Source organism: Tinamus guttatus, unplaced genomic scaffold (assembly GCF_059628265.1).
Source record: "Tinamus guttatus ecotype Peru unplaced genomic scaffold, ASM5962826v1 Tinamus_guttatus_pri_ptg000116l, whole genome shotgun sequence".
NCBI classification, from domain to species: Eukaryota; Metazoa; Chordata; class Aves; order Tinamiformes; family Tinamidae; genus Tinamus; species Tinamus guttatus.
Genome location: NW_028288650.1, coordinates 2663670 through 2911524, shown reverse-complemented (window position 1 = coordinate 2911524; position 247855 = coordinate 2663670). Strand labels below are relative to the sequence as shown.

Sequence of the window (247855 nt, the reverse complement as noted above, 5' to 3'; positions counted from 1 at the left end):
GATAAAAGTTTATCAGACATGGAAAAACATCCCTTTCTTCTGCTGTCGGAAACCATTCTGAAGGTTTAGAGGGGCTGGGGGTTTCTTAGCAAAATGCAAAAACACACTATCAGCTCACTGTAACATATGGACCATCTGAAACAAAGCTCATCAATCACTTGGCTATATAACTCCTCTCAGCACCTTTAAAGCTGCCTGTAGGAAAATCTCTATTTGAAGTGATTTCTTCCTAAACTGGAGAAACTACTTTATTTTTTATTTTTATATATTTTTTTTCTCATCTGAAACTGTTCGTCAAATGGTAGGTACTTTTGACCTACCAAAAATGCATTTTCCAGCAAATAGCTTCTTCATACTAGTCATTTGAGTTTGTTCAGTTCTGTTTTACTCCTGAAGTAGCAAGTTCCAAAAAAGGTGTCCTGTTGTGAGTCCTTGACTTGAGAGGCAGTGGCACCTTCCGCAGAACCCTGCTAATCCAGGAGCCTGTCCTTTCAGCTCTGGGCTCTGCAGCCTCACATTTTTATCTATCTGGGCTGCGCAGTAATTACACTGATTTAGGCTACATCATTTTACATTTCAAGATTTCTGCCTGACAGGTATCTTTGAAGTAGCTCTTTCAGTGAGAAACTCTTCTTCCTTTTGCTATTTTTCCTGTTGCTCTGTCTCCCTGTTTTTCCACTTTGGAGTGACTCACTGAGCTAGCACCTACCTTTTCTCAATGCTCCTGGCCTTGGGTGACACTCTTTCTCTCCACATCTTCTTGATGCTCTTTTGAGCACAAGCCCTGCAGGAACCTAAGCAAGGAAATGAAATGGGCATTCAGAGCTGCTGCCTCCCACTCGCTCACCTCCCGTAACCCTCCTGATTTTTTTTTTCCCCCTCTGGAGGATTTTTTTGTGATCTAGGTGGAAATGGCAAACCCACAAGTGCCAGAGGTTGCTGGTCCCCTTCGCTGGCTTCTCCAGCGATCCTGCTCCAAGCCCCGGCGCGAGGGACGTGTCCTCCCGGCCCTGACGGTGCCAGGGGACAGGGGGTGCCACAGACAGCAGGGAGGAGCCAGCCCCACATCCCCGTCCCCCTCAGGCTGCCACGGGAGGTACCAAACAGCCTCTGAGCCCAGCGAGCAGCACAGCCCACACCAGCAGCCAGCTCGCACCGGCCCCTCTGCCCGTTGCTTTGTGAGACCTTCCTTTGCAGTAATGTGCAAATCTACTTAAAAAGGGGGAAAAAAAGTTGGTATCATCTCCTTCCAATCCTTCCTCCTGATTTTTTTTTTTTTTTTTGGCATGGGGATGCAAGGATATGACCTGAAGATTACGTAATTAGAAGGTATTTGTTATGCTTGCATTGCGAAGCAGTGATTAGCATGTGACAGTCCCATCCCGGGAAACGTCAAGCCCCCATCGCTCTCCTTTCTCTCCTCTCTTGCACAGCCCTAATTCCCAACTCTGGCAATGGCCAGCGCTGACGGATCTTCAACTAGCCTGGGGTAAGTTCATCACGTACTCGGCATGAAAAGCGGGATTAATAATGCCGTTTTTCACATTACCAGAAAAAGCTAGAGCTGTAGCTATTAAATGTTGCATGTGCAGTATGAAGATGGTATTTAAGTTATTTTCTATTATCTTCAGTGCCCACAGTCATTTCTGGCTAAGTTCTTTTAAGACTGCATGGAGATCTAGCTTCTCAATGATGTGCTGGAGAGTTTTGTGAGGCTACATTTATCTCTAAAATACCGACCATGTTAAAAGGAGCTTTTAAGAGCTAATTGAGGTCTCCTGCTCACTTGAAGTGAATGATAATGCATTAGAATTAGCTGGAAATAAAGCGTGAGCCTTTAAGAGTAAATCACCAATTTTTATCTGTCTGCGGACTGGGAGTATAGACAGACAGCAGCTTCAGCCAGCAAGGCAGTAAGATGATAACCAGGAAGACTGTGAGAGTGTATTCAGGAAAACTGTGGCTGTTTAACAACTGGAGGAGCGAAAGTGCATTCAGATTCTCCTGCACTTTTATCCCCTCCCTGGTTTCGGAAACAGAATGGGACGGCAAAAAAACAAATAAATCCTAACTGCTGTCCATTCGGGCTAGGCTGTAAACGCTGCACCTAACTTCGCATGCTGGTGCTTGGGGGATTTGGTCTTCCTAACAAGCGGTCCTATAAGGAGCTGATTGTAGTTATTTCTGTCTGGAGGGAAGGGTGACCATCGTCTCTCAAGCCTGGTGGGGGCTCTCCCAGTCCCCTTGGCCACACTCTGGGCCAGCTGTCTGTAGATGGCACCAGGGCAGTGTTTTTTCACCGGGCACGGGTGGCCGGAGTCATGAAGACCACTGATGGCAGAAGAGACACTCAGTTTTGGTTCTTGGGTTCAGCAGATTTGGGTATAGGAGGAAAGATGAGGACAAACAGGGAAATGCTTCCTTTTGCCACAGCGGGAGGCAACCTGGTGGTGGCTTTAATGAGCTGAATGGGTCTTCTGCACTTTGTTCCAGAGATGCTGGCATTGATGAGAACTGCAGGAAGGCAAATATGAGCTTTAACTCTCAGCTCTGAAGAAAAATGTATGTCCTTCTGCCATTTCCTGTTGTCCCTAAAGCAGAGGGGCTGTGGGCTCTAGTGACAGGTCTGGGCAGTCTGCTGATGACTGCATGCAGAGGAGCAGCGATAACATCTCTGGAGCGACTTGAGGAAACTACCCCATGGGAGCTGGCAGAGGAGGCAAACCTGGATTTGCTGAAGGTGGTTTAGGAAAGCAACCACACAGAGGGCACCCAGGGCTTGCTGTGTAGTGTGTTCACATAAATGCATGTGCATATGGGAAGGGGTTTAGAGTACTTGCTCTGGAGTGAGGAAATAAGCAATCCTCAGGGCCCTGGAGGGCCCAGAGAGGCAGTGGTATCTCAGTGTGGGACATATTCAGACCTTGTCTTGACACAGGCTCGAGCAACTCTCATCTATCTTTGGCTTAACCCTGCTTTGAGCAGGGAAGTGGGCTGGAGGCCTTTAGGGATCCCTGCTCATCCAGACCCCGCCGTGAGCCCACGATTTTTGTTCATCGCCAGCAGAGGCAGGATCTGAACCAGCAGCCCAAGTGCAGGCTCTCAGGGCCAAATGCTAGCCTTATTTCCCAAAGCAGTTTTGTAACTTTTGGGAAAAAGTTAAAACACTTGTCAGCCAACTCAGACTCACTGAAACACTTGCCCTTGGTGAAGACAGTGTTAACAGCTTCCCCACCGGCCCTTGTGGGTATTGGAGGACAAACACTCGATGCAGCATTTTTGGAGCTGGCCCAAAGCACAGCGAGGTGCACGTTTTGTTTTAGTGCTGCACAAGTTTTGGCTGGTTCTGCTCCTGTGTTTGATAATTCAGAAGAACCAGGGACAGGTAGGCAATGTGATACATTCATTGAGTCCAGAGGGAATCCCTAAATGCTGGCAAGAAGCCAATGTAATGCAATTATTCAATGTAATGAAGAACTAAGGGGTGACTCAGGCAATGACAGGCGGCAGCTAAAGGACACGTGAAAGGCAGTGGCTCCAGAGCGACAATAAGATTTTGGGACCCACTTAACCAAGGTCAAACTACTTGGCAGCACAGTCACATAGCGGAGCTCTTGGTGGTGCGGGAGCAGGAGGGGACCACGGCGTCCCTGGTGTCCCAGTTCCAGAGCCTTGCTCCTGGGCTCTGCAGAGGACAGAACACACTCGTGTCACCTGCGTCTGCGCAAGTGGGATGGGGAAGCTTCTTGCTTAGCCATGTGGGTAATGATTAGAGTTCTCACTACACGGAAAAGTTACCCCATAACCCAGGAGGCAACATGATACAACGCGGAGGGGGTCCATCCCAGGCCTCTGGCATACCTTAGAAGTGCAGGAAAATAGAGCAAGGTCATGAACCAGTAAGGGCACTCCTCATACGAGTATCACTTATTAAACACCCACGTAAGTTTTTATCCTCATCAGGCAGATTTATGCATCTTTGTTTTAGGGGGCCAAACGCCTTCTGCTGGATCCAAGAGGCTGCACAGGGGTGGCTGTGGCAGAGGGCAGGATGTCCACGTGTGAGCTTCTCCTTTGCTGCTCCCCTCACAAGGACGTGTGGGGCCTGAGGGTCACGGCAGGTGCTCACTCTTGGCCCTGCACCCTGAATTGCCCGCAGTGAGGCTGATGGCAGAGCTTGGGAGGATGTGTCAGGCAGAGCTGCCTGCAGAAATGGGACGTAGACTAAGACAGGAGCATTTTGAGGTTTCAGGCACTGGGAAGAGCTGGTCTAAGTGATGAAGTAGATGATAGTGCTCGGTAGAATTGAACAACGCTTTATTCTGGCTTTTCTTCACTCTGGGTGCCCAACACTGCAGCCTGTTTCCACATGGTTTTCTCATGGATTAGAGTCTGCCGACTCCCCAGTTTAAACCATACAGAAGCACAGGTGGGAGTTGTTTTATTTCCTGTGTTTGGAAGTTGAAAAAAAGGTGGGTGGAAATACTCAGTCTTCTCCATCCCTCCTCAGCACAAAGAAAAGTTTCCAATTTTCCTTCTCCTCCATGAAGGCATCAACAGCTGTGTGTGAACATGTCTACGGTGCTCACTAAGCGAAATGCCATCGCTAGAGCCCCAGCGACAACGCGGGAGCTAACGTTGCTCTTCAGTTGAGGTTGATGCTGCTGCTCCCACTGCAGGGACCCTGTCCTCCTGGCACAGCCCAGTTGGCCTCTCCTTGCTGCCAGGACCAGGGGCTCTTGCTGGGCCTGGTGCCTCCAGCTGCACCCAAAACGGTCTGACTGGACCTCTTGCCAGCCGAGCCCCAGAAACGCTCTGGCTCAGCCTGAGAAGCAGAAATGAGTTCGGGGACTTCACGGCCCTGCCCTAATTCTTCTGCAAAATCTAAACTTTTAGGAAACATACAGGGCCAAAAATAGCTTTATCTGTTCCAGTCGCCAAATTGTGACCTTCACCCCAGAGCTGCTGGGTGGTTGTCCTCCCACTTGGCACACACTGTCATACAGTGCACACGTGTGCAGGGTATGGGCATGGCAGCTTGTGAAGATCAGAGGTGGGAAAACCACACTGGAGATTTAGGGGTTCCCAGAACAGCTTATCATGTGGATAGTAAAATTATAAAAATATTTAAGATAAGCTATTCAGCTGGCACATTTAATGGTATATGCATATAATTGATTTCATACTAATTGATGACTGATGACATTATTAGTTAACAGTTACAGTTACGTAATGGTGTTATTACCATAACTGGCCTAGTTAAAGGCAGAACTGCTAAAAAAATTGTAGATTTTGGTTAAAAAGAAAAAAACAAATAAATTTCTGGCTCAAAGCCATTTTCCACGAAACCCTAAATCCCCCCAGCACCATGCTGCAAACCTTTATTAGCCCAAGTCGTACTCACACAGAGCAGTGCTGTGACAGCAGTGCTGGTCCTGCTTTGCCCCAAGGGGCACTGATGGCATCGCCACCTGCCTTGCTGGGGACGTTGCTCGTGGCAAACCACAGAAAGAGAAGGTCCCCAAGCTGATGTGCCGACCGTGCCTGATGCAACTGCTCTTGCAGCATTTCCTAAAGCCACACCGGGCTTTTCTTGCATCTCTCTGGCAAGCAGCACTTTAATCCTGGGTGACCACCTCTGTTCCTGCTTCCTCCAAAATATGGCCTGAGGCTTCTCTGAATCACCGGGTCCTTCCTGGCTGAGCTGTAATTGCACTGGCCCCTCCAACTGCGTTAGCAAAGCTACCAAAAACTCACATCTATCAATCAGATGTGCCTTGGGCATATCTGTCAAAGAGGAATGGAGGACTATTTTAGACTCCTAGATCACCTCTCATTTCCTAGTAAAACTCAACAAATGCAGGCTGGAATTAAAACCTAAGCAGTGGAAGAGTGGATGGGGGGCAGTGCCCATGCTTGTAAGAGAAGTGAATTGGTGCAGTCTTGTTTTTCCAGAGCTCCTTCCTCCATCATTATTCAGGCATTACGCTGACAGTTCCCAAGGTCCTACCCTCTTACCAGACTCATGTAATGCTTTAGCAAGGGAGTGACTTAGGCACAATGTCATGCTTAGCCAGCCTGGGTTTTCAGAGAGGCCGTATCTCTACACATCTGGGTGCCTTGCAGTGTGCCTTTGCCTCTAAAAATTAGGCAATGGACAGAGAAAGCAAATGTGACACTGCAAGTACCCCTGGAAGTGCCCACTGGATCACACAGCAGCACTGGGAAGGTGCTTTGGCCCGAACATAAGTTTGAGGGACAGTTTGGGTGATCGGTTGCATACCAAAAGCTCTTTGATCCAGAGCACCCATGAAAGATGCTCATATGCTTCCGACTCCTAAAAATACATCGTTTTCTTCTGTGTTCAGACGTGATGTGTCTTGCTGAGCAAAGAGTCTCTGTGGGATTACATAGTACCTCTTTACACACCAGCCCACATCAGCAGAAATGATCCTTGACTGAGACATACAAGTGTTTGTACTGGCTGGTGGTACTGCTTGTGGGGGCACTGTGGACCCGAGCAGCTCTTTAGGGTGCTTCGTTCCCCCTCAAATCCCTCCTCTGTCTGTTTTCTGCACTTGGAGCAGTACTCAGCTGCACTCAGCTCAGTAAACCCTTTCTGCATCTTTCTGCACTCAGGGTTCAGGCCATCTGACCCAGCGCAGGGCTCGCATGCGGGCAGCTCAAAACCATGGGATGTTCCCAGTGACCAGCCAGAGCCCTCCAGAGTGAGGACAGGAGTCCCTGCGAGGACGCACACCCTATAGCAGCCATGGACTCAAACAAACAAGAAGGTAAAGCATCATCTTATTTCACTTGCTGGTGGTACGAAACATAGGGAGGAAGAAAGCCACCCTCGTATGACCTGTCAGCCCCATGAGAGCACCTCTGAGCTGGGGCAGAACCAGTTGGGCTTTGCAAACATTCCCTTCCTTTAGTCTGGTAGAGACATTTGGGATTTGAAGTGTTTACTTCTTATTAAAAAAGGAACACCTCTCTTTTCCCCTGTGGAAAATAATCCCGTATGGCATGTAATGTGCCAGATGGGAAATCATTCTCCCTCTCTTGCCTTGGACCCACCTCTTCTTTGGGATCTACAGACTTCACGCTGTCAAAAATGACATCTTATGGAAAGGCAAGGTGAAGATCTGCCTCTCTCCCACATGCACCGTCACAAGAGGTTATGGCTCATGTCAGTACCCCAGTCCAGACCACTACTACAGTCAGCAGCACTTCCACCAAGCAGAGATGCTCCTGAAGCTGTGAAGAGCAGGGGGAGCAGTCTTCACCATTGCCCATGGTTATCAACTCACCAGAAACCCTTCCTGTTCGGACTCTCACCTTCCCTCTTAAAAGACGCTCCATGATGCCAATGTTCAGCCAGTGCAGGAACCCAAGGAGTTAATTTCTATATTATTATTATTCTAATTTGACTAAATGTGGTCTGCGTATCTAGGCCCCTGCACAATAGCAGCTGGAAAAGGAAATTAACTTAAGGATTTTTTCCAATTAATTGGTATGCCCCCATGGGCTGCAGATGCTCGCTGCAGAAATTGGAAGGTAACCACGAAGCCCCTGCATCCCCCAGTGCAGCTCGGCAGCGACTTTACAAAGATGATTGGGGTTTTGGCTGGGAACACACAGGGTTCAGAGAGGGCATCTGCTCACACGTGCAGGAATGGGAGGTAAAATCAAAGCAGCAGGGATGCTCTCCCCTCTTCTATCCTTTCTCAGAGGCCCTCTGCACTATAGATCACTTCGAAAAAACATCCAAAATAAATGTAAGGAGATCACAGCCCTTCCTCACTCTGACTTGCTTCTGCTTGACAAATCTAGCACTTCACAGAGCTCAGCATCTGATTCCCTTAGTATTTGCAAAAACGTTATCTCCCTGCCTTCCCAGCATCTATTTTGTATTGTGCTATTAACCGAGAAACACGTCCTCTTGCTCTTTTTGGGTCAGTCATTATCATCCCACAGTAAAGGCCACTGCATCAGAGCAGACACGTACCTCAAGGATTCCTCTCAATTTCAGAAGATCTTGATGGACTGGCTGTTTTCTCAAACCTCAGGTCTAGGAACCATGAGCAATTTTCATCGGCCAGCCCGTTGTCAGCCCGTGGGGTAGCGGAGAAGAAAAAAATGTAGGGCCAAGACCTGAAAATAAAGACAAGTTGAGATTTTAAAAATGCACCAAGGCTGTTGGGGAGGGTTGGCTGATGGATTTCAAGCCCTACTGGCTGGTGATGCTGGTCACTCAGTCTCCCCTCCTCTGCCTCTGTTTCCTGGAGTCACTAGGGAATTCGCTCACATTCCTCCGAACCAGGACAAATCCTAGAGACCAGAACAGGGCCAAGTTGTAGGTGCCCTTGGCAGTAACCCATATTGCCCCTCTAGGGCAGAGTAATCAGCACAGAGCTGTGCTTTGTAAAGCCCAGACTCCCAGGCTTCATCTTTCCACTGGTTAACTGGAGCAAAGTCCTCCCTAAACCCCTCTCAGACCTCTGCACATCTGAATTTCTGTGCTCTTAAAGGTAAGGCACTGGGCCTCCAACGCCAGCAAGGGCACAAGGAGCTCAGTGGTCCCCAGAGTGGGACTGACAGTATGGAAGGATAAAGCAAATTCCTGGAGGCAGCAAAATCCCATGTTGTGAAGGGGAGGTGAGATAGATGAGGAATTGGGTGGCATGTTGCTTCCTGGGAGGCGCAGGCCAGGTAAGGAGCCTGGTCTAGAGAAAAACATGGGCAGTGTTTTATCAATGGTAACTAAACTGCAATTGCCTTCAAGTGCCAGGGGAGCACCTCCCGTGACAGTTTCTGGTGGAGAATCAAAGGTTTCTGCACAATGAGACCATGTTAGAAGGGGAAAAAATAAACATTTTAGACTTTTTTTCCCCCATCAAAAACCCCATAATGCTTTAAGAGGATATCTCTGCAGTGTTCAAATTACTTGTGCCAAGCAGATCGAAGCAGCTCTGTGAGTGAACTCTGTTTTGGAAAGCCCATCTCCATTATACAATATCCTGTGGGATCACAATGCCACAAAACAAACAAACTCCAAGAATTTAAACTCACAAAAGGGTGTATTTTTTTGGTGTTCCAAAACACATGAATGCTGCTTGGGACCTGTTGTGACAAAATCAAACACAGGATTTAAAATACACTGCCTGGATCAGCCAGTTATAAGGATGATGAAAATATGTGTAAGAGGAATCACAATTTTATAAGAGACTAAACTGTAATGCTTCAGAGCAAAAAGATGTTACTAAAGGCTGGCACATGGAAATGAACTACTCAGGGTGGGAATTTGTTTATAATTGTGCATATAGGGTTTCTTTTCTCTTCAGATAGACTAGCTCTGGCCAGGAACAGGGCAGTAAATGAGGTGAGCATAAGGTCAAATTTAGCTGAGGCATTCCCATTTTATAACTGCAATTATTGTACAACTTATATGGTGTCCACATCTCCTAAATTGAGACTCGAAGCCTTTAGAAATGATTTGTACCTTGAGAGGGACTTCAAATCCTCTGTTGCAGTTATTTATAGAAACCCTAATAAGTCATTTTAATTGACTGAAGTTCTTTATTCCCACAGGAGAGACTGAAAGTGTGCCTGTGAGTAACCCTGCAACACAGATTTCCCAGGTAAAAATGAGCAAAATGCCCTGAATAACTCCATGAGTTTGAAGAGTTACTAATAGATAACCAGTAGTTAGAAAGCTAATCCTGCGGGGAAAAAAAAAAAAAAAAGAATGTAGGCACTTAGAAGGAACATGGTAACCAAAATGTGCACACAGCATGAATAAATGTCATACACATCATCTCTTGGGCCTCATCTTAAGAGACATTCCAGTAAAACTGGTTGTATTTAGACAGGTGATCTGTGTGCTCTGCTAAGTAATTAGCTGGCATCATTAGCGCTAATTAGAGAACGTCGATTTATTAGGCTGGAGGGGCATTACAGGGCTGAGCTCTTATGAGCTTTCAAACAAACTGCCCCAGAGCAAGGACGTGTTGTTTGACCTGAGGGGATCTTCTCCAGCAGGGAGCAAGTCTTCGGGATGGCCTGGAGTTGTCCTGATAGCTGGGCAGGCCCCAGCTTGGAGTCTTGCTGCATGGCTCTGCCTGGCACCTCAGTTTGGAAACACTGAGCTTGGTTCCCCGTGTGGCTCAAGGTCCTCAGAACTTCCAGAGCTCTGTGGCCATTCGTGCTGCAATTAGTCACCATGAAAGTGAAACACTGTCTATGTCATGGCACAGGGAGACTCCTTCTTGCAAGATGCAAAGTCTCAGTGTCTCCATGATGTGGTTGCTTAGGCATTTCCAGACTGCAGGTAGCTCAAAAGATTTTTGAACACCTTAAACCTTGGTCCAGCTCGATCTGGAGCTGCACTCCCAGAGAACGAACTGAAAAAACTCGGCTGAGACCACCCTGGGCACCCCTGCAACACTAATGCCCATAATTGCTTGCAAGTGCAACATGACAAGTGGTTGCAGAGTTATTGGATGCCTTTCGCCCATAACAGAGAATACAAAGCATTGCTTTACCACGTGGTTTCCCTTGTGTTGTCCTCTTTTCCCACCCAGATGTAGGAGTTGCAACTGGGTCACTGAACAGGCCAGAACAGTAGGTTCCAAGTGCCTGAAAAGCTCACAGGTTGCAGGGACAGTGTACTGGGAAACCCTCCCCTCCGCAGTGCTGAGAACACTGCACACGTGTTCCTTTCCAGAAAAAAAAATATCTGACACGTGGATGCCCTAAAGAATCCTTTCAATTCAAGTTACCAGCTCGGTGTTCCCTTCTGCTGTGGTAAGGCCCTATGGACAAGGCAGTTATGAAAAAAAGACCTTGGAAATGTGAAACAAGCTAAGAAGTGCATGTGCTTGCAGTTCCATTTAAATACCTCCACCCTTCTCCTTTGTCCTTACTCTGCTGCTCTTTATTCCCACTCTCCTTGCTCGGTTTTAGAAGTATTGCCTTTAAACATAAGACCAAGAAGCTGTATTAGATTTTTTTTTCTCCCCTAGTAAAAGCATGCAACAAGCAACTTAGGAAAATCAGATCCAGACTTTGTGGAAAGTGTTGGATTTTCTGTCAAATTAGCCTCAGGGCAATGCTGCTCACAAGTTGCAAAACAGAGTATTTACTTACCTCCTCTGATCAGCCATATAGGAAGATATGCAAAGTGATGGATAATAGATAAGCTGGAGGAAGCTGAGAAGTAACACGTTTTCAGTGTCTCCACAATGACATTTCCTAGGCTTTTCTAGTTTGCAGGAAATTCAAGAGTTCTGAGTGCTTTAGACTCTGGTCCAGTTCCACCTGGAATACAGAAAACAATGTTTCCCTGAACTGAGAATCCTGGCTGCCCGAAACCACCCGAGGCACCACTTCTTCAAGGCCATAGGAGGTTTGGCTACTTACCAGCATCTACTTAAAACAAAATAATGATTTATCTGCAGTATTTCATCACTTGCAGATAGGTAGGAGGTTATGACATAAGTAGAAACCCACCAAGCAACAAAGTCTAACTGTTCATCCCAGCTTTGGCTCTATAGGCTGGGCCTCCCAGCTGAGATCATCCCTATTAGAGGGGGAAGCTTTGCAGTTTTGCTGTCCCCTGCCCATCCTCTGGGGACAGCATGGCAGGTGAGACAGGAGTAGAGGCTCAGCACAGGAGATTTCATAGCTGTTATCACTCCACTCTTATAAACCAAAGTCAAAACCATGCTGAGATGTTCTTCTTGCATGTCTTGCACGTTCATCCTTCCAGGCTGTGCATGGTCATCCCCTCTAGCCATTATTTCTTTCATATAGACATAGTTCCCCCTTCCACGTTGGGAAATGCTTGCTCCTCTTTCCAGGTGGACTTCTACACAGCGTGGATGTTCTCAGTGGGCAGAGGACAAGTTAGTCACAAGCAATTGCTTCTCATTGTCCTCTTGATCAGAGACATGAAAGAGGGGAGCAGAATCCTTCATTCTCTAATAGGAAATTACTTGGTCTTGTCAGAGGTCTTATACGCAGAGCTGAAAGACACCAAAGCAGCAGGTAAAATAGAAGTTAAAAAGACATTTCCTGTTACAGATGTATAGTGCTGGTTCCTACACTGCAGCGCTGTCAGGTTTGAGGACCACACTGCAAAGGCAACTGGGTGCTGAAATGAAGATTATTTAGATTTTTTCAAGTTTTTGTTTTGGAACAGATCTTTCCCAGTTCTTGGACAGATTCTAAGGATTCCTTCTGACTATGCAGACCCATTTATCTATTTACCTTCAAGACATTACTTAGGTCAAATTAATTTATTAATCTATCTGCCTCTTCAGCTGTATTTGTTCTCATGAATAGGTGAGGCAAGACAACACATTACAGCTAAACTCTTGCCAAGTTTCCATGGCAGTATGAAATTTGTCTTTTTTTGGTACATGTTGCAGGGCTCTCCAGGGGTCCACAAACTAGTTGAGTTCTTTCTTCAGGCCCATAGGCTTAAATAAGCACATGGGCATGACATGAACATGAGCCAATACTTTGAAGGCTTTTCCTCGTGGTAGAAACCCAAGGGATTTAAAGGATGTGGGTTTTTTGTAGCTTACTAGAAACGAGCTCAAACTCAAATCCAGTGCTCCAGGACTATACTATGCTTGGCAGGAGTGCAAAGAAAATGTGTTGCTTTTAAACCATCCCATCTGATTGGGGTCGGACCTTCATCCACTACCACAAGTGTATTTGTGCTTCCTTTCTGTGCAGTTAGCAATGAGGACAGCTGAGAAGAGTCCTGGCAGGACCCAGGTCTTTGGGTTTCAGCATTTCTTGTCTGGCTGTACAAATCCCTGCAGATGCAGCTGACTAGGGTCACTGCTGCTTTCATCCACCAAATGACAACAAAGGGAAACGAGTGTAGAAGATGTGTTTTGGTGCCTGGAACACCCGCTGCAAGCTCCAGCTGCACACTGGGCACAACAGGCCTAGGCTGGGGTGCAGAGAGTTGTTCTGAGGAGCAGGTAGAGAAACAGTGACTGGCAAAGCTGAGACTGGCCAAGAGTGACCCTACAGTAACAAATGACTGTGTGCCTTTAGACACATTTGCTGAGATGCAGATGCTTTAGCTTTAATCCAAATCTTCCCTCCAGTTGCCCAAACTCTGCTTTCAAGGAGAGTTTCAGTACATATGGACAGTGAATTCTCTAAAAGAGCACTTTTTTTTTTTTTTTTTTTTTTGCTGATTTTTATGATGCCTATGAGTTTGGGGCTCCAAAACCTCAAGGTCAGCATTGCTTGCCATCTCTGTAACTTTTGCAAAGGATTCATCTAGTTCACTCCCATACTGGAAACATCTGAATAGAATATAGCAAGGTTTGGTGGTGCTGGACATTTCCATTTGGGTTTATTCTCCCAGACATAGACACTTCCAGGGCCAGCTTCCAGATTGCCCTCTCTACTAGCAGAGCTTGAAGGCTGTGACACCTCCACCCTGAAGCAGATCTCTAAAACAGGTCTGCAGCATCCCAGCTTTTCACTTAGATGAAAGTGCAGGATGCCCAGGCCTGATACTAAGGAAACTGGCTATACTGTGTAAGGCATTGGCAAGCATCAGCAGTGAAGCACAGGGAATATTAACATTACGCATAGTTGCAGCACTTTTTGTCCCCTCGTTTTTCTAAGCTTGTCCATTAGGACGTCTGATGCTGCCAGGACCACCTAGTTCACCACTCCAGGCTTTGATATATTGGCAAAGGTATCAGACGTGGTGTGTGCATTGCCCACTGTAGCAACGCAACTCCAGCAATTGCTCTGAGCACGGTTCCCACGCAGCCCGTCTACCCCTCTGGCTCCCCTCACTGCTGGATGTGCCCTGGTCCCAGCATTGCCATGAGACCCATGGGTGCTCCCATTGCTAGGAGAGGCCAAGGTTTTTCCACCCCAATGTGCTTCCAGGCCCCTCTAGCTGGATGCCTGTCCTTGTGGGAGAGGGAGGAGGTTAGGTGAGGGAGCCCTTCACAGCTCTGGAAACGTGTGTCCAGCCAGGGCAGCCTGGGGGACCGTGGGGCAAGCAGCGGGGCAGGAGTGGGGATGTCAGGCAGCCGTCCTCTGTAAGCAGCAGCGGTGACCGAGGCTGTCTTGACCAGAGGAGAACGGTATATGCCATTGCCCTGAGGTATCGGAAGCCATCTCTGCTCCATTTACAGGACTCAAGCGCCTGAGTTCCCCGGGGTGGCTGTCCTCTTACCATCAGTGCTCCAGTTTTGGACTCAGTTTATAACCAGATGTTAGGCCGCATTTCTGTTGTAAAGGTAAAAAACCACTGATACCCAAGTGCCTTGGGCCGCGACCTAGCTGCGGGCTTTTGCAGGCAGAACGAGGGCCTTGCTGGAAGCAGTGGGCGCTGAGTTTGGGGTCAGCAGCCCGAGTTACACCCAAGAGGGTATCCCCACTTAGCCCTCCGCAGGCTGCCTCTTTCCCTAGCGCCCACCTCCAAATCCGCCTTGTCCGCTTGCTCTGCCAGCCTGGCTCATCCTGGTCTGCCTCGTGCTTCACCGAGCTACCAACTCAGCTCTTCTGGCAGGGCTAGGGCCTCGAGGGATACGAAACAGCAGCGGTGGGCATGCTGCCTGAGTATGCCAGAAGAAAGTCCTCTCTGACCTGCTTGAGCAGGGGGTTGGACTAGATGATCTCTAGAGGTCCCTTCCAACCTCAACCACTGTGTGATTCTGTGATTCCACCCCACTAAAGAGCTGCTTCCCTCCCTCTAAAGGGCCTACTGACAAAGGACATGGCTTCTCTGCAGGCCTCAGAGCCAGGAGGCATAGACCTGTGCAGGGAGAGCACGCCAGCCCTGCAAGCACATGGGGTCCTGTTCTGGGTTGCTCAACTGCTTTGGGGATTGATAATCTGGCTATTGTTACTGCAAACCTGTTTGGAATCTTTCGGGCTGCCCTCTCCTGCTGGAGATAGACAGCCTGAAACCTGCCAGGGAGAAACTCTGGGGCTGCAAAGGGGGAAAGGGGCACATTAACTGTCCAAGACAAATGCTGAGGGTGTAGCAGGAGCCAAATCTCCCCCCATGTCTCCCAGCCATGACAGGAGGAGGAAAAAGAAGACAGCACCTTACAGGACAGGTTATACCCAGTCTTGCACCATGAGTGACCCTCAGAGACACAGGCACCTGTGTCTGGGAGGAGGGACTGAACCCACTGTGTTTGTGGTTCCTCTAGTTGCAGGCTTTAGCCTCTGAGTTGAAGGCGGGTTTCACAGAAGCGATGCAGGAGCTGTCACGAATCCAGCATGGCGAGTACGCCCTGGAGGAGAAAGTCAAGAGCTGCCGCTGTGCCATGGAGGAGAAAGTGGCTGAGATGAAGAACTCCCTCAACACGTTCAAGGTAGGAATACGGCTGGCCGGAGGGATGCCTACCTGCCATGCTTGCTCTGCTGGCACAGGGCAGCTGCCCTCAGTTGATCCTTCCTGCTCAAGAAGGAAACGAATTTGTAGATAGTTGCGGATGTGGTTAGTGTAATTCCTTTGGCTTTGGATTCCCCCTGCAGAGACCTGAGACTCTCACCCAAACGTAACCCTGCTCCCTGACCCATTCAGGGCCACGAGGCAGGGCCACCAGCCGCCTCTGGCACAAGGGCCCGCGCTGAGGGCTGCACACATGGCACACAGGCAGCAAACGCCAGGCCACCGTGCCCCTGCACCATACAACTCCCTGGGTCAGGCAGGGAAATTTCCTGCAGGAACCAAAGCTGCTGGTGGGCAGAGAATGAATACAAAACCCCAAAGCCTTTTGAAGTTGCATTCCCACACGGCTGGGAGGAAGCACTGCCTGGCTTGATCTGGCCCGAGAGGCTAAAGATAAAGGGCTGCAGAGAGCCGGGTGAGAGGGCTTGGTGTGCACTTCAAATCAGCCAGCGGCTCCCTGCAGAAACTGCACAACTGCCTGTGAGGAGGCTGGCAGAGGAACTACTTTTTTATTTTTTATTTAAGTATTTTTTAAGGTAAATTTTCCCCAAGAGGTTTTGCTAGGTCAATAATACCTCGTGAAGATTAAGAGGGCTACTTCCTGGAAAAGCCTGTTATTGTCCCTGTGGCAGGGAGAGACAGCTGGCACCGAGCAGAAGGTGGGCCCGTGGTCCTAGAGCAAGGGAGACTGCAAGGACTCACACAGAGGTCACAGAGGTGGCCGTAAAGCAGCCATGGGCAGGGTTATCCAGGACTCTACCTGTGGGGGGAAAAAAGAGCTCCAAAACCCTGATGCCAGGACTTCGACCAGCAGCAGGAGAGGTGAAGGCCACTTTCCCTCTGTCTCATGCTCTCATCCTTTATCTAATAGTATGTTTGTGCTCCTGGTGAAGCCTCTTTCTTGCTACAGAGGAAAACAAACAAACAAACAAAAATCCCACCTCTCCTCCTCACCTGCAATTTACAGGAAACTCTTGAGTTCCTCTTCTCCAATCCTCCAGTTATGAAACCTGCAGGAGCACGATGTGTCAGGGAGCTCTGTGTCTGTGCTGAGTCTGTTGAAACTGCCTGAGAGCTGCTGGGGAAAGACACGATGACAGTGAGCAACAGGCAGGGGGAGGTGACACTGGGCCTAGTTCCCTTGGGAAACAGAGCCAAAAAGACAGTCTCAAGGCCTGCTTGCCAAAAACTTATACACGAGTGATCACAGTGGAATCTGAGCCAACAAGTGCAACATGTGAATGCAGTGACATTGTGAACATTGGGCTTCTGCGTTTTTTACAGGAGGAGCTCAGCGATGCAAAGTCAATGATTGAAGAAATCAGTGCCAAGCAAGAGGAAATGCAACAAAAAATCGAGCAGCTGCAGCAAGAGAAGCGTCGGGAATCACGGAAAGTGAAAGCAAAGTAAGAGCCTGAACTCTGGGGCTCTGGAAGGGCTTATTAATATTGGGGTCTGTTTTGTTCATTTCTTTAAGGCTTAATTTCTCAGTCTTTTCTTAGCTGGGCATATGCATAAACCCTGATTATTGATGGCAGCTCCAGCCTTCAGTTCACCCCAAGCTTTTAAACATATGCGTGTGAACACAGCAGAAAAACACCAACACTCAGTGGGATTCTTGCAGCAAAACAAGTCCTGGTGGCTCTTGGGGAAACCAAGCCCTGCAGAAGTGCACAGACCTACTGGAGATGTGCTAGGGCAGGAATATTTGTGACCCTTAAAAGCTGCTCCTAGGCCACCCTGTGTGACAATACAGTGGGGTTTCCCCTTCCCTCTCACATTCCCAAGCCTGTAGGATTCCACGGACACCCAAGGGTGCAGTTTCTGTTTCCTTATCACCAGCCTTTTCTTCTTTGAGCAGGACAGGTGGGAACATGTTTTCACACTGCTGGACCACGCTGTTTCTGCGAGGAGGCAGACTGCTCATCCACCTTGGCCCTGATTAACCTGCCTATAAAAATGGAGTTTGGATGATGGATGAACAACCACGTTGATGCAAACTTTCTGCAAATCTAGGCTAACCCCCAAACTAATTAAGCTATTTAATTAGCTAAGATATGCTCTGCAAAAGAGCACATCTGAAATAACATTCTCCTATAACCAGTAGAAGTTACTTCCAGGATATTTTTCATAAACTGCATCAAAGTCAACTCTGTTTTTGGTGTCTGCTTGGGTTGTTCTACTTCTGCTCTGTGCTCGTACTTGCACTGCTGCCTGCCATGGCTGAAGTGCAGCCAGAAGCTTCTCCTGAGGCATTTACATTTTCTGTCTCATTGTGTTTGTACAGACGAGCACAGAAGGATGACCATGGCTCACAGACAGTGCCTACACCTCTCCAAGGCAGCCCATTTCGATCCATTAACCTCCCAGACCCTGTGCTCATCAATGAAGATTTTACTAGCCTTTTGCACAATGTGACCTACGAAAAAGGTAGGAGAAAGCCGGAGCAGGCAAGTTCAGTGCTTTCTTCAGGAAAAAAAAATGCAGAAAAGGTCCCTAAAGTGGGAGGTCCCCAGATTTTGCTCAGGTATCAGCAGCATAGAAAGGTGCTGCCTCCAGCAGCACTGCCCCTGGGTCAGTGCATGCATCTCAGCACCTCAGGAAGACAAGCATGGCCTTGGCACTGGCTTGGATGCAGAAAACTGTTACCCCAAGAGCCATTCCTTGCCTCCTTCAGGAGAAGGGAAGCAGGCTGCATCTTCTCCCTTGTAACATTAGTGGTACACCCATAATAGGGCAGGAACTCCCAATGGAAACACTACAAGATAAGGACTTGTGTTTGTATGTAAGGGAGAGGACAGGGAAAGGAGAATCACAGGGGACTGAGCTGATATGTGGCATGACTGAAAGGATGGACCAGCGTCTGATTTGATCAGAGGACATGGGAGTTGGTTCATGAGCTGGGGCACAGCAGCATGAGGCTGGTGCTGGAAATACCCACACTTGTGCTGGCTGGGTCACTGCCCTTTACTAGCTGCTGAAGGCAATCACATGGGGTTAGGGTTACCTCCTGAGCCAGAGAAGCACTTCCAAATGTGCCTCCTTGTGAAGGTCAGAATCAAAGGTGACGGTCCCAGACTCTGTCTTTCCATGCTTAATTTCTGGGGGTTTAAACTTGCCTATCACCCTCTTGGTGTTTAGACAGGAAGATGCTACAATGTCAGCAAAGGTGCAAGAGTAGAGTGCAAACAATGTGCCATTTTCCATCCTGCTCTGCTCAGAATGTGGCCAGTTGCGAGTCCCCTCTGCCCTAATCTGAGGTGGAGCATTAACTCTCTCCCACACCTCCCTCATACCTGCTCCTATCTGCTTCTCCTGCTGCCCTTTCCTTCCTCTTCACCCAAGGGACCAGCCAGGATACGATGGCAGGGCTCCATCCTCTACTCTGCCTGCGGGGTGGCACCTCCTGAGCAAGGACAAGGCAGGACTGCTCACGCTCTGCTGAAGTGGAGTCCCAAGCACAGCTGGGACCCCGCATTTCTTCATCTGCAGGTGCCACTGAAACAAAGACCAGAGATACAAAGATGAAGAGGAGCTTTTTCCCCAGCAGAGCATTTAAGAGGAGTTTTCCCAGACCAAAAATGCAAAAGGCTAAAAGATCTGACCATACTGATGGGGTTTGGCAGGAGGAAACCTGCTCTCATTAAGCTTTTCCTTTGTTCTTCAACAGTGTCTGACACCAGGATCATGCCAATGGGAGAAGGGGGCGTGAAAGTCATAGCAGGTCCAGGTAGGAAAATATCCAACTGTTAAAAAAACAGAAGGACAATGATTTGCTTTACTGCACTTAAGGACTGCTTTCAAGGAACGCACTTCATCACAGCAATGACTTTCTTTTCACATGCATTTCTTTTATATATGTTGAGCTGTCTGCCCCATGGCAAGAGCTGGCTGGTAGAGGTGGTGAGCTGCTTTATTTGCCCACCAGCTTCCAAGCGGGCCCCTTGTAGACATGCCTGATGCGTTAGAGAAGAATTAGTTTTCAATGGTAAAATAAAAATGGTCAAGAAATAAGAGAAGGAAGTGGTGAGGGCACATGAAGGATCCTGGCCAGGAGAGATGAGAACAGCCACAGAGGGTTTACAGTATTCACTAGAAGGGCTTGTTGTTCTTTCACCTCAATCCACTGAAAGAAAAACAAAAACAATGGCAATGGTTCATTGCAAACCACATTGAAACTATTTGTGTTACAGCAATTCCAGCCTTATGGCACTAATGTGTCCTCCCCTGCCTTCTCTGTGATTTAAAAGCCTTAGACTATCCATCCTGCTGCTGCATAATCATGTTACACTAACAAAAACTGTAAGAGCCAGTCTATTTCCACTGAGAATGGCATTTAAATCTTAATTCTAATAATAATTCCCATTTCTATAGTACCTGTTAACATATGTTTTATTATCAAGTCCTGAAGTCCCCAAGTTTTGGAGTGCAGCCATGCCTGGAGTATTTTTTTTTTCTCTTCTAACATGTGTATCTACTTTTGCACCTTATTTGATCAAAAAATTAAACATCTGAGCTTGAGAAAACACTGGAAGGGTGCCAAACCTTGTTTTGCTGAAGTGCTTATCATCAACTGCACTCTGATTGGAGCTGTATATTAACTCTGTGAGGCTATACCACTTGTTAAGGACCAAGAATACCTCAAGCTCCCCTTTCAGTACGTTACAAGGAACGATACTGTTGAAGGAGACATCACAGGCCCCTGCTGCTGTTTGCCATTGCAGGAGCCATGGAGACAGACGAAAGCCTCAAGTCTTCTTTGACACCAGAGGCTCAGTCGAAGGTGCATCTGCCATCAACAGTGTGGAAGCAGCCCAAGGACACCAAAGAGTGGGGAGATGAATATATATCCAAAGAGCAACCAGAGAGAGGGAAAGATATGGGCCAAAGCAGATACAGCTCTGCAGACAACGTTATATGTGAACCCTCTTTGGCTGGTAAGGGCAGAGGGGAAACGTGCAGCCAGGGAGGCTCAGAGCTGCACTCGGAGCGGGTAATGACCCTTCCCAGGTGGAGACAAACGAGCCAGGTTCACCTGCCCCAAGGAAATCCTACAGAGCCTTCAGTCCCCAGGTCTGGCCTTTGTTTTGGCTCGTCTAGGCCACCAAATAAGCCATCCCAAACACACTCTGACTTCAGGTCCTCCATTCTCCACTCCAAGACCTGTCAGGTTCAGAGTCCTGGTCAGGTTGTGACAGCGGAACTGGGGAAGTGGGTGGGAAATGGAGCTTCTCAAGCTGTAGGAAACTGGTGCAAATCCCTGGTATGAGTTGCTTCGCTCATGGTTGGTTGACTATTTTTTAACATCTTTGGAAAAAAAATGCAATCCATGAGGGGAAACACATTTGCATTAGGCTGGAATATCATTTTTGTGGAAAGCTGACACTCCTTTTATGATTTAGTATCAGATCACCAGGACAAATGCAGTGTAACATAATGTTCTCTCTTTTTCTTAACTATTTCTTTATGGCAGCTAAAAGGCAGAACATTGCTTTGGAGCTGCTGGAGTCAGAAAGGAAATATGTGATCAACCTTTCCCTAATCCTGAAGATCAAGGCCAGAGTGCAAGGGCCAGATGTGAAAAGGAGCACCAAAGAGAGAAGGTATTTGATTTAGTTTACTCTTTCTTTAGTAAATTTTTTTTCTCTGTTTCATCTCCTCACCTAGTTTACCCACACAGACATATTTAAACACTTACAGCTTATTTATAGCTGAAAATTGGAGGCGCTGGAAGCTTTTTGCAGGGACTAAAGACATTCCTGCCTGTTTGTTGAAGAACCAAATCCCTGAAAAGCTGTAAATATGCATGATTCAAGACAGACATTGAGATTTCCTCCCAATTAAGTAATGTGGTTGGTAGGTGCTCACTTTACAAAGCCTTCAGGAAAAAGAAATCATACATTTTGAGTCATTTCAATTGCATTTGATATATTTGTTGCACTGAACAGAGAAGTTTCATTTCAAGCTTCTTAGCTCCTGAGCCTGCAGATGCTGTAGTCTGACTATCCTGCATTTCACACAGTGCACTGTGTCTTAGTTGGAGGCTTCCTTGGATACATGAGGCCTTCTTTGACAGAAGGACATTGTGGGATATTTGGTACTTGAGTAAATAACGTCTTGGTTAAACAATTTCATGACAGATACAGTTCTAACAGAAATATTTTGATACTGCTAAGTGAGTTTTCCCTTTTATTTTTTCCCTGGGAACTTTCCATCTTAAAAAAATATTTTGATATGTGATATTTTCATCCCGATTCTGGATAAACTGGCATGAAGTGACAGAAAAGCAGTTACTCCATTCGCCAAAGGAGTACTGGCTTGGGCTTTCCAGCTGTGGAGATTCTGGCTGGTTACACAAAGCAGTGGATAAATCAGCTTAAGAAACCCCCAAAACAGTAAAAATAACCCACTGGAGAGGATATCTTTATGTGCATCCAAGACTCCAGTAAAAGTAGTTAGTAATATAAGGCAAGCCCATGCTGACCACCTGTGAATAAAAAGTTCAGCAGTAAATGCCCAGGCCTTGGAGGTTCAATTCAGTGTTTCTGCTCTATGTAACTGGGTCTGATACTCTCTCCCTTCAGTTTCTTCCCCAACTCCTTGCGGTACCTGGTCCAGCAGCATGTCGACTTGCTTCACGCTCTGCAGGAGAGAGTCTTGAGCTGGCCACGCCAAGGGATCCTAGGAGACATCTTCCTGAAGTTAACAAATGATGAGGTATGTTACAGACCTCTCTGGACACTTCTGCTATGATACATGACGTTGTGCTGGGGTCAGGCTAAACAGGTTGTCCCACAGCTGGGTCGAGCCCTTGGTGAGGGGTGGGACCTTTCCTGGAAGGATGCCACTTTGAATCTTAGCTGAGGCTTTGTTTGAATTGTAAGAGTATCATATAAGTAAAGTTTCTTCCTTTCCAAATCACTCCAAGGCAACTGCTATGAAGTTTTATACACTGTATTCAACAGTTGAACCCATTTCAATAAACGGACACTCTTGGGAAATCCTGAGCCCTGAAAGGTTAACACAGCTAGGAGCTCTGCTGTGCTGGAGAGTCATGCAGGGGAGTAAACAGCTTCTTGTTCTGCCTGACTTTGTGGCTAAAAATCTCTCCCCAGTTTCCTTCTTTCTTTCTTTCTTTCTTTCAAGAACAATTTTCTGGACTACTATGTTGCTTACCTGAGGGACTTGCCAGAATGCATCTCTCTGATCCACGTGGTGATCCTGAAGGAGGTAAACTTCCTTCTGTGTCTTCACAGACACATAAGGACAGCGTGCATCTCCTGCTGTGCCTTCCCACAGCCAGACATCCCTGCCAATCCAGGAATCCATTTGTTCCATTATCAAAAGCCAGTTTCCAGAAGATGGGTGATGGCTGGTAGGACCGAAAGCTGCTAAAGGCAGCTTTAAACATGTTCACCACTGTGCACAAACCTGAGATCAAATCTCCTGGAAAGTTCTTCTATGGAGATCTCATTGAGACCTTTCCTAGGAAAATAAGAGTGTTTCCTGAAAAGCAGAAGATTTATTCAAACAGGGAGAAGAAAAGCAAGGTTTTAAGTGCTAAAGTGTTTCCTCAGACAGACAGCACTCTCTAGTGTTCATCTTTAGATATTTGGTCTCATATCCTTCATTCTTGGTTTTAATCAGGAAAGTAAAAAGCCAGGGTAGTTTTAGAGTGCAATAACTAAAACAACAGTAACTTTCTCCCAAGACATCTTGATTCTAGAGCCTTTCTCTTTTCATTCAATTCATTCTCAGCCTACACTAAAGCCCTCATTCTGAAAAACAGTGTCTGCCTGGGATTTCAATGAAACATAACTGTAGCACTTCAAGCATACACTCTTATTAATTAAGCTGTGACCCATAGATAACCCCTGGACCTGAAGAATTTAATCTGAGACTAGAATTGCTGGTGAAGGGAATTGCATTTCCAGAAGCAAGATGGGAACTTGTCATGTGAAACTGCCACCTGACTATCCCATTCCTATGAATTGCCCTAACTGCTTATGGCAAAGTGTTCACTAAACCCCAAAACTATTTGGGAGGAGACATATCTTACAGGTGGGAGTGACTCTGATTTACTTTCTCTTTATCAGGTAGAAGATGAAATTAAATCTGATCTCTACATTCTGTTCTTCCATATAGTCCAGCGAATCCCTGAATACCTTATTCACCTACAGGTAGGGCCCGAGGATGGAAACTCTCTCGATGAACACTTACAACAATACATGGCTTTCATCTCCAAGCTTTCAGGCTTGTAGGGCTACAGCCTCTGGCTAATTGATGGGAGGCTCTGAAAGGGAAAGTCAGCTGAGAATGCCTTCATTTTCATTCTTTAAGCTGCACCTTGTTTCTGTTTACCAGTTTTCCCATTGAGTCTGACAGGACACGAGCCTCTGTTCCCCTCAAAACCAAAAGCTCTGCTGCCTGCTGCATGGGGAGAACAGGCCAGGGCTGGGGCACATCTGCTGTGAGCTGAGTTCTTCTTACAGAGCTACCCCCTCTCCTGAGCAATCCATATTCCTGCAAGCCAAGAGTGAGCTGCTCCGGGGGGCAAAGGGCCTTTTCTGTACAGAGCTGCCTGAAAAACAGGCTGTGTTGTGGTCTGCAGGAAGGTTATTTGAATTGCACCTGAAACAGTGCAGACTAGACAAACACCAACAAAGGAGGAGAGCCCAATAAAAACCCAGTTTTGGATCTAGACTCCACCACTGCACCTCCTGCACCCTCAGATTACATTTATGCTGCTTTTTGGCTTATTTGTACTGGAAGAGCAACAGAGAGGCTCTGTCCAAGTCCCCCAGAAGCTGGTACTGGCTGGGAGAGGTCCCACAGTGCCTAGGCAGTGCTGTGCGCACTCCAGAGAGCCAAGTCCATAGTCCTGAAAGTACCTCCTGCTCAGGAAGGGTTAGGACAGCCTCCAAACAGCCTGCTCTTCTCTGTGCCTCAGAATGTCCTGAAGTTCACGGAGCAAGAACATCCTGACTACTACCTGCTGCTCGTGTGTGTGCAGCGTCTGCGGGTCTTCATCTCGCACTACAGCCTCCTCTTCCAGTGCAATGAGGACCTGCTCATACAGAAGCGCAAAAAGCTGAAGAAGTAAGCACAGTGTCACCTTGTTCTCTGTGTCACCAGGGAAAGGGGGGCATGGGGGCAGCCCAGAGACACGGGGTGTAGGGCCAGGCAAGATCAACAGGCACATAGCCCTGCCAAAGTAAAACAGAGCCCTTTGCTTATAAATGCTGGAGAAGTCCAGCTGTTGGCATCTGGTTTGCCAAACGGAGGTCAGACTTGGGGTGGGCATAACACTGAGAGCAAAGGGAAATCCAGTTTAACCTTACACATAGCTGCCATGTGTCTTATTGGGACATTTTCTTCCTTAAATTCATAGCAAAGTCGCTTGTTGCTGGCAGAACACAGGAGGGTTTAGCTGCTTCAGCAGCTCAAGGTCCTGGGGAAGCCCAAGCCTGTGGCCTGAAGCCCTTACAGGCTTCACAGGAGATCAAGACAGAAAGATGTTACCTGTTTTACAGGGGAAGAAGAATGAGGAAAACCAGCCTTCCCTGGCTGTCTTTGCTCCAGCGATGATTCACCAGGGAATTAGGAGGAAAGGCTGCAGCCATGTGCTGGTTTAGATCAGGCTCCAGGGGAGTTTCCCATCATGGAGGGGGGTAAAGGGCTGGAACAGACTGCTGAGGAGGTACTGCTATATCATGACAGCTATAAAGAGCAGGATAAAAAAGTACTGCTTATGACTAGGTGCAGACTAGGTGCAATGAGTCTTACCTTGGGTGGGAAGAGATGCAGGGGAATATTAAGGTCCCTCCAGCCCTTTTTTTTCTGTGATTCTACATGCTCGTGCTCATTCCCTGCCTTATTTCTTAGCACGACGATGGATTTCTCCTCCCTCAGGTCGTCCCTGGTGAAGCTGTACAAAGGTCTCACCTCCCAGTGCACGAGCCAAGAGGTTTCTCCAACACCAAGTGCAACCTCTATGCGCGACAGTGGGATGCACCCTGAAGAAACCATCCAGCCGTTTCCACCAGCACCTTCCTCCGGCACGCCAACCCCGTAAGCCTCTTGTCTTAGCACAAGGCTGTTGAAGTAGGCAGAAAACCCTCTCCTCTCCTGTACTATGACGGTGACACTAGGCAGTAACTGACTTGTCACCTCCAAGGTTACTCCCCTAGGCATCTACCACAGCAAGATGAGGGTCTAGCTCCTACCTGCCGTCCACCACCACGTAGTTTACTAGCAGGTAGCACTTAAGAGTGCTAGAACAGGCTGCCAATGTCATCATTAACTGCTGAACTGTCCTACCAGAGCATGCCAAAGAGGCGTGCATTTGCGCAAGGCTGCACAAGGTGCACAGCGATGCTCTGATGGATTCACAGCCTGGCCTGTTACAAGAGCTGGGGAACACGTCTGGCCAGGACGTTTCAAGCCAGCATAAGAAAAAAAAAAAAAGAGTTTTCAACACAGCATGTCATTAGACACTGGTGATTACTGGTGACACTGAAATCTTCGGCCACCCATTGATAGCTGCCAGCTGAAGTTGAGAAGATGGTCAGAGAAGGAACATGCTAGGCTTGCCTTATTTCTTATTGCAGCATGCCAGGGAATGATCCTGGGCTGACAAAATTACTCTTACTTTTAAGACTGTCCAGGCCAGGTACTGGCAAGGGAGAAATGTGGGTTCACCAACCCTACCGCACTGACCCATGAGTTCCTGGATCCATACCATATAGCAACAGCTCATTAAGAGAAGTTGCTCTTTTTTTCCACTGGGAACCAGAAATATTTCCTCAGACCTGGCAAATGTCTGTCACCTAAAATACGTAGAGAAGCACACACAGAATCACAGAAATACTCATTGAAAGGGGCCGCAAGAACCACCTTCCTGTTCCTAGTGGGACTATTGCCAATGTTAGATGAGCCACGTCTTTATCCAGCCTCCCTCTTGAGAAGTCTCTAAGGATGGAGATCCCCACATCTCTCACAATCATCCTAATGAAAATTTTCCTCTTGCTGTTCAACCTGAAATTCCAAAGCCACAATTTGTGGCTTCAGCCCAAATCTTGGCCTATTGCATGCAGTTATTCTCCTCCGGGACAGAGCTTTCCATGTCTCCTCTGTCAACATTACAAGGTTTTTCCTAGCCCAGTTTTCAAGCTGACTATGGCCCCTCTGGATTGAAGTGCTGTTGTTTCTCATGTCAGTCAGCTCCCTAGCGTGCTATCCAAATCCTCACATGCCGCACAGGCATTCCCAAGCAGCACAGGTACCAGCTGCTGCAGTCACTGCTGCCAGCAGCCTGCATGGACTGCCTGAAATGAGGTCAGGATCGTAGCACAGCACATACACAAGAATACGAAAAGTGCCTAGCCCCAAACTCCCTCCTTTTCAACCAAGAAGGAAAGGTTATCCAGACTCCCAGTGCTGAGTATAGAAGCATTCCTTCCCCACCCCATCATTAAGTGCTGCATGGGTAGCAGTATTTCTTAGCTAGGCTTTTGCAAGTACAATTTTTACAAATCCTCCTCGGTGCAGGATTACTTCCCAACTTCCCTGGCACATGTGGAGGGTAGCAACTCTCCAGGTTCCCTTGACATTTTTCCAGACAGAATCACTTCCCCAAGACATTACAAAGAGGGTAGGGAAGGTAAAAATCCAGATCAGAGATGGACAAGAAACAGAAGGAGCTGCCAGCCTCTGCTCTTGGTTTCTAGCTGCTAGGCAGTGTAGACAAGTAGTCCCACCCCTGCGGCTTCACTCCCACTAATCCATCTAGAGAACTTATATTAATGTCAGCTCTGTTACTGTTCTCCAAGATACTTTTGGGTACAAAAAGCAAGAGGATGGGGAAGGGGGGAAGTTTGCCAGGCTGATTTCTCTGTCATCCTTTTGTACTCCACTGCCTTCTGTTTTTGTTTTTTTTTTTTCCTTTTTTTTTTCTCGTTTTTTGTTTTGTTTTGTTTCTGATACTTAAGGCATTTGATGCCCCAGATGAAGAAATCCCAACCAGCTGTGATGGAGAACATCCAGGCTGTAAAACCCCCCGACTGGGAAATGGAAAGTAGAAAACATGAGAGGCCAGAAAACATCCTTGCGTCTTCTCAGCTCACAGAGCAGGAACTCAAGGCTCTGACAGCCCCGTTACAATCTATCCCTGAAATGGAGTACGAAGCACCACCAGCTGATGCAGTGGGAAACACCGAGAGAGCCATCAGGACCTCTGTTGAGCTCCTGCAGGATGCGAGGAACTTTGCACCAAGCTATGAAGAGTTTGACTACCCTGGGGAAGTTTTCACCCTGCCAGGCCCCTATGAAGATGATGCCTTCCAAAACCTTCCTCTCTTTGAGAATTGCTCCCCAGCCTCTTCTGAATCCAGCTTAGACATTTGCTTCCTTAGGCCCGTCAACTTCACATCAGAACCAGAGAGGACAGATCATGCCTTACAACCGCTGCCTAAGAGCTGTACTCCTGTAAGCAGCAGCACTTACAAGCGTGAGATGTTCCACAGCAAAGGCAAGCAGCTGAGCAGGTCCCTGAAGGAGCTGCCGAGGAGCGCTGAGGGTGTGAGCACCAGACTCTACAGCACGAGGAGCAGCAGCGGGAGCCGCCTCCAACAGAAGCAGGAGAGAAATGTCCAGCCTCACATGATCTCAGCTTCATCTCGAAGCTCCCAAAGGAGCTACTTCCCCCCACAGAGAGGAGCGGGTGAAAAACAGAGCTTTTTGGAAGTAAGGAGGCATAAATAGGAGAAAAGAAAGGCACATGGTGATGCAGAAGCAGCAGCAGGACCTGAGATAGTTAGGGGAGAACATACCAAAATAGCTTCCAAGTCTGCACATTTAAAGCCCTATTCTGCACGTACATACCCAAGGGAAGGACAAGATGCAGGACAGCTCCTTTTCACACATACCTTCCCCAGGGACAAGCATGGGCTTGAGATATGCAGCTGTCTGAATGCAGAGCTAGACCACCCTGGAGACAAACTAGCCTCTTGTGTTTCTTTAGCTGCCACTGAGCTCCCCTTATGAGTAAATGTTGAACCTGATCACGGCCCTGAGGTACAAGCAAAAACGTTTTAAATGAGTGCTATATGTTGGCGCTCAGTTAAAAAGGTGCCCTTTCACCTGCTGCGAGGAGGAGTGCTGGGATAAGAAATTTAGGATCAGATCCTCAACTGGTGTAAAACAGCATGACTGCCATGTCAGCCCATTCGCACCAACAAGGATCTGGTCTATGGTTTTTGTTTCACCTGCATCTGCCCTGTGGCCCTTGGAGCCCTGCTGAAGTCTGGGGGAAAACAGAACCCAGCAAATGCATCCCTGTCCCTCGGACAACTCTGAGGTGGCACTCCAACCCTGCAGGCCCACCAGGCCTTGCAAGAATAACATTTCTGCAGTTCACAGTGCCCATTCAGAGTAAGCTTTGACTTGGAGCAGTCAGGGGAGAGGCATAAACAAATATCTCTGTGCCCTCTACACCTCCTTGGGAAGAGGCCTCTGTGCTAGGCTGGTGCCCTCTCTGCAGCATGGAGAAACTCTCTCCTGTTCAAATGAGGCAAGGGATATGAAGTTTGCAGATGATGATGAGGGATTCCTGAGAGCCTGACTGAAAAGGCAGCAGGGAGACCTCAAGGAAAAGAAAGAGAAAAGCCTAGCAAGTGGAAATGGTGGTGGAGAGCCAAGCAGGGGAGGTGAAGCAGAGGGAGAAGAGCTGTAGGGACACAGCCCCCCCAGAAGGAAGTATCGTGCCAGCTGCTTGGCCCCTGCCTGCACAGAGCAGGATGCAGATGGGAAGCTAGCCCAGAACCACTGCTGTTATGTTGGCTACAAGCTCTGCAGAACATGGTCTCCCCCAAAGGAGACCACTGGAGCAGAGATAGGCTGCACTGGAGGAAAAGGGGCCTCTCTGGAACCACGCTGAGAGAGACACAGCCATCTCCTGAGAGGGAGAGAGATCTTTCAGTGGCACATTTACCACAAGGTGCGTGTGCTAATGAAAGCCTCTTACTCCACAGATAAACAACCAGGAAACAGCAGAGCCAATATAAGAGTTTCTCCCATCCCATCAGCTAAGGAAGCCTCCCTCTTCTAAGGTAAATGACGTTCATAAGTGAGGAGGGAGCAGGAAGGACCTGCTCCTTCAACTCCTCATGCTGGCTTGCTCCCTTGTTGGCCAAAGAAGGGGCTAGCAAGGCTTTTCTACGTAGAAAGTCAGTGAGGAAGGCTTCAGTTCCCTCTAAGAGTGCCTCTCCATGCCTCTGCCAAGGGCTCCACAGAGCCTTCAGCAAGCTCTCTGCAGAAGTAGCAGTACTGCTGAGGCCTGAGTGATGTTATCCTCGAGCCCTGTCAGCACCCGCCAGGTCCCTCCTAGCACAGAGAGGGCGAAAGAGAAAGGGACAAGAACGTGAGGTTGCAAACGCTGGTTAAATTGTCTTTTCCCTTTTAGGAGCTCCATGCAGAAGACAACACCAGGTTCTGCCAGAAGGATGACAATGAGCAAACATCCTTCAGCGACCACAACCCGCGGCACGAGCCCAAGGGGGGTTTCCGGAGCTCCTTCCGCAAGCTCTTCAAAAAGAAATAAGCAGCCCCAAGCGAGGCAGGCCACAGCCTAAGCGCGACGGTGCCTCCCCAGGGCCCTGAGGGTGGAGACAGACAGCGAGGCCCTGAGATTCCCCTTTGACTAACCCTGTAGGTGGAGGGAGGAGTGGTGAGAGCTGCCTCTCCCACAGCTGCCTCACGCGCACGCAGCCCGCTCTCCCTAGCACAGGGGAGGGCCAGGCTATGGGTTGAAGCACAGCTCAGCCAGCAGGTCCAGTAAGCACAGGAACTTGCTAAGCTTTCACCCCTGCCTGACTTGAACCTACCTTTCCTTGGAGTTTTGGGAAGCTTTGGCCAAATCTCAGTCTCTTCTTCTCCCCTTCAGCCCCCAAGGTTGCTCAATTTCCCATACATCTCTGCTCTTCCACATTCAAACCAAACCTAATTTGGCTCACCCGCAACAGAAAGGCTTTGTCTTTGCAGCATTTGCACTCTGATCTGAAGTTCTCTTCTTTCCATCAATTCCCAAAGAAAAGCCATCGTCAATGATATTTTCCAGGAGGCCAGATCACATTTTCCAGCTGGGTTGAGGAAGTCCAACAAGTATCTCCAGAAGCACCCAGGCTTTGTACTGCTTAGCCAACAGCATCTTTTCTTTTGGACTTCCATCACTCTCTGAAACCCCGCTCTACCTTTTATTCAACTTATTCAATGCGTTGTTCCCTGAATTGCCTCCTACCATATGAATCTCTGCTCTTGCTGTCAGGATCACCTGTGTCTCCAGGCAGGTGGCACTGGTTGAGATCAGGGCCTGCCACAGGAGACAGGGACTTCTACACTCTCTCCCAACCACGAACTGATGCAGACACTGACACAGTCAACCAGCGTCCTGGCTTGTGGCCTGTAATACATTTTGAATACTCTTTGCTGATTCTCTTTGGCCTGACACCTCCGTACAAACCCCAGCATGTGCAGTACCGTGTTTTGAAGCTCTTCCAGCTAACACTGAGGCATCATGTAAGGAAAGGCGATGGTGCCTCACACGCCACGTCACAAGCACTCCCTTTTGCGCGACTATACTCTTCTCACAACAAAAACACAAGTACATCCTCCCCACGCCTCCACGTGAAAGATCCATAGCAATGCTGTTTTAGACTAGATTATAACTTGTGTTAAAACAACAGTATGGAGGAAAACACAGCTCTTCTGGTGCACTATCCATGCCACACCTCAGCAGCAAAAGCAACTGATGGCTCAGCAGCGTGGTATTAGCTGAAGCCGGGGCATCCTGAGGGCAGTTTCAAGAAGAAAGGTGGTTTTACTGCCTTCTTTTGACAGGTTCTGACACCGGTCTGTCATCATACCTGAAGAGGCTGTGAACTGTCTCAGTGGGGCCTACAGCAACCTCCTGGGGGACAGGGTGTTCAGTTGAGGGGCTTGGCCCACCAACACCAGCGCCAGGTGACCAAACCTGGTGCCCAGTGGCTCCCCATCTGGTGGGGCAGAAAGAAGAGCACCCAATATGCTGTACGGCTCTGCAGGAGGCAGCAGTGCCACGGGGAGGGCAGGAAGCCGGGATCCCAGGCTGCAATGGCTAACCATCACCAGCAGACACCCGGGGCCTACAGCTTTTCTACAGTGCCAGCTAACTGGCGATCATCAAACCCGCTCTTCCTCCTCTTGGGGACGGAAAGAGGTTTGTGTGAAAAGGGGGTTTAACCCAACCCAAACAGAATTTGCCTTCTATTTCAGTCAAAGTTTTTCCAACATTTCAAGAAAGCAACCCAGAAAAACTCCAGAGATTAAAATGCTTTGGCCGAGCAAAAGTCTAGAGACTAGCATGTTTCAGCCAATGCCTTTCCTGTATACTGTAGTGGACCCCAAATTGTTGCCAAAACATCTATCTCTCCTCCTTCTGAGGTGAAGGGGGAAATTTGTGCTAGATTTTTTTGGTCTGTCTTTTGAAAGCTATTCTGGGAAGAGGTTTTTCTTTTTTGAGGTTTTGAATGAAAAAAAAAAAAGTTCAATCTCTTTCTCTCTCCCTTGCATCCTCATCAAGTTGCAAGTTGGCCTTTTCTACCTAGCACTGCTCCACACTGACCATCCACACTCCTGCAACAGCAAGAGTGAGGCTAGCCCGTACATAAGAAGAGGCATCAGTGAGGCCTGCAAAGGAACGGGCATGGACAGACTAATGATTTTCCTGTAGGACCAGAACTTCATCAATACAGACATGTTTTTCTCCCCAGTACCATTCCTGTCAAGTCATGTCAAGATGCAGGCATAAGGCAAAAGGGATGAGGCAAGAAAGGAGAAGGAAGGCAAAGGGCTGGGAACATATTCAGAAGAGATATATTCTAAGCTAGTGTTGGATGGTAAAAAGAAAGGGTGGAGGGAGGCTGTCTGTGCAGTGTCAGATGCTGGATGAGGAGAGGGTGGTTCAGAGACTCTGGCAATTGTGGGCATATCCCAACATGGAGAGTAACGCACATCGATTTTTAACGTTGAGATTACTGTAATACACTGATGTAAACCAAGGGCTCTTATGTTCACGTCTTTGGGTCTCATACACAACCAGATTTGTATCCCTCACTATACAAATTTGCTCCTTACACCTGCCAAAGAGATGACAGGACAGAAATAGGGACAAAAGGGAAAGCCTACCTTGCTACATGTCTTGAATAAAGAAATCTTTCCAGAGTGGCAGACTCTTGCTTGTAAAATGCACGTGGATTTCACCTTCTGTTTTACTGATTTAAGGCATGATGAGACTGATGGATATTATTTCTTTCTGCTCCTGTATGAGTTCTTACTTCCAGGCCTGTACTTGTCATTTGAGATGTCCTGAATCTTTCCTTGTACCTGCTCAGAATCTGCAAAGTGTACATAAAATGAGTGGAATGATGCTCCGAAAAACACAGCATCTCGTAGGATCCAACCCAACCTTATCTTTAGTATGTGTGCGTTCGGGATTATTTTTCTTCCTGTGCCAAATAAATGTTGCTTTTAAATAATACTGTTGTCTCTTTTGCCCTGAATCAGCATTGGGTTGCAGACTTTAGGAGGAGGAATACATGTTTCCAATATCTCTCTCCAAGGCAACAACCTACAAAGCCCTGCCCACATATGGAGTCATGTGAGAGGATGGAGCCCTATACACCCAGTTCCTTTTTTTTTTTTTTTTTTTCCTTCACACAACACTCAGCTGAAAAGCTCTCTCATACCTGGCTTCTACTAGTCAGGATCTTGCTCAGCAGGTGCAGCTCAGGGTGACATTTCTTCAGTGCTCCCCCCATCTCCTTTGTTTCTGCTGCTTCTGTAACAAATGAACCAGTCTTCACAAAAAATAAAATAAAATAACAAATCCCACAAGCTCACTCACATTCATGCCACTGTAATTTCAACTATCCAGCTACACAAGAGACCTCTGCATCTTCTTGTCTAGCAAACCCCTGTCACACACCAAGTTTCTTCACGGTTCACTCCAACTGCCAGCGCTATCCACACATCTTACCACTGCCTCGTTCTCAAAAGGTCCAAAGCAATGACACCACAAACAGGGCAACTCAGTCTGTTGTGCTCTCACCTGCTCACACCATGCAGCACCAGCAGCCTTCCTGATGTTCCCCCTGCTGCTCTGCAGCACCTTGCAGTCCTGCCAACTCGGTTGTTAGGATCTTGGTTGGCAACGTTCAGTTATTGCCAACCCAAAATGCAGTTTTGCTCCTGTGCAAATCTGCTGGAGCGTTTCCAGTGTTTCCAGTATGGTGAAACTCCCTTTTCACCATATGGATGAGCATGTGTCTATGAGCTGATGGGGAACTGCCAGTGCCTGCAACAGCTCCCTACAGGACATATTGTCATCATGCCTACAAATTTTCCAGATCACCTTTCCACAGCCCTATTCCTTGCTTAAGGTAGCCAGCCTGAATCTCCTCAGATTATGAATAAATTTGGCTTTAGAGACAGCCTAAATCTATCTCCTCCCCACTCTGTTACTCTACCTCAGCATAACTGACTACAGACTATGCCAGTATTGCAAAAGGATTTCAACAGACTGTACTGAATCCAGTTCTTTCCTCCAAACTCTGCACAGAAAATCTCAGGGCCTTTTGCAGCAGCACTGTGTTTGGTTGTTGAGGTTTTAGTTTCTTTGCTTTCAGAGGTTCTGCAGGGGGATACCACAAATATCAAACATCATCTACTTACAAGTGCTTTTCATTCATTCACTCCGTTCTTTGAAAACAGATGTTTTGTCTAATGCCAGATAGAAGTCATGAAACATAGAAGTCATGAAACATAATGTCCCTTTATTTACCAAGATCAAGAGACAGCATTCTCCCCCTCACTGGAGATCCTTTGATGTAATATATTGTAACTGAAAGCTGCAGAGCTGGATTCACACCTACGATGAACAATACTGCAGCAGAGAACACCACAGCTAAAAGATGCCACTGTAATCACAGAGATGCCACTGTCAGGAAGCTACTTTGTTTTCCCCACTGTACATATACATCTTGCTTGTCTTCTGCTCCATATGGTTCTGCGCATCAGAAGTTACTGCATATTTTAACATTTTACTATTCTGGGCCATACCTGCACCTAAAGCAGACTCACAAGTGTCCTAACATAAAGCCCACAGTATTAAGCTTGAGGCAGCCAGTCTCAGACTACCAAGAGTTTCATTGTATCTTACATATGCAAAAGTGTACACTTCTGGGATATGTAAGGCATTTTTTATTTTTAGAACATATCTTTTAATGCCAAAAGGTAACAGCCACTATTAAATTTTCACTTAAATGCAATCCAAATACCACTGCAGACACAGCATACAAAGATCACCTACAGACAGTTAGGTATACAGGTCGTCAGATGTGCCAGGCAAAGTTTACCACTTTTCTCTTTCTGCTTTTTAACTTTTTACATCTGGACTTACAGAGCTTTCAGCTTTCAACATTTACTCACTTTGGCAGGAATCATGCCATTAAACAAAGGCAAATGTACACATATAGTGGAACAAACTCACTGGAACCTAATCATTTTCCCATTTCATAAATAGAAAAATGTTCATTCCCAAGTAGACTGAAACAACTTTGTCCAAAGTATTTCCAATACCATGTGACTCAGCCTACCTTTCTTTTTAAAATAGTTACAGATGTTCTTTGATAAAAGGCACATTTGGCAGCTACTAAAATTATCATGCATCTGCATCTGGCACATTTTTAAATTTTACTTTTTCCCGTTCAACCTTCCAACCACTGGAACATGATCTCACAGTTGCTTGCTAGGGGGTCTAAAAAGTGACTTGCCCATTACTTTGCTTGCCTTATAATGCTGCAGCAGCTAACCACTAGATGCATTATTTTTCATTAAAGGCAAAAGGGAAATTTGCTCACAGTTGACAGAAAAATGCACTTAAAGGTTTTTTTTTTATGGAAAATAAGGCATGAAATTTTACAAACTACGTTAAAAGTGCATTCAGCTTTACAGCTACATTGGGCCACACTTTTCTTTCTCTAACAAAAAAGACCAAAAATTACTGCAGCCCATGTACGAGCTAGGTTTTGAAATGACAATTCTAAAATTAAAAAGGGTATTTAGGGGCAGGGGGGAATCCATAAGAAGCTGCCAACTTTTTAATGTCACTTTAAAGCCAAAAAAATAAAAAAAGAAGCCTTTTCGAACAAGGCTCTCCTTGCTGACTGAAAACGGTATTAGCAGCATTCAGGAGAAAGGCAAGGAGGGACTTTAATACATCACAGCCAAATGCACTGCTCACAGCAAGCAGAGCATCAGGAAACATTTTAACATTTTTAATTTTAAACTTTGAGCCTTTTTTAATGCTTTTAAGACGTATATTCATAAAGGACTGGTTCTTTCTAGTTGAGCTTAAATTGCAGCACTGCTAGAAGTAGCAGTAGTAGAGGCTGCAACTGTAAATTGCTACACAGGACTGAGACAACAGCCGTAACAGGCAAGAGCTGACACTCACTGTAATGCACAGCCTGCTGTGATGCAAATTTGTCCAAGCACCTCTTCAGGTTTGGAAGAAAATTTTGCTGCATGGAGCAAAGTAAAACCCTCTCCCAGAAGGGCAGTAACCTACCAAGTGCGATACAGCTGCTATTGCAAGAGTTTGAGGCCACTGAACAGAGAAAGAATGTCTAATTTAATGTACACACAAAGATAACCAAACATCTGGAAATGCTAATCTAAATCCTGAAAGATCTCAAATCCAGTGCACTAGCATAAATATACTGCCCAATTTAACAGAGGCACATTCAGAAGGGGATTAGCTCATGCCAGAGGTGGCTTCTTGAAGATGGAGCGCTCAAGGCATCCCTGGAATGGACCTCAAAGTAAGAGAATGGTCTCCCTAAGCAAACAGCAACAGGGAAGCTTTGCCTGGTCTGCTGAATGCCATAGCAGCAACGTGTAACTTGGATCACCTGGCAGTGGGACAGTGAAGTGGTCAGCCCGCAGCCGAACTACAGCACCCATGCAGGGTGCTAGTGGCTCCCAAGGGACTCCTCTAAGCTGGCGTGCAACTACAACATCCTTTGGGAAAGAAAACAAACTCACCCGGATGCTGCCACGCTGCCTCACTACACTCTGAAGCAGGAACCTTGACGTGACGTAGCAGAAGTTGTGAGAAGTATCGCATCTGCAAAGCCCTGCTGGCCACCCTGCCCATGAAGGCACTTCATTTCCCACCCTTGCCCCGTACCCAAAGTACTTTGCAGTCCTCTGGGCTCACTTGAGGGCACTCTAGACTAACAGCAACTCACCCAGCTGTCGGCTTCCACTTAAGTGTTTCATTTCTCCAGGCCACATGAGAACATCCGGGGTTGTTCGCCAGGGGGTTAAGAGAGAATCATAAAAGTGATTCATTTTCCACATTAATTCTCCTTGCAAACATGTTGTTTCTAATGTAAACACAGCCCAAAGAGAAAGTCACTGAAGAGTCAATAACGCATAATGTAAAATAAAGGTTGTAAGACAAGCCAGTGTCTTTGCAATTGTGCTCCAAACTCCTACCCTAAATGCAGCATGTTCGATTCTCATCCTGTCTTTCCTGCTCTGCAGCTGAGTCAGGCCCGTGCCTCATGCACTGTATGTGACTGAACTCACTCGGCTGGGATTTAAGGGAATTTTGCTAGGTTCTTGCACAGTCGCCATCACCATTTCTCTGGTATTCCACTGATAAGCTAATATAATAATTACTATGATGCCATCCTAGGATTAACGTTGAAAGCACTGCTGACCTGAACTATGTTTCCTTTAGCTGACGGTTTTTGCAAAGCTCCCATGATGAACGTTCTTGTCTGAGATTTAGAGTTTGTTGGGTTTTTTCTTCCTTTGCCCAGAAAATATTTCAAGTCAAGGTGTTAAAGATACCGAAGGCAGCATCCAGCTGACAAATTCCCACCATTTGACTAGGCTGCTTATGAAATCTGAACACTTGCTGAAATGTAAAGACCACACTAGTAGAGCACAGTGCATCACTCCACAGCATTGCAGAAAGTACTGGAAAGGGCCATTTCCATCACCATTCTACCAAACCATCTCTAATAGCACAGCTTTCTATGATGCTGAAATGTATCCTTCTTCCAAAGAGAAAATGTGATAAGAGTTGTACATTGACTCATGAGCCTTAATAACCAAAGATGAGATATTTCACACTTTACAAACACACTGTAGTGGAGATTATTGAGCTTCTTTTCTTCAGTATCCGGCATGCATTATTTGCAACAGTATTGGCTACAGTAGAAGAGCAGGACACAGGTTTATGGATAATCCATGTCATGGAACTTATGTCAGCACACATTCTGCCACGTGTACCTCAGACAGAGAAAGGCTAATGTAAAGATTAATGTAAGTTTGAATTTCTCTAATAAACCGCATACATGAGGTATGAGAATTTTTGTAACTTAATCATTCGCTTTGGGAGTAACTCAGTTTCCCAATTACTACTAAATTATTACTTTGTTACACATGCCAAAACTGACTTTGTTTTAGACTCTTGTTACTAAAATGCATATGCTGAACCAGGAACAATACGTACCACAACAGGTGCTTTTATCCCCTTCAGTGTTTAACTAAAAACTGAACTGTACATTTATCCATGTAATAATTTAACATATGTCAGCCAAACATATCTGTATCTTTATTTCAATTAAATTAAAAACAATCTGCAAGTATATTTAATGCAACATTCACTATATACACATGATTTCTGCAAGGCAATTCTATGTATGCTGATTAACCTACTGTTAGTAAAATATGACAATAGCTATGGAAATTGGACAGTGATGCTCCTTTTCACGAGTGCCTGTTTTCATGGCATGACTTGAAGAATAGCTACTAGCCATGAAATAGATTATCAGTAAACCTTAAAAAGCATGTGACATAACCTAGCAGAGATTAACAGTCATCTAAATGTAGTAGTATATTTACCTCAGGTGATAGTGCTGCTTTTTTTTTTTCTCCATTTTTGCGGTCATCTTAATGATGAAGATTTTCATCTGCTCTATCTAAAGAAAGCAATAATTAGACATTACGCTTCCCAGCAAAAATTTATTTTGAACTGGCACCATAATATTTCAGAAAAAAAAAATAAAATAAAGTACCTCTTTGGTGAAGCCTAGGTACCCCCTACTACTCATTGTAACAACTTGTAAACAGGACTGCAATACAGTGCTGCGCTTCAGCTCTAACTCGATTAGGTACCACAGATCTTCCTCACAGTCCTTCTCACAAATTTAGGTATTTAAGTATTTTAAAGCAAGGAGTAAAGCAAATGAAAATTAAGAAGGATATAAAGTTCCCTGTTTGAGATTTTAAAAAAGTGCATAATGTTTTCATTCCAAAAACTGTGCCACTGTACGGAACTGACGGATACCAGACTGTTTTCCTTCCTGTACGGGATTTTAGAGCTCATTAGGCAAACACAGTCTCTGCACATTGGCCAAAGAAGTCCCTCAAGTCTGTTTTCTGGTACAATCAGTTGTCTTACTACTTTAGAACAATGTCCTGCATACGAAAAGAGGAACAGCAAGTTAACCAGTTTTTCCGCTATAACGCCTGCTTTTGCAACTCCATTTCTGTACACTGCATTTCCAAACTTTTGGAAAGTTTTTAGTGTTTGGCATACACATCCCAGCTCCTTGGCACCACCAGGCTCAGTGCATCCATTGCCAGCAACAGAAGTAGCACCAGGAAAATGTGACTCCCAGCGCAAGGGACAGTTCAGGAGGAGTGGGCATTCTCCAGCAAGGGTGGTCCGTCTCGATGCATCGATGGGTGTGTGTGCTCCCTTTTGTAAGTTTTTGGAGGAAGCTTTGGGATATGTTGAGAAGTGCTTTGTCGTGGAGGAACGGGTGGTCCAGCAACAGAATGGACGTCCACATCTGGTGGTATCAAAGGTGGTGATGGAAGATGCCTCCGTGCTACATGCGGAGAAGGTGTCTGAGGGGGAGGGGGCGTAAACGGAGAGGGGCTATTTGGGAAAAAGGTGTTACCAAGTTCACTCTTTCTCCCCAGCGGTGGAGGTTGGAGGTGTAGTGGTGAGCTAGAGAAAACATCTGGAGTTCGCACAGGTTCTCGTGGTGGTAACACAGGAGGGCTTTCAGGGGGGTCAGAGATGCAGGTCCGGTCAGGCACTGAGTACCTTGGTGAATACACTTTAGAGGTTGGTTGTCTAGGAGGGATTGCTGGTGGGCTGTCCAGGTGTGCAGAAGTGATCTGAGGTACACAAACATTTCAGTCAATCAACTCTAAAAGTGGCAGCAAAGAGCAGGACCGGGCTGTGAAACGGGAGCACGGGCCCTGCCACACAAATTGTGCTACCCACTTCCAGCGAAGGCACAGCAAGCAAGTGCAGAACAGCGTGGAAAGGAGGTGAAAGAGTGGTGGGCTCTGACAACGACACGTTCTCCGAGTGATGCAGGCAGAAAAGACAGAATGGACATGCAGGGGTGGAGGGAGAATATATCAAAATGTGAGTTAATGCGAGCCAGAAATGCAGGGAATGGAGATGCGGGGAGAGGGAAAAAGGCAGGGCAAAAGTTCTCAGAGCAGCAGCTTCTATGTTGGTTCCAGATCTGCCTGCTGATACGAATTTGGGTATCCTCCACTGCCTCTACATACAAAGTACTCAGGATGGTTAAAACTACCAGTTATGTCCTCAAGAGAATGAGGAGAAAGAGAGGGGCAGGTGATACCGAACAGGGTGAAAAAAACAGCATTCAGGAAATGGAGTTAAGGAAGGTGCTCAGGATGACTTGCAGGAATTGTTCGCAGGCTGTGGCTACAATGACAGTGTCAATGATTTCCACCATCCTATCATGTTTATTACGTTTTTGATTGCATTTTGGTAAGAAAATAAAGAGACGAGTTAAACTCTGCAAGTTGACAGCAGCCTACAGTCCAGACAGGACTGCCACTGAAGAGACGTATAAAAGTCCTCCTCAAAGACATGCATGCTCCAAAGTAATTGTAAGTGGGATTTTCAAATTCCCCCCACCTTTCTGAAGGTATGAACCAACTCCTACTGAAATCAAGAGACACCTTATACTGCCACAAAGGCTTGAAGAGTTCCCAAATGCCAGACAAATACCACAGGAAAAGGCAGTTATGGCTCAAGCAGGAGGACAGACAGGACGGATGACCAAGAAAAGCACTGAACACCACAGCATTAAGGTTAAATAGTCTAGTGGACCTTTTCAGGGGACTGAAGCATGTACATCAGCTGTCATTGGTATTACTCTTCAGTTCTCTATCCCTGCTTATAGACTGCCAGATGAGAATTTGGGAGGGTTATCCCACATGGAAACATCTACCTGGAACCTCAAGTTCTCCCAGGCATTGCCAGCCCCTGAGCACAGCAGATCAGCAGACAAGAGCGTGAGACACATTTCCAACCCTAATTCTAGGTCACAGATTTTCATTGGTGTGAGGACTAGGACATAATGAGGCAAAGTCGTGCAGGTCTGACATACATGCTTACTCTTTCACATGCAGTTCTTTCCAACTACAGACAATATCTCCCAGAGTTTTTTTTTCTACCTTACCCTGCCCTCTGCTCCCAAACCCTTCTCCCTCTTTTTTTTTTCCCTCTCTTTACTCCTTCCTTACTTTTGATGGGGAGGATTCAGCTGGAGCAGACTCTGGTCTTCTTCGTGGAGGAACGGGAGGGGGAACAGGAGCTTCATCGGAACTTTTGGCAAAGTTTATGGACGAGACGGAAGCAGATCCTGGCGAACATTAAAAAAACAGAACTGTGATAATGATGAACTTTTGTTCAGTTCTGCCCACCTCCCCCTACTGTGGCTAATAAAGCAATTATGAAAGGCAACTTGCTTTTACCGAACGAAATTAATTGTTCATAAAAATGTGTGAAAAATGAAGGTGTTAAAGAAAGACACAGCAAACAACGGTCTGCTTCCAGGTCCCAGACAAACTGGTCATCTGAGCTGCAATTGCTTCTACGGGTCATCAGTTTCTGCACTTGCTAGAAACTGCAATCTCTCAAGAGAGAAAAAATGCAAGTTTTCTTGTATCGCAAAAGCACTAAAGCAGTATTCTGGACTTGCAGTCAATGGAACCATTCAAAAATGAGAAGTAGCTTCTACAGAGGTACTCAGGAGACCTGGCTTGAAAACTCAGCAGTGTCACTGGTCTGTTAAGCAACTTCTGCTTGAAAACAGCCACTTCTCCTTGTGATACCCATCTGAAAGCAGCACTAACCCTGTCCTTCCTTTTAAAGCTCTAGGACCTGAAGAGAAACTACATGTTACTGAAAGTGCATCACAAAAACATGTTTTTTCACATGTCGGTGAAGAGAGGAGGAAAAAACATGTGGTTGAGTCTTGATGGATTTAACACAGAGAAAAAATGATTTTAAGTTCTGCTGGAAGGTCTATGTGCACTGAAACCAATTAGGAAGAGAGAGGTCAGAGTAAGGCACCAGAATAACCTTCACTTGTTTTCTCGTTTTTCACTACCAGATGATCATCACATAGTTTCACAAATATGGTAACAAATCACACAAGTGTTAGCTTGGGACACATATGGGCAATAAGCATAGATATCAGCTTTCTGTCCCACAGTTTCTTCAAAGATATGCAACACCCTTCATGTTAGATGTCTAGATATACTTTTTCCCTTAGCCATAAAAGTTTGTAAGAAAAAAAGAAATGAAATGTGCTGTTTTTGCCATTTTTAACAGACAAACGTGACTATTCCTTGGTCACTTTAGAAGAATAAATGTGTTTTACCATTTTTACATCGTAAAATCTACCACATACATTCTTGGCAGACTATCTGTTATCACCTACTTGCATGAAAAGGACTTGAAGGATCCGAATCGAACACGCTGCAGGCGTCTGTAGTACTTGAAGTAGCAGAAGCAGGCGGTGGGGTCAAGGGCGTTCGTGGAGAGTTTGGTGCAGATGCTGTAGCTTCAGTTTCACTCTCTGGGATGCGGCTGTAGCTAATTTTTCTTGGCTCCTGTTGCAGAGGTGTAGGGTGTCGCATGGTACCTGGCCTTGGATTAGAGGGACGAACACCTGGGGACTTGAGAGGATAGCTGTACTTTTTGGGCTGGGAGAGAGAGAAAAAGAAAAGACAATATAACAGTTTAAAAGGCCACAGGAAAACAAACCAACACAAAATCAGCTGTGTAGCTTTTTCCCTATGAAGCTTGAGGTCTATAGCAACTTCTGCTACCTATGAAAGGCATATTTAAGCACTTTCAGGAAAGAAAAAAAAAAAAGCTATGAATACTAACAAATCTTGGTGGAGGCTTGACATTTCGTGGCTCTATTTCTAGTGACTTATTGAACAAATAATCCGTAAATTCTGTCTCCATGCTGTTCCCCATTGGATTCAGGTTTTCAAAAAATCTCTGAAATACAAGAAGGCAGAAAATTTACATCAGCTAAGATTCTTCTATAGCTTGTTTCTTTCACACATATGATCTCAGCATTAAACCTAGACAACACCAGAGTCCAAAGTGATGACAGATACACAAGTTGTGGAACTCGTCTGTTGCTGGCCCTCTGCAGGACACTGCTCCTGCTATGCTCAGTCTGAGGAACCACTGGGCACGTATCCTAAATAATAGCCACTCAAACCAGGTTAGCTCAAAGGACCCTCAAAAGAAGCTGAAGAGAGTCTGTCTTTACAGTGACACTGAGGAAGGCTGCTCTCAAAAGCATTTTATCAAACCCTGAGGAGAATGAAAGACTTGAGAAAATCTTGCAGAATCTCTTAAAATCATCGGTGCAGAACTGTGGATCTTTCTGCTTATCCCTGTGTCAGCCATCAGTTTACATGCTCTGTCAGCTGACAGTCACCACAGAAGTAGCTCTGTATGTGGAGATCCAAGCAAAAAATGCCACTTACTCTGATGTCAAATTCTACTCTTAAACAATATGGCTGGTTCTGGTACTGCTGGATCTCTCCTGTTATTTCTGCTACCTTTCTTCTCTTGCTGAAGTTTATGAGATCTTTCCCATGTCGCTTTAGAAATTCAGGGTTGCCTTCTTCTGTTTTCAAGATGTTGGTTAAGTAAATTCCTAAAGAGCAGACAGAAAAGATGCTAAATACACAGCACAAAACAAGGAGAAAGTCATACGGTCGGAATACAAAGAATTCAACAAGAAATTCATTTGTGAATTTTAATTACTTAGAAAAATGCTCTGGTAGGGTCAATAAGAAAAATCACAACTCCTTTTCAAATAATGGTGGTAATTATTTTAATCAAGTTTTTCCTGGAAGCTGTCTTTTGCATCAAAATTTCAAAGTCTATTCAACTTTTTATTCTACAAGAAACTCTCACCACATGTACTGAACCATAACTAGCATTTTGCAAGACTGGAATTCACTGAACTGTGGCACAGGGAGATCAGTTGCTTACTCTGATCTCTTCTGCCCCATTTCCGCTTTACTCCATTTGAGACCCCAGCTAAGCTCAAAGCAGTTGTTTCTAATACTCAGCCTGATGCATCAAACTGATGCAGAGTAATATTTCATCTCCCTATCATTTAGGTTTTATTCTTTTGTTCAACTTTCCACTTCTGACTTCATGATTATATCAAGCCATGTGAGGATTAGAGACAAAAGGGTTCTCCAAGTCCATGGATGATGTATCTGGAAGAGTCAAGGCCCACTATGTCTCTTCTAAGCGTAGCTGAGAGGAGAAACTAAAACCATTCAGGTGTGATCCTGCTAACTTCTGCTCATCCCTGAGGCAGGACAGAAGATAAGTTGATCTTATCTTTCTTTGCAGAACTCTGAGGTATGTCTTTCCCCAGTCTGTAAAAGGCCAAAAAAGCCATCGACACCCTTTTCTTCTACTTTTGGCCTGAAGACTGCTTTGGACAAATGAAATGTATTGCCAGAACTGGAAGTGAACTGCAGCAAACATTTGAGTAGCTTGCTGAATAAGAGAAATGCCATTTGCTTAGTATCACAATTTGCTAACGGCCAGAATTTCTAAACTTGGAAAAATGGTAAGTCTTTGATGATCCAGAGTGGGGTTCTTTCCCCAACTCTACAGAGACATTTTTATTTCTTGGAATTCATATGGGGAGTAAAGAGAAAAAAAAAATCCTTCTTTCTGCATTAGTCAGTGAAAGTAATATTTTTAATGTGCCCACCTTTCAGGTAGAATATTGTATAGGTATACTTATAGGTATAGGTATACTTATTTTTGTGCAAGTGGCATGCACAAATAATAGTCAACTTAATACTGTAGAGATAATTCAGTTTCCCTTACAGAATTACCCTCCTTCTCTGTTTACACAAGTCAAGGAAATTGCTGAAATTCAAAAACGATTGTCTTGTTGAAACAAATTTCTTACTATTCTCATACTTTGGCTTAGTTCTTCAGCTCATTCTCTTCAAGATGCTTGTGCATGATATAGCTCACTGAGAACCAAACCTACTTACCAAAAAAAGGCACACAAGGAGGATTAATGGACCTGAGTTTTGCCAAGTATTTCTTATAATGATCCTCACTCAGTTCATATGCTTCTTCTAAAATCTTTTTCTGTCGACTTGGAATTTGCTAAGAAGAGATTAAACAGGTTAGCTTGAAAGACAGGGACATGAAATGACCCATCAATGACACTTGGACTAACTGTCTGCAACTAATACTTAGGTCAGTGACCATGAGAACGACACCCCACTACCTCAGGACCTTGCAAACTTCTTGTGCATTTTTTAAGTGAAGACTGATTTCTTGCTTCTTCAATCAGGAAATTAACTCAGTATTACCACCTAGTTTATTTTTCCACTGGGGGTTTTGCTTTCCTTGTTTCAACTTTAGAGAAAATGCTTACTGAAAAGACAAGCTTTCAGAGCAGCTAAGGTGCAATGCATGACACTTGCATGTCAAAAATGGATAACATTTCACTGTACCTCAAATGTGTGATCCAACCTATACACTGCTGCAGAGTTCATTGCACTGACAATCTCAAGGACACCATTGAAGTTGTTTAGCTCTTGAAAAACTTGCAGGATCTCAATTATCCGGCTCACTACAATTACTCTTTCTTCCAGGTTTTCTGTTTCTACAATGCACCTAAATACATGAGAACATATTAATTTTTTACTGAACCATTCCCGAGTTTTGCAAAACCAAAAATTAATGTGTAACACAAACACACAAAGCTTAGTTGAGCACAGTTTAGAAAATGGAATGAAGTCCTCTTCTAAGAGTAAAGAGACCACTACAGCAATATTCTGTACAGGGACCAGCTGTAGCATCAAAAGGAATTCTCCAAAATAAGAGTGTTTCACAGTACATTTCTAATATCCAGGAATGGAGTTAGTGTAGATTTAGGAAAGTCACTTACTTTTCAAACCACAAAGTGAGGTTAGTTGTATGCCTTATCATTTTGAGAAGGTTAGGAGAATTAATTTCTTTATCTTCTTTTGTCCACACACTTCCAACTAGTTCGGATGGCTGCACAGCTCTAGAAAAGTATATACATTCATTGTAGCATGTAAGTAGCAGCATGAAAAATGATATCATTTTTCCAAAAAGTATTAATTTCCAGAGAATTTGAAAATAATATTTGGAAATAAAAGGTACCACTGCTCTCCTATGATCTTAGGATCACCCCATGACTTCAGCGACTGGTATCCCTGTGCTGCTTTTTTTTATAGACTGTGGATATTGGTTAGTTTACATCATTCTTAGCTACCTCTGTTCATCTGAATGAAAAATAATGTCTAAATCTCATTCACCATAATAAAATGTGATCTTCCGATGCCTGAATAACCTCTCACAGACATCTGGTCAGCTCTGACACGGTCCATAATTTACTTCACAAACTAGGATATGAAGAAAATTGATTTAATTCATGTTTGTATTTCTCAAAGGATGATCTACCCTGAAAATATCAAGAGATACATGAAGCATAATGCAGTTAACAGCATGCATCAGTCACAGGTTCTGCATGTCAGCTTGGGGAGACTAGACAAATACTGGGTTGGAGGAACACTTTTTCAGATTTTTTTCTTTTTTTGCTGAAAAAATAACAATTAATATACATTGGTAAAGTCCCTTGACCTACCGTGGGGCTTCACAGCAGGGGCCCGCAGAAACAATTTCATGCTGGAGGATATTTTGGTTTGTGTCATGGGTTTTTCAATGGAGGAAAGTTACCTGTAAAAATCTGACTCAAGTAAAGTGAGCTGCCGAGCAATTTCTATTGGATGCAAAGTGAGCAAGTCAAAAGTCTCTGTGTGTCCTGGTTTGCTTATGTGCCACTCGATCGCCGGAGGAAGGCTTTCAAAAGTAATGTTGTGACTTGGCCCAATGGCTTGTGCCTGCTTTTTCCGGTTGATTATCTTTGTGATTGATTCAACCCACTTCTTCATGGCTTTCCCTAGCACACAAAGAGAAAAGTCACTGTTTAGTTAGTCTGAATACTGTTTTTCCCAAGCGACCAGTGTAATTTGGAGATTTTGGATTTAAACCCCAAAATGAATAGATTAAAACAACCATTCATTCTTTAGAAATAAGTGGTATTCCCACAGAACTCGTAAGGCCTTCAAACACATTAAAAGAATGCTCACAAAATAACCTTAATCAAATGAGCTTCACCTCCAGGATCTCTCTGCAGTCAATGCTAAGCATACCAGGTTCATCCAGGCACAAATCAAAACACCTATAAAAGGCTCATGCTCTAAATCAGGAGCTTTTTTTCCCCTTTTTTTTCCTTCTTTTCTGACTTCACAGTGAGTTTATGGGAAGTAACCTTCTTCTGGTCAAAGCGAGCTTTCAAGAACACCCAAATTTATGCCTTGGGAGAAGCTATGTTCTCATCTCAGAAGGGCAAAATACTGAGCAGGGAGAAGCTTCTCCCTCAGCTGAATTCAGGTTCAAAACTGAGCATGAAGACCAGAGGGTGAACATCTGTTTAGCTCTACAGCATAAGAACTTCTAGCCTAAGATGGTAATTCCATTGAAAATTTAGCAGAAATCCACATTAAACCAGCTGGTTTATTCTCCTCCTCTATTCACTAACCATTAACTACTGCTTTAACATTCAAACAGCTACTGTAGCTTTCCCAGTTTTTATTACAATCAAACAGGAAAGATGACTAAAATCATAAACGGAATATCTACAGGTCTGATATGCACTGTGAAAGATCTGGAGAACCCTTCCTCTACAGAAATAGTGATTTCACCATTCATCTTTTACAAAACTCACCCCTACCTATAGTGTAAAATGACAATCAAAACAGCTATTCTGCTTTGAGCCTCACTCAAATCTTATCCATTTGCATTTATTTCAACCCCTTTACCATAAAGCTAAGACATTCATCAGGCTATAACAAATAAATTCTTTCTTTTGAACACAGGTCATGCTTTGGAGAATTAGCAGATTTCATTTTAATTCGTTTTTCTATGTTCTTTTTGAAGTGTTAAGTAAGTAGTGATCCTTACTTCTCCTTATCTGCTCATTGAAAGGTGAAGTGATCCATGCCATACCTTTGAAAACGATGATTTATGATAAATACCAGTATGTAAGAAACCATAAGTACCTCTTACTGTTCCAATGAACTCCTCCAAACGTTGCAGAAGATCAGCATCTCTCTCAAAGTCATAGAAGTGGTGTTCTACCCAGTGCCGACAGACATTTAATACCCTGCAACAGGAAAGGGCAAGGAAGCACTTTGGCAATGTGGCCTCATCTTCAAGTCCAGCATTCCAAGGCTTTTAGTAGTGGAGGGCTCACAGGACTATGTAGGAATCAGCAGACCAAGTGCAATTACTCTATCCGCTGTGTTTCTCGAGCAATCAGCAATAATTGTTTTTCTACTTTAAATATAAGTAAGTCCAAGTAATGCTACCATTCAGAAAAAGAACATTTAACATAGTGTTCTGTATAGCTCTCTATGGATAACTTATGCTTTACCAGCCTTGCAGAAACACAGATTCAAAAAAAAAAAAAAAAAAGAAAAAGGTGAGGGCAAGAGACTGAGGACACACCAACAATCTCCAGCTCAGCATGGGCTTTAAAAACCCCCCTTTGCCTCATGGTGCCACAACACTCACCGCAGCTGCACAGGTTGTATGTACTCCTTCCTGAACCTTTTTAACTCGGCACTAAGAGGCTGGTCTCCGTTCTCCATCGCGATACGATCCGCTTCGGTCGGCTCTGGCTCTGGAATTTCAAATCTAGCACAGGAGATGCGTATAAGCACCAGCTGCCTAATAGATTAACCTTGCTCACAATGCGACAAATAAACGTGGATCAAGGATACCTCAAAATTCAGGATTCCACAAGTTAGAACCTTATTTCTTGGTAAGCACATAGGAACTATTTTTAAATTTAATAATAAATCTACACCTTTTCACAAACGCGAGATGATTACAATAATGCCATAAAAGTATCTAATAAAATATAAATTTCAAAGAAAAAAAGAACTTGGGATGCTGGAAGTAACCAGAGCTACCTCAAAACATATTCTACTGGCAATCTTTGTGAGTCTGAAATTTGACAACATTCAAAAGGTGTCAATAGCAAATCAAAGCCAACTTGAAAACAAGAATTTTATAAATGTTTCTTGACACAGAAGAAACACCCAGATTGCACTTCAAAGTACAGTATTTTTAAAAGTGACATACCTTTCTATCAGCAGACTCAGCAACTCCTGTGGCTTACAGAAGGATCTGTATGTTGTTAGGAAAGTCCGAACAAAGTTGGGGTCTAGGAAAAGAGTAATTTTGTGCGTGTGTCAGCAATTATCTTTTCTTTTTCTTATATAATGAAAGAAAGTTTTCTTTATTTCATTTTAAGTCAGTTACACCCTTTAAAATTAAGGAATCTGGTTTAGCAATTTGCAGAACAGATAGTGTAAAACAAAACTGCTTCTATTCAGGACCTCTTGAAACAACAATATAACACAAAATTTAAAAACAATTTTAATTCTGCTTGACAAATCATAAAAACTACTGTCACTGAAATTATTAAAAAACGAATTATTCTTCAACAGCTCTGAAGACAAAAATAGATTATTTTATTAATGACCTTTCTCATAAACAATCTTGTTTTTGACAATGCCCAGGATAATGCAACTCAAATGACCCAGAAAGCAACACTGCATTGGAAAGAAATGGCACAACTCTCTTCTCAGGGAGAACTTCTCCTGAAACTGGTGCCACTTACGACCAATCTTGCTTAAGGCAGGCCAAGGGTTGTTTCAGTTACACGACAGGTCTACTCTGAAGTTGTACTTATTTCAACAAAATCACTACGCTTCCTTTAAATCGACCACTTAAATATCACTTTATTTAAATATTCCAAGCAAGTTTTAAAAACAAGTATGCAGAGGGAAAACCGAACAGTTTCCCTCCATCAGCGAAGCAAAGCTGTTTGTTTTTGAGTAGGAGGAAGCCCAGTGGCAGCAGGCTGGCATTGCACGGAGTTGACCAGAAACTTAACGTTACCACTGGACCAAAGTAACGAGCAGGGTGCAAAGGCTTCTCTGCAACCAGATTTACAAAAAGCACAGATGCAAACTGGAACTGTTTCTAAGACAGGGTTGCTGAGCTGGTGCATAGCGAGCTTGAAGCAGGAGTCCCTATAGGCTGTATGTATAATGTAGGGGGGGGGAAAAAAAAAGAAAAAAAGGACAATAGTTGACATATAACTCTAGATATCAATTACACAGGTAGATTTGCTCCCAGGAACATGGGGACGTGGAGTTTTAAGGCAATTCTTGAAATCCTGCTCAGGTCTTGGTCTAACGCTTTGCACACACTGACCCCATATTGTGCAGCACAGCTTTCCCTCGTGTTTCTGCTCTATCCAAATCCCAGTTTCCTAGACCACACACTGGCTACTCAGCTGTAGCCTCTCATGTCCTTCATAACTGTGTCTTTCTTATCCCAATACCTCTTCCCACCCCCTCCTTGAAACTGCACAGCACGAAATGCCTTTTTTCAAAGGCAAAACCCCAAAGGCTGTTGCAGAAAGCACATCACACTTGTGCCCTCGGTCCTCCTCATGCAAATACGTGGCTTTTCCGTAGTTTCTGGAGGAAGATGAGCGTGGATCCAGGTGCCCACTGCCCCCTGCTTTATGGGCATCTCGCCCTTTGCAATCTTTGAGGCAGCAGTTGCTTTGGAAAGTAGAAAGAGGTGGTACAGAGGGAGCTACTTAGAGGTAAATGAAAGAAAAGGGACATTTTCACAGCTTGCATTCTGCACACAGCATGCATCCCAGACAGATTTCATTGCCACGAAGGAGAAAAAAAGACCCTCTGGTAGTAATTTTTTCAGATCCCTGCAGGCTCTGTTTTCAGATGGGCAGTCCTCAATGCTACTATTTACAGGTAGGGTCAGCTTTTACACGCAAAACACATATCGAGTTTCACATGCTGCAAACCAGAAAAATCAAATCCAACCTTGTTATCTCACTAGCCAAATCTGTAACTTAAAATAGTGACACTATATGAGCAAGTGTTAAAAAAACAGACAACGCTGGTTAGCCAGGATGTCTGCTCATGTGATAATTCTCTCTTCAATACAGCCAATTTGAAAGCTAAAAAAGAACAATAACTTGTTCTACAAGGATTTATAAATAATCACCCTTGAATTCCTTAAGAAAGGAAACGGACACTATGATGACGCACAAGCGCTCTTAACATATCAAAGCTTTAAAAATAGAAGAGCACTGCCCTATAGATTAAAAAAAAAAAAGCCCTAACTTTCAAACTTTGGTACCTCCTAAACTACCTGCTCTTGCACAAATATCAGAAAAAGGAGGAATTTATTATTATTGTTATTATTATTATTATTATTGTCATTACTATTCCATGCTACAAACAGGGTATGGATGCTCATACGGATCTCTGCACATGGCAAAAAGCTGCGCCCAGGTTTCAATCAACTACTGGCTGCACCTGGCCCGTTTGCTCCTCAGTATACAAATAAATCAGCTGCTCTCTGGCAAGGTGCAACAGAGACACAACCTACACGGCGGTGCCTCAAAGTCTCCTTAAAATATCTGACCTGCAAGAACCCAGCAAAGACGCAGGGCTACCGTAAACTGCATCTCTGGGCTACCTACCCTGTCCCAGAGAAAAGCTGCATCAGAAAAGCATGGGCTTGCTCTTGGGGCTTATTTATATAAAGAACATTTCTTTAAGATGCAAGGCAAGAAATGAAATTCTGCAGTCTGGGGCTGCTTGGCGAGATACCACCAGGATTCTCATCTTCCTGCGCCTCCAGTCTCAGAGCAAAACAGAAACCTGGACTCAGCTGCTGCATGAAGGAAAGAATAACTGAAGGGTTTCTATGGAAAGTTGTTGCCTAACGCGCTGCATCTCATAAAAAAAAAAAAAAAGGACATTTTATATAGCAAAGGGCCCTCGTTTCCTGTGCAACAGAGCCTTTTGGGCTGAATCACTAGATATGAATTCCTTGGTTCCCGTAGAAAAGACGGCAAAGAATAGCTAGGGTGACTACATTTTTCCTCACAGAAAACTAATTATAAAGCAGAAGGTATATAAAGAAAATGGGAGTACAGGGAACTGGCTCTGAATCAGCATTTCACTGTCAGACCCACATGCTGCACTGAGATCATTAAGGTTACAAACACAGGCTAAATCAATATATCACGAGAGCATCCAATATGTACAGATACGTGTTTTCTTATTTTCTTTGGTCAAATTGTTCCAGCCTGTCTACCAGTAGCCACAACATCAGTTTTACTGTGGCATGCTTTGGCCAAGGGCATACGGGACAGCAACTTCAGGCTTCAAGCATCTTGCTTAAGGCATCACTGAGTAGGGGAGGTTGAGTACAGGGATTTAAATCACTATGGAATAAGGTGAATCTACTCAGTCAATCAAATGTATCTCCCCCTTGCTGTCCAGTGTGCTAGAAAAGCAAAAAATACATGAAAAAAAAAAGACCTGTTTCAACAAGCCCCATGTTCTTCAAAACTTGGTATTTTGGCTTTACGGAATGCAAGAACCTAGTTTGGGGCTTGCTGAGCAAAAGTGAAACACATGGAAGAGCAGAGGTGAAACACATGGAGCACATGGAACAACGCTGAAGATTTTGTGCCAGAGAAAAGCAATAAAATTGAGTAAATAATCTTATTTACAAGCACCTTAAAATAAAATACACAAAATACAGAACTCTCCTAGTTGTATCTAGTTTATTCCTGATTCTTTCAAGCAGATATTCCTGCTCCATGCTAGGTATCCGATGCCATCAGGACCAAGCTACAGAATGATCTGGGATAATCAAAGCAGAAAGGAGTAAAAGGAAAGGACAAAAAAAAAGCAAGAGGGGGAACCATAGCTGAATATTAGGAAAAGCACTAATAGTAAGATGCATGAAGATTTAGAATAACTACCATGAAGACAGAACCAAAAGACCTTGAGCTTTTCAACACAAGTGAAGAAAGTACCAAGAAAGCATGAAACCCCCCACCAACCACTGCGGGCAGCCTGGATGATCCATTTCCTTTCTCGTAGCATAGAGCTTCAGCCCAAACAGAAACTTGCAGTCAAACGTTCTTAAATCAAATCCTCACTGAAATCCTCATTAAAGCTAAGTGCCGAGGCTAAATGATGCCGATGATTCCCCCTGGCAAATTGGTGTTTGCTCTGCTTGCTGCACGTCACTGCTCGTCAGCATGGGCATAGGTAAGAGTCCTAAATTCAGTTGAAAGAGCTAGGCCCTAATTCCCTCCCGAAACGCTGTCCCTTCGTATGTCCCCAGCTTTGGGAGTCCCAAGTGAAGGCAGCTCTTGTTGCCTGGGGTGCACAGGAAATAAATACTGTCCAGAGCTCCATTCCCGCAGGCGCTTTATACCCCACTGAAACTTCAGCCAAACAGGATCCATGTCTTAATTTCTACAGCTCCGAAGCAGATTTCTTCACAAATACAAACATTAATTCAAAAAGCATTTCAGAATATTTGCAAGGCAAAGCATATTCCCTTTCAATACTCTGTATATGTTTTGCTGTATATATTTAAACAACACAGAGGCAGCAAAGCACAGGCTCCTTAACACTATTTCAGCTATGGAGATAAGGTGCCTCACCTGCATACATGTGGTAGGTCAGCCTCTCAATGAGCTTGACCACAGTGCCAGCCTTGATGATGGGGATGCCAGACTTGGGCTGCATGTTTTCTTCAAACACGATATTCTGCTCGGAGTCCGGTTCGGCAAACCTGTAAAGCTCAGGATTTGGAAATCTCATCTGCTCTTCTTTTTCTTCCTGTAACATTGTTACGTCCAACATCCTTTCCAGCGTGCTTCTGTATTGCAAAGATATCAATGCTGCCATCCAGTTGTTTTTCTCCTCAGCCGACTTAGCAGCAAAAATAACACTGTTCTCATCTTTTAAGATGATTTCAAAAGCATGTCTGTACTCATTAGTGTCGTCCTTATCGTTGATTTGTACCTTCCGCATAAAGAACTTCTCTTTCAGACGATATTCTGCATTGCTAGCACCAGGAAGTCTTGGCTGGCCATGATTTGACTTACAGCAAATCATCAAACCATCAAATAGAAATATGTGTCTCTCATGCTTTGCTCCTACGCGCGTGAGAGTTCCTTCCATGATGAACTCGTTACAGCATTGTCCAATGTCCTTACCCTCCCAACCATCAATATTTTTCTGGATTTCGTTCATTTTCTTAATTGCTAGCTGTTTCCCCTTCATCTGCTGAGTATAGAATCGGCATGCAGATTCACTTCAGTGAAGGATAGGAGAAAGGCAGCCTATTAGTATGTTTGTTTTAAAAACCACAACTACCTCTAACAACTAAAACACAAGATGATCTGTTTTCCGAGTGATGAGAATTCCACTGAAAATACAATTCCAGAACTCAGTATCAGGACTGTTCTACTAAAAGTACCATTACAGGACCTGACAAATATTTTTCCTCATCCCATCTAAAAAATTTTCTACTTATCTTGTATGCAAAATTGTTTTACGTAAACACAAGCAACCAGAAGCAGGCAAGTTGTTAGAGTACCTTCTTAAATCTCCTCAAAATGTCATTACATTAATTTGAAAGAAGTAGATATAGAGAAAATAAGCTGTCAAATACATTCATGTCCATAAGCTTCTATACTTAAGATTACATACATAAGTTTATGTACTTAAACAGCTAAGACTATATACTTTGCAGTACAGAACTTGTCTGGTGAATAGAATTTTGAAACAATTGTAAGAGAAAAATTTTAACAGAGGTAAATAGCTAGTAAAGAGAATGTTCTGTAAATTCTAATATTGAAGCAAATAGATCATATTACACAAGATTTTGCTACGGTGCTGCTACTGAATACTAGTTACCTAAGAATTTAGTAGTAATTTTAACTAGGCACTGTACAAAAAGCTATTCAGATTACTTCCAAGTAGTTTCAAATTCAAAAAGATTCCCTTCTGGTCACACAGAAATTCACATGTACAATACTTTTACATAGGCATTTATTAACTAAGCATAATTAGCCCACAAATGCTGGGATTTTCTACTTACCAGCAAATCCTCAGGAGGTCTCAACTACCAGTATGCAAAGACGCATAGAAATTCGAAGGGTTTTAAAACAATAACAAATTATCTTGGCTTTGATGTCACTTCCTCTGAAAAAGCAGGCTTGTCACAAACTATTTTGTTCATTGTTTACTAAAAGAGGAAACTGGGAGCCCTGGATTTATAGCAAAGCATTAAGAGCAGAACTCAGGAAAAACAGAAATGTGTTTACCTAAGCCTTCGTTTTGCAAGGCTTTTGGAGCATATCCTTTCCATACTGCTTTGAAGATTCAGTAGGGCAGTTATTGCTTGCTTTAAACACTCCTTATCCTCTTCATCCTCACTCTTTTCTTCTAATTGCTGCAAACATTGAAAGTCAAACACAAAGAGTGTTACAAGTGTTTTGGTGCACACGCGCACAGAAGCTCGACCTAGGGAAAAGAAATCCAACCATTTACTGTTTGTGTGTGCTCCCAGTTATCACCAAGTACAACAAAGAGCGTTGCTGACACAGACAAGGGAGACCATTCTCCACCAACACCCTAAAGTCAGTAAGATCAGAGCAGCAGCCACCAGTCCCTCATTTATGGACGAACTCAGGAGCATGTGTTTACTCCAGAACTACTCTGATTCACCTTGCATTACCCAAAAGTAGAGCAGCTAAAGGTGCTACTTTCTAAGAGGACTAAGGAACGAAGAGATGCACCTATGTACAATTCAACAGGACAGGATCAAACGTGTGGAAGAGATGGATGTTTGTGCATGAAGGGAGCTTGACTAAAAGTTAAGGAAACTTTCCTTCATCACATTTGTAAACAGAAGATTAAGAAGATTATAAAGATTCTCACCTCACTAACAGTTTAACCACACAATAATTCAGGTTGGGAGGGACCTTGGAGATCATCTTATCCGACCTCCTGCTTAAAGCAGGGCCATCTTCCATCAGGTTACTCAGGGCCTTACTAAGTTTTGACATTCTCCCAAGACGGAGAAACAACCCCCTTTCTAAACAACCTGTTCATGTCTGATAACTCTCACGGTGATTTTTTTTCCTAATAGCAAATTAGAATATCCCTTGCTGGCTCCTGCATTTTCACTATGCATGTCTAAGAAGTGTGTGGCTGTCTTCCCTATCCCTCCCACAATATGTACACGCTGACAAAAGTCTCACCATGGTAAATAGAAAGAAACAACCACTTCCCTCCACCTGCTACTAGGCTCTTGGTAATACAGCACAGCGCGGGGTTCAGGGTATCGGTATCATTGCTGCTGGGATAGTCTGCAGCCTTGTGTTCAGCTTGTTGTCCACCAGGACACGATCCTTCGCTCAAGACACAGATGGAAAACAATAACCAGATGGGATTCGGAAATGGAAGCAAACGTTTCACCACAAAAGGGTTGACTGGCCACTCATCAGCAGAGAAAGTGGCACCTAATTTCATGTGACAGGCTGGCATGAGGCAAAGGTAAACCCCCTTCAGAAAGGATACAATCACACTGCTGCCTTCCAGGGTAAAATACAACTTCTGTCCTCCAAAATGTGCACAACACATTTGTGTGTGACATTTGAATGGGCCACAGAATAGCATTAATCCTTTCCCTGACCAGAGTTCATCATGCAGTACAATAGATGTCTATGCCAATAACTACCTTCTCTGTGATTTTAGCCATAAGGATGGCACAAGGTTTATTCTTCGCAGTTTTAGTTCTTGCAGCATAATCTGTAATAATCTTGACCTAAATGGAAAGAGCCATGAGTGCCTACTAATGAGGCAAGCAGAGAAACAGAGCTGACAACACGTCCTAACAGGCTTTCATTCAAGACAGGCTGAGGTCCAAGAACAACCAGACTAATGCCATCATACTCTGCAGAGCGCACAACACGTATCATCATCTTGCCTTCACTCCAGCTGTGCAGGTCACCTATGCTTGGAGAGGCCCCAAGACAAACGAGGCAGGTCCAGGACTGCTGGAAAAAATCCTGAACCAAAACTGGAAGAAAGGTACAACTACCTCTAAGATTCAGAGGAGTTTCTGCAACTTCTCACCAATGTGTGTCATCAGTTTGACTGGATTTCCCATCATCTCTGCCAGGCTACCCTTCAATGATGGTTAGGACTGCTTCTGGCCTAATTTCCTTAAAAACAAGGCTTATTAGATCAAAATAGATTCTGTCATTTACCTGAAAGGCATGGTATACAGGGACAAATTCAAGAAAAAGCAAAAAATGATAACTCAGAGAGTTAACAAAAAATGATAACTCAGAGAGTCTTCTGAACTGCTATAGAGACATTCCTCTGTGAAACAGAAATAGAATTTATTTACCATAACTATTTTGAGTTTAGTTACCATAACCGACTATCAGAAACTGTCTTAGCCAAAATTGATCTTAAACTTCCACATCCTTTACCTTATACTATCCCTAGATAATTCGGAATAGGTGGTTATGAAACAGCATCACTAGAAAGACATTCATGAGCCTCTGCAAAATCCAGGGATTTTCTGTAGCTGTGCAGCACCCCCTAACGAATGAAACAGGTAGATGCCAAACAAAAGGGTTGTTTTGTTTATTTTAAATACAGCCTACTAAGAATATCATACTGTTATTACAGAAAGGAGGTGCAGTTTCCTGCTTATCAGCAGTACTAACCATTACATTATTTTTAATAATCTTATAAAAATTGGTTTATAATAATTTCAATGTAATAATCAGTATTAGAAGTACAGCATCCCAGGCTATTCAAGGTGAACAAGTTCGCTAAACACAACGCCTTCAGAAGTCTCTCACAAAAACAAAACCACAACAAAGTACTCCACACTCCTGTTTGCAAACACTGAAGATACGTCAAGAAGCAGAAAATGAGGTATTTTGTTCTACCTGTTGCATAACCCAAGGATCAGATAGTTACAAAACCAAGAAACAGGAAATTCCCAACAGATATAGAAGAAACCCTCCTTGCACAGTGCACAGTTAGAATACGATATTCCTTCCTTTAAACTGTCAGGGAGAATTCTACCTAAAAATGCAAGGAAGGAAGATGATGAGAATATGAAGATATAATGGTGCTGATAAAAGCCCAAACTTGTACTTCAGGTGCTGCACCAGAACCTAGACTGATATTTCTCCCAGAAGACTATCCTAAGAACAAGCACAGAAATTTATGGCCTGCGGGTTCCTGGATTCAGCTGACGGGAGGGATCACAGAGCAGATCCTGCAAGCAAAAGACACGGCAGCAGCTGGGAGGGAGGGAAACCACAAGGGAACGTTGGGAACTGCAGGCCCCGTATCTGTGTTGTGAGAGGTCTCTTGATTGAGGGTGATAACTTGAAACGCCAAGGCAAGATGCTTGGTGCCTAGGAGGTCCCACCTGAGAAGTGGACGCTGTCCTGTGTACTGTGACAGCACTGCCTTAGAGTGCCTCACCTCAAAAGCCTCTGGGCAACTTCTCTGGACATCCAAAATCCCACAGGGAGGTAGCAAGACTCGCAGGGGAGCTGGCAAAGGAAGCACTATCTGGAGCACAACCTAATCATCTTCTCTGTGAGGAAATGCTGAACAGGAATGTTCATGAGAATCTGAAAAGCGCTGCTCCGCGTTCTATTGTGCCGCCTCTTCCTTTTCTTCAACGGATTTCCAAAAGCCAAGCACCTAACTAGAATGTAATCCTCAAAGGCTATTTCATGATCAAGGCAAATAAAAACAAGCAGGGTTTCTCTTTTGACAAATGCAGACTGATAGATGTGCTGGCACTTGGCCATAAAGCAATACTGGTACCCACGTTTCTTAACAACAGCCCAAGAGCTTTCTGCCTTTTTGTGATTTGTCAAAAGGATTAAAAACTCATCCCAAAGTAGCAGTAGGCTAGAAAAAAGCACTCTAACTCAGAATCCTGTTTTTGGGGTTTTTTTGGAAAGCATCAAAATAAAAAATCATCTGGAACAACAACAGGGGACAACTGCAGAAATGAATGCAAACAGTCCAAGGGGCACTTCACATTTGAAACTTGAAAAATCCACTGTATTCCTAGGGATACACTCACAGCTTTAATGTATGCAAAAAACAAAACCACCTTTTGCTTCTGCACAAACTCAAACATAGGGAAGCAAAAACACATACACCTGTATGTAGAAGTTTATTTAGATTTACATTACACGTCTTATTTTTCTAAGAGCGGAAAAAAACTTAGCACACTGCCAAAGTATGGTAAAGTTTTCCCCTCTGATCAAAACTTCTTATGAACTATGCCTTCTTTATTTCATTATAAAAGTTACATTAAAATATATTTTTCATAAACACGCCAAACAGCAATCTCTAGGTATTGGAGACTAGAGACAGGAGCTAGAAAGCCCTCACATATCAAATCTCAGCTCACATAATGTTAGCTAGGGACAGTGTATAGTGTGCAAGTGTTAAATATACAAAAATATGCAGCATTTCCTATTCACCAGTTTCCAGTACAAGCTTCTCGGTTCTTCCTCAGTTTGCCAATGATTTCAAAATGTATCTGAAATATGTAGAAAGTTTGAGTATGGCAAACTGAAATCAAGTCCAAAGAAGTTAACCAATCTGAATTATAGAAAAGTGTGTATTTAAAGAATTGCTACTTTGATTTCTCTTCCTTTGATTTCTTAAAATTTAATTGATTTGCTTCAGGAATAACTATACTACTCCAAAATAAGTGTCTTCTTTCAAATTAGAAGTGAACACAACGAAAAGTCAGAAAAAGGTATTTAGAAACAAACCCCAAGGAAATTCATCAATTGACATTTCACCAGTTCAACAGCTTGACATTTTGCACAAGAGGTTTTGAGACGGGGAGAATTTGAATTTCCCCCTCGTATTCCCATGAGAGGGCAAGGCCTGTCAAGAGACCCTGTTTCACCTTAGGGAACATGTTAGTTGTTACTGCAGACTGCTGTATGTTTTGCCTGAGGTCTGCTCAGTGGAAAAGTTTTCAGTTTCTGAATTTCTTTCCTAAAGAGCCACGGGAGGGGGTTTATGTAAGCAACCAGTTCTGCTTTTTGAGTTTACACAACTAACACTTACTCTAGCAAGGCCCAGACACAAAAACAAAGCTTTGTTTTCAAGTGAGTTGATGTTTTCATATGGCCATTTCCTAAATATTCAGGGGTTTTTGGTAGGCTAGTAGCTGTGAGCAGTATGTCTATGTGTATTTTATATGTCAAGATTCCTGTCCTCGGGCCACTTACTTTATAGGAGGCCTTGTCTTCTCTAAGTGTGAAAAAAGTAAATAATTTGCTCTGCATTCTTCAAAAATACGTATTTTTTTGCATATGCTGACATCCCTTCCATAGCATGTTCATTACCTTTCTGCAACCAATGTACAAGTTCACACAGATCCTTCCAGAGCCTACATGCTCCAAATTTCTCTTCTTTCTTACTGTCTCTTTGCTTTGCCTCATCATTAGGACCAGACCTGCAGAGCACATTAGAAATTTAAAAGGCAAAATTAAGTTGGTAACACTTACTTAGCTCTGTATTTGAAACAGCACAAAGTATTTACCTAAGTGCTTCCACACTTGTAACTGAAGTCGTCTGCTTTCTTCCCCCAAATTTTGCATGACAGAAAAGACAATTCAGATCTGAAAACATCTTCCCTCTTTGGTAGTTCCAAAGCAGATTGGAATCCACTTTGACTGCTTCAACACCATTCAAACATGGTCTTTAATAGCCAAGTCTGCAAGGCTAAAATTGATGACATTTCTCTGCTTGGACACAAACATGTTGACTTCCGAGCGCTACAAGCTGATGAATTTCCAAATTTCAGGGGTTTGCTCTGGGAAGCAATGGTAGAGCCCTGTTGATTTTAGAGAGGATTTAGGAAAAACAGCATAGGAAATGAAGGATAAGCAGAATCCCACCAGTTGCTGTGCAAAACTATCAACTTCGGCCATTTTTTTTAAAGGAGGAGAAGGAAAAAAAGAAAAGAGCTGATAGCAGCTATTACCATGCTATGTTCCAGGGCAATTCTCCATATCTCTGCCCTTCTGTGCAGATTTACAGAGAGCACATACTACAAAATGATTGACAGAATATGGAAAAAAATGAGAGTGTGCAAAGAGAGTCTGGTGCAAAAGAAAGTGGGAGCTGCAGGCAACAGCAGGAACTAAGAGATGCAGCTTTTGAAGGAGCAGCGGGATGCAAGAAGCTGAAGACAGCCTGGTCTACAGAAAGCATGAAGGTAGCTTGTTGTTTTACTTCTATTTGTTGTTTCCAACATATTCCCAGCAGTCTTCCCTGGGGATACATCAAAGCGTTGAAGGAAAAGGTGGTCCCTAGCACTGAAGAACTACATCCTCCCCATAGCAATGAGAGCAAACAGGGAAAGCATGCTGGTGGCTGGACTAAAATGCAAGATTCAAAGTCCTGTCCACATCCACATAGTCTGATGAACAGCTTAGCCACAGGACTACCTCTCCTCAAGGATCTCCCTGCATACAGAAGGTTACAGGAGTCGAGGCACGAAGAGAAGGACGCACACAATTCCGAGTTACTTGTACCAAAGAATATATTGTAAGGAAAAAAAAATCCACAAAGTTTTTTGAAGTTATTGTAACATCCATCTGTTTCACAAAAATTTAGCCTTGAGCGTGAACTGATGCCACATGAGTTAAAGAATGATCCAGCTTCAACTAGCAGAATGCTGCTGTCATTCAGAACTGGAAATGGATTCCTCAAGTACCAGGGAAATTTGGGCCTGTGAGTTTTCCTAGAAAATGGATCAGGAAACAGGTCACAAACTCTATAAAGTAGGAAGTGAAGGCAAAAAGAGTCAGAGTTTGGCTAATGCCTCATTTGATCTGTCAAACAGGCCGTTGCTGGTGAGGGCAGGCCGGCCCACTGCCATCCTGCTCCCTGCTTAAAATTCAAGCACAGCATTTACTGGCACAGTGGGGTGACACTAACCCTTCCCAAGTGTCCCTGAGGGCTGTAAGCCAAGGCAAAGGAGCAGTATTTATTTAGTTTTCATCAGCTAATATTCAACTTTGGCAGAAAAGTAATTTTAGGGGATAGTGAATAAAATACTCTTCAAGATAATTCATTCTCATCAGAAAATTCCCTGCACATGGACAGCTGCTACTCAGAGAAGAATTCTTTGTAAAAATAAATTATTATATAACAAAACATACATTCCCATAACTCCATTATAGATGGTGAAAGTCACCAGACAATGGAATGATATGCACGTATATATAAGTATCTTACAGATACTGATAGATACATAAGCAATCCAGAGCCCCATGGCTAGAAGGATAAAATATAAACGCACATTCTGCGGAGCTTGTTTAATATTTGGTCAAAATGAAATGACCTCAGGGACCCCAATTAGCTAGATTAACAATAACCAAGTTTGTGGGGCAAAAAAAGCCTTGTCTCCTTCACAACCTTGTGTGTATGGGGGGAATTTTCTGTATCATCTTCCCCATTTGGCTGCTGCCAAATGTGTAGCTGAAAGATGAAACATGGCAGCAGTTAGTGGAAAAAGCAACCACAGAAGAACTAGGCCATCTCCTTTGCACCAGCTCCTACCACAGAAACAAGGTCCGTATCTTTATAACACTACGGTTCTTAACCATATGAAGGAGTTGCTTATTTTTTTTCCACCTGCTGTCACCCTGAGAAATCTCTTGGACTTGAGAGTGATTTTGATGCTACCTCAGCTCTTCTGCCACCAGAAGCACTCAGAAGTGCTCTGCAGGCCTTGCATCAGCAATGGATTTATCAAGGTGCATTTTCTTCAACAGATAAACTTGCATTTATACATGAAATAGTATTTTTAATCTCTGATTGCCGTAAAACAAATTCATGCTCTTGGTTACATATGCAAATATATGCAAAACGGTAACATTCTGTTTCTACTTTTATGTATATTATTGTTTTGAAATAAAAGCTTCTGTGTTTGGAAAGAAGGCGGACTACAAACTGCCCTGAAGAAAACAAAATCATTCACTGACACTACATAAATATTTTCTTAAAATAATTCAGAGTTGGTCTGAAGCTGAGATTTTCTGCTGTTAAGAGTCACTTAAGGAGGCTTCAAGAATAGACTAAAGCAAGACAACCCCATGCTCTGCAGACAGTGTTTCAAGACAACGATCTCTAATTGCAGATATTGTAAGAGGGCTCATTGAGTCGGATCCTGCACCCTGGGTTGCACCCGCTGCAGAGGGGATCACAAACCTGCTTCGTTAATTCGCATTACGCTCTGGATCGTGAGTCCAGCTGAAGCAGGACGAAGAGCCAAAGTGAAGTCAAAGTCCATCGTGGTTTGGGATGCGTTGCCCATACAGCATCCGACGTACAGGATCAGCAGAAATGCACTCTAGTTCCAAATAACTCGCATTTCACCCTGCTATGCCTTCTTATAGCAAATTTAAGACCATCAGGTTGGGAGAAAGGTGGTTTCTTATCTTGGAAGACCTTGCCAAAAGGCTTTTTACTAAGCTACATTAACATAATGAAAGAGGCAGACCAAAAAAAAGGTTAATTTAAGGAGCATTTCCACTGAAGCTGAACTGCCAGTCTCTAGAGACTGACAAGTCATTTGCCATCTAAGAACACAGGGAAAAAAATGCCACCCACAAGACGTTATTGTGCAACATGAGCATCCTGAAAATTCATACTCAGGATACACAGCATTCCGAGTAAAATAGGTAAGTGACAAGATATGAAGTTTCTACTCAGGGGCCAAGTGTGCACTTGGGTGGAGCACAGATTTTCTGGAAAACAGAAAGGTAAAGCCCTCTTATAAAAATTTCCGGATATTGCATTTCACAGTTAGAAATTAGTCTTCGACTTTATTTTTTATATCTATTGTGTGTACATACATGTATATATACACACACATATGTTTGTGTATATGTAGATATCTCTGTTTCATTTTCCACAATGTATTATTTTATCCAAGGAAAGTTTAACGTATGGTTTGAGGCCTTTCTCCTTGGGAAAAAAAAAAGGAATTTTCAAGCAGTCTTTCCATCACACAAAGCAAAGCAAGCAGAATGCACATGCCCAAAAATTACAGTAGCTGAGATTTAATTTTTTTATTTAGAAAACTTTTTACAGGATCTGCAAATTTGCACAAAAAGCAAGATCCCATATGAAGCTGCTATTTTGCATGGTTAGTTTCTTGTTTAAAAGTTTGAGGACTTTTAAACTGCTCAAAAGAAAACAAAAGCCTCAATCAGAGGCTAATTTCCCTACAAAACTAAAGCAAGAAAACTTCAGCTAAAAATAGAATATGTATTTGTGTGTTCCTGGTGCCCTGCCAAACTTCAGGAGGGCTTTAGCTTCTAAATACGATAACCATCAGTGGATAGAAATTTATGTTTTTTGTAGTTTGCATAGTTAGAAGGCAACTCTGAGATGTATTTTAAACAGATAACTTCAAAGCATGCAAAATTACACAATATAGCTCAAAGAAAAATGCTAACCCCTTTATGCTTAAACGTATCTCTTTTTGAAGAGAAAACATGTTTTTTCATTACATAATGTGCCAACACTTTGTTTTCTCATACCCAGAGATCCATTTTTGTAGCATTTTAAGTCAACTATGGATGTATATGCCTACAGTCCCCAAGTCAGGGCATGCAAGAATTTAATACAGTTGTGCCTCAATGAACTTGGTAGGATCATAAAAAACAGAAAAATGCAGGATATACCCTTTGCAGCAGTTTAATTTAAGCATCATCAGGATTACCAGATTAGAATCTGAATATTCCAGATGTAAGAAAGAAGATTACCAGGCTCTTTGGAGGAGACATTCATCTGCTGCTCGTGCACACTCGTACTAGCTGGTAGGTGATTCCTGCTACAAGAGCCACCGTCTCCCTTCACGTGCACCTATAGGTCACTGCTGCCAATTCTGCACATCACATCCATGAGCACAGAGGAGAGCGTCTCGCTAGAAGTGTATATGGAAATCCCAGTGCAGGGACAGCCTGGAAAATTACCAGATGTAGCACAAAACCCCAGCAACAATCTCAGGTTACATGGTGTGGCAAGGCGGGGAAAAGGAAAAGAAGGATTTAACACCAAGGGTGGGTCAGAAGCAAGGAAAAATTTAATAAGCTTCTGGAGTCAGGCTAAGCTTAGATTTTGGTTTTTCGTTGGCCCTACAAAACGTAAAAAGTACAAAAAAGAAAAAAAACAACCCCCACACATATGTCCCCTTTCTCCTGCTAAGATACCCAACGGCAAGACACAACATGGTATGCTGTGGTTTACACAGCATTAATCTTCATGCTTTACCCATCAAGTACTGCATTCACGTGGAAGATCTGTAAAACCATAAGGTACCATGCTCTGAGGTTGTATGATATAAGCACAAGCAGAAGAATCCTACTGCTGAGCAGGCAATACAAAAAGCATCCAGGCTGTCTCACACCTCTCCCCTACCAGGGAGTTAAGAAAGGAGATGTTTAAGTATGTAAATAGTACCTAAAAAGTCAGAGCAAACCCAAGAGCTACTCAGATGGTTTGAGCATAAATTACAAAATTCCAAAAAGCGTGTGACACAGAAGAGCAGCATCCTAAAACTGTTATTGCAGACAAAACTCAGTAAAAACGCTGAAAGACTACAGATATATAAAGCTGACAGACTCAAAAATGCCCCAACTACTGGCTCCTCACAGAACCACCAAATAAGCATCCAAGAAGGAAACACAACTAGGCTTCTTCAAGCAGAAACTGATTTTTGCTTCCCATCTTAATTCCCCCAGGTAATTAATTTTGAAGTAACGCAACCCCTAGGAGTTTCCTCAAAGTGCTTGTAAATTTTCTTCAAACTCTTCACTTCTGATAAATTATTATTCACTGAAGTTTGATAAATCCAGTAGAAGTGCTATGTAACTGTTTTCTTTGCATGTATATGTTACACAGTCTTTACTGCTACCCTATTGATGTGAGGTCCTATTACAAAAAGCCCAAGAACTGTAGACGCAGCCAAGACTTTCCTCTGAATGAAGGATACTACCTGCAAATCCAGCAGAGGACACGTGCCACACAAAGGAAAACATAGAAGGTTCAGCCAAAAGAACATGAAATCCAAAGGGGAATCTTACTGTGCTTCTAAATTTACTGAGTAACAGCTTGAGAAATACTTTACACATTTGCTATGATACTGCCATTTTGCCCATCATCTTTTACCACTGTTGAAGCAACCCCATAAACATTCTAAGAATACACATATATCTAGATCTCCTTGATTTACTTATTAAATAAATAGCTATAACAACTTGGTTATTCAACACAGAAAGCATCAACTGCTGTACAACTTGCATGAAAGAAGCCAATAGTTGTAGTGCACACAAGAGCATATAAAACTGCTATGATGAAACGTTCGTTATGATTCAGACTGTAATAAAAACTTTACACTTGAGCACACAAAGCTCTGTTATCTAAAACATGATAAAAAAAATAAAATACCCCACATACCACAAACAACAACATTTGGAGGGACACAGTGTTCTTACTTTTAGCAGTTCAAAATAATGAAGGCAGTGGTAAACAGGGGCAAGGAGCAGCCGGGGTAGAACATATTGAACAGCTTCTTTAAAGCCTTCACCTATTGACTAGAAACAAAATAAATTTCAATCTTATAATAATAAATGTACTGAAGCAACAATATAATGTGCTTTAAAAATTCATGCATTTTGCTTAAAAGAAAAATTACCTGTAAATAAAATGCTGCTCCTGGCTTTGATAATTGACTTAGAAAATGATCATGAAAACCAGGTCGCAAAATATCTTGTGCATATGATTCATATGGATCAAATGCTAGCTCCTAAGAAGAAATACAGCAGATTTTTTTTTACAAAAGTGATTAAATACCTAAACCACATTTTTTAAAAGGAAAATACAGATACTACCTAGGAAAGACTTCTCTACCTAGTAGCTGTGAAACAAATATAGAGGAAAATGAATACTGCAAAGACTTATGTGCACAGATTCATAGAATAATTTAGGTCAGAAATTCAGGAGGTGACCTGGCCCAATCCCCTCTTTAACACATGGTCAACTCCAAAGTCAGATCAGTGTCAAAGCCAGCTGAGATTGCTTGGGGCTTTATCCAACTCTATTCTGAGCACCTACAAGGACGGAGCTGCCAAAATCTCTCTGGGCAGACTGCAGTACATTCAGCTATTCTCTTTGGTGATTTTCTTCCTGAGTATCTGATCAGGATTCCCCTCATTGCATTCGGTGTGCTCTCTCTTGCCCTACCACTGTGAATTCTCCAGCTTTCCTTTAGGCAACCTAAGCATTAAGGTCTCCTCCCCAGCCTTCTCTATTTGAGACCTCCTTGAACATCATGTGCTTCAGCTCCTCAGCCATGATCATGATGGGCCTTCCATTAGGTATAGACATTTCTTGTACTGGGATGATCAGAACTGGACATGGTACTCCAGAGATGGTCTCAAGTGTTATGCAGAAAGGATCTCTCGACCTGATGGCTGCACGCTTCCTAATTCATCCCAGGAGGCACTCTGCCTTCTCTGCTGCAAGGCTGTGTTGCTGATTCCCAAGGAATTCTAGGCATGGAGCACCGCTCCCCAGCCAGCCAAACCATCATGCAAGGTCACTCCATTCCACGTTCAGGACTTCACATTTGCCGTTTTTCATCTCCATGAGGCTCCTTGTCGCCCTATTTCTCCAGCTGGCTTTCAAGTTCCCCAAGAAACAGACCTACTTCCAGCATCATTATGTGCCAACTCGATGAGGTGCATTCTCTACCTTCTCCCAGGCCTTAAACAGCATCAGCCCCAATACCAAACCCTGAGCAACGCCAATAACTGTTGGCCATTAGATGAACTTTGCATTGCTGAGCACATCTCCCGCCTACCTGATAATTCAGCTGGTGAAACCATGTCCCACCAGGCTGATTATAAGGATCCTACAGCAGATTCTGCTGAAGGTCTTGATTAAATCCAGACGAATGATACCCACTGCTTCTCCTCCATCCATGGAGCCAGTGGTCTCCTCTTAAAAGGCAGTCAGCGTGGTCAGGTACAGTTTGCCCTTGGTAAGTCTGTGCAGGCAGTTCCCAATCACCTCTAGGCCTTCATTTGCCTGGACATGGATTTCAGAAGGATTTGCTTCATAAACTTCCCAGGGACAGCAGTGAGGGTGACTATTATCCCAGGTTCCAGGATCTTCCTCACCATATTTCTTTGAAAACGGGTGTAACGCTTGTACTTTCTGTGAAAGGGGATCTCCACAAAGTTTCAAGCATACTGGAGAGTGGCCATACAATGACATTAGTCAACTGCCTTGGGATCCTGTTTTGCCTCATAGATGCTTTTATATTCAGGTTACATAAGTAGTCCCTAACTTTACTTCTCCCTCCCCCAGCATTTGCTACTAGGCTAAAAAAAAAATAGGAGGCCTAAAAGCAGATCTTGCCAGTAAAGACTGAGCAAGAGACAGAATACCACAGCCCATTTCATAGCCTTCATCACAAGGCCTCCTAAACTATTGAGCAAGATACAGTTTCTTCAGCTTTGCTTTCCGTGCTTTTTTTTTTTAAACCTATGCAAGGCTTTCTCGTTTCCCTTCACCTTCCTTACCAAATTTAACCCTAGCAGAGTTGCAGTCCTCCTAAAACCATTTCCACCCACCTAGACTGTTTTTACATTCATTCTGGGAAGTCCTGTTGTCTTTTTGTGTTTGGCTGAACAGAAAACTGTCATCTGAGCTCTGCCTAGCCTTCTGCTATACCTGTCCATTTCTTTCTAGGGGCTGGCAATACATCTTCCTTGTACTTCGAACAAGCTGTTCTTAAAGATGAACCAGCTTCTTATTTAATCCTGCCTTCAAACTCTCTGAAGGAGTGAACTGCTCTCCCAAACACCAGCATCTTCAGTCTGCTGCTTGTCTCCTGCACTTCCCTCAACGTTGTATACTCTGCTACCTTGAGATTACTGCAGCCAAATGTGCCATTAGGTATGACACTCCCCTTATTTCTTCCTTATTCATGAGAAAGATATCAAGTGGACCACCTTCCCTAGTTGGTCCATTAGCACCTGCTGCAAAAGGCTGGTGCCCAGCACACTCCAGAAGCCTTCTGGATTACTTGAGCCTCAGTAAGTTGTCTTCCCAGGAGATGTGAAGATGGTTATTCTCTCAAGAGAAACAGGGTCTGTGATCAGAAGATTACTTTTACCTCTTTAAAGGCATCATCCGCTCCCTCTTCTTGATTCGGTAGCCTGCAGTGGAAGTCCTACCACAACATCCCCTTTGGGGATCAGCCTCTCCCTCTGATCTTCATCCATGAAGTGCTGAACAGGCCTGTAATCCATTTCATGACAGAGCTCTGCATATCTGAGCTGCCCCTTTTGTAAAGACCTCATCTTCCCTACCGTCCTTTCTAAACGTTTGCATTCACTTACACAACCCTCCATCATGCAACCTTTCCTGCCACATGACTAATGCCAGCCAACATCAGAGCACTTCAGCTGCGTGCAGAGTTTCAGATCCATCCTGCAAACACATATGGCCTGGAAAACAGGCACTTCAGAAGAGCCCTCAGTCACTCAGGTTTCTCAAGGGCAGTGTGACAGCCTCAAGTCTTGTCATGCCTTCCCTTATGTGCAGCCCCTTCTCTTCCTGCTTCTCCTATCACCTTTGAGCTTTGGTCTCCATCCCCTAACAAGCCTACTCCTCTTCCTCAAGTCAGCAAGCCTGCTAGCAAAGAAGCCTTTGCTCAACTTGGTCTTCCTCTAGCAGCCCTGACCTACAACTGATTTATAGGATTCTTCTGTTCCTCCGTCCAAATCTACGCAGTAGTGTTAGACTTCTTTTGTGTATGTGTGTGCACATGCACGCTCTCCCCAAAGCTAAACTCTACATAGACCTACAAAAGCTGAGGTCTATAGTCTGTAAGGTCAAAGTAATCTCAAAAATAGGACAGTCCATCCATGCTGGGGGGCAGGCACTGAAAAAAGATTTCACCCTAAACAAAGGCAGCCCGAGCAGAGACACTGATCTGCACTGAGATACTGAAAGCAAAAAGCACAATTATTTTCTTACCTCAGCCATGTCTTCAAAGCAGCTGCCTACTAATGGATGAGGACTACCTTCATCTGTCATTTCAACAGTGTCTTCTATATGGCCTAGTAATTTCACACTAAGTTCATGAATGTCTGATATACGACTAAATATATTTTCCACATCCTGTGAAAAGCAACAGAAGCAGACAAAATTCAGCATTGAAATGGACACTAAAGTTCTACAAAAAAAAACATTATGTGCAAAGCTACTGTGCTATAAAACAATTGTGAAACAGTGTTATAGCAAGATTTTTAAAACATATTTTCAGACACACCTATGTGTGTGAAACGTGTGTATATAAATAATGTACACTGTAAACTGGCATCAACAATTATGAATCAAAAAGAGCAAAGAACAACATTGACAAACCTTAAATTATATGCCTGCAAGTGAACAGAGCAAGCTGGGTGGTTTCTTCTACAGAAGAAATTATTACTACCCCACAAGTGTTCCTTTGCGATTTCCATTTTGGAACCAGAGAACAGAACTTTCTCTTCTATGCATACATTAAACCAGACAACAGTTCAGTCTTAGAAAAGTTCTGGATTTCCAGTACATTACAGTAGGTTATAATTTTTGCAAAATACTTACATGAGATGAAAATAACTTGGAGTTGGAGGCATATGGCTCTCTGAAAACTCTGATAATGAGGTTTAGCTCCCTTATATATTGTCGCACTTCTGCCATAAATGCTTTCACTAGGTCATAATAAGTTTGCTCCCCTGAGGTGGAGGGCTCCTCATCAGATAAAGTTAGTGCACTTAAGTCTTCTACATCTTGATGGAACATATCCATCAACACCTAGGTACCAGGGAGGTAGAAAGAGAGAGTGAAAATACCATCTTTTCAAAATCTACCAGTAAGTTACTGGAGAAGAAAATCTACTATTGCCATGAAGTTAAACTGATCAACATGAGGAGATTTATGCATATCATTCTGCAATTAGCTGAGTATTACAAAAGCAACATTCATTGCTATGATTTCACAAGTCGCAGTACTACTATTTGCAATGACCATTTCTGAGGCATTGCCAGTAATTTAGACCAATTCAGGCATCCCTTCAAGAATACGGTCCTAAAAATCAACTAATGGTTCTAGAAAATTGGAAGAGCCCTACAAAGTATACCAAGACAGCATTTAGACTTTTTTTTATTATTATATTCTGAATATTCTGTTTTTCTGTCTAGAATCTGCATTTCTAGAAAGCTTTTCACCTTTAGCTTTAACAGGAAGTCATACATGATTGTCTTCAGACCCTGCAATGCCTGCTGGAAACACCCCCACACACTTTATATGTCCTGGTCTCCATCCTTAACAGCCCTAGAGCACTCTTGTTAAAACAGAACCTCAAAGAAGGGCTCCTATTTTAGCAAAGGCAGCAGTCAGGTTGCAGAACTCAGAGACAAAAGGACTTCTAAAACTAACTACCAAAATACATTTGGCCTGGCAAGGCTTACTAATTATCTCTCAAAAGGAAGATTTTCTAAGCAGACTACTGAATACTTCTTCCAAAGATGGGGTCTAAGCCAGAAATTACTACAATGACTTAGCAAGTGGCTGAAGAAATTATACTTTAGGTTGCTGCCTATGAAACAGAAAAAACAACTTGAAAATAAACTGAGAATGGGGACTGCAAATTCATAAAGCGCACTCTATCCTGAAGTGTTTTTAGAAAAAAAGACAACCTAAATAGAGTTCACACACTTAATCTACAGCAATATAGAATTCTACAAGAAGAAACCAGCAAAAGATGCTGTTTATTATACAAGATGACTTTGCCCGGGGATGGAGAGATGAGACAGTATTTAAAGCTCTGGTGCTCGGACCTACACTCACCTACGGAAGTCATGAAATATCAAATAATAAATAAGAACTGGAAAAAAAAAAAGTGCTGTCTTCTTTACGAAGAGTTGGAGGTGAAGCCATGGCAAACCTATGTCTGTATGCTCTAGAGACAGATGACAGGCATGGCAAGCTGCAGGATCAAAGCTGAAAATACTCCCGAGAGCCATGTGAAGGAAGGCTGACATATTAAACAAACTACAGCTTTTAAAATGGTAGAGAACAGAAATTGTCAAGTGTTTTCAAAATAGTTATCCAATTGGAATTCAAGCACTAAACTTCTGAAACAACAACATGACATTTAGCCTGATACATAGAAGATTTTCTTCAAATCAAGACATCATGTCACGCTCAATTATCTAAAAGATATCAATAAAGCCAGCAATCTTGTACCTACACAAGACAGTATTCTGCACAGACCATGTGGCCGTTCAGAAGCACTAGAGATGGTCTGGTAGGTTCCTCACACCTGACTATTAGAAGAAACATGCCCACCTAGAGCACTCATTCCTCACCCAGGTCTTCTTCTAACACTCCTCTAAAATGCTCAGATCTAAAAAGGGAGGGAAATGGGCATGCAGCAGGTTCTTCCTCCACATGAGTCAGAGGGCCATGCTACGCATCCTTGTCTTAGCATCTGTGACAGCAGAACAATGGACATTTTGCATTAAGACTGACTTCTTCTAGAAGACACACTCTACAAACAGAAGATGAATCATCTTTTAAAGCCAGGGAATTCAGATTATAGGCAGAATCCTAGCTAATTCTGGAAAGTGGGGTATTACAGCCTCACTGCTGGGGGCAATTAGATGGAATAATACAGGTATTCAAGCAGGCTCCAATGCTCATAATTATTGCATAGACGCAGTCCTAGGGCATACTTGAGCTAAGGGATTCCAGGCTGTTTCACAGGCACATTCAGCTGCTACGTAGTCCACAAAACCTCATCAAAGTAAACACATCCCAGTTATAGGATTTAGTCTGTCCTCCAGTAAAAAGAATGAACAGAGTGGAAGAGAAACAGCTTGCATTGCAATAGATTTTGGTTTTTGCAAACAAGACAGAATTTTGCAGAGAAAAGAATGGCACAAAAAGAAGCGTGGAAGCGCTTGAGAAAGACAACAACAACAAAAAACCCAAAACAAACAAAAAAAGAAAAACAGGCATATAAGGTCATGTAACTTTGTCTTGGGAAACAAAAAGCAATGTATATTGGGGAAGGAACCCAATACACACTTGCTCTTTCCTTTCAAAAGTCCCTTCTGTGCATGCACTAAGAGTCCCTCTTGTAAGGCAAGCTCCTAAATCAAAACTCCTCATGGTTCTTCCACTATTTTACCCTAGCTTCACCTATGATGGAAAGAAAGACGCTGCATGAGCATCACTGCTGTTACCATGACAAACATTCAAATGCTTTCCCCCACTGACCAGGGCAGGTACAAGAGAGATTAAGACAATTTCCCTGAGAAATACTCTACACTTCAAGATCTCCAAAGATACCTTCTTTACCCTCTATTAAGACTAAGTGAGAGAGAGCAGGCAAGGATGAACAAGACACTGAAACATACAGACAAGTGCAGCTAGAGACAGACCAAGACCCGAGACTGAAGAGAGGGGTTAAGTCACCAGGGGTTTAGTCTTTCTTGCAGGAAAGACTATTCGCAGCTAAAATTACAGAACTCTAAGGCAAATTAGGCTGATATGGGTTTGGTGGGGTTTTTTTGGCTTTTTCAAATTATTAGACCATTAATTACGAAAAGGTCCATACTTAAGCTTAGCTTTCCAAAAGAATTACTGAACTATTATCCAGCACAAAGAAAAGCTCTGTAAGCTCAATTAACTTTCTGATACCTTTGCAATACTACTGGAACCATATTTTGGTGCAATAAGCTTCGCTTTTAAACGTGCAACATTCCTTGAATGCAATAAGAAATAAACACTATCCTCTCCAGACTTAATTAAACATTTCCTTCTGTTAAGATGAGAAACAAGTTATGCTTACCTTATCAGCACACATTGCCACTTTAATATCTTGCTTTGTAATCTCATAATGCCTTATATTCCGCACATAATTCCCAACCAATTTTAAGATGTCTGCAGAAATGTATTCTAATACTGCCACTATGTAAACAGATACTTGGTGGTCAATTTTATAGCCTAGAACTTCCTGAAATGCAAAATAAACAAGTGCTCCACTGTTACTCAGGTGATTAAATATACATCATAGGACACAATTAAAAATCAGAAATTTAAGACATGATTCAGTAAACATTCACCACACATCCACAGTCTACTTCAGTAATGCAAGTACAGCAGTCTGTTAACCTACAGATGCTAGGCTGCTATTAAATGTGGAGGTGAGAACAGACAAGAATCAAAAAAACTCTTCAAAATTATTTTATTCTCATTGGATAAATAAAGTTAAGTACTCATTTGTTAGAAATGATTGTTTTCTTGGAGTTGCACAAATCATAAGTGAACAATCAAGAAATTTCTTGGAAAAAAAGTCCTCAAATGAAATGAAAAAATGAAAAAAAATATGTACTACTCACTAGGCTGGAAAAACAGAAAATGCAATTATGTAACATTGTTAAATAATAAGGTAACAAAGTTACCTTTAATACTTACCTTTAATAAAGGATGGATTTTTTCTACTGGAAGAGATAACGGATTTCTTCGTTTCCTCTTCTCAATAGCAGACTGGGCATCAGCTATTGCCCATTTATCAATAGGATGGGGAAAACTTTTTTGAACACGATCCTTAAAGAGAAGACAAGACTAAAGGGTAAGTGCATGAATGAGTTTAGCTATACTCCTACATTAACAAAGCACTTCTCATTGCTTAAAGAAACGTTTGATAATGCTATTTCAACTACAGAGGGTTATATAGCTTTAAATTCAATAGTCTGAACATTAGAATAACATCAACACACAAACATTCAATGCTTAAAATGAGAAATATCAGAATTACACTCCCCTTGCAGGGAGCTTTTTGTTCACTTCATAAATATGCCTGATAATTCAGCATATAAGTATACAACGACACGGTATCACAGAACTTTGGGGCATGTATAGAATGGATACTGGACACTGGATGAGATGCTCTGCATTTTCTGATTTACAATCACTGATCAATATGCGGTCCACATCAGGTATTACTTGCATAGGAACCACTCTGAACAAAGCCACAAAGACATTAACAAAGAGACTCCTTAAGAGCATCCATATTTTTCAAAAACCAGCTGCACAGACTGCAGTGGGACTACACATGTCCAAAACAGTTTTGTCAGGATTTTTTCCTCACCGTTTGCTCCTTCCAGCAGACAAGGTGCCTGAATGCACCTGCACCCTCCTATGCCCTAAACTGCTTCCCTACTGGGACTTGCACACAGGAAGGTCCAAAAACTTCACTGTTTTTGTTAGCCTGTAGTCCAAAAATGCTGGTAAACCAATTTCTTGGACACCTTCACTTCTTTTTTTTCTTCAGACCTCAGCTCACACCCCTAACTTACGTAAATGCAGCCCCAATTTAAGCAACAATGAAATGGGGAAGATGAAATTAATGGCCACTTAGGAAGAACTCCAAAACAAAAGCTCTTTCACAAAAGCTGAGCCCTGCAAAGGTGGCACCCAACTTTCCAAAGTGCACCCTTCCCCCGGACCCCATCTGCAATTCAAGCAAAGGAGAGGTCCTACAAACAACAGTCCTGTTCACTATCCAATACTGATTCATTCCCCTAGCACAGTCCAGTCTGCTGACTGAATGGGGGTGACCTGAGGGGGAAAAATAAATGTGTGTGACCATATAATTAAAGACAGCATCATCATACATAAACACAAACGGGGTAAACTGAGGTTGTCTGATCACCTTTAATTCTTGTATTTCTCATCCTAAGGGCTTGAATTCACAACCACAGACTCCTAATATATTAACTGTGTTTAATGCTGTGCTTGACAATGCTAAAGAAAAAATAATTAAAAATAAACAAATAACCAAAAAAACTTGCACAGAAACAACGTTGCAGACAGGCCAGTCACTTGAGGGGATGCTGAAACACTATTAGAGGGCTTAGCAATTAAGAGAGAAGAGGAAGCAGCAGCTCATGAACTTTGAGTTAAGGACAGCTATTTTTTGGCTTTCCAGCCTTATTATAAACCCGGGTCTGTGCCCACAACCTCTTAGCTTCTCAGCCCCCTGCACGGCCCTGGCAGGAACCATCAGCACTGTTTTCTCCAGACCTTAAGGAAGTTGCACCTTGTTTTGTTACCTAACCTGGCCCAGCCACAGCCTCCAGCTACCGGAAAAGGAGATGCAGGCTGCAACCAGGCCGACTTCTTCCGTCACTGGCAAAACACATGGGCTACCAAGAGATTCACGGGCTTAGAGCTTATAATTTAGCTATAATTTTAGAACTTATAATTGAGCTATAATTTTATGATTTAGCTATAAACTTATAGCTTAGACTGCTTCCTAAGTGGAAATGAAATGCATACCCCTTCTCTCCAACTTCAGGCTGCTTCTCCTAGTACAAGAGTTTGGAGGGCTTTGAAAAGATAAATTTATGAGGTTTCGCTATAGAGGAAATAACTTTTTCTTAACTCATTCTGAGAGAGTGACTGAACTATTTTTGTTTAAATTGCTGAGGTGAGGGGGGAAAGAGTAAGAGAAGAGAGAAATTAGACTAAATCATCACGCTGAGAACGTCTCAGACTAAGCAGCTACGGTTTGAATGCAATACAAGTGCAGAAAGGGCTTTTGAAAGAAACCAGTCAGCTTTGCTTACCAAAGTAACACTCACCATCTGTTATACAACAGTACAGTTATACAAAAGCAGTTTTACTGTGTATTGAGCAACAAATTCAAATCATATATATATAAAAAGCACTATTAGGTAACTCAGACCAAAACATTTTATGCTGAAGCTCTGATACATAAAGATACATAATTACTGTTTTTCTTTCTTACTCAGTGCATTCAATTTTACATTTGGAAATGATTCATGTATTAGACTTTTCATACAACTGTTCAAATTAAGTTGGAAGACACAGATCAGACTTGAAGAAAATATTCGCTGTACCTCTACATCCAGAAAGCTTCTTGGTTGAGCTTGACACAACATATTTAACAACTGGAGAATTAACTCTTCAACGTACTGTAAAGCGTCTTCAGTAGAGGAAAGTTTAGGATGGACTTGTGCCTGAACCTATAATGAAACAGAAAAATTCAGATTGCACTTTGCAATTGCAAAAATAGGATTTTACTCTTTCCACAGTGCCTGTGTTTGCTTCCAGAGAAGCTGACAAAACGCAAAGAAAAACAACAAAGCAGCTCTGCAAAAACACACCACCCAGAATTTAAGCAAAACATTAAATTACACTTCGTAGAAATATAAACCTCAAAAGCTAAACGCACTTGGAGTGCCGTTAGTAGCATTTAATGTCAAGAAAACAACTAATTAATAACAGTGCTTAGCAGGGCAATTAGGAAAAAACGTTTAAAAAACACTGCATACATTTGGCTTTTCCCTAGCTCTTACACATTTTTTCCTCTCTCTCCTCCCTTTTCCAGCTCACTATATGCCATTCAAGCTATCAGCAGAGATACAGAACTTTTTCAAAGGTGAAGTATTATGGAAACAGTGACTGCTTGAATTCTTCAGATTTCAGTAATATTTTGCCTTCAAATGATTTAGCTCATCTGCACTTAGCTCCCACTAGCAAGCCTGGTTTAGAGTTGTCTGAAGTTTGTTTCCATGCTCTTCCTTTTTCAAAAAGGAGGCTGCCAGCCTCTAGAATAGAAAACACACAGAAAAATACCACAACAGTGTATTGGCATTAAGTGGCTGTTGAGGGTCCTTCAAAGTTGGATCCTCCCAAGAGATGAAAGCTGAGGCAGAAACCTGCACCTTCCTGCCAAAGGGTCAGGTCACCAATTTATTTTTCGAGATAGTTATTTAACTTCCAAAACTAGTCTGCAGCTTGCCTTTCCTTTGCACTATCATTAGCAAATTGGGCAGCTTAAAACAGGTTAAACTGCAGGCATTCAAAGCACAGCCCTTCAGAGCTTAACCTGACAGGTCGTTTAACCTCAGTCCTAAGCAGCAATGGCAAATATTATTGCCAGAGCAGGCCGACTGCTGCCTTTCGCAACACATATTTCAAGTCCCAATTTCATCATTTTACCATTCCTCTGCACCCAACAGTAAATGTCTCCAGTTCCCCAAGTTACTACCAAGGGAACTTCTCCACCTCCAATCAGCACCCAACAATCTTGTCTCACCCAAATATTAAACACATGCCTATATTCAAATCCTGCTGCCATAATTATTTAATTTTGCAGTTGAGTTTTTGTTCCTGTTTGCAGTTATAGCAAGAATTAAATCTGTTACGAAGTTCAAACGCAAATCAGCCTTAAATAGAAATCCACTTGCCAGCTAAGGAACTCATTAGTTCAAAAACTTCATGTCTGGGCATAGTCCTGGTGTTCATATAACTGCTGTTAACATTTAAATATGCTAAATCACAGGTTCAGTTACCTGCAGATTGTGTTCCCGTGTGCAGAAGATCTTAAAGAACATCTCTAAAAATCTATTGCTTCAACTTAAAAGCACTTGACAAATATAGAACAGAAGTTTTCTCCACCTGCCTAGCTAAAGCAAGCATTTTGATGCCAATCATTTCATTTTTGCCAAAAAGCTCACTACACAGAGCGTGCTTTTGGAGATACTCAAGCAACAGCTAGCCCGAGCATTACTGACAATTCAAACACTGGTGACTGAAATACTGTAGTGTCTTGGAGCATCTCAGCACCACCAGAAACTACAGACTGGCAAAAAGATTCTCTTAAAGATCCCAGCTGATATGAGCTGCATGGAAATTTTTTTCCTTCTTTTTTCATCAGAGCTGAACAAATTAACACTTCATTGACCCTACAATATAATCTAGCAGTTTTGATTTCAAAAAGCGTTCAGTTCCTTAGCCAATTGTACAGTAGAAATACACAACATGGCAAACCAGGGTGACACAGAATGGCTCTTTCTCCTTGGCCTGGAGAACTGATTCTAGACTTACATAGCCTCATCCTGCGCTCCCAGTCTGCAACACAGGTACTAAATGAATAACAACAACAAAACTAAGTCACATCAGGCTATGACCTGAAACATTAGGCACAGTCAGCCAAAGGGGTCTACACAGATAACCTGCTTCTAGTTCAGAAGATAAATGCTTAGAAAAAAATGTTTGGAACTTTTATGTTTGCGGGTAATTACATCGTTCTTCTCAAAGGCCATCATCTCCTGGCACTAGCAAGCTCTGCTCATGCAGAATATCCACCTTGTCAGAGAAAAACATCGTGAGATATCATTTGCTTACTAACATACTTGGCCTATGTTAAGTATGTAAGTTGCAACGCTACTTAAGTGAGGTTTAGTATCATTTAGGTTTCAAAGTCATGCAAGGGAAAGCAAGAAAACTACCAGACTAATGAGCAAAATTACAGGATACTGTGGTATGCAATTATCACAGACCATGTAATTTCAGTATCTGAGCTGCAAATCTGAGCACCTAAATGCTCAGATTGAAACACTGAGTTTGAGACTACTCAAAGCAAGTCCCAAGAAGTTAATCTGAGACACGATGCATCACTAGCAAAGATGCAAGAGTTACTAAGAGAAGACAAGAAATGAGAACATTTGTTTGGGTGTGCTATACCAGCTACCAAAAAGAAAAAAATAAGGAAATCAACCCACTGTGGAGGGGTGGTTTCCATCTTTTTCACAAGGTCAATTCAGATTTCAAATTTAAAAGACTGGGTCTTTTTCACCCTGCTTTATCACCCTTGAGAGAAGGAAGCATGGCTTCAATCCCACCAGCTCATTTGCAGTGTTAGGAATCCACATGTTAAAAACATACAGACTATCATCATCTGAAGCGCAGCGATGTTAAGATACTTTCTAAACATTTAACCTCTCCCTTAAATAATGACAGAACGTATCCCTTCCCTGCTACAAACATAACCAAAATTGTACATATAAATTAACAGCTTAAGAGAAACTTCAGTATAAAAAATACCCTTTCCCCCAAATCTAATGGTCTTATACAAATTTGTATCAGCTATAAATACTTGTTTCAATTGCTCCAGCTGTCATTCAACTAATCTGATGGGGTTTTTTTTGAATGTTCAATTCTTCCAGTCTTTTTCTAATTTTCAAAAGGAAGAGACGTGGGATCTTTTTAAATTCAAAGATAAGCAAAGCAAGCATTTCTTGAACAGCTTAAGAACAAGATCACACCAGTGCATAGCTAAGAAAACCTGGTAGTGCTTTAGGAAAATCCCATGGTATGACCACTGAGGGCTTACTTCTTTGATAAGAACAAGCAGTTTCCATCAGAAACAGCAGCAGCTTAAAAATTAGGAAACAAGCTTTCTGACAAGCTGTCAAAAAACTCCCTGAAACTCAACTAGAAATTTTAATGAACAATACAAGGATAAAAATACTGCATTTATCATCTTATTTTATAACCCTTTGGCAACTTATTTTGTATAGACCTTTCTCAAACCATGCCTGTCGAATTTTGCATCATAAACTACAATCTATTTGCATCCACAAGCCTCACTGGAAAGAGGAGGCACCCACACCAAATTCCTCCAGAGTTAAAAGGACACAGACTAAATAGCTTCAGCTTGCTCAGAGGTTTCATCTCTGACCAGTCCAGAACGATTCAATGGTTGGTCACAGGATAATTCAAGATACAGTCTAGAACGATACACAGCAATTTATTCTGCACTTAAGAGGTGTATGACAACAGGTAAGAAAGGACACCCAGTCCCCACAGTCGCACAGTAAATTCATCAATCTGATTGATATGAAACAAGACTTCCACAGAAATAACTTGAAGTGACCTCTCGCTTGGTCACCTTATCTCCAAGAAAAAAAATGGTTGATTGATGCTGAGCGTGAAACTACAAATACAACCTCAACACTTCCCATCACCATAAGCAGTCAATGTAAATGAGCTCATAGTTGTCAGTATTTGTTTTGCTAAAAACAGAATAGACCGAAGAAAGTCCTACATGCTAGGAGACTGTACAGAGACAACTATAGAACTGTGTCCCAGCAGGAAGAGTAGAAGTTCTACCAGCTTTGAAAAACCATATACCAGAAGGTAGTTGTTCTAAAGTTATGTCAGGGAGGACCAGATTCAAAATGAAGCACTTAATGTTAGGAAGGGATCCTGCTTTCTGTATCTGGGCAAGACTACCCATCTGTTTGGATTCTGGCAAGAAGTCAAAGTATGAAACAAATGATGCTGGATGCGGTGAAACAATTCTACCTCGCTGCTGGGTACAGGTACTGCTGTTCCTGGTAGACGCTGAAGTGATTGCAAGCAAGTGTCCACAGGAGACGAAACAAAAAAAGTCACATTTGCTACAGTGTTGTGGGAACAAAATGGAAGAAGCTAAAGGGACAGAGACAGTAAAAGTAAAGAAAGAGACATAGCTGTCTTTCCTACCTATTGGGATGCTGAATATTTTCCTGCCACCAGAGGGAGGAAAAAGGTTCAAAAAGAAAATTATGGTTTTCCTTACATTAGCTGAAGTTGGAAAGAAGCCTGGCCTCAAACAGCCCTCCCGAATCACAGATCAAGGTGTCTTCCAAAAGGATTTCCGATGGGGCAAAATTCTATCAGTTGTGAATATTTTCCTAAGCCTTCAAAATACCAAATACAGAGAGGCAGTATAAACAGACCTTTGTGGATATAGTTTGTTCAAGAGATCTTTAACAGCACAGAAAAATTTCTTTTTCAGCTATTTTCTTCAGTTCGTTTGAAAATCTTCACTAACCTTACAGCCCTTACTTATACTCAACATGCCTTTTGCAACCTTTCTTCAATGACTAAACTACTACCAAGAACAAACAGCTTGTTACTTAAACACTCCAAAATATATTTTCTAGAAAGTTAGCATTTTTTTGTTGTTGCTGTTCTTTTGGCAGAATTTTGATGATACAAGGCAATCCTGTCTTGTGTCATTACGTAATGTTTTGTTACCTCCACCAGTTAAAACCTCAATGAATTAAACCAAATACACAAGTCTTAGATCCAAATTTCAGAAGAAAGCCATACAGGCTGCAAGATTCTGATTTTAGCTAATATGTCTCTTACATCAAGGCAGCAGTTCTACGCAGCTGCAGTCAACAAGTGAAAATACTTACAAGACTTGAACTATGGGAATGTTTTAACTTTATTCTCCATAGCCATCAGAAACTAAGGATGTCCTGTATCTGCAGTAAAGCAGCGCTCAGGACATCTATTGGCATTTTGAGCAACAAGCTGCAAGTGGAGTGGCATTAGTTTGAAGAATCAGCTAATTGAAAGATTGAGATAAAAGTATTTTGGTCGGCCATGGTTTCCTGGGTACCTGAAGTCACTTAGGACACTTGTCTCTTTTGCTCCATATGTACAGAAGACTACATATGTACAGAATAGAATGTACATATGTACAGAAGACACAGTATACACAGTACCTGAATGCAAACTTTTGCCTTAACCAAAGAAGCAAATCCCCCTTAAACTGTCAACAACCTCAATCCAGCCCTGGTCACAGTAAGTTCTGAGACACACCTTACACACCTAGCCTTGCCTTGTTAACTGTTCAGCTACTTCAAACAGTGGAGTATTTGTGTGAAAAGAAAGTCCTTGTATCTCCTTCAACTTTCAGTCTATAACATACCAAGGAAGAAGCAAGTCATAGGAACGCAGAGAAACTCCTACTTCACAAATGAAAGCTATGCAAGACAAAGTCATGAGGGAAAGGAAGATGTTTAGAAAGATGTTTAGGGAAAAAATACCCAGAAAAAATGTAGTCAAAATAAAATACATGTATAAAACCAATAGTGAAGGAACACCAAGGCTGAAAGAGGCATTGATTTGCAGGCATCCCCTTCAAGTCCTATTTCCAAGATTTCCATTTCTTTATTAAAAGACACGTATCTCCACCTCCAGCCACTCGAGCGCTTTCTTGTTTTGTACATCTTGAATCCTTTCTCTTCAGCACCAGCATCTCACTTTGTCCTTCTCCGCAACCACAGTTTCAAACACCAGGTGTTATTCTTGCTTCCTCTTCTTGTATCTCATCATCAAGATCACCGTCTTTCGACGGCCACTGAAGATCTCTCTAACATTCCCTTTTTGTTGCTTCAAAATAACCGTGACCAGGCAGAGAAACTTCTTGGAGTACACATTTTCCTTCCTAATGAAGTGCTTTGGAGTCTATTTTGACAGCATCTGAAGGAAAAATAAAAAGAAAAGGCATTACATTATGATCTTAAGGGTACAAGTGCTGCTTTTACTGATTGCAGCTGCTCCATGCTAAAACAGTGCACGACAGAGCCCACTGTTAAGGTCAATATCTAGTGAAAGACAAGGTATACTCTCCTAAGCATTCACTGATGCAGGAAGAGATTTATTCTCACTATATATTCTGTTTTCTGGTGTTTGATAAAAACATGGAATCAGAGCTCCTCCTTGGAAAAAAATACATAATTAAAAGCTATGTGTTGTTAAACCACTGTAAATAATTGTTTGGGGAGCTGTAATTTGGATTCCATGCTATAAGCCAACTCAAAGTAACAAAAGTGTAAGGGCAGTTTAACGATTCAGTCCATGTATGGTGGTTCTCTCCAGTGGCTGAGGACACTCCATCATGATACACGTTAAATTTAGCCATATTAAATCTAAATGCTGCCCTCCTAAGCAAAGACATCACTTCAGTATAGCTCTTTCCAAATGGTCAAGTCTGTCTTCCAACTGCACAGGAAGACATCACAACTCTATTAGTACATCTAACTGGCTTTAAGGGGGACTTTAGTAAGCTGCTTCCTGTCGCTACCTAAGACTAAGGACCAGAACGGGCAGCTCGCTGGGAGTCGTAAGGAAAAAGCTCTCCTCTAGTAGCCATCAACTTCATAGCACAAGAGCTTCAGGTCGACCGACTGTCACCAAGCTAGCTCACTGCAGTGACTTAGCAAGGAAGCCAAAGGGCCCTACATTTCCCTGCAGACTAGTTCTGCCCCTTGACCCTGCTGCCATACGAGCCACATTCTCCGTTTTACCAGCTACACATGCTGGCCTCTAGCTATAGGTTGGGCCTAGAGCACTGCAGATGGTCAACACCTCAAGCTCACTGGATGCACAGCTGCAGTACCATCGCTGTTTTCTGAACAGTTCAATGATAAAGACAGTCAAAGTAAGCCTGCCAGTTAAGTTCATGACTTTATGGGGCCTATGAGGGTAAAACCCTGAATCACATGTACCTCTACAAGTTAGTAGAAAATACTGTATTTTTTTTTTCAAACTTTCATTTGCCATTTAAGTTGGTACTGCAACTAGGGCATCCAGGTGGTCAGTAAAGCAGATGGTAATGTGGAGACATGCTTCATTTCTACATTTATAGGAACAAGAACAGTAAGCAAAGAAAACTATGATTCTGGAGCACACTGGACTACGGCCTGCAAAAAGTGGCTTGACAGGTGGTGATCTCACGAAGAGCTGAGGTTAGAAGAGTTACCATCTGCCACACATTTGCAATTTGAGTGTACAACAACAGTCTTCAACGGCAACTCCACCTCGCTCTGCCTCCCCTCCGCACACAACAAGAAATAGAGCATAATACAGTGAAATCAAGACCACCATACCTTTTCTGGCCGTTTGTTGTCATTCATAACTCATCACTGTTGGTTTTCTCTTGCTGTTGTCTTCCAACTCCAGCGTTCCTTTCTTTCTTTCTCCAAAGTGTTCATCCAGCTCACACAGTGAGTATCTTTAATCCAGGGTGGCTCCACAAACTGCTTATCCACAGGGATAAAACGTAGCTCTTCAAATGTAGCGAGTAATTCCAGCATCCCAACTCGTATTTGTCTTCAGGTCCTTGCTCTTCTCCTCCAGCACATAGCACTAAGTTTTATTCCAAACTCGACGAACCTCTGCTATAGGAGGGAGTAACCCACCCACTGCAGGAAAGAGCTCTCCGGAGCTCGGACCTTGGTAGCTCCAGCTTCCAACCATGCTTCGGTTGGCTGGCTGTCCAAGGGCTTAACAGCAGCCTAAGAATCAGGGCTAGCTCGGGTCGCACTGTTAGCCTACAAGTTTAGTTTCTAAAACGGTGACTAATGATCAGGGATAAGGCATTAACAACACGCTGTTATGGATGAGACAAGGAAGAAGACTTCCAAGAAGTGGATGAAGCCACGCAGCGCTGGAGATCTCAAAGAGCATGCCCAGAAAAACGCGAGGCAACGCACTGCCAGGGGAAATTAGGAAGAAACACCAAACGGGTCCAGCTACAACACTGCGGACTGGCCATTCGGGCCGGCAAAGCCCTGGGCACGAGCCCTCGGTGCAGGAGCCGCGGTGAATTACTACAACCAAGTAGAACACGGCTGCACATCAGCAAACTCCATCGACCGCAGCCACAGCACGGGCAGCTGAAGCTCCCGTTAACCTCAAGCCTCCTGCTCGCCGAGCCCTGACCGGAGGAGGGAGAAATGAGTCCCGAGGAGGTTTTCCCTCCTCCAGGCAGCCTCCCTGCATGCCGGTATCCCTCCCGAACCAGCCAGGCCCGCTCTCCGCCCTCACGCAGCCTCCTCAGCCACGGCGGCCCGAAGCGAGCGCCATTAAACCAGGGCGCTCGTTAACCGCCAGCCCCTCGGCAGCGGCTCGGGCAGATGCCCGCGGCCCCGGCCGCGCCGCGGGGCGCCCGGCCGACGCGGAGCAGCCGCTTCCGGAGCGCGGAGCAGCGGCGGGAGCGGCCGCCAGGCCGGGCCTGGCTCCGCGCGGCGCCGCTCCGCGGGCCCAGGCGCCGCGCCCGGGGCGCTCCCAGGCCGCCGCTGCCGCCCTGCGCGGCCCCCCGCCCCCGCTCACCTTCTTCAGGGCGGGCACCAGGAGCCCCCGCCACTTGGGCGCGTTCTCCTCGCTGAAGAACTCGTAGCCCAGCGGCTGCGCCTGCATGGCGGCGGCGGCGGCCCCGGGCGGCGGCGCGGGCCCCTCAGAGCGAGGCGCGGCGGCCCCCCGCCGCCGCCGGCAGGCCACCCGCGGCGGGGGGGGGAGTCGGCTGCGGCATTCCCCTCCCGCGGCTCTCGGCGGTCGCCCCCGCGGCGGGAGGACGGGAAGGGGCGGGAGGCGGCGGGTGGCGGGGTCGGCCGCGGGCAGCGCCGCCGCTCCGCGCGCCCCTTCCTCGCCCGCACGGCTGGCGGCCAGCGCGCAGGCGCCGCCCCGCCCCGCGCAGGCGCCGCGGGCTCGCGCGCGGCCCCGGCGGGGGCGGGCCCCGCCCTGCGCGCGCCCCCTGCGGGCGGGCGGCCGTTAACGGTCGCCAACGGTCGCCAACGGTCGCCCCTGGGGTCGGAGCCGGGGTTGGGGTGGGGGGTCGCCTGCTCGTGCCGCCCACCCGGCTGCTCGTTGGACCTCGGGGGGCGACCGGCTCTGTGGGGAGCGCCGTTAGTGTCCCCGCCACTTGGCGTCGTGGCGGGCGCTGGTCTTGTCACGAGCTGTCCTCGCACGAGGGACGTGGAGCACCTAAGATGATCGTAGAATCGTTAAGGTTGGAAGGGACCTCTAGAGATCGTCTAGTCCAACCCCCCTGCACACGCAGGGTCACCTAGAGCACATGGCACAGGACTGCGTCCAAGCGGATTTGGAAGATCTCCAGAGAAGGAGACTCCACAACCTCCCTTGGCAACCCATTCCAGTGCTCTGTCATCCTCACTGTTAATTTTTTTTTTCCTTAAGTTTCTGTGGAACGTTTGGTGGTTCCATTCGTGGCCATTACCTCTAGTTCTGTCAGTGGTCACCACTAAAAAGAGGCCGGCACCTTCCTCCTCACTGCCTCCCTTGAGGTACTTCTAGACACTGCTCAGGTCCCCTCTCGGCCTTCTCTTCTCCAGGCTGAACAGGCCCAGCTCCCTCAGCCTCTCCTCATAGGGCAGATGTTCCAGGCCCCTGATCATCCTTGTAGCCCTGCGCTGGGCTCTCTCCAGCAGCTCCACATCCCTCTTGTACTGGGGATCATGGACTCTTGTTTTGTGCGGCTGTGACTGTGCCGGGCGGGAGGCTGTGAGGCTGCGCGATGCCTCCTGGGGGCCTTTGGTCTCTTGCTGCGCGACGCGTACAGTCACCTCACGTGTGGACAGAGGGCAAGTGTAAATGAACATGCATTAAAGCAGTGCCAGGACATCCTTAAGGGTGAAAAGTGAGCCTGGTTCTGGAGGAAAATAATCCAAAAGAAAAGGTCAGGGAGAACAAGGGTGCAGTGGCTTAACCATCACAAAGTCCCTGCTGGTCCGTGGGCCCTGATAGGCAGGAGGCAGGGAGGAAAGGATGATACTGGAGAGAATATTTTTTGCTCTGTTCTGCAAGGTTCGAGGGCCAGGAAGAGCACAAGGGCCGATAGCGACCTGCTGTTACAGAGCTCAGAGAGAGGGATAGGAAAGACATACAAAAATCTGTGCTGATTGCTGAAAGGAAGGCTTAGGGCTAGCTTTCAAGTTGGGAGGAGGGTGACGTACCTGCACAGATGGCTTCGGAAAGCCTGTGGAGTCTCCCTTCGGACTGGTTAGACAAACATCTGTCAGGAATGGCATCTCGTCAGGAGGCTCCGCTAATTGGTGTTTGTGAAGTGCTAGGGACAGGAGACGTTCCTGAGGAGCTAGCACTGCTTTGGCAGATAATGCACGGAGCCTCTCAGAAAGGCTGTCTTCACCCCTCAGCCAGGCCTCGGGCATTTTTCCTCTGCACATTTCTCCTCTCTGAAGGAGTCGGGCTTCTGCTTTGAACATGCTGGAACAGGGATGAAAGGAGGGAAATTTCACATCTCAGAGCTATTATTTCAGCCTGCCTGGCTGCCTGCAGATTCAGGAACACTCAGTCTCAACATCTGATAGACTGGGAAGATGCTGTACTCATTGCCTTATGGTGAAAAATCAGTCTGCCAGAGTTTAAATCCTGCAGTGCAATACTTCAGGAGCTCCTGCATGTGCACAGACCAGGGTGTGAGACTGCAGCAATGCTCCAGACCCTCTCTTTGGACATGATGGTCAGGCAGGGCAAGGAGAGGGATCTGAGATCCTTGAATAGCCTGAGGGAAATTGTCTTTCATCTGAACCCCAAGTATTGCCTAAATGGCCATGGCTTGGGCTGTTGGCGAAAGCCTACGGTTACTTGAGTGGCTTTTTAGGCAAAGTGGAGGCTCCTCTTCTAACAGGGCCATTTCCCACAGCGGGGCCGGAGCCCTCTTGTGCCCAGGCCTGTCCAGTACGGACCATGTAGCCCCCCATTCTGGGAGCCCTGTGTTAGTCAGCGGACAGGGCAGCCCAGGCTTCTCGATGGCTACTTGTTCTCTACCTAATCCCAGACGCACTCTGTGTGCCGTGTGGGAGGACGCAGTTTTACTTGTGAAGCAACTCAGTGTGCTGCAGTTACCACTGGGGCTGGCCGGGGAGCTGTTGCTTCATCGAACACAGAAAAATTAAAACAGCATCTAAGGCAGGATGGGAAAAATCCCACCTATCCCCTGAACGTGACTGAGAGCACTAGGATGTTGTTTGCTCACCGACTGAGGACTCAGATCTCTAGATTCATGCCCCATCATCCACGGAGAGCAGCTGAGGCAGGCGAAGTGCTGCCAACCAGTCTCAGATGCTGCCGGCTACTTGGTGTGGACATGTGCATTGCCACGAGCAGGGCTCCTACGGACCCAGAGGGAGGACGGCGGCCTTCCTGGCGTTCCCTATGGAGCAAGCTGCTGTGGGAAGGAATGGGCAGGAGCTGCTGCAGGACTTAATGATGGGTGAGTCTTAGCAAGAGGGGAAGGAGAAAGCGCCGTGGTAAGGGGAAATGTGGGGAGCCGGGCAGCGGGATGACCTGCCCTGAAGCCAGGAGAGGTGGAGATGGTGCTGGTTGCCATTGCTGTCCATCAGAAGGAGCCAAAGCGAAGGGTGGCAGCCAGGACGCTGGTGGCCTCCGGGACTGTCTGCAGTGTGTGGGTGAGGGGGATCTCGGGGGTCCCCAGGGCACCGCAGCCCTTTGCCGTGCGTTGCTTGGCCGTATGACCCTCCAAGGGCTGGGAGTGCAGCTGGGCCTCGGGGCAACAGCCCGGCTCCAGCCTGAGCACCTGCTGGGGGGAGCAGAAGGGGACGTCACCAGAAGGGCCTGGCAGGGACTGAAGCCACACACGTGTTTTCGGACATGGATCATGTTGGATTTCAGTTAGCTCCGGGGGAACAATTGCACTCAAGGTGTTTCTGGAGGAGGGAAGGACATGAAAGCAGCCACACTGCAGGGGATGCTGCTGAGAGGCAGACGAGCTAACCCCACTCTCCATAAAGCAACTCTCAAGAGTCTACCAGGGTCGTGTCCCCTTCATCAGCCACTTGTCCTCCCACAGCTGCCCCTGCATCTCTCCATGCAGGCCTGAAATACAGCTGTGCATAACCCATGTTGTAGATTAACCCAGGCTGTTTCCTCCAAGGAAGGCAAGAGGTTTAGGCACATCCTCTGCTTTTGTCAGCTTCTTTCCAGGGGTTTGTGTAGAACCCTTTAAAACCCAATGAGCCGCTGCTAAAGCTGAAGCCTGTGGGAAGGTGCAGCACACTCCTGCCTGGGAACAGCCAGAGGAGATGGGGTTGGGAGCAGGGAGGAAAGCAGAACCCACCCCAGCCATTAGAGGAGCTGCTGTAACTGCAGCTGCTGTCTTGCCTCTGGTTGGGTTTCCTGGCTAGGGACCTGCTCCTTCCAGGAAGCTGCAGCCTTACCCCGGGAAAGGTGGCTACGGAAGCCTGGCAGAGCAGACCTTGCTCCCGCAGGGATTCAGGCAGCACAAGGGCAACGGCGCTCGGGAAGCCAGAGGAGCAGTCTCGCAGCGCAGCCCCCACTTCTGCTATGGGACAATTTGTCACAGGGCAGGAGCCCTGGCACCCTTTGGAGGCCTCCCGATTTCAGGAGCAGCCTAGTGTGCAGGCCACCCCCCTTCCCCTTCCAGCATTTTTGTGGATTTGAGGAAAAAACCTTGCTACTTCCTCATCTTTGAGACCAGAGAGCAGCACATAGAAGCAGCCAAGCTGTCTTTACTTAAACGCACTGGAGACAAACCTGTTCCAGCACCACCTTCCTCTCCCCTTCCTGTCACATAACATTGCCCTGTCCTCTTTAGTTTCCGTTTAGCCATCTCTTCCAGCTGCATCCCACACTGCATCCACACACCAAAAAACACTCAGCCAAAATGAAACCCCTGCCCCTGAGTTCCTGTAACTTAGCTGCAGCCTCAAAGCAGCAAGAGAAGGGGCTAGAGCTGCTGCAGAAACCAGCAGGAGGAAGCAGGTTCAGGGAGTGCTCATTTACACATCAGCTGAAGTGTTTTTAGGGACATTTTGCTTAAAATTCAGCCACTTCTTGTGTGTTTAAGTGGGGAAGAGGCTGTGAGAGATGGAAATCCCCCTGAGGCAGCAGCAGTAGCAAAAATGCACTGTGAACTGCACAGAAGTTTTTGCCTTTACTGAGAGTTCAGCTTCCTGACAGGGGGGCTCATGGTACCATCTCCCCCTCTGGGACTGCCCTGAAGTTCAGGCGCAGGGAGGAGAGGGAATGGGGCCAGCAGAAGCAACATAGCTGAGTCCCGTAGGCAGGGAAGAGAGCCCTGCAGGTGGGAAAAATCACTTTGCTGCCACTGTATGTGGAAAACTAGGCAATGGGGTGGGGGGAAGATATGGAAGGCGAGAAGTAAGCTGAAATTAGGGAAGACAAATTCTGAAGTGTAAAGGTCAGGTGCTTAAAGGCCAAGAGGAAGGTAACACCTACCCTGAGGAGCCAAATAGCCAAAATCCAGTGGAGACCCAAAAGTCTGACCCTTCATACGTTCAGCAGGCCCAGCTTCCCTGTTTGGCACATCAACATTTAATAGGAGAACTCAAAACTGAGTATGTTTGATCAGCACAGGTTAGTCTTATGCAGAAATTAGTGCAGGTGGTAATCTACTTGTACAACAACGTGTTAAAAAAAGTTTATTTTACATTATATACATGAGGGAACATTTTCCAAAGCATTACCAATCACAACAATAATGCAGGCCATAAATCACTTTAAATTTAGTTTGCTTTTAGTGTATATTATCACAATAAAATATAAAGAACATATACAAAAAAGGAGTCAAATGTGTGCATTTTGCTAAAACTTGGCATTTACATACTCCATTGGAAAATAGCAATCAAAAATACTTCTGATCAAAACTAAGTTCCTGTGATACGCAGTAACCATTGTATTGTTTGCATGAGGTAGTAACTAAATTATTTTGGCCATGTGTTAACACCCTAAATCAAGAAAAGTGTGAAAATGGTTAAGGCCAAAAAAAGTCAAAGTGACAAGATCTTTGAGCTATTTCCACAGTGTGGAATGTTGCTACTTTTCACTGTGATATGAAACTATTTATTAAGATGAACAGTAATGCTAATTTTTAACCATTGTATACACAAGTAATTCAAACACCTATTGCAGTGTTACAGCAAGGTACCACTATTTGGGGACTGACACCCATTCAGGAAGTATTTTTTCAAGCATAGAGAAATTATTGTAATGAAAGTTTTAATTAAATATAAAAATACAGGTGTTTAACTCTTTTGTCTCACAAAGAAAACTACTCAAGTAAACCAAAAAGAAGGAAATCTGAAGCCCAAGTCATATCCACAAAGTCACAGCTTACCTTTGTGACTAAATACATCACATCTCAATACATTGTGCAAACATGAACACCAGTGTGTTGCATCAAAATTAAAAACAAAATTGTAATCCAATTACAGCCTTGGTTACAATTTCTAAAAGTTAAGATTTATTTGTATTAGTAAATTACATATAATAAAATACAATAGTGTTGTTAAATGTACTATATTTGTTGCTAGCATCCCACTTTATAATAAACACAAGAAGTCCTTAAAATAGTACCCCAATTTCATTTTATCATCCTCAGTGACTTTTACATCTGTACAGGTAAGACACTTGTACTCAACAGGAGGACCACTATCTACATAAGGTCACTGTAGGTCTTCAGCAAGAAGTTTTGCTGAAGAATACTGCCTATGTACAAAGATTACATAACAGTAAATTAAGCACTTCTGTGGTATCTTAATGCTAATGTGTCCATACCACAAACAATTCTCATCATCTTCTCATGCCACAATAAATTATTAAGTAACTGAAGTCAGGTTGCTGCAGCTTTTGTGCATTTTCAGCCTGCCCCGAGCTCTGCAGCAGGAGTGTTCTCTTGTCACGGTGAGTCGCCGTGCACTGGTCTCAGTAACTGTTCTCGTGCCCTGCCAGGATATATAAATTGCTGTTGGCGGTTGGGTTGTCCGTCGGCCTACTCTCCAGCACCACAACCCTGGCAGAGGGGGAAAAAAGCCACAGTGAATCAAATACTCCTTCACTTCAAGGCATCGCTGGATAGAGCCGGGAAGACTCCTCCCACTGGGCAGTTTGACGAGCAGCCCTTTCTCTTTCCCTGAACATCTCTAGTCTAACCCTGTGCTCAAAGCAGGGGCAATCTCAAGGCAGCCATCAGAGTCCTCTCCAAGATCTCCAGAGCCTCTTTGGGCTGCTAGTTGAGTGCCTGAGCACCCCCCTGCAGTGATACCCTCCCCACTCCTACCTGTCTGAAACCTCCTCACTGCTCCCAACGCTTCCTGCCTCTCGTCCACACCTTTCAGCAGGCACTGGAGAAGGATGCACACCCACCCCAGCCTGCTGCTCGGGCTCATGTTTCCCTGGAGCTACACAGAGCTCACCGGGCCGTCATGGGGCAGCCCTGGAGGACATCAGGCTTTCACTGAAAAGGTGGGAAAGTCACCCCCTTCCCTCTTGCAGGCGGCATGCCCAGCGAGAGGTGCAGGAAGTTGTTACGACAGAGGCTTCTTTTAGCGGCCTCAAGTTACACACAGCCCATGTTTTGACTTGCTGCCAGATGTGGTGAGAAGAAAACTGCAGCTGCTGTGTTGTGCAAGACCTGGGCATAGGGCACACTGGACCTCTCCAAGGAAAACTTGTGACAAGGCTTGGTCAGGTATTTCGCCCCACACTCAGCACTGCGCACTGGAAGAGCTACATTCAGACCACTCTCAGAAGACAAAAATAAAGGATCATTTTAGTCATCCTGAGCACTCTGTGAAGGCAAGCACATGGACACTGAAACCCAGGCAGTTCCATCTCCATGTGAGGAAGAACTTCTTTCCTGTGAGGGTGCCAGAGCCCTGGCACAGGCTGCCCAGAGGCTGTGGAGGCTCCTTCTCTGGAGATCTTCCAACCCGCCTGGATGCCGCCCTGTGCCCCATGCTCTGGGTGTCCCTGCTGGAGGAGGGGTTGGACTGGATGATCTCCAGAGGCCCCTTCCAACCTCAACCATGTGTGAGTCTGCGGTAGGGGAGAGCTGGTCACCTCACCCATCCTTGGCCACTGGACATGACAAGCCCTAACATTCAACTCTGAGTTTCCCCCTGAGTCCACATAGTCCAGTGATGGATCACCAAATCCACAGAAACTTCCTCGAGCTCTCAAAGGCTCAGAGACACAAAGTCTTGGAGGCTGAGACAGGCTCCAAGGGAAGGATTGCCATGTATGTTATTTTCTCTCATACTTTTTTCCTGGCATGGACTTTTGACCAGCATTGGAGACTGGAAACTGGGTTAGCTGTGTCTTCACTACAACTGGAAAGACCATAAAGAATATCCTAGGTCAGACCATACCCTTCAAAGACAATCACAACTCAGTTTCGCAGCCTATTCAAGGTGTTTAACTAGCACTGAAACTGCTGAATTGATCAGGATATATAAATTGCTGGTATCTGTTGGCTGTTCCTGACCAAATTCTGCCACACAAACACTAAAGAGCAAAGGTAGAAAATGTGGGAAATTCAAATCCAACTATTCAGAATCCAACCAGGAAGAGGCTGCTTGCTTTAAAACTAATGCTCAGAAAACCCAGCCTCTCTGCTGCAAATGCTCTGAAAAGAAATGCCGCCCCAGACCACAGGGCATTCCCTGCTCACTGAGAGCAAGCAGGAAGGGAGTTCTCATCACCCCGACATCAGCGCTTTGGCTTCTCAGAGCCCCAGTTCCTATGGGCAGGTATTGCTGGGGAAGGTTTCAAAGATAAAGTATGAAATATGACAGTCCTGCAAGCCAAACGATGTCCGAAGAGTTTGGAATTGGTATCTATTGCAGTGCAAAGGCTTCCACCCTGGTCTCAAATTTAGAAGAACATCAACATGAGCTGGAAATATGGTCCAGTAATTTGCGAAAAATGTATTTTTTTCCAAGGCAATGAGCTGCAATGTGATATTCCCTTCTGAAGCCCGACTTGTTTTTAAATTGAACTGCACTCTCAGTCCACAACTAAGAGAAACAGTGTAATGAAGCTGAGCTCCACACACACCTTCCTGGCAGAGACATCAGCAATGAATGCAGTTAGTTACATTTGCATTACGTTACATGCATTCAATTTGGATAAATTCAAGTTTTGCTCTTAGTTACCAAAAGCTATGAGATGGTCCCCATAAGGCAGAATCCCCAACCTGTGGTCAGCAAAACCAGCTGTGAGGTTGCTGGCTCGTAAAGCCATGGTGCTATTCAATACTGTAGATGTTAAGGGCAATTACAGGGCTGCGCATCGAGCTTAGACAAGCAGATGGGGGGAAATTCTAGGCTCCAGTTGATGTGAAGCTTCTCAGTGGTTCTGCAATGCCACACAAAGGTGAGAATCCCTCTAAGAGGCACAAAACAGCAATTCTCAGCAGAAAAACGAGTCTGTCTTTGCACTGTGTACGAATACGCTGCTGGTGAAGCTGTCACATCAGCACGTGCTCCCCAGAGGACAGAACATCTGCTGTCTCACAGCTGTTAGAGAAGTACAAAGTTCGACAACAGGGCAGAGAAAGTTGAGGAAGTCAGTGATGCTCCTAAAATAGCGATGACTGACTGAGCAAGCTGGTGTGAGACGTGTGGGACAGAGGCACAGCGTTAACAGTGCTGCAAAGACACTGGAGAACAGCTACAATGGGGACTGGGAACAAAGGGCCCTGGAACACACGGGCTATCTTGTTGGGAGGACAACAGTTAGAGCCCCTTTTAGGGGAAGATGCATGATATTTACATTCTTATGTATTTTCTGCATTTGCCACAAGGGATCTGCCTCCTGCTGGGCTGCTGCAGCAGAGCATCTGAAAAGTGAGGATTTTTAACCAAACCAAAGGCAAGAACTGCAGTGCAAAAAGGAAGACATTCCCAGAGACTTGTGATTGCAGCCAAATATGGGCCTACTACTGAGGTAGAGTCCCTTTGGGAAGCCCACAAGCAATATTCCTACTCCTTCAGAAGGAAAAGAAGTAAAGCTAAGGGACTGACAGGCATTTGTGCATGCAAAAGGAAATAGCAAGGGCTACAGAAGGAATCACAAGAAACAAGCAAAAATACTTTGAAAAGGTAGGAGGAAGAGATAAATTATTCTTCTAACATGCTCCGTCCAGTTCTTTTCATACCTGTCAGATCCCAGAAGCCTGAATATCCTTGTATTATCAGAAATTTCTTGCGTGATCTAGACAACAAAAATAAGACAGGCATTTATGCATGAAATGCATTAAAAAATAACCTAAAGAACCGACCATGACTGATGTTGTGAATTCACTGCTCATTTAAATCAGCTAGAGGATTTAAAGCAACCGGCACTCTTAAACAAGGACTTTCAAAATTTTCTACAACTGCTGCTACATTATATTAACATCTCTGGTAGCAATTTTAAGCAGGCCAGCAGGACTCAGCACTGCTACTGGTGCAAATCTCTTTGGAGACATGAGCGAAACAGGTATCTGTGGAATGCAATTTGTTTTACTCTAGAGCAGATATCCCAGAGTCAGGTAAATGGCACACAAAATACCTATACATTTCATTTAAATTCTGGATCATAATGATATTGCAGTAAGTTTATATTCCGAAGAGCTTAACAGAGAAATACAAATGACTTGTACTACTGTGAGAAAGATTTATGATTATGTGAATGCCAAAGCACCAAAAAAAGCAGCAGGTCACAGTCCAGTGCATACTCCAAAGGGTATCAAGTCACTGTGTTCGCAGGCAGCACCTTTTACAAAGCTCCCTTTCTCCAAAGTCACTTTTCACCTTTTTGAGAACAGAAGCGACTTCACTCCTTCCCAGATCCCAGTGGGTTTAGTTGACTTGGGGAATTCCCTTTTGGCACACAGGGCTTCAAAAAAAGTTTTAATTCCACCCTTCTGTGTAGGGGGACCTCAGTCTTGTACAATCTTGGGACAAATTCTAAGTGTTCTGTCTTAGAATCCACACAGTTCCCTGTTGTCTCATCCTTCCCACTGAATGAAGCCACTGTGGAAAGTCACAGTTGTGGAAGGAAAAGCTGAAGTAACTACACAAATGGCTGAAATCATTCCCGACTAGATTCATCTATATTTGAATAAAGAGTTTGAGTTAATAATGTGTTCAAAGACAAATGTGCTGCCAAGTTAGGTTACTCCAGTTTTACACAGTAGAAATCCCCCCAAAGTAATGAACATGGCCCAGATTTGAGTCCAAAAACACAGGCCTTTCACATTCACAGATGAAAATGGGTTTGGTTTCTTCTTAGTAGCTGTAGTAACAGGCCAGGTAAGGACATTAAGAAGGCCTGTGAGCTTACCCTAGAGATGCTCTACAGAAAAAAATGCTGAGTTGGCTTTCTCATGTTTTGGTGTTGCCTTCTGGCCTTTGTTTAGGTGCTGGCTTGACAACAGCAAAGCGAGACAACAGTGTTCCTTGTGCTTCCATAAACAATATGAAGCATCCACTCTGGATGGAACACCCTCGCGCAGCCAGATCAGAGACACCGAGTGCCAACGGGTGCAGTAACACCGAGACTCACAGAATGCTGCTGGCAGCATCTGGGGGTTGGAGAAACACTGAGAATCATCTCCTCCTCCTTAGGGGTCTGTGCTAGGAGCAGGGGTATCGCAGCTTATCATCACCGTAAGCATTCCCGAGAGAAGGACAATTGTGTCCAGTGATCAAATACACAGAGATGCCACAAAAAGCATTTGCACACTTGGAAATAAGGAGTAGTCTGACTAATCCCTTATCCAGTTTCCCACAAAGAGCAGATTAGGTCAGCTGTGGCTTCATGTAAATAAATACATGTGTAACTGTATAATACAGTGGAATATCTAAACTTGGTAAAGTACCTTAAAATGCTTTTAGCCATAATGAACTCAATATCTCCAGCTGATGCAACACAGATTAACTAATTGGTAAAGTCTGTAAGTGTTCTTTAATGACCAAATTAAGATTCATTAAAATCCAAAGCACAGAGCTTCCATGAATACATAGGTTTGCGCCAGAATAGATATTTATAATAGTTTAACTGTGTTTAAGACTCACTGGACTGCACACAAATTTTGTAGAACAATCCTTTTAGGTCAGTCTGACACTGTTGTCCTGAGAATGCAAAATTTGTTAAAGTTGGGTGCTAAAAAAAAAAATATCTTTAAACGACTCATAAACAAAGTTATCACGGAAGAGACAGAGAAAAAGGGACAACCACCGACTGCCACTGTGACAAGAAGATGCTCTGTGAAGCAATTTAAACCAAAGACTAACGCAAGCAAGACTTGGCTTTGGTTACTTGCTACGGCACCAATTCTACTGCTGCTTTCTGCTTTGCACGTTAGACCTGAGAGGGCTTCGCAGCGCAGCTTCCCCTTCACTCACCAGCTCAGCTGAGCTCAGAGGCCCCGCGCTCCACTACTACCAGCTCCAGCACGTGGGTTCCCCAGGAGAGAGCAAGGAAGGACCAGTGCTCGCTGTAACCACGTGGAGAATTTAGCAGCCAAAACAGCCCTGGCCTCAGCCAGTTCCTCTGGGTTGGCCTCCCTACTGCATCCCTCCACCTATGCAATGTGGGCATCACCTCCCGCGGAGTGAGGAGGACATGGTGCTCAGCTTGGCTACCCTGTGCAGTTTGCCAGCAGTTCAGAACAAAAGCATCCCTGTTCTAAAGAAATACTTCACCATTTATATGTTCATCTTTGGAACAGCACGTCTAATCCACTTGCAGCTTATGAAACATAATGAGACTCCAGCTTCCAGATCTCCCTAGGATGTTGCTGAAATGCCTTTTTTTTTTTTCTTTTTCCTTCAGATCACAGCATTTTATGTACCTATTCTAAACCCAGGTTATAATATAAATATTAGAAATCAAAGCAAAACGCAGCACTTACCTCATTAGATCTGAAACTCCTTCCCTGCATTCCATGTTTCCAAAAGGCCAACACACTGTCTTGCAGACAGACTAGCAGAGAAAGGAGAATGGCATCAGACACAGTGTTGGCTCCTTCTTTTAAGGTGCTCTGTTTGCTCTTGGGGAAGTACATTGCACTGCGTGCCCAGCCTCCCACCGAGCAGTGCCATTCATTTCTGACAGTGAAACGAAACGCACGAGGAACGTGTTTCACACGTCAAACACTTCACAGTTGGCATCTTTAATGCTGTACTGCAATAGGAAGTGACTGAATCCATCAAGAGAGTCAATATTAAGACTGAAATCCAACTTACCTATCGATTCAATCTGGAAATCAAACGTGAGCTCCGATGACAGCTTTCGGCTGGATTTTAACCTGCCTTGTAGGTTCACTATTTTTATGCAGCCTAGACAATAAATAGGATGCATCAAACCAACAGTTAATATTCAGCATATGGCCTAATTTGAAGACAGACAATATGCACATACATGCATATGTATTTAGTTGGTTCTAGAACTTACAATCCAAACACACCAAAATGGTGTCTCTCTCCAGCTGTGTTACATGTACAACACTTGTCTCTGTAGTGTCTACAAAAAAATGACAGCATTAGTTCATAACATAAATTACTACAAAATTCGAAGTGGAAGTTCTAGAGTTTGAGACAATTTAATGGGTTAGTGTGTTTTTCAATCTACTGAAACTTATCATCTTACCAGTGACACCTCCCTTCTCTTATAAAGGCATACCCACTTATCCCACATGTTCACTGTGACAGGAAAACTGAAGCTGTAATACTGAAGTATGGACTCAATCCAGCCTTTTCTAAGCTGTGCCACAAAAGCAAGCTCACATGCACACTGCAGACCTTTCACTATGTCTTGCTCTGTTTTAATATGCTTTTGCAAAACAATACACGTGTCTGAGATTGTCCACCATAAACCTGAACACTGCTTCATTCCACTTTTGTTCTGCATTTAATTCTAAATCTTGCCAGGGTTTTTTGTATTATTATTCAATCCTTGCTGCTATTTTCAGATTTTACAACAGGGGGTAATAGATTTTACAATTTTCCTTCTCCAAACCCTTAAAAATAAGCGTTACTTTCTCTTTCTTCTGAGTTATAGTTGCAGCAGTCTCCATCACAGAAAACAGAGGAATCTGACCACAAGTGATCAGTGGACACGTCAACTTGAAAGAGAAGTGTGACTGTGGTCCGTTAACATTAAAATTACACAAAAAACGCAGCTCTTACTAATTTGGCACTGATGCCAGTGCTTCTACAGGCATTCCCTCATAGAGAAATGAGTGAAAGTCATTAAGTCAGAGAGGAGAAATTAGGGCACGTAACCTAAAATACAAAAGCAGCTCTCAGTTACGTAATGACACCTGCACTCCTGTTGAGAAGCAATAAACTCCCCAGGCAGGATGGCAGGAATGTTTGTCCCGAGATGGTCCCTCCATCTCCCACTGGTGTTTGCTACCTGCAGGCCCAGAGCTGGGATCTTCACCCACTCCTAGTGCTGGAGCATTCGCTGCTGGGCGAACACACTGCAATACACTGCCTTGGCTGGAGCTAACAAGAGGAACAGGAAAAAGCAAGCCTGTGTGTGAAGTCTGGGCCTGCTAGTATACCTAACTACTTTAATTTTTTAATGCCTTTATCAGACATTTACAAACACACACTCAAACCCAGGAAAAAGTATGACAATTATTTGATGGAAGCTATGTGTGACCACACGGTACACGTTTTCCTCATTGAAAAACACAGAAATTTTGTTTGCTTGCTCTATTTCCATCCTGCCAGCAGGGGACAGGAAGAAACCAAGTTGGCACCAAAGAAATAGGAGAAAACAACAGCCCCGACACAACAAGAGGACGTATAAATGATTTAAGCAGCTAAAAATATTTCGGAAAGCACAATGTGGTATTAACCTCATTAAAGAACATGGGAACCAGGAAGGTACTACTGCTCTTGTATTTACACATGGATGCAGAAAATATTGAAAGAAGCATGACAACAGGACAATACAGTTCAAAGAGATTTTCTTCACTGTACTGCTTTTAATGACTCAGGTAACCTAGTTGCATGAATATATGTATAAGCTTGGCAGAACAATGCACTACCTTTGAAGCAGTAAGTGCATTAATTGGCCATCCACTGATTTTCTTCCAGCTATTCTTTGTACCGTATCAAAATCTGACAAGTGAGTTTTAACAGCAGGAATGCAGGCTTCTTTCTAGAGGAAACTGGACGTTTTAGTGAGTTCCATGGGATCAGACCAGCTGGATCCATGCACACATTTCTGCCAGTATAGGGCTCCTTACAAATTCAGCATGGATCAACAAGGGATTCCATATTACTATTTTCTCTACACCTAACGTAGACATGATAGGACTTGCAGGAAATGCATTTACTGCATTTCAACTGCAAGCTAGGACTGGGGTCCACTCATTCCTGCTGTTTGCTTTCAATGGGACCGTGCCAATCTAGAAACATAATTCACTCTTCCTCCTTAGGACCGTTTCTGCTGTTGTTGAGGGGTTGTCTTCCTCACTCATAATAATAAACCTTGATAACAGGTTGATATCGTTTTTTTTAAGTTATTGGCTTATTGCAGCACAGGAAAAACAGCACCTAGGACGATTTTCAAACGTTGCCATTAAAATTGTGTTAAATAAATTAAAGTCATAGTGCTGGGCTAAAGCACAGTACAGCTCAGGGGATGAGAGGCATGTACAACCTGAGCTGTGGAAATGCCAGGGAACTACAATTCTGTTCACTGTCAAAAGCTTAAAAAGCCAAATCAGTGTAACAGTAGAAACATTAAAAAAAAAAAAGTGAAGGTGCAACAGGTACAACCAAATGTCCCCTTTAAACTGAAAAATTATAATGATCACTTAGCCTTAATGATATGACTGTTAGTTTTCTTAAAGGAAACCCGTAACTTTCTAGCGTTTCACTATAATGAGAGAACAAGGAACATTTCTGACCACAATCACAGTGGCTCACAAACCTGTTTCTGTAAACCATGAGGAGGTAGAATTTGGGTTGACAGTCTCAAACTTCACCACTTGGTTGAAGTCTCTCCCTCTACTGACACCAACACAAACTAAAGGGAACTCCTGCTCGGGGACTACCAGCATTTCAAACAACCTCAGCGGACAAGGTACAGGAAAATCGATGTGCTGGATTAAGAAACAAAAATAAATGTTAGAAGAGAAACAGGTAAAAAGCTTAGTCTGAGTTGCTATTAGACATTTAAACAACATAGTAAGTTTTATCCAGTACATTTTTTAACACTAACTTAACTTCTTCAGCTGATAACTGATAGCTGTAGTTGATAGATGTAGAACGTCCAAGCTGAAGATTACAGAGGCTTCATGTCAATGTGGTTAAGAGAGACAGGATCTGCCTTTAATCATGTGCCTTCCTTGTGGCTGCTTGGATGACACAGTACATATGACACCCAGCGCTGCCCTCCCTAGCTATAAAGTCTCTAAGCCATCGCTTCCCAAGTTGACCAAGTAATTGCAGTTATTTAAACAGCTCTTTTCAATGTCATTCAACAGAGGCCAAGGGAACTAACACAACAAATAGCTAATATTAGGTCTTAACAAACCACGAGATAAATCTGAGTGAAAGCTAGCAGAGAAATATTTCACTTTATCATAATATTACCTTGATGAGCATAAATTTTTGCATTGGTTCGACCCATTCTAACAAAACGATGCTAGACTGCAGTGCTCCACAAAGGTACTTGTGACCCGTGTAAGGATTCCTCACTGCCAAAAAAAAGAGGTAAAGTACATCAGTATCCTGAGCAAATACAGCTTCTAGACCATTTCCCAACTAACATGCCTTACAAATCTGGGAAATAAAATCGCACCCTGATCCTACATAAAAGGAGGCTGCTGAAAAGTCAACACCCTCTCTATGGTGGCAGCAAGCTTGTTGGAAACGGGGGCTGTCCCTCCTTGGGGCATAAGCAGATACCAGCTAGTGCCAAATAAGCTGTAATAAAGTTTAGCATTGTTTTTTTAAATTGGTAGAGGGGATTTACTGCTCTAAACAGACTACAAATTAGGTCTACTAAAGTATCTCCCTTGTCTATTTTAGCTTGCCTAAGCCATCTCCAGATTACCCCAAGAAGCTGTTACAGAATGGCCTTTTCTGTGAGACACTGACTCTTCTCCAGCAGGAGCTGAGTCATTTAGGAATTTCTCAGCTGCCTGTCAGGCGCTGTCACTGCAGGTCTGCAATCCAAACACTCTGTATTTCTGACAACCAGAAATACAGAAAAAAAATCATTCAGATCAGCAAGAAACCCAATTTTAAAGTGACATAATCTTCAGCTCCTACTCAACTGCTCTTTTTCTGCTTACAGCCCTAAACTAAAACACAGGAAGCTCCAGCTGAATTTCAGGGAAAAAAAACCTCTTTCCTGTGAGGGTGCCAGAGCCCTGGCACAGGCTGCCCAGGGAGGCTGTGGAGGCTCCTTCTCTGGAGATCTTCCAAACCGCCTGGATGCCACCCTGTGCCCCTGCTCTGGGTGTCCCTGCTGGAGCAGGGGGTTGGACTGGATGATCTCCAGAGGTCCCTTCTGACCTCAAACATCCTGGGATTGTGCTGTTTAATCAGAGCTCAAGTGAAAACTGGAACAAGGCACTAAAGGTGCAAACTTGAGAGCTGAGGGGTCAAGAAATGGCAAAGTCACTTTTCCAACCTTAATTCTCCAGAGCACCCAGCAATGACAAGGTTTCATTCCTTAAGTACGACCAGCACATGCACTGGATAAAGATGACAAGAAGTCTTACTTTACACCTTGCACAGCTATCTCTAAAGATCAAAACCCACCGGCCATTAGGGAATTAGCAAAGCAATTCAGATAAAGATCCTCTATCACAACACATCAATGCAATATGTTTATGCTATTCTCTTCCCAGGGAAATCCACTAGCAAGTCACCAGCACCTCAGACACCAAAGCTTCGTGTCATGAATCTCTTTTCTCCCTCAGCATCAAGCCAAGAGCACAACGCAGGAAGTAATGCTCCGTGTGACCCTTAGTAAGGCCAAAGGCAGCAAGAGAACCGACAACACATACAATTATCAACACCAGTGAGTTGAAGAAACCAGACCCGAAGTTCTGGTCTTTTCTGCCTCCTGTGCACATCTGAAAACATATGGACTTTGCAATGAGCTTCCACGCCAGAAAGCCAGAGTTCCTCTCTGCTCTGATCTCTCCCACTGCCCAGCCAACTTCCATCCCCGCAAATGCACACGAGGCCGAAACGTCTCCTTCCACCAGGCCCTTAACATTCACAGCGTGACTAGATGTCTCAGGCCAAGGCCTGGACGCACACGGTGCACATCGGCAGCTCCCCTTCACACCCTGAAGGATTTATATCCCAGAAAAAGGGAAGTTTTAGCAGGTGAGCTGAGGAAAAAACAATAATGGTAACGAACAAAAACGATGGCTCAGCAGTGCCTAGGGGATTCTCATCAGGATGAATTACAGACATGCTCACTCAACACCGAGCCTCGGACAATCTCCTGCATAATGCAACTCCTCCTCACAGCAAACACTTGATTATGGAACAGCAGGTGAAATGTTTCCAGAGACAAGAGCTTCCTTCCAAGAGATCGTGCAATTACCTCTGCTGCTTTTTTTTTTTTTTCCCCCTCCTTTTCCTAAAACTACCTGCCCCCTCCCCTTTTTCCCCTTTCAGCTCTTCAGCAGCTGGCAATATGAACACACTATAAAGCCTTCAGAGACAACACTGCCCCTCCAAAATCAAAAATACTCCTTGTTTTTTATTAGTCTCATATTATTAATTTTAACTTGCGTGCTAGAAAGTGCACTGCTGCTACAGGTCAATCCTTCAGGGAAAGGGAAAAATTCAGGGAAATCAGGCTTTTCTTGATCTCCAGATTCAATTTGACCCACGTTTTGTTTTGTCACATTTCTCAATAAATGTCTTAAGCATGCGAAGAGAAATGGCATAGTTTTCACTGCTTAAATGCAAGAACTAATTGGCAGTTCTCCACTTGCAGAGTTTCATAGTAGTGTCAGAAAAGTCTTTTGTTACCTCTAGAAATGGACTCAGAAGCTTTAATACTGCCACTATTGGAATGGTTTATTAGCGTTGATTCTTTACTTACCGACACAACACTTCTGACACCACTTAGTGTCAGGAATTTTTGTAGACACTGCAAACTTCCTAGAAGACATAAATACAGGATTATCCATCAGCTGAAACAATTGAACAAAATTGCTTTTCAGGAAGTTTTTGACGGGAAAAAATGTTATTTACTCCCTCCCCCTCCTTGAAAAGTTAAAAATAGAAATTATCTGTATCTTTCTTCTAAAAAACCAAGCCTAGCACATGAATGCAACCCCCTTTCAGCACTGAGATGCTGCTAAATTATGCAGCTGAATGAATGGAGAGAAAAGGTTTTCAAGGATCATTTCCCACTATCTGTGTCATTATATGCATTTATCACACATTCCTGGACAGTCTATCAATACTCCCATAACCCCCCTTTGTCATGCTGCAACTTGCTGCATCTTCTCCTCCCGGATGCTCTGCAGATAGAGGAAAGGACATTCTTGTCTTGGATATAACGGCTCAAGACAAAAACGGAGACCCAAGGGTATAGGAAATGATGCCAAACTGGGCCACAGTCTTCCAAAACTAACAGTGTGAGCATTGAAACTTTTTTTTCCCATAAGTAGCAAGTATGAGTTTTAAGAAAAAGTGTGAAGGAAGACAGGGAGCAGCTGTGCAAGGCCTTGCATTAGGCACAAGGAACACTCCCTGAGAAATCCTGAAAATAACTGCAATAGGTCAGGGAAGATGGTGTAAGCTGCCAGAAGTTGAATGAACACTTCTCTGCAGAGCAAAGGGCTACAGACAACACAGAGCAGCCTTGATAGACAAAAATAACCATTTGGGCCGATGCTGCAGAGAAGAGGAGCGACAGAGACAGGTATTTCAGCCCAAGTTATGAACCTGCAACATATTTGCACAGAAGCAAAGTTATGAATAACTGACTGATAAAGCAACAGGAATAAACAGTTTGAAAAACGAGTCCTGGCCACAGAGTTTGGCCTCGAAGAAGTCACAAAAGGCATGAAAAGAGCTGCTCAAGGACATCCAAGGGAAAGAAGCCCAACAAATTTTTCACAGAACTATTTTCTGCTGCTAAATGCCTGTCTACTGAGAATCATAAACTAAGCTTCAAGCATTTTGCAGATGAACATGCTGCACCCCACATTATCACATTATTACACTGAATAATATTTTGCTTTACATTTTTCCTCTACAGACACTTTCATTTAGCTACATTTTTCAGGCTGTACTTTGGTATCCAGGACCCTGTCACAGAATGTGCTTTATGCCCTGGGAGGAAAGAAATTATTACCCGATCTGCGTCCTTCAACCTGTGGCACTGGCAGGCCGCCTGGCTAGTGTCACCCCGATGCCCCAGAGCCAGAGAAAGGCAGCAGGCTGGAATAGCTGTGGGAAGGCGTTCTGCCTTGGATGGCTCCCACATTCAGGTTGTGCTGCATTCCCATTGGGACGCGACAGGACTGGACAGAATTCCTGAGCCCTCTGGAACACAGCGGAGGCATCGCTGCAGGCGGAACGCAGTCCGAGGCTCTTCCTCACCTGGCCCTCGTGATAATTATGGTTATCAGCCCACTGATGATAGGGCCCTCAAGCCAAAGGGACTCAGCCCGAGTTGGTTTGGAGGAGAGAAGAACAGAAAGGTGGTGCAAGCACACGGAACACAAGAAAGCAAAGCACAAATTGCTGCTTTCTTAGATGATTAGAGTTTAGCTTCTATGGAGAACACAATTTTGGGCCAGCGTTGCACCATTAAGTTTGCAGAGGACTGAACAGGAGCCTTTCCTGAATCTGATCATTAAACACTAGCCTGCTAGCAGCACTACAGGCGGCTAAGAAGCAGGTTTGCTATGATCCAATCTCCTAGGCGAAAAGCCTGTCATATGAAAGATTATTGCAATTTACAATGCTCGTTAGGAATCGAGAGTTTCTCTGCAAACTATGTTCATGCTACTCGTTCCTCAGCTTAGACACAGTGGGTTCCCTGGGCTTGTTTGGTAGCTAGCCCCATGCCCAGCGCCGGGGTGTGTGTGTGCCCCTTGCCGGCGCATACGGCTTGGTGGGACTGTGTGTGTACTGCAGTCTGCTGTAGGCACAGGGGGACCCTACGTGTAGTCCGTTACAGCAGCTCTCTGTGCTGCTTTAATCAAGCCTACCCTTTCCCCTGTGCCGCTTTAATCAAGCCTACCCTTTCCCCTGTGCCTCACAGGAATGATGTGCCAATGCTGAGCATTAAATGTGTGTTCCAGGTCTAGTATTCCTAACTTTCCAAGTGACTCATCAACTTGACCCCTCTGCCATGAGGGCAGTCTTACTCGTCTTGGCCCTTTTGGAGAAAAGTAGTTTTGCCTCTCCAAAACACCCATCGTTTCCTAAATGATTATGATATCCTCTGCCTTTCCCCCCCTGCCACGTTAGAATGGAAGAGGAGAAGCACAGTGTCCAGAGCACAAGCAAGCTAATGTCAGATCACCGTTTCCACCTGCTTGATACATCACAAGTACAACCCTGATCCCAGACCTTGATTCACAACAAATACAACCAGGACTTGCTGTACTAGGCGATACCTGACAAAAAAGGTAAAATACATGGAAAACTGTATCCCTAGTAAGAGCAAATTCGCATCTCCATTCATGTAAATCTAGGTGTATGCATTCCGATTGATGCCTGTATGAATTATTCATGCCAATCTGTCAACTTAGCTCCAAATTATTTGAGATTCCCAAAGTTTCACAAGCAACTGAATTCTTGAAATCAAGCCAATCTATGTGATTAATGTGTATTTACCTGGGAAGTATTCTGTCAGGGAGTTTGTGTGCTGGAATAGCAACAGGTAACTTTTGCATTTGCCTTGCATAATCAAAGAGTCCTGGTAAGTTATGGGAATAAAGCTGAGAAGCTTTACCTGAAATTTAGAAAACAAAACCACACTTGAAATACAAACAAAAGGCATGTTGTCACTATGGATCAAAGATAGCAGAGTAACTCACCAGATATGGATAACAAACAATTATTCATGACATACAACCACGTACACCGTCGAGGAAATAGCTGATAAAGGAAAAAAATAAATTACATTTTATATATATGTATATACACAAAACGCGATCACATTAAGTTGATGAATTAATATCTACACAGACAGTGGGACAAAACTAATAATGACTTGCTTTTTTTAAGCAGAAATTAGCTTAAGCCACGTAGTATTTACCTGGATTCCAGAGTTAATTCAGAGTCAAACCTCTGGCACACAAACTATGTTTTACATACACATTAACATTTAGACAAGGGAACATTTTATACCCATGTGCTCTGTGTACTATAATTAGCCCACAGTGTGTCATTATAAAGATCAAGCCAACCTTTTTGCCCAAAACTTTTACAACAGCCAACCTTTCTCCTTCACAGGAGAGCTGCTTAACAACAACCCTCAGCAGACAAAGCATCCTCCATCAGCCTCAGGCACTCACAAGACTGCCGTAACTCAACTCACTTGAAGGGACTAAAATTGGCTCTTGAAAAGCCCTCCCACATGATTTCACATTACACCTAAGTAGTGATCAAGGAACGCAGCAAGCGACCAGAGCTGTCATTTGTTAAATCCTGCGGTTATGAGAAACAAGGGTCTGAAACTGGTAGTACATCCTGGAGAAGATAAAGACAGAGCTTCCCCCACAAGAAGTCCTGGACGTGGACAGTACCAAGAGGTACAAAAGGGATTAGACAATAGGTCCATAAATAGACACAGAAGGGAGCGAGGCAGGGATGTATCCTCCAGCGTCCCTAGGGCAATGTCTGCAGACAGTGGAGGAGTCCAAGAGAATGGACACCCAAAAGCAGCCGGGCTCATGGGCAGCTCCTGCTGCCACTGCTGGAAACGGGCTGTGGGCTAGACAGGCTGCGCACTGCTCCGACCCAGCGGGACATTTCTTGTGCTTAAAGAAAAACCAAAGCGAACACACAAAAACCTTCACTGCTGATGTATTAGAAAGAGATTTGAAGAGAATCGGAGATTAAGGGAAAGATTTTTCTGCAAAAGAGCAAGGTATTAACCTTAGAGCTGTACTAACTCCTGACAACTTGCACTATTCATGCTTCACCCAACAGAAGAGTGAAATGCAGTGGGAAAAGAACCAAGGACACAATTTCTGCTTTTACAGTGAATTTCACCAGGCCTAGAGGGTGAACCAGGAAGTGAAACATGGGATCTACAGCTGCCTCAGCACTCCGCAGCTCCAAGCCTTTGGCTTTGAGGATCAGAGACCAGCAATACTGCAAACTCTGGGGTTGCTGGAGCCTGCACCCCCTCCTGCTTCGCGCATTCCAGCTCCGTTTACTCGCGTCTCCTCACACCTGCATGCTTATTCCAACACCTTGCAGAAACCTCCCAGGACAACATACGCAGAACCCGGCACGTAGAGAAAACACAGGTGCACACAGGAGAGCGAGTTTCATTGCATCTCCTCTCCCTGCCACTCTTAAGACACCGTGGTTGGTCTACAGGACTTATCTTATTAGCGATGTTTCTCAGGGTATGTTTGACAGCTGCAGTACAGCAGAGAGGTACCTGAGCTAACTTTAGGCTCGCGAACACAAGCACCAGTGGCTGATTACGGATTACACGGAGCTCAGTGCAAGCTAGCTAGGCTGCCTGCCCAGCACAGACAGGTCTGCGAAGGCTGGACCCTGGAAGATGAACAAACCCCAGCGCCTGCAGCTTACAGTGCGAAGGCTGTCCTTGCAAATTCCTCCATCCTGACGGCAGATGCATAGCTCCCTAAGCCAGGGAGAAGGCAGGAAAGAAAACACGTCTCTTAGAGATGAAGAGCTGGAGAAGACACTATACAGAAAAGCCGCGATTGGCATTTTCCCCTCCCCATTTTTCCATCCCCAAACTACTATTTATGAGATTCTGTAAAGACAGAATTTTAACCGGGATTCAGTAAGTTGAATCTCATCATCAAAGCTGCTTTTAAGACCAGAAGAATCGAACCTAGCAAATAAAGGATCTTCTTACTTTATAGCTCTAACACATTTGCTGCAACAGAGCTTTAAAGAAAATGGGAATCTTCTCACAAAATACATCAAGGAAATTCCGTACTATTAAGCAAAACATTTAACTGCTGGATAATGCACTGTGATGAAGTTCAACACATCAATATCTGCAGACCTCCTAATGGTTTGACCTTCCAAAAACTCAAACATTGCACACAACAGAGAGGTATCCTTTACACAAACATTTAAGGTACATCTCAGTGTACCTAGTGGCTATGTGACTGCACTAAAGAATTTGTTGCTGTTTTTAGAACATTATCCAAAACGTCACAACAGAAGTATACCTGCTCCATTGATGTTTCATGAAGTTCATTGAGGTTCAGTGTGTAAATACCTTCCTCTGCACCAAATATCAAGTACTGATCTGTAAACACAAACAAATCCAGAAATCCTGGTTTAAGAGAGGTGTTATAGAGTATGCAATTTCTGAATCAAAGAGGGAGAGAGGAGGAGAGACCGACTCAAAAATATTACATGCATGTTTTCCCTTTCCCTAGACTATTGGTAGAGCACTGCAATGTAAGCAGATATGAAAAGAAATTCAGCAGCCTGCACGGCCACAAAGATTTAGAAAAATCAAGCAGATGATGGAGATGAATGAATCTCAAGCAGAAACTCAGGGAAGGCAGATTTCTTGAAAAGAAAATCAGTGAATATTGGCACATTTGATTACAATAATTGGGTTTTGAACGTCAACCAAAAAATGTTTCCTTATCTTTATTCCATATGCAATTTCTTTTTAATCAAAGCTGAAAACTGCACACCTCATATGTTAACATTATTAGAAAATCCACTGAACTTCAAACAGCAGGATTATAATTAAGGAAGACTTTCTGCCTATACAAATAAATCTATTTTGAAAGGAACAGTCTTGCTCATCTAATCATTCCTGAAGTTTTCAGGAGAGGATAAAACAGATAAAGTATATATAATACCTCTTGTATCTGGATTTATCCATGATGTTGCACAATGAATTTTTAAGGGACAGCCATTGAAAACCTTTGAAAAGCAAGCACCCATCTGTAAAAGTAAAAACAGATTTTTCTAAAAGCAATGAAAAACTTACACTGGAAAAATTACATTGTGACATTTCCAATAGGATTGGTTTTGACTTAAAGTAGTAAAAGTAAGCAAACAAAAAATGACACAGTGAAGAACACAGCTTCAGATTATGCAGAAATAATCATATCCAGAAAACATAGGCTGTCAAATGGGATTTTTAAGAGTTTTCTTTGTCTGTACAACCTGAGAAAAGTGCCAGAATTAGTCTTTTTGGGAGCTCCTAAATGAGGAGCCTAGGCATGTATGCCCTGCAAACACGACAAAACTGAGGAAGGCTCCTGTGTTTTGGGATTTTAAAAGACAAGCAGTACCAACAGTTGACCTTTTATTCCTGCCATATTTAACAAGCTTTAAATAAAAACCTAAGTCATCCAGCAATTACAATTCTAGTCTTGGTTTCGCTACAATTTGCTTTCAGTTAATTTATTGGCAATACCGAGTGCCTCCCAAAGGAAACCTCTGACAGATCTGGCAGAAGAAAAGAACTTCTGCAACTTTTTATTTTAAAGGGTTATTGCTGAATTTAGACCTTTCTTTGGGCCTCGGGCATCTCCCTGTCATCAGGATCATGAAGTCCACGGCTGGAAACAACGTGTCTTTTTTTTTTTCCCGCCCCTGCTGTTAATAAGTCTCCTCCCAAGGATGCAGGACATGGAGGCACTCGTTTGCCCTGCTCTGAAGGCACCGCTCTCCCAAAGGAAGGGGGAATACTTGTGCTGCTCCTGAAAGCTGCTACACAACCCTTCCTTTCCAGCACTGGAGAGATGCTGCAGACTGTGGGGAAACACTGCTCGTGGCAGAGACCTAGCTGAGCTCTACAGCGGTTTGACATGATGGAAACCAGAAGAGAACAACCCTTTCCCCAGCCTTTTTCAGTGCAGTGCTCTCCAGGAAGCCCACAGAGACAAGATGCTGCTGCAACTCTTGTGAAAGTTCCAGTATGTGGCAAACGTTCTTGGTTTTGGACTACTCTGTTTCCTCACTCCAACCTTCTTTTCCTCATTCCAGCCATTGAGCTGATCTCACCTCGCCTTCCCCATGACTATCCAGGTTTTCTCAGTGCTAGCCATACTTGCACATGTTTGCCACACCTTCACTCAGGTATGCACACCTGGGTCATGAGTTTAGTTAGTAAAACAGGATTGACCTCAATAACCCTTTGTGTTGTAGTCTTTAGCATGAACTCCAAGGAATGGAAGCAAGACATCTGCCCTGACCTATTCTGCTTCTCCAAAACAATCAGGAAGCAGAAACAGCATCATCTGCACTTACACACTGCTGTAGGAATTTTATTTTGGTATCCAAAACAGTGAAAAACTGGTGAGAAACATGAGGGACAAATGGCCAAGAAAAGTGAGAACCTGGCTCTTTTGATGGCAGTGCCTGGCTCGTTTGATGGCAGTGCTGGCAGAAGTCACCGTGATGTGTCCACACTGATACTGCAATGAAATTCTAGCCTATTTTACATCAAGAAGCTGCATGTAGATGTCCATAATAGTTATTCTCAGCCCTAAGGCACTTAAGAGTCCCATATTCAGATGTTTTTCAACCTAGACCTGAATTCTACAAACTCAGCATTCCTGAGGTCTATTTGCAATTCCTGCGGTATAAGATCCCCAGATCCTACAGAGAAAGATTGACTAGTAAGTATTAAGCAAGTATATTATGAGGTGAACAAAATCTTCCGAGAACACATAAAAAAAGGGGAAGCTCATGAAATCCTGTGCCTGTTACTGAACCGGTAAGAGATACTGGCTTTTACACATTCCTTCTTATATGCAAACAACAAACATTCAAAAAATGTCCTTTCTTAGCTTTAGTAGCAAAACATGTTCTAGCTGCAAAATGCATTTTTTGAGTCAGTAATACTCACATGTACTTTAGGCGTGGGAGGAAGGCCATTACTAATTGGTTTCTAGAAAATAAAAATAAAACGTATGCTTATCCATGCAAGTGCACACATTCTCCCCCTACTTGCTTAACTAAAATGCAAAATGAAAAGATAAAATAACAACACACACACACACTTTTCTCACACTCCTGTTAAAAGCAATTGGTAAACAAACGACGATAATTATACCAACAGAAAAGAAAAAGCCAGTACTTTCCTTTCTTGCGTAACAAGTGTTTACAAAATCCTCCTTGCACATTTTTTAGACAGTAAGCAGAGTGGTGTTGCATGTTTATATGCTGAGGCACTAAGGATCTGCTGGGACACCCACTGTGCTCAGTGTCACATCGACTGCCCCGCAAAGCCTTGGCTGACCCGATGGCCCAACCTCACTTGGAGCATGAGGCTGGAGAGCTCCCTTCTGATCACCCTTCTGATCCCCTTCCACAACGGCATACTAGCTTGCTGACCAGCCCTCAGTATTGCCACACCACAAGCTACTCATATCATTTTCTCTGGTTAAGGCCTCTAATAAGATTCCTAGTATCATCAGATGAATTTCTGCATCATCTGGTCCACGTTCCTGCATTAAGAAAATGCATGGAAGTAATTGGAATATCTGAAGCAATACAAAGTTAAAGCAATATTGCAACTGTTCAGCTGTTCGATATTCCAAGTAGTGACCTTAACTCTGTCATTCAGTACTGAGCTCTGTATCAGTAGGATAATAATAAAATAAATAACTAACACAAATATCATCGTTTTCTCTGAGTAAAAAGACACAACTGATGTAACACTTGTTACTAGTACACAGGAAATCTCAAACGTGCAATTTCGAAGGCCAAACAGGTTCAAAGCAGTTCAGGAAACCATGCTCTCTAACAGATTGCCTGTATTACTGGTGCTTCCTTAAAACAAAATGAAACAAACAGCGTTTTTGCCCTATTTCCTCTTCGCTTCCTTCACAAGCGCTACATGTCTAGCAGCAGCCTTCCAAGGGACACTGATGGATACACTGCCAGGTTACGCTTAGGCTGATCGAACCATGGGATTCCTCCTCTCTTCTGTCCCACGTTCCCACTCCAGCTCTGTGTCACAGCAGTAGCAGCGTGACCCCTGCGCGAGTCACTGGTGGCTCCGATGGAGACAGTCCCTTGGGACAGCAGGGAGTTGTCACACTGCACCACCTCTTGCTCCAACACATGCTGTGGGGACGGGGGCTCCAGGGAAGGAAGAACATTCCCCTTCCTCAGCCCTGCAGCTGGAGCACATTCCATCCGATGAAAATCTGCACTTGCTGCCCAAATGCAACTTCATTTGAGCATACACAGCTCAAATACGATACCACATCCAAGCCACTAAATCTGAAGACCCAGAGCTCCAGAGGCCAGTAGGTTTTATCTAATCCCCACATCCAACTCCTTAATCTTTTTTTTTTCTTCCCCCTCTGGACTCCAAGATGCTTGTATGCCTGTATCTGGGATACAGTAGGGACTCATTCAGGCACAGCCCTAATCCAGATCCTTTCCCTGGGGTGGCCAAATCCTTCAGGAAGCCATCAGGTGGCAGCACGTTCCTTAATTTCCTTGTTTGCTTATACAGCTCCTGCTCAGGAAAACCCATCTCTCTCACATCCTCTCTTTCATTACATCACACACAAATATGGGAACACAAACAGTAAATCTTCTACATTTGTGATTAAGGTCCAGTTTCTAACAAGCAATAAAGTCAGAGGATTCAAATGTCATCTTAAGAGCATATCATGAACTAGACAATCTAGTCAAAATGTGCTTTGACTCAAAGAAAATGAAATGCCACCCAGTGTCATCGCTAGAGACTTCGCTTGTTCCTTCCCATTTGCACACCGAAAGCACTTGAGACCTTGTTAAACAATACCTAAATGCTTAAATACCTACCAGTATTTCCTTCTCTCTCTTTGAAAAACTAGTGTCTCTAGCTTCATTCTGTTGATGTGGTGATCCCTCTCTTTCACCGTTTGACTGGACAGAAGTGACTCCATTACCTTAAAAAAAAAAAAAAAAAAAAAAAAGATTGATATTTGATCGATATTTCACAAGTATGTTCCTTTCTTCTGCCTACAACTTTAGGGATAGTCTAGTCTACATGCAATTTTGAAGGGCCAAAATAATGTCATTGCCACTGATGCTAGCAAATGGTCCAGTATCATAAGCTATTTCTAAAGCATATATGGTCTTACACACACACACACACACACACACATATAACTACATATAAAGCCACATTCAAACTCATTCCATGGCTTTTGGTAATTAGGAAAAACAAATCTCATGCAAGCAGAGAAAAGGATATGGTTACGAGGAATAATGTATTTAATATCTCTAATCCAAGGAAAATGTGCAGATAGCTAACAATTCAGTTATCAATTCACTATATGTGGCACTGAGGCATTTATTAGTGCTAGTTGCTCAAGTGTATTACATGCTTCAGGGTAACAAATCTACTGCATTAGTAAAGGCATAGGGAAAAAATATCAGTAAGTTACTGATTAAAAAATCAGACACTAAAATTGCTTAGAACAAACCAGTCTAGTAGAGCACTCAAAGCATCAGAGCCCTTACATCGGCACAAAAGAAACAGCCCGAATAAACAGTAAATAAGTATATTAGCTGCCCTACCACGCTGTCCAGTTCATTATGTACAAAAGGGAGTTCTGAAAGCCCAATTCTGTTCTTTACAGAACGCAAGCAACAAAAGCAGGGCAAAACCTGGAGCTTACACACAGGAAGACTCATTTTATTCCCTGTGGCAATCTTGACATGTTACATTATGAGCCTGTTGTTTAGTGTTGCCACTGACACGAGCAGAATTCTGCTTCTGGCTTCACTGAAAGAGAAATCCCCCCTGTGTGGGCTGAAGCATGCACACTTCAGGCAACTTTGCTGTCAGGCACTTTCCCCTACTTGCCCACCACAGAAAAATTACCACAGCACATTTTAATGTGTGTATAGTTGAGGATACAGAAATAAACCACACTTCATTATTTAAGAAATACCTGTACACTTCTTGGTTTCACTCTTATTACCTAAGATATTAGATTTCTGTGGAGGTAACCGAGGAGGTGGTGGTCTGGGTGGAACCTGAGATGCAGATTTCGCTGGACTCTCTGAGGTCGGGCATCTTTTGATTGTCCCTTGGTTATCATTTTCAGAAGAATGAGTTTCTTGGGGGATAAAGATGGATTTAGGCTAAAAAACAAAACATAACAAAAAACCATAGTAATACCAATGGCAGGATGAAAAAGATTCAATGAGAAGAATGGAATGATTCCATTATTTGGATCCTTGAAATTTTGCTTGTAAAGTGGGTGCTGCCATGAAAACAAAATAAAACCAAAAATCCCACCAAACATCCAGAAAATCCCTCATTGTGCCAGGGAGGAATATACAGGAATAAAGAAATACCTTTCCATAAGCAACGTATCGAATTATATTCAAATCACACATTGAACAAGTCCTGTATATACTGACATATCACAGTTTATGCCTATGAATAACCAAATCAAAGTAGGAACTCAGGAACAGTCAATGGTATGGCCAGAATTTTAAAGAGAAAATCCCAGACGGGGGTTTTCCTCAGAAAGGAAAAAACAGTTTAGGCAGTGACTACACCAATACTGCTTGTAAACATCTCTCTCAGTTGTACAAAATTTAGTAATGCAGGAAGAAGAATAATCAAATCTTCAGTTTTTGCCTAGGGAAATTAATAGCCATCTGACAACAGCAACAACAAAGATTTAGGATATTTTCCCCCCTCTTTTAATTTTGCTCTTAAAAAGATAAGTTCAAGAAGATTCAGTATATTATTCAGGTGGTAGAATACAAAACCTAATGTGATCCAGACACACATCTAAAAATTACATTCTTCCACCACAAATTAGCAAACAGTTCCTTATTTTGTTGGTCCTATTCCTAAAATACTTCTGTAGTACCACATTTTGAACTACTGTTCCTTTCAAAGTATCAAAAGGGTAATTTGTCAGAAAACAGCACTACCACGTTGGTCAGTATGGTGCAGTGCAAGACTTTGTGGCCTTCAATTGCAAATCTGCATGAACATAGGAGTCAAACCCCACCTTGCTATACCATCAACTTGAAGACTTGAATCAAGTCTTCAAGTCATGGCTGTGATAAAATCCAAGAGAACGGGCAGCATCTTCCTGGAAAGACTTTTACATTTAAAGTCATTAAAAAAAAATTAAGCCTTTCTGTGTGTTCCCTTTTATCTGTGAAAGCCCTCTCCCAACCTACCTTTGGTGGCAAAGGAGGTGGCACTTTAGGTTTCATAGTAGCACTATAAAGAAAAGAAACAAAACAAGCTGTTACCCAGTCTCTCTTTCTCATCCTCATACTGCAGTGCTCGAGAGAAAACGCAGGATTTTATCAATTTAAGTAAACATTATTAACGTGTCAACAGCATTACTACATCCAAATAACTGCAAAGTCAATCCTGTTTCAAATCCTGTTTTGTTACTGCCATGCACAGCACAGATAGTAGCAGGGAGAACTCAAGTTATCCTCCTCTTGAGGGCATGAGTGCCTTGAGCTGACTCAAGTCCCTTGGAAATTTATTCCTTAAAAAAAGTCACCACTGACTTCAAGCTAACTGCACACACGAAAGTGAAACCTACCTACTCTGCTCTCTGCTTCTATTTTTACCTCTCCTTTCTTTCAGGAGATTCCCCTTTTCACAGAGCTCTGCTGAGCAAGGCAGCTTTTGAACATGAGAGCAGTTCTGGAGCTTCTGGAGCACAACGCGTCTGCATAAGGGAGAAAAGCTGAAGCATGGGGGACTTTCTTTCTCTGTCACCTTGGTGTTTTAAAGAACATGCTGTTTTTCTTAATCCTAAGTTCCTGATGTTTTCACAGACTCTTGTGCTGTCTCATTTCCTAATCTTTTTGGACTAGAAAACTATTTCCATTAAAAAAACCCGGATTACAGCTGTGAAAACTTGGCATTCTTGCACAATATTTTGCTTATTTCTAAATTATGCTCTTCCAAAGCACTAGGAAATATCCAAGCAGTGAGATGTTTGCTTGTTTACAGACCAACCACTTGTCTGGTTTGCTTCAATCTTTTCAGTTTCTGTCATGGCTTTTTATTTCTCTTTTTTTTTGGAGAAGCTGGAAGGGGAGGTAAGAGAACGGGCTCCCCTGTGATGTGTGCTTCAGCTACAAAGACAGCAAAAGTTCTGCACAACGGGGCAAGTCCTCACGTGTCCCCGCTCCACTTTTATCTCGCTCCACATCCTTTCTTGCATCTCACAGTGTTGTTGGGCAGTCGGATGTTAAGGAAAACACCAAGGACTTGGCACAAACGTTAAAAATATTTGTAGAAAGGAGAGCCCATCCTGGTGTCAACAACAAGGTTTACATAGCATTGATCACTGTTGATGATGGAGTGGTGACTCCAACAATTTTGTATTTCACAGGTTCCCTATCCAGCATGTTCAAGTGACAACTTCACTAAACATGAAAGAAAAGAAGTAACAAAACAATCAAAATGATTAGGAGATAGAAAATACTTTATACTGCTCCCCGAAGTCTGTGGGTCCTCTGTTATGAATCACGCAGCTCTAGAGCCACAGAACCACAGAATCTGGTTTTCCCACCAATTATGGTTGGAAAAGACCTTCAAGATCATCAAGTCTAACCATGCAGCAGCATCAGTTTGGACTGGCAAGGGTACAGCTGCTTCATCTGTTTGTGTTTGCATCCAAGGGAAGAAGTGACCAATGTCACATGCTCTTCAATGGCAGCTCCATCTCACAGAATATATATGAAAAAAAGACTCTGAATCTTCATTGGAGAAGGTGAGCTCATTTGAGCTGACGACCAAAAGCATGTCCCACACACCGTAGCAGAGCTTTGGGCTCAGGCTGACAGCAAGAGAAGAACCATGGATGCAGAAAATGATTCACAGCTGAGTCCTTCCAAGCTTACTGTCTGCTTAGAAGGAAATTACAGGCCCTCTCTGTAGGACAAGAGTACTTGGGATGAAACACGAGAAGAAGCAATAGAGCCCAGGACTACTTCGAACACCACCTGCTGATTGTCCTTGGGGTCACAGAAATTGGAACCTCCTGGAGGCCTTCATTCAGGCTGAAAATCTGCAAGGACAGGATAGCAACAGAAACACCCAAAGAAGTCAGTGCTGCAGGAAGTTCTAATGGAGCTTCTGTGAGATCAAAGCAGAGCTCTCCGTGCAAGCCCTTCGAGAGCTCCAAATCCTGGAACATGACTGAAATGGGCTATACTGCTGCAAACAGAGCAACAAGAGGAGAAAACAACATTAAGCAAAACCAAAACAGAGACACGCAGCTGTACACACAGAACAGCTCGGTATTAACACGGGTTAAAGAGGAACCAAGCTGAGCTGGCTTCAGCAGTGCAGATCTCCAGAGCATCTTTGGTGAAGGCCATCACAGTGGAGTGGGTGGGAAGGAGCTCTGGGGGACCGCTACGTCCTGCTTTGCAAGCACCCTGGGTTCCCATCACTAGCACCAACATCTACACAGCTATGAGCAAAGCAGGTTTTCAGCTTGGTCCAAAAAGGAACATGATCACACTTTTCACAGGTAACGCAGGGCAGCTTCATTTTGTTGATGAATTGTCTACTTGAGCATGTCTTTAAGCAACTGCTTAATAACAAAACATGAAGAACTTCTTAAGAAATCAGTAAGGGAATAAAGACTGCTAAATATGCTTAAAAATCCTTTTTCTTCTATAAGTATGACCTGCGTCGAATGGCCTACTTGCTTCTGAGCAAGCGATCATAAAAAATACAAGTTTCAGGTGCTGGCACCTATCCAAAGTCAGACACCATAAAGATCAGCAGCCTTGCCCTCCTCTTGAAGAACCCCGTCCTCCTGCTCAGCACACAGCAATAAAAACCACCGCCTTTGTGGCAAGAGAACAGCAGTAAAATATCGCAAGAAAAAACTTTACAGAGATGCTTAATTTTCTGTCCAAAAGTAAACAATCCAGCAATGGATAACGCTCTGTTTATGGGTTTCTGGTATGAAGCAACAGCTTTCCAAATTATTCATTAACAAGAAAGAAAACAATCTTGTCTCAATAGCACCTTTCTTTTCTACACTGGATTTATGTAGGAATGTTGAATCCCACATGGCTGTCATGCGAACCATTAAAAATGTTTTAACTTTCACCTGCCAATTAAAAAAAGCTCAAGAACGATAACTTATCACATATTTACCATAAAAATAAGCAAAATTCATGTAACTTGAACTACTTTAAAAATGTATCTTTAAAATGGTTAAGGAAAAAGAATCCTGAATTGTTAAGGATAAGACACTTCAACCCCAAATTTTATTTAATCTGTTCAAAAATCAGGTTATTTATTTTTTTACAAGAAGAAAGGACTTACTGCTTAGCATCATCATCTGCATCATCATCATCATCTTCTAGATGTGCCACATGTCCCCTAAGGAAATGAACAAGGTACTACAGCTGAGTCAATTTTAAAGGACTTTGGCTACTGCGAAAAACTGTGAGCTCAAGGGCTGCTACCTCTTTTATAGAGTTTTACTCTGTTAGATTTTTATCGATATTATTATAATCATTAAAAGCACAGCTGCAATCCAGACAACTAAGTCTCCCCCCTATCTTCTCACCACGTACAGGAACAAACAAGAGCTTGCTGTGACACACATAAGAAATGAAGGCACAAATGACTGCAGCGCACAAGAGGAAAAGAAGAACAGAATTACCGCTGATGCAGCTCTTCTTCAACTGATTTTAAGAGGCTCCTTCAGCATAAAAAAAAAGAAGAAAAAAGAACAGAGTTAATTGCTTCAAACAAACTTGATTATCAAAAGCCAGGGCAAGCGCTTCTGTGATTCTATGAGCAAATAATTCGAAGTATTTTAGCGAGCTTTCAGAACATATATTGACCACCTGAATACGAATGAGCACAGGGGCATTTTTTCACTTTAAGCTGCATTTATTAACGTGCTGTTATTGAGTGGAGCAGCCCTTGTTCCTTGCACTGCAAAGCACGGACTGATTTAACTTGATTCAATTTAGAACAAAGCCACAATATCCAAAATTATGACCATCAAAAAAAGTCAAACTGACAAAAGGAATAAATTACTATTGGAATAAATCCCTTCTTCCCCAGTTAATTTCTGTAACATTAACTTCTTTTTCATTTCTTTCCCCAAAAACATATTTCAGCACGGCACGACGATGAGAAAAGCCCGAGCAGAGAGGAAGAGCAGGTGTAACACAGGAATCAGAAACATCAGGATCTCCAAAGGCTTCCGTGTTCATGCTCGCCCCAAAATAAGATGCCCACAAATAGTGCATTCTATGATGACGTTTTCTCCATATTTTTCACTCTAGTTTCAAAAGGCCTTGCTAGAAGTTAAATTGAGAGGGTGGATGGAAAAGAATAATAACATAAAAACTATTTTATATGATTAATAGGACAAAACAATGACACATACAAACATGAGGGTGAAAGACTTCTGATGACACAGATATATGTTATTTTCAAAGGCCCTACGAGTGAATGTTCCTGGTGTCCTACAAGGTGAACAAGGGGTGCATAATGCCACTGCAGTTTCTAGATGGGGGAAGGCTGTGCTCTGTGAGACCTCCTACCACAAACATTTTGTCAACAGCAGAGGAGGTAACAGTCTCTTCTAGAGAGAAAGCTCATAGCAACATGGATACAATGTAATCAACACAGCCTCAAATACCAAAAAGTTTTGTAATTGCATCATTGGCTTTGCTACCACAGTAGAAATAAAGAGTGATTTTGGAATTGCAACTGATGTAAACAAGCTCAACACATCCATGTCTGCTAACATGTTTAACACATACTTGTGATTTTACATTAAAACAGATGAGACTGAATTAAAGCAGAAAACGCCGTTGCTTACTCACTTATTTGCACCCAAGAAGTAGCCACCCTGAGGACCATGACCGTATTCTAGCTGCAGATCCTACAAATGCAAAAGAACAAATCTTTAAGGTGAGCGTCAAACATGTACCCTGTGCCCCGCTGTCCCCCGTCCTCTCTGCCACACCAGAGAGGCAGAATCGTTTTGTTTCCCTGCCCCTCGTGGCTCCTAGCGCTGCTCTCATGCCCATTGCGCCCAGAAAATTCCTTGGAACCAGCCTGCTGCAGCCCTAAATCCTCCTGAAATTTGGTCCCTTCCTTGGGCACAGGAATCATTTGCTCGAAAAAAAGAAAAAGAGGGAGAGAAAAGGACAGAGGGAGGGAGGGAAAAGGAAATGTGAGCGTCAAGGGACAAAAAAAAGAGAACACTGAAAACAAAGAGACTTCGGGATCTCTCTAAACTTCATCAAATTTATCACATTACTTTTTGCAGAACCCAAGCACCTGCACTGGCACACTGGAAGTGTTCATCTTAGGCAGGGATGTGTTGTGTCAGGGAGCCTGAAATGCCTTTTGCACATGGGGATGTTAAAGACATAAGTATAGAAGACATGAAACGTGTGCTTGTAACTCTGACATATGTTATTCTGACACATATTTTAAGGATAAGTATATATGACTTTCATGTATACTTAACATAGCCTTTCATACCGACCAGAGAAATACAGCATTAACAGAACTGGCAGCGAAGTCACCCGCCCACACAATCATGGTGTGCAGTTATTGCAAAAAAGTGGCAAAAAGCTTAAGAAACTACTGTTCAAAAGATGACACATGACTAAAAATTTAATGAATTACAGGGAATACTGACAGGTTGTCTGAAGCATCATCAAATTTACATCTGCCAGGAAGATATTACTACAATTAGAGTTTTACTTGCTTCTTCAGCTGGATGGGAGAAATCAGTGCATAAATACGCTCCTAAGCAAGTGTTTGCATCCACCAGGAGCTGTTAGCCATTAATCACTTGAGTGAGTGATAAGTGAAGCTACATTACTGCTTTCAAGGTAATACTGTAAAGGTCTCTCAACTTCTTTTAGCTGCTATCTGAATCCAAATCACTCCCTTGTTCCTGGAAAAGCTGCCCAGGTCCCCAGGCTAAGAGAGCAATAAGCCTGGGGTAGGTAACAGTGACAGCTCAGAGCTGGGATCTCCCAAGGGGAGCCTGTAAATATCCAGGGAAAGTCTCCCGCTAGACTTGCCTGTGCTCCAAGCTGATAAAACACAAGCCACCCAGCTTTCAGGTGATAATTTTATGCTTTATATATATTTTAATGGAAACCTGTAAAACATTGTTTTCTACTCAGTGACTAGTTCTGGGTTGTTTCCTGTCTATTTCTACCACATCTCAGTAGCATTCGATTGCTTCAGTGATCTCTCCTATTTTCCCAAGGCACGTAAGACATTGTGGGAGTCGCTTTCCCTCAAGAAAAGCTGTCCTAAGCTCTCCTCATTTCAGTCTCTTCATTACTTCCATCATCTGTCACCTTCTCCAACCAATTCCTTTCTGCTGGTCCTCACCATCACTTCATGTTCTCCTGCTTGACACCAGGCTACAAAGATTTAACTTTCTTTACTGGGAATACTGACTTTACTTCCAAACAAGAGGGATATATGGAAACATAAGATGTCACTAGAACTCCAAACAAGGAGATTAAACAGATTGTGCAAGCCCATGTGTCAGACCCAGGATGGCAAGGCTGCTGGAAAACACAGTCCTAGAGTGCTACAGAGAAACCTGAGATTTGCACCTTAAGTGACAACTGTTTTGCCTAACAGATTAAACAGATAATAAAAGCCTTACGCTAGATAGAGCCAAAATGTCTGTCCATTTTGATTTAGACACCATATAATGCATAGCTATGCATACTGTACAGCAATGACAAGAATATTAACAGGAGAAAATAAGCAAACCTCCATAAAGCATAAAGATTCTTCACCTGTCACCAGCCTTTAACAAGACCTACAGGCAGTTCCCTTTATAAAAAAGGACATCTGCCAGAGTAACTTATATTTAAATATTTTAAAAGGACAAAAACCCTTTGTATTTATTCAGTTTACTATTGTGCTGCCTGCTAGCATTTATTAGACTATGGTTATAATAGGAGATGTATATTCTTCACTTCCTGCACTTAACTTGCTTGTTAGTATCCTCGCAAGCCTTGTAAACATCCCTGCTTTCATCCCCAATGTAGATGTAATTTGTTGCTAGGGAAATTCATTTTTTGCATTCCTGAGAGAGAAATGCTGACAGCAAGAGCGCCTTTCCAAAGAGCAATCTGTTTTTCTCTTGTACCCCTCAATGCCAAATATATCCAGCAATTATAATTGTATAAACCTTCAAGCTGCATGCTTGATATACAAACAGAGGGAAGTACTGTCTGCATTCTGCAATGCCTCCAGGGAGCTGCTATGTGTTATCAGAACAATCAGTATAATTAAACAAAAATGTATTTCACAAAGCTGAAGTCTTATCAGGTATGGCTTCTCCCTGAGAAGAACAGGTTAGCATTAGTTATTTAATGATGCAAGTGTCTGCTTTATAAGTTTTTATCTCTTTTGCATCCTAAAAGTTTCCCAGCAACAGTATTTATCTCCATAAGTATTTTCATTTAATGCACGTACAGTGTTGATGAGCATTAGTTGACTGAAACACTTTCCAGACCAGGCAGCACCAAAGCAGAGCCGCTGCACGGGTCTCTCCAAGAGAGTCCCCAGGTCTGTGCTTAACCCTTTTCTCCTTGCTACCAATGAGCTGGATATTAGAGCACAGATGCAAGCCCAAACTCTGCAGCCGAGCTCAGGCTGCCAGCGACGTCCCCCGGAGCCGCTGGATCCGCGCACAAGGTGCCACCCTCTGCGGCAACACAGGGAATCACGGCTGGTTCTTCTGATCCTTCTGGACACTTTCGTAAGGCAAACGCTCCGGAAAGGCCACTCGCACCTCTCCAAGAAAGCAAGATGTTTATCAAGCTAGTCAATGACTGAAGAAATATAGAATTTCTTCATATTTTTCAGAGTGAAGATAAATTTGGGAATATGGTTATGCTATCAAAAACAAACAAACAAACAAACAAAAATCCCTGAAACTGATTCAACCTGCAATGCCTTTAGCATTTTAATTTGCAAAATGTTATAATCATTTTCTGCAGTGTGTCATGATGAACTGATTGCTATTTTAACTTTCATATACTTAATTTCCTGATTAAGGGATTTATTGCTGAGGGCCTAGTTGAACTGGAAATCTGTTTTTAATGTGTTCACAGTGCTTCAAAAAACGATTCTGAATGTATCCAATAGAACAATGATTCACAGTTATTTTCTACATTTGCTATTCCTCAAACTTCAATCTAGTGATAAACAAGATTATTTGGAGCGACATAATTAAGGCTTTAACCTCAGCAGCTGCTGGGGAAGTAATTCTGAGCGTTAAAAACTATAAATCAGCTTTGGATTGCTAACATATATCAAATAGGAACATACAGACATATTTTTATCTCAGTAAAATGAATGAATAAGCATTGCCTCCATAGAGAAGGATCCGTATTTGATTAAGAGCCTAACATTACTTAATATATATGCAGTACTTCTAATGCTCTTATTTCGTAACAAATTGCATGCCTGAATTTCTTTTGATAGTGGCAATAATTTAACACATCCAAAATAGGATCGCCTACTTTATTAACGAGACCAAGTAAATTTTCAAGTCTGCCAGGGAGGAATTGTGGCCATTACTGCCCTGTAGCTGCATGTCCCCTTCTTCCCTGCTTTGTACAGTAGTGCAATCCACAAACTTTCATGAACGTTCACTTGGCACATAACACCACAAACCATCTTATTTCATATTTCTATAACGAAGAGGGATACCCCTCTCTCAAGCACCTACATTAAGGCCTTGATACAAGCAGCAGCTGTAGGCAGCGTTTGTAAAGCTGCTTCCCAACAACAGAATTAGCAACGTCAGCTTCGCTCCTCCTTCTTTAACATTTTCCTACAGGTATTTCAATTTCTCTGCCACAAATACTAAGTTAGCCTGCATTAGCTACTCTGAAGCACAGCATTAATGAAAGTAACCGTTGCCAAAGACTTTGTGACAAACGATTAAATCCAAAACATGTTTATGAACCACAAAAACAGACATGACCAAAGCATTTAAGTAAGACCAATGGTGTAAGTGCACTTGGCAAATACAACAGGGCAGATGGGTAATTGTAAGTCTCTTATCAAAAACCACTTTAGGCTGGGGGCTGAAATACGGAATTCAAGTTCTGACAAAATCCTCTGCCCCCACTAAAAGGTAGAATTCACCACTCTTCACTGCACGGTAATTAACCCAGGATAATTGAGTCCAATGCAGGAACATTTGATTTTTCCCCCTACTGCAAGAACAAAAACAACAGACAACCCCCCCGACACACACAACCGCCTACAGCGCTGCGGGGCAGACCAGGACCACGCAGGATGCCCCACGACGCATCCCAATGACACAGCTGCCAACCCCACACCGGGTTGGCAGGGGTGTCCCCAGGAGACCCATGGAGGGACTGTCCCTCCGCACGTGGCACTCCCCGTGTGGGGTGTCCCAGATGGCAGAGACGCTGGTAAACCAGAGGGAATCCAGCAGGAAGCCACAAGGATGGCTGTGGGGCCTTCCCTGCAGGGCGTTAGATGCTTGAGATATTTCTGAAGATGTATTTAATAAAGTTAAAAAAAAAATGGAATCATAAAGGTTGGAAGGGACCTTTGGAGATCGTCTAGTCCAACCCCCTGCACACACAGGGTCACCTAGAGCTGCACAGGACTGCGTCCAGGCGGGTTTTGAACAGGTCAGAACAGATGTCAAAACACACTGCAGAGCTGGAACAAGAGTAGGGGAACCCTAAACAGCAGGGCTGAATACGGCCAAGCTCCCAGCAACCACAACATGGACAAGTTCAAGTCACAGCAAGCCAAATGATGGAGAGGGAAAAGAGCCACGCGGATCAAAACGAAACAAGAAATCCCCCGGCACAGCTCTGCACTCCCTTCCCCCGTGGGCTTAGGTCATACAGCTCACAAATAAAAGAACATTATTATAAAAACGCAGCTGATCCAGTAGAATACATTTTTTCCCCTCATTTTTCACAGTATACAAAGATGTAAAATATGTAAAAACACTGCTCTTCTGCTACATGGCACCCAAAGAGCAAAGGGGAAAAAAAGAAAAGAGAATGACTTTCCACCTTTTTTTTTTTTTTTTGCATTTGGCATTGCCAACTAAATATTTTTAGAAGTGCAGTAAAAGAAAGTTTGGAAAAGTATGTGCACTTACGAGCACAGTTTTCTAAATATTCTGTTATTAATATGAAGAGAAAGTCTTTTCTATACCTCGCCCCTATGATCACCCTGCCCCCAAATTCAGGAACTCTGCATTGCAAGACAGTGAGATAAATAAGTCTCCTCAATAACAGTGACTCAACTGGGCACGAATGCATGTCATATATTTGCAATACTAACACAGTATGAAGTCTCTCTCACATTACATAGCTTTACATATAGATGAATCCTTGCACTGAATGGCTCAAACACAGATGAAACACTGGGACAACCACAAGACAAAAACATGAGCATTGAAGAAAGAAAATAAAGACAAATCCAACATTGACAAAGAAAGGCGTAAGATGAAAAATACCAGGTTAGATCTTGCAGTGTAGTACATTTCTTCTGAATTGTCCAAAAAATCGCTACTGTCAGGCTGTTCATTAGATAGAGATCAAGAAACTTAAGTTATTTACATTGTGACTGCAAGGCAAGTATACATAAAGGGAAATTTTCTTGCTAATTGGAGAGAGAGAGAGAAAAAAAGAAGTTAGTTGAAACTCAAACCATGTTAAAGCAGTTCTGGGGTGAGGGAAAGTGTTTTCAAACACGGCTAAGGGCATCGTCACATCGCCAAGCACTGACACCAAAATAATGAATTATTGCTCATCAAGTGGCCTGGGGGCACGGGTGACATAGCACGGCCAGCAAGGCACTATGCTGGGGGGCCAGTCCTTTGGCTTGTGCACTCATACCCTTGAGTGAATTAGCAGAAGGTTTAAGCATGCCTTAGTAAGACAGAAGCAAAAGGGTCAGAAGAATTGCTTTAATAAAGAGAGACGTGCATGGTTTTCCGTGGAGCAAGAGACAGGCATTTCTTGCTTCCATTTCAAATAATTTCTCTTTCTCCCAGAGCGCGCAGATTATTACGAACTTCTTGGTCTGCTTTATGCTGAAGCTCTTCACCAAAAGATCTGCTCTCTGAACAGCTCTCTTGCAAGCATTTCACGTGCCAATTTAACTGTTCTGTAGGTTCCAGATCTAATGATAAAATATGATTTTTCTCTGGTCTCTAGATCCAACAATCCCATTTATAAAAAATCATAGTTATGTTTCCCTCTTGGCTGACAAAAGTCATAAGAATCATTGCAACTCTTCTAATTCAGCATCTACAGCTAGCAGTGTATTACATAAACAGCTAAGGTAGATACAAATATATGATGTAAGCAGTTACCTTTGCTTATTGGAACTATTTATCTTGCTTGCAGTGGCATTATTACATATGTCACAGTAATTCTGTGACAAACTGATGCTTGTTTCATAAAAAGGCATTCTTTTCCATTCATGCTTACACTGAAAACAAACTCAAATAATTATACTAGTACTACACAAAAATTCCTGCCAAGACATCAGAAATAAGATATTAATCTTTTAAAGATAAAAAGTATATGTCCTAAAATAAGAAAAATTTTATCTCAAAAGACCAAATGGGGTCTACATGCTCCATTCTTACACAGGCAGCCAGGCAGTTCATTTCCCTCTTCAGAAAGACCCAAACATACAGTTATAGATCTTCCTTATGGGCAGTGGGATAAGGCAAGGTACAAACTCCAGCAGGAATACACAGTACAAAATAAAATGCTAAATTAAAAAATCCCTATCTTAAAAATTAATCTGAATAGTTTGAGTCCTCTCTCACAGCAGCAAGAGTTTTGGTGACTCTAAAGCACAGAGGTCCTGACAGTTACCACACACCAGGGTAAAGGCTCAACCCCTCTCCAAGGGCTACAGGCTTCTCCTGCTAAGGAAACGCTTTCAGAAGTTGTGTTTTAACACAGCTTGCAGAAAAACTTCTCCTCTCAGCTTAGCATCACAGATCGAGAGGGCACAACAAAACTGCCTCTCTGTCCCAGGAGATTGTCCAGCTTGGCAACTGTTTGTACAGTCAGTGATGGATAAAATAAAACGGAGAACTAACCAGAGTTTTTAAAACTTTAGCTTCTCCACTCGGATATTTTGTAATTACAGTTTCATATGTCAAATGAAATTTTTAAAGAAGTGTGATACTGAACTGTATGACGCTACCAAACATTTTCTTTAAAATCCAAACAATGCAGTGGAGAAGCAAAGTTGTATTAACTTGAAATCACTCCAAAAATCATTTCTGAGGTAACAGATGAGTTGGTCGTGGGAACTCTCACATTTTACTATCGTGCTCAATGAACACCTTATAATCAAGACCCTAAACAATGCTGTTGAGCAGTGAAGTCAAGGGCTACATAGCAGATCTGAAATCATTGAGCAAGTCCTCGTGTGATGAGGTAAGGCGCTTTCCTCTCTTGAACAGGCACCAGAAACTGCAGACTACCCAAATCCAGGCAGCTGCTGAGGAAGAGCGAGGTTTCATACAACCTCATCCACGCAGAGCTGCTTGGCAGACTGCAAAGGACAGGGCACTGCACAGGAGACCTTGGGATACTAGAGAGCTCCAAAGGAAACCTGTGCCAGAAACACCATGCACACGGGGTTTGTAGAAGAGGAAAGAGGAAATCCATTCCTAGATACGTGCCTTTCCCTCAACGAACTTGAGGAGCAGAGCTGGTGTCCCTCGTACCTGGTAACAGGCCATTTTTTTCACCTTAACACCTGCTTTAGGTAAGTGGAACACAAAAGCCTGCAGTAGGGTAGCAGAGGAGTGTCTTTCATCAGGAATGAGAAGGAACTGCCCAAGTGCACAAATGTGGAAAGCAACAGATGCCATGGAAGAGAAGATACCACAGTGGGGCATGTGAGACAGCACAGACACCTTTTCCCCCACTGCTTGAGCTCTCATTCCCCTTGTTCCTCACCGCCCGCCCTCGCAGCCCCTTGGTACAAGGAACAGAGGCAACAAATCTTGCCTGACTCAGTACAGCTCAGGTGGGTTTAAAGACTCCGAATGAGGCTACACAAAATTTGTGTGGAAAAGGAACGATCCCACAAAAATCCATTTCTTAAGGTGTCATAACCCCTCCCAGGCTTTCAATTTTATGATTATTTCTGATACCAATCACTGTCAATGAGAGAATGAGGGAGAGCAAAACCTGTGTAAAAAACAGTAATTCTATAAGTAACTAAGGGGAATGATATACTTGGCAATGAAGTATAAAGGATGAAGGAAATCCACAAGACAGTTGTTGCTTACCACAGATGTCACACCTGATGCCCCAAAATAAGGGATCTTACTGCATACAGCATAATGGCAACATAAGATTTAGGACCAGTATGTTATCACTTTCTATAAAAATTGCTAATAAATTTAGTGGTGCTAAGGAAGTGTGCCACACGTCTTTAGATTTCCCCTTCTCCACAAGTGTTTGCAGGGATTAATATGCCAAGCACAGCCCATGCTACTTGCTACTCACAAATTCATGATGTGGCTCTGTCTCCTTTCGCAAGGGTGGATCAAATTTTACTTGACCAACTAGACAGGAAAAAAGAAAAAGAAGAATTTGAGTTGAATTGAGATGGGAAAGAATTTGTCTCTAGAGGTTAATAAAAAGAGATAATTCATTAAAAAAAAAAAAAAGTATCTTATCACTGCTGATGAAAACTTTTGGTATGTGCACAACTTGTGCCCACTACAAAGTAATGGGCACAAAAATTACTTATCATCTATTACAGAGACAGCACTGCCATCATTTGCCCCAACTTCTCTCTAGACGGACCAGGAAAAGAATTTAGGGAACAGGACATGGAACACTGTCTTTAATGGGACATTGCAGCTGTAGTGTATAGAAAAATACATCCTCTGTGTGAATTCACTCATGGATCTGTTTCTCTGGGAGAAGGAGACTCACTAGCACTAATGAACTTCAAAAGAAGTTTGGAGAGTGGTGATCACATCTTGTAGAAGAGCTCTTCGGCAGATGCTCCTCTCATTTTTAGCTCAAGAAAAAGGCTTCATGTATCACCCTGGTTTAATTCAAGCAAAGGAATAATTTAGGGGACGGAGTCTGGTTTTAACAGCTGGTGATCAACTTCTTCCTTTTTCAATTTCAGTGTCTTGCTTCAATTTGAGAGTAAAAATGACAAAAAGATATTAAATTAATGAAGGATGAGAAAGCTTCCCCTCAGCAACCAGCAACTAGAAATGGTATAGGCTTTCATTTCAACTCTACAGGAAGGGTGTTTTTTTGTTGTTTTTTGTTTTGTTTTGTTTTTGTTTTTTGACCCAACAGTCCAAGATTTAATTGCAAGACTTTTCATCCTCAGACACCTAAAATCATTATACATAATAAGCAGCACTGTAACAGTATGCTGTTCAGCAGAATCAGGCATCACGCTGAATACCTGAGTGAAGCTGCCCCGATCAGCTCTCAAGAGAGCTCAGGTTATACCCTCCTTACTCAAGATGAAGCAATAATGAGATCTGTTGGAGTACACACACAAAGGTCTGTATTCAAGTATTTTACATTCACATTTATTCTGCAAAGTCATCTGGAGCCTGTCTCTGTAAATGAAACTGCATGTTTTTATCTTGCTGCATATCCATAAAAATGTTTCTGTATATGCCAAATATGCAGCAGTCCCAGTAGAAGCTATAGGTGAACGTCAGTAACTAAAATTGATAAAAATTAATATACGCATGCTTACAGTTTATTTCAGAGCGTGTCTTTTCTTCTCTCACATTTCGGCTTGTTGAATGAATTCTATGAGGCACTAGGAGAGGCTAGAAAAGGAAAAAAAAAAAAAAAAAAAAAAAAAAAAAGCTTTAATTCCAAAGTATATTCACTTCAAACAAAGCATTCTTGCCCTGTATCATGCACCTGTCTTTAGCATGTTTCTTCAGCAAAATATCAAAACCGAAAAATTAACCAAAATTATTTGGATTCTTCTGAGCTTTAAAAAAAATGGTTTGCTATAGCTCAGGATGCATGTTGATATTTGATTTGATTTTCTACTTAAGTATTCAAAATGCTCTAAGTGCTGAAAGATTACGTACCCACGATTCTTTGCTGATGAATGTCTGTTTGCACACTGTGTTTGTGTTTATAACAGAACCATCAGAAGCCAAAGTTTTGGTGTGGGGGACATTTTTGTCTTTAAAGCTCCTTGTGTGAGTTCCTCAGCCCTGTCACAGATGTCAGCGTTACACTATGGGCAGAGCCTGCTTTTACATTGCATTCTACCAGCCCCCAGACTTGCTGGAAACACCCTGGGAACCCATGGGACAGAAATTTGTGAACACACATGAGCACTAGACGTTAAAGAAGAGTTGCAGGTGAGGATCCCCACGCCCCTGAATGATGTCCTACGAGTCAGCTCATCCAACGAGCAGTTCTACCCACAACAGCAGCAACAGCGAGAAGAGTCCCAGAGCCTCTAGTTGAGATACAAACGAAGGACAGTTCAAAACCTGACTGGGGGCACCAGAGAAAGTCTATCACTCAGAGGGTCTCCATCCCAGAGGGAATTCCTGCTTGAGCTCTGGGAAGCTGGGTCACAGGCCTTGTGTGAAGAAAGGCTCTTTGCTATCACCTAGCAAATCTACATGCGGCTGCCTGACTAGGATAACAGTCCAGATAGTGAAATACTCATCTGCCTGTTTTCTGTTATCACAAGGCCAAGTTCTCAAGTTGCCCGGGATGCCCTGCCCAGGCAATGGAGCAATAGAAAGAGCTGACACAGAAGGTGCACAAGCTGCCATCAAATGCAAAGGAACAGCAGCAAACTTTCTGACACCAACGCCATTCAGACACAGCCTGAAACACTCTATGGAGCTCAAGAGCACTCTTAGCCCCAAAAACATACAGTGCATGGAGAGGCAAGCATAAGCACTTTGCTTTTTGCAGCCCTTCCTCTAAGACTGTGCCCGTCACAGGAACCGCCATCGAAACTCACACATACAACTGCCAAACAAATGACAAAAACATCATGGGGAGAATTGTTTGTTACATCTGAACAAGCAGAATGCACGAGCGTGATCTTTTCTTCTTCCACGTTGAACGTTGCCTTTGCTTGAATACTGTTAAGGATGAATTGAAGATACTAAGGCACTTGAACAGGTTGCAAACCCACATCTTCCTCTCTACCTCAGCCATGTAACTCTCCAGAGTATTGAAAGAGTAACAGATAGCACCCCCCCCAAATTGGGGCCAGGTCAGGAATTGGCATCCGAGGGGGCAGTAGAAATCTCTTCAAAGACCACTGATAACCAGGAAAGCTCTTCAGCTTTCAAAAAAGGCATCAGGGAGTAGGTCTGAGCTCAAGATTCTCACCAAGGTTGTACTATCTTAAGTTGCTTCTTTCCGTTTTTGACGGATGCATTCAGGTGCCTCTAGTGTAGAGGCAGGTATTTTCCGAGTTCTGATGAGTACCTGCATCTACCTCTACGAACAGGCAGGTCTTGAAGCAACTTCAACTGTGTATAAAAGAGCACAGACATCTCTCAACCCCTTTGATTTATTAGGGGAGTGACCGCAAGGCTAACAACTGCCTTACCTGTGGTAGCACTTCTTCCTTATCTGAAACACAGTCTTTGCTCAAGATGCATCAGATAATCTCTCATCTGCTTTGTTCACAGAAGAGGACCTTGCTTATTGCGCATGGAAGAGCTTTTACAGATGCCACTACAAATTTTATTTTGCAGATGAATTTAATACCCCAAGGATGGAATGCTCTTTGATAACACGGTTAGAAGAGACATCCAAGTTGTGTGTCTGATGAAGATCCAGCACTACAGGTAATGGTGACTGAAAACCCACTGAAGAGCTCAGTGCCACGTGAGGAACAACAATGGAGAAATAACAACAAATCTGAACTAATTTTGCAAAGCACAAAACACAAGATGTGTGAGACAGCTTGTTTATGCTCAGTAGTGTCAGCCAGCCCAGCTCCTTTATAAATGATGAAAATAAGCATCTTCTCTGATCACTGCTGTGAGTTTGCTTTCTTTTCCTATTATTTTCTCCCCAGACAAGGCGTAGCTTTTTCCTGATATCATACTTCACTATGGGATTAAACAGTAAGTAATATACTGAACAACAGAAGAATCTTCTATTTGTTGTGTATTTAAAAATAGAGCTCTTTCACGCAACTTCTGCATTATTATATGGCAGAAGTTACATGCAAGAGCTCCATTTTTAAAAGCTATAAGTAACAATCAGTAAAATGTGCACTGAAGTGATACTACACAGGATGAGAAATGAGATTCTTCACTGAAGTGACTCAAAATGAAGATGACTGGGATACCTGCTGAAGATGCCTGCAAGTGACACAGGAAGACAGTACATCAGTAATTCCATATAGCTTCCAGGAAAGCAGGGAAGAGCCACAGTGCAGGCTACTTTGATCCCAGCAGTTCAGTGGTAGGAAACACACCCAAACAGACACATTTCCTTCTTACAAGGCCCATGAAAGCACTGGTTTTCTGGTTTCACGAAAATACTATCCAGCAGGCCTCAGAACTGTCATCACTGAACTACAGGACACCCAATCCTTAGAACTTAACCACGAGCAGATCTGAGCTGTCTCTATCAGCGCTAAGAAATCAGACCGCTTTCTCTTAATACTGATGTGGAAGTATATATACTAAAGGCTTCCTTGTGTGTTTAATATCACTGATGGGTCCTTACAGAAAAGGCCTCTTTTTCACTTGCAATTTGACTGTTCCATCTTCATGCCTTCCTCAATCTCCCCTCCACACCCAAAATATTTAACAAAAGCTAACACTGCACTCCACAATAGAATAAAACAGATTTTACTTTTGCTTTTCCTCTATATTTATGCCAACTTTAACGGACAGAAACAGCCTCTGTGCATGTCCACTGCCTTTGCTTTTTCTAGAAGGTGGAAGCTCATTTAACTTGTGAAATCTCAAAATTAATACCCTCAGAATAGTTGCTCCTTGTGAGACTATTTGCATTTGAAGGCATTTTCATACTAGTTTTTCCCATAAAGAAAAATAAAATACATAAGCATGCAATGAATCAATGGAAGTTATGGAAACTGTAAACATTTGGGAAGTCTTCAGTAACAAAAGTGTGAAGAAGGCAGCAAGAAAGCATTTACCTTCTCTCAATTGTGAAACCCCGCAGTCCTGCCAAGTTTCTTATTTTTATATAAGCTCACTATTTTTTCACCTGCTGTTAAAGTAGAAATTTTGTCTTTGACAGAATAAGAAGCAAAATTAAGCCTCCTATATTATTCTAAGACAAAAATATAATTGGCAAGAAACACACAGCAAAACATTTAACAGAACAAATGGGATCCTTTGCTTCTTGTCCTCATGTCAAAGTTGAGCAGACAGTAGACTGCGAGTCAAGGATTAGTTGTATGTAAGTGTGAAATGCTTTTTATTAATGCTTTCCTTGCAGATGAATGGAAATTCCAAGAAGAAACAGAAGGTAGGAGGCACGGTAGAAATCAGGACTGGGGAAGCAGTTTGCATTTGCATCTGCAACACAAACTCTTGCAAAGTGACAATAAGTGAAACTTGTGAACGTAACAAAATGAATGAATGAAATGTATCTAACAATTTTGTTCTGTTGAGTAATGAAATCCTAGCCGGATTTTACGATTAAAATAGACTCCTACCTCAGGATCATCATCATCAAAATCATGGTAAGTGGAATGATCAGGATTGTTCATTTTATCCAAAAGTTCAATAGCGAGACTTCGATTTAATGGCTGGGTAACAAAAGGATGCTGAAAGAAGAAAAAAACATATCAAAATTCATGGTCATCTTCCAGCTTATTTTAATTTCATTAACGTTTTAAAAAGGCATTATACCTGTAATAATTTTTCAGCTGTAGGTCGTTTTTTAGGGTTTTTTGTAAGTGCCATTTTCACAAAATGATGGAAACTATTGGACCTGCAAAATGAAATGGTAAACATTAGAATTTCATGTCCAGTGAAATACATGATCATTATCAACTGAAGCAGAGAACTGCTTACCATTTCATTTTGTCCTTTAGCTTGGGAGGCTGGAAGTTGCTTTTCGTCATTAGAAAGAGCGCCCTGAAAAAACAGTGGATCTGTGGTTGGCATCGTGATGACAAATATAAGCCAGGTTATTAAGTTCTCTAACATTCCCTAAGATTCATGGAGAACGTAAGAAGTCTATCAATTTAAGAGAAACTACCAGGAAAGTTTACATATTTACAGTAAACTAGAAAGAGCTTTGCATGCATTCAGTTTTGCATACATTCAGAACACTTACATCTCAAGACCCTTCCAGCAGCCCCAAATAATGCAAGCACATGGAGCCAGTTACTCCAAACAGCTTAGTTAATGAACATTTATTGCCAAAAGAATCATTAGCCACTCACTAACCTCATTGGATGCAAGTCAAACATTGGGGGCTGGAGCTCGGCGAGTTCTATAGCAGTTATTCCGACTGCCCAGAGATCACAGAGCTGGTTGTAGCCACCTTTCCTTTCCACTGCAGCAACTTCTGGCGCCATCCTAAAGGGCAAGACACTTTTCTCTTAGATATGCTTCTCTCTACAGATCAAACATTCTTTTTTTCACTGTGCATTCCTCTACAGCACTGTATTTATAAGTTTAATAGTATATTGAGATATACATATATGCATATATATGTAAAGGTATACACCATACATGCTAATTTTAAGCTTCTAAAATTCACAAAATTCAGGAAGTGTAAGGTTTTTTCCCCCTCACTTGTCCCTTTCTTTCCAAAGATTTCCTTTCCAAAGGATTAACACTGTGGCTCTCTCATTTAGTTGAGAGCAATGATAGGAAAAATATGTCCCAAGACAAAACCCTCCTTCTCTGGAATAAACAAGAAATTTTTCATCAAACATCTTCCAGTAACTAAAGGGGCAGTTTAAAAAACAGCCTCTTGGCAGGAAGTGGACGAAACCAATCGAACTTCTTTTTCCAAGAGCAAAAGAGACTATCTAAGATATAATTATTCAACTACAGTAAAATAGAAATAAAATTATGCACATCATCCCAGAGAGCCATCAACTGACTTCTTTGAATAGAGTCTTCGAAAGAGGAATTTAATAAGCAACAACTTCCAGAAAGAATGAGACCCGAGGAGTTTCTGTCAGCTCTAAACAAGAGTGCTCCTCATCTTTAACACCTATCTCATGGCAATGTTGAAAGGCCTCACTTAAGCTTACAAAATAGTTTCAGCACCTCGAGTGGAACAATTTTACATACGTAATTGATCTGCATAAAGGTACATCTAAATAAAATGATTCAGTAAGCAGCATTGCATGCTTTGCATTGCTGAACTTCAGGACATATCATGAGTCCTCAAGTACTGCTTCGTACTATCAGAGATGGCTCAATTTTAAAATGTTACGAAATTAAAAAAAGCTGAAAACAAGCAAAAATTTTAATACATTTCTTCCATCTTTCAGCATTTCAGGGATTTTAAAAGGATGGCACTGAAGGAGGAATGGGGGATAATTCTAAAATGAAATGGAAGAGAAGTGAAAAGATAAATAAGACAGATCACTGGAACTAAAGACAGTGCAGAGGTTTAAACCCCTTTGCTTCTCTGCTGTCCAACCACAATTGCTGCCTGGACACCTCCAAGAGCCACTGAAACCTTCGCACTGCTTCTCTAGCTCACTCAATTTTCTCCTGTGCAGTTTTTGCTTCCTGGCTTCTCCTCCCAAATCTCTAAGTGTCGCAAAGGAAAAGTGGTGCTTTGCATCAGGACTTAACTTCTGTAATGTGACTGAAGGGTGCCTGGGTTACTCCAAAAGGGAAGCGAATCCATGTCTTGGTGTGACTTACACTGCATAGGAATGCTAAAAATGCTGTGTTTGAGTCCATCTCAAGTCTAAGAACTTAGATTACTTTTCCTTTACATTGGCTTTTTCTTGTACGTGCTGTACTTTCATACAGAGAGCTCTGAATACTTTACAAGGAAAAATACGCAGCAGAAAAATGCTATTTTTGCTTTGAGGCAAAAAAGGAACAACCAGTTTCATTACAGACAGAGCACATAAAAAACAAACATCTGCAATATAAATAGCGTAAATGATACAGGTTAGTTTACTGAGGAGAAGATTAAGATGCAACAGATAGCACAGAAAGGTAAATTTTATTTCAATCAGTCTAAACAAGTAAGGCAAAAAAACACAAAACAAGCAAGCAAACAAGAAAATGGGTTAAAAATGACATTTCAGATGGGGCAAAAGCATCTGTGGAGACAAAAGCGAAACCTCATTATAAGCTGAGGAGTTGCAAGAGAGACAATACCTGGAGCAGGGGAACATATGGTACCAAAATTGATCATCAAGAAAGAAAAATGTTAAGGTGAGACTTGAAGACATGCAAAAACACAGATAATTTGAAATGGACTGAATTGATTCAAGAGTAATAGCAGCAAATCAATTTGATTTTTTAGAGCATTGCAGCATCTTGTCTGATGTTCAGTTAGTTCAGGATTTAGCACAAGTAACTCAAATATGATAGCCAGAAAGTCCGACACACTTCAGTGATTCATCTACCCAGTTATGTAACATGTGTTTTCAACAGTGTTACATATTTTACTACTATATTAACAACCAAATAAAGTAATTACCAATATGGTGTGCCAATGAAAGATTTCCTTTTGGCAATTGTAGCTGTTATCTGTGCAGATACTCCAAAATCAGCTTTAAAAAAAAAAAAAAAAGTAAAATAAGACAGTTCATAATTGAAGTAATGATTCAGGGTAATTCATTGCTTATCTATGCTACAGTATGGTTTCTCCAATCTGAGATTTTTTTTTTAAATAGAAGGGAAATATTTAACAAAAAATAAATAGTAAAAGCAAATAATGAAAAATTGCTGACCCTTAAATCATGGGTCAGCTGCACTCGATCACCCACCAAATATGTAAGCTACACACAAACATTTCAACACAAGAAAGAAAATGGCTAGAATAGAAATCCTACCATGTGCTCTCTTAATATGAAAAAATATTCCAATTAATATTCTCTAAGCAGTTCCTTCAGGGAGTACTTTAAACTATATTTCATAGCCAGGATCTCTAGATGGTGCATTTTATTAAAAATAGTTAAAGCGTTCAATTTGATTTTTATACCATTTGGTCTTTAAAAAAAACAAACAAAAAAGCAATGTTCTAAAACTACACTCCAATTACTCCTAAATTATTAATTTAATGGTGAGCAGTTAGATATTAATCAGCAAGACTCCCCACTGATGTTCATTATTCCTTAAAACAAACCACTACATGAGATTAAAACCAGAAAGCCTTCTGCAGTATGTTTAGAGTACATAAACATTTAACAGTTTTAGTAACTCACCTAATTTTACATGTCCATTATCCGTTAAAAGAATGTTTGCCCCCTTAAAAACAATCAAAAAAAGCCTTCAATTAAAATACGCCTTTTTTTAAAATCAAGTATCAGAAAAACTTCATGGGAAATCTATGATAGCCTAGGGGGCAAAGGACTCAATCAAGGATTGTGCATTCAAGAAATCTGAGCATTTTAAAGGAAAAATTTATGAAATCAGCAACTTCTATTATATAATGGAACTGGCACATACAGGGCTTCTCATGAAGTTTAAGTTTAGCTCTATTTAGCCTATGGCACTACACAGTTCCCATTGTACACCAAACCCTCTCAACCAGCTAAATGGGATGATCTGCCTATGCTGGTAAATCCTTACTTTCTCTTTTTTCCTCTTACAGTGATTGAAAGGAACCAGGAACTGTAAAAGGTCAGAGTGGAAGTAGTTTAATTTTCTCTTCCATCTGTAGGAACTGGTTTTGTCCTGTTTGAGAGCCATGATAATTACAGCCCTAAGGACAAGCCTTGATATTCAAGTGTTTAGCAAAACTATTTCCGCCCTTCTGCAACAGAAATCCTGTTATTAAAAGTTTTATTATTATTATTATTATTGATGACTGTGTCATTCACTTCAGATTTCTGATATAAACTAGCCCTGAAAAACAACTGGCACCATAAAACTACCACATAACAGGACGGAGGACAAACCTGACCTGAAGAAGGAAACCAGCTACAGGTAGAGCACCACAAGAAGAGAAGTTGGCTGAACAAAGCTAAACACAGAGCTGTGAATGCGAGCACTGCCCCTCAACTGCAAAGAAAGGGGGCAAAGAGGGTTCCCAAAGAACCCGGGCTGCTCCAGACGGTGGTTTGATCAGGGAGAGGGAAGCGGGGCCTGCCGTAATACCTCAGCAGTGCAGCCAGGATTGCACAAGGGGAGTTAATGAGCCTTGGAAATGGAGCTTGGCCAACACCCCCACAGCCCAGTTAACGCGCTCACAACCTTGTCTGCCCTTCAAGGCTAGCAGAACAAATCTAAACCCACACAATTTTGCTAATTAAGGAGGCAGGTACAATTTGGCCGTGGGGAGATCTGCAGGTGATGATCCTATTTTTCCACACTTGTGAGATCAGTATCTTTTAAATCCAACTGAAAGCATCCTAGGCATTTTAGTGAGCTCAGGTTTGTTCAGAAGCAGATACCAACGCACTGCCTCCTTTTAAGCAGCACTCAGCATCCTATAACTTACGACAAAAGTGACTTTCATGACTGTTCAGAACCCAAATACCCTTCTGCAATCAAGAACAACTCCTTGAAGACCTCAAAACTAGGCTGTATTAAGACACTGGCAGTTGAAGCTATCCTGTGCATTGCACCCCTAACCTCGCAAAAAGCACACCACTAAGGGGCATCAGAATTTACTGCCAGATTTCCAGGAGGAAGCCTGCCAGGTTTAACCCAGAGGCTGAGCAAGGAAGAGTTTGGAAAGGTGAAGACCATGCAATAATACTCTCCAGGGACAAAAAGTGAATGGAAGGACCACAGGGAAGCAACAACAGAGCAAGGCAGCTTTGCTAAAGCCTTGTTCAGGTGAAGTTTTAACTAAGTCAATGCCTATAGAGCCTGTAGCCTCTCTAGTGTTAGCCTGGAATGGAGCAGATAGAAGGAGTTTCCAACATTTAAGAACCATGTAGAAAGAGCAGGCATTGACCTGCAAACTGCTCAAAGGCAAGAAGTCAAGCAACGAGCGTGTTTCCTAGCAGGTTCAGAGAGATGGGTATGTCAAGCTTCTTGAAGGGGCCGAAGCCTTTTCCTCTTGGGCAGGGAGCACGTCCATACGACGTCTGTACGGCAAGGGCAGCTGAACGGGTGCTGCTCTGAGCACCCGCCGCCGGCCACATCTCACAGCACTAGTCTGAGTGCTCCGCTTGGCTCCCATTACAAGAATAAATTATTACCACAAACCCATTTTAAAGAATTTTTTTGTTCTCTTGGGCAGAAAAAAACAGCTTTATTTTAATAAGCAGAAGAAACTAAGCTATTTAAAAATATCTCCCAAATATCTCCAACAATGAAGAACAATAACATTTGATATATTCGATTTTAAAAAAAAATCCCTTCGGTTTTGACTTACCTTAATGTCTCTGTGCATTTTTCCTTTACTGTGAAGATAATACAGTCCCTGCAAGAAATGTTTAGGTAATCATTTAGTCCAGTATTTTCAATATTAAATACATTTCTTATTAAATTAACAGGCAGAATTGGGATCCAATTCAGCCAGCTGACTGATACTGTGCTTGAAGTATACTCTTATTTCACAGCGTAAGTTAAGTGCATTTGCAAACAAGATGTTCCAGTAGCATAATATCCAAATGTGGATCAAAGGAAGAAATAGCAGTCACCTGTAGGAGGAAATCTCAGCTTGAGAACGTTTTTCTTCTGGACATACTAAGTGTCACCTTTCTAGACCACATTAAGGACTTTTAAACTGCCTATCACTCTACTATTCAGCAATCTGATCACAAGAAACCCAGTGCAGAGATGCTCTCCTATATCACTACAGGTTTTAATTAACTCAAAAAGCATATCAGCAAACAGTGTCTTGGGCTAGCATGGGGGTTTAACTTGTGAATCTCTTCAGGAAGGATTTACTTCCTGGGTGATCTGTATGATGGCACTGAAGAATTTGGTGACCCAGTGCCTCAGCCCAAGCTAGAGGCTTTAAAGTCTTTGGATGAACACAAGACCACCAAATCCTTCTTGATAATGTGCTAATCCCAGAGCATTCTGGCATTCCAGGCTTGTGTCTAAAATATTCTTCCACAGGGCAAGCTGCAGGGAAATATCTGTGTCCCTCTGAGGTCAAAATCCTCCATAATGACTGTGATTCACTAGAGATGCAAATGTCACAACGGACTTTTTTGCCAATTTTCAAGTAAATAGCAACAAATAGATAGACAACAATACTACTGATGATATATTTTAGGGGTATCTTGTCTTTGTCAGCTCGTGAAAACCTGGGTAGGATGTAGCTCGAGTCATAACCTAACTGGTTGGGAAATGTAACTGCATAAAGGAGCTACAAAAGTTAAGAGGAAAAACAACAACCCCAAACACACACAACAAACCAAACAACAACAAAAAAACCACTCCCAACCTTTCTTCCTGATGGTTAAGTTGGGTTCTTCAGAGAAATGACATCAGACACCTACACCAACCTGGACCTGTGATTTTGGAGATCCTCAAAATCCAGCTGTGCAGGCAGCCCCAGAAAATAACTCATTTTCATTTGCTTCTGGTACGAAAGTGTATTTAATCATAGCACCCAACAGACCGTTGCCGCAAATGCCATTAGCTGGCAAAGTGGCAATGGCTGCTCCTCATGCTTAAATTTCTGGATGTCACTAGCACAAAAAGTCCAGAAACTTGCTCAGTTCTACCACGGTCTTGAAAGAATTTATGCCACCATTTTCAGAAGTGAACGCCTAGAGGCAAATACTTTAAAGTCCGTTTTTAAAGGGCCTTTTCAAAATCAGTCGCACTAATTCCAACCAGAGAGCGAGCATTTTTAAAAATCAGATCATCTAACAGGCTTCTAAACACGAACACCAAACCAGAAGCTACTTTAGGCATTCAAGTGAAATTCTGGGCTCACGGAAACAGAGGACAAATGGACACACTTAGACTCAGAGAAGGACTATATTCTCGTTTTTTGACCATGAAAAGTGATCAAGAAAGGTTTATAAACTATAGCAAGACATCAGAATGCTGGATTATCAACTTTAACAAGTTAAACAGTTAGAGATAGCTTCACAACATACAAAAATGGGTACCAGTGTAAACGCTTAAAATGCATGTACAAAGTAGCAATTTTTTTTCCCATAAGGAATTTAAACAAATTGACCATGAAGTCTCCCCCAAAATATATAGTGATTTCACAAACCCCATTTTAGATGTTAAACACTTTGCAGAGTTTGGAGAAACGGGATTAAAGGTTTGAAAAAGAAAACACCACTCCCAGCTGTCAAGTCAAGCACGACTCCACTGTAAAGGACAAGAAAAAACAAAAATGAAGAAAAAATAGAGGGGAAGAGGGAGAAGGAGTGTCCTGGGAGTCAGGAGGCAGCAACCTCTGGCACTGCTGGCTCAGAGACAACAGACAAAGGTTGTACAGAGATATCCTGAGCGAGTTTGGGAAGGACAGACACAACCTGGCCTACCCACCGCGGCGATCGCCTTAGTGTGCACCTCCAATACTCCAATACACAGGCATTTATTTTTTTCTTACTGGCACAGGCCAACAACCAGATACACAAAAGCAAACCTTTAATTTCCCCTTCAAATGTGCAGTAACAGACATTATTGCAAACAAACAAATGTGCTGTTTTTTTCCCTCTTTTTTAAGAGGAGAGGAAAAAAGCAATAAAAGGAGGAGGGCAGCTTTCATCTGAATGATCTGGGATAATTTGAGGTTATCCAGATTATACAACCAGTTCTAGGCTATAACAAACAATCTCCTAAAACAAAGCAAAACAAGAAAACAAAGGAAAATGGGAAGTCATCTAGATACTGCACTTGCACAACATCATACAGATATGTTCAACTTTTATTTATCTTTTAAAACTTTGTATAATTTGTCTAAAGTCGTTTTTAATGTAACACAAGAACCTTTGAACGTACTACCTGTAGTGTTTCTCTGCTAACATAAGCAATCTGCTGTTCGGAAAGTGGTCCAGTCACTGAAACAGAAGGGAAAAAAAAGAGAAGGAAAATCAATCAATCAGACAAACACACACACAGTTATTTCTCCCTCAACATTCAGTAAGATTCTTTTTCTTTGGAGCCTGTGCCATTACTTCCCATTTACACCAAGGGGAGCTGACAGAAGATCCAGACAGAGGAAAGCACCATGCACCTTCCAAAGTCCCCCTTCAAAAATCCTAGGAACTTCCCCAGGTAAGGAAGAGTATTCCTCTCCCACAAATTCCCATTTTACACAGGCCTCTTAGAGGATTTCATTGTAAAGAAAAGCATAAACCAAACAGCGAAACACAAACACGGACTGGCCTATGACCTGTTCTCAGTCACGGGACTTTAATCCCCAAATTAAAAGATTTTAAGAACAGGAAATGTTGTCCTTGTTGCAAGCTGCTCATGTTTTGCAGAGAAAACAAAGGAAACAAGTGTTGGCTGGGGTTTCTCAAAGGAAACCGGAGGAGTAGGGAGCTACAAATTAAAAACAATTAAGCACCTAACTGCTTAGCTTCTTCAAAAGTGTAGCTATATAAGAAATGAGTATCACACATTATGTATTTTAAAACAGATCCATGCCATCTGCCCATTTCTGAAAGAAAAGTTCTAAAACAGCATAAAGGTAGCACATTAGCACCCACAGCATGTATTTCTGGGCCTGCAGGTTTATTTTGAGCAATTTAAATCTTAACCAAAGTAACATTTATGTTTGCCAGATTTAACTGTTGAGGCCTACGGTCAAACTGAAATAAGGAACTTTGGAAATTAACTGAGATCAGAGAAGAGCCTTTTGCTCCAGCTAGTAGCAGAGAGGCTTAAAATCAGTTGCAACAGGAAGCCATTCCTGCCTGACTTTTGTCCAAGCATTTATGTGACATGAGCTCACTTCCTTCTCTGCAGGTGTCCCACATAAACCCTACTGGACACGATGCTTTTAGCAGCGTTGGCAGAGACATGAGGGGTCGACAAGAAGGCTACTCAAATGACAGAGCCATTAGGAGGGTCTGGATTTGTAAACTGGTGCCTCGTTTTCATGGCATCGGGGACAAACACAGATGTTTATCCAGGCTGTTTATACACCAGATAAGGACGTGAAGTTACGAATGCAGAAAATCTTTGCAGTTTAGAGTTCGGACCAGTTTCCTGTCTGAAAAACATCACCTTGGAACCACTACTTGTTTACAGCTCTTTTTCCTAATCACACCTTCTTGCCAGGGTACTATAATCCCTTAAAACTGATTTTGCCTTTCAAAAACTGGCAATCAATTGACTGACCCTTTCTTTACACAATAGATTTACACACCCCTGTTTTTTTGCCCACTTGTTGCACCTAAGCCTAAAGCAAATGTATAGGTCACCTTTGCTTTTCACATGCCTTGCATCTGGCACAGAAAAGGGCCCTCTTGGCACTATGGCAATACAAATATACATAAAGGCAGTGCTTACATAGCACAAGAACACCCTTGCTAATCAATCTATTTATTTAGGTATCTGTAGACAGCGGCATAGATTAAGACAAAGGTCGAAAACGCAAACAAAACGGCTATGAAACAAAACCATACAATTTCTCTATTTTTACAATATAGCATTGTCTAATTTTACGCAGTATTTAAAAAGCAGTGGTCTGTATATGAAGTGCTGAAAGAAGAAAAAAAGCTAAAGCTGACCTTCAATAGACTATTATGTTCTCTAAGTTTAAGATTCATCTTCTTTCATTCCAAAAGACTGTAATCATCTCCATTTCTGAAAGTGAGCTTAACTTAGCTCTTTACGGAAGTATGGTTTTGACATACCATGATAAATATCCTGTAGAGAGCCACCTCCACAAAACTCCATGCAAATCCACAGCTTGTCTCGTCTATAAAGGGAATAAACCAGTCATTAGCTGTCACACTCACAAACAGTAACTACGAAAGAAGCCGTAGGACTCCAGCATGAGGGAGCGCAATGTAACAAGCTCTGTATGAGGAAAATACAAATCATAACACTGAACATGTTTCAATCTTTATGTGATAATGCCCTGTCAAAACGAAAATTGGGGGATATTACTTAGTGTTTATAGGAGAAATATGAACAGTAGCACTAAAGTGTGTGCACACTGAATTTTGTGAAGACTGATGCCAATATGAAACCTGTTTCCACTGACGGCAGAGAGAATATAGATACTGGGTTTTTATTTCTTCCTCATGTTTGCTTATCCTCCTTTCCTTTTAGAGCAGAGGAGGTATAAAAAATATATAAAATACAGCCCCCCCAAAAAATAAAACACAAAAAGCCCTAGCAATATCTCTCAATTTAATTTCTTTCTTCCTCAGCAAATGCAGTGAAGCTCTAATGCTCGAGCCAAAGCTAGGCCCAGCGCAGCCCATGCTGTGGACAAACGCCAGCTGCAATTACAACCTTTCCCTCAAAAATATGCATGGATATTTTCGGTAGTAGGGGAAGAGGGAAGCTCTTTTGCTCCCTCTCTCCAAGGGCACTGATTCAGCCTGACTCATGGTCTCTCAGGAAAAGGTGATCTCCTGTTCAGGATAAGGAGGCAGAAGGTCTCAAAGAAATGTACAGCACAAGGGCACTACTACGGCGCCTTTGCACGTGGGAGTGCTCAAGGAAAGGACACGTGGACCAAGCAGAGAGGCTTTTAGGCCAGCAGAATAGCCGAGACGCACCGAGGCGTTCCTGGCGGCCGAATGCTGAGAGAAGGAACGAGAAGAAACAGGAGCGTACGTGGGACCAAGGACACCAAAGGGAAGGCTCACGATTGCTCCAAGGCTCCTGGTTTTGCGTTGCCCACGTTCAGGTTTCATTACAAAAGCGGAGAAACCGCCTTCCCTTAACGCGGCGCCCGAGCCCTCGGCGCGCTGAGGCGGCGGGAGCTCCCTGTCACCACAGGGACGAGGTGCCCTGGCGCTGCCTTCCCAGAGCCTGTGGCACCCGCCGCGCCGCCTCGCAGCTCCGCTGGCGGCCGGGCACGAACTGGACTCCCTGGAAAAGCCAAACACGACAGGAGAGGAGCACCGGGAACAACAGCAGAGCAGTGCCAAGCAGAGGGTGAGGAGATTTTTCTTGTCGTTCCTAGCAGGCGCTGGCCAAGAAAAGGTCAAGCAGTGAGAAGTCTGCTGAACACAACTATTCGGTTGTCCAGACAAGAGAGAGCATTAGAGCATCTGCCAAAGAGAGGGCATCAAGCCAGAACAAAACAGAGCTGGGGCCTAACACAGGGCTCTTAACACAGGTAGATTTTGAGACTCCAAGACTGGAGGAAAGCGAGTTTTAAAAAGGAAAAGCATCAAAATGTAAGTCATGAGGACAGGCAACATTTCAACCCCCGAATTTTCACTGAAGAATTCAATGACAACTTTTGTTCCCAACTTCTTTTCACACAAAGTCTTCGAAACTTCTGATTAGTAGGACTAGATTGTTCAGGAAACTATGATTGATAAGAGAAAAAAAAAAAAAAAAGCCAGCAAGACAACTGGAAGCTTTTGTCAATCCTTCTACTAAACAAATAACCTTCCCTGCAAAAACAAACCAAAACGGACAGTCGTGTTCTGGTCAGAAGTTCATGCATTAGAAAAACAATGTAGGATAATTCCAACAGCACAGCGAGCTCCAGCCCTTCCTTCTTCTGTTCCTCAAATACCTCTTCCCTGTAAATCAACCTGCTTAAAACATTTGCAACCATGACTTTCAGGTTTGCTAAGTAAGCAAGGTTAATGTCAAGCATCAGGAAAAACGTCAACACAGCTTCCCTTGCCAGGGCTGTTGAAAGGCAAAAATAAGTGAATTTTACCACCTGACAAGCTGTGAGCAACGAAACAGATGAATAACTGCATCAATTTGAACGCTGGAAGGGCCTGGCTCGCTCCTTTGCTGATGGCCGTGCCCCGTTGCGCACGCGTCCGCGCTGCTACCCGTGGGACGCGCTCCTGCCTGCCTCCTTGCTTTCTTCTTCAGCCTTCTTCTGAAAACTAACGTGCCTGCAGAAACTTCCTGCGTGCTCCATGCTAAACTGTGCCTGCGAAGTACTACTGCGACCAGGTTTTCCACTCACCCCTCGGAAATGATGGTAACATCAGGATGATTCAAAACGCAGACCCTGCCGGCATGAACTGTACCTGCTCATGTGCAATAGCTGCTGTCAGGAGGCCGGCGCCAACAAGGGGTTGGAACCAAGGGATGCAGCAAATCCCCACCGGTGAGAAACACGTTTTCATTACGGGCCACTGAGGCTCCTGAACCCCAAAGGCAGGAGGGAAACAAAACTCCTTGAGACGCCCCTGCTCTGCCTCCAGCGGGAGAGATGTCCCCACCTTGACACTGCTTGTGGGGATTTTCTCTCCCCCAACACGGATGCCAAGCTCTGCTACTCTCCTAACATGGCCAGTGTCCGTTGGCTCTCACTACACAGTTATTCAGCTTTTTTTTAAGGCATTATTTCAGGAGGAGCCTTGGCCAAGTTTGGAAGGGTTTCCAAAAGGGAAAGACACAGAGACATATTCCAGATACAAAAGCCACCTTCTATCAAATATTAAATCCTGCTTCAAAGATGGTACACAAAAGCTATTTAATAAAAAAAAAAAGTTACCAGGATTTTTCACTGTCAAATATCATCTATTTCTTCCAATCTCCAGAACGCCTGACCTATATTGCTGAAAAGCTTTAGGCAATGGCAGAAAATTCATATCCATTGCAGAAAATTTCAGCTCGAGCTGCTGAAGCTGAGTAGGGGAACATATAACTGAACCTGGCATCTTGTCTTTAGGATGGGGTCTTGTCACTTTGACAACACGCAGCACTATCACATCCCACCTACGCTGTCCCCAGACAGCTGGAATATATGTAAATAGCTGAAACAAATCAGCAGCCTCCAAAACCACATTAAACGTATCACGGGGTTTCAAAAGCCTGGACAATATGACCAAAGTTATGACAGCCCTAGGTTCACAAAATAGTCATTCAAGTGCAGTCCTCACTATCACACAAACAATATATCTGGCATAAAACATGCATCAGTCTGTACTAAGAATTACAACATCAAGTATAATTAAGAATTTGCTAACAATTTGGTCAATATAGAGAATTTGTGTGGAGCTTATTGCAACGGTATGGACCTCACACAATTGTAACGAGTAAGCATAACACCTTACAAAAGAAACTGCAAAAAAATAAAAAGGGCAAAACAGCTGAAATGTACATTATTACATATACTGCAAAACTATGCAGTTCAAGAGAGAAAAGCAAATATTAAAGAACCGAAATATGGATCTTTCTTATATTTCAAGACAAATTCAAAGCACAGACACCAGTGGGATTTTTAAAGCTGGAAACTATGGAGCCTTTATGTGCTTCAATACCAAAATGTCATTAAGATTTAATGTAGTACTAAGCAAGGAGAGCAAAAAAGCAAAACAAAACCCAAACTTTTTCTCCTTATTCCCCCATAAAATTCCAATTTACTCTCTCATAGACATTTTCACATGCCAATACCAGTAAAGCGAGAGTGTCTGAGAACTGTATTATGCAATGCAGTACAAAATTCCCATAGTTTTGCAACTAAGAGACTTTTAATTGAAACAGATTTTAAAATATTACAGTCACCTCCTTCTTTACACTTTCCATATTTCTGCTTAATTCTTCTATTTATGTATTAAATTCAAAGCTTTTCAATGCCAACTCATTTCGAAGGGAATGCGACCACTTTTGTCACAGAAGGGTTTTATCAAAAGAAACCTGCTTATTTATGGAGGGACACTACAGGTAATAAAACAGATATAAAGATGACTAAAAAAAAATACAAGTGGATAATACAGATTTCATAAATTCTGTTTTGCCTAAGCCTCTCTATGGACCTCTCCTTTTCAACGAGATAGAGGTATTTGTATACGAGCAAAGGAAACAAACTGTACCTGAGATAGCTGCCAAAATAAGCAACAATGTTTGGATGTTTACAGTCTTTCATCATAATGATTTCCTGCTGCACGACAGCAAAATCTTCTCCTGAAAAGCAGAAGGATAATCATCATCATCATCCTAGTTCGTACCCATCTCTGAAGGAGACTTTCAGTATGTTTTCAAAATAGAAATTTTGAATAATTAAAACTAATGATCTTCTAGATTATAAATCAGTATTATTCAGCAAGGTTTTATCAATATGAAACTGAACTCTTTAGACAGGAGGTCTCATTCCAGGCCAGATGGACTTCACATCTGCTATATGTTATCTCTTATGACACTGGCCATAACTCTTTCTAAACTTTGTATTTTCCCCAAGACCCCACTCTGTCCATCTGCACATACCCTGCCATTAACCTCAATTCTTAAAAAGATGAAAACAGTGCTATTTTTGGCCAGGTGTCCAACCTGCATTTTATCACCTTCCTGAGCCCAAAGCATCCAATACTACATTCGATAAAACATTCGACTACTGCAACTTTTCAGTACACTCAGCGAGCACAAAATTATATGGACAATGCAAAACACTGGCATAGTAAAGCCTAAGTAAATGCCAAAACTATTTCATGCTTAGGCTGCACCTGCCCGATCAGACGCAGACAGCGTAAAACCATGTGCAAAGAGCAAAACCTAAGATGTTTGAAAGAGGTGGTTCTGCTTTTTGGGATATGTGTGGAAATTCTGTAGGTAAGAAAGACAGAGGAGGTGAAAGGCTATCGAGCTATTTTGTATTTGCTGCTGTTATTTTTACATAAGTTCTCTGGAACTTTGTTTGGCCTAGTTAGTCCTAGGCAAACACAGTTCAATGAAAACAACTCATTCTCATTAACGTAAAGGACTTCATAGATAAAATAAGCATGAAAGTCTTTTTAAAAAAACAAGCATGAATAAATTGAGAGACTCTTTAAACAAGCCAAAGAAACATGAAAATTCAAAGTCATCCTTCCATAACGAAATATGTCAAAATTCTTCTCTAGTGTACTGTTATAGCTCACTTCAGCATAATTTGAGAGCTTTGAAGAAACAAATCAAAGCTATTGTCCAAAACCTCAGCACAGACAGTAAGCATATGTTTATCAGTTATACAGATGTTAATAAAGTCCACACATAAACACAAAACTCCATTAGAACTGGCCAAACTACTGTTTAAGAAAACATTTAAGTTTTTTATCAACATTTCCTAATTTGTAGGTCATCACAACGTTACTTTTTACCTACAGATCTGATATTCAGGTGTATTGCATTACTAAAGCAAATTCCAAGCTGCTGGCTGCAAGGTAATGTCACAGTCAACTGTCTCCTATTCACGGTCTGGTACAAACAGGTTAAAGTTATTACTGTTCCTGCTGTTCCCTGGCCAGGCTTCTAGAGCACCACTCCTTTGGGATGTGTATCCCAGCACTGCTAAGGCCATCCAAATCCTTCAGGGGCAGGAATCTCCACAAAAAAGTTACAGAAGAAGTAGCCAGGATAATCCAAGACCCCAACTTTCTGTTTGGATTAAAGCTGCATCATGAACTTTAGACGTCAACTTTTGGAACCAAAGAGTAAAATACTGTTCTGTTTTGAAAAAGCAAGTTTTATATATATATATATATATGTATATGTATATATATATATATATATATACACATATACATATACATATATACATACATATACATATATATATATATGTATACACACACACACATAATATATATGTTTCTATTCACACACCAAAAATAGGAGAAAAATGGAAGGAAGTAGTACCTTCTTTCCTTCTCAGGCTGCACAGGCATTAAGAATAAAATCTCCCAATTAAAGAATTTCCCCCGCTCCATATTAATCTTGAAATGAACAGCACTGAGGTAACGAAAACATTTGGACATGTTCCTTCCCAAATTACAGTACTTATGTTCAACAAGTCTAACCATATTAATCAAACGGCTCTTGCACACTGATAAGTGAACTGTAAGGGAGATGCACTTTGCAAGAGGAGAGCAGACATATGGCTCAAGCAGTAATCTAGAACACCATGAAGTTTTAGCCGTAGTCCCCCTTGGTCACCCATCATTTCACCTGTCCTCCTCGATATCTCTCCTCCTCTGCTTTCTCCAGCCAACTTCTTTTGTCTTTCTGTCTTCCTCATTTCTTTTGTTCTATACACATTTTTGCATTATAAGGATTGAAAAGGTAGTACTTAAAATGACAGTTTGTTTTTTCTTTTCAGACACTTTAACTGTCCTCCAGATATAGCTTTTCCTTCTCACATGTTGCTTGTTGTCCACCCTCCGCTTTTATTTAAAAAAGAACACCAATACTTGGCCCTACCCTGAAAAAGAAGGCAACAAGAATCATCCCTTTCCCAAAAACATTCATGTGAACTCAAATAATTGTGTAAAAGCATGTTTTAAACATGAAAATACTTTGTTTCAGTAACTTTTATTTCACAAGAGAAACACTTACCTGGTTCTAGTTTTATTACTTTAATTGCCGCTAGCTCACCCGTGTTAACATTTCGGGCCTATAAAAAGAAACACGAAAAAAAACAAAACTGCAGTTAGAGAACAAAACATGGCAATGGACTCTACAATTCCAACTTGAGATTCTCTGCCAATGCAAGGATGAAAGAGGACCCAAGATGCACAAGGGTCCAAAACAGTGACTTAAACAAAACAGTCTGAGCATCAGGCAATACATTAAAAAATCTTGCACATTTCTGTCATGTAACCTTAGGGGTTTTTCTTCTAACTACATCAGCCATATATTTTTTGTTGTCCTTGAGGTATACGTTTTCATTAGATAAGGTCTGTAACTGAGTTTTGTTAGAGGCAAAACACTTGTTTAAGATAATCCATGTCTTTGCTCAATGCCAGTAAGCTGAACAGTAAGAATTCAGTGGCTAACATGCTCCCCTCCAGTATTTAACAAAAGGTCTTTCTGGCTGCTTTATTGCGGACATTTCTGGAAAAAAAATAAAAAGATACTTTTATGGGAAACATTCTTCCTACAAAACTTCTTGCATTGTATTTATTCTCTAACGATAAAGCAAATTATCCCACAAAAATATTGAGCAACTAAGTTGTACCAAGATCTCAAACCTTTAAGCCTGCTCAAGCAACGCTTTGCTGACACATGCCAGTCCTGAATTGCTCAAGTCCTTGATGATGCTATTCCTCCACATTAAAATCCACAACCAATTGAGCCCTGTGATATTGCGTGCAAAGGAATCATAACAACTGTGGACCCCAGAAGAGCAGGGCCCTCGGAGCATCAGGAGCTCTCCCCAGCAGAGTATGTGACTGCTCCTAATGACAGGGATAATATTCTCATAATGCTGTCTCCAACCAAGACGGAACACATTTTCTGCTCGTTTTAGTTCCTGCCTCTCCATCCTTGCTGTCAGGCAGTGAGTATCCTCCCTTTCTGCAAGGGTACTAAATAAACAAGACCCCAGAGGAGTAAGAAGGCACGAAAAAAGCGTTTGCCTCGTGCAGCAACCCAGTCTCAGCAGCACTGCGGCCTCAGCAGCCACAACTCAACAGCTTAACTGCTGTTAATGCACCTGCGGCACCGCTGTGCTGAAGCCTGTGTCCTGCCGAGCAAGCAAGGGAGCAAGTTCCTAAAAATACATTAAGAAACAACACAAAAGGTAACACTAATAATTTCTCTTTGCAGAACCAAGTACCAACCGGCATTTCCCCCATATATGCAGGACACTTCTGTGCCCCCTGTGCCCAGCTACAAGAAGAGAGTAAAGAAGCTGCCCCCCAGCTCCTGAACGATGCTCATTTACTGCCTTTCCCCTCCCTGTTGGGAATCCTGCACCCACCACTGCGCCGTGCTGGATCACTCCCAAGAGATGGCAAAAAGGATATCCCGTTCACAAGCATTTCAAATGAAAGATCAGTTCTGCAGAATTATTGCAAAATTATTATAAAACTGAATGATGCAGATCATTAGCTGCCTGCTGCACTGCTAATGACCTCATTTTTAAAAGTCACTCAGGAGCTCGAGAGCTCATGGCTTGGATGATAGAAACGGCCAATGTATATTTCAATTTGATTTTTTTTTTATTATTAAAGAGAACTGACTGCTATGCAAGAGTGTTGGACTCACTAAATGCTATATGGTATCAATTTTTAACACAGCAGCTTGAGAGATGGCTCTGGAACTAGAGAAGGAAAAAAAAAAAAAAAAAAAAAAAAAGCAAGACAAACCAAAATGCTATGAAAAAAATCTAGTGATCAAGTCCAGAAAGAAATGCAGTGTGCATTCCTGTGTTTAGAGGGCTGGATATGTCTTGGCATAGCTGGCATCCAACCTCTCACTGTTCCTTGTCGGGGCAATGCTTTTCTGGAGGAGAACAGGCATTTGTAAGATAACTTACAGATGGTTAAGAACAGGCCCCAAGACCAATGAGAATCCTAAAAATTTAGAGAATAAAGTGAATTTGACAGATAGTGGGGGGAAAAAAAACAGTTAAAAACGCATGCACACACACACACAAAAAAATCCACACAAGATTTCTCTGGCCACCTACCCTGCAAGTCATTATTTGCTTACTGTACCAATGGCAGCCTCCAGTTGTCAACCTTAAGTTGGAACAAAGATGCCGAAGAGACAAAGAATAGCAAGGATATAAGTCCCTTGTGTCTGCACCAGAGAACAAGGGCAGCATGAGAGAAGAAGGCATCACCTAAATGTGAGCTACAGATGTTTATTCTTTGTTTCATTTCTTTCCCCAACACAATCTTTTCAGGTACAAATAAGCGGAGAAACAAGATGCTTGTGAATCAAAGGTCAGTATTTCTAAGTGCCAAGATTAACGTTAAAGATTACTCTCAACTTCAACAGGACCCCGTCAGGGAGTCTCCTTACAGCTACCAGACATGCTTTGGGGCAAAACACACTAGCAAGGTAGTCAAGGAGACACAATTGTACTGGATACAAGTGATGAAATCTTGAAGCTATGCAACCCGCATTCAGCTGCAGTGTACATGACTAAAGCTGGAAAGCAAGTTGGTCTCAGAGCCTTCAGAGAGTCCAGAAAGCCATCCATAGTAGGCAGACATATCTATAGACGTATCTGTGGTAGGACATGCAAAATTCCAGCTAAACAACTAGGTATGACTGGCAGGTAGCCTTGCCAAACTTCCGCTGTCCGCATTCAGCTCCCTTCCACTGTAAAGAAATTTCTTTTGAGAACAAGGTGTTGAAGAACCATTCAAACTGCATCCAGAAAAGGGCAAGCACTGCCTTTTCTTTCACAGTGTGGGTATTTATTCCTCTCCATTTATTCACTACCGGCAGTAAGGTGACTCTCCAGCCAGCTGCGTGTACTTTGCACCAAAATCCTCATGGGTTCAAGAAAAGCAGAACAGAGGAACAGAAGCCGATTTAACTGAGGTTGCCAATGCCTTCAGGAAGAGCAGATTGCCAGCTCTTATAGGCATGAACTGTTATTTAAGAAAACATGACTTGAAGTAGACAGTCGGAATAAATAAGCAGTCTGCATCATATTCCATTTGAGTTATCAGCATGAAAGGAGTTGTCACAAGTAAGAACATGAATTGCCTTTACTAATCTGGGTATAGAAGAGACATCATCCCAATGTCTCTTTAGTGACACAAGGGCTCCTCATAAAGGTTAAGATACGTCTGATGGCTATCATTAGGTCTCATCAAATACCCTTGAAATCACTGGTTGTGAAATGATTCCTTACCCAAGCAATGACAGATCCAGAAGCAATGGGCAGCTCAAGCTTTCTCAACACATGCTGAAAACGATGGCTGGATCTGACACACACTTTGAGGGTACTTTTACACCCAGCCTAAGAGGATACTGCCATAACCAGCCTAACCGGGGTAGATTTGCCAATTACTTGACATTTTTGAGACTAGAGAATAAATAAGGCGTAGATGGCTGAAGAATGATTTCAAAACTATATATATATGGCAGTTGAAACACACAACCAGAAGTTCTGGAGAGGCTTATACTCTCTCTGTAAGAAAATACACATTCATTTTTGGCTTCCACTTGCACCTTAAGTGCTGTAATTCCTATCCTTTTTGATGATCACCTGAGAGCAAAAGCCAAGAGTTTTTATTTTCAACCCTGTTTCAAAGGGCAGGAGCCTGCAGCCAACTCCTGAAAAATGCATATTTCACAAATACTGCCCCTGCTTTGCCATCATTACTGCAGCATAACCCAAACATCACCCATCTAGAAATCAAAATTGTCATGCAACTCACTGTGCATTTAGTAAGTGAATTACACTAATGTGAATGCATTACCTAAGTTTTCCAAAAGCAAGGAAATGGTGATTCATCTACAATGCCCACATCAGGATGCAATACTGCATCTTATGTGTATGGCATTGGCATATAACCAATTTATAAAATGCCTACTCTGGAAAACTGTAAGAGGATGTTCATGCCACCGCTGGCTAAGAGAGCAACGCTCTTCTGGAGGTCTGGAACACCATATCTTTATGGGGGAAGAACCCAGCAACCTTTCAGTCAAGCTGCAGAAGCACTACCTAATTCAACATCACATAACAGAATAGTTACTAGTGTAGGCAGTAGGTCTTATATTCTAGTAGGAGGCATGACAGCAAAAACTGATAAAACCACAATTTTAGAAAGGAATGCTTTGATGAAAGGGATGTCGTTAAACAAAAAGATCCGATTAAGACCCCCCGCAAAAAAATCCTTAAGCATGGCACGAATTCTTCCTTAGGAAACCACAAGCAGGAAAGTGTATAACACCCAATGCAGGAAAAACAAAAGGGCAAAACATCCACCTGTCTGGTGGATCAGAAAATTCAAGCAACAATTAAAGCTGAAACAGAAATTCTTCTGAACAGCCATTTATTCCTAGTGAAGTCAACAGGATCTTGAACAGTAATCAGACATATCAAGAAAGCCAGACTGAAATTGATATGAAAAAGCATTCAATAAAAGGCAGAAAACACCTGGAGCATAGTTTTAAGTATCTGAGAAGCAGAGAACCCATAAGAGCATTAATGGCTTACCCTAGGAAAGAGAAGCAAGGGAGAAAAAGTAGTTAATGGCACTTGGGAGGAGAGAGGCTGGGTGCGTCACTCTGCAGAACAGAAGCTACTGCAAATTAACCCAGTGTGGGCATATCCTCTTCTAGCAATATGAAGTAGCAATACCAGAAACCATAGGCAAGGTGCTAAAACTCTGATAGTAAAAAGAAGCAAGAATTATGAAATGTTCCTCAGAGCTGCGCAGATACTCTGAAAGAGAGAGAAAGAGCTGAGCTGGTGGTAAATACATGACTTCCTCACCACTCTCCATCTGCTAACTGCTGGTAGATATAGCAGAAGAGCTGAAATACCCTTGTGGGTATTTGTTGATACTCTTGCAGAGAAACAAGTATCTCAGTAGTTATCACAGCAGCTTGAACTTCAGGAAAGTAGGGGAAAGTAAAAGAAGGTCAAGATCTTCAGAAAGATCCAACCCCATTAGATGGATGACCTGTAAAATGCCAACTGGAGTTCAGTGTTCATTCCCTCAAAACAACTTTTTTTTTTTTTTTTAAGATATGCTGTGATGTAAATCAACTGTATGAAAGAAGAAATGGATCTATAGTCACCTCAGCATATGCTTGAAATCTCGGTGCAGCTACCGGCAAACCCAAAGGCATTACAATATACAGGATTAGATGGGAAACAGGAAAATTGCAGCAGTGTTACCTGGATGGTCTCCCAGTATGGTCTCCTCAAGAACAGTGTGTGCCATATTTGTAACCCAAACCCCAAAAGGATGGCACAAACTACAAAGGTCTTAGGGACAAGGACAATTCAAACGGCAAGTGCAATATCTGGAGACAAAAGAGCCTTTCTGCATTAGAGATGAAATAGATAGCGAGCAAAAAGAATAAAGCAACCATTTTGTTAATGGTCGAGTTGGATATTTTTAACTCTAGAGATATTTCTTGAAACTTAGCAGGACAAAACAGCATCTCTTTTCCAGCACATAATTCCTCTTTCACACTTTGCTCACCATCCTACACAAAGTAATTCTTTCTAAAAGTGAAATACAGAAGCACAGAAGGCAGAAATAACTTGTATAAGAGCAGAAATCTTACTAGCAGGTGTCATTTAGGAAGAGAAAACTTGATAAGAACGGAAGGTGAAATTCAAGAGGTATCCCAATACACAACCGTAATCAAAAAAATCTAAACGAGACTTTATATTAAAGCTAAATTACTTGAGCAGTAAATTTTATTAAGACACGTAAAACAAACCATACAAATGAAAGCATGCCATGCCAAACTAAAAGGCAGCTCAACTCTATTAATAAAGATCCCTGCCAGGAGATTGCCTCCCTGTGCTTTGCTACAGAAACATCAACCCTCTTAAAGAGTAGTTCCATGATGAGACATCTCTGGGCAAGGGAATAGTTTATCTCCAAGCCCTGTCCAAACCTTACATTTGTAGTGAGGACTTAGATAGAAAGATAAAAACACTAATATTACCATCATAGCAACATAACTGGGTGGAGGGACATAGCTTTCACATGTCTTTCAAACCATCACTTGTGAAAATAATACTGCACCTGGTATTTATGTTCCCATAAAACATAAAAGCTAAGGAATTCCGATCAAGTTTATATCCTACGAGCAGCGTGCACTGGTGCTGGTTGGAAGAGACACTTTGTCGTTGACTCTGGATAGGTGACACAGAGCAAATCACATGTCCAAGGAAAAAAATATACATTACCTTCCGCACAAGAAATTCATCATCACATTCTCTCAGTTATCTCTGAAATCTGGTTTGGAGGAGGGCAGTTAATTACAAAAGATTGGTTTAAGTCAAAAACTCCTACTTCAAGGGGCACTAGCATGTTACTAGGTGCCAGCCAAACAGCAGAACTTTTAATAGGAGAATCTTATCAGTGTGAGCAAAATCCTCCTTTCCTTTAACCTCCTTAGTCAAGCACATTCCCCAGGCTTTTACTTTAAGTTCGAAGATCTCCAAAGAAGAGTCCCTCTATTTAAAATATATATATTTTTTCCTCAGGAAACAGGTCTATGCACTGATTCAAATGAGGCTGCAAGTGAAATGGGGAAGGATTGAGGAAGTTGATGCCAGCCTACTCTGCTTTCAGCTCCTCAGAACTTTGCCAGGAAAGCAGGTTATGGAAAGGTCAGCATTTAACAAGAATGTCAACATCAGGAGACTTCATTTTATTAAGTCAATAATTCCCACCAACTAGCAGGAGAAAGAAAGAAAGAGAAAAAAAAAAAAAAAAAACATACCCAACACAGGTGCCTACACAGCTCTCCTAGTTAAGTGAGGAAAAGCACAGTTTTTTATAGGGAAGAGTCCGAGGCTTCCCAAGGTACATGCAGACATCTGGGAATTGAATTTGCTGAGATTTCACTACCGAGGAGCACCATCATCACTTGGCAAACCTCGGCTTCACACGTTGATTTCATCAACCACAGACCAAATCCATTTATAGAAACCAAGAAGCAGCAAGGGAAAGAGGACTTGTAAAAATAAAATAAAATACTACTAATAATATTAATAAATAAAAATGACAAATTTAAGATAAAGCCCTTGTAAGCTCACACTTGAATGAACCATAAGACATGATTTGCATTTTAGGGCATTAAAAGTAGCCTCTGTTATTGGTTTTGGACTATTTTTTGTGCTACTCTTTGCACACACACCTTAGGAAAGACCTGGCCTCAAAATAAAGCACGCAATAATTTATCCCGAAGAAAAGCACGTCTTGTTTTCCCAACGGCACCCACAACCCACAGAACTAACCGGAAAGCTATGAAGTGCCAGTCTCTGCCTAATTTGGGAAAGATAAATAATTATAACATCAGCCTAGAGTATCCATGTTCTGCCACACAACCTTCTAGCTCGGCTGTCGCTTGTATTGACATTGACAAACCCAATGAAACGCAACAGGTTTCACATGCATAACAGTATTGCAAACTTAAGTATTCATTCTACAGCTACAGGTAACAGTCTCAGAATTAAACAGTGAGATGAATGCTGATTTGCATACAACGAAATTGCCCACAAAACCATTAAAAAAAAAGAAGAGGTCAAAAATGATATAAAAGACTGTCCAAAAATCATAACACCAGAGTCAACAGGCCCATTCCAAACTGCAGCAGCAATAAGCTGAAGATACCAAACTAATAGTTTGGAGAAAAACAAGCAAGAAGCATGAAGTAAATAGATGTAGATTTAGAAAGAAAAAAAGCACATATTGAAAGGAAAGTGACAAAATTGAGAGAAAAAAAAAAAAGAAAAAGACCAGGGAAAGCTCTTCAGTTAGCAGGAAGATAGCACCCTGAGAGCTTAACAGAAGGATTTAAGTCCCGAAACTTTCACAACATTTTTGGGAGCTCAGACTAAACCAAATCCAGCCCGGAGAGGAGCCCTCGCTCCTGGCCGCGTCCACGGGAAGGCGGAGGTGGCCCCGGCACCGCTTCCACACGGGAATACCTCCAAAGTGGGAATACCTCCACAGGGCTGGCTGCGGCCTCACCTAGTGACACCGCCTGCCTAATTAAACCAGTGCTGCGATGACAGGTCCTCACGCTTGGCACAGGTCGGGCGACGCCGCCGACAACCCCGGACCCTCCGCGGTGCCGCGCGCGCTGCTGCGGGGCGCAAAGCAGGTGCCCGGGGCGCCGCACCACGTCCCTCGGGGCGGCCACGGGGAAACACGCGCTCCGGAGAGGGACCGTCCGAGCGGAGCGTGCCCACGCGAGGCGTGGCGAGCGTCGCGCGGGCCGAACCTCGGCCGCGCGCCCCGGTCACCGCGCGGGGAGGCCGGCAGCCTCCACACCGCGGCCTCCGTAACGGCGGCCCGGCAGCGAGCGGCGGGGGCGCAGCCCGCTGCCTGGCAACGGGAAGAGCCCCCTGGGGGGCACGGTCGCTTGGCAACAAGGACCCCCCCCTCCACCCCGCCCCGGCAGGGTTTGAGGGGCGACCCCGTTGCGCGGCAACGGGAAGAGCCCACGCGAGGCGCCGCGACTCCCCCCCCCCCGCCGCCGCCGCGGGGCCCCCACCTTGTAGACGTCGCCGTAGGTGCCGCTGCCGATGCGCTGGATGAGCTCGAAGTCCTCCTGGGGGTTGCGCCGGGACAGGTCGCACACCCGCCCGCCGCCACCGCCGCCGCTCATGGTGCCGGGGGAGGCCGCGCTCGGCCGCGGCCCCCAGGGCGGGCGCGGCCCGAGGAGAGGCGGGGGAGGGAACCCGACACCGGAGCGCTCACCGCCTCCCCCCGCTCCGCTCGGGCAACATGGCGCCGCCGCACCGCGCAGGCGCGCGCCGCCCCCCCGCGGCGCGGCGGCTCCGGGACGCCGCGACTGCGCGTGACGGCAACGCGGGGGGGGGGGGGCGGAGCACGCTGTGCGCATGCGCGCGGCGCCTGCCCGCGCGCGCCGGCGGGGGCGGCCCCGAGCGCCCCCCGAGCTGAGGCGGCCCCGAGCGGCCCCCCGAGCTGAGGGGTCCCGGGCGGCCCCGCGGGCCCCTCCAGCGGCACCGGGCGGAGCTGCTGCGAACGGGCCGCGGAAGGAAACGCCGGGGAATTGGAGCTCAGCCCGGAAAGGCGAGCGGACATCCTGCTGGGAAGCACCAGCAGCCGCGGCGCGGCCCGCGCTTGCCTTTCTGCCCTTGTTGTTATCGCCTCGGAAGGGAAACGGTCTACGTTTGCTGCCAGTTTATGCTCTTGCCTTCTGCTGGGATAGGAATTGATATGAATGAAGCAAGCAGGATATTTATTTCCCCTTTAAATGCCACTTTCTATCCCCGGCAGCTGCCCAGGCTTCCTCTGTTCGTGTGAAAACAACCCTGGGTTCCTCAGGTCGCGCGTGTAATTCCTGTGTAGTGAGAGACAGATGGAGAGTGATGAGCTCCCGTCAGCCTTCAGAAACCCGTGGAATTGGCGGCTTCCCCATAAGTCATGGGGTGGCTTCTGCTGCTTCCCCCTCTGCCTCCTGTTCAGGAGATGCAGCTGCAGAGGGATGAGCTAAGTCGGGCCGGGCTCTCCTTCATCACTGCTGGGAAAGGTCCAGCACTCAAGGGAAGCTGCACGTGGCAGGAGAACCTCGCTGTGACCCTTCAGCCAAACTGCGCCGGGATGTAGCTTCCTCCCATGGTTTCTGGCTAGGGTAAGTCGGTAGCTTGGCTTTGAGGTGCACCAGGGTGTGCCCTGTTTCATACTTAAAAAGAGCCCCCTTGTAAGGGAGTAGCCCCCTGCTTCTCTCTCTGCTGTCCCTGCACCAGGAGCCTGGGGCACAAGAAATAACATGGACAGAGTGACAGGACAAGGGGTAACAAGCTGACACACAAGAAGTTCCATCTCCATGTGAGGAAGAACTTCTTTCCTGTGAGGGTGACAGAGCCCTGGAACAGGCTGTCCAGGGAGGCTGTGGAGGCTCCTTCTCTGCAGATCTTCCAACCCGCCTGGATGCCGTCCTGTGCCCCCTGCTCTGGGTGTCCCTGCTGGAGCAGGGGGTTGGACTAGATGATCTCCAGAGGTCCCTTCCAGCCTCAACCATCTGTGAGTCTGTGTGACTCCTTTCCTTGAGCACTTCCAAGGCTTGCCCCCTGAAAAACACATTTACCAGATGAAGATTAAGGTGTCACTGGAGGCGCAGACACTAGTGCTGCAATTCCTACCTGCTTCAGCCAAGTTCACGCCTGCCGAGGAACAGAAATGCAGAGGGCAGCTCTTGCTTTGAGAGCTCTTATGGCTGATGCTGGGAATAGCTGTGACATTTTGCCGTTGTGCCTCTAGGAATCACGAGCCTTATCTGTAGTCATCTCCATCCTTCAGCCACAGAAAAGCCTTGCTGAGGCTGGATGCGTCGTTATTTCCAGGGCCAGCTGTGGTCATGCCCCGTCCCCGCTGCCGCTGCTTAGGTCTGAAATGCCACTTTGTTCTCTGCAGCTCCCAATCCAGCTGCTGCCCGATGCCGGGGCCCTTTAGCCAGGAGCGCTGACAGGCCCCTCTTGGCTCCAGCATGGTGACGCTGATGCGGGTGACGTCTTCCCAGCCCTCCCTGCCAGCTCCCTGTGCTGGATGAAAGGGAGAGGAGCTGGATCTGTGTGCTGGGTCTGTGCCCATTCCCAGTGATGGCCTGGGGCCAAGCAGTCCTCTCTAAGGATGGCCTTATGGAGACCCAGAGAGCCTCTGTTCAACGGTGGTCCCTTCTCAGAATCACACAGGGAAATGGGCAGATGTTCCTGGGATGCCATGGGAAAAGCTGCAGTTTGTGTCGGTCCCACAGTCGGTTGGTTGTGGTTGCAAATCGCACCCCCAGGGAAGACACTCGAGGAACAGTGTGCAAGGGTGGTGCAAAGCTGAGAGAGGCCAGGAGTCCACCCTGTTCTAGCAGTCTCCTTCCGAAATCAGCCCTGAGGTCCAGGGAGAAGAGCTAACCCTCAAACTTTTAGAGATGACTAACGCAAGAGTGCAACAACGTGGTGCTGCAGTCTGACCGTTTTTCCCTTCTCCTCGAGCAGGAAGGTTTTCACAAAGTTGATAAACACAGAGCTGTGTTTTGTGTTAGAAGAAAAACACCTTTACCTTTTGCAGACAGGTAATGCAGAGAGAGTAGAGAGAGCAGACAACATCAGTTTGTGCTGACATTTGCTCTGCTAAGACCAAGGCCAGGCAAAACATTGCCTCACACAGGGAAAGGGTACACGGGGGCAGCAATGCCTGCAAGGACAAGTGATGAAACATCCTCAGGGCATTTGCCCAACGGTGGCTCTTTTGGGATATCTATCACTGGCACATCACACAGCAGCTGTAATCTAGGCAGATCCTGCAGAAGAAAGGAAAGGACAGGAGCTGAGCACATGCTGTAGAGCTGAGGAGAGCCGGGACAAGGTGACAAGGATGAGCTGTGTAAAAGGGGAACAACTCTAAGTGCTTTGAGGGGAGACTGGGGCCATTTCCAGCTACCTGGTCTGCAAACGCCTCCGCTTGTCTTCCTCTCCTGCTCGGAGGTGCACCGCTATCACACACCATTTCATCCACTCGATGCACTGGTGCGATGTGCCCTTCGACCTGACCAAGGTGATCCAGCCAGACGAACGGTGCCTGCTCCGTAGGTGTTCAGCACAGCCTGCTCCTCCCCAGGCAGGTGGCTGCCACATGCTCCCCCTTTCAATGGGATGGTAGTTTGCAGGGGAAGGGGCTGAGCGAGCAAGGCCCCACCAGGGCCCAACCACCAGCCCTTTTCAGGAGGCCACAGTCATACCAGGAAGCAGAAATGCCACACAATAAATTTTAAGCTTGTTGCATTTAGGCTGGCTCCTTTCAGCCACTTTTTACAGGCACGCCACCTTTCCCCCCACAACCCCGAGGGTCTGCAGACGGTGGGTCAAAGGGCTGTGCTTTGTCATCTCTGGCAAACACCCAGGAGCAGATGTTTCAGAAGCTGATGTCAGAAACCACACGCTAAACCGTGATAGCAGAACCTGTCTGCAAGGAAACTCCCCAGCATTTAGAAAGTGGGGCAGGAACATTTCTGCCCATCCATGTTGCTCTAAATACAACTCTGGAAGAAAATAAGAGAGCACAGAAAACACCACCGCGAGCCTGCATAGACCCATGCTGCACCTGCACCCTCAGTGTTGTATCTGGCTGAAGCTGCCTGTAATATTGTGGAGCTTAGAACACAGCTAGAAACAATCTAGCTGTATTAGTCCTGGATAGAATCACCTTGCACTTGCAGGTGCTTGGAAGTCTGAAGTTATTCCTCCTCAGGTCTGCTCAGCTCTTTCTAGGAATTGCTCCCCTTCATCCTGCAGTGGAGGGCATGGCCACGGTCCTGCCTGCTCTTTATTTCTTGTTTTCAGTGAATGCAAACTTAAGAAGAATCACGGATGGTTTCCTGGGCACGGCTGCAGTATTTTCTTTTCTGCAGGTGTAGCAGCAGTCAGCTTCTTTTGGCAGGAGGGCCTCACCCAGCACGTTCAGGCCTTCTGCTCCCGGTGACAGGTACCTCGTCGCTCCGGCACGCTCATTACAGACGGAGGCTTCGCCCCGTTCCCCTGGGCGCGCAGCGTACGACACCAGTGAGCAGAGCACACCTTTCCTTCTGACCTCTGCTTGCACCAAGGGAGTCGCTTCCTCAGACAAGTGCAACATCCAATAATTAGGAACAGGAAAAGCTGTGAGAAAAATGTGAGCCTCATGCAACAGCAGGAAAGGACCTCAGGACTAAAGTGATCCCCCTCTCCTTTACATTCAAGTGATCTCTTCATTCTCTGGCCTGGGAAGGGTCCCTTGCTGCAGTATTCAGTCTTTGGTATTTGATTATGTGATTCCTTGAATAATAGGAAATAGAGAAGGGGGAATACATTAAAAAAAATGTTGGTTACAAAATACAAGGAGAGTTAGGGAAGGAGAAAGGGAGAAAAGGTAAAAATCCCAACAAAAGACAGAAGTTTGAAACATCCAAACTCATGAGGATAAGCATAACACTTTCCTCTTGCACCAGAGGAAATATTCTGATTCGGTTATAGAGCACAAAGGACAACATATATATATATATATATATATATATATGTATGTATTTTTTTTCCTTTTTTTTTTTTTTTTAAAAAGAAGGCACTGGCCCAAGGAAAGGCTCGCTGTGCATGGCTAATTTATCTGCCTGATAGAAAACACTGCCTGGTGAAAAACATCTACTGAAAAGCAGCCCAAGAGAAAGCCTGGAGTGGGAGCAGGGTGGCTGCACACAGCTGGAGAGCAGCTCAGCATCGAGGTGAGCCGAGGAGGCTGCCGAGGGCTGTGCACAGGTAGATTCCGTGCACAATAACCTTCAGATCACATTGCACAAAGCACATGCAAAATAATTTTTCCTGGCTCCCCTGGGGCATCCAGCAGGCTCCCGTGGAGGGCACCCTGCGTCACAGCCCTGGCTGGCTCCGTGTGATCCTGTCACGTGGAGCAGATCTGGTTGCAGCTGCAGCCTTTAGCTACCTGGCTCCGTTTGTACGGGCAGAGCAGACAGACATGACTAAAGTCATAGAGATTTTTATTCTCAAAGGACCAACCAGGAAGTCACAGAGTTATGGCTCGGTCTTGCATAATTGGGTAATATCCTAAAGCTTTATGTGCTACCCAAGATAACTTAGATCAACGAAACTGGGAGCAAGTTATTTGATCAGTAAAGGCTTAGCCAGTGTTTTATTATTCACCCTATCCTACATCTCAGAATACCAATGTGATTGTTTCACTTACAGGAATATTTTGCACTATATCTCTGTGTACTTAGGCAACCAGTGTATCGTATGACCTAAGCCTCAACTTTATAGTCTTCCTGATGATGGGGAAGATGGATAAAGCTGGTGCTTGGTGCATTTTGGGACTTACAGTAGCAGCTGGGTGACTTTGTACAGCTTACCCTTTTGTCACCAGAAGCAAAATTATGCAGCTGAAATCCACCAGAAATTCCTCTGTGTGACAACCCACCATCATCAACCCAGCTCAGAAATGGCCAAATACTGTTTTTCAGAATTGAGTAAAGAAACAGAAATGAAAATTAAATTCAGAATTCCAAGCACAAAAACATAATTCTTCAAAATCTGGCTGTCATGTTTTGCCAGTCACTCCAGCACAACATTCTCCTGTGCTGCCCAGCAAACAGATGGGAAATGGAGACAGCTCTCAAAAGACAGAATAGCTGTTCCGCTTCAGTGTGCTTTGTGCATGTAAAAGAAGATATTTGTACAGGGTAGCTAAAGGTGTGTGTGGGGGGAGTCATTGAAAGATTTTAGGGCTATTTCTATTTTTCAAGTGTTTGTACATTAAAAAAAAAATCATTGCTGCCACATAAATGTTCTTCAGAATTACCCCTGCTTGCCTGGGCATGCACAAGGTTTTAATTCAGCACCTTATACACTTGTCCTTCAATACCTTTTGCACTTTCAAGGAAGGTTCTGGTATGTGTGTCCCTGCTGCCTCAACAAGCCCTTCTCTTTCAGGTCAGTGTGCACCCCTGTGTCTTTTTGTGCTTCAGGAGCAAGTGTTTGTTGTAACAATACTCCAGGTTGGTTCTTTTTTGTACTGTGTCATTTTTAAGTAACCAAGGCTTTCATTGTGAGCACTTGAGCTGCACTGAAAGGATTAAGCGACTCCTACCATTCCCAGAAGGCCTCTTAGATATAAGAGACATTAGCCTCTGTGGAGCTACAACTATGTAGTAAAATATCTACCTCTGTCAAAAGCATTTGCATCAACTGAAATTCCATGGCTTGGAACTGGGCTCTTCTGCAAAGCAGAGGAAGTTCAAAAGCCAAGAGGGCCATTGCCTGGATAGCGCTTGTGTCAGTGACAGCTGGGTGACAGTGCAGCAGGCTAAGGGTAGAGCCCCAGGGAACCCATCCTCTCCAGAGCAAGGAGCTGCCCTTGGAAACAGAAGGATTGAGGTGCTAGAAGGCTGGGGGAAGGAAACACTTGTCACTTCAGTTAACTGATAGAAAAAGCAAATTCAATTTAACCAATCACAGCAACAAGCCAGTCCATCAGACACTCAAACTGACAGTGCCAGTCCCCAGCAGCCCAGCCTGCATCGGAGGAGCAGAGCAAACACTGGCCAGTGGAGAAGCCATTTCAGCAGTGGAGATGCGTGGAACAAGATGAACATGAACACAGTGAGAAGCTCAGATACAGACCGCTGCATGCAAAGGATTGGGAAAGGGAGAAGTGAGAGAAAAACAGGTTGATTGAAGGGATGGGAGAGGAAGGTAGATGAGAAGCAAGGGTTGCAGGACAGAACTTTAGAGCTTAACGCGATAACTGTCAATTAGATGAAAGCAGAAAAATCAATGGTAACTTTGGCAAAGAAACACTGGGATGCAAAGCAGATGGATACCCAGCAGATCAATTAATTGATCCCCAGAGCAGTCAAGACACCGGCAGCAGGATAAATCAAAGCTAAGCACAGCTTTGGGGCCAGTCTTCCATTTGCTTTTGCACACTGTTCCACCACTTAGCAATATGTTTCAGCAGTTTCTCTGCAAACACTCTTCAGCTCTGTTACGGTCAGCTCTTTCCTGTTTACAGAGCCTGTCTTCTGCAGTAACCCACTGGAGGCAGAGAGATTCTCTCCAGCTGCATTTACACTGTTTGATGGGTCTTGATCCTTTTTGGATAGGCTGAGTGCTAGTCACTAAATGGTAACCCAGTACTAACAACCTTTACTGAAAAACACATGAAAATATGAAAAAATGAAAAACAAAACAGTCCCCACAAACCCACCTGGGCTAACACCATGAGGGGCAGAACTTCAGTCCAGAGGGATCTTGGGCAATTTAAGAGCCGTGTCAAGAAAAACCTTGTGCCATTCAAGACGACCAGGAGCTCTGCGCCTGGAGCTGGATAGCCTGGAGCTGGATAATGGGTACGCTGAGCTGCACCCTGCTGAGAAGGGTTAGGGGTTACAGCAGGCAGGAGGCTGACCATAAACCAGCAGTGCAGCCCTACCACGGATAAGGCAAACCACAGCCCGGGTTGCATTGAGAGCTACAGAGCCAGTCCCTTGCTCGGGCAAAACACCTTTCCCGGATCCAAACAAAAATAAACACACAGGAGACACACACAGCCCCACAGGCCCTGTCAAGCAGCACGCTCTCTGCACCCCTCATGGCAAAGGAACACAATGCCTGATTCCATCCCAGCTTGCCAAGCTGCAAACTCATCCAAAGTATCATCTGAAAGCCATCTGCAATAACTCTTTATAGAAATTCTTCACCATTTCCTGAGCAGCTGTAGGAAAGCTTTTAGTTAGACTGCATCCTCAGAAATATCTTTTTCATATACTAAAATAGTTTAAAGATCTCTCTTCAGCAGAACTTTTCCATATGCCTTTTTGGAGGCAGAAGTCCCCTTCAGCTGAAAGTTTCTCCTCCCATCTTCCCCATTAGATCCTCAAAGGAATATTATCAAGTAGGGCAAAGCATTACTGGCAGTAGAGATGTCTTCACACTTAAACTGAAGCATAAAGGGCCTGATAGAAACAGGCTGTAGCTGAAAAAAATGATATAGAAAATAGTTTATTTTCCTTTCCAACAGATCTGAATAGTTATTTCAGATGCAATCTACCTTTAAAATAGTACAAGACTGCAATGCACACAGAGCAGAGCAAACGCCCAGCCCTCAAGAAGAGCTAGAGCATCGTAACAAAAACAGACCTTCCTAGAAAAATACTGCCAAAGGTGAAAATCCATTTACTTTTATATTACTAAAATATTTAAATATTTTAAATATACTAAAATGTTTTTTAATTGCTGAAATATAATATATATACACATATAATCTTCATCCTTCTCTCTCCTTCTCCTGATAATGAGAAGTTTTGTTTGAACAAGGATTTGAAGACTGCCTTATAACAGTATTTAACCACAAAGTATTTGTAATATTAGCAGGTACCTTCTGCCTCTCCCAAATACTGAAGGGAGAAAAAAAAATCCCTTATCACACCCAAGTCAGGTGAGCTAACATGTAGCACAGGCTTCAGATTAGCGGGGTTGTGCTGTTTCACCACGGTGCTGCTTTCCAGTGCATCAGGATTCCAGTTCACTCAGGCACAGTACAAGAGAGCTGGTGACTCCCAGCAGTAGAGATCTTCTTGTATTTGTATATGAAAGCATCTGTCTTTCCCAGGCTAACCCCATAGATGCCATCTGGCACCAGTGACCCAAAACACATCTGTTTGCTGCTAGGAAAGGCTTCTTCAGCATCAGTCACCACAGAGGAAGAATTCCCATTGACATCCAAGGCTTTCAAGGTGGCGGTTTCATTTGCACCATCAGAAACAGCTTTAGGAGACCCATCGCTTTCAACAGGCTTCAGCATCTCATCCATGTCCTTACGGAGGTCTTGACTGAGCAGCAAAACAAGGGTCCCTCCAACACGAAGTACTCTGGCAATTGCAGGAAAACAAAGGTTAGGTGTTCATTCCCCAGCATTCACTGATCTGTGCAGAACTCAACATTACTGATACTCCACATGTCTCTGATATCCAAGCCAAGTCTCCAAATCTTCCTAATTCTTCCTAAATGAGAAAACTGGGCCCTTTACTGACTTCCAAACATTCCTGACTTTGGGAGTTCTTTCCATTTGGCCGGAAAGTTACTCCAGTAGTAACTGAAGTCTTCAAACTCAGGAACCTGATGTAGATTAACTATTGTTTGCAACCTGGTTTTTTTCTTAGCACACGAGGAAACTTTAAACTTGGCTTTTCAAGAGGAATAGACCACATGGGCTCTGTTTACAGCAAGTAGATGAAGAAAAAGTCCATCTCCACTTTCCCAAGGAAATATTCTGCTTAGGACAACCCAACAGAAAAGGCAGAGAACAGAAGGTAAAAGTGTCCAACAAGGCCAAAGAAAAGTACAGTCAGCATAAACTGACCTAAGATTGCCCTGACGACTCTGGGGAACTACACCACCTCCTTCACCATCTTCTTCCCACATCCCTGCTACTGGGTAAGTCAGATCAATATCCAGATGAAGAGTAACTCTGCAGAAAGAGCTTGCTTTGAGACAAAAAATGTGTGTGTGGTGAGGGGGGAGCAGATGACTGGAACTGCTTGTTAAAAGCAATTCACTATTAGCCTGGCTTCACTCTGCCATAAAATGACAGGTGAGATATGTACATACAAAGAGAGATACAAAAAGAGGCATTTAAAAGAAAACCAGGTGTTCAGTAGGTTACCAGTACCCTGACAGAGGGGAACAAGCTTATCACCATTTTCTAGAATCTTTCTAGATTCTGGTCTAGAATCTTTCCTGCTCAGTCAGGCTGGTAACGAACTTGGCTGTGAACTCAGAATGAGCATTTTTGATTTAATACAAGCAAACCTCAATTTAAAAAGTATTAGTGCATAATTCACTTAGCATTACTTCAAGTTTGGCTAGGTTATCCCCTTCTTTCTCAAAAATCTTCCCTCTTTTGCCTTTATCTGTAGCCATTGTGATTTGAAAAGAATGCTTGTAAGCACAGCTCAGGCAACACCCATTAGCAGCCTGTGCTGCCAGCAGCGCTTCGCAGCTCGCAAGACAAGCCACAAGAGCTTTTAAGGGACAAATAAAAACAAATCTCAGACTTTCAGCACCTTTCACAGGGTTACAGAGGCAGGGAGTGCTCAGAATAGAGCAAAGCTGAAGCTACTGCATGCTTAGTGCTGCAAACCATCATTACGTTTACACCACACCCTGCGCACCGCAAGCCCCACACATACCTCTCCATCTCCCGGAGAATGCCTGGTAGGTACAGTGCCTCTTCTGTGATCTTGAACTTCTTGCCAAATGGAATATCAGAAATCACAGTGTCAAAGCTTTCTGAAGGCAGTGGCAGTGCTGTAGGATAAAGGCAGGTCTTTACATCTGACTATCTGAAAAACGTAGAGGAGCTTCAATGCCAGTGACCTTATACAAACATCTGCCAGCTCTTCCAAAGGTGACACACCAGACCCATAGCCCCTTCAGAGACTCTATTTATCTGCATAAACAGCACTATGAGGTCAACCCGATGCAGACTGAGTTAAGACAGGGAACGTGAGAGAATAGTTTAGCTCACGAATTGCGTTACTGGCAATACATCTGCCCCACCAGCAAGACTCCAAAATAGGATGTTTCCAAATAAATTGCTGCTTCTCAACATGCAACTTTGCATGCCAAGCATGGGAGAAGAGTTAAGCTTGCAAGCACTTCACACAGTGCAGATGTTCAAATGATGCAAGGGGCCAAACGTTAAACCTGCCTCCCCACAGGAATACTTTGTTTTCTCTTCCCAGCTTATATGGAAAGGACAGGTATGTTGGTGGGTCCAGGCCAGCAGCCACCTGGCTGGGGAGTAGCTCTGCAGAAGATCTGTGAACTGCTGGTGAACCCAGCAGAGCACCTCTGTGGTGACCAAGGCCAACCACATATCGTGCTGTGCTGGCCACAGTGTAGACAGTAGGTTGAAGGAAGAGAGATTTCCCATCCCTGGGAAAGCTCAAAATCAAGCAACCTAACTCAGCTTGAGGGCTAGCCCTGCTCTAAACAGAAAAGCTGGACTAAACTTCTGGAGGTTTCCCCCACTTAAATCCTCCTGTGATTCTATGCTAGCCTTTCCAGAAGGGCTGGAGGTGTTTCTTCAATCATCCTGGGATCAGCACTTACAGTAAAACATTTTATCTACAAGTAGAAGGACAAGTTACCTACAGCCCTCCACAAAACATGCAGAAAGAAGAGTTTCCGAGTGATGCCTAAGACACCAGCTCTAGCTGTTCAGTATAAGGAAAGCCTGACGTAAGGGTACCTCCTAGAAGTCAAGCTCTAAGGGCTTTACAACCAGTTGTTCTAATAAGAAATAAATATTGCAAGGAAAGAGAAATTTACACTCCATCCACTTGTGCACAAGAAAGAACACCTAGCTTCTGTCTGTCATGAATTTCAAATAAGACTAATTCAGATTTAAGCTCTGAGGCCCAGAAGAAAGTTATAAAAGTACTACTACCTTCTTCCCAAACTAGCTCATGAACTGACAGCAAACTAATTACCTCTTTTGAGAAAAAGCCACCATCATTTAAAGTATATCCACTGGAAAACAGTAATAATTCAACATTACGTTTTATTCATCTGGTAAATTCAAATTACAAACCACACTATATACAGATTTGCCTTCACTGTGCTCCCACAATATACAGAAACTCTTATGTTGCAAATAATGTGAAATTTGCAACCATGAAGACTAATATACAAAATTACTGCTCATGTCTGAAAACTATTTTTGTTGTCAAAGTTCAGAAAACAAGTATCCCCTCACTAGCATTACAGAGGGTCACCTCTCAGATACTTGTTAAATGTTAGCTCTAGTACAGATCATCTATTAGAACTACACTATATGCATAAGCCCAGAACTACAACAGACTTAAAACATGCCTTACTTGGGACATTTCCAGGCATACCTTTTACAGAAGCTTTAAGTAACTCAATGTTATCCATCAAGCCAGCATTCCTAATATTCGTATATGCACCCTCTAACTGTGAGTCACTTATATCAGCGCCCCAGTAACAGGCTTCCTGTTCAGAGAAAAAAGGGAAAAGTCATTAAAAGGCATTTAATTGACAAACAGGTATATTTATTGTATAAATCCTCTATAATACCTTTGTTTCACCACTCTTTGAGGACCAGCTTTCTGCTTGGGGATTCATTACTATGACACAAGAATAATATAAAGACCAGGAGGATGGAAGAAGGGGGAAATTTGTGACATCTTTACTTCCCTTCATGTTCTCTGCTGCTTGAAAGACCAGATGGAGGAACACAGGCTATGCCATAACAGCAAGATCCCAGCCACTTACTTATGGCTAGCTGCACCGACTCCAATGCCAACAGCTCATGGCACTGTCCCATAGACACCTCCATTCCATAATAAATGGGAATCCACATCCAATCTATAATTCCAGGCTTAAAAAAAAAATAAAGCAGCCCATGGCTGACTTGAGCCCTGTGCACATACAGGGCTCCCAGCACCCTTCTGCACAAGTGTGTAGAAGTGTTTTACACTCACGTGAAGGAATGTCTGCACTAATGCATTTTCAACAACTGTCTGGAAAGACCTATTTGGTTCCAATTTTCCAGTAAGAAAATGGGCTTTAGTATAACTGTGATACAGATTTCTCCTCATGCTCTTACAAGCAATCTTGCAAGGCTCCTACCATACTTACAGGCCACTCTTTCGCAGCTTCCAGCAGGATTGTTCCTAACCCACACATCGGATCCAGCACAAATGCACCAGCCTACAAAGGCAAAAGGGTTTAGTGCATCCCACCCAAGCAAGGTAACAGACTCCTCTCACAATGCAAAGCTTCCTCCAACCCAGCATGGGTAACAATGACCATTGCTTTACCACACCAAAATCACTTCCAGGGCAATATAGCAAAAAACATGAATAACTTCATTAAAGATAACACATCAAGTGTATCCAATCTTGAGGTGGTATTTGAGAAACAGAGAAACACTTGAGTGCAGACAGATCTTGGAATCAAATCAATCACTGAAAATCATTGTCACTCTCATTGGGAGAGAAAAAATCCCAAACAAGTCTGGAAGTATGAACAGTGTAAAAAGATGTGCAATTTAAATGGTTCAAGGAGGAACAGCCTGACTGAGAAGAACCTGGGGTTACATCAGATATCAAGGTGAACAAAAGCAGATATTACGGTCTTGTCAGAAATCAGGCAAATCCTGCCTCAGACTACATTAAGAGCAGCATGACCAGCACAGCCAAGGAGTTCCTGTTGGCTGCAGAGTAAAATTGCTTCCCTGGAAGGGCACTGCATCCCTGGGATAAAGCAGACAGGTGGAAGTTCTCCAGGCTCAGCTAGGCAAAGTCATGGCTCCTCTGAGCTACTGTTTTGGCAACAGTTCCATTCTCCAAGGGGAAAGTAGGAGATCCCTATGAACCAACACTGCATCCCCTACGGTCTAGGAGAAGTCACACTGGGTGTAAGAATTGAAATCTTTATGGGAACCAATTGTTTGTAGTGTCAAAAGGATACCCTCGACTGGAACACCCCTTACTCTATAAAAATACATATATGTAAAAATATAAATAAATATAAATAAAATATGTTTATATTATATAACTTATATATTATTTCTATATATATAATGTAAATATATATTTAGTATATATAAATAATAATTTAAAAAAAATTCTAGTACTCCTCTAGGCTTTCACACTTGTTTCTGAAACTCAGCACCAATACTGTGACTTGGATCACAGCATAGGTACTAAAAGCTTAATACTTCAGACTCGTAGCTTCAGTTCTGACTGGCAGCTGTACTCCCTCATGTGGGTCTGTACACGCCTGCCTTCACTCACACTGATTTCAGCCAGAGATGCCATGGCCCATGCAATTGTTGATCGCAGTCCTGCTGTTTGGATATACTCCCTGTTTGCCAATGGAATCCTGCAGACAGCAAGAGCAACGTAAGGTCGTGGTACGATCAAGCCTGAAGAGTCCATGTAACAAGACCAAGACACAGAGTTCTCAGACTGGCAAACACAAAGACAGGCTGCTTTCCTCTGAGCTCCTTGCAAAGTCTAGTCTACATGCTCGGGAAAGCTCTAGACAGACCACAAGACAGTCCAATGAACATTAAACCAGACAATAAATAATAACAGCGGGCAATAGAACTGGTTAGAAATGCTTGCTCTAGTACTGCCAAAACAGATCTGGTGATAAGAATGCCTACCTGAAAAGAGGAATTCCCAAGACAGAGTGAATGTCATTTAGATGCACAAAAATCTGAAATACAGAAAACAAGAACAGTAAAATCCATCAGACATTATGTAAACTTAACTCCTTTAAGCCAGATTCAGAGGATGTTTCTGCAAGTGTCTGATCCTAGCTTAACAACAAAAATACTTTAGAAAATTAGAAATTAACTGGACAGAGTTACACTGGGTGTAAGAATTGAAATCTTTATGGGAACCAGTTGTTTGTAGTGTTAAAAGGAGACCTTTGACTGGAAAACCATTTACTCTAAGCAGGAGAAGCTAGTTCACTGTATTTACTGGCACCAGGAGAAGAAAGATCATCAAAAATTGCTGGTAAGTATTCATCTCCCTCTCCCTCCTGCCCTTGAAATGAGTTCCTTTACTCAGCATTTCAGATAAAAGGCAGAGGTGGGTTATTCTTTCAGAAATACATAGGGTTTCAAGAGCTTGTGCTCCTGTGCCATAGGGAGTATCCCAAAAAAAGAAGGCTCTGAGCTGTCCAACAGCTGTTTTGTGAATGCAATCCCTCCCCAAGAAGCCCAAAGGAAAACATGCTACTCTTGAAGAATCCCTGTGTCCGAACTTGAACAGTTTTGCTTTGAGTTTTGTAGCAAAACTCTGATCAAATTATGAGCAAGCCTTCCATTCCTGTTTCAATGAAGCCTTATTGGATGCAGTCTGCAGTGCAGTGTGCAAAGGGAACTGAAAACAAACCAAAAAATAAAAAAACACCACGAGAAATGCAAGGCAAACCTGAAAGCAGCAAATGGAACACTTGGCAGACACACAGCACTACCTCTAGATCAGGATTCCGCAAGTCAGCCCTCCATCCAAACTGCTTCATAAGTGCTATGCCAATTGCTCTTCCAATCTCCTGAGAGAAGGATAATAGCAGGCAATTAAGAAAACTACATATATAGAGAGAAAGACATCACTTTAGTCCTTATATAACAACCCCAACACCACAGCTTTCATTGTACAATCCTTGGGAAGAAAAACTGTCTCGCTAATCCCTACAGAAATACTCCTACAAAGGCCTGAAATGCAGGAAAGTATAACAAGAAAGACACAGAGTAACCATTTTGTCCAACAGCATGTTTATTACTCACCTGCAGCGTGCAAGGCTGAAGTTCAAGTCTGTCTCATGACTAAAGAGAAATTTATCAATGCACAACTCGCAAAAAAACTCTCTATATTTATGCATATGTTGCACACATACATGCACTCAGACACAGCCTCTAAAACGTTTTTTGCTACCCTGAAGACCAAGGGTTCAAACTCACACTATGAACTTAAGCAAACATTTGTATTGGCATGCTTATGGCATCCCACCTTCCCAAGGCACTAACTTCACCAGGGCAGGAGAAGGAAGTGAGCCCAAGCCTGCACCAGCTTTTACAAGCCCAGCTACCTCTGCCTTAACACCGTCTGCCTGTCCTCAACAGGAGACACCAATATGGAAACCAGGCAGGGTAAGATCTCACCTCACACCCAACACCACTGCTTGCATTTCTATTTGCTGAAGGTAAAGCAAGTTATGTGCTTTTGGGGAAAATACAGGAATAGATCAGTTGGCTATTCCAAAACATATAGCACAATTTAAATTGCAAATAAACTACAGATTTCCTTCCACGTTCACTAATTTGTTTCAAACATGGATAACTTGGCATACCTGTGAGGTAAGTATTTTGGCAATTGCTCCACTACAGCGACAAGAAACTCTGAAACTGAAGGTGTGCTTCTCGTTATCAATGACTTTCTCTTCACTGCTTTTGGAAGGTTCTTCTCTAGAAGTCTTGCTTTCTGCCCCAAAGTCCTGATTGCTCTTTGTCCCCATGCAGCTCTCCTCAGCTCCTGCTTGACACTCCTCAGGAAGAGGATCTGTCTTCTGTCTTTTAGCTGCAATATTCACTTCTTCTTCTGGTTTTCTCTTGAGAGGCAAGGGCTTTTCTTGAGAGAAATGATCCTGTTTCCCCTTGTGTCCATGAAGATTTTTCCAAACAGAGATAATATCAAGCCAGTTTCTTGGTTCCTCAGTAACAAGGCTTTTAATTTCATATAATGCTTTCCCTGCAAGGAAAAGACCTTTCAGGTTAATCAGTTTTATCTCAGCATTTGATTTCCCTGCATACTGGTAACAGATGCTCCCAGTGTTTCAACTTCATTAACATTTGAACCCAGGAACTGCAGCACTACACATTAAACACAGCTGAGCTCCCCAGTGCTCATGTCCCCCATCAACAGAGAAGCACGCAAAGTCCCATGCAGACTCTGCTGAACCAAGCCTAAGTTTCACAAGTTTGGAATTTGAATATTTGTAGAAATTCAACAACACCAGAAGACCAGACCACTTCTGGACTCATTCCTGGAGATTGGGGACTAACCCACCATGTCACCCTCCCCAGAAAGCACTCGGTCCAGGGTTAGAGACATCAGACACTTTCCCGGATAGGAAAAAAGAGAGACACAAACACAAATCACTTAGGTTTCCTGGATAAAAGAATAAACTTTTATTATGAGCTGAATTATCAGTCTCCTTCAAACCTGCAGCCCCCTTGTGCATGCCTAAGCTTTCACCTATGGGCAGTCCTGTTGACTCACCTATGATAAAAGGGAAGATAACACTAGGAATATAGAGGCCAATTCACATGAAAACCTTTAAGCTAGTCAAGTAAAGAGTTTAGATGTCCCTATTTCTCGCTTTATGTTTTAGAGTCAATGGATCCTTTAAATTACAGACCGTCTTCAAGATAAAATGCCACCAGCATATGGAAACCCATCTATCTTCTCCAACACTGACAGAGTGTGTTACCTGAAACACTCGAATTTACAAAAAAAAATTGTGGCCAAAATCTGTTATGTGATACAAGGCACATATGAGGGTCTGCATGTCCTCAGGAAAAACATAACGTGCCCTGGAGTCCAGAACAGAATTTGAGTTTTAGAAGCTTTTACAGGTGAAGGGTGTCAGGATGACAGAGCCCTGGCACAGGCTGCCCAGGGAGGCTGTGGAGGCTCCTTCTCTGGAGATCTTCAAACCCACCTGGATGCCACCCTGTGCTCTGGGTGTCCCTGCTGGAGCAGGGGCTGGACTGGATGATCTCCAGAGGCCCCTTCCAACCGCAACCATTCTGCGAAGGTGGGGCTGTACACACAGCACCAACGAAACACGAGCTAACACGATTAGCCATTTAAAACAGCTTTCTTCTGGCCGTTTTTAGCACAAAAAACCCTCAACATCCATAGGAGCCTCTGAACGCAGGGCACTGCTCATTCCCAATGAGAGCAATACCTTTATTTCTGGAGACGAGCAGGGGCGCGTGTCTCTTCAGCAGCAGGAACAACCGTTCTCCGGACTTGAGCTTCTTCAGGTCGCACAGCTCTGCCTCAGCGGTGAAGAACACCTTCCCGGAAACAGAGTCCACCTACCGAGGCGGCGGAGAAGGGGACGAAAAAAATAAATAAATAAAACAGGAGGGGGCAGGGGAGAACAAAAAAAAGGAGAGAAAAAGAAAGAAAAGCGATTTGCCACGAGCTGCTTCAGCGGCTCTGCAGCGCCCCCGCACGCTGCTGCGCGCTTCCACCCCGCGCTCCCTCAGGCACGGCCGAGGCGACCCGTCGCCGCCGCCTCTCCTCGCCCCGCGGCCGCTGCCGGTCCCCGCTCACCTCGGTGGCACGGAGCCGCTCCCGCAGCTCCCTCACCACAAAGGGCTCCATGCCGCGGCCCGCCGTGCAGAAATAGCGCTCCGGGCCCGCCATGGCCGCCCGCCGCCATTTCGCACCGCCCCCGCCGCCATTTCGCACCGCCCCCTTGGCCTGGCGGGCGCGCAGCCCGGTGCGGGGCGGCGCGCACCCATTCCTTTCAATTCCTCCGCCTTCCTTTTAATTCCTCCGCTTTCTTTTAAATTAATTCCTCCGCCTTCCTTTTAATCCCTCTGCCTTCCTTCGGGGTGATGCTCACCCGGCTGCTGCTGCTCCGTGTCCTGAGCTTGCACGTTTTCTCCTTGCGGCAACATTAGGGTTTCGTCGTGGTGGGTTGGCAGCACCTAGAGCTCTTTGCTGGGGTGACCGTGATGTTCGTGTTGCTGGTTTCTTCTCTGCCCGTGTTCCTCTACAGCGGGTCGTTGCAGTAGAGCTGTTAACTATCCCATCTGGCAGGGAATAACCAACGACCTATTACAGCAGTCCCGCGGCAGCACTGCATGAAGATCACCAAAAGCAACACAAATGAGAGCGTGGTTGGTCAGAGAAACTGCTGCCACAGCGAAGGAAAGTTAAAAACGCTGAGCAGGCGCCGTGCGGGGAGCACTCGCTCCTCAGCGTCCCGCTCCTGGGACTCGCCATGGCGCTTCTGCTGCGTGTTCTGGGCAGCAGGGCTCTCCAGAAAGTCAAAGCACAGAAAACAATAAGCTAATACCTATCATAGTTACATAAGGTAGAAACATTACCACTTAAGAGCCGTAAGGTTACAGCAGATGATAGGGAAATCTGATGTGTTAACAGACTATTAGCTATAATCCCACGGGACACCCCCTTGCCACATGCACCTTCCTCCTGAAGGGTCTTGATCTTTATGGGCCCTGTTTAGTTAATCCTGCGTGCTCCTGGTTACACTGTGATACATATCTCTGGAGAAGCATAATTTTGTTCCCAACCGTTACAAAAGAACATAAACGTTATCTTAGTTAATAGTAACAGCATACTAGGCAAAACAACGATAAGATGTAAAAACACATGTAACGTGGCCTGGAGCTAAACTGCAGTCTGTCCTGCCAGCAACTGCTTGGTACAGTTCACATTTCTTAACTACTGAGGCCAGTTCTTGGGTACAAATCATGTTCATTTGCTTCACTGAATTATACTGTTATATGCAATTATTTTAAATTATGTATATTATATATAATAATGTATAATTTTGAAGGTGTATATATATAAATAGATATGTATATAAATTTTATTATACATATATATTTAAATTATATATTACAAATATAAACATATATCAACATATATACACTACATATTATATACCAATTTTACTGAAGTCTTTTCAATTTGGTACTTACGTTGTTGCATTTTTTCTCGATTTTGAAATACGACTGAAACAAGGAGAATCACCCCCTTATACCAGGTGATTATCACAGATGTAAAGCTCTTTAATGGGAAGCAGGGTACCCGCAGACAGATGCCTTGTACCAGTGAGCAAAGGGCGAACGCCCTTCGGGAGAGAGAGGCGCTCCGGCTCCTTGCAGGGGTGGGGAGAGCTGGGGCTCCATCCCCATCAGCTCCCCTGGCCTCCCTTCCCGCGTGCCCAGCACAGGGACCCGCTCGGGCTCCTTCCCGCATCTCCCTCCCATCAGCAGCAGGCCCTGGTTCGCCGTGGGCAGCGCCGCTGGCGCCGGCACCGCGTGCCGCAGGCTCCAGCGCCGCAGAGGAGCCCCCGGCGCGGCGCTCGGCCGCACCTGCACGTTGGCAGACACCTTCACCTGCGGGTGGGAGGGAAGAAGGGAGGGAGCGAGGGAGGGAGGAGAGGAGGGCAGCCCCGTTCGGCAGCCGCCTGCAGCGCTCGGAGCCACAGCAGCCGGCGGACACCGCGGAGAAAGGCTCGCCATGTCCTCGGCCGCCTCCGACACCTCCCTGCCCAGGGGCCTGGCTGTGCTGACCACCTTCCCTGATGTCCTCTTCATCCCCGAAATCGTGAGTGCCCCGCGCCGCTCGCCCGGTGAATTCAATGGGAAGGGGAACCAGAGATGATCTGAGCATGGGGGGCAGTGAAGGCTGGCGCAGGTCCTCGCCGCTCCTTCCCACCTCGTGGTCTCTCCTGCCCCACACTGAGCCATCCAGCCGCGGGCCTGAGGAGGGGCGTATGTTATTTCATGCCACAAACAGCTGCCTTGCACCAAAATCTCCCCTGGCGCCTCACCCAGCCCATCTCCCAGGATCCACACCACTTCCATCTCCCAGCGATAGCCAGCAGGCGATGATGGGGCTAATCCGGCATTCCCAAGGCCCGGAGAAAGGCTCTGCCCTTGCCTGGGCCTGAGGCAGCGTGCCACCATCCCGCCAGCTGTTTCCCTGTCCTTGGCCCAACAGCTTAAAGCAGGGGGGAAATAACCCACAAACTCTCCTGTGTTCAGGAAAGGCTTGGAAACGTGTGTACAAAGGGCTTGGGCACTGCGGGGGGGACGGAGGAATGCCGAAAAGCCGCGTTTCAGCGTGTTATCTCCATCTCGGACAGTCTACAACGGGGTTGTGCCGCTGTGTACAGAGGAGGAGGCTCCCCCGAGCCGCGGCGTTTCCTGCAGCACGTCCAGAGCGGCATCTCAAGCATTTGGACGGGTGCTAAAACGCCAGAAGGGCCGACCTGCGGCACGGATGGTTGCCACATTGGGCTGCGCTGATTAAGCGTTGCCGTATTTATTCTGCGAGGCTAGGTTTAATTCGTGCCGTTTATCTTGCTCGAAGAGCTTTTTTTTTGTAGCTGGATTACAGCTAGCAGCCATAAACTGGAGACACCAAGAAGGGCTGCAGTCAGATTGGGATTGTAAATGCGCCGCGCGGTTTAAAAGGAGCTTTTCCGACTGCACTGCCCATGCTGCTGCCCATGGCTGCAGAAGGAGCCTCTCGCCGCTTTGCTGCTTTTCCATGAGAGGCTGAAGAGCAGGGCCACAAAACCAGGGCGGCCAATGGAACCGGGTCTGCCCCACGGAGGAATCACAGCGGGCGGCAGAGACCTGGGAGGTGGCAGGAGATTAGGAGCGGTGCTTCCCGCCCCAACATCTGCCCCTGATCTTGCTGCTTTTTAGTGCAGTAATTGCATGCTTTCCCTGGGATCTGCAATGCAGTCACGTAGACTCCACGCAGGAGTTATTACAGGGCCCGGGTTTGCGTTCAGGTGTTGGTGTTTGGTTGTGATGGGACATGCCAACGAAGCAGCACTTTGTAAGAGCCTCTTTCTTCCAGGGATTTGGGAGGTCACAGCCATGTCTTTGATCTAACTTGCACCTTTTCGCTATGAAAGCAGAAAGGTGTTTCCTCCTACAGATCTGGGGTGAAATGAATGATAGGATGTTTTCTGGATATCACAAAGTAGAGGGAAGCCTCTTTCCCACTTGAAAAATGCCTCCAAGGAGCGGAAATGCCATGATTTGTAGGAGTCAGCACCTGGCCAGCAGTGAAGACTGGCCCTGGGATTTCTTGATCGGCCGCATGATTCCCACAGCAGCAGGGCTCACTTGTCCTCAGGGAATTTAACAGCAAAACTGATTGCTGCCAGGGAGGAGCGAGGGGTCCCTGAGGAGCTCCTCATTGTGAGGTGCTGCGGCAGCCCAAAGCTGGCAGATGTTCAGAAAAAACGGGTTGATTTCTTGCAGAACAGCGTGCGTTCCAGCACAGGGACGCTGCTGGTGCAGGGCTGGGCGTCCCGCACGCGCTCCCTTGCACAGGACCTGGTGGTGGAGAAAGGGCAGGTAGATACAACCGTTCTTGTGCTCCCCACCCTGTGGGACAACCCACAGCCAACTCCCAAGGCCAGTGAAGACGAGGTCCCACCGCTACCTTCGCCGTGGCCGGGAGCTCGCACAGCCCCTGTGCAGCCCCCAAAGGCCTGAGCAGCAACGCAAACCTGTCTCCCCGGCGCGCTGCAACCCCCTTTCCCCCAACTTGGGCAGTAAAACTCCATTAGGTGTCTTCAACCTATTCACTCTGCTTTTCGGGTGGCATTTGCACGAGGTCTCGGTTAACCCGTGGGTCTGCGCCGCTCGCGTGGGCAGGCCAGGTTGGACGCAGCTCCTTTCAGCCGCGCTTTGCTCCGCTTTGGCTTGCAGATCTTCGGCGGCCTCGTCTGGATCCTGGTGGCCTCCAGCAAGGTCGTGCTGACCGTGGCACAAGGCTGGATCATGTTTGTCTCAGTGCTCTGCTTCGTCATGTCCATCGCCCTCCTGTGCCTCTACCTGTGCGGGGTGCACGGCGGCAGCCGCTTCTGGGTCGCCTTGGTAAGTGTCACCGTAGCCAACGGTGCCTTTTGCTGCTGCTCCACGTTGAGCTGTGGCCTGGGGGAGCTGGTCGCCCCGCTGCGACGCGCTCCCGTGTTTTTAGGACGCCTTCTGCCACGGGACGGCCGCTCTCTTCTACCTCAGCGCCGCTGTGCTCGAAGCCTACGTCACCTACCTCTTACGGTCCTCCAGCAATACACAGCTCATCTACCAGGAGAACATCGCTGCGGTGGTGAGTGCCCAGGCCAAGCAGGCAGCACGTGAGGGGCTCCCTCCTGCCCTGCTTCGCGTGGGTGTCTCCCACTGGGCAAAAGTCAACACTAACATAACGCGTTACGAGCCGGTTGCTCAACACGAGGAAACGTGCTCTGTAATAAAAAGTTAACTGGCTAGCATATTTTTCCACTGCAGGTATTTGCATTCCTGGCTACGCTGATGTATGTGATCCATCAGGTGTACTCGCTGCTGCGGTGGAAGTCATCCTGAATCTCCCCCGACGCGTGCGCCACGCGGCCACCCGCAGACACGAGTTGTTCAACGACTGCACTTTCGGGCTGGGGCTGGGTTTTGGTGTTCGGCGTTTCGGCTATAAACAAGCAGCTTGGTGTGCGGGACTGTGGCGGTGAAGGAAAAGAGCCTGCCAGAGAAACCTCTGTGTCCTGGCATGAGCCGTTCCCCTTCAGTCTCTTCTGGGTTGGGTATGGTGTGTTGTTCGTAAGTGGGACCCAAATAGAAAGAAATCTAGCTTTAAACAGAATAGTATTATTGGATTCAAAGCGCCAAAATATTCCTAAGTCTCCCTTACACCTCCAGTGTTCTTGCTCCCACAGGAAGCCTGAGCAACCAGTGCTCTCAGGAGCACAAGCATGAAATCTGGCCTTTTCCACTGCAATCTGGCCATGTAAGACTATTTTCCTCTCCGAATCGGACTTGCCAAAAGAATATTTCACACAGGTTCCAGAAATGCTGTCTCTGGCTTGCAATGAGAAATGGGCAGTCTCGAGGGAAATACGGATTCCGGCAGCCCCGATGGGTATTGCCGAGTTATGAGGCCCAGCTGCAACCCGAGGCGTTAGCACTGCCATTAATCCCTGTGAAATACAACCAAGAAGGTGCACTGTAGAGACCGCAGGAGAATTATAGGGGTAACTGACATAAGAATAAGCAGAGACGATGCTCGTCTTCGGCGCACGGCTGCTCTCAAACCCTCTGTTACCAATAAAGACAGATTTTCTGTAGTTTTGTATGTGCGTGAGGGTCTTTGCTGCCACGTGAGTTCATTACAGTGGGGTTTTGCACCAAGAAGCAGAGGGGGTTCACAGTTTCCTAAGGTGCAGTGGGTTCATATGAACTCTCATCACTTCTACTTGGGAGTCTGAAATTCATGCATGATAACAAGGACTGCAGAACGGGAGGGAAATAAAGGCGAAGGAGAGACACATCTGCTCTTTCAGAATCCAGGGGGATTTCTCAGGTTTGGGACTTCAACCAAAAGCTGTGGTTGAAGCTTTTTAATTGCAAAGTGGGGCAACTAGTAGTATTTTTCCCCTCATTTTTTCCGTATTGAAAACCTTTTCTTTTAAAAGCCCGACCAGTTTGCTCGCATTGATGTGACAAGCGCGAACCCGCTGCGACAGCGGCAGCCGCTTCTGGAGGTTCAACCTGCTCCTGCTGGGACTGGTTCCTGCCCCGCGTCATGAGGGAGTGGGGGGAATTTAACGCCCAGGTTTGCCCTGCTGCTGTGAATGCCCCAGAATGGAGCGTTAAAGCACAAAGACGCCTTTTTGGTGGAGGTATTTGAGGCACGCCCTGGCTCTCCTGCACCCTGTCGCTACCTGCTCTCCTGCGGCTCCTCCTGCCTCACGCTGCCCTTTGCTCCCCGGGCTCTGCCACACACCGGTTCGCGCCGGTCCGCACCAGCTCGCCTGCCTGGCCCCTCTGCTGTGGCCCCAAATCAGGCGCCTCCCTCTGTCCCTGTTAGAAGCAGCGCTGGAAAAGAACCTGTGCGGAAAAAGAGGAAAAGCAGATGGGAGAGGCACTCCAGCATCCCCCAGCCCCCGCCTGCCCTGAGTGCCAGGGGAACGGGACGCCTCGGAGCTCTGGGAATGGAAGATGCCACCCAGAGACTCCCCTGGGACCTCCCTGCGCTCTGGGAATGGAAGAGGCTGCCCAGAGACTCCCCTGGGACCTCCCTGCGCTCTGGGAATGGAAGAGGCTGCCCAGAGACTCCCCTGGGACCTCCCTTCCTGCCCCTTGTGTCTGGTGCCCACTAAGACGCCCCAGGGCAACGCCGGCCGGAGAAGCTGTGGAAACGTCGGGTGCGATGAACGCCGTGCTGGGGCGCGCTGGGGCTATTGCGCGTCACCCCCGGGAAGCCAAAACAGGCCTATCCTCCAGAGACACTTGTCTGGGTTAGGTGCAAGCCTCCCCGGAAGGGATGCTTATTCCTATAATGGCCCATGCAGCTTTTTAAGTGCTTTCAGAGCCTCCCTCCGCCTCCCCGCAGTGACCCAGCCCATGGGCCCAGGGCGGCCCCAGCCCAAGCCGCTGCGCGTTCCTGCACCACCCAGGGCAGGGAGACGATTCCTGCACCACCCAGGGCAGGGAGACGACTATTCAGCTGAACCGGAGCGAGGGGAAGCACCTTGCAGGGCGTGTGGAGGTGCCGCGGAAGGACACGCCAAGCCTTGGCCCCGCCGTGCTCCCTTTCCACCCTCTTTGCCGCCACCGGGCTGCAAACCTTGAGACGTGCGGGAAGGAAGCTCCACATGCTCCAAACTGCGGTTTCCACCTCTGCTTTTCTCCTGCAGCTTCCTCAGCAGCTAGATGAAGCCTGCGGGCATCTGCCTCGGCGCTACACGACAGCTAAAAACAAAGCAGCCCCCCCAGCTCCTGTGATACAAACACATGCAACTACAGGCACGTCACTATGTCCAAATTGCTTTCCTGGCTGCTCTTAATTAGAGAATACCTAACCGTAATTCTATCTGCTCCACAAATGCAGGGGCACTGGGTCCCCAAAATACCTTGTGTTGAAAGGCGAGTCACGTGCAATGCCTCTGCGGATGCGACGAAATATAAGTGAGCACTTCCATCCTCTTCCCAACTGCAGCTCTGAGCGCAGAGACAGGAGAAGATCATGGCCTGCTCCATGGAAAATGCAGGGGTTTCTGATGCTGGGTGTAACAACTGTACAAGCAGCTACGAGCTTGAGTAGATGTTAGACCAACATGTACAAGCCTGGGAGAAAAGGAACCTCCTCCAGACATTTTATGAAGGCCTCAAAACCCAGCATGGGGGCACGGCAGAGCCTGATTCCTGGCCTGTTACCATCTCCCGCGGCCCCGTGCCCAGGTAGGTGCTTACCTGCATGTTCAGAGCAAGGAAACACAACCCAGAGCGCAGAGAGGAGCACGCTGGCACGACACGTCTGCTCGCTGCAGCACGGGGACGTCAACGACAGCTGGTCCCGTTGAGCCCATCTCCAGGATCCGAGTGAGCAGAGGCTGCTTCTCTCACAGCGTTTCTGCAAGGACAGAGGCAAGTCTAAGCGCGGTGAAATGATCCAAGATTTGCCTGCTTTAGGCCAGGTTTATTCACTATCATGAGTTACAGCAGCAGTGGGAGGCGAGCTCAGTGTGCCCATGCTCTGCTGTGCTGCTTAGAAGAAAGTTTGCAAACCCAACTGCTTGCATCCTGCATTTAGACTCGGCCAGCACACGGGAACAAAACACTGAGCCAGCTGTTCAGCAGGCACGGCCGCTCACTTAGGATTTGGATTAACAGTTGCATAGAATTCAATTAAATTCACCATGCCTCACTGTACATACACCACTGCTGTCTTTAGAAACTTTTATATCATGTAAAACTATTGCCCCGAATGCTTTTAGCATCAAATGCAGATTCCTAGGCTGATCTTGCAGCATTTTCAAGGTAATAGCTGACAAGCACCCACAAACCTTAGACAAAATGGCTACTGTGTTTGAGCTCTGGCCACAGAAGACATTGAAGTAAACTCCTGGATTATTTTATACCCTGACTGCTTTAAGGCTCTGTCATGAAACACAACACTCAGTTCCAGCATCTCTTTTGCAATGCCCAAGACAAGAGCTTGCAGCTGCCAGGTCCTTGCAGGCAGATGCAGAGCCCCCTTTGGTCTTCTGGTGGCACTTGGGTGATGGCTTCCCCAGCTAGCTGGTTCCACTAGCTGGTGGCACCTACCTGGTTCCTCTAGCTGGTGGCACCTACCTCTGCGGGCTACGTGAAAGGGCTGGGCTCCATCTTCAGTCGGAGGCTGCTCTGAATCCACCCAGATGCTGCTCACTGCCACCTCCGCTCCCTCTCCTGGGGCACCTCCTCATTTCACAGCTCCCCCAGCATTACAAGAGAGCCAGAGGAGGGAGATGGGGAGCACACTCCACTGCTGCTGGCTCCGACAACTCCCACGCTTAAGCAGGCATTGGCAATTTGGAAAAAAAAATAACAACCCAAAGCCAACAACAACAACAACAAGTAGAAACCAAAAAACAAACCCACACTAATGTCATTCTGAGGATTCTTTATTCTTTAACAGCCTCATCTTTTCAGTTGTTTCCCGAAAGTTTGTGGATGAAACCAGGGATCTGCTGCTTACAAATCACCTTGTAGAAGTGAGTAAATGCCTGAAGTCAATGCCACGTCCGCTGGCCGTCTCCCTGTTAATGTTCATAGCTGAAAAGCGGCCAGGAGACAAGCAAATGGTGTCACTGACAGGCAGAGACGTGAGCAGCAACGTGAACAGCATGAGCACGGTGCAAAGTGGCTGCAGCTCCGAGCAGAAGGCTGGGGTTGCTAGCACACTGCCCGCCTGACCTTCGCCCAGGGGTTCTTCTTCATCCCCTGGGCTTCCTTCACGTCGCTCCACTCCAGCTTGGTGTCTGGGACCTCATCTTCGGGCTCGGGGTCTTCGCGCACGGCCCCCTCGGGCGATGCCACAACGATGGGCAGGGGGCCACACTCCTCCCGAAACTCCACGACGTGGAGGTTCTTCTGGTTGGCCAACTGCTGGTGGGTCTTCTGCGGGGGGACGGGAGGAGCAGGAGAAAGAGGGAACACGATCAGCAGGAGAAGGAAGAAACACATCAGCAGAAGTCTCAGGCTAACAAATATCACAGGAAAGGCTGGTTTGCTTTCCACTTCAGGCTCATTCCTGTTTAAATCATGCCTGGATAACATTAACCTCAGGAGCAATGACGCAACATGTTGGTCTACTTGAGGTGAAGCTTTATATGGTGTATAGGCTAGACAAAAAATAAGTAATTTATGAATAAGTAGTTGCAACACTGCATAAACTCGAGGCACATTCTTGAGGATATAACTAATAGCAGAGGCAGCAGGAATTCAGCTGGCACACTGCTGAATTTCCAGCACTAAAACATCACCCTAGAGGAACTCGTTTCTGGAAGGGTTCTGGCTAGAAAAAGTGCATCCTGCCAATAAATGCGAGTGGCGGCATGTTAATAACCTGTAGCACCAAAGCACAACACTGTGCTGTCAGTCTGAGGAGGAGGAACACTGATAATCCTGCACTCTCAACAACAAACCAAAGGAAAAGAGCACATCCTGGTTGCTCCTGGAGAGAGATGTGACCTGCTGAATGCTTCCCAGCACTAAATTATGAAGATATAAAACAGATTAATGACAAGTATGTTAATACGATTTTTGCTTTGAAAACACCTGTGTTGCTGCCTTGACAGGTAACTGTAGCTAATATGAACATATTAACTCAGCATTATTTGCAGTTGCATGCTATTCTCATAGGGGTTGGTTGGTTAAGGCTCAGATTCCACAGAATGCTGACTGGGACCAGAAAACTTTTCCCTTTTAGGGCAAGCAAGAAGACCGTGTTAAGTGCACACCTTTAAGAGCAATGATCTATATAGCAGGCCCTTCTCCCACTTCTTCTGTGGACGACTTCTCAGAGCCAACGCTTCCAAAATGTCACGAGGGACTTCCTCAGCTCCGAATATCCATGGACACTGCAGAGAGCCTGCAAGCATCTCGGTGGGCAGGGAGGACTGTGACCACCCGCTCTCTCAAGGCTGAACAGGACGATAGATTTGGCAATGAGAGCCTTGCAAGGGGGCCTGGCCACGTTTAAATATTGGCAAAGTAAATGGTGACCCCTCGGCAGATGCCAAGACTGTGGCCTAATGAAATAACCAAAATTTGCAAAGGACTGGTTCATCCTAAGGCTGGTGTTCAAACTAAGCCAGATGAAATGCTGCATGTTGGAGAGCTCTGTTAGCTACAGGCAACTGGCTCAGAGCACCTGCCCTGCAAGTGCTTTGTGCTAGAGGACACGACGTCCCCTCCGTGATGTGTTTCAGGGACCCTGGTTACTCTAGCAATAGAAGTGCTGCCGTGCTTGGTGCTTCAGCAATGAGAACCTCATACACAAACAAACAAGCAGCACGAGCCAAAGCAGGGCCACCGTTTCCTCTGCCCTGGGCTTTTTAACATGTCACCACAAATACCACAAGGGAAAGCCCAGGATCCCTTTGGAGGCACTTGGCTGGGCATGAAGAGCTACATTCTGCTCCTTTGGGACAACTTCCGACAGCTCCTGAGGAGGAGATGTAGGAGGAGGAAACAGTCATGCACGGATTTTGTTTGTTCTTGGAAATTTTTCTTTACTTTAAGACTTGAGTTTAAACTGTGGTTGACCACAGATTATTATGGCATCAATCATAGCCTGCCCCCTGATCTGAGAAATAGGACTGCTGAATATGCAGTTTACCTGTTCGGTTAGGCCTTTAAAGAGAGCTCTCGTGATGTTGATCAAGTTTTTGGAACCAGAAACCCTGGCATACATGTCTTTAATGCCAATTAGTTTGCAGATGGTGATGATAGCTCGGTGGCAATGAAGTCCATAGCCTGTAGAAAAAAATAAATTGTGTGTGTAAACATATAGCTTAGTTAAGGAAAAAGTACCTAAGACCTCTTCTTAACCATCTTTGTTAGCTATTATGTTAGAATGTATTAATATGTCTTGGAAACTATGACTTGGTGTAAATGTACCATTTTCCCAAGTTTTAACCGCTTTTATGCTAACATAAAAATCATTCTTTCTATACTAAATATTTCCTACTTAGAATATTGCAAAATCAAGCAGAACATGTCACCACCTGTACACTCAAAACAAAGAAACATTAAGAGATGCAAACCCCAGGTCAGGGCAGAGTTTCTCAGTGGAGCCAATGGCACCTGTGGGCGCATGTGCAGCTCCCTCCCCAGGTAACATTCATGAAACATAAGGCAATTTTCTTCTTCCATCGAGGAGACAAATCAAAATGCAGCATTGCCCAAAACCAACAACCAGCAGAGTAGCAAAAGAAGCCACTTCAGCATATTAAAATGAAATTTTTAGAAGGAGAGAGGATCTAAGAGCGAGCGGATCCCGGTGTTTGGGGATGAGCTGCTCACTAGGGTTACAAGACTGTCTCTTCCGAAGAGCAACTTCCATAGTTTGTGACCTGCTTTCCCTGCCATTTCAGTCACTCAACTGCTGAGCAGCAGCTCCAGTAAACCCTGATGGCAATCTGACTCTCAAACCCTGCTTTAGATGTGTAAATTGGTCTCCTCCTGTGCTCAAAGCCAACGGCAGCCTTGAAGCGATGCTGTCCTCGATGCTGTCCTCAGGCACCCTGCTCCATCAGGGGCCACTGGCCTCTTCCTACAGCCCAAGGCTGTGCTCAGGACCCCTGTCACACGGCTGCAGGTGTTGGGAAGGCTCCGGGAAACAGGAATGTCCAACGCTGGGCAGGCGAGTGCAGGGGGTTGCAGAGGTACCTACGTGCAGCGACGGCGCTTCCTTCCTTTGGCTCCAAAATGGGCCAGTTTTGCTCCCTTGCTCCCGGGGGAGACTGGTTTCATGCCCCTTAGCTCTGTCAGCCTTTAGAAAGGGGCTTTGTGATAATTCTGATGTGTTTTACTCACAAGCAGCAAAGACAGCTTTACAGATTAGCCCATTCTGCAGGACAGGCTTGTTGCTGAGTAAATGAAGAAAAAATAATGTATTTCAGAGCTGCATGCTTTACTGTGCCAGTATTTTCCTTATTCTTCTAACCTGTAACTGGTAAACAAACAACAACCCTCCAAAGACATTTATTCTGGCATTTGAGAAAAATATTGTTTTCTATACTATGAGACAGGATCAAGCTTTAGACACAATCACATGTGAACGATCTCAGAGAGGCTCTTTGTCAAAGTTTCATTTCCAGGGCCTCAAAGCATCTCATTTCTGGCCTTTTGCATCTTTGTTGTTCTCCCATTTCAATACCATCAACTTCTGCAGATTTTGAATACACGAAACTCATCAGCCAGCAAGTTGGTCAAGCAGTCACCGACCAAAATTTATTCCCAATGCAAAAGCAAAGGATTCAGAGTGCAAACTCTAACCGTGCACAGTCGTGCTCATTTTTAACTTGCTTAAGGCACTTGTGCTGCATTACTGCAATTTAAGCCAACAAGGCCTATAAAAAACAACAGAAACATCTGAACACTACTGAAGTTTCTTGCACTGAAAATAGATGCAGGTAACTAAGAGAAGATACGTGCTGCCCCTCATTACAGCTCTGAGCACAGGGTGCTGCACGTACAGGGATGTTTTTTTTAATCTCAGACAACAGCAAACCTGCTTCAAGAAATGGAGTTCTCATTCCATCAGCTAAACAGAAGGGGAAATATTCATTAGGTGGAAATGGGGTTTCTGTGTTTTGGAGGACCCTTGCACATATATATATATGAATATGTTGTGTAACTGAAAATGCTGGCAGGATACTCAGATGGTGCTAAGCACTGGCCCATGCTGGCAGCTAGGGAGGACAGAGGAAGACCCAAAGGACAGGTGTATATATATATATATGTATGTGTTTCAATAATATAGCTTTCAAATATAAAAAAAAGGAGGAGGAATTTGTGAGCAGTACAGAGCAGTCAGCTTAAATTCAATGCTCAGGCAGGCACAGAACATGCTGTCATCAATGAGGCTTTGGGTGCTTGGAGTCCTGCCCAAAGACACTCCATGTGTGTCTACCTTAGTCCTAAGGTGCTAACGTGATGGAACTGATTTCATATTTGGACAGAATTCGGCAGGATTTGCTCACAAAACAAACGAGGGAAATAATGACCGTGCAAAATCATCATTAAAGCACATGTCCCCATTAGGAGCAGCCTGCTGCTGCCGAGAGCGTTTTTCATACAAGATCCTGCTGAGAATCTGCTCTGGCTTCAGCTGCTGCTAATACCTTCATTAACAACTTGGACAGAGAAAGAGAGACTGGAAAAGAATGGGTGGAGGATATTAACTCAGGGAAGGTCCTGGGAGCGAGGAGGGGAGGTCAACACGTCCCTGAAAAACGGGAGACACAGCCTGAAATGAGAGCGATGACATTTAACAAAAATAAGTGCACAGGGCTGTGCTGGGAATCAGGAGCACAAATAGAAAAACGGGAAATGCTGACTGAACTGCAACAGAAAAAGGATCTAGGGGTGGAGCAAAACCAAAACAGAAATGGGCAGAACAATGCTGCAGCACATGCAAATCCTAGAACAAAATGCACTCTAAAAATATTTTTCCACGCCATAGCAATCGGCGGTCAACCGAAAGCAACCTTTCTTGTTTAACAGGAAGAGCATCACCGATGTGCACTTCAGTTGTGCTGCTTCTGTTCTTTGTTCGTCTTTATTATATTGAATCCTAAATTGAAGCTTGTTAAAACTGGTTAACTTAAAAATTACAGGCCAAATTATTTAATTTTGTGATCTTGAGGGGTCATTAAATGCAGAACTGCAGAAACTCAAACGAGAAGACAACGTGGCTTGATGCCTGCTGCTTTGAGAAGATTTTTCTAAGCCCACGCTATCACTTTCCTGTCACACTGATTTACAAAAAAAGCCCTTATCTCAGAACAAAAATAATGTCATCTAGTAAAAACTGTGTTGAAGATTCATAGCAATTTTGGATGCTTGCAAAATATATATTCAAAACTCTGCACATGAATAATTATCTTCTCATATGATTAATGTGACAGTGCAGAAGGAGAATATTAGCTACACAAAATCAAACATCATGCCCAAAGTGCCAATGCTTCAGCTTAGTCAAAGGTTGTAGAAACTGATGAAATAATTAAGTAACTGAACACAATGGCAGTTATTGCTGAAGAATCATCCCAAGTTTGTGACTCATTATGAGCTAATCGCTGAATGCTCTTGCAGTTCAGGTCTTGCCATAATGAAGCTAAAGTGACTTACAGAGGGGCAGGCACGCAGCTGGCTTTATTTCCTGGTTGCATATTTGCAGGACAATGAGGACACCGAGCTGCAATTAAAGCTGTTTTCTGTGAAACGGCCTCTACTTGCATCTGTTCCAAAAGCAAAGCACTGTTTAGCGAGTTGAGTCACAGGATCGTTAAGGTTGGAAGGGATCAAACCTTTGCACGTGTTTGTCTAATTCAAAATCTCATGCAAAGGAATTACCTCACATCATCACTTAAGCTCTTTAAAACAGAAGCTGCCTAGAAGATAAATGGAACCACTCCTCACCTGAAAGGCACTAGAAGCAAGCTAACCTTTAACTGCAAAAGCTACTTCATAGATAAGAGCTTTTATGGTGCAACCCCGAAGAGCATGACGCCAGGTTGCAAGGTTGCTGTGAACGTCAGCAGCTGCAGAGCACAGACTGGAACAGCTCTGAAGATGAGGAAGGGGTAGCAGAAAGGGAGCACTGCATTCCCCGAGTCCTTGGAAGGTCCCTGCTTGAGCAGAGGCTGGTGGAGAGACAACGCACGCATAACTGAGTGGCAATGTCTGCAGGACTCTCACCAAACGGTGAGGTGAGAGCTGTCATGGTCCTCCCTCGATTTCCTGCCCAATACACAGCAAAGCTTCCCCAAATAAATCTATACAGCTGCGGCCCTGGGTCCTCTTCTCTTGAGCGGGAGCCCAGGCAATGACAGGAGCCTGTGCTTGGGCAGGTACACGTTCCTCATCTCTACAGACTATAAATCCCATGAGGTGCATCACTGGGGAAGGAATGAGACATTCCCTTATTTACCAGGAGAAAACAGACGACCATCTGAGCATTTGCTGGGTCTTGCTGGGATGTCTAATCAGTAATTGTCCAAGGAAGCCTGGCTGGAGATGCCCATGTTGGTGCTGAACTGCTGTCATTAGACATGCTGGGATGCTGCACTGCTATCAACGATGACTTAGTACCACTACAGACTGAAAACACTTTTTGGAAGCACTTTTAACAGATTAGCAGCCATGTAGAAGATCAGATCAATGAGCTGAGGGCAACCTGTTGTGGACTCGGAAATACTTTTATCTAACAGACAGGAGTCTAAAGCAGCATCTACAAATGAGGTCGAAGTGGAGGAGAACATCTTGCAAAGACAGAGTGATGAAACCTGCTGCTGTGCAGCAGCCAGATGGTCTGTGAACTGGTCTGGTGCAGGGCAAGAAGACACCGTGGAGAATTTCCATGGAGAGTGCCCTGGTTTCCAGCTGGGAGCTCCTGCTGGGCTTTTATCTTAGGGGAAATAAAGCAATTTTGATGGAGCGGCGGGCTGGATGCTGTCCTCATTCCAGCTCAGGGCCACGGGTAGTGTGAGGCAGTCGAGGGAAGATTGCTGCCCATTCTGCCCCAGCACAGTGTTTGGAGAAACTGGCCCGTCAGCAGGGCTGATGTGGCTACTCAAAAGGCATCGATCTGAGGCACTTGCACTCAGATTCACATCTGAAGCACTCCCAGTGCTGCAGACAAAAATATCTCTGAACCTTGTCTTGAAAACAGTGATTAAAATGGTGAAAAATAATGGAAAGAATATATCAGTTCTCCATAACATGTGTGCGGTATATGGTGGGAACAAAAGTCCGCACGATACTTCTAAAGGCATTTGCCTCCAACTCCACTATGAGAAGGAGATTAAACTTCTCTGTGTTTTAGAGCAGGAGGAGCTACATTTTTGGAAACCTGAGAGAGAAAAAAAGAAAACAAAGAAAAAGAAAAAAACCCCCCAAAACACATGGGAGACATGGACTGGGAGCCAAAGAGAAGGGGAAGCAGCAGAGGTTAAAGAAAACTGAATTTGTGGGAAAGGGAGAAACCCTGACATATAAAAACAAAGTCAACTACAGCAAGAATTTCTAATGAAAAACAACAGGTCATCTTCAACAAGGCACAGTAGACCATAATCGAATGATACCTCTCTGAAGTAAATGAACATTGTACAAAATTACCTTCCTCAAGTAAATAATAGGCAGCAATTAATAAAACTTCAAAATTTCCAGGCAGCTTTTAGTTACCTTTATTTTGCTTCTTCATGCGGATGGTTGTCCTTTTAAATCTCACATTAATGTCATGATAAACTGGAAGGAAAAAGGAAAAAAAGAAGAATTAGAGCATAACTGTTCTTGGAGAAAAGCTTTGAGCTAGCATGTGTAAGGAGTGCACTTCTTCAGAAATCTGCACGGGAAACTAGTTTCCTCTGTTTCAAGGACTTCATTAAAGAGAAGGGTCAATCCAGGTAAAGTTCTGCAGTAGATTAAGGCTATTTACACACCTGTGACTATTACTTTAGTGTTTGCTAAACATAATCCAGATTCACATTGAAAATCTGAAGCATGCATTTAATCATTCTTATTTTGAATTGAGCTCATGTGTGATGAATTTTAGCCCTCTTCCCAGTATTTAGATTTTCTAGTAACTCAGCCTTTAACCTAAGATTTCCCCTTAGGCTTCCACACTGGATTTTCCATACAAAAGAGTTCCCATTTTAGCTTTCTCTCCGATTCATAGAGAGCCCCGGACTCATTTTTTTGGTTCAGTGTTGTTATATAAAAATTTCTTAAGAGCCTGAAATAAGTAGGTTACCCCTATGCATTAGCTCTACACATTTTAAACACGGTGGAGAAGGGAGAATGCAAGGGAGAAAAACCTCCCAATTTAATATTTTAAAAACAACAGCTCGTGTTATGAAACAGTAACACAACCTTTCTTCAAGGACTTTCCTGTAATTGTTGGTACAACCCGGAATGGAAGTGAAGAGCAAACTGCATCTTCACCCCAGATAACGGTGACTTGTTTTACACAGAGGTTGTTGGACTTGGTCCTCTGACACCATCGCTGTCTAGCTAAAATAGCCTGGGCCAAGATTTTAGATAGCAAGCTGGAGAATCAAAATGCTGCACAAAGACCATGACAATGCATTGGCCAAAGAAAGCTTTAGTTAACATCTTTTAATGGTATGCAACTAGTTGCAACTATTTCTTGATGACATATTCAGTACTTACTGAAAAGAGTCCAAGAAAAATGATAATACTTACTCGTGTGGTCTTGATAGAGTTCAATAAAATGCAAGCAGCGTATCGCTTTGTTCTTTGCCTAAGGAAGAAAGGCACAAAACATTTGTTTTCCTCTAAATTTTCTGCAAAGTATCTGGAATTTACTTTTTTTTAGTCAACTAGACAGAAAAAAAAAAAGCCAAAACCAAGTTAAGGAACCTCAAGAAAAAACGGTTAGCCACATCTAATTCTCTTAGTTTATGAACATCAAAATTTCAAAGAACTTATTTCTCCTTACAGAGTCAACATTTTAAAATGACTTCTTCTTTTAAAAAGTCTTTTTTATTCAGCAACCACTGTATGAATCCAATGATGCTACTAAGCATCACAAAGTAGATTAATGTACAAGTCATATTTTGATATCTGAAGCAGCCTTAATAGTCATTTTAACAGTCTTAATTAGCCTTAAACATTCATTACATATATATAAGAGAAAAATTCCTGCACAATTGCTGTATAAACAGACTTTACATGCTACACAGATATGAGCAATAAATAAGCAAAGGGGGACAAGAATAGCCTATAGAAAAGGAGGAAGAAATCTTTTTAAAAAAACGTAATATAATTTTTTCTTGTTCTTGCTTCCAAAATATCACAACCTGAAATCAAAATAACTGGGAAAAAAATACAAAAATCATCTGTCCCCTTTGTGTGTACACATTATATCAGAAAATAAGTGAAAAAATGAAGCATTAACAGAATCTCCTTGAGTAGCAACCTCATTATACGTACCAAGATGGAAAAATCATGCACATGGATATATTTCTACATACAGACCACAAAAAAAAGATATTGGCTATTTTCAAAAAAGCACAGCTAAGAAATGTTTGTGCTGATTTTTAATCAACATACTTTCCGCAATGCGTTCATCCTGTCACCTGCTTTTCCCATTGCAAACCCTGGAAGACAGAAAAGGGTCATTTTATTAGTGAGAAATGCATGCATCAGGCAGGACCTTGAGAAAGGCGATGGAAGGAAAAAATCACAATTAAGTTTGGTCCCTGTTATTTCTACTCCATTGCCCAGATTATACTCAGAAAATGGCTCAGAGAAAAATACATTTAATAGAAAGTAACGACTCATCCATTACAAATCCCTATCAACTGGATGCTCATCAGTAGTATGGAAAAAAAAAAAGATGAATAAGGTTTAAATTAAGACTTTTTTTGGGTGGTTGTTCTAAATAATCGAGTAACGGTGATTATTTCATCCAGAAAAAGCAATCTTCTGCAGAAGGAAGGGGAAGGAAGGGAAAGGAGGAGGGCGACGCTGCGTCTGCACAAGCAGCAGCTCCAAGGCCCGAGAGGCAAAGACGGCTGCGCTTGTGCTCACAAAATACAGACTCTGAGAACAGCATTTTTGCATTGGCAAAAAATACATGCCTGAAAACCAGAAGAAAAATCAGACACTGCAATTACAGGCTGGTACTTGAACCTCTCTGACCTGCTCTACTCATCAGGTGAGCTGTGGCAGTGACGAAGAGAGAGCAAAGTATCCTCAAAGGGTGTGCGGGGTCTGCAGGCATCGACTGACCTTGCTGAGTGAACAGGAGGCTGTTCCACCACCTGCATCGACTGTAGCCCACGGTCAGGACGGACTGACTCCGAATTGCCTGACTTCAAACAGGTGGATTTTGCTTTTGGGGGATTTTGGGTCTTTGTGACCCCTTTCTACCTCCTGACCCCGGCACAAGGGAACGCGGGAAGGCTGCACACACACACAGAGCACATTAACACAGGGTTAACGATCAAAAATGAGGCCGCCTGGGCAGCCTCAACTCAACCATTCCAAGGGCATGCGTTAAAGCGAGTCTTCAGGAATATGCTGGCATACATTTCATGGAAAAAAAGCCTTTCAGAGGAGGGGAAGACAGCCTTTTTTCAGAGCTATTTTCTTCTGCAAGAGAACCACACCTTCCTCTATCTATTCCCTCCAAACTGCGGCTACAACTGAGCTTGAGGCAAACATCTGGGCTTGCATCTTCCAAATGGATGACGCTCTGCAAATCTGCGAGCAACTGCAAATGCATGTGGCTTATTCAAGCTTCCATATGCATCCCAAAAGCAGGGGTAGCTGCTCAGCTCATAATGCAAGGGGACTGTTTACATCCAAGAAGTGAATGCTCTCGGAAGGCATATGCACCCAAAATAGACTTTTTCTCCGCTTCAGTCACGTAACAATGCAAATTTCCTGTCCTCTGCCATCAAGATAATGCATCCTATATTCCCCCATCCCGACAGATGCATATGACTGACCTGTTTGCCTCAGAACTATGCACTTTCTGGCTTTTTTTTTTTTTCTGCCAGCTGAATCTCATTTTAATTCTGCATAGCTTTCTTATTTCCAAGTCTGTTTGAGGTCTAACAGGAATTTTAATGTACATTGGTTTACATCCTCAGGAGAACATCCAGAAAACTATCTCATTTGCAGGAGAAATTTAGTGCTTCATATTCAAGGGTGCTTCTTAAATAAAATTTATCTCGCAAAAATAAAACAGGCTTTAGCTCATGGTACTTGAAAATCGAGTGAAAGATTAACACCATTTCCTAAACAACAGAACCAGAAGCATGTAAGTGCAGTACAGGGTGAGTGTGCAGATCCTTTACAAATCTTTTTATACTTGAGATCTATTAGTACTGTCTTCAATAAATTTGTCCTCACATCTTAGCCCACTGGCTCAGAATCTGAGCCAAACCTGAGCCAACTAAAAGCAAAACATGTCCTGTCAAATAACGGATGCCTAATAATTTTTGTAATTGACAGAGCGAAACGCAGGACCTCAAATGCACTCAACTGAGGGAGGAAAATTCATAAAAAAACAATAATGGGACCTGCTCCTTCTCTACATGAGAGACCCCACCAACAGGGATAACTGAATTAGTCAAGAGGGTGCAGAATTTTTCCTCAGCTCTTTACTGTGCAGGCAGCCCCTTAAGAAGCTGCAGGGCAGTGATTTTTTGGTCTCTTCATTAAGGAGCAAATCTGACCAGCTCAAAGGCTCTTCTGGCCAAGAGCCCTATGCACTTCCCTTGAAGAAAGAACCGTGCCTACTTATTGCAGCACTTTGCAAATGCCTTGGGAGGGAAGGCCATACAATACGCCTGGTCGTGTGCTCTGGCTTTGCAGTGTGTGAGCTTACAAACACGTGAAGATATTAGCTGGGAGCCCCTCTGCAAGACCAGGTCATGCGATGCTGCTGCGCTGAGCGCGCTTGGTGCTTCTACAAGTCACTTGTCCAGAACTGCTCAGCAGCAGAGCCGTGCTTAGAGCTCCCTTCCATGGGAAAAACAAAAAACAAACCAACAAAACACTCCTCTCAATCCCTCTGGGAAGTATTCTCCAGTCTTTGCTGAGAAAGACAAAAAAAAGGAAAGTCTCTATTTACTGTTTCTGTATTACGTCCTCCATAATCTCATATTTCTTTCAGTTTGTCTCATTTATTTCATGCAGGACAGTGTTTCTATGGTTAGACTTCAAATCAGTGGCTGAAGAGATCTTTATAAATAGAAAACCTACAAATGGGTCAGGATGTGGGTCACTCAAGTTACTATGGACTCAAAATGCCATGAGTCAAATTCTACTTTTCACTAGAAATCTCAATAAAATATTTACAGCAAATCTAGAAAGTGGATTTCTTATGACTGAACTTCTGTAAAATAAGGAAGCTTCTTGAAAAGACTCAGTGTAAAACTAAATATTAGGGTCTTCTCATTTTACAGATTTACTACAAATTGATACATAATAATATCTACATAATCCCTTCTGCTAAGACCTGCCACTGGCTGGTTGTAGCACTCTAGAATAAAAATTGTTTTTAATCAGAGCATAGGATATGCCCCAACCCTAATGACACATTATTACTTTTTCCATCATGTTTTATATGAAATAAAGTGTCCTGGTGAATAGGTACATAATTTGATTATAAAGCATACATTTATAGATGACTCTCAATTCTTACAGCTACTTTAATATTGCCTAGTGGAAAAAAGAGTGAATTTTCTTTTGTAAAAAGAGAATGTACAAAATATTTCTTTAAATCACCATGTCCTCTAAAGCCTTACTCCAAATAATGATTAATGTGGTACTTTTCACACACATTAACTGCACATACCTGCAGCCCCTTTTCCATTTCCAATAGCAACGACAGCACGAATTGATTTTTTTCGGCCTTCCTTTGCCTTCATACAAAATACATTTTTCACCTGCACAAAGAAATACAAAGCAGCTTGTGATGACACAGTCCAACTGTATTTTTTTCAAGAGTTAGTTTATTAACAAGGCATTAGAGGTTTGTGATGAGCCTTGCAATGCATCCTGCCTTTGTGAATGAGTATCATCTGCAGCGGGACACTGGCTTCGAGGCATTAAATATTTAAATGCTGCAAAGAATCTAAACTCAGATATGCACAAAGTTATTTCAGTGCAGTTTCTCTAACATATTCCCCTCCGTTGTGTTTATTTGCATGACAGATATCCTCTAACACCATTAGCTTCAAGTGTGATTTTAATCGCGATGGAAAACCAGACAGTAAGAAAATCAAATAAATGAAAAGTGACGTTAACGTTTCTCCCCCACCCCCTTCCATTTTAACGTATTTTAGAAGCACTCTCAGGAATTGCTCAAGGCTGTACATGGGTTAAGGCCTGGGATTCAAATCTGCTTGCAGACAGCAGAAGGCATTGATTTGTAGCTCTACTCATTACTGAGATGGCAGCTGCTAGAAAGATGACTTCATTTAAGAAAGAGGAGAAAGAAAAATGGTTTCTGGTTCCTGGAACCAGAAATGTTAACAGAAGCTCTGCAATAATTTCAAACAGAGAAAATCACTTAGGATGAAGTGAGGGGATGCAACAAAAAACAGAGAGCCAGGGGGCCGTAGGTCTGTATTCTGTAAAGCAAGGTTTGCTTCTGGCTCTCTCGAGTCTTTTCATCCCATGCTTTATAGTCTTCCCACTTTAAACGGGCTAATATATTTTAGTCTTCACACTTTAAATGGGCTAATACATCACTTGAAATCCTCTGTCTGTCTAGCTGTTGCTCTGGTTTCCTTGGCTTTGTCTATATACACACACATACACACACACACACTAACGCACACACACACACAGATGTGCATATATATTTTCTGTAACACAGTGGGTGTTACTGCATCAAGGTCTACCTTCTTGAAGCACCAGGACGATTTCTGTAAATTACCACCATAACAGTTAAATGAAACCTGGATTAAGTATTGTTTGCCCTTTTTCGACATATATAGTTCTTCAGTAAGCTAGCTTGGTTTTAACATATATTTTTAGATAGATTACCACCAAATATATGGTCATGGCTTAATCATTCTTGTTGACATTCACAATAACAGTCCACTGACTTCCCTGGATGCAGGTTAGGAATGAGGACTTCCAAAATATATACATATATATATTAATGAATATATATATTCATTAAAATAAAGATGCTCTTAATCTCAAGGTACACACATGTTCCAGAGGGTGCTTCAAAGAAATGCCAGCGCCACAGTATGCTTATTCCAAGCTATTTTTCTTCTCATGATCTTACAGCTTGCATTTAAGAGCTAAAAAGCAAGCCCGAAAATTCAAGCACGTGGGAGAACAGGTTGCTTACAGAACGCATGCAGTAATGGGGCAATATAGAAAAGGGACCGATCCGGAGCGATGGTCTCTCCGGACACATCAGGAACACCCTGTTTTTGCTCTGTGAATATGAGTGCCTCCAAGCACCAAAGCGAAAAGGTGCTCGTACAAACCCGAGACTCCCTGGGGGACTCTCCTTAAAGCTCCTTCTTCTCCCTCTCCAGAAGGTGGCAATAAGGACCTGTGCAATGGGCTGCTGCAGGGGCTGCCTTTGGATCCTGCAGGAAAGCGGGCTCCGGCTCCGGCCCCGCGTGCTCGTCGCATTCCGGAGGGGCCTCCCGAGCTCATCCCGGTGCAACCGCTCGGCTCCATCATCCCCCTCCCTGCCGCGGCACTTCCCTTCCTGCCCGGAATTCAAACACACCATTACGCTGCGAGGGAATTAATGAATCCACAATTAGTAGCTCGTCACTTTCCCAACAGCGCAACCTCCAAAGAGAGACTGCGATTAAGGCAGAATAACCCTTATTTACTAGATTTTAATCGAGACAGATTTAAAGCCTGTAGATTTTTTTTTTTAATTCCAAAACAGACGCGTGTTCAACCCTCCTCACAGCGCGCCTCACACTGCCCCCCGCAGCCACCCTGCCACACGGACAACGTCACCGCAGCGGGACGGGTGACAGGACCTCCCCCAGCTGCACCCCAGACCCCCAGGCGGCGGCAGGGCACAACGGGATGGCAGCAACACCAAGTGGCACATATAGGTTCCCACCTACGTATGTATCAGGCACGGGTGGTACTGCAGGAGAAGGCAAATCAATCTCTCTAAGACCGCTAAGATGTGACCATCTCGAGGCGCAGTGAGTTTATCCGTGGGTGAATTGGTCAGTCCGTGCTGCTGAACACCCGTACCCTCTCTCACAGCTCTCCATTGGAGTAAATGAAGCATTTCTCTCTCAGGGAATTTGATTGAGCAGCTGCAGCCTCTCAGCATGGGACACTCGGAGCTAACGATCCTGCACGTGACGGAGTTCCAGCCCCGGCGCGCGAAGCACCGACAGATGCAGCAATACCCCAATAACCTGCACTCACCTGCCCCTCGCACAGGAACACAGGGAAAGGACCACCTCCAAACTCAGCTCCACTCCAGCCAGGTGCCAATATCCGAGCCCAAATATTTTTATCATCTCTTACAGACACAGTCAGCACGACCCAGGGAAGAGAAAGCGTCCCAATAGCTCTGAAAGCCAAGCCTATAGCCACAATATCCCACAAATACATTTTAGCCAACATCTCATTTGAAGCAAATTATTGCTCAGAGAATACCACATACACCATGTAATTTTTCAGTCAAGTATGTCAAACAAGAGATCTCAGACACTGTAATTTCATGCAGCATTTCTCTTTCACAAACCTTTTTTTTTTTTTAGAAGCCATTTCCAGAAACAATGGCTGGAAAACAATTTCCAAAGCCTTACAAAAAGAAATTTAGGTTTTGGATTCTGTGCATTAAGGAACTGTATTTTTGCCACAGAAAAATATTACTGTGGTTTTAAAACACAGTTATCTGTGATGAGTTTACCAAGATTAATTCTGTGCTTTTAAAACAAACACATACTAATGGGTTTCTTGCTACTACATGGAAAATTGAAACTATGGCCCTATATTCTATTATATTAACCATCTCCTGTTGCATCTGGACAATTTATTCTTGTTTAGTGGATGCAGAACAAATGACTACAGTGGTGCAATTACCTCCTTTCTGTGTTCCTTCTCCCTGCAGATAGTTACATGTACTTTTGAAAAAATACATATAGTAAGTTGCTGACTTAGAGACACTTAAGGTCCTTTGCATCATTTTTGCACAATAAACCCTAGGTCTTTTGATTTTACTCCCTCACGCCACCATAAAAGTAGTGCTTCTTAGGCAAGAGGTTTCTGCACAGCCTGATGAAAGTCCCACACAGAATCCCAGAATGGTTCAGGTTGGAAGGGGCCTCTGGAGATCATCTGGTCCCTGTCACGTAGCATTTGGTGTCCCCAGCCCTGAACGATGCCAGGACGGAGATTCCCTGGTTTTTGCTAAGGGCTTCATTCAGAACGAGCAAACGAGCACAGGCAACACCAACTGCAAGAGCACAAACCTTCAAATGGGTGTCTGGAGGGAAAAAAAAGGGAAAAACAAACAAATGACCAGACTCACGTGGGCAGAAGCCGCCAACTTTAAGAAATTACAGGTCTTGCACAAACTCTTGGCACATGGGGACCCAGATATGAACTGCCAATACTGCAGTACTGTAAGGTATATCTGATCTCAATGCAATTCAAGTGAGCTACTGTCTGGAAGGCATTTTCCTGGAGACGACATTCAAGGATTCAGACTGATTCAAGATTCAGATGAGAGCCCACGATGGGGCTTCATTTGCTCCACAGTATCTTGACTATCAGACAAAATTAGCCTTTCTTGAAGGCTCTCATCGCTATCTTGATGAAAAATACCAGCCTCCCACTTCTCAGAATACCCACTCACACTAGTACCTGGAAATAGGCTATTTACATTGATTTATTCTGTCTAGGGAAGACCCAGATAACTAATTTTAGTATGTGAGTATTAAAAAGATCTTTTGTCCTCACTTCTTCCCTCCCTTCCCACACTCCTAGAAAGTTAAAAAAGAAAAAAATCCAGGAAAAAAAATGACAGGCAGCTCTACCTTCAACATAATAAAGAATGTGAGAGATAGTCCTGGACTAAAATAGCAACAGAAAGTGCTGTTGACACCAAAGGACCAGGGCACAGATAATACCAACAGTAAATGCTACTGTTGGTTTTATTCTCACAGAGTTGATACCCATAAATGACAACCAAGCAAAACAGCTTTACTTTGTAAGGAAATACCTACACATATTATTTCTTTCTCTTAACAAGCACAGCCTTTTGGCAGCATAATCTTACCAGAAAAGGGGCTTTTGCATTTTCGTTCATAAAACATAAAGATGGTAGCTTTTATATCCAGAGAACTGCTGGAAATCAAGACAAAAATCAGAAAAAAGAAACATCAGCTTTTCCTTTTCTGCAACTGTAATTTCCCAGCAATTGTTTTAACCTCTTGTGCTGCTGTGAATACAAGGGCAGTGGAAAACGCATACAGAAATAGCATTATGTATGCTATCTATTTAAAGTAAAAATACTAATAAGACCTGTTTATTTCAAATTCCCCACTTGTTTTCAGAAAATTATGGGATTCAATTATCTCGGGCTCATTGCTGACTTTGGACATAGAAATCGTTGCCGCTGCTAACATTTTTCTGCAAAAAAAAGCAACATTCCTACCTTCCCCATTCATATCTGTGGCAACCTTATAAAACAATATAGCCCCAGCCAGCTCCGAAAAAGCTTTTTTAGTATTCAAATATAAACCAAGCAATGAAACAGATTTACATAGTGCATGGAAGCATTGTATAGCAACCTATTTTGCATTTAATCTAATGAATTTGACGGTAAATAATTAGGCAGGCCCAGAATGGCCATCCTTAGTGAACATCTACCAGTCTGAGGTCCCGAGAAAGCAGCTGTGGTTTTACAGGAGGAAACTCCTTTTGTTATTATACTTGGGCATGGGGAACCTGACCAAAGCTGACGCTCTCCCACAGTCAGTGCCTCCACAGAGCTACCCAGGGAGACGCATCGTGGAGACCTTACCTGTGCCTGCCCAAAGGGAGGCAAAAGGAGAGGAAGATCCGTCCTGATGCTCCTGCAGGCTCCAGGCAACAACTGGCAGATCAGAGCAGGGGCCCAGTGGGACAAAAACCTTAATTCTGCCAGGAGAGAAGTTCCCTACTAATGCACTGATTTGCAAACCACAGGTCTGACTGGGCAGGGGGGTTACTCCAGCAGCTCCCTGCCCTCTCCGAGTTATTCTATAGATATATATATAGGATATCTCTCCAAGTCATTCTATAACTCAGAGATATCCTAGATATATTTCTATATAAGAAAGGGTGCAAGAAACCAGACCCTAAGCACTTGCAATCTTCTCTTTGAGAGGGCCAATGTAAAATATAACTTAATATGCAAAATAATTACTTCACAAACCCATACCTATTTCACAAAACTTCATCAAACATCATAGCACTTCCTAATGAAATCAACTTGCTTCGCATCCAACTACTGACCTACAACCAAAGCATCTAATTTATAGACTCAATCAATGAAATTTTAGATAAACACGCCAGATTTGACTGAGATATTATACATATATATATTTAGTAAAGACACTGAAATTGTGCACTTACAGTGCTGATGATTACAACATAAAACAGGACTCAGAGAAAAAAAAAAGAGAAAAAAAACAGAAAAATCTATCTCTACTTTTATGGAAAGTATGCATGGAAATCCAGTCTACAAGTTCCCTTCCAACACAGACTAATCTTAAATCTAAACATCCAAGCAGACTTTGCTATATTACTTTAAAAGTCCTTCATTTCACCCCAGAGGTTCATTTACTTAAAGGAATTTTAATAAATTGTGATTTTTTTTTTCCTAAAACTCACCAGGACAGTCTACCAGGAGTACAGTAATTCCCACTAATGATTCATCTAAGAGGAATTCAAATAAGAGAAGGCTCCTCTATCTCTCCAGTATCTCAAAGGCTATTCATTTATTAAGAAACTAAACAGAGGCACACACATACTCAAATACTCTTTTTGAACCAATCATTTTAAACCTGGGATCAATGGATTAATTTTTCACTTTAAAATAAGCCTGCATACAAAGTATATGGCACAAATCAAGACATTTTATTATTACTTACTTGAATGATTTTTGTTGCATTTATCTTTCTTACTGTAATCCTTAAATAATTACCAACTAGGAACTGGGCACGGAAACGGATTTACATATGATCAGAAAACCACCAGTGCTTTTTTAACAATGTCATCCTTAAAGGTTGTTTTTGGAAGCCCAGACACATACAGATCAGAATACATATTATGCTATATAAGTATGCAGTAGATAAAAATAACTCATCTACTGTTGCCACAAACCATCTGTGATATTAAGCGCAAATTTGCTTCTCGATCTATTTTCTATCATCTCTTATCTAGGCACCAATGACAAATCTCACAAGAATATACTAAAATATCTAACAAAACAGCAAAAACCTTGATACTGAACTCAATTTTACAGGTCTGTGTTTATGTCAGTTTAGATATAATTAACTGCAGTTAAGTGGAATCATTTTGAATTTCTATTAGTGCTGCAAACTCAGAGATGGGATAAGTGACCATAACAAAAGGACATACAGAACATTAAGTATGAACAGACAGTTAAGATCAGGTCTTTTGAAAATATACGTTCTCTTAAGATTTAGACTGAAGCTCATTAAAGGAAGAAATCTCATTACATTAACTTTCAAGTGCCTTTAATTGAATCTGTTCTTAGTAGCGTACACACTACTATTTTACACATTCTGTTGAGTTTGAAACCTCCAATTTGATCTTAAACATAATTTAATTTTAAAATAGTGATCATAACCAAAGACTAAAATAGCTTTGACGAGATAACAGAAAGGACCCTGTATATATTCTTGACCTGGCACAAAGGGCTAAACTAAAAGTGGAAGAAGAAAAAAAATCAAAACGAAATAAATGATCAGGACTTAAATTCAGGACAAAATATGACCCTGGCAGGTCTACCCGCTTAGGTTCAAAGACAATTGACACAAAATTTGGAAAGGAAAACGCTTTTCATTTGCGAGGGTGCACTCATTGCCCTAGGGAGTAGATGCTGCAGCGTGATCTTGCCCCAAGATCACTGCCAGCGAGAGGAGGCCTCCGAGGCAGCGTTTGCCTGGTGCTGTCCCAGGGGAAGCAGTACCAGAGGATGGAGCATGAACTCTGCGATGGGGAGATCCGTGCACTGCCGGGAAGAGGGGGCTCTGGGAACGACGAGAAGGGAGGGCTCAGGCAGCGCATCCTTGGGAGGCTCCTTTCTGCCAAGCGCCGTTCTTGGTGTGTCTCATGTCCCTTGGACTAGATGATCTCTAGAGGTCCCTTCCAACCTCAAACATTCATAGAATCATAGAATGGTTAAGGTTGGAAGGGACCTCTAGAGATCATCTAGTCCAACCCCCCTGCACACGCAGGGTCACCTAGAGCACGTGGCACAGGGCTGCGTCCAAGCGGGTTTGGAAGATCTCCAGAGAAGGAGACTCCACAACCTCTCTGGACAGCCTGTTCCAGTGCTCTGTCACCCTCACTGTCAAGTGAGGGTGACATTTTTCCTTAAGTTCCTGTGGAACTTTTGGTGCTTCAGTTTGTGGCCATTACCTCTAGTCCTATTGGTGGCCACCAGTGCAAAGAGGCCGGCACCATCCTCCTCACTGCCTCCCTTGAGGTACTTACAGACACTGATTAGATCCCCTCTCAGCCTTCTCTTCTCCAGGCTGAACAGGCCCAGCTCCCTCAGCCTCTCCTCATAGGGCAGATGTTCCAGGCCCCTGATCATCCTTGTAGCCCTGCGCTGGACTCTCTCCAGCAGCTCCATGTCCCTCTTGTACTGTGGGGCCCAGAACTCGATTCTGTGATTACAAATAGAAAACAGTCCAACTACTGTAGACTAAATCCACGGGCCATTACAGGCCATTCCCATCTAGTGCTAGGGAGGAAAGCACGGCTCCACGCTGCTACATACCCTGTTCACTCAGAGAGGAACACAGACCCAGGTTTGCTTCACAACAGCCTCAGCTGACTATCCCTTGGGAGTCTGCTGTATACATTTCCAGGTAAATCTGCCCTAATGTTAGTAATTACACTACGTACAAAGTAAAACCAGAGGAAGTGAGGAAGCGAACCAAAACATCTACAGGTCAAATGAAGCAGACCTGAAAAGTCATACAGCAACATGCCCTCAAGCAGCACTTTTAAAACCAAAGAATTGCAGAAAGATAGTCTAGGTTACTGATTTTGCCTCCTTACTGCATTCTTGACAGCTTTATCTAACCTGCTTTTGAAATCCTCCAGTGATAGAGCTCCCGGGCGCTCCCAGGTCTAGTGTTCAGCTTTCCCTATGCCTCTTTTCCTTCATGTCTAAAGCCAAGTTTCCCGTGCTCACGTAAGCGGATGGACTCTCAACTTCTCCTCTCAGCAAAATGCAGGAAGAGGGTGGTTAAGGACAAACAGAATTTGCTCATTTATCAGAAGAGAACAGAAACCTCAGACACTTTCTGGAATAGTGCTCTCAGTTTCACTCGGATTTTCTTTTGTTCTTCTTTTAACTTTCAGATAAGGAGGGGTTGTAAATCAGGCTCTCCCGTTTAATGAAATGTTTCTCATAATCTCTCTCCCTCAACTCAAACAAGCCTTCGAGTCGCTTGAAATAACTCACTTTCCAGTGAGCTGTGCTTGTACACACTTTAAGATTGATCACAGTTATATTAACTTTGCTATTACTCCTGCATCCTATACACACTATTTATTAGTTACCCAAAGCAATTTTAGAGATGTTTGATTTTAACTCCAGCTACATCTTCCACGTGTGCCCACGTGACGTCTTTCAATGACAGTAAAGGATAGGCTCCTATTACCACATCAAATACAACAGGGACACTTTCAAAAGCTGGTGAAAATACGTTCCCATTTCAACGTTTGCTCTGTGGAAATCACATCACAAGGATCGACAGGACGATTTCAAGCAAAAGGCAATGGGCCATCGTTTTTAAAAGCAGTGACGCAAGCAGTGACAGGGAGAAGAGAGACTGTGAAAAACAAAGCAGAAAAAAAATGCGCCAAGTGCCACTTGCCTCTATATCAGAAATGCACTTCACAGGTTGCAGTTTCCACATTTCTCCCTACACCTCTAGAGAAGATCCACCAAAAGGGCATTTTTACTAAGGGATGGTATTTCCCTGTCTGGAAGTATCTGCTGCTTTCTGAGGAGACAGTGATGCTGCTTTCCAGTCTCTTCTGCACAACCCGTAACCCACTCCTAAATCCTCTGCAGCCTTGTGTTGCAATGGGCCCTGAAAAGCTCTGATTTATGGTCAAGGGACTGCTTCATTTTTTCCCGAGGCCTTTCTCCAAAATAGGAGGTGTTTGGCCATGCTCCAAGAGCAATACACCCAGACATAAGGTCTGGCATAAGAATCAGCGCTTGGCACCTGCAGCCCTCTTAGAGATATGCACTGCAAAAAAAGAGGTACAGTTCCAAAGACGAAAATCTCAATATGAGATTTTGACTCTGACCATAATGCAAAATCTCGAGGCAGAATAACTGTTTTCAAGTGCGTCCTGCTAATAAAGAAAATGGCATCCCTTGCCAGATTTGTCAGACGTGATTTGTTTTCTGAAAAGTACTTGCATGAAGAAAAAGCAACTCTTCCGGCACAATGACGGCACTTAATAAGATATATGAGCACGTAACAGGAGAGACAGAGAAGGATCATGATTCCTAAAAGGGCATCGCTTGGGAGCTCTGGCAGGGGAGCACAACACAACGCGCTTGTGGGCAAAACTAAGCCGAGATTCAAACACATGGAGAGTGGAACGAAGACTTTTCCCAGACATACCCTTTATCACAGAGACACAGGTACAACACAAGGCTTCTAAAAACACAGGTGATATTTCACAGAAGTGCTTAACTAAAAGAACTACAGTAATGACAAGTGATGTGATCAACGGCTACCCATTTATAACTGCAATTTGTAAAAGCCTGCTGAAAATCCACCAGAACACAAAATAGCATCTTTTGAACACTAACTTCCCATGTGCTGCTGCAGACTGGCAAAGCCACATCTGAAAGGGTACTGAGTCCTCCTTCCTTGATTCCCCTGGACTCAGCTCACTCCCATAACCATCAAAAAGCATCTGGCAGCTTCAGAGATGCATGTGCTTAGTGACAAATGGTTATTTACCTCCAGGCTGTGTCATCTCTGCATGAAAATTTTAAGAACAAAGAAGAGGTCAGGACTGTGAGATATTCACCGCCCTTTTAGTCACCCTCACTGCATATCGGGAAGAGCGATCCAGGAAGCTCATAAGGGTCCGATTTCATAAAATCCTTCTGCAAGTGATCACACTTGCATTTTACTGCTTCATCGATCCTGTAATTTGGCATTACTTTCCAAACTAGTATTGCAAATTGATAGCACTGAGTGCACATGAATGCTTCCAAGGGTGCTGGGTTTGAATGTATATATGTATATTTAATCACAGTTCTCCACAGTTCACCTTTTGAAGAAATTTTTGCCCTGACACAGACTGCACCAATAACACTTGGGATAGAAATCTCTTTCTTGTTTACTGATTGTTCCCCAAAAGTGGTAGAGGATCCGTTGGAGGAAAAATAAGGAGGGGAAAACAAAAGCAGTAGCAGCATTCTGGTCTGAGAACTGCCAAGCAGCCAAAAAAGGACAGCAAGTACCTCAACATCCTATTTCTTCTTCCTTTTTTTAAATTTAATCTCAACAACTGATGCCATCAGAAAATTCATGCTCCATGTGCTAAGTAATATAGCTCTTCAGAGCAAATTAAAAGTTGCCTTGAGGAGCTATCTTTTCTTTTAATACACTACTAAGAAGAAAAAATCTCCTACCCTGCCTACCCAATTTTTTTGCCTGGCACCTTATCCTACCAGATAATCTACAGCTGGATTTCCAATCTTACACAAACATCAGCTCATTCAAAGTAGCAGGGCTGCTTTTATCACAGCCATGAAAAAAAAAACCAAAAAACCACTGGTTTATTATAAAGCAGAACATGTGAAAACTCTCAGATGATACTGCACTTCAGCAGCTGAAAAATGAAGTTAAAAGAGACTGCTAGTTCCAGTAGCTGAGAAAATACATAAAATCTTTCCTTCGAGACCCAAATAATGGCTTCAGGAGTTCTGCTTCTTTCATCTCAGAGTATTAATAACAATGACTGCACTTCAATACTTGCATTTGACTATTTCAATAATAATTACACTACCAGGCAGAGCAGGAAAAAATAGAAAGTGAGAATGATTTTCAGACAGTAGAAATGGAAGAATAAAACAATGGAAGAATGGACAAAAGGAAGAAAGAGAAAACAAGAAGTTAAATGTCAAGGTGGAGACCAAAAGAAGGTTCATTTTTTCTCCTAGTGATGCTAAGTAGGAAGATAATATATCTGCATAACAATTTAAGTCACTTTATAGTGATAAAGGGTGAGGTACAGGCCTTGCTGTGTACAAAGAGTCCCGCTATGTATTTATCAGAGAATGTGCATTGATCCAGGTTTATACCCTGGTTCTCAGATGATGATGTGAAATGAAAGGAACCTCTTTTCAAAGCAGCAATTCAACACCTATTTTTTTTGCAATAATGCAGTAGTTAAATATTAATAGCAAATGAACGTTTGGATAAGAACCCTGAGCAGAGTGCAAATCTAAAAAGCAATTTCATCTGTTGGCAAGTAAACAGCACGAAAACGCTAAAGGGACAAGTTTATACAATTACTTTAAACGTGAAACCACTGGGTTTATTTGTGTCACCAAGTGTTTTTTTTTAACAGGACTGCAATTAATCTACCAAAGCACAACTGAGGTTTCCACATAACATCCCTAGGAATTCATTTGGTCGCTGGTGGGTCAGTTGCATCTATGGGATGCTCCGGTTCATCCACACAGGGTGCCCAAAGTGTCACCTCAAAGCGAGGTCTTATTTGAGTGTTTTCCAGAACTGCAGCACGTTCTGACAACCTCCCCTGAAGAAGGCTCTGACAGAGAGTCTTCCTCCAGCCAGTGGCCCCCCTGAAGGCCCACAGGCATCGTGTCCTGCTCTGGGGACACCGTGAAGCCCTGAGCATGGTTTTCAGATCTCTCATAACACTGGATTTCTCCCTGCGTCTTCTTCTTCACCATTAATAGCAATACCTCTAATTGGGAAAGCTCAGCCAAAGCTCCTTATTAATGTTTTCTGCTGGCCCGAGTTGGAAGCAGTCCATTTGCCACACTTTAGGAGGTTTTCTTTTCAAACGCCTCCACCATTTTGGCCAAAATAAAGTCCTTTTAACACATCAGGCATTTTTAAAAGAATCATAACCAAACTGTGAGTGTTCAGCTCTCTAAAAAACATAAATCACAAATTTGTGGAGTCAAATGGAGCTGGAATTCAGTTGGGAATGGTAGGGAACAAACAGGGACAGAGGCAAAAACTGTTCCTACTTCCAGAGCTGCCACCTTTTGGATGCTGAAGTCATGACCCCCCATCACCGATCCTTACCCAAGTGCCATTGTTTCCAGAGCAAGTAAATAAAAATAAATGGGAGGTAAAATATATCTCTTAATGTCCAGTACTATTAATAGTCTGCTTTGGTAGGGGTTGTCTTTTCCAGTACTTTTCCTTTGAGAAATAATAAGGGTCAATGTATCTGCAGCATAAACATGTTTTGTATCACACCAAAATTCTACTTCTTGTTTTCCAATAAAACCCACTTTGACTTTTATCAATGGGTTATCTTCCTGTGTTGCTCAACACTGCAACTGCAATAGAATATTGGACTAATTCCTGATGCTATGAGACTTATCTAGCTTATTGAGGACTGGTTAATAAAGCCTAAGACCAATATAAAATAGTGATAGCTGGTTGAAGGCCTTGAACACTTTTGTAACACTTACCTCAATGACTCTTGTTTCAAAGTCTTCATAAGTCTCTGTTGGGAGAAAAATAATGTATTACATTTCAGTGTATTAATTATCTATCAGCACAGCTCCCTGCAGGTGGTGTAATTTTAAAAGGACCTAATTTTTATATAACTACAACTTATAAATTAACCTCGGTATTAAACAGAAAAGGCAACAATTTGAACATACGCATTGAGAGTTGCTTTCTTTTTGAAGACTCTAAATATATTTTGTAATTTGACTCCATACATTCTCCTTTAGAACATCCGTGAGAAAACAACATACTGTCTTTATTAATAAAACATTTTTCCCATTTCTTTTGTAAAAAACAACATTTGTGAAAAAAAAAATAGCTTTAAAAATTCCAGCCCAAATGATGAACTTATATAGTCTCATATAGCTCTTGTTATAATCACAACACTGCTCATTGTAATTAAGAGGTGACAACTGTTAGGCACGCTCATGGTGCTACTAGGTACTCTAACCTTCAACCCCAATCAATACCTAATCTTTTAAAGTACTGCATACACAGAGAAGAAAGAGTGAACCAGTATTCAAAGAATGTCCAACTTAAATAACCAGAGTAGTGTATGAGGAGGAAAAAAAAAACAAAACCAAAAACCAAAATAACCCTTTAATTTCCTAAATGGTAAAGCAAGATATAAGATATTTAAGTCCTTTGCTTGCTCATTGCATAGAGCTACGGAAGAGCTGATGAACCTGACCAATATTCTGGCCACAAGACAGGTCTCTCTCCAAACTTTATTTGGAGGAACCCCAAAACTCCAGCATTTCTGCTGATGCATTTTTGTTCAATCACACTTGATACTTTTCTCAATTCTCTACAGCCACAGCAATGCTATGAAAAATAATTTTCCACCACATGTTATGATAATAAAGCATTTAGGGTTTCCAGTGGCTGCCTTGGATATATGTCGTAGCGATTGTTCCCTCCTGGTGACAAATTCTAGCATTACTTAGAATATTTTGAAGCCTGTATTAGATAATCAATAGAGATTCAAGTAAATTGCAGGTATCTTTTGGTAGTGTTTATGTATGTGAAGTGCCAGAAAGAGGAAAAAACACCCCAAACCATAGCTGCTTCAAATAACCAGGAATCTCACAGTGCAACTCTTTCTTCTGTTTCAATTTCAAAAGCTGCTGGAAAAAATGTCTTGGTAATCAATCAAAACAATTCTAGCATTATTTTTTTCCATCCATTGGTAGTTTATGCTTTTGCCTTGCAAAACAAAGATTGCTTCAGCATCACATCACAATCTCAGCATCAGCGGTAGGAAGAGCTGCACTCAGGCGTACGGCACCTTATTCAACTCTAAGGAGCAAACACGTCCTTTCCAAGGCACCAAAAGATATTAAATTTCATGCAAAAATGCTGCAAGTCACGGATGCTGTCAGAAGAACCCATTTTCTCTAGGGTCCTGTTTCAAACTTGATGACTACACAAACGGTCCAATATAAATCGCAAATATCTTTGTTCGCTGCTAGGTAATTGAGAGCACACTTTTATTATTCATCTATATTTTAAAGCAAACTGTTTCCACAGATGCCTTTTTAATGTGAACACAAGGAGTCACCTTTTACTGCTCTCGTGGAAAGAAAAAAACAACAACATTGATTTTTAGATCAGTGGCAGTGCAGTGATATATCAGGATACACAGAATTGATGAAACTCCTCTGTCCTCCGGCTTTTCCAGCTGACCTCACAAACTCCAGCACGGACTTTACATGGAAAACCAGGGTCAGTTAAACACTCGACACATATTTTGTTTGCATGGTCACACTGAGGTTCTGGAGAAAGCCTTGGGAGGTGAAAACAGTGCAAGGATCAAAGGAAAAAATGTCAACCTATCCCTTCACAAGGGGTTGCCTTAGGATTTACACAGCAGCTCCAAAACAACTACCAACACCATCAACTCACTGCAATTTAGAGACCTGTTAATCCGCAGGAAGATCATGGGAGAGGTCACAAATGGCAGCACATATCCCTGTCCCTTCTCTGAAGCCTCTTAGGTACCCATTTCTCTTTTCATTTGAACTTGACCTGACTACTACAACCCCAACATCGCAAGGCTCCAACATCAATAGCATCAGCCACACCAAAATCAAGGCAAACACTGGAGAGTAAAACTCATACAAGCATAAATGTTGTTTGAAAACAGCTGCCCCTTCTTTTAATGGATAAACTATTGAAAACGTACTTCAAATTAAGAACAGGAGTCTTTTGCCGAAAGATCGGGACTTCCTCTGTATTCCAGCACCAACTTCACAGGAAATTGGAAACAGAATCACAGAATGGTTGGGGTCAGAAAGGACCTCTGGAGATCAAGCAGTGTCACCTGCAGCATGTTCCCCAAGATCGTGTCCAGGTGCCTTTTGGATATCCCCAGGGAAGGAATCTTCACAACTTCTCTGGGCAATCTCTCTGTCCCTACAATTTAACTTCTCAAACCACCAATTTTTCGACTTGTAGGACAGGACTCACTCAGTGACAGGCTGCTAATTCCATCCTCCTGTCAGTTCATGAAATATTTGCTTTCAGGGTAATAAAATGAAATGCAAGGAAGCAGCCATAGCTAACCTTTCATTTATATACTTCAGTATTACGCTGGTATTAAAATACAGTGGCATGTTCTTAAAATTCAAGACAAAATAACTTCCCCTAAGAGATCAATAGTCAGGCTCTCCATAAATCCACAAGATAACTCGTAGGGAAACAACATAACTCAGATGTTACTGTGACATAAGCCACAAAACTTATAAGCCATAAAGCTGGAAAACCTAGGAGAGGGAAAAGAGGGGAGAAGTAGACAGTGAAGGACATGAATTTACAAAAGCAAAAGCTACAAAATATGGCAATAAAACTTCAGTCTCTGTGAACAACAGCACTAACTCGCACTAAAAAGATAATGTTCTCTCTTCCTTACAACCTGGCACGAGGCACACGTGGAATTTTGAATCCAGCTCCAACAGCATATTACCAGAAAATATTCACAGGCAGAAATTCATAAACAAAGCACCAGACAGACTCAGGAGCAAACGTGACTGAAGAAAGATGAGAAACCAACATCATTCTGATTCCGCACATGCAATTCCCCATTTAAGGCTTGTCTTGTTGCAGCTTATGTTCCACGAGCCAAACTCTCACTGGGAGAACACGCTGCCAGCCAAAGTGAACTCTGACAATAATGAACTAAGCCTAACTATTAAAATAGTGCAGGGGTCTTCAACAAACTCACTAAGTTGTACTAAGCTTCAATAAGAGATTTAGATACACAGCATATAAATAAGGAACATCTTTAGCTACATTCCAACCAGATGTTTTTAACTTGTACTGCATTAAATGAACAATAACAACAAAAAAGGCTGTAACAGGTATATTGAACTAAGCAGTAATTTAAAAGATTTAATCCATGTTAACACATCTTGTCCTTGGGTTTAGCTGCCTTGGTTTATGTATGGGAGTGAGTACAGATAGAGATATGCATAGCAGAAATATAAAATGAACTTTTAACTGCAGGAAAAGTCTGGACCCTGCAGGAAGTGTCTGGATCCTACTTTCTCCTGGGTATGATCAAATAAAACTAGAATAATATGCAGCCTGCTTACCTCCATTGGGACCCGGGTCAGGGGGGTCCAGAAGGACACCTCCCCAACAATGTCCGCTCCAGCCGCCTTCTCTCTTAACTTTTAATTTTCTTTTCTTCTCCCACATGTCTCTCTGCTGAACAATTTCAGACTGAATTCTCTCTTGCTCTTCTTTCTTTCGCTGGCTAACTGCTTGGACTCTTCCACTTTGTATCACAGGAGCATTAAGACCAGGCCAGAGCATACCGGAACGTCCTTGAAAACAGCAAATTAAAAAAAATACTTCTTCTTCCAAACTAAGAACGAAACTCTGCCCACAGTGAAAGTCCAATAAAAGGAGTAGTATGCTCCTGTACTTAAACTACATTCTGTGATACAGAATTTATATTTTAAAATACAAACCACCACATCAGAATTTTCTTTTTTCATAAGACAAATACCTCCAAAGCTGTTCTGACATTATGGAAAGAAACAGCAATTTGTCAGTTTATAAAACCAAGAAATACTACAAAGGATAAAGTCAGGACATTTCTTCTTCTTCATGGATCTACCTTCACCAATCTCCTGGCCTCTGTTGAGATTCTTCCTTATCTTCTTCTTCCTTCTCTTTCCTCTTCCTTTCTTCACTCCCGCACCAGTCTCTGCCAAAGCTCCTTTCCATAACTCATCAGCTGTCACTGAAATGAGAGAGCTTTCATAAGTAATGTACAAGCACTGCTTACACTGGAAAATGAAGCCAAACCAAAACTAAATAAAAATCCCTTGCTTGATCTTTGCTGTGGTTTGGTACCGAGCGGGAGGACAACTGCTTGGCTAAAAAAGTAATATCCTCCTGCACACACATACACCTGCTGCAGGTAGGACTCTACTGCCAGCGATGCCTGTGGTAAGATAAGCACCCAGCTGAGCAAGTGCTTTATGAAAGCATATTCAAAAATCAATTTAAAGGCAAACAGTTCAATTCATCCTCCTGTTTGCCCAGCTTATATAAACGGGAAGCTGCACGGAATTACAGAAGGGCTGGGCTTGGAAGGGACCTCTTGGAAGTCATCTAGTCCAGCCTCCCTGCACAAGCAGGGTCGCCTAGAGCACGTTCTCCATGCGCTGTGTTCGGTGGCTTTTGGATATTTCCCAGGAAGGAGACTGCAGAAACCTCTCTGGGCAACCTGTTTGAATGCTCTGTTATCCTCACAGTATAAAAACAAACAAAAAACCCTTTTTCCTTAGCGTTCACTTTGATCTGTGCCCTCTGCCTCTCATCCTGTTGTGGGGCACCCATCCTCTTTACATTCTCCCCTCCGGTATTTGTACATGTTGGCCATGTGCTCCCTCAGGCTCCTCCAAGCCGAACGGACCCAGCTCTCAGCCTGTCCTCATAGGAGATGCTCCAGGCCCTTCACCATCTCAGGAGCCCTCTGCTGCACTCACTCCAATAGCTCCATGTCCCTCCTGTCCTGGGGAGCCCAGAACTGGACCCTCCAGATGTGGCTTCACCAGGGCTAAGGAGAAGGGGGATTCCCTTCTTTCACCTGCTGACCACACTCCTCCTGATGAACCCCAGGGTACCACTGGCCTTCTTGGCCCCAGCGTACGCTGCTGGCTCATGGTTGACTTCTTTTTCAGCAGGACTCCCATTACTTCCTCGTAACATAAACAAAAACCAACAACTATCTGCTGACACGAGGAGGATGTTGCAGAGACAGCACTGCAGCTGCTAGAGCAGATGAGATGGCTGCCACCAAGGAATCAGCAATTAGTTTTACTTGCAGACCGATGTTATCCTGCGCTTCGTCCAGAGGCAACATTCCTATGACAACTTCCATCTTCGTTTCAGACTGCAGACTGATTCTGCTTTATCCAATTTAGCCATCTGCAAGCACTTTTAACCAGGGGAAGAAAAATAACTCTCCTCCAATGCCTACAGCTTCTCAGCAAACAATTCCACCACGCTTGGCAGATAAACCCACATGAGAGATGCTGTCCGGGCAGCTGGGGAAGCTCTGCTGTGCTGACTGCAAGGTGAAGACTGGAGCGAGCCAGAGTTTCCAGAGCTGATGTTAACTGCCCCAGCTTATTTTTACATTAAGTTTGAATACAGATGATCTAGGTGTCTCTTTCAAAGGTGTGAACTCCCCTTTTTCATCAAAAATGCTTTTCAAATTGGGAGCATGAATGTAACTCTCTTTTGAGAAGTACAATTGCAAAACAAGTAGTCAGAGCTGAGCATCTTAGAAAGGATGTGGACGAGGCAAGACACACAATACTGCAAGTCCAGGAAGCTATAAAATAGCATTCCAATAAGACGGACAAGAGCAGAATGGCCTAAAAAGTCTAGGAATATTGCAGCAAGCCAAAAAGAGCAAGACAGGTTTCATGTCAGGCTAAACAAGTGGAAAAGTCTGCGGCTTGCAGATAACAGTGACACTTATCACATTTCTTACATGCTGAGTTGCAGGAATTGGATTTGCATCTGCACAGGCTTTATTCCCTGCCCAGAGGAAACAGCTTTCTGAAAACACCCTTTCTTTGTCTGGACACTCAAGTGAACGTTAATGTCAAGATGTTAATGGTAAAAATCACAGCAACTTTACCGAATGGCTGAAAAGAAGCTCCTGAGCAGCCAGCCACAAGCAGAAATCCAGTTGACAAAAATAGATAGATAGGTCAATAAGATAGACGAATAACTGTGTGCTAAATGCCAAAAGAAGCAGGGGAAAGAGGGGGACAAACTTCACCGCTGCTGGGAGAGCAGGCCCAGGTGACTGGTTGTGGCCACGTGTCAGAATGGGAAGCGCAAGAGGAAGCAGCTCAGATCTCACCAGGCCAAGGCTAGTGCAGTCCCTGGGCAGGACTGAAACTCCACCAAAGCAGCGGGAATTCACCCAGCAGGAAAACCTCCGTGCTCAGCAGGCAGGTTACCTCCTGAAAGCTTAATTAAAAAAAAGCACTGGTAGGCACGTGATGCAGCCAGTTATACCGTTTTTCATGTTTTTAAAGGAGACTGTGAGACTGACGCATGAGTTGGAAAGCTGGCAATCGATCACCCAGACTTAAGCTTCTTAGTTTCTTCAGAAAACATTGTGTAACTGGCAGAATCTGTGTACTTATGATAATGCTGCTGGCCTGGAAATGCATTGCTATAAAGGTGCAGTCCATATATGTGTTTCTCTGCAGGGTTATTTTCAAACTGTTGCATCTACTTCAGTCTGTGTGGCCTCACCAGCAGTCCTATGACCAGCATCGAGGCTATGGAGCTGCAGGAACAAGCAGGGAGAGCCCAGAACAGGAAGCACTTGAGCTCGTAACACAGTCAAAAAAAAAAAAAAAAGAAAAAAAAAAACAGCAACAGCTGGAACCATTTCCTAAATAAATAATAAAAATCACCTAATGTCAAAACAGAGAAAGTAGCAAAAGTCACAGAGGAGGGAGATTGCTTTGTACCAAAGGAGACAAGTCAATGCCAGCAAAGATGAGGTCAGGCTGAGACTGGGATTAGCCTCAAGTGCTGCACAAAATCTGACAAAATTAGAACCAGAGAAAAATGTCACATTTGGTACCAAAGTGCAGTTCAGCTAATCAGTCTATAATAATATCATCATGCGTTTGGAAAGCCATTGAATTTCATGAAACACATGAGAAGCCTGCAGGCTGCCAGGCTGAGTTCTTTGTACGATGGGAGATATCAAGCTGATTTAAAAACGAAGTGACAGAAAAGGAAATAGGCTGCAGTCAAGACAATTAAAACGGTGGGGATATTGCTGAAGATGGACAGCCAACACTGCAATGGGAAGAGATAAAAATCAAAATCTGACCATAAGAAGGGTCAATCTGACTCGGCAGCCAAGGATCAAGATGATTGGAGAGCACCCACAGAAGCAGGAGCAAGGCCTGGTTAATGCTGGATGTAACCCCATGAAGAAATGGGCAACACCATAATGCTCTTTACGCTAGCAGAGGTGCCCTGAAGCTGAGAGACAACAACAGGAGTACAGCCCCTCAGTGAGCCGTGGCCTTGCCTTCATTTTGCCTGTGCTCAGTAAAATTAGGAGCTCTGCTCATCCTTCCACAGCTAAAATATCCCCAGCCGTACCGGGCCACCACGTTTCCAGACAATTACCAAAGAGCAGAGCTGCTAAGTGAAAAGGAGCAGCTCTGTAATGTGTAAGGTTTTATTGCTGTGGCCTAGAAAAAAATTTCACGTTTCAATTTTGTTGAAAGCACGTTTTATGTAAGCGGATCACCAACAACTGCTAATAATAGGTTTGTGTGACGCCACTCCATTGTATCCTCTACATAAAAGATGGTCGTAACATTCGGAACGGGATATGGGTTTTTTGGTGAGCTTCCATACTATCCCCCACTTTCAGGAACCAGCCTCAGTGCTTACTTCACCTCAGTGACTCTCAAGTACTCCCAAAAAGCCTTGCTATAAACCACGTCATAAACTGGACTCAATAAACAGTGAGATTTCCTTGTTTCCTGCAAGATGAGAGTTCCTGGCTTGCTTAGACAATCTGAAAAGAAATATGAAAAGGACAAACAACAGCAGGTTGAAAAACTGATGGCAGCACTACTTGTAGATGTAAGTAAATGGGAAAGAAAGGATTAATTTTGTAAAACAACTTTAGACACTGACATTTTCCTCTTACAAGCAATTTTTGCTTAAGGTTTTCTGATGACAGTTGTCTTGCAGCAAAACAGCAGCAGAGAACTGAAGACATTAATATTACTGACAAAATAAAATGATTTATGAACATGTCACAATAAGTGTGCTTACTCCAGTGCACTATTGCCCATAAATGCCATTACATTTACGTATCATTACATCTATTAGCTTAAGAAACTTTATAAGAGCTTTCCAATTGCTAACATTTCCTTCCAGGCTTTGGCTCCAAATATTTATTTTTACTAGCAGATGAATTCTAGGAAGGTATGCTATTTTAACCACTCCCCTCCAAAATAAAAACAGGATTGTGGAAAAAATACGCCATACAGGACATGAAATATAAAACAGCATTTTTAAGGAGTACATGCTGCTTATTTATCCTAAAGCAATTCACAGCTTTGGATAAATGACACAGTCTAGACTCAGCTGCTGAAGGAGCGAATGCGGATCGTTTTCCCAGGGGCAGGTCAGCAGCTTCAGAATCAAATGCTCCTCCAAGGCCCGAGCACCACAGGCCTCGGCATTTTATACTGGAGTGCAGAGGGCATTTCCTTGACCTTGTCTTCTCTAATGATCACGGGGCTTCTCCATCTCCGGAAAGGAGAAGGCGCTCACGGCAGAAAGCTCGCACGGCTTCGAAAGCAGCTGAGCAAATTCACGGAAGAAAAAGCCACCCGGAGCTATGGATGCACAAAATGCCACGTCACAAGTCAGCCAAGGCTGGGAGGACTTTGGGAGGAAGCGTTACTCCATGCTCATCCTGTTCTTGCACTTTTTCCACAGCATCTGCTGTTGCTGGAAGCAGCATGCTGGGTTAGATGGACATTTGGTTTGACCAGCAAGGTCATTCTCAAGCTCTTTACACGTTCACTTCGTTTCTCATTTACTCCTCGAAATCTCCTAGACACTACTGTAGCACAATCATATGGTTTTTGGTATCGAATACCTGTTGTTCTTGAGAGGCTTTCTTGAAACAGCAGGATGGACTCCAAATTCTTCGGGGTGCAGAGAGGGGGGAGCCACCCTTCCTACTACCTCACCCCAGCCCACAGCTCTGAGGATCAAGGGATCAGCCAAGAAAAGGTCCACGCATGCAGAGCCACCAATACAATGTCACCAACGTGCACCCAATGCCTCAAGGTGCCAAGAGGATTCCAGCTGTAGAGGAAGATGCCAGCACTACAGAGGGTGTTAAACTCCCTCCCGCTCCTCCGGCCTCCGACACGGTTGTTTTTCCAAAGTCCACAGCTCCGTCTGGCATTTGAAGGAGGTTCCCCTCTGTAAGAATCGTGCAACTAACTTTTGTTGTTAGACAATAAAATGGCTCTCCGTATTCCAGGGCGGGTTTTAAGAGTACTGAGAACTGCATTGAAGCATTTCTTCTGAGGACAGAAAGCCTCCAGAGAGGTCATCCTGTTGGTGCTCATGAACAACAAGGAGCAAGTAATCCTCCTAAAGCAGGATTTGGTGCGATTTTAGAAATTTAGATAATTAAGTTAATCCTTCAACCACTTTGATTATACGGCTAGTATCTAATACTGGTATTAATGAGAACACAGCAATCCACCCATTTTTAAATTACACAAGTTCTCAGGGACAATTTAACTATCAGTAAACTGATACCCTATTGAACAGGAAATTTTAATGCAGGGCACTGACATGATGCACCAAAACTATTCCACAGTCTCATCACTGAGGTGCAGGCAGAGGTGGAACGGTCCAATTATAAAGGGTTTGATCTTACAATAACAAAAAAGATAACCACAAAAGACAGGGTTACCTGATGACCTACATCATTAAATGAAATCCCTATCCCAAGGCACAGCATCCCTGCAAGCCTGAAGGCGCTGTAGTTGCATTTAATGCACTTGTACAGTGCTGATGACCTCAGAAAATTAATTATTCTGACAGTGTTACGTACATGCCCATTATGGCAAATAACACAGATATGTCACGTAGCAAATAAACACCTTGACATTTTTTAGGAACCAGTGATTAAACTGGGCCAGTCTAGGACGCATGCCTACAAAGGCACCTCTGTGTATTAGCTCCTGCAATCTGGACTCTATGTCACAGCTTCCATGCTAAATTGTCTCCATAATAAAGCAGCTTTTCTAATAATCTAACACTGCTACAAAAGGATAAACATATCTATTCATGAAAAAAACAGGTAACAAGGAAAATGAGGGAACATACACCAAAGCCTTGCACAGTGAGCTTGTTTTCATAGTGGCCATGGAAAATCCTCCCTGTAAGAGCAACATCCTTCTGCTCTTCTCATGGGTTCTTTTTTCATGGACAGCTCTTCTTCCAGCTTGCTGGGTTTCCACAACAAGCTTTCTGCCTTCTATTTGCTTTGTTCTTCTCTGTAGTTCCTGTACATACTCTTATACAAACTAACTTTAAAAATCCTCCCCATACTGCTGAAGCGTTAAGGGCTACTTGCTTTTTTATATAAATGTAATAATCCCATTAAAAAAAAAAGCAGGTCTCATTATGTGGATTGCAGAAGAAACCTAGTTTAGGCATGTTTGCAAATTTGCTGGAACAAAGACCATCTCTGTAACTCAACCATTGTTCCATTCTACCCACAGGAAAATTTAGGGCAACTTCTCAATAAACAGAAGAAAAAATATTGCACTCTGAAATTACAAAGCAAACTTTACAGCTGGAAAGTGCTACCCTGAAAGATACATTCATGCTCCCCACGAATAAGCTGCCATGGTGCTTTTGGCAGGAGAGTTTTACATTTTTTTAAAGCCAGCAGTTCAGCAACATGTTAGTGGAAAGCTAGGGAGAGGGGTTCCTCAGGACAGTCGTAATTCAAATCCTGCATAAATCCTGCTACAAATTTAATCAATAATAGATAAAAGCTTGTTAACTGAGACAAAGAACCAAAACAGCTGTAAATTCAGACAAAACCCAGGAATTTGTATTTCTTCTTCATAGCAGCTAACGAAAAACAGGGCCTTAACTTGGCTAATACATGCTGTCTTCAGGCTGTCTTTTACAAAGAAAAACTGTTTCCAGTTTTTTGCATGTTGAAGAGTATTAAGAAGATGGTGTCAATGTCACTGGACCCAGTAGGAGAATGATGATTTCTGTGAGGTTTGCAAACCCAACACAGGCGGTCTGCTTCACCTCCTCAAAACTAAACAAGGAAGAAAACACCGACTGCCTGCCTGAAATGGCTTCACCAAAGATATAATGCAGTCACAAATCAAAACCAGAGGAAACAACTCTCTCAATTAGCACTGTTGATCTTCAGGCATTTTGTATTCATTCCCCTTTTCCTGCCTAAACCCAATAAACCAACTATTCTTTGACACACGCATCCACAGACATCCCCCTTGTAAAAAGTGGCGGAGGTGGAGGCTGTTCTTCACTTATAAAACTTAATAGCATTGTTATTGCTGAAACAACAAAAGTGTTCACGTTTCATTGTTGGCAGTGACTAGTGGTAATTTAGCAATTGTTTATCCAAAGTAGTCGCACTCAGTTAAAAACATAATCTTTTTAAATGGATTTTTTTTAAAACTCTGATCCTTAAGTTAGGCCAGACAGAAAAAAAAAAAAAATAAAGCAAACTCACAGAGGAGAACTGGGAAAAAATGATATAAAATGCAATTTAAAAGTAGGGTTTCAGGAACAGATGTTTCCAGTAACACAGAGGTTTCTACCGAGTGTGATTCCCTACAACAAGCAAAGCCTGCAGAGACAACACGTGTTACTGCTGAGCGTGATTTTACATTGCTGCCCTAAATGACTCCCCCCTGGTTGCTACAAACTGAGTCCAAAAGCCCTGTGATGCGGTCAGTCCCTCTAGCCCATACCCCAACCTGATAGGAAAGACCATCTAGCAACAAAGAACTTAAGCTCTTCCTTTTCATTTGGTCCCAAGTGTAATCAGTGCAATCGATAGGTTAAGCAGGAAAGCGTAACTTTGATATAATTACAGTTTCACATAAAAGTTCGTTAGCCTTGCCTACAGTTCCTCAGCATACCCAGTGGATGCTGAGGAAATTGTGCTTGATTGGTATCACTGCAGAACCTGGATGATGGGGAACAAAGCTGTTTCAGGCAGATATAATTCCACACAGCAGCTTGGTATTCCTTCTGAGACCAAGCCAAACTGTTTCAGTATTCACGACATGTCCACATGTCTCTGCTGCCCTCGACAGCGACAGTCCCTGGATTTCAACCCCAATCTGGGGCTATCCAGTTAAAACAGTGTCCACGCCTCACATACTGCTGCCATGAAACATAGACAACTGTGGTTTTCCGTTTGTTTATATCATTGCTTGTCAAAGATTGAAAAATGAAGTATCTGTTTGGGAAACGTGGACGAGTAGGATTTACTAGCCTATATGTATGCGCATGAAAACATATAGATACACCAAGAGGCAGGGAACACAGAACTGTCCTGTTCTCTCAGACAGAATTCGGATTGAAGCAGATACAAACAGGATGTTATTTGCACATGCCAGAGTCTGTTTAGACACCCTGGAAAAGGAGGCAAGATTTCTCAGAGGAAGATAAGCAATATGGCTTGAAAAAATCAAGTCCTTCCATAATATCTCTGAGTAAGCATGTGAAATCCCTAAGTACTTCAGAGACTGTAAACCTAATTGCTTCTCACAGTGGGTGAGTGGGAAGAAGGGACAGAGCTAGGCCTTTAATAACAAGATCAGTTTAAATTCCTTCATTACAGGCTCCCTGATATCTGCCATTGGACAAGAACAAGCCCCTGAGTACACTTCTATTGGAGCGCAGCAGCCAGCTCCTGCAGAACCGCCCCAGGCTGCCTGGGATAATTGCAATTCCTGCTCTTTAAATGAGTTAAACTATTTTAAAGGTCAAGCTGAAGGTACAGATGACCTCCCAACAAGAAGATGTTAACATTTTTAAGACTATGATGGAAGAGAAATAAACCTTCACTAATGAGATAGAAAAGTACCGGCACCCTCCTCGCTCAGAAAGGACTGTCATTTGGGTGACATATCACTTGAAAATTGCTTCATATAAAACGGTCATATCTGCATCTTTTAATGCTGCCATTCTTTTGAAACAACTCCACTGCTAGAGAACATGAGTGCCATAATGTGATTTATATAGCTAATATCCTACTTCATTTGAATTTTGAGGTTTTTAACTATTCAAAGAACACTAGCCTGTTTAAAAAAAAAAGGAAAATAGTTCAGCAAGAAGAGCAGTTATGAAAGCCTCGGCTATCCATCAAAAATATTACCAAAAACAACCTCTTTGCCTTTGAGAGCTTTTCTAGAGAAGGAGGCTTCACAGAAGTAAAAAAAACAATAACAAAAAAACAATAATTGTAGCAAGGGACTAACAAGCTGATGACACATGCAAAAATGATGATTTCTATGATCCTATGGTGTCCCTTCCTGTCAGCACCCACAGAATTGGGCCAATGCTTTGCCACAGCCTCGACATCCATTTAAATGTCCCCCTCTTGTCCCAGGGACACTCCACAGGGATGGGCTATTGGGAGCTTCCCACCTCCGTGCTCTCCCCAGGCACTAAGCCAGCCTGACTTCCACTCATGCAAACACAGCTTCCGTTTGCCACCCTCAGCACTTCAATCTTCTTTCCAGCTACTTCCAAAGCACACTTGTCCATGGTCCATTTCAGCATATAACTTGTCTCCGACATCAACCTTTCCGATTCACACTGTTCCAAATATCCTTCAGAAAACACTGTCCAAAAATACAGCAAGCAGGTGATAGACCCTCAACCCCATCACAACTCGAGGCAAGACATATTGCATTGCAAGACTTAAATTTATGCTCACGAGTCAAAGCTACACATGAACCGAACAAAACTTTCTGCTTTTTTAACTCAGCAGCATATTTTTTCAGTGCATGCATCCAAATGGAAAAAGAACAGTAAAAGTTTGAGAGTAATCATAATTGAAAGAGTAGCACTGTACGCTCCATATATCATTACCTTATTAGTATGGGGACTCTGTAAGTTGGCTCATGCTTGAAATCAATAGAATAATTTTACATTTCCAAATGAACCGCATGATGAATTGAACAAAGAAAAAACAATTACTCCACTCTTTACAGTCCTGTGGGATCTCTTATTTATCCAGCTTGCTTGATTGCTTTGAGAAGCAGCAAATGGTTCTTAAGAACCAAGTTTATGTCCAATACACTTTTACAAGCTGCCTTCTAACAAAATGGCCCACCAATGGCTCGCAAAATGAAGTAGCACAGCACTTTAAAAATGACAGCATCATATTGTTTTGTCCAGTTTTTTGTTTGTTTTTAAAGAACAAACAGGACTACACACTCGTTTCTGTAAGTTAATACTTCTGTGTAGTTTGTTGAAATGCAGCTTGCTTAAAATGTTATTAAGTCAAACAATGGGATGTTATTGCAGCAAGCGTTCTGCATGCAGTCATCTAACAAGGGAAAGGACAACTGGCAAAACTCCTGGTAGGGCAGACCTCATCTGGCCTTTATGAATATGAACAGAAGCATAATTCAGAGAGCATCTAACCTATAAATTATAACCACATTGCAATGACTTGCAGTGCCACATTTTTAATTTAACATAAACAAATTAATAACTGTGCTTAACTTAAGATTCTTATTTTGTGACTGCTTGGGTGCCTTAAAGAAAGTTCCAATTGACTTTTTCTGCAGTTGGGATGCGTAGAAAATCTTTTCTGCATAGAAAGATTCTTTTCCCTGGTTCATGTTGTGGCTCTTTGCTGGTCTTTGAAGACCTTACCACCCTTGAGTTGGTTTGAAATGGTCAAGTTTACTGAGTAAAGGGAACAGGGAGGCAGCACGACTGTTTAAGCCCCACTTACTTAGAAGGTATAAGGAAAATAAAATGATGTCAGGTAGAAATTAATACAAGAAGCTAAGCAAAAATGTCAGTTGTCAAAGTCTGCTCTAACAGAGCTCCTGTACCCTGTGCCTTACAGAAAGTCAGAGAGCTGTGACTCAACCTGTTGCATTTACCTCTGCCAGAGACTTTTCCTGCTCCTTCCATTCCCCAGGTTGGGAAGTGTGAACCAGGCAGAGGATCTGCCACCTCAGTTCACAGACCCAAGTGGGAATTTAAACACTCATCATTTCTCAATTATGTTAAGCATCTTTCAGGGATGGAGGATAATACTGCAGCTGGGCAGACAATTAGCAGGACATTGTCAACACTTTTTGTTTAGCCCTTTATTGTTTTTTAATCAGTTAATTTTTGAGACCGCAGCTTGAATTGTTTTGTCTTGCCTCTAGCTCAAAAAGCATTTGGAAAATAAACATGCAATTTATAATTTCAATAAATGTATTCACTGTGAGATGGAGCCTCACTTGCTATTTCAAGATAATAAACTGACCTTGTGCACGCAAATCTCTCAACTGCAGTAGTTACAACAGCAAGCTTGTTAGATACGGAACAGAAGAAAGAAAAATTACTATAAATAGACTTTCATAAGGATTGAGCAAAGTTTTCCAGCCCTCTTCTACTTTTCTCAGATATTAATTGTAACCCAACTCGAGACTTACACCTATTGAAGAAACTGCTGTGTCTGCATTGCTCCACTGTCACGCTCCGGGGGCTGGAGATGGAACAGCGCATCTGCAGAGCCCAGGCCAGGCTGGAATAGGAACAGCAGCTCCCTTCCCTTGGCACAGAAGTAAACCCTGAGGATGAAGACATGGAGGTGTCAGGATACAGAGTATTTTCATTTTGAAAATAATATTCTCTTCAAATATACAGAAGAGGAAAAAAAAAACATTTACTCATATGGTTTAATTGCTAAAGGGAAATAGATTTACACCTTCTGTCTTGAAGTGCAAAGCAAGTTGCAGTAGCAGGGAACAACATTGCAATAGAAAATGGCACAAACAGAACAAGCCAGAAGGCTTCTAACGTATTGCTGATAGAGTGAGAAACCACCCTCTAAAAGGAGAAATATTCTCCTAGCAGCAAAACATGCAATAATACTCCTGCACTCAATCATCAGGGATAAATAACCACATCAAAAAATATTCTATGTGCTATGAAATCCAGATCTGAAATCAGCCTACAGAAGAGCGTAACATCTTTGCCTAAATAATTACAGGTTATTTTTTTTTTCATTTAAGACTTGCAGATATGCTACTAGCCAACAGGAACATATTACAAGCAGGGCTTACCTACACCAATGAAAGCAAGATACTTTCATTTATTGCCTGGCACAGAGTGTTTTTTCATTAGAAATGAGAACAGAGTTATCCCCAATCAGTATTTTTACCACCTACATAATAATCAATCCAAACAGCACATGCACTCAAGAATCTAAAAAAGGCTATATGCACTCTCTCAGTCTTGAAAGTAACTATTCCCCTTGTTATTTAGAAATTGCATTGTAAATATATAAAAAAATCCACTTCTTTAAATGTGGATTCTTTAAATCTACATTTAAATTCAATCTTTTCAAGTAGACTTTAAATGCAAAATATATGTATGACTTCTGTCCTGTTCTGTTAACATCTATCATCAATAAAATAACAGGCCACTTTTTTGAAGTTAGAACACTACCTTCTCCTAGGCAAATAACAAGTAATTTATTTAACTGGGGTAACAAAGCAGGAAATTCTAAAAATTTCTCTCAAAGCAATGGTTATAATAATGTTTATAAGGCTAATTTGTCTTCTTTCATTCCTATCAAAAAGGTAAAGCAGATAATAAAACTCCATTATAAAAAAATTGGGGGAAAATCATAAAATTTCATGAAAGAAAGAACAGCCTGAAAACAAATACACCAAAATAAGAAGAAAAAGATTCTTAAGTGTCTGGTTAAATTCAAAGAGAATAGAGAAGAAATTATTTAGAGTTGTAGCATTTAACACCCACAAACAATATACCAGTCACCATTCAAATGCCTCCTTTTATTTCAAAACTCCTACTGAATTAGCAGTCACCCTAATATAGAACTTTGTGTAGGGTACATAGATAATGTTAACCCTAAACCTACAAGCACACAAGTCTTGAGCTATTCTGTGTTCATAATATGCTTTTAATGACAAGTTACGAATATACAAGATTAAACAAAGAGTTAAGCTGAGAACAATTTTCATAAAAATTACAACAGATCTGCCCTTTTTTTGGAATCGCGTGTGCAATTAGAGAAACATTTTTTCTCATCAATTATCTGCAAAGTAATTTAAATTTGCATTGTGTGGCAGCATTTCTAATTTCTCTTGCTACATCCTTTAATTGCCTACAGCTGAAAATTACTTCAAAACAACTCGCAACATGGCACTTTCTGCTTCCCCCAGTTATGAATTTCCATACCTGGAAGACGACCACAAAAAGCGTGATTATTTTCTCCCCACTGTTACATTTCCCACGCTTCCTGCAGGCCTGTGCATGATCTGTGCACATATGGGAGCACATCTACCAGTTTTATAAACACCAAGGCTTAATACATCTGGTTCTTAACATTCTTTTTCCTAGAAAAATGACCTCGTTTAGGAATTTTAAGAATAGATGTATTGGTTCAGGCTAATGGCACATCTAGTTCCCTATTCTGTCTCCAACAACCAGTTGCAAGAGCTGCTTGGGAAAGAGTGCAAGCAGCAAAGATGTACGATGCCTTCCCTAGCATTTCCCAGGCCCTCGTTATGTCAGTTCAGAACAGCAGGCTTCTCATCTTGGAAAAGAGCTTCTGGAAGAACCGTGAGACCCGTCCTGGCCTGCTCAGCTGCTGCCACGCTGCATCTGGTGACCCTTCTCACCGTTCTATCAGCCTCCTCCAGTTTTAATGTAGCTTGTTGGATATTAAGGCATTCTTCAGCACTTTAACTATACTGTAATTCACGCAAAACTTCATTGCCGACCCACTCAATCTTCTTAAGGTCCGTCAGCAACTCTCCACGATCAGCCTTTCCCTTATGCTTCAAATAACTTATCACCTGCAGCAAAATGAGTTATCTTGCTGCTCACCTCCTCTCTTGGAGGGTTTATAAGCATAAAACCTTTACTCCATCAAAAGAGCTCTGACCGTCTTTCCTGCCCTTCGGTCAATAATTTACCCATCCTAGGACCTCCTGTCTGATAAACTTTTTTCTCTCTGCAAAAACCTGCTTTGAAATCCTGCAGAGTGCAGCAGCTGGATCACCCTCATCATCACGAATCTCTTAGGAGAAAGAACAACAAAAACACACAAGCTCTAACATATTTGTAAGGAAGAACTTTCCTTTACTGAAGGCATGCATAGTCTTCTTTACCCTCATCTCTTCCAGAAGCTTTTATTTTAAATTGGCAGCTACCAAAGAAGTTACAAACTACTATGAGTAATTCAGCTTTTTCATCCTTGCTCTTAGAATTAGCATGTGAACAGTGTCTGATCCCGGAGGTCTGCTAAAGTTCATGCTGTGTATTTGTTCCATAATCTCACACACAGTTACTTAATTTCACACAAAAATCCTCTAGCTCCCCGCCACGATCACCACAAAGGGCACCATGTGGAAAGCTCCCAGTTTCATCTTCTTTTCTCTATGATGCAAAGAATTAATCTAGCTTTTCTGCCCTGCCATCTCCGAGTGCTCCTCTTATACCCTGCTTGTCTTCAGATATTTCATATTTAGTTACCTACTGGAGAAACACTTTAATATTAGCTAAAATTGCACAAAGGGCTGGTCAACATGAAGCTTATCATGAGGAACAAGCTAGTGGTCTGAGCCAGATCCAGGGGCACACTGAACATTGTTGGAGAAAGTCTTCACCTGGTTTGCATGGGTTATTAACACTACTTGCAGCCAAGTTGTTAAATCCTTTCACAGTCCTGTACTACGAAACCTCATCCTAAATCCTCTGCCTAAGAAAAAACACATTCACTTGAAAAACAAAATGTAAGAGTATGGGACAGTTTAGTTCATTATCAAGAGTGTTTGCAATGCAACTTGCCTTTTTGGGGTTGGTTTATTCCTATGTTCACTACAAAGTAAATAAATAAATAAAATTGCACATCGTAGATACCGATCCAGCTTCTTCTGGAACTACAGTGTGAATATGAAGAAATGGTCTATTTGGAGGCAATAAAATCTGCAGAAAATGACAACACTAAGAAGAATCAAGAGGCAATAGAATTGGATGAGCAATTCCTACAAGAAAAAGGATTTTGATAGAATAGCTGGGGCACAGAAGAGGAGAAAAAGTCAAATTTCAAAAAAAAGAGAAAACAAATAAATATTGGTGTTGCATAAAAACAGGTCAGAAGACCTCCAAGAAGTTTCAAGAAGTCTCCTGACCCAATGCCATGTTAAAACAGACTACAAAACCAGACTATCGAAATTCATAACAAGCTGCTAAAGATCTTGGGCGAGATCTTGCTTTCAATGAAAATTATGACAAATCTCCTATTAACATTTTCTATACAGATTTAATCACTTTTAAATAGAGTGTTGCCAGAAAAGCAATTTATATTTTTAAGACTTGTAGCTAGAGAATACCAGCTGTGAGCATGGAAATCAAATTTACGTGTGCAGGGAAGCCCAGGGGCTGTGATGACCATATGACACTGGGAGAAGGGACAGTTTTGGTCTCTGAAAAGGACAAAAGGTGGAGGAGGAAGATGCACCAGGAGAACACGATTCCCAAAGCCTGAAACACCAAGTGTTGGCATTTAATAGTGTACCCACACACTGCTATGCACATACTGCTGCCAAGGGAATAGACACTGTGAAGGCAAAGAATAAAAATATTTATGGAAGGTAAACAGTTTGAAATGCCATATCTCAGTAAAACAGCACTGTGACATGTGAGTATGTTTCAGTTAATGCATCGGATCCTCCATTTCCTATAATTCTTCCAAACACTACCACCCATGACAAGTTTTGAATTGAAAATCTAGCATCTTCCCTACCGAAAGCCACTCAAAACTGAATTAGTACTAAAGATACCTGTAAGAGCAAGGCAGGTCACGAGCGCAGGATTCATTTCTTGCCACCAGCAAAAGACAAGTCAACAGAGCAGAAAAAAAGCACCTGCTTGCTATAAAAAGGTCCTGCTTTGCACTAAAGGAAAATTAACTCCTCAGTGCACACTTATTTCCTGGCTATAAACATTACAGCAACTAAAATCTTGCATGGATTTTAAGTGTCAGGCTTCACTGGTTACAAATTGGTTCTTCTAAGTTTTCTAAAACTCCCTCTATCTCGCAATGCAAGACAACCGTTTGGCTGCACCATTTCATTATAACGTTCCTAAAATTTTCTTCCGTTAAATGTTGGTTTAACTCAGCCCCATTAGGAGATCTAGGTGCAGCACCTGGCACCACAACCATGCCCCAAATGAGCACTCATTACAATTGTTTTCTCCAGCATCCAGCATCTTGAAAGACAACGAACACGCAAAGCATCCATGTATTTACTTCACTGGTGAATGACCAAACTTCAGCAAGATTGGTTCACAATTATTTAAAACAAAAAATACAACTGGCAGCAATGTAATAATACCCTTAAACCTGTAATTATTTTCAACAGAAATTAAATACGGAAAAATATTCTTAGCCAGTTCTGTACTTGAGAGAAAGAAATGCTGCATGAAGTTGGTTTCAGCAGTGGGAACTGCATCGTGAAAAAAACTCTTAAAAAAAAAAAGGCTTCAAGAAGTGTATTGTGTGGTTATAATTAGAGCTTAGGAAAAAATTGCCTGGCTGTAGTTCCAGGCATACAAATGGGAGGCTCTAGCCTGAAATAATCACAACCTTCTTAAAAAGCTAATTTACAAGAAAACAGAGATGTTCTGATTAAATTCCAAGTCTGCAGTTCTGAAGATAAAGTGCTATTAACTTAACATTTACTTGGCAATAACTATTTGTTTTTGCCTAGGGTTTTCTGTTTAACATTCTGCTTGATTTTTAAAATTCAAATAAAAATTATTGCATAGAATAATTTAATCCTATGAATGTCACAGCAGGGCAGCTACTTGAGAATGGCCAGTATTTCTTATATCACCTCGTAAGTGTTCAAGAAAGTCACAAGGCCCATGAAGTGAGGAAACCAATCAATCAATCCATCACTGACATTGCTTTTATTAAAAACCTGCACCTAGCCTGGAAAAGCAGTTGGATCTGAAGAACTTAATTCCTCAACCTAAAAATGTATTTCTCATTGTTGGAGAAATGTTTTGACTGAACATGGAAAATGTTTCCCTCCACCAAAACACCTCTGGCCTGTTTTCAAACGCCGAGAGCCAAGACATTGCCTGCAGACTGGCTAGAGAATGGGCACTACTTCATTATATATCCCCCTGAGGAAGAAAGAGCCCAGAAATTCCTGAACTGTATTGTTCTATTTCCTGGCCAAGGAAGGGAAGGAAGTTTTCAGAGGACTATAAAAGCTCAAAAGACTAGAGAACTTTGTTTTGGCTTTGAGGGTAGAGGGGAAAGAAAAGAGGCCCTCCTGTGAATGCAAAAATGATGCCCAGCTTCTAGGCGTTCTAATACACAGCCTGAATAAACTTTCAACAATGTAATCTGACCTTCCTTCCCACCTTAAATCTTTAGCAAGAATTATTACTTAGAAATCTTTCCCTGGAGAACACATAAGCAGTACTGCTTAATTTTGATTTTTTTTCCTCTGCCTAGAATTTAAGCACGTGAGAACGAACTGCTGCATTAAGGATGCTGAGACAGGGTCACATACGCAAAGATTAACAGGGTCTGATGGCAGCTGATCACACACCATGACTCTCCGATGACTGAAATTACTTTGAACGAAAACAGGAGAGAAAGAGATGTGCATCCCAATGTGAGGGGACTCTCTAGCGCAGCTGATGTTTTTCCCCGTAACAATTTCCCATAGGATATGATACTTTTCATCAGGACTCCCTCCAGCTGCTCACTGGATGCAAACTTGTTGGTTGTTAAATGGTCACGGCCTACCATTGTGTCCCCTAGGGAACCCAAGGGCCACAAAATGTAGGAAAAGGGGGGTTAAAGGGAATTTTCCTCCCGGTGGCAGCTGCTTCCCAGGAGAACTCACCTAACACCACTGAGGCCGGTGTCACAGCTACATCCACATTGCATTAAGGCTACGGCCCCAAATCTCAGAAATACTCCCTGCTTAAAAGCACTGTGTAACGAAGACCTCAGCATTCTGCTAGGAGAAGCACACCAACTGCAGACCAAATGCAGCATAAAACCTATATTAACTATATATTCAGAAAATGACACTCAGCAGCATTTTCAGTTATGATTCTATGATTCAGTTATACAGGATTATTTCTCATGTAACCTTAAAAAAAAAAAAAAAAGCACTTTCCCTTTCCCCTCTGTATACTTTAACTTTTATTGCAACAAATGCAAATGATACACTTGAATTTTGGAAGCTGAATGAAGATTAAAAATTAGGAAGAAGGGAGTGCTGATGAATTGGAGAAATCATAAAATAACAAAATAAGCTAAAATAAAATATCTAGAAAGAGAGAAGCAGCAGCAGTCACGCTCGGGAGCACACCACCTCATCCCATTTATCTAACACACACGGTTATCCTCGCTGATCCCAAGGAGAACAGGCGCCTAAAAAAGGAGGCCTGCAGGGCACCACGAGGCTCGAAGCGCCCAAATCCCCCCGTCTCTGGAGACGTTTTCACCGTTACAACCGGCGGGGCGGGCAGAGCCCCGCGCGTGCGCACACGGGAAGGCAGCGCAGCCCCCCCCACCCCGCGCAGCCCCCGCCGCTCCCGGGCAGCGGGACCCGCGAGCGGCCGCCGCCGCCACCTCCCCCGCCTCGCGGTGCCGGCGGACGCGGCCCCGCCGCCCCGTCACCTCGCCAGGCCGCTCGCAGGACGCCCCGGGCGCACGCCCGGCCGGCCGCCACCGCCGCCGCCGCCATGACGGGCGCCTCCCCGGCCACCGTACTTGGGTGCCCCGCGCGGCGCCTGATGCCCGGGTCAAGGGAGAGCCGCGCGGCGCGAAGAGGAAATAAATAAATAAATAAATAAAAAGGAAAAGGAGGACGAAGTCGTGGCGAAAGCCCGGAGCTTCGCCGAGAATCTCCAACCCACACAGGCCCCTTCCCCCGAGCCGCGAGACCGATCAGGCAAGCGGAGGGGCGGCCGCGCGGCAGGACCCGCCAACGGTCTCTGAAGCGGGAGCTCACGTGACGGGCCGAGAGCGCCGCCATTTTGGGACAGCGGTGCAGGCGGCGGCCGCGGTAACGTGCGGAGAAACTGGCGTTAAGGAGCGAAAACTGCTCCTTGTTGTTACTAATAATAATATATCGCCTCGTGTGAAAGCTGCTTTGTACCTCGTGGAGCAAAACGGCACCGCTGCGCTGTAAAATACAGTTTTCCCCCAGGGCATTGCCTGAAAAGTGGTGCGAGGCATAATCCGTTAAAAGGGATTTTCTCCTTCTCCCGAGGCCCGCTAGCTGCACCACGGCTCCCATCACTGAGACGCCCTGGCAGTATCGCTAGAGGTAAAAAGCAAATGGTCTCACTGATTCCTGCAGATAGGTTGGCCTTCGTGGGTATTTTCAGTCCTGCCTTTTGGAAGTGATAGTGCCCCGTGGAAAATTAAACTTGTTTATGTGTTGAACGATCTAGAGGAAAAGCTGCTTTGTGTGTGCCCCCTTAAGGGGAGTAAATTTGCCTTGAACAGACTTGGGGAGAGGAAAACCCTGCAGCTTGTGAAGTGGCTGTTTAGCCTCTGCTGTCCCCATATGGGGTGCATGTGCTTTGCTTTGTGTCCTGCTTCACGTTCTCCCTCCAGAGTGACCCATTTCTTCTTACAGGAGAGCCACTTGCTGAAATTATTTCCTCCGTCTGTTTTAAGGAAAGACTTTCCAAAGGGTGCAGTCACTTGAGAGCAGAACCTTCCAAGTCAAGACGAGATGAAGCAGCTCTAGGCAGACTCAGAAGGGCCTTGGGGTGCTTTGCTTTGCTAAGACCCTTGTGAGAGAGATTTTCATTTACTTGGAACCACTGTTTTTCCCCCGGCTCAACCTGAAGTCCTTTCCTTAGGAGTGAAAATAGAAGCGTAAGCGTCCCGGTGGGAGCGTTACAGAGATCCAACTCACAGCACCCCACCACGCTTGGGATACGTGTCTGGGCTGTCCCGGGTGACGTATCCCGGTTCCCCAGAGCAGAGCGAGCCTCGTGCTGGGGAACACTGGCAGTTACTCCTTCAGATTCCCCGCCGCCAGCGGTGACTGAATGCTTTGGCAGTAAAGGAGATGGAAAGCAGGGTTAGTCATTGGTACGAAGGTGCTGGGGATGCTGCGGGTCTGGTGGAAACAGTGCAGGGGTAGAGAAGCCCCCCAGGCAGCAAGGAGCTTTTGAGCACTCCCTGCCTGCTGCTGGGTGAAGGACGAATAGGGATGCTCACCTTGACCCCCTAATCCAGCCCCCTTCTGCAAACACAATAGCCAGTTTCTGGTGTTGCCTAGGGAAGGGTTGCCAGGGGAAAATGTGATATGTTCTCCATGGAAACCCAAGCTTTGACATTTGCTTTGTGTACATTGATGACTGACGAGCACACCTCATCCGTTTTTGGCAAGGTATCGTTGAAGAGGCCACAGCAACGCCGTCAGCAGGGTCCCCAAGGGCAGCCCTCCTGGATTTCTGCTGCCTTTTAATCCAAGAAGGTACCTAAGTTTTCTCTCAAACCTCACTTTTCTCCCTAAATGATCATGAGTCGTAGTGGCATTTGGTCCATCCTTCCTTCTGTGCAAGGGAAATGAGCTATTCCCTTCCCAACACTCCCCTCTTCCTGCCTGCAGCTTGCACAGTGCTGCCTTTTTTCTGTTTAATTGCTGCAAAATTCCAATGTCACTGCATAAGTCACGGTACCCATGGACCAAGGATCAGCTTCAGGCGACAGTGGTAAAGGTGCTACAGCTGCATGTTGAATTTACACATGTTGCACAAATGCAGCAACAAACGGGCAGCTTTTGGGGGTTTGAAGCCTTCCAAGAGTATCTAGTACACCAAACTGTACAAGTTTCCTGTCCCTGGCCTGGTGCATTTTTCAGGGAGAGAGAACAGACCCAAAAAATCATTTTTCATTGTTTTTATTTTTTTTTTAAGCTGAGATTCTCATAGGCCAGCTGGTCTGACGCTTGTTTTATTCACCACTCCCAGATCCTTCATTCTTCATATTAGTTGGGCATAGGCACCAGCAGTGGAGGAGGTGACACATGAACCCCAGGTGTCTGCATTATTCTGCACGTTTCTGCATTCCCTATGCGTTGCCATTAGGAGTCTTTCAGCAATTATGTTCCTCAGTAGTTAATAGTTTCAAGACAGCATCTGTGAGGCCCCAAAGCCCACTCTTTACAAAGGGATCTGCCAACACGTGGCAGATTGTATATCCGTGGAAAGGTTAATGTCCCTGCTGTGCCGCGTTACCGTGCTGCTGTGTTATGACCTACGCATCAATAACCCTCTGAAGCAAGAGCTGCAAATGGGTGAATTGGGGCTTTTCCGTGGCCGGTTCCATAGAGGTGCACCGAGTGGCAGGCAGGATGGCATCAAACACGTCACGGTCGATTTCTTTGCAGCAGCAGCTGGCCGTAGAGTAGAAAACAGCAAGTGTTAAACCCTTCACCTTGCGTGTGCACGCTCCCCCTTTGCTTGCACTAAAGAGCAGTGCTCCCCTTGCTGGGCCTGGCTCGTTCACTGAGCAGGAGGCTGCTGTCTCCTGCAAACAGGCGTGCAGCCAGCCTTGGTGCCACCACGCTGCCCTCCCTCCCTGCAGCGTGGCTGGGGACACGGGCACTGCACTGCCAGGGCTCACGTGGTGACAGCGCCTGGCGCCTGCGCAGGGTCTCGGCACAGCTGCCTCGTCACTGCTGTGCACGTGGGCTCCGGGGGGCTGCCATAGCAGGCCTCGCTGCTGACGTTCTTCATTTTGCTCCCCGAGGGACCGATGTGAAGTTAAGAGGGTGCAGGGAGGCGTCACGTAGGAAGAGCAGCTGGGTAAGGACATGGGCTCCAGCCAGATCCTCGCATCTGCTGACCTCTTGCAAATAGCAGCAGGAAGTGCAATAAAGCTGCAGGCTCTTGTCTGCATGCTGAGGTCTCTGCCTGCCTCTGGCACGTGAATGCAAGCGACAACAAAATAAGCAATGTAGATATTGGTCACTCTGAGAGATATAATTTGCTTCTGTAAGGCGCAGGAATTCTGTATGGTACACTTGCCACCAGCAGTAAGTCCACACAGGCAGAATTGGAATTGCTCCTTTGCCTACTGGGGCACTTTGCTTTCTGCAGAAACATTATACTTAAAGAAATAAAAGCAAGCAGTGCAGTATTTGTCATAAGTCACCCCATGCTCATCTTTTATTGATATGGTTTAATGGTGTATATCAGACCAATAGATTATTTATTTCCCTGCAGCATCTCAATTTTTGCAATGAGTCGGGTCAGCCTTCTGTTGCGTGTGCTTAGACTGTTAAATAAGCTCTGGCCTTCAGTGCTGAGAATAATGGGAAAACAGAGCCAGCAGGTAAAGACAGTTCAGAGAGTTGTCACCCTGCCTGCGCTTAGTCATTGGTTAGACCATGGGATGAACTGGGGAGTTTACTGACATAAGGAATGTTGCCTTTTCAGGAGCTGCCCAGTGTCCTGCTCTCTGAGAGCCAAGCCTCCTACATTCAGTGGCTTGGTGGGACTCACCTTTACAACCCTGAGCTTGAGCACCGAGGGCTCATCTCCTGAGCCAGCAGCGCGGCGAGGAACGGGGCAAAAAGCTCTCACGACCTCAATAAGAACAGGAACAAAAGAGGCTGGAGCACTACGAGCTGGCGCTGGAGCAGCAGCAGGAACCAGGTGTGAGGTCTCCAGTGTCCCCCCAGGAGCTATGTGAGATCTTTAGAAGCCACTCCTAATAAATCACGTCGCCAAGGTCTGGGACATCTCCAGGGACGTCAGGAAACTCAAAGACAGCTTATGAATAATGGGGTTTAGTTATGGCCAGAAAGTGGATGCTTTCAGGCACAAAATAAATACTCATTTTGCTTGAGAGAACTTTTAAAAAATTGAAACATACTGACTTCTCCTCTTTAAACTACATTTCTAGAGAAAAGACTTGATAAGGTTTTTTTTTTTTTCTTTTGCTCCCCAAGATGGCAGAGTATGAAGAAATTTAAAATTAATGCAACACTTATGAATTCAAAAATGCTCTCTGTCTGCAGCTCCTGTGAATTGCTGGCAATGATCTGGGCCAGGGCAGCTGAGCTGTCTCATGCCAGGGTCTGAAATATGGAATGAACGTGGGCAAAATAGATTTAGGACTTGTCTGGCTCCACAGACAGGTGAAAAAGCTGTAAAGTTTTCTAGCACAACCTGCTCTGTACTCCTTTTCCAGTGCTCCCCAGTTATCTGGGTGTTCTGCTCCTTGGCATCTTGTATGACTCCAGGCTCTGGATCAGATCTTGCTTTAACTCTTTCCTACCTGAGCTTGTTCCTCTTACCTGCAGTGACTTGGTGGGACTTGACTTATCTCCCTGTCTGAGGGCAGTCCTCTTTTTTTGACATTACTAAAGCTGCTGAGAATTCAGTTTTTGTAAAGAACAGCATTTGTACAGTCACTGAAAGGATGATGACTTCTGAAATCACAGTGTAGCCTACAGAACTGTGTTGAAAATTCCCATAGCTGGAGGAGACCACAGTGCATTTTTCCAAGGATAGTTAAAATCATGTCCTTTAGCATAGGTTCCATTGGGTATAAATGTCCCCAATAATAGGTACATAGGCAGTGAGACAGTTCACAGTCTTAGAGTCATTTAATAATTTAGGCTGCAAGGGAGTTCTGGCTTTCAGGCCAAACCTTTGCTTAAAACAGAGCTAAAGATTTCTGGACATCTGGTATTCGTGACCAACTGCATCCTACACAGACAATTACAGACTCCCTGGAAATCAGAACAACAACTGTGTAGCAGGCAGATCTAGTCAAATTTTGATACAAGCAATAGCTTAAGAATTGAAAAGTAGCATCTTATATATAATGTGTAATTTAATTTCCTGCTTCCTTGGCATCCTTCTAAAGAAACTGCCTGTGTATTCCACTGCCACGGACTTCAGCAGTGTGAAAAGACACTTAAGGAGAAGCAAGCAAAGCACATGAGGAGGTATTTCTCAGCTCAAACCATTTTCCTGAACATTTGTGCAGCAGCCCTCAAGCTACAAAGACACACTGAAGAGGACCCAAGGACCAGGGTGAGTAATGACCTGCTTCGGGATGATGCTGTTTAGACAGAAAGACATTTAATCTCCAGTGCTTCCAAAGCTTCTGAAAGTTAAAGGTTTTGCTGTGTTGTAGACGAAGGCAGCAGGAAAGATTCAGGTCCATGATGCAGCCTCGTCTGGGCCCAAGGCCGGCCTTTTTCTCCCCTCCAGCAGCAAGGGGAGGCTTTGCTGCAGGTTCACATGGGAAACACCTGAAGGTCTGGGAGTCACCGCAATGCCCATGGCAGCAAACCTCCACCTGGCCAAGCCCTGCCTTTCACTTGGCTCCCCCCTGTTTGCCTTAGTTGGAGGGTTTGTTCTTGAGCTCTCGTGCAGGTGGCATGGGTGCTGTAGCAATGTTGGCTGTGGTATCTGTTCACAGCCATGTTGCACACCACTCCCTGGGGGGCTCGAGCAGATAAAAACGAGGGGAGCAGTGTCCTTAAGGGGAGCAGTGTCCTTGCGGGCACCCTGCCACGTGGGCTCCATTATGGAGCACTGTGTGCAATGCTCACAGGATGCAGAGTCACTCCTGGAAAACCTCCTGGGAAGTAACCAGCAGCAAAGCGAGTACTGGCTGGGTGGCCACCAAGATCATGGTGCAACTTCAGCCCTTGAGGAGATCTCAAATTTAGGAGCAACCAAAACAAGGAGGTGCTATTCACCTTGGACTGGGGCCACACTGGTCCTTGAAACCACTCATGTTGCCCAATCTGCTCCATTTCAAAAGGGAGGAAACAGGATGGAGAGCAATGATGCATCCAAAGGAGTCCCGTGGCAGGGTAAGGCCGTTCAGTTCAGAGCCTTTAGCTGAAGCTAATGTGGGAGCTTCAGGGCTTAGGGTGAACCCTGGTGAGAAATGGTCTTGAGCCCAGAGGGCCTCTGGTGCGACCGCTTCTCACAGAGCGAAGAACACAGTGTGCTCTGGTGAAGGCACATTATGTCTCCAAGCATCTTATTCCCAGCAATAGCAATTCTATGCAGAGATATTTGTAGGACTCCATCCTCAGGCTATTTGGAAGGATTCCCAGAAAGACACTACCACCACCAAGAAAAGGCCTTGTCACTGCAGGGTTGTGCCCCCGGAATGAGCAGCGAGCTGCTCGCACTTCTAGAAACGTCTCTGGTGAGCCCCTGTGTGCACGGCCTAGTTGTCCCCTTCCTGGGGGACCACCAAGAGGACAGATAGGTACACGTCCTTGCAGGACTGCAAGGCTGAACCATTGATTCCAAAACTAGCAACCCCTTGCACAGGGAAATGCATTGAAGGGCTTTTGCTATTTGGAAGCTATAGATGCATTTTTATTTATTATTTGCCCTATGTGCTGCTTTCAGGGTGTGCACTAAATGCACACAGAACACCTGTTCCCAGCCAGGGCAGAAGATAAATGCTTGGACTGAGCTTTTCCCTGACACAGCTTTTCCTTCCTCCAGCTTTTCCCTGGAGCTTAGGATGGATTATAGAGAGTCTCAAAAACCTTGTAAGGAACTTGTAGTGCCCAAGCCCACAACGCCTCAAAAAACATGCTTTGAATATTGTTTTGAGCTTCTTCCTCTGCCTCCTAATGAAGGCAGCAGCTTCAACATCCCACTGCAGCTCCAAAAGTTATGTGCACCAAAATACACTCCTGCTAAATCCTCCCAACAAAACCTTAAACACTCAAAAGGTTGTGAAAAATAAAATCACTAACTTCAAAGCCAGTTAGGAACCATCAAGCCTTCTGCCATATCACCAGGAGTTAATGGCATAAAATAAAGAACATTGCTGAGAGATTAAACCTGATGAACTCTGTTTAAGCTCGTCAAAGAAAATGCATTTTAAGACTATTTTAGAAATCACCAAACCAGTCAGAGAGAAGCAAGGAGTTGAAAAATGAATTAGCCAACCTGTTCACAAAAAACTTGACCTAGACCCTCAGCATGTGCCAAATGCTCTTCTCTACAAGGGTGGCCTTGGACATTTATTTAAGTGCTGGGGCTGCCAGCAGCTGTATGAGATCAGCAGCCTCCCATGGACTGCTTGGCTGAATCAGCTGTGTAGGCATGTAAAAGCCTCAAGAAAGAGCAGAGGTAGTCAGATCAGTGGTGATGGGGTTGTAGTTGTGTTCCAGAGCTTCCTCCTGGACTTGGTGGCTTTCCTTCCAGTTGAAATTATTCCAGGATTAGTTAAGAACGAACCACAGCAAGCTGGGTGATCATCTCAGCTGCTGTCTTTGGACCTGTGGCTACAAATGATTTGAGCCTGCAGATCAAACTGTGTTCATCTATCATAAAAACCTGTCTGACGTGGTGTGAAGGATGGGGAAATGTTTCCTCCTGCTCTCACGCAAGACCAATCCCCCGATCCATTCCCAAGGCAAGGCAGAAATGCAACGCGAGCACGTGTGCCTTTTCTCCAGCATGACTAATACATTCACTGCTTGGCAGTCAGCCTACTCTGTCACTACGATATCTCTTTTTCTCACTGTTCTCAGAAACGTCCTGCCTTATTGTCTCAAACCCTGCCAATCTGAGCCATGCATGCATGCTAATGTCTCCTTTTAATTGACTACTTTCTCTGTGCTCATTTTTCCTCCCAGTTTTTATGCTTTTGTTTGCTCTATTCCCTCTAAACAGGAGGGCCTCACAAGGAAGGGCATGAGCAAAAATTGCCTTTGACCTGCCTTTGCTTCCCCCTGCTTTCTGCTCATGTAAACAGTGCATTGTGCAGCACCTAGGCACTGAAACCCCAAGCTCAGACACACACTTGGAAGGATCTAGGACTTACAGACCAAGACAGAGCATTTGACTGCGTGCAGATTATTAAATTGCACAGAACAAGAGAAATGCATTCTCTAAGAGAACCTGCGTGTCATTTTTGTTCATCTGGGAACTCTGAGAAATCTGCTGGAGAAAAAAGCGTTTCATTTTCTTCGCCTCCCCTCCCCGCCATCAGTATAACTTGTGCTAAGTGAGTTTGAATGTTTCCATAGTTACATAGCACCTTCCTTGCATTCAACAAGAGGGAAAAATAATACCTTGGGGACAGTGCCGAGCGAATGGTGTTTATTAATATTCATATGATCCCACTTGCCCAGTCATGGTTGACTCTATTGAAATTCAATCAGCTGTTTAAACAGAGAAAGGCTGCTAATGATGATTCCTCAAGTGCCCTGTTTGCGTGTGGATGGCAGAGCTCTTTCAAAAATGCTTCTGTCGACTGCTCCTCGCGGCAGGACCGGGGCTCCCGTGCCTGGGAAGGGGCTGGTGAGCGTTGTCACAGCTTCCCACGCGGCAGCACGGGGAGCGATGCCACGAGGGCTTCCTGGGGAATCCCACTGGAGCCTCTCACCGACGCACAGAGCTCCAGTTCACAAACTGAGTGGAAAAAGTCAAGCCACGAAGTTGCACTGAACACTCAGAAGACGAGGCAGGCTCTGAGCCTTGCTCTGCTTGCTGCTAAACGTGAGGTTTTTGCAGGCTGCATTATAATTACAAGGCAAAGAGATGCCAGGCTACACCAAAAAGTCTGTAATGATATGAGGCTCAATCCAGGGGTTTTCCCTCTGCCTTATGGACATCACAGGCATATACTCCATACCGGTGGGAGTGAGCAAAGGGGAACTTGAATGATTCAAGGATGAGGCCTGGGTACTCCAAAACAAGATTTACACCAATTACTTTTAGTACTCTGAGAAGCTGCTAAAAACTGTGCCCACATTATTATGCTCGATGCTGTCTTGAGAGGCTGGGGGCTGGTTCTGTTATAAATTCAGGGAGTATCCCAAATATCCTGAGGAATGCGGAACCCTTCGCACTGTCGCAGTGCCACTGCAGCACCGGGGCTCTGGTGAGACCACCACAGGAACAGGGGGGCAACCACCTCGGCTTGGCAAAGCACGCGTTGCCCACGGACATGGCATGGGGAAGAGTCCACGTGCTGTCCAACAGTCCCAGGGCACCAGGACACCCTCACAACACCCGGCACATCCAGCGTGGAGGTGGACGGTGGCTTTGGAGAAGGATCTGGCGTGTGGGTGGACTGGCTGTCAGGATGGTGACCCCCTCCGGATAGCGGAGTCAGGTCTCCCCCGCTGTGCCACGGCCTGGAAAAATGCTAGATTGAGATGAATGGAAATCACTCACAGGAGAAAAGCAATATTAGTCAAAAAGTCTTATCATACATTTAGTTAATTACTAAGTGAATTGCTTTAATGCTACACAAAATATGCAGCTGTGTTTAATGAGCTGCTAAAATGCTCTCTGGGCAAACTTTAATAATATCACTATTCTTGCAGAGGAAAATTGCTGCAGGGAAAATGCATCTGTTTGTGCCTAAAATGTTCTGAGTGACAGCTCGTCGGCTATTATCTTTAGGGCTCACAGTAGTCGATTTCATTAATACGAAATGTTAAAATATTTATGCTTATCGCTAGCATGCAGCCTCCAGGGCAGCCTCCAGACCCAACTCTGCCAGTGACAGAAGAGGCAATTGGAGAATGGGTTAAATAAAGCTGGAGAGGAAAGTTGGCCCCCGATTCCTCTGGCCTTCTGGCTCATGGCTTGTTTGCAGGGTCTCAGCTGGGGAAATGGCCTTGGCTGAGCTGTGTCTTCTCTTTGTCCAGAGCCAGCTCCTGAAGCTGCTGCCTTGTACTTCACTTCTGCTCTTAGTGCTGGAGAGAAAGAATTGGGAATAAATGGAAGAAGAAAAGCCAACACTCTTGGGAATAAAAGGCAGGTTGGTCAGCGCGTGCGCGTTTTCACTCCTCTTAGACATTTGGATTGCCCCAAATGTTGTAGTAGACTGTGAGAAAACCCTGCAGGTACCAGGGTGCGAGTTGGATGGCTTTAGTGGGCTGGGTGTTGAAGACAGTCTCATTCCTGTGCCTCCTTGCCTTGAAATAGCCTCGATTCATGGGCTCAGCAGCCTGGATGGAGAGTCAGAAGTGACTTTCTATATTGCCATGTGCTGGGACAACCTGTAGGACTCAGAGATCGGAGCACACCTTGAGAAGCATTTGTTGATCTCTGCTTAGAAGAAACCTAGTCACTTGGGAAGACAAATTGTAGGGATGTCTTAGACATCTATAAACAAAGCCAAATATTTTGCCTGTGGAGATGTTGTGGCTGCTGCACGTTGCCAAAGCAGGCAGCAGCACGTGCTTCTTAGCACATGATCAAGCTGATGGATACTTGGTCTGCCTGCTATTTTCTGTGTCATTCAGAATCAGGCACCAACACTCTGAACATCAAATGTGAATATATTATTCTATTTTCTGCTCAGAAGATGAAGCCTTTTAGGATTTTCAAGAAACTTTAAAGGGACCAAGTGCCAACATTCTTGCCTGTATCATTTGTTTGGGAAAGAAACCATTAACTGCAGCAAGAGCTGTCTTAACTGTGCGATTACACTTAAGGCCTGTCATCTGCCACCAATACCTAGGCAGGGGGGAACAGCTTTTATTGCAGAATTGTGCTGAGAACAAAATAAAGCACCTGCATGCGGGGAAAATCCTGACTTGGCAATAGCAGCCCAGCTTATTAGCTCTGTCTCTGGGCCCATGCCTGCAGCACATGGGCCATCTCTTCCTCTCCTACAAGGAAACCTGGTCCCGGGATCAGAGCCTGCTCCACGCTGGCTCCCTGCTGCAGAGCAGAGCGTGGAGTGAGGCCAGCAGTCGGCATCCAAGCCACGAGCGTTGTCCCCACCTTGCCTTTTATACCATCCACTTGCTGCATTAAGCTTCTGCACGCTGAGTGCCCGCAAAGAGTATAAGCCTATTTTGGAAATAAGCACAGGGCCATTAAATCCCACTTGTGTTCTGCTCTGCTCTTTTCAGCTGCTCAGCTAAAG

At 43.8% G+C, this 247855-nt stretch overlaps 7 protein-coding genes across 10 annotated transcripts; 3 read left to right on the top strand and 4 right to left on the bottom strand.

Moving 5' to 3' along the window:
- The first annotated feature begins 6772 nt into the window (after positions 1-6772).
- ARHGEF33 (Rho guanine nucleotide exchange factor 33) lies at positions 6773-30056 on the top strand. Its single transcript, XM_088521307.1, has 15 exons — positions 6773-6794; positions 9595-9644; positions 15213-15377; positions 16742-16863; positions 17745-17887; positions 19128-19187; positions 20182-20394; positions 20931-21060; positions 22042-22174; positions 22604-22687; positions 23554-23637; positions 24408-24556; positions 25343-25528; positions 27448-28201; positions 29919-30056. The coding sequence occupies exons 1-15, from the start codon at positions 6773-6775 to the stop codon at positions 30054-30056; spliced, it is 2433 nt and encodes an 810-aa protein (XP_088377433.1).
- Positions 30057-38158: 8102 nt separating this feature from the next.
- Positions 38159-85960, bottom strand: SOS1 (SOS Ras/Rac guanine nucleotide exchange factor 1). Its single transcript, XM_088521300.1, has 22 exons — positions 85871-85960; positions 77029-77154; positions 74579-74710; positions 73953-74117; positions 70700-70909; positions 70088-70231; positions 66735-66845; positions 66535-66633; positions 55270-55397; positions 53599-54254; positions 49164-49245; positions 48591-48713; positions 48077-48180; positions 46692-46914; positions 45877-45996; positions 45440-45602; positions 44969-45086; positions 43421-43593; positions 42804-42920; positions 42352-42616; positions 41150-41268; positions 38159-39757 (listed from the first exon to the last, which is right to left on the bottom strand). Exons 1-22 carry the CDS (start codon positions 85955-85957, stop codon positions 39263-39265), a joined length of 3960 nt encoding a protein of 1319 aa, XP_088377426.1. The 5' UTR covers positions 85958-85960; the 3' UTR covers positions 38159-39262.
- Positions 85961-90986: 5026 nt separating this feature from the next.
- On the bottom strand, positions 90987-160910 carry MAP4K3 (mitogen-activated protein kinase kinase kinase kinase 3). Of its 2 annotated transcripts, XM_088521296.1 has the most exons (34): positions 160710-160910; positions 152106-152163; positions 149612-149702; positions 145496-145560; positions 143634-143689; positions 141085-141132; positions 138962-139004; positions 138235-138307; positions 135999-136130; positions 135621-135683; positions 135456-135537; positions 135260-135370; positions 131318-131393; positions 130087-130145; positions 127056-127118; positions 121369-121427; positions 120189-120227; positions 119846-119902; positions 116710-116752; positions 115485-115647; positions 114337-114443; positions 112403-112444; positions 110403-110487; positions 109752-109831; positions 107403-107463; positions 107200-107317; positions 104444-104502; positions 101962-102065; positions 101297-101468; positions 98801-98869; positions 98593-98685; positions 98259-98329; positions 95517-95572; positions 90987-92369 (listed from the first exon to the last, which is right to left on the bottom strand). In XM_088521296.1, exons 1-34 carry the CDS (start codon positions 160821-160823, stop codon positions 92282-92284), a joined length of 2700 nt encoding a protein of 899 aa, XP_088377422.1. In that variant the 5' UTR covers positions 160824-160910; the 3' UTR covers positions 90987-92281. The 2 variants fall into 2 exon arrangements, with proteins under 2 accessions (XP_088377422.1, XP_088377424.1); XM_088521298.1 differs by lacking the exon at positions 127056-127118 and having other exon boundaries at positions 160710-160909.
- A 2783-nt stretch (positions 160911-163693) lies between these two features.
- Positions 163694-166143, top strand: TMEM178A (transmembrane protein 178A). The gene is given in 6 exon segments (XM_088521313.1): positions 163694-163760; positions 164524-164562; positions 164565-164629; positions 165879-165960; positions 165963-166011; positions 166013-166143. Coding segments are annotated over 6 exon segments (417 nt in total). The 3' UTR covers positions 166128-166143.
- A 3029-nt stretch (positions 166144-169172) lies between these two features.
- Positions 169173-178703, bottom strand: THUMPD2 (THUMP domain 2 tRNA and snRNA guanosine methyltransferase). The gene is made up of 10 exons (XM_088521295.1): positions 178608-178703; positions 178234-178366; positions 176614-177011; positions 175738-175815; positions 174917-174969; positions 174543-174630; positions 173383-173454; positions 172620-172734; positions 170907-171024; positions 169173-169586 (listed from the first exon to the last, which is right to left on the bottom strand). Exons 1-10 carry the CDS (start codon positions 178698-178700, stop codon positions 169241-169243), a joined length of 1494 nt encoding a protein of 497 aa, XP_088377421.1. The 5' UTR covers positions 178701-178703; the 3' UTR covers positions 169173-169240.
- Positions 178704-180523: 1820 nt separating this feature from the next.
- On the top strand, positions 180524-183421 carry LOC104575361 (mal, T cell differentiation protein). Of its 3 annotated transcripts, XM_010222698.2 has the most exons (4): positions 180524-180638; positions 182768-182935; positions 183039-183167; positions 183347-183421. In XM_010222698.2, the coding sequence occupies exons 1-4, from the start codon at positions 180552-180554 to the stop codon at positions 183419-183421; spliced, it is 459 nt and encodes a 152-aa protein (XP_010221000.2). In that variant the 5' UTR covers positions 180524-180551. The 3 variants fall into 3 exon arrangements, with proteins under 3 accessions (XP_010221000.2, XP_088377358.1, XP_088377359.1); XM_088521232.1 differs by lacking the exon at positions 183039-183167 and having other exon boundaries at positions 180549-180638; XM_088521233.1 differs by lacking the exons at positions 182768-182935; positions 183039-183167 and having other exon boundaries at positions 180552-180638.
- A 4339-nt stretch (positions 183422-187760) lies between these two features.
- Positions 187761-236687, bottom strand: MRPS5 (mitochondrial ribosomal protein S5). Its single transcript, XM_088521294.1, has 11 exons — positions 236621-236687; positions 229368-229505; positions 217715-217840; positions 217185-217418; positions 213552-213586; positions 200433-200523; positions 197174-197220; positions 196304-196361; positions 195284-195346; positions 189714-189850; positions 187761-187990 (listed from the first exon to the last, which is right to left on the bottom strand). The coding sequence occupies exons 1-11, from the start codon at positions 236685-236687 to the stop codon at positions 187766-187768; spliced, it is 1221 nt and encodes a 406-aa protein (XP_088377420.1). The 3' UTR covers positions 187761-187765.
- Between the last annotated feature and the right edge of the window lie 11168 nt (positions 236688-247855).

What these genes read in the sequence shown, in the direction of transcription:
- LOC104575361 (XM_010222698.2), top strand. Translation starts at nt 180,552, where the DNA reads ATGTCCTCGGCCGCCTCCGACACCTCCCTGCCCAGGGGCCTGGCTGTG. An exon ending in GCCGCTTCTGGGTCGCCTTG is followed by an intron (nt 182,936 to 183,038) that starts GTAAGTGTCACC and finishes CCGTGTTTTTAG; the next exon opens with GACGCCTTCTGCCACGGGAC. An exon ending in AGGAGAACATCGCTGCGGTG is followed by an intron (nt 183,168 to 183,346) that starts GTGAGTGCCCAG and finishes TTTCCACTGCAG; the next exon opens with GTATTTGCATTCCTGGCTAC.
- ARHGEF33 (XM_088521307.1), top strand. Translation starts at nt 6,773, where the DNA reads ATGGACTCAAACAAACAAGAAG. An exon ending in GGACTCAAACAAACAAGAAG is followed by an intron (nt 6,795 to 9,594) that starts GTAAAGCATCAT and finishes TTATTCCCACAG; the next exon opens with GAGAGACTGAAAGTGTGCCT. An exon ending in AAGCGCAAAAAGCTGAAGAA is followed by an intron (nt 24,557 to 25,342) that starts GTAAGCACAGTG and finishes CTTATTTCTTAG; the next exon opens with CACGACGATGGATTTCTCCT.
- MAP4K3 (XM_088521296.1), bottom strand. Translation starts at nt 160,823, where the DNA reads ATGAGCGGCGGCGGTGGCGGCGGGCGGGTGTGCGACCTGTCCCGGCGC. An exon ending in TACTTCTTGGGTGCAAATAA is followed by an intron (nt 120,228 to 121,368) that starts GTGAGTAAGCAA and finishes TTTATGCTGAAG; the next exon opens with GAGCCTCTTAAAATCAGTTG. An exon ending in GCAGATGATGATGCTAAGCA is followed by an intron (nt 116,753 to 119,845) that starts GTAAGTCCTTTC and finishes TTTTCTTTATAG; the next exon opens with TGCTACTATGAAACCTAAAG.
- SOS1 (XM_088521300.1), bottom strand. Translation starts at nt 85,957, where the DNA reads ATGCAGGCGCAGCCGCTGGGCTACGAGTTCTTCAGCGAGGAGAACGCG. An exon ending in CCAAGTTATTTTCATCTCAT is followed by an intron (nt 70,232 to 70,699) that starts GTAAGTATTTTG and finishes TGCTTTTCACAG; the next exon opens with GATGTGGAAAATATATTTAG. An exon ending in CTGAGTCTGCTGATAGAAAG is followed by an intron (nt 48,714 to 49,163) that starts GTATGTCACTTT and finishes CTCCTGTGCTAG; the next exon opens with ATTTGAAATTCCAGAGCCAG.
- THUMPD2 (XM_088521295.1), bottom strand. Translation starts at nt 178,700, where the DNA reads ATGGCGGGCCCGGAGCGCTATTTCTGCACGGCGGGCCGCGGCATGGAG. An exon ending in GCTCGTCTCCAGAAATAAAG is followed by an intron (nt 177,012 to 178,233) that starts GTATTGCTCTCA and finishes TTTTCCTTGCAG; the next exon opens with GGAAAGCATTATATGAAATT. An exon ending in ACTTAAAGCTTCTGTAAAAG is followed by an intron (nt 171,025 to 172,619) that starts GTATGCCTGGAA and finishes TTTATCCTACAG; the next exon opens with CACTGCCACTGCCTTCAGAA.
- MRPS5 (XM_088521294.1), bottom strand. Translation starts at nt 236,687, where the DNA reads ATGGCGGCGGCGGCGGTGGCGGCCGGCCGGGCGTGCGCCCGGGGCGTC. An exon ending in CAGCAGTTTCTTCAATAGGT is followed by an intron (nt 217,841 to 229,367) that starts GTAAGTCTCGAG and finishes CTCTCATTTCAG; the next exon opens with TGACAGCTGATGAGTTATGG. An exon ending in AAATGGAAAAGGGGCTGCAG is followed by an intron (nt 197,221 to 200,432) that starts GTATGTGCAGTT and finishes TCTGTCTTCCAG; the next exon opens with GGTTTGCAATGGGAAAAGCA.